Source organism: Cryptomeria japonica, chromosome 6 (assembly GCF_030272615.1).
Source record: "Cryptomeria japonica chromosome 6, Sugi_1.0, whole genome shotgun sequence".
Taxonomy (NCBI): Eukaryota; Viridiplantae; Streptophyta; class Pinopsida; order Cupressales; family Cupressaceae; genus Cryptomeria; species Cryptomeria japonica.
Window position 1 is genome coordinate 48,484,970 of NC_081410.1, and position 288,358 is coordinate 48,773,327.

General features: G+C 37.2%; 4 protein-coding genes across 25 annotated transcripts; 2 read left to right on the plus strand and 2 right to left on the minus strand.

Annotated features, from left to right (window-relative positions):
• Positions 1 to 2,001: 2,001 nt before the first annotated feature.
• On the minus strand, positions 2,002 to 30,364 carry LOC131079404 (anaphase-promoting complex subunit 13). 2 transcript variants are annotated; one of them, XM_059207113.1, is made up of 4 exons: positions 30,179 to 30,335; positions 26,860 to 26,942; positions 15,147 to 15,200; positions 2,002 to 2,305 (listed from the first exon to the last, which is right to left on the minus strand). In XM_059207113.1, the coding sequence occupies exons 1-4, from the start codon at positions 30,298 to 30,300 to the stop codon at positions 2,238 to 2,240; spliced, it is 327 nt and encodes a 108-aa protein (XP_059063096.1). In that variant the 5' UTR covers positions 30,301 to 30,335; the 3' UTR covers positions 2,002 to 2,237. The 2 variants fall into 2 exon arrangements, with proteins under 2 accessions (XP_059063096.1, XP_059063097.1); XM_059207114.1 differs by lacking the exon at positions 15,147 to 15,200 and having other exon boundaries at positions 30,179 to 30,364.
• Positions 30,365 to 105,318: 74,954 nt separating this feature from the next.
• LOC131079405 (putative pentatricopeptide repeat-containing protein At3g25970) lies at positions 105,319 to 108,836 on the minus strand. The gene has a single exon (XM_058017324.2). The coding sequence runs from the start codon at positions 108,723 to 108,725 to the stop codon at positions 106,482 to 106,484; it is 2,244 nt and encodes a 747-aa protein (XP_057873307.2). The 5' UTR covers positions 108,726 to 108,836; the 3' UTR covers positions 105,319 to 106,481.
• Positions 108,837 to 120,613: 11,777 nt separating this feature from the next.
• Positions 120,614 to 229,286, plus strand: LOC131079407 (uncharacterized). 20 transcript variants are annotated; one of them, XM_059207119.1, is made up of 12 exons: positions 120,614 to 120,770; positions 120,900 to 120,978; positions 122,913 to 122,960; positions 123,103 to 123,208; positions 135,659 to 135,764; positions 135,972 to 136,044; positions 137,304 to 137,380; positions 145,058 to 145,231; positions 181,180 to 181,228; positions 189,994 to 190,075; positions 228,309 to 228,442; positions 228,612 to 229,286. In XM_059207119.1, exons 4-12 carry the CDS (start codon positions 123,114 to 123,116, stop codon positions 228,914 to 228,916), a joined length of 1,095 nt encoding a protein of 364 aa, XP_059063102.1. In that variant the 5' UTR covers positions 120,614 to 120,770; positions 120,900 to 120,978; positions 122,913 to 122,960; positions 123,103 to 123,113; the 3' UTR covers positions 228,917 to 229,286. The 20 variants fall into 20 exon arrangements, with proteins under 20 accessions (XP_059063102.1, XP_059063103.1, XP_059063104.1 ...); XM_059207120.1 differs by having other exon boundaries at positions 120,900 to 120,963; positions 122,900 to 122,960; XM_059207121.1 differs by having other exon boundaries at positions 120,900 to 120,963; positions 181,180 to 181,229; positions 190,004 to 190,075.
• Positions 181,240 to 189,984, plus strand: LOC131079406 (uncharacterized). Of its 2 annotated transcripts, XM_059207117.1 has the most exons (6): positions 181,240 to 182,916; positions 183,028 to 183,323; positions 183,432 to 183,829; positions 183,946 to 184,219; positions 188,531 to 188,668; positions 188,772 to 189,984. In XM_059207117.1, exons 1-6 carry the CDS (start codon positions 182,186 to 182,188, stop codon positions 188,921 to 188,923), a joined length of 1,989 nt encoding a protein of 662 aa, XP_059063100.1. In that variant the 5' UTR covers positions 181,240 to 182,185; the 3' UTR covers positions 188,924 to 189,984. The 2 variants fall into 2 exon arrangements, with proteins under 2 accessions (XP_059063100.1, XP_059063099.1); XM_059207116.1 differs by having other exon boundaries at positions 188,531 to 189,984.
• Positions 229,287 to 288,358: the final 59,072 nt, after the last annotated feature.

Genomic DNA, 288,358 nt, shown 5'->3' on the forward strand with positions numbered 1-288,358 from the left:
TTAAGTGTGGCGTTGTTAATAATCCTTCCAATTATACGACCATAATGATCAAACCTTTATTTGCAAAATTATTTGGTATTATGGTGGAACACAAAATCAGCAAATGAGCAAAAGATAAAGAAAAGCGTGCAAAAGGTCAAGCAGGTTTAGGCCTAAACACTCTATAGTTAATCATGAAATCCCTTTAAGACATCATTGAAAAAATTGGAGAGAAAGGGAAGATGCTTTTTGTTGTTTTGCTGACTTCGGAAAGGCTTTTGACACAATCCTGAAGGATAAGTTATGGTGTAGAGTGGAAGAACTTGAAATTGCTTTGCATTTAAGAGCAATTGTCCGTAGACCTTATGAGGAGGTTACAATCAAAATCAAAACTTCAATAGGCATTTTAGAAAGTTTTAACAGTGACATTAGGGTCAAGAAAGGGTGCCCTATATCCACTACACTCTTTGGTTTTTATATTAACAAACTTCAAGAATGGCTAAATTTGCAAGGTGGAGATGGTGTTTGTTTGTGAGAGTTTGTGGTTAGGCTTCTTTTATATGTTGATGACCTTATTTTGATTGCTAAATCAGCTCATAGGTTACAAGAACACTTACATGCCCTTGAGCATTTTTGAAGAGTAGTGGGGATGCAAGTTAAAACTAGTAAGACCAAAATCTTGAATTTTTCTAATAGTATCAAGCAAAACCAGCATAAATTATACTATGAAGGCAGCACTCTCAAAGTAGTAACTAAGAAAAAATACATTTGGATTGACTTTAACAAGCTAAATTGGGAGGTAGGAAAGCTCTTTACACTCTTCAAAATAGATATAGAGAGACAAAATGGGATTGAAACTACTCAAATTCCTTTTGGACTTTTAGATCTTCTAGTAGTGGTCTATGGGTGTGAATTGTAGGCTAGCAACATCTCAAAGTGGAAACAAATTGAGAAAGTTCAAAAACACTTGATCACAAGTTCGTTCAAAATAAAAGGTTCAGTTCCTTATGATATTATGCTAAGTGAAACAGGGAAGCAATTGCTATGATGCATCTCATAAAGTATTTAAAAAGCATTGAACAAATGGAATCAAGTAGATGGTCTAAGGTTGTTTTCAATGAATCTTGGATGAAGCAAAACATCAAGTGGATGAGAAAATGGAATATTTACCTAAATGCATGCCCATGAATAGCAAAGTGATAAAAGGCTTTTGTTATGGATAAATTTCCCAAGCAAATATGGAGTTAAGTGTTAGGGAGAGAGAAGAAATTTTTTCTTAAGGAGTTCAACTCCATGTGTAACCATCAATACAAAACATACATTGCAGCTAGTATTCCATGGAAAGCCAAGATTCTAATTGCTCCACTAAGAACTAGGTCTCATCAACATGATGTGAAACAGGGCAGTGGAAAAGACCTAAAGAAGTATGGGAAGAAGGGGTGTGTATTTTTTACAATACTGGGACTGTGGAATCAAAATAAACTGTATTATGGAATGTGATGCCTTCAAGGACATCAAGGACAAACATGCCTATATCATGTCAGCTATTTCTTGGTACAGTTTATTCGGCGAGGGGGCTGTTGAGAAGTTGGGGGTGCTCATCATCTCCTTTAATAGGAAAAGGATCAATAAGAAAAAGACAAAGATGGCAATGATGGCTGTCCCATAGGCTATTTTTAGCCTCATTGGCGTTAAAAATTATTCTTCATTCATAATTATGTAACATTAAAAAAAAGTCTATCCACAAATGACATGAGGGTTCCAAGAACATGATTCCTGAATTCTATTAAGGGGAAATTTCACTTTAAAAGCCTCTTTCTGAATTGGAAAAACGTATGATTATGTGTCTTGCATTTGAAATATGGTATAGAAACAAGGGTGCTCAAAATTGTGGTGAAATAAATTAGATATCAAGAGAATGAAAACTCAATTTGATTTGATCATTATTTGAGAAAATTCAAAGATTAATAATTGTCAGGCAACTAAGATAAAAGTTTACAATTGGGATACAAATTAGCTATAGATTCACAAAACTTATCTTACTGGGTTGTCAATTTTTATATAGAGAACTCAAGGTCAAAAAACTACCAAGAAAGAAAAAAAAGTTGAGAAACAAGACATGACTAACCAAACCTTGTGGGCCATAAATAATATGTAAATAGTTTATCATAAGCTTCCAGCTCAGTAATGCAGAGTCACACTGATCTACAATAAAACCGATATAAATAAGCTATTGTTGGTCATCAGATTGTCCATTTTCATTTGATAGTGTGCAAGGCAAGGTCGTGCCATTTGTCTTCCCAATGTTGAGGAAGCTCCTCCTGACCTGTTGAAAAGGAAATAATAATTCAGAAAATAAATGAAGAAACTACCCTCAAAGTTTCATTCTTATTACCTAAAAGTCTAAAACATACAAAGCAAACAAGTGCCCTTCTTCTAGAAAGGGCTAACAGGTGCAAAGCATAAAATTTTTGAGATGGTGGATTTGTTCAAACTTTATTCTTTCATGTACCAAAAAAAAAGTCAGCATTTTTAATGTATACGAGAGCCATGCAAACTCTTTTAGCAGACAATAAACAATGTTATCCCTCCAAAACATGGTAGCATTACCCAGAAAAAATCTGCAGTAAACCACACCTTGGGGCTGGTGCTAGCTGGTTTTAACCAGCTGGCTGGATTTTTCACTAACCCAGGAAAAGTTTGCAGGTTTTTCCCGAAAAACCCGGTTTGATGAATGAATCTGGGCTTTTCATATACATCTCATTCTTTCCGTTTAAACCCTAGGCTATTAAGTAATTATTAATTGGCAACATGGAACAAATTATTAATTTATGTCTTATGTATGTCTGTTTCTAACCACTATAACTGGCATGAAATAACAAACAATGTTTTTTTACTATTTTTACCAATATTTCAGCTTTTCTTAATTTGCTAGGTTTTCCCATCTTTTCCCCATTTTAATTTTTAAAGCATTTGCTAAGTAATTGAATTACATTTATACTTTCAGTTTGCCATTTCGCTGCCATATATATGGAATGTTTCTATGCTCATGCAAATTCAAAATGGCATCAGTTATTACATAAGTTACCAGTTCGGGTTCGGAGACACGAACCCGGTTCGTGGGTTCGGGGAAATTACTTTTTGCCTTTTGGGTTCGTCCGTACATGTGTATATATATATAATTTCCCCGAACCCACGAACCGGGTTCGTGTCTCCAAACCCGAACCGGTAACTTAGGTAATAACTGATGCCATTTTGAATTTGCATGAGCATAGAAACATTCCATATATATGGCAGCGACATGGCAAACTGAAAGTATAAATGTAATTCAATTACTTAGCAAATGCTTTAAAAATTAAAATGGGGAAAAGATGGGATAAACCTAGCAAATTAAGAAAAGCTGAAATATTGATAAAAATAGTTTAAAAACATTGTTTGTTATTTCATGCCAGATATAGTGGTTAGAAAGAGAACATGCATAAGACATAAATTAATAATTTGTTCCATGTTGCCAATTAATAATTACTTAATAACCTAGGGTTTAAACGGAAAGAATGAGATGTATATGAAAAGTCCAGATTCATTCATCAAACTGGGTTTTTTGGGGAAAAACCTGCTTTTCATATACATCTCATTCTTTCCGTTTAAACCCTAGGTTATTAAGTAATTATTAATTGGCAACATGGAACAAATTATTAATTTATGTCTTATGTATGTTCTCTTTCTAACCGCTATATCTGGCATGAAATAACAAACAATGTTTTTTTACTATTTTTACCAATATTTCAGCTTTTCTTAATTTGCTAGGTTTATCCCATCTTTTCCCCATTTTAATTTTTAAAGCATTTGCTAAGTAATTGAATTACATTTATACTTTCAGTTTGCCATGTCGCTGCCATATATATGGAATGTTTCTATGCTCATGCAAATTCAAAATGGCATCAGTTATTACCTAAGTTACTGGTTTGGGATCGGGATTGGGTTCGGAGACACAAACCCGGTTCGTGGGAATTTTTTTTGCCTTTTGGGTTCGTCTGTATATGTGTGTGTGTGTGTATATATATATATATATATATATATAATATGCAAAAATTTAAAGAAATGTACAAAATTAGAAATCTAAATACATTTAATTGTATGCTACTTCATCATTGATCAATGCCAAATGCCATTTCAATTGATAGTTCAAAATTTCAATAATATCATATTATGTAATATACTCATATGCCTTATAATATATATCAATGTTTCATAGATTCATATATGTCCAGGTTCACGATTCGAATGAAAATCATTACAATTACAAAATTGACAATCAAAAATAATAATTGTCTTCTATCTTCAAAGTTCAATGTTCATCAATCATCAAAAGGATCTAGATCAAGATCGTCATCATTTGCTCCAAGTTCAAATTCAAAATCATTTGAACCCAAACAAGTGCCACTCCCACTAGCTCCATCAGCTGTAGGTATCTCATCATCATCATTTAAAGTGACTCTAACTAGATCATCACCAGTTGCATCCGAAAAAAAAGGCAAAAAAAAGTAGTTTTTTAATCTAAAAAAGTCACTTTTTAGTGACTTGACCCACCCAGCCCATGGGTTCGCTCGGGGCCACGCCTGGGTTCTCCCGGGTTCGCCACAGGGTTCACCATTTTCCCTGTGGTTCTCCCTGGGTTTGCCACAGGGTTCACCATTTTCCCTGTGACCCTGTGAGAACCCAATGCAGACCCAACACGGACCCGGACCCGCACAGACCCGGTTCACATTTGGGCCCCAAAACTCATGAACCCGGTATCTTAGGTTATTACCAATTAGCATCAATAATTGCAAAATAGAAATGTATATGGGGACCTAAGAAATCAAATCTAACAAGTGAGAAAAATCAAATTAGAATTTTAGGTATAGATTCTGATGATTCTAAAACATCTACACGGTTTTATCAGAAGCATCGTAATCTAAGCAAGAAAAAGTTCAGAATAATCCCACAGAACTATAAGAGTGAGTTTCCAAGGAACTGGATTTGACTTGAAGAAAGTAAATGCTCTCCAAAGGAAGAACTCCTTAATGAAAAAAATATACCCCCAAACCTGGAAGGGTTAAAAGCCAGATGTAGCATGCAGGCAATCAGCTAAAATGGAGGTAAATGAAGTACCTGTAAAGCTTCATGTAATCTTTCTAAATTATGGCTAAGTGCTTTTAAAAAGAAATATTCATATAAATAGAAACAAAAGAGAAAAAGTACAGTAGTGACTCTAATACTGAATGGTCCAAATTACAGACCACAAAACAGAGATGAGTTTTTACTTTTCAGAGTAGGTCATAGCTGGGTGATCGATAAATGTGTCTAGAAAGTGTCAGGCTGCCTTGGCACATGGCATGGTTCATCGAATCATCTCTATGCCCCAAAAGCACAGCATCTCAAATGCTAATGCATTTTGATCACTTGATTGGCACTGACGTCTCAAATGCTAATGTATTTTGATCACTTGATTGGCACTGACGGTTTGGTAAAGTCTAGGGTAGGAACATAACAAAGTGCATCCCGCCTCTTTACCAGGAGCACAATCTTATGTGAACAATGTGAAGGAAAAAACCATTCATCTTTGCATCCTTGGGAAGTTTTACTTAGAAGTAAGGTTATGATTTACCATTGTTATTGAAGATTTGCCTGATTCCACTGACAACTAGGACCTTGCTACCTATTTCAAGTTTGCATCGTCCCTGCCAAACAGCCCTGTGAGGTGTTCATGTCTAAGGATAGATTTCAATGGTGTTTCTTTGCTTAACTGCTAGCAACTGTCTGCTTGCCTTAGCTTGCCCTTCATTAAGTGAATGCATTAGCAACGTAGCCATCAATTCAATTGCATTGCATTTGTGCATCCAAAGACGCATTTTCCAGTCATGGTAGCTACTTGTGTTAAGTGTATTTTACTTATCCACTTTTTAGTTTGTAATTAATTATGCACCTTTGTTTTTTAAAATAAATTTTCATTATTTGCGGTAATTCTCAAGATACAATTTCATACTGGAATTAGCTAAGTGTATCTTACTTATTCATTTTATGTATGCAGTCAATTAGGGGAAGCATACCGGTAGCCGTTATAGCTAACTTCGTGCACCCACAGATCCTATATGATACATTGAATTTCGATGATTTTTTTTGTTGTTGTCTCCATATGCAGCTTAAATACTTATAGCTATTACACTGGCTTCTGGGTAGTAACGACGCACACTGTGGGATCCATTATGCGCGCAAGGGTCAAAAAGTGTTCATTTCAAAGTGTCACCCAATACCTACTTAAAGATACCCCAATAACCGTGCACTACAACCACCTCAAAAATGGCCAATACTTTGCACAAATACCCCAGTAGCTGTGCGCTATGGGTACCAATTAAGTTGCACAACTCCTCCAATTAAAGTCCAAAAATTCTAACTACCAGGGTTAAAGTGGGTGGCTATTGATACATGTGAAATTTATTAATGGGCTTTTAGTTATCATTTTGCTGGTTTCTTTAAAGTAAGTAATTGGGGGGTTGGGTGAGCAAGGAGTGAACAGTAATTAGAACATGGGCAGTAACTGGTGCTCTTCCCCTATGCACCTTTGTTTTAAAAAGATAATTTTCATCATTTGTGCGTGATTCCATATATAGGATTTCATATTGAAATTACCTATTCTTGACTCATCTCCCTCATTATTCAAGATGAGCCTTGTAATAGTTTCGATTGCAAGAGTAAGCTTAATTTAAAAATCTTCTTACCTTGGCTACCTGCCCCACTTAATCTTCTTATCACAGGCCTTTTTCATTAAAAAATGATTGAGGCTTTCTGATTTAGTAGTGCAATTGGAAGGAAGACTGTAATGTAATGTCCCTCTTTTGAATATTACTGATATTTGCCTTAAAACAAAAATATTTACTTAAAATTGGCAATAGCTTGTCAAAGATTAAGAATTTATAGTAATACTCAGATCAATAAATCATAGTACAATACCCAAAGTTGATCAGATTATGAATTCTCCAGAAATACTTTGCAAATCTGCTGAATTAGAGGGTTTCATCCCTAACTCAACAGTGACAATACCAAGGGTTTCATCCTTAGCTTGCCAAAGAGCATTAAAGGATTGTCATCCTTCCAACTCTTAGTCCACCTTGGAGGGTTTTCATCCTCCCCAACAAAGATTTGGATCTAAACTCAATAAGAGCATGAAAGGGGTTTTGTCCTTCCAAATCTTGTGAGCCTGAAGGGATTTCGTCCTTCCAATTTGCAGATACTACCCAGAATTCAATACCGATAACTTGATGTATTTTCTAGACAATTGCTGATTAATATTTCTTGATGGATTGACAAGTCAAACGTTGAATGATCGTTGAATACTTTTATAAATGAGTGCTGCTTGAATTTATTTTTGATATTCCGAGTTGATATTTAAATGATGGATGTTTGAAAGGATATATTTGAATGATTGGTGCTCAAATGATTGATTTTTGAAAGATTGAATTGATTGATGAATGGATTGATCTTTTGCTGCTTGCTTTATCTATTCTCCAAGAAATGACCTCCCCTTTATATTTTATTCTTGAGGGAGTCACAACCTTTCACAAGTCATGAGTCACTACCCTTCACAAGGAATGAGTTACCACCCTTCATCGCTGCCTTCTGAGAATAATCATTTGATTAGTTGCTTCCTTCTTTGATTGATTATTAATTGATGGATGGGTGTCCTCCTCAAATGAGATCATCTCCCTTTTATATCTCATGTTTGAAGGAGTCACAACTCTTCATTTCATGCTTTTTGACCATTCATTAAACTTAATTAAATTTATTAATATTGTAGTGTCATAAAATTGCGACCCTAGCAATTTTAACCACATTTGAGGTCTTCACCTTGGCGACAGCATATTCCTTCCCAACCGGGACTTCTCTCTGCATTTTCACCTTGAACCCCTTCCTGTTTGAGCCCTGAGATAGCCTCAGGACCCTGTCCAAGCCCCAAGATAGGGCAGGACAAGGGTGTGGCGCCCCTATCCCACCCTCTTAGAGTGGCCCCAAGATAGGTCCCCCCGGCCCTATCTGCACTTCGGGATCCCAAATCTCCCCGATGTCAGCCTTTGGTGAGATGAATTAATCTTCCGAGGCATGTATAAAAGGGAGTTGGTTTTCTCATTTGAGGGAGGCATTCAAGCAAAGAGATGATAAGCAAGCATAGGCAAAAATATACAAGCATTCAAGCATTCAAGCATTCAAGTCTTCTTCATTCATCCATGGGAGCAATATTACAACATTCATTTGCAAGCATGTGTGTGTGTTAGGGTTTTGTCATGTTACATGCCAATTCATGCAACACTTGTGATTACATTCAAGAAGCAAAGCAATCATCATCAACAAGTTGCAAATCTACAAGGTATACATTTCCATTGTTTACATTCAAGCATTTGCAATTACTTTCTTTCAAGGTTGATTCCTCAACCGAGGTTTGACTAAGGCAAACCCCTATCCACAACCCTTCTCCCTCTCTTTTCTGTGTGTAGGTTGCAGGTGCGTGGCTGTAATTGCAAGTTTGGGCTTCATTTGCAAAGACGGAAGAACCCTTTTCGTTTCGCGGATTTTGTGGAGGACCATGTACACTGTCACCACGGTCCCGACGACTTTTCTCCAAATTTGCAGGGCAGATCCGTATCTGTCTAATTAGCTCAGATCCGAAGTTACAGTGCAATCCCAAACCGGCAGCTCCTCATTTCACTCAATCTCTCTCTTTGTTCCACATAATCAACAAGTCAACTTTCCTATTTACAAAAGAGGGCAATAACACACTTCAACCCTTGCAATCCACTCGGAATTCACATCCTTGCTTCTCTTGGATTTGGATCTAGTGGATTCAACCCCTCTTTTGAATGTAAAGTTCCTCCAAGTGAAAATCATCCTAGTAACTTCCTTTATCTCTCCTAGGTGGGGAGTCACTAGGGTCAAATTTTTCACTTTACAAATATATTATATTATTTTTATTTTTATTTTTTAATATTTTAATTTATTATTGTTATTTATTATTAAATCCCATTTCAAAAAGGGGGCATTACACGTAAAAATGTTTTCAATAAGCTGCGCACGAATAATCCTATGACCATTTCAACTAAGGATTTTTTCACATTCCTGAATCAGGGTGACTTTGGCATTGGTTTGAGCTTTAGGAGATCCCTTACGAGGGGATGAGCAAATAGGTTTGTTACTTACAGACTTCAGTCAATATCAAAGACAGATTTGAAGATTGTACTATTGACTTGCACCTTCTTCCTATGGGTCCCTTTGAGTACTAGCATGTGGTACATCTTTGACCTACCTTTTCCCTTATTTTAAAAATTAATACCTTATACCTAATAAAAGGTTTATGTGTTAGTAAAAAGGCTATACCAAGTCACCTACATGTATAAGACTAAAATTATATTATATTTGGATATGTGCCTTGACTAACTAAAGCTATCATCTTCTCTATACAAGAGTTCTGGCCTATGGGTATCACCACATCTATCTATGTTCTCTTCATCAAGGAGTACTTTATTTCTGTAATTTGATTTGAGAAACAATGCTTCATTCCTGTTAAATATGATTATCAAATTCTTCATGGTATAAAGTAAAAGTGAACCCTTCAATTATCAATATTGATTTGGGAGAATTTTCGGTCTACAAGGTTCATATTTTCAAATTGCATAAATCTGCCTACAGGCCATGAAACTTTGCAAAAAACAGCAAGGGTTCATTTTTTATTCACCAAAAATAATTTCCATTCAGGGTTTGTATATATTTAGCTTGAATTGCACATCCATTCAGGAATGACAAGTTTGTTTGAAATTTGATTTTCTGAATGTCATGACTTTTGCATTTGAACTCTTACTAAGCCCACTCTTAGGGCATTGGAAAGCTGGTTGAGAGATCTATACATTTATAAACACTTTGCTACCTGTCAGAGCATTATTCTATTTTATTCATATTTCTAAATATGGAGGAATCTCTTACGAGTTTTAGTTGATTTGTTGATCTTTGGACATGTGTAGCATGTAAGAGATGAACCTGGGGATTGAGCACATGGTATGCTTACCCTTTATTTATTTTGTGGTTAACCTTGGGATATTTTCTATATTCCACCAAGTTTCTGGGATGGATGGATGCTCTAGAATGTTGGTGTTATTACATTAGTTTAGATTTAATTAATAAAACTACCGGCGATTGTGTTTTCAGTTGTGCAGTTACACAACCATTTGCTGTTTTGTGTTGCCTATTTAAAGGCACACATTTAGAATGAATATGAGTATCTGATAATATATTTAATCCTACAAAATCAAATCAATAATATTTTTCATTTGTGCCATTCTCTGCAATCATGGTTTAGTTTTTTCTGTTCTATGTTGGCTCTACCATTTCAACAATGGTATCAGAGCGAAAACTTGTTTCTATGATCTGTGGCTAATGGAGGAATACGATTGGGGTTGGCTTCTGCATTTGCTGTGTTGCAGAGGAGACAAAGCGGCTACTGGGCATGACTTAGAAGAACTGTAGATGGCAGTGATCTGATTTCAGTGTTTGTAATGGTGAGAGAGGAACAATAAAAGGAAGGTGGAAGTGAAAATAGAGATATGATTCAAGTCCAAACACCAAACTAGAATCTTGCAATCATGTTTCAAGAAAAGAGGTATGAAATGGACTATCTCTTTATAGGGTGACATCACAAATCTTTTGTTATCATTTTATTTGTCTTTGAGTGATAAAGATTATGGATAAAGTAGTTACAATTCCTAAATTCGAAGGGCATGAATTCCACACATGGCAAATTAAAGTGCAACTGTCATTAATTGAGAAAGATTTGTGGGAGATTGTGTATGGGACTGTAACAAAGCCACAAGATGCAGATGCAGCAACGAAGTGGACGACAAAAGATCGTAGGGCCACGGCATTGATTGGTCTTGGTTTATCAGATGCATACTTGCATCATATTGATTTATCAAAGACGTCAAAAACAATATGGAACGGGGTCAATGTCTTGTTTGGTTCTCAGGCTTCCAGTGCCAAGATGTCTATTAAGCAGAAATTGTTCAGGCTAAAGATGAATGGAGGTGATAATATTATTCAGCATATAAGCATTTTTCGTCTCTCCTTAATCAACTTGCAGGTATAAATGCTAATGTCGCTGATGATGATGCCAAGGCAATATTACTTAACAATTTGTCTTCTAGTTTTGACCATATTGTCTTTACTCTAAACAAAATAAATCCTAGCTTGGAAACAATAATCTCTTCTCTAATTGATGAAGGAAATAGAACTAAAAAAACTATCAACTTCCTGAAGGATGTGCTTTGGTTGCTAGGAATAAATCTAATGTTTCCAGTAGAAGAGAATTCAAATGCTTTTATTGTCAGAAAAATGGGCATGTGCAGATGAATTGTTTTCAACGGGCCAAAGATCTAATCGATGGAAAGTTAAAGAAAGATACATCTTTTGTTGCAACAGAAGGTGAGGCCAACTTTTGTGGATTTGCAGTACATAAAAATGACTCATCTGATGGTGACAGTCCATCAGATGATATAGGGGTTGATACAAGATTTCTACTTTAGAGAATAGTGAATATTGACAGGAGGTTGGAGGCAACGGAGGCAGGAGGATCTTTTATCATCTCAAGTTAGCTTCTCGCTCAGAGATGATCATTGCATGAGAAGCAACCTATCTGTGTCCCTGTAAAGCCGGGGCTTGGCAGATTTGTCCCTAAAAAGGGGGCACGATTTATCTGTGTTCCTGAAGAAAAGAGGGAGCTTGGTAGTGTGATTATCCCTTCTAGGAGCAAGGGGAGGGACAGGATTGTGCAAGCATAGCGGCAGTGATCAAGTTTCCATAGCACTTGAGGAGGCGTTAGACACACTCGGAGGAGATGTGAACTGGACTTTCAAAGGAAAGGCGTCTCATGTGCAGCACTAGAGGGGGCATTAAACACACTCAAAGGAGATGTGGAATTTCGGAGGAAATGTGTCTCATTGTGCAGGGGAGGTGGGAACTTTTGTTCTTGTGTAGACAGTTCCAGGTTTTGCTGTCAAGAGATCCACTGATGCAGTCAGTTCGGTGTTTCTTGGGCGAGTGAGGAGGATTGGTGAAGGCGCTTCATCAAAGTCACTCGAGGGTTGGATTAAAACCCTTGCAACTTCCACTCTTGTTCAGATTAATGTAATAAGGGGGGGAATGTTGGTGTTATTACATTAGTTTATATTTAATTAATAAAACTACCGGCGGTTGTGTTTTCAGTTGTGCAGTTACACAACCATTTGCTATTTTGTATTGCCTATTTAAAGGCACACATTTAGAATGAATATGAGTATCTGATAATATATTTTATCCTACAAAATCAAATCAATAATATTTTTCATTTGTGCCATTCTCTGCAATCGTGGTTTAGTTTTTTCTGTTCTATGTTGGCTCTACCATTTCAACATAGAATGGGTGGGACAGGGACCAGAAGCCATTTTTTAGGGGGCAGCAGAAAATAATTAAAAATGCGGGGAAAATTTAAAAATTAAGTTCAGATATTCATATGATAAGGTATTCACCATATTCATTATATAACAAATTAGAGCTGAATTGAGAATTCATGAGTTGTCATACAGATTAACAACATTTCATGTCTAATCATTTGGGTTTTGAATTTTCATTAGCAATGTGCACATCAAAGTTCACAGACAAAATCAGAAAGTAGATAGCTAGATCTTCTGCTGCTATGCATTTGCCTCTAGCTAGATCTTCTGCTGCTATGCATTTGCCTCATCTTCGCCTAAATCAAAATCGGACTATTTAAATTGTTGCCAATATTAGAAAAAAGCTCTCAATGTTATGTGGCAAATCTTCATGATGTGATGATTTTCTTATAACAATAAATTATATTTTTATTTTCTTTTTAAAACTACTACAACAATACAAATTTTGTATTCAGCGGTAGCATTAAAGCCCAGCTTTGTAGGCCTCAAAAATTGCAGATTAGGCTAAGTTTCTCCCCCTTTGTTGCATTTTAGCCCTATTTGGTCCATCAAAGAGATATTTAATGCATTAGTCCCCTAGTTATGATCCCAAAACTGAAGGTCCACAATCCTAGAACATGTTTGTTACACCTTCAAGGCCAGGGACATCTTCACGAGGGTGAAACAGATGTTTGTCAACAGATTGAGGATGAATAATGGCTGACTTTGAGAGTGGGTAGGCTCTCCTTCACTTTGGCCTCAGCTTAAACCCATGAGGGGGTTCCTAGAGGTATGCCTCAGTAGGAATTCACATCAAACAAAATGAAACAACTAATATAATGAACAGCAGCTATACCAAAATGTAAAACCTCTATAACTGTCTAGGTTATGCTTAAATAGCTACAATAAACCTCCTTTTAGCTGATCAATACTTTGCACATGCATCTACAGATAAGAACAGTGTTACAATTCCTTGAGATAGTTTCATTTATAACTTCATAGACACTCGAAAAGTATGAATATACTAAACATGACTCTAAGAATATAACAGTTTCTTTGAAGTTTTCCCTGATTTTTGTCACTAAATCGTGCATGAACAACATATATTGTCCACTTCCTACCTCCTAAACTACTAGTGATTGAGTTTGATGATTTACAATATGTGAATGGTCTAAAGCCTTCAAGACTGGTGCCTTATTGGGCCACAAAGTCGTGTGCAGCCATTAGAGCAACAAACAAGAAGTTGCAGCAAAGGTATGATATATTGTAAACACGTCTATTTATTAATCCTTCGTCAAACTCAAAAGCATTCACATGCAACACAGAGAAGGCCAATACAAATAACAGCTTGCATTGATTTAAAGTGCTATGACATTTAAATCTCTGTTACAATCACACCAGCAAATGTGATGAAGGAAAAATCTCAAACAACAAAGAACTTGTATACCATACTACTAAAAACCTTCCAAAATGTCTAATAACTAATCAAGGAGACATATGGTTACAAACATCTATTGCTATGGCTACCTTCCAACAAGTTCTGAGAGACAACTCTCATAGGAGACAAACTAACAATTTTGAAAACCCTAGACAACTTTACACGTGTGTTCTTAGAATACCCAAAATCTTGAGTGACTTCTACTATTTTAAAGAATATCCCTAAAAGGGGACATTACAGCAACCAACATGTGGTATACATTTGGGTTATCTTTTCTCTTATTTTGGTACCTTGTATCTAGTGTAAGGCCTACATGCTTAAGTAGGCTCACTCTTGATAAGTGGCTAATATATTTAAAGCTAACATTATATTATATTGGCCATTGTGCGATGTGCCTTGACTAGGTTAGTGTATAATCTTTTCATGGGTAGGAATGTTATACGAATAGAGAGCATTCTTCTCACAGTTTCATCTAATCCATCTTGATTTTTTAATTTTACCTAAGGGCACCCGTTGGTGCTTATGGGCATCAAGTGTTTTTCTCTCTTTCCCCAATATCATTTATATACAAAAGTTTTGACCTAAAGACGTCACCATATTTGTGCTCCTCTCTTCATCTTAGGGTATTTCAGTTTTGTAATTTGATTTGATAAACATGACTCCTTTCTTGTTACATATGGTTATCAAATTCTTCAATGAATATAGCAGATTTATTGAAGCCAATTTTATTAGCCTAAAGTTGGACTAAATCTTAACAGGATATCATCAGTACTCCTGTAATAATATCTATAATGGATTCCAACTATAAGGTTTAGTAGGATCTATTATATATTGTTGATACTTATGATAGATATTAGAGAATTGTGTGATAACTCTGCTTGCTTACATTTTTAGAATACCAAGTGGAACAAGAAGACTGGCCTGTAGCGAAGGTATTAGACCTTAAGGAAAAGTAACCCCTTCCCATTAACATACCATGCAATTGCATGAGAATTTTTCTGGATTTAATTGTGTAGAAGATTCTTGCATCAATATACAGGCAGTGTTATCTGTATTCCACTTACAGGCATGAAAGTAAATATACAATTTTATAAGAGTTTATAAATACAACAGCCTTCCCCAAACAATAACAGTAACTAGATTGTAAAGGCATCTTCACCATTTATTTTTCTCTCAAATTCAACAATATTTTTTTCACATTCAAATGTTCTCAACAAGGGATTACAGGGTAAGAGAATTACTGTTATCTTCAATTTCATCCCCTGGATGCATCAGTCCTGCAGGCAAAGGAACTTCTGCAACAAAGCCAACCAATTTCAAACCATCAGCAAGCAAGAAAATAATTCAACAAAAAATCTTGCTCTCTACTCAAACTGTCAGGTTATCACTTCCATGGCTCTCTTAGATATATAGTAAATTCCTATAGAGTTATTTATGTTCCAGAATTCATTTTCTTTAACATGTCCAGAAATCATATTTGCAGAAAACGGGCCTCTGCATTTTAGCTGTGTCCACGTTAGACTCCATTTTTTCAAGAATGAACAATCCAATTGACATTTCCAAGTAACAGAAAACATGATGATGCACGATAGGATGGAATTGCAGTACCAGTTTCCTTGTGGAGCATTGCAATGTCTTGTTTGGAAAATTTCTTTAGTTTTCAAACCTTGGAAGTCTGTAACAGTTTAAAACAATGAATGCCTTTGGGAAACAACTTCAAATCTGCTTGCATTAGGTTTTCATCCACCAACTCCACAAGGAAAAGAAAAGGCTTTTCATCCTTTAATCTCAAACCTTGCGGGATTTCATCCTCAAGTTGTTGCATCATGGTTCATGTTCCGCAAGGGATAATAATATACAAATGTCTTTCAAATTGCTGTCCCCTTCTCCTTAATTGATCTTCCTTACATACTTTATCCCTTCATGAGACACAACCCTTCACATCTTTTGACCATGATTAAGTCTAATCTTTATCTAATTTCAGTTTTATAATATTAATTATCTTTCTTTAGGCACTTCTATTATTGTCCTTGGCAGCTTGTGATTATGATTAAATCTATTATTATAGTGCTATCCTTCTCAATATTGTTTGTCCTCAAGCAATCGTAAATTAAAATGCTTAAGGATTTCCTTACTCTCCCATCTTGCATCTTCTTCTGGAAAATCATTCTATCGAATCAAGTATCATGTTATGGTTTTATTTCTTAGCTTTCTTTCTCTAAAATTTATATTGACCTCAAGAACTGAAATCAATTTTCCTTCATCCTCCACTGAGGGTAGTTTTAACAAAGGAATAATTTGACTTCCAAAAGCTCTCTTTCCTGCAGTGTTTATGGATGTTACTAAACATTGTGTTGCCCATGCTGCTTGTCCATTTCTAAAAAGCCTTTCCATTATTTTTGCTTTTATAACTCTAGGAACTCCCTCAATAATGCCTTGTAACAATACATATTTACCCTCTTATTTGAACATTAATTACATCATCTGATAATTTTGTGTGAATTCTCCCAAAGAGTGTAGCCATTGCACTCCTACGACCATATCGATTTCTCCTATGCCTAGAAGTCATCTTGCGTCTTGTGTCTACCAAGGGCAACCTCCAATTATTGAATTTTCTTAGTGCATGGGATGGTAAAATCATCCACCACTCTAACATTGAATCCGTTGAAATCTTTTGTTTGTAACCCACTTCTAGCAACTAATCCTTCATCAATGAAATTGTGTGTCACTCCACTATCAATTAGGACTATAACTTTGTGCCCTTGTGGGATCCCTCATACTCAAAAAGGATGATGTTTAAGAGCACCCAACCGGATTGTAAGTGTGCCCTTTCGATATTCACTTTCTTCTTTTGAATTAGTTTCACATTCAACTACTTCGAGTTTTGATTCTTCCTCCTCATTAGACCTTACTTCTATGTAATGCACTTGGCCTTTTCCCAGACAACAGTGTCCAGATTTCCATTGTTTTTTACAAGAAAAAAATAATTTGTTTCAATACAACACATTTTTTGCTACTTCATCAAACTTACTCTTTGATGGTAATGCCCTTTGTAATGCACTTGGCCTTTTCCCAGACAAGTGTCCTGATTTCCATTGTTTTTTACAATTAAAAAATAATTTGTTCCAATACAACTCATTTTTGTTACTTCATCAAACTTACTCTTTGATGGTAATGCCCTTTGTTGAGAAAAATCCTTTCTGTTTTCCCAGAAGAACTTATTCATGGCTATGGAAGTCTCCAAATTTAAAGCTCTTTTGATAGTTTATTGAAGGGTTGATGGATCAAATGATTTAATTAAACAACTGAGAGGTTCAATTAGTCCTTCAAAAAGGACAGTTAATCGTCCTTCTGAAACATCAGGCACAATTACTGATAATCTTTGGAATTCTTCTGCATATCTCTCCATTGTCCCTTCTTGTTTTAATTGTGCTGATTCTCTAAAATGGACTTCTGGTCCTTTCTGTTGAATCTCTCAATTAACCTTATACAGAATTCATCATGTGTGTCTTTAAGTCTATGACCTTGGGTAACCAACCCATGGTACTGTTGTGACATATTCACACGTCGCCCCATTGCAAATGGGGACCCCCTACTTTTTGCTTTCTAGGGTTAGTTTTCTTTGCTTAGTTGTCTGGTCTTGGCTATTAGCCTTTGCATTGGAGAGTTGCCAAAGAGATCATTAGGATAGCAGGGTCTGCTTGAGTTGAGGTGGGTCAGTAGGTGGTCCAGGTCAGGGTCTCTTTGAAAGCCTTCTCTAGGTCAAGCCTTGCTCTTGTTTCTAGGTTAAGTCTTGATTGAGTTTGAGGAAGTCCTTATATCCTGCTAGGAGTCTTGCCTTTTGAGACCTATGTCTTTGAGTTAAGGAAGTGAATGAAGGTTTGTGAGCGAGTATCATCGAGGATTTTCCCTTTAAAAGTTTATGAATGATGTTCTTGTACTCTAGGCATTAAATTGACCTATTTGCCTAACGACCAAGCCTAGACTTGGAAACTTGAGAGTTGAATGAGGAATTTGAGCTAGATTGCCAAATTCGCTCCTGACCCTTCCAAAGGGACAGGAGCGAACTCTTCCTTAGCTCCCTTTTGACTCCTATTCTGGACAAAACTTTCACTTAGGCATGGAAATTTGGAGAAAGGTCAAGAATTTGAGCATTTTTGCAAAATTCGCTCCTGACCCTTCCAAAGGGTCCAGAGCGAATTTCCTTAGACTCCTCTCTTGCCCCCAGTTAAGACCTCAAACCCTTGCTTCCAAGCTTCAATTGAATGAAGAATGATCTATTCATGCCTTTGGAAGTGAGTTGCAAGCAAGTGTGATAAGGAAAAGTGAAGAATTTGTGCAAAGAAGCAAATTTCGCTCCTGACCCTTCCAAAGGGTCCAGAGAAAAAATCCTCTTTAGGTCCTGTCCTTCCAAAGGTACCTGGGCAAAATGGTTAAGATGTACTTGTAATCCAACATTTTGAGCTAGGCACTTCCTTAAGGTGGTTTGTTAGCATGTCTTGAGGTGAGAACAATATGAATGAGGATGAAGTTTGAGTGTTTGGATGATATCTATGACTAATTCCTCAAATTTGCTCCTGACCCTTCCAAAGGGTCCAGAGCGAATTTCCTTATATCTCCCTCCCTCCTGGTCCTAATTTGCATCATAAACCTTATACCTATGGTGTGATTGAGAGAGTATTGATGTGTGAAACAAAGAGAAGTGATGGAAAGTGAAGGATTTGAGCATAATTGCAAATTTCGCTCCTGACCCTTCCAAATGGTCCAGAGCGAAATCCTCCAAAAGACATATTTCTTCACTAGGGACATCAAATGGTGGACATACATGGCAAGGAAAGGATTCAAAAGGACAAGTCTAAATCCAGATGAGTGAAAAGAAGGAAGAATTGGGTCTAGAGGAACAAATTCGTTCCTGACCCTTCCAAAGGGTCCAGAGCGAATTTTCCAAAAGCATGTATTTTCCTCACAATTTTAAAGCAAATTACCCTCAAGGTATTTTCCTAAGGTGGTTTGAAGCTAATCAAGCAAGCTAAGAGAAAACCTTATCAAGGACAAGCCCTATTTTCCAAATTTCACTCGTGACCCTTCCAAAGGGTCCAGAGCGAAATTTGTTTTAGCTCCTGACCCTTCCAAAGGGTCCTGAGCGAATTTCTTCATAAAGCATTATACCTTGCTCAAACCTTTAAACTAACTCATTCCCAAGCATTTTTGAAGGCAAAACACTTGTTTTTGATGAGGAAAGGTTGAAAATTGAGTCAATGATGGAAAATTGAGCCTAAAACAACAATTTCGCTCCTGACCCTTCCAAAGGGTCCAGAGCGAAATCCTTCTAAAGACTTATTTCCTCAACATAAGCATTGAATGGACATCACTTTGAGAGCAAGTTGGCTTGAGCATGATAGGATAAGGATGGAAAGGACAAGTCCTAGGCAATGAGTGTGGATAGAGTCTAGAAATGCAAATTTCGCTCCTGACCCTTCCAAAGGGTCCAGAGCGAAATTCTTGGAAAGACTCTCTATTTTGCCTAATGCACTAAAAGAACCTTGTTTTAAGCTAAATTGACGGTAAATTGAATTGATCATGGTAAGAGGAGGTTTGATAAGACAAGTTTAAGGTGATTTAAGAGAAAAAGAAGTGTGAAATGAGCCTAAGGAAGAATTTCGCTCCTAACCCTTCCAAAAGGTCCAGAGCGAAATTTCTTAAACCTCTATTTATTCCTTGTTTGAAGACCAAGATCTTTGTTCCTATGACGTGGTTGAGAGAGGGTTGATATATACTTGCCTTGAAAGTAATTTGGAGCAAAGGAAATGATAGAATTGAGACTAAATCACAAATTTTGCTCCTAACCCTTCCAAAGGGTCCAGAGCGAAATCCTTAGGACTCCCTATTTCACCTTGTTTCGAGCTAGGATGGAGGCTAGTTGCATAATCATGATGGAAGGAGGTTTGAAAGGTTAAGTTCAAGGCAAAGAAATGATGAAAATATGAAGAATTGAGCAACTTTGTCAATTTTCGCTCCTGACCCTTCCAAAGGATCCAGAGCGAATTTCATTATAGGGCCCGTCCTTGGAGAGGATCCAGAGCGAAATTAATCCTAATGCCTTCTTGTTGATGATTTAAGGTAAGAAATGCTATGTTAGAAAGAATATATTATGTATACTTAATCATCTTTTGTTTGTTTTGCAGATCAACAAAATCAAGATGGAGGAAGATCAGGCCAGGACAAGGGCAACCTCTTCTAGTTTCATCATCATCAAGAACACTTCAAATGTGTGGAGGAGGACACGAGATGCTTCCAAGTTGGAGGACTTCAAGTGCTCAAGAAATTGCAAGCAATGGAGTTGACCATCCTCAAGGACCTCATTCTACCACATGGAGAAATCACAAGATATTAGGAGGATTTTATAAACACTTCAAGGCGAAATGAGCTACTAGAGAAGGTGAAATGACCATGACTTCCTATCACTATTATGCGAAATCAAGAAGAGGCCTCATCAAACACAAGAGAGCCAAGGAAAGGTACATCGTTCCTCAAGTATATCAAGGACGAAGGAGGATCAACCAAGGTCAGTGCAAGGGTACGTTGAAGAAGCAAATAGTTTCAAAAGAGTTAATCAAAGTTAGCTTCTCATCATCATCACATTGAATATCAAGAAATACAAAGTTCCTTGACCAGGCACAAACACAAGACAAGGTGGCATCCTAGTCACTATTCCTCCAATTAGAAGGCTCCACCTCAGCATGTCCAGATTCGATGAACCACGCTTACACATAAGGACACAAACTCCGATGTACCTACCCCTGTTTCCTATTGGTTCTAGTGCATTGAATGTAATTTTCTCATTGACTAAAGGAGTTTGTTATAACAAACCCTAATTAGGGTTTTCATCTTGTAATCCTAGCCATTGATTGTAAATCAATCAGAGCCATTGAATTGTAAAGAGCTCTCTACATAAAGCTCTGGCTCTTCATTTATAGTGGGTTAATAGTGAATAGTTGGTTAATAGTTAGTTCATAGAGGTTAGAATAGCTAATGATTAATAGTGAATAGAATAGAAGTTAGAGTAGATTAGGAAGAGAAGGCAGGAAATTGTTGCCTAAATTGTAAATGAACCCCATTTTCATTTAAGTTATGGTGAAGTGTATCGTTTCTTTGCAATATGCATGGTTTCTTGTTGAATCTTCATTTTTAGATGGTAAATGATTAGATTGAATGAAGGAAGTTACTGAATGCACTCGTGTGGAATCCGCCTAGTCCAAACCACTAGCCTCTTGCTGATTGTAAGGGCGCCCTGCGTGGTCAACTGGCATTGAATGAGCTTAATCTCGAATTGTTATGCGTCTATTTTTCATGCATTAACTTGAATGGTGATCAGTGTTTGACGGTGATAATTTGAACATCTTCAAAACTACCTTAGAAGATTGCACTGAGTTGGTATCGAATTGTTCAATTTGATGGTGAGACCCAGCCCAGTAGGACTCCACCTAGTCGTTCATCTATCTTCTTGCATTCTAGATCCTAGAATAGACTCTCTAAACCCTGCACCTTTTGGTTATTTCTTTATTATCCTGGTAAGTAGATAGGACTTGAGTTCCAGCAAATCAAACGCTCGGGCATTTGAATGTAAGTCCCCTTGTGATTCCAGCATAATCACATCAAACCAAATTGAGCTTATCCACACGTAGAGACCCTACATATAAGAACCTTGGAGTTATTTCGATTGATCCTTAGGCAAATCTTCAGCATTCGAAAAAATTTATTCAAGAGAGGATAAGATACTTATGGTATTTTATTATGTGTTCGCATGTGCATGAAAAACACATCAACAGGTACCACCAATAGTGAGCTGATCCTTCCAAGTATAAGGTTGCAAATTCAATGGCATCATCCTCTAACATTGGTTTCAATGATAGGTATGTATCTAATTTCTTCGCCCATGCACAAGCAATACTCTTATTAGATCCATCAAATGTAGATAATGTTAACTTACCCAAAGCTTGATGGTGTAATTTTGTCTTGGCTCGGGTCTAGGCTCCATTCTTGATCTATTTCTTCTTCTTCATATTTATGTAATTTGTGACAGCTATTGCTTCTTGAATTTCTCCAATGAGATTTCTATCTTCTACATAGCAAGTGGTGATATCATCTTGCATTGAATTTTGTGTTTCTTCAATGGGAACTTCTTCTTCCCTTTGAATGAACATGGGACAAAGGGGTCTATACATAGATCCAACCTTGGTTCTTTGTGTGTAACTATAACGCTCATTATTGTTGTTAGAAGTTTCCCAACTATCTTGATTACTAAATTTTTTTGCATTATTTGTCTTAGTAACAGTTGTCTCATCATATCTACCATAAGGTCAAATTTTCTATCTAATTCATTGGCATAATCACAGTTTTCATTTCCACTAACCATTTTCACTTATGCTGTTTTGTTATCCAAAGCAGCTTTGGTCACTTTTGTTAAGTTTTATGATCAGATTAGATAATACAATAATTCACACAAATGTACAGATATTATCCTGGGAAAAACCTTCCTCTTGAAGGTGAAAAAAACCCAGCAACAAAGTTTCTTATTTTATTTATTAATACGCAAGATGTCTTTACAATAAATTCGCTTCAACCCTTGAAGCAGAATCAACCAATTGATGGCACAATCCGATCTGTGAATCACAATATGTAGAAGATATGTCTGCTCTGCTGTAGATATATATCGGACTACTTAAGGATAGACACAAACTGCTGGAGGAGATTATCAGATTGCTGAAGTATGTCAATTTCCTTATGGAGGAATACGATCTGCTGAAGTTCGATGCTTAATCTGCTTGATTATTGTTCGATCCATCTGAAGGGAGGGTGACGAACTATATACCCACACAAGTGTGTATCCAATCAACACGACTTTCCCAATTGTCGGCTTCTCATAAACCATCACGTCTCCTTATTAGAAATCGGTTATAGTTAATACATCTTTCGATGTGGCGGAGCAAATATTAGTTTTGTTTAGTTAACAAACTGATTCAATATAAATATGAAAGTCAGCAATGTGTAAAAGTCAAACAAGGTAAATGTGTAAGGCCGATAGGCCAATTACACATTTGCATTATCTATGTCGGCCCAGAAGGATACCGACTGAAGCTATCCATCAACAACTTTGTCCTTAAAATTTTGAGTAATTATTAGTTCTCTTTGGTAAACATCTGTTGGCTTTGTCACTTAATTGCATATGAAAATAAAATCATAAGCTACCAAGATTCAGCACTGATACCATTTGTAATGTCCCATTTGGAAAATTTCTTTAGTTTTCAAACCTTGAAGTCTGCAACAATTTAATACAACGGATACCTTTGAGAAATAACTTCAAACCTGATTGAGTCAAGGGTTTTCATCCACCAACCCTGCAAGGAAAAGAAGAGGGTTTTCATCCTTCAATTTTCAGGCCTAGAGGGGTTTCATCCTTAGACTGTTAGTAAACTGTCTATGTTCCACAGGAGATAAAATTAGATATATAAAGATGTATTCAATACAGTATACAATACAATCGTTACTTCTCCTTGTTTGGTTTCACTTATGTATTTTTTTCCTTTAGTAGTCATGATTCTTCACATGCCCCTTGACTTTTGATAAATTAAATTTTTATTTTATATTTTATTTCTTGATATCTTAATTATTCTTATTTTATTATAATCCCATTTCAAAAAGGGACATTACAGTCATGTTGTCATTTTGTAACGTTAACTAATTCAAAATTACTTTTAAGACATTGTCAAAGACTGCATATTTTAACTTATTTTAAATCTACAATATCCTATAATAACTTCATAAAGAACATGTGTGTTTCAACTTTCTGCATGCATATTTTTAAAGACTTGCAGAAGAAAGAAATCATAGACAAGTGATACTGATTCAAAACGTACTCATTAGTCATAAGCTTTTGATTTGTGATAATGATGCATCAAATCTTGCTTTACAAATGATCCCATCCAGTTACAGATAAACATAAAATACTTGGCTCATTAAACCACATCCAAAAATATAGGTGTCCCTTACAATCATCATCTATACTATCAAAGTAACTGTCTCCCTATTTTGAAACTTAACGCCAATATCAACTACTCTCTGTATGCCAAATGTCAATAATAATTGCAAAGGTGTCCTGATCTGTTTACATTTCACTTTCAGGCTTTATAGGAACATTCCCACAAGCTATCTCAACTGAGTACTTGCCTTGTTCATTACTGGATTTTAATTAAACAAGTATCCTTAACTGAAAATCAACAAATTGCCCATTAACAATCTCAATTGACTCTTAGTAATTGATGATCTGTAGCAACCTCAATTGAAGCTCAAGCATCCAATGGCCCATGAAGAACCTCAAACAAGCAAAGAGCAATCTAAGGCATATTAGCAACCTTAACCAAGGTTTAAGCATCCAGTGGAATACTGGCAACCTCAACTCAGCCTTAAGCAATCAGTGGTCCATGAGAAGCCTCTATTAAACTTTAAGCAAATCAAAGGCACATAAGCAACATCATTTGAGCGATGTGCAATCAATGGCCCATAAACAACCTTAGTTGCTCCTTTACGAGGAAAACAATAGCCTATGAGAACTCCTCTACTGAGCATGATTCAAATCTATCACGACAAGAAATCTGAGCTGAGCATTTTAACAAATCCATAATAATACAGATTTAAAACTGTCAAATTTTCAAGTCACAACAGTAATTTTGATTTTTGAAAAAAGAACTTATTTGTGACAGACAATTGTTTCATGTTCAGTCAATAAACATAATTTATTTTTTGGGAGTTTTGAGAGTGTGTATTAAGTCATCTTTGATGACCAGTTTCCAGGTTTAGTAATTGGTACTTTGGTAGCAAGGGGACCCGCATAGCACATGAACACCTCTTGGAGATGTTAGTACTAGAAAGAAGAAAGATGTTGACATATCAGGCTGTGGAATTGCACCCATCCTGTACTGGATTGGCAAACTCTTGGTGGCATGGAATACCTTATAAGCCTGCCATTTTCACAATTACTACCAACATGGATGGTCAAAATCCAACACTTTTTTTCTTTATTGAAAGTTGACTATGGAAATGTAATTAATAAACAAAACAATAACTGAATTCAGTCAGTGCAAATAGAGCAGATCAAATTTGGTCAAACAGTAAGTTAACAACAATTCTGAGACAAACATCTCCAAACAGAAATTTCAATCACACAGAAGTCAGGTCAATGTTGCTGTCAGCTGTACTAAGGTCAGAAGTCCATTCAATCCTTGAAGTTTCCCTTCTCACCCTGGAATATTCATTGTTTGATGGAAAGAGAAAATGACTTCCTTCTTATTGCAAAGGAGGAAGGCTTAATCTCAGGGTTTGTTGCACAAATGAGCCACACCTGAACTGTAATAAAAAGCCTACCAAAAGCTTCAGACACAAAGAGGACTGGTAGCTCAGTAAAATGGAAACAATGGAACTAACGTTGACAAGAATGGAGCCAAAATAAATAATGCAGTTGGCAGTAATAATGGCCACAATAACTGACTGCCTCTGGTCCTGTATAATCCATATGTCTAAATAACCCAACCTTTCATTTTGTCTGGCTGGGACTAGATGCTGCATGTCATCTCATATGGTCAGTGTCTGTCTTTCTATGGTAATGTCTCTTGGTGTTTTGTTTCTTTCTGTTTTCCCTTGTTACAATTGTCAGCTCACCGGGGCTGCTTTCTTGCCATACACACTTGTCCACAAAAAACACCCAGGAGTGTTAATCAAACTCGACATGAATAACAACTTCATGGATGACGGGTGTATTTGCATGCCAATATGTGTCATACTGAAGCTGAGATGTTATGGATTTTCAGAAGGTTGGATCCCTTGGATAAACGCGTGCATCTCGCTAATTATCTGCTCAGACTTGAAAACAGTAATTCAACCAAATTTCTTTCAGTTTCTTCATCAAGGGGTTGACAGCAAAGAAGCCTTTTATAACCTTACCCATTCATAATTTCATAATCGTGACAAAAACATTAAGCAGGGCATTGAAAGACATTAGACATAACAATCAAGTTAACAGACTCAAGCTAGTCAGAGAAATAGAGCCTATCATGCATTCCTAGTTTGCTGTTGACTCTTCTTATGTTGACTATGATACAGCTAGACGAAAAACATCTCCAGCAAATATTAATCAGGTATGAGGCCTTGGACCAAATTAAATATACAAAAGCATATACCTACATACAGATATAAGAACACAATTAGTTGCAGAAAATAAAATTCCTAATGCGCAAAATGAAGCATTGCCTATCCAATACCTTGGCATTTTGCTTGTAGGCAGAACGCACAAAAAAAGGAAAAGTGTGAACCAGACATTGCCAAAATTAAGAACAGACAAACAGATCACTTACAGAAAAATATTCAGCTGATAGAACCCATGCAATGTAAGTGATTGAAAAAATGCTCACAACTTTTCTGTGGAAGGGGGCATTGATGAATTTAAACTGTCACTGCTATCCTCTTATAAACGCATCACTGCTGATTATGTAACATGGAACAAAATTACAAAACCAATCCTTTGTACTTGTATGAGACTTAAAATCGATAACTTCATCCCAAACATTCTGGTCAAGAATTATAAAATCTAAGTACTTGAGCGATTAAAAATGTGAAAAATCAATCAGAAAACAATGCTTATAGTTTTAAACAAAATTAAGACAGAGCTAAACTATTTCAGGGAAGACACTTTGAGTGGGAATAAACCATTGGCAGCTGAGTCAGACTAGCAAGAACTAAATCATGTTCTCCATTATAATTTCTAAAGGATAAAAATTATGGATTATTATACAATGAAATTTATGATTTTCCCATATTGCACACAGTAATCATAAATAGAATACAAGCACCTTAACATTTGTAATGATTTGACACATGTAATGACTTAACAACAGAACATACCATCATCTGGTAATGTTTCTTGCATCCATTCTTCATCCACAATATCTATTAGAATGCCCATGCTCAGGTCTGCCATCTTCACCCTGGATGGAAAATATGTTGAGTGCCCATGGCAAAAAGGTGACAACAAGATAATTTGCAGGCTAATCAATTACCAAACCACATTTAATTCTATGAAAGCACTGGAAAGTATGAATTTGGAGTTTCACATCTGGATGTATAGAAAGAAGGATTACACAATTCGACACATCAAGCCGGAAACTAAACAGACTCAAATTAAAAAAACTCGTGTACAAGCAAAGTTCCTCTACAATTTAGTAAAGAAGCTACCACAAACCACATATAAGTTGTGTAGTACATACAAATGACGATCACCCCTATGATAATTCAATGCAATTAACTTCAGAGATGTGTTTGCGTGACGTGTTTTCTATGAAATAAATAGAAGAGGACTGGAGTGGAATAGAAAACATACTTCACTAGAGTCTAAAATATCAGAGCACAAACAAACCTACCAAAGTTCCACAATATCCAGCATAAAAATTAATTCATATGATTAAAATCTTACGCATGTTACAAACATGAAGGCTAGAATACTGGTTATGTGATATTCAGAAGTTCACTATGACTGGTGTTAGAAGTTCAGCATCATTGCACATTTTTCCATTCAACCCTTGGCACTAAAATCCAAACACGAAAATTTAAGGCTCCACGAAAAATTCCTGCTGTAGTCCTTTGGGCTCAATAGCTTGCACGTATGTCATATTTCAATTTACTTACCTGATTTAATCCTTTTTGTATACTGCACACTCCATAATAACAACTTAAGTACTTGTTCTCTGCTAAAGAAGCTACCAAAACAAAGGCTCTTCTCTCAGGAATTAGGCTCTATCTAGAAAACAACTGGAAAGCCTTGACCATACAGTTAAGAATCAAGGCTGCCACAATTGGCAAATAGATATGACTGTTCAAGATGTAATTAGATCACTTCAAGATTCAGAGAAGTTGAGATATTCCAAACTACAAGGGATAGGAACCAAGTTACAGACCTACTACTAAGCTAGTGAAAAGGTCCAAAGGATAAAGAAGGACGACAAGTGTTTTCTTAAAAACTTTCTGCTTCAAATTTCAATCCTAACCTTAAGAAAATTGTTGATGAAGATTCAAAAAAATGATATAGGGGGAAGTCAGCTCCTTAACATACTTCGTAAGTTTTTCTAGACTGCAGTCTTGTTGAATGGGTAGCTGTAGTTAGAAAACAATTGTACCAGTTTGGTATGTGATGGTATCTGCAAAAGAGATTAAAAGTGCATTTGCCATGGTCTGGTACAGTTGTGGTATTGTGTGAGAAGTACAAACAAACAATTTCCAATTGGAACAAGGTTGGCATGCAGGCTTCTATAGACATCATTTTAACATTGTTATGTTATATTGTTGCTGCTATACTGGTGCTTAATTTGTAGAAATTTTGTTTGACTTGTAGAAATTTGACTCTCTCTTATATATGTATATGTATATACATACACATATATGTGTATGTATGTATATACATATATATATGTGTGTGTGTGTATGTATATATGTATGTATATGTGTGTATGTATGTACAAATGTGTGTGTGTGTATTACTGTCCCCTTGCTATCCCAAAAAAAATTGGCCCTCGGAGATACTGTATAGAAAAGATCCAATATGACATAAAATCTTGCAGTAAAGATGGGTATTTGTTGGATCCCTGTGCAGAAATATGGAACATAAATGTGAATACACGGCAGGTTCATTCATGCTGCATTGAAGAGTAGTTGGTAATTGTCTATTACCAAGGTGCAAGGATACTCTTTCTAAATGTTTTCTTTCTGGAATCAATAGTGTACGGTTTACACAAACATGCTATCAGTGAGGGAATGTTTTATGGGGATCGCGAGCTTCTGTGGCCCTTTCGGCAATAGGCATGTTAGCACGAGCATGCCAAATAAAATAGCCCTTCAAATGTCTGACTCTGACTTATATCTGGTTTAGAGAATTAACACCAAAAACATTTAACTGCAATGATTTTTCAAGTGTTCTAGTCTGTTTCGGTTTATGGAGGTAGTTTTCTTGGTTTCTTTAGCCTCTTATATTTAACAAACTCCTAAACTGTACCTCAGTAAGCGATGTACATGGTATAAATATTTTACTGGCACAGCCAATATAAGTCCCTTTTGTCTACCTATCAAAAACAATTAGGTAAATCTTATGGTAGACTCTACCCTGCCCCTCAGAGACGGGGCTTCAATTGCCCTGGAAATTGTGCATTTGTTGATAATATAACCCTTGATTGCATCCATACTCGAATAATACAATTTTTTATCCACAAAAATTATGATGTTTCTTCCACCCAATTTTGTACGTACAAGACCATTACAAAATTAAAAATTTTATCCAACAGGTGTGACTAAGTGGTGAAGCCTGAGCCTTACCACAATAAAGATCTAGCTTGAAATCACCGAGAATCTTGTCTAACGGTTGTGACTGAATGATGACGCCTGAGCTTCAGATCCCCATAAGAAACGATGGACTTAAAGCTCGCGTGGTCCACAAAAATACAGATCCACAAGCAAACGAGTAGAATAGAATAATCTATACCCTGAGACTAGACCCCTGTTTGTATCATGAGACTTTGAGATGCTAATTAACATCAATTGTTCACAACAAAGGAAACTAATGCTCTGGGAAAATTCACTGTAAGGGCAGCGGACATATGTACATGAAACGACTTGAGATCACACGTAATTGCTGGAGGAATCACACCCAAACTTACAAATAATAAAACTCCGACATAGCACGCAGTATTTTGGGCACTCGATTGGGTGGATGGACAAATATCATTGCTGCCCCTGACTACATTCCTCTATTTTTAGAAACCCAAATACACCTATTTACATTTCTAATGAGAAAATATAATAATACATAGCTACCATCAAACTCGATTGAATATAGGCTACAAATAAAACCCAGTTCTACCATCCGAATTTGTAACTAACCCGAATTACACTGGTTTCATTTACAATGTTCATAAGGTTTATCTTGCACTATGTTAAAACGATAATACCCAACTAATCACTACATTTCCTGTCATCTTCTGATGCCTGCAAAAACCATCTGACCTTACCAATTTCCATAGGAATTATCCGTGAACTTAGAAATTAATTCAAACCCGAAAGAACTTTTTCAAAAGACCAGTTGAGAAACTGTAATTGCTAGCGAAGTAAATGGTACCCATTTCAATTGTTGTAAGTAGGGAATACAGGTTTTCTGATGATTCAGAAATAAAAGATGTACCTGATTTTACTCTTTCGAAAATCCCAATACAGAGCAAGATTTCTGCTGTGGGTGGTATTTAGATGCGCGGGGTCTAAAACTTGATATAGTTCATGCGTTGTGTGGGGTCTATGATTGAGCATCTTATCTGCAAAAATGTGTCATAACCATCCCAAAATATACACGGAATCAAATCAATAAACCACCCACTAAAAATGCGATGTAGCTATTCTGCCTCCAAAACGGCATGCCTCTATATGATGCCGAAGGCATACCATTCAAGTACGTCAAGTCCATGAGAGCAACGTTCTTGGGATCCACAGATGACATGGAAGAATTCGCGGTTGCGATGACGTGGATGATGTTGCCGTTCTGCGTTTGAACGGAAAAGCTTGCTCACGGTTAACACTTTCCCGGCCGTTGTCACCACGATGTGACGGTTACGATTACATCGGGCGAGGCGGTTAACATACCGTCGGGCAAGCGTTTTACATTTTCGGTGACCGCCAATTTCGATTTTGCGTCGACTAACATGACTAACATCGAGCGGCGGCCATGTGTTATGGGCACAGTTTTCAATTCATTTTATTTTTTTTTTTGAATGAATACTCCATTTCGTGAAAATTGAAAATATATTTCGTCCAGTAGCTGCATGCAGAACGCGCTGGTGGAGGCGAAACAAAATATTCGACCGTGGAAATTCAGGTTGTAAATTCATGTGCTCGGTTGAATCACTGAGCGAAGGAGTTGCGCTTCAATTGTAGTTATAGGTATGCATTCTTAAAATATGTGTCCCTCCGAAGGGGAGGAGAAAAGTCGACCGCATGCATAACCCAAGTTGTCTGGGTATATTGTTAGTCGTATACCCTTCTCTCTTGTCAACACGCGGGTTTTTTTTCATGTGCAGGGAGGAGGTATCATAGCGTACAGGGGGTGGTACGATTGAAGATTGTTGTTTAGGGCTATGGCGGCATCCGTAAATTCAAACCCTAACAGATAAAGATAGTTTTATGATTCCTTCGTCAACCCAGTGTTTGAAATTGTAAATTTTTATATCATTTTTGTATCGCAGAGGTGGTTGTGAGTGTGCCCTCAGGAGGTGTCAAAAGGACAACGATTTGGGTGGAGGCTTAGGCGGCTGCAGTAATTTGAAACCCTAAGACATTCAATTTTATTTTTTTTTATTTCCTGTGTCATTTTGTGTCCTGTCTGTGAAAATTAGGCATCATTTTGCAGCATGGTCGTGTCAGGATACCAAGGTTCCCTTTTTGATTGTTGACGGCTAATTTTTGGGATTTTGTTGAAAACCGTCAGGATTTGGATTGTTTGTTTGGTATATATATATATAGCAATACACACACACACAGAGACACTCGCAGACACACACACACACACACACACACAAACATGTCCTCTACAATACAGAGGAAAACAATAGAATAAAACATAGATAAAAGAAACTATGGAAATATTATGCTCTGTTTCCATTATTTTCAGGTGCTCATTAGATAAAAAAAAAGAAAACCTATAGTCCCATAAATCCCCCTTCAACAATGAGCCAGAATAGACGGAGGCTGCTTTAACAAGGAGCCCTTCAACAATAATGTTTTCGTTCGCGCATTAGTCTTACTTTTTCCATGTTAGGCAAATGAAAAAGGCGCCATGTTTGCTATCATCAAACAAACAACAGATCAACTCCTAATTGTCAGCAAACAACAAATCAACTCCTAAACAAGAGCAGGTCACACACAGTCAAGGAATGGTTGCATCAACGAGTCAACAACCTAATTTTGAGGAGTCTGTTTGCATCAAAAGGCAAACCATAACATGTAAACGAGGTCAAGACCACGTAGAAGAAGCTCAATTTGAAACAAAACATTTTATCTCACTTTGTCTTTCATGTAGCTATTAGGTGCCTGCCACTTGTATTTGCATATATATATTTATTCTCGGACATGTATGTTGATGCATGTCATTGGTACGATATGTCCTTTTTGGAGCCAGAATAGACGTGTGTCATGTATGTTGATTCATGTCGTTGTTACAATCTCATTTTGAAGCCAAAATAGACATGTCTGACACAAGTTGGAAGCACCTAATCACACTTGAAAAGTGCAGAATAAACATAAATGCATATATATGTGGGAGGCTATGTGTATTGTGGCTCGACAGTGGACGTATCGTACCAACAACATGCATCGACATATATTTCCAAGACATGCATACCATGCCAACTTCTCGTGGTGCTCCGACCCATGGTATGTGATGTGGAGTTGTTGTCGAGTTCTCGGTTTCAGTCCTCGGCGCCCACACAAAATTATGTGGAAATACCAAAGGATGGTTGTGGCATGCTTCGTGGTTACTGCCGGTTTATTGTGCATAACATGCACATTAAAAGTTTGTGAATGAAGGAATCGCATTTGGAGGGCATCCTGGCAGGAAGAAGAGGCCGCGGGCTGCAAAAACTTGGTACTTTTGTCAGAGAAAACACTAGCACGAAACTCAAGTTACTCTTGCAGTGGGACGCCTCTATTGTGGCTGCAAAAAAACAAAATGGGGGAACTAACACTCCATGTTCGTGGCAGGTTTTTAATCGTAGGTTTTGCATTTGATGGCTGCTTCTGTCTAACACAACGTTGTTAGTCTGTATGATTTTTCTATTTTGGAACCAGAAGAGACACAACCTCTCAGACCATTGTTCATGTACAAGTTGTGATTTGATGCAGCTAACAGTGGTAAAGCCAAAAGCTAACACGCGATGCAATTTACCATAGTAGATGGAGTTAGTCAATAACAAGGCTTGAGAATAGACAAATGGTACTGCGTGTTAGTGACATGTTATCCAATTGCATCCATTGAATGTAAAATATAGTGTAAAACGTGTGACTAAGCTGCGTGTTAGTCAGACCATAGCATTGATTTCGAGTCAGAATAGAGGCGTCTGTCCTTGAGCGCACAACAATAGTACAAAAATAGGTGGTTGATATAGACAACTCTGGTACAACTCTGGTACTATGGCAAATTGACATATATAATTTAGGTGATATAAATTACTTAGTGGTGGTTTATATTGGATGTTAAACTGCAATTCCATATATGAACATGTAGGTTCCTTTTTTGTCTTTTGAAATGCATGTACTTCCCAATGTAGATTACCAGTAACACGAGTTATCCATGCAGGTTGTTGATTTTCAAGGACTATTGAGTAGTCCCCTGGCAAACGTCCAGACGTTCCCAGGTTGTTGCTCTGTCTCCCTTGTTTAATACTACTTGCACTGTAATGTCCACTTATTAATAATCTTTGGGCTTGTGCAACTTTTTGAAAGGCGCTTGTTATATATATATAGTTTTTTGTATATAATTTTTTTTATGCGGTACAAATGTATGTATAAATTTTAGTTCTTGATCATGTAATATTGATGTCCTTACTTTTACTGAATTTGATAATAATGAAAATGAACAATGCAATTGGCTGATGTGTTTTATTATATGTTATAGATGCACCATATTAGACAATAAGATATAATTTTAGAACCCGAATGCCTTAATATTGTTATTTATGGATCTTCGAGTCATGAAACCAGTGTTGAATATATGAAGCAGAAATCCTGATTCTTGCGAACTATGTGTTATAAATTTGTATATATTCTGTTGATTTGCATGAAAGTGTTAATGTTCATCGTAGTGTATTTGTATTTCTAGATTATTGATGTTCGTGATGTTTGAGAAGTACATGTGTTTGATGATCTAACTCCAATCTGAAATGTGATTTGGACTTCTGTTTGAGGTGTCTCGGGTTGGCACGACGAACTCCTCATGTGTCTATCCTTCAGAGTGTTTTTTTCTTTTTTCTTTTTGTAAATTAAGAGTACGTTTTTAATAAATAATACTATTCCCATGTCAACAAAGAGATGGAAGCTTTAGAATATGCACTCGTTTCAAAAGACTTGTGTCTTTCGAAAAATGAATTGGAGGTCTCTATACCCATTAATTATCGTGAAAGACTTTGTTAATGGTAATGAATCGTTGTTTATTCTCTAACATAGATTGACCATCTTAATTGTTGCACACTCATTTTATAGCATCGATTTTGCAATTAGCGGCTGCGATTGACTAACCTGTCGGTAACACGTTGTAGGAAAGGTCCGTTTTGGAGCCGGAATAGACACAGTCGATCCGTTAAGCGTGTTTTGCATCCTTGTTTATCAATCCTTAAGAAAGTCTAGTTTGTGTGTTGTATTTTGGATGGGGAGAACACAGGTAGCCTTTTTAACAGCGTTGGCGATGTATCATAGTCATTATTTCGTTGCAATTGCAACCAAATATGTTCTAGAGAGGAATGTCATGGATAGTTTATGGCTAAACTGTTAGCTGGGTTGTACATAACACAGCGACACGCTGACTTTGTATTAGAATGTGGGCATAACCGGTCGTGTGTTGGTTGTGTCATTTGTAGTGAATGTGTGGTGTTATTGATAGTGTAACGAATATGAATTGCATTTTTTTTATGTTTCAGTTCAATCATGTCAATTACATTGTGAAAAAGGTTGAGGGAAAATGTTGATCTTGATTATGGGTTGTTGGAGCTAAAGGTAGATGATCTCCTAGGAGTTGGCCGCGTTCGCTTCCCAGTGACACGTGACATCGGCCTGCCTGTAAGCTAAGTAGTTTTAATGGATTATGTAACATGTAGTATTGCTTGGTGTTGTAACTGTTTAATGCTTGTGACTAGAGAGCTAATTTGTATACCCAGGAGAGAGGTGGGCTCTCATATGCGGGAAGAGTTCGGTATTCATATGTGAAAGATTCAGGTGTTGGGCTTTCACATCTGGGAGTAGTTGAGGATTCGAATCCGAAAGAGTCGGGAGTTGGGCTTTCAGATGCGCGACCAGTTGGAGATTCAAATCTTAAAGTTTCAGGAGCCGGGATTTCGTATCTAGGACTAGTTGAGGATTCAAATCTGAAAGGGTCAGGAGTTGGGCTTTCAGATGCACAACAAGTTGGGGATTCAATTCTGAAAGATTCAGGAGTTGGACTTTCACATCCACGAGTAGTTGAGGATTCAAATCTGAAAGACTCAAGAGTTGGGCTTTCAGATGCATGACAAGTTGGGGATTCAAATCTAAAAGATTCAGGAGTTGGACTTTCACATCCATAAGTAGTTGAGGATTCAAATCTGAAAGACTCGGGAGTTGGGCTTTCAGATGTGGGACTAGTTGGGGATCCAAATTCGAAAGAGTCAAGGGATGGGCCTTCAGGTCAGGGGATGGGCCTTCAGGTCAGGGACTAGTTGGGGATTCAAATCTGAATGAGTCACTAGTCGGGTCTCCAATTTCGAACCCATTGTCAAGTCGGCTTCTCAGCGACTGCAGAACCACACTGGTAATTATTTCTCATTGCATTATATATTTTTTCCATCATTGCATAGCATGGTTGGTGGAAGTTGGGATTTATAAGTGGAAATGTAGATATATACACGGGCATAAAATGGATCGATGATGTGTGCTATTTTATTGAACAGCATTATGATAGTGGTTGTGCTGGTGAGGAAGATGAGGCCAGTGGAAGTGTAGATGAGGCCGATTATACTGATGTTCAAGGCGGTGAGAGTGAAAAAGGGGACGTTTGTAGCGAGCACGAGGTGAGCATAGAGCAGGAGGTTGAATAGCAACGTGATTCTGTCAGCGGTCGTGAACAGGAACAAGGAGGGGCAAGTAACAAGGAGGTCCACTATTAGTCATTATATGTTGGATTATCTTTATAATGCTTGATTAGTGCAAAATTGAATGTGACTCTTTGTCTCTGTTGGCTGTGTGCAGCAACAAGCCAATCACAAAAGAGAACATATTAATGGCAGGTTGCACTACTTTTGTCTCTTCTGTTATTGTTCTGAAAATGGAGGTCGTCGGTTTTGGGATCTGGGGAGGCTCAATATGCATAGAGCCAAAGAACATCAACTACCATTTTTGGGGATTGCACGACGCAGTCGTCAACAGTGTGGAAGTGGAAAGCGCAGTGCCTATCATAGAAAGAAATCGTCGTTGGAGTTGAAAAAGAGGGAGTCTAATATTGAATACCAAATGGGCGTACGACGCAGTATGCAAAAAAAACGTGTCACTAACCAGGTTTGTATGAAATATGGCAAGAAAACATGTGATGAGCTTCCTACCGAAGGGAAGGAAGAGATAAAGGAAGTAATGTGAGTGTACGATAGCAGTTTGGTTAGGGAGGCGAGAAGGAAGAAGGTTTTAGAGTTACTGCAAAGAAAGAATATTGCAACAAAGGTAATTTTTTAGTGATCGTATTTTTTTACAGTTTACTAAATTCCTTTAAACATGTGAAGAATGACTTATTGAGGTATCCTATCCTAGTGCCCAGATTTTAAGTGACAGTGCAGGTCATGGCGAGGAGGTTCTGTCATTGAAGGCTAATCGCGAAACAAACGTGCCAGTGAATGAGGCTGCATCTATTTCGTTGGGGAAGCAAAAAAAGAGGAATGCTACGAAAAAATCAAGGCGGGCTTCAGGTCATCAAACAAAAGAGGGTGCACTTGTTTTGTCGGGGAAGCAAAAAAAGAAGAATGTCGTGGAAAAAAGAAGGCGGACTTCATATCCTCAAACAAATGTGTCAGCCAATGAGCCTGCATGTGATTCATCGAGGAAGCAAGAAAAGAAGAATGTCGCAGAAAAAACAAGTCTGACTTCAGACGACACAACACGTTTGTCATCGAAGGTGACTGTCTGTTGGCTTGTCCATATGCGTGTTTTCATTGCATGGTATGCTTTGCACTGCACTGTGTAGTATGTTGACTATTTCGTCCATGTCATTGTAGGGTGATGGGGTCCATGGAGGGAGCATGGACTGTCCCGTGGTATTGGATGACACAGAATGCAGTGTGCGAAAAAAATTTAGTCGAAAACCTCGGGCGTCTGTTATGTATAAGTCCGTTTTGTCAAAGAAGCTGAAGGAGACGTCGAATGAAAAATTGGGTGCATGCAGTGCCGAGAAGATTGTGGAGCAGTCTCGTGACTTGGGCCAGACAATGGACGATACGAGCAAAGAACAATCAATGCAGTTGCCTGATGACACCGTGTGTAGTGTTCCCGAAAAACCAAGTCCAAAATCTCGGATGTCTGTTAGGAGGAAGAAGGTGAAGGAGATGACGATTGAAAAATCGAGTGAATGTAGTGGCGAGACGATTGCAGAGCACCTCCTCAATTAGGGTAGAGGTTGGAGGATAGCTGCAAAGATGAATAGGTAATGTGGTGCCATTGTGCATGACATGTAGTGCTATATCATGACATGGTGTGTTATACTATACAGTAACTCTTTTTTTATGCAGTTGGCCGCGGTATTGGATGAGAAACTTCAGAAGTCTATTTCGAGGGAGAAATTGAAGGAGACGGTGAATTGAAATTTGAGTGCATGTAGTGGCGAGAAGATTGCAGAGGAGTCCACTCAATTGGGGCAAACATTGGAGGATAAGAGCAGAGATGAACAGGTATTGGGCTCTTCTTTTGGATAACAGGCGGTGAGGGGCAATGTTATACTGGAGCATTTTTTATGATGTTGTGGTTTGTGTCCATTATTTGTGTTCCTGTTATTGCCTTAGTCGTGTAAAATTCATCGGCCTTGGTCCAATAGTGTTCGTAGGCGTATGGGTTTAATGTGTACTTACACTCCTGTACAATGTGTCACGTTTTGCAGCATAATCCGATAGAAACAAGCATTGAGAAAGAGTCTGGGGGAAACGATGATGGATGTACAAATGCAGACCATGACCGCGATGGGGGCAACGGGCCGAAGAGAGACAACTACTCTGGTACTGTTGTACTGCATTGGCATGGATTCATTTGACTATGTTTGATCGAGATGTATAAAGAAATTTATTTAAGCGACCGTGTCCACTCGTTACTAATGCAAGCAACCGTGGAAGACAAAGAAGAGTGTGCCAATGAAGATGCTCACGCTGTTGCCGTTGGAGTTGAAGTCCACCTACTCCTGGATGGGGCAATGGTTGGGGAAGGCATTGTTGATGGCCTAGGGAAGGGTGTAATGTGTCATACTATTCCACTCCCACGACATTGTGCTAAAGTTCGCATCATCAAAGTCTTTGATGCAAATACCCAGCTGCCTTTCCCAGGTCCTTTTGTCGATGTCTTATCGGATTACCTAAACTCGTGGGCGGTGTGGCCCATTGAAGAACTGGTCTGTTCCCCGCTCTTGGTAAGTTTCAAAGATGATAAGATCCCTTCTTCCGTCTTCTCATTCCATCCTTTACCTTATTTCAATGGAATGAAATAGGCAGCACTTGTATGATGTCGTTTGTATGTGGCAAGATAAAGTTGGCGAAACTGTCCAGCCACAAAAAGAGGATGTTAAACGCGGCCCTGTGATCAGACGGGTAAGTCATAGATTGCGATCACTTGGCATCACCCCTCCCGAGTTGCATAAGAATGAGAAGAAGCGTAAAGCATTTTATGGTGTTGTCAACTCCATTGTGCAATCCAGACAGCAGAGGCGATAAATATTCTTTGATCACAGTTGTTGTTCCTCTTTCCAAATATTTAGAGCGAGATACTGTGGTGGAATTTCAGTCTTGAAAGACTTTATTCAGATGGGATTTGGAGATGTTATATTGACATGGCTTTTACCTTAGCATAGTTTAAAGTTTAAACCCTCTGAATTATTGTTTGTCTTAGATGAATTGTACATTATTATTCAACCTTTCCTGCTATTTTAAGCACCTTTCCTATTATTTTAAGCAAAATAACTGTAAAGGCTTGATTTGTTGGACTCTTTCATGGTGATCCTGCACCATCAACTACCCTTTAATAACTTCACAAACCTTTCTTTGGTGCGCAACATTTTTAATAATGATAGTTGATGGTACAATAAAGTCGATGATAGTCGTTTACTATTCAAGTTTTGTTCAAGGTCTCTTATATGTTGCATATACATAGGTTTTGTTATTGTGTACCAATAGAGGGTCCCTACAACTCTTTTACGTATACAGATGAAGTGGAATGTTTGATTGAAATTGTGAACCATGTGCTCTTTCCACTGTAGCTTACGACAGTTGAATATACCATTGTGATTGTTTGTTTTTGAACACTGAATCTGAAATGAATTAACAAAAAAAAAATAACCCAAAAAAAAATTAAAAAAATCTATTAAAATACACCAGACTTCTGTTATAGTTTCATGGCATATGTGTAATAAGTTGGATGCAGGACGAGGAATGCTGACTGATGGAGTTATCTTCCCAAAACATGGATTCCCAATTGGCAGGTAACCTATCGCCCAAGTGCCCAGTTTAGTGAACATGTCAACTTTACCGAACACGTTAACTTTTTGTATCGTGCATAATGTTATTCATTCCAAAAAATGCAACAGATAGCAGTTCCTTTCTTGTTGGCATAAACTATTGTTTCCTGCATTTTTCATGTTGTCTTGCCCACCTGTCTACAGATACTTCTTTTTGGCATTGTTTGCAGGGATGGCAATGGGAAGACCACGGACAGGAAAAAGAAAGGGTCTTGAAACATCTGTTCCGCAGAACGGAACGCCTGCTATGAATTCAAAGGCGAATGGGACAGCCAATGTTCTCACCTCCGACAGCGGTTTAGGGAAGTCTACAAGACAACCACCACCGCCCTTTGTAGACTGCAATGATGGGATGGACACAATGAAGTTTGACGCCATGCAAGCAGAATTGCTAACGCAGAAGGTCGAAATGGCCCATGCTGAAAATGAAAGGCTGAAGGGGATTGTTTCTCATCTTGAATGGAGACTCACTGAAGTGAAAAGGAGATGCACCGAACTCAATAAGAAATGCACTGAACTCAATAAGAAATGCATGGAACTCAATAACAAGGTCATGGACTTGGACGATAAGAATACAAACCTTGAGCTAGAAGTGTGTGGTTTGCAGATGGTGAATGAGAGACAGGAGGTAGTTCGTGAGGCGTGTGCTAAAAACAACAAAATCATAAGTGACCAGATGTAGGGGATGCTAGATGTTTGTGCGCAACGCGCTTAGTACTGGAAACAGAGGTACGCGGAGGTGTTTGCCTCTGTAACCGATGAAAATGATGGGAATGATGTGCCTCCCCTTACTCCAACCACTGGGGGAAACAAAAGTCATTTAAATACTCAACCTCTGCCTCTATAACAGGCTTGCACTGTTACGAAAGTTTTCCTATTCAATAAAACGTCAGCAGTAGTGCAGACTTTTTGTAATCAGACATATTCTTTCATTTAGGAAGACACTTTGTATGCTTCATGAATGGTTATTTTCAATAAACTTGATTGACCGAAGTTTTTCTTTCTGGTTCTTTTCTTCGGGAGCCCTTCTTGAACTAGTCCCTTGAACCAGTTGTAAAAATATATTAAGTGGCCTTGGCACCTTGTCGAAAAAAATAAAAAATAAAAAAATGTGATTGACTTCACTTAAACATCAATGGTTAATGATTGGTTTGTTGTACACTTTTTCATGCTTTCTGAATGGTTCTATATGGCTTTTCTACACGTCTTCTATGATGAATGGTTTTCACACTTCTCTTAATAAGTTAATATGACTTCCCAATCAGTGTTCGCAAACCAACGCAGGTGAATCTATACCTGAAACCTAACTTTAGGTTCAAAGCTTTTTTTATAGCGGATTTAAATGAACCACTAATCGATGGCAATTTTTTTTTACAGACTGAAAAAATGCTTATTTATAAATGATGGATAAACTAAATCTTTGTTGTACACTTTTTCATGCTTTCTGAATGGTTCTATGTGGCTTTTCTATACGTCTTCTATGATGAATGGTGTTCGCACTTCTCTTAATAAGTTAATATGACTTCCCAATCAGTGTTCGCAAACCAAGGCGGGTGAACCTATACCTGAAACCTAACTTTAGGTTAAAAGCTTTTTTATAGCGGATTTAAATGAACCACTAATTGTATGATGGCAAAAAAAATTTACAAACTGAAAAAATGCTTATTTATGGATAAACTGTATCACAAGTACATAAGATAGACTGCTCAATGACTATTATTCTTCGTAAATATTAAATATAAAGCAATGAGTATTAACTATTAAAGCTTTACGACATGAAATGTTTGTAACTATTAATCTTGCTTGCAGTCTTTGCTTGTCTTCATCACTTTTTTTCATACAACCTCTTATATGTAGAGTCCTCCCTCAATAGAAACTCTATTTGATCTTGATTTAGTTGAGCCACATCTAAGTTTAGTTTGCTAGTGCTTTTATGGTCAGTCTTTCCAACTTGTCGTATCATCAAATGTCCAAAAGCTTCTTCTTTGTCAACCAGTGTGGGCGACTCTTCTCTGTCAACGCGTGTTAGTCATGCGTTTTACATCGTCGATTTTGCAATAAATGGCTGTGATTGACTAACCTATCGCTAACACGTTGTATGAAAGGTCTGTTTTGGAGCAGAATAGCTTCAGCGATTAGTGAAAGGTTGCTCAATCGCAGTTGTTAAGTGCAAAATCGATGGTGTAAAACGCGTTGACTAACATGCATGTTCGTCAATCCATACTGGAATCGCAACCATTAGTTTCGCGTGTAAGTTAAAGGTTAGTCAATCAAAACCATAAATGTCGCGTGTTTGTGCAATGTTAGTCAATCAAAACCATAAATGTCGCGTGTTTGTGAAAGGTTAGTCATTCCCAGCCGTAAGTTTCACGCGTTACTGACAGATTAGTCAATCGCAACAATAAATTCTGCGTGTTTGTGACATGTTAGTCAATCGCAGCAGTTAGTTTCGCGTGTTTGTTACAGGTTAGTCAATCGCAGCAGTTAGTTTCGATGGCGTGTTAGTCTAGTTCGTCGTTTCGCGTGGCAAAAAGAAAAGTCTGCCAGCCACTAGTCGAATCACAACCGTTAGTCAACCGCAACCGTTCATTTCGCGTTTTTTGATAGGTTAGTCAACCGCAGCCGTTCATATCGCGTTTGTGTGATAGGTTAGTCAATCGGAGCCGTTAGTTTCGCTTTTTTGTGTTAGGTTAGTCAATCGCAGCTGTTAGTTTCGCGTGTTAGTGAGAGGTTAGTCAATTGGCCTTCAGGGGATCAAGATATGATCTAGATCAATCAGGGCCGCGACTATTCTAGCTTGAAAACAGACCTTTTGTAAAGTGTGTTAGTGATAGGTTAGTCAATCGCGACCGTTATTACAAAATCGATGGTGTAAAACGCGCGACTAACTTTTTGGAGCCAGAATAGACGCGTGTTGTTTAGAGAAAGGATTATATTTATTAGATTTAAATTAACATATAAAGTGTATTGCTTTGTAGACAGATAAAGTGCATAGAGACAAACACATAAACTGCAAACATAACCAAGACAAACATATAAATTGTAAACATAACCGAGACAAACATATAAATGGTAAACATTAGAGACAAACGACGTTCAAATATCAGCTATGTAACCATAGAAATTAACTGTTTTATAAATAATAGCATAGTCTTACAGGACCAGTTATACAATTTTAATTAGAGGACCTCCTCTCCGATGGGAATCTACTCTGTATCCTCACAAACCTTCGTGTTGGCCGTGGACTACCATAACCCGTGAAAATATGGGTGTAGTCCATAATAAGCAGGTTCCATGGAAAGAATGTCGTGACATCCTCGATACTGTCATCGGAGTGAGGCACCAAGGACCATCCACGTCTCCAATGGGGTCTTTCAGCACAGATAATGTGAATTCAAGGGAGAGTGGCTGGCCAGTACACAAGGGCGAAATACACTAGCTATAGTCGCCTATACAAATCGACCGTCAACCAAGTCGACAATCTAGCAAAGGAGATCACGTCTTGTATGTGGACCGTGTACATTTTGTCATCGGCATAATGTCTTCCCATTCGAATGGTCCACTTAGCAGCCCGTGTGGGAGTTATTGTTCGGATAATATCTGAAACAATGACATCCGGGAGGCGCTGAAATAAGGCAGAGTCCTCGTCGTTCTCTGCCAACCTCTCTAGCAGTCTGCATATACATACGATAAGAGTGTTAGTAATATAACTATAGCATTCAAGAAATGTAAGACAAAAGAGTATTAATTATTTAACTAGAGCATTCAATAAATTGAAGACATAAAAGTGTAATACTGAAAATTAAGTTGCATAAAACCTGCGCCTATCGCCGAACGTGTATGTGAATGCCATTTAGTGATAAAAGAGGGCGAAAAAACAACGGACCTACATACAAAGATACATTATAAAAGATGGTTAGGGACAGTTATAGTAAACATTACAATGCAACTAGAATAAACAAAGTTGTTCCATATTACGCAATAGGTTGAATGAAGAATGGCTAAACATCAAGGGACATCAAGCACATATATGACATAGTTAGAAACAGAAAGCTTGATCTGAACAAATAATACCAAAATTAGTATCAGCGAGGATCACTATGTGATCCCTCTCCACATAAAAGACCATCAAAAGCCAATCACCGACGAGGACTCCTATGGCCAGGTGTTGAGGGGGTGCCGAACACTGTCACAGATAAGTGTGTATCACTTTCACCGACTACAAGACACAATGACTAAATAAACGCGTGTAGCATTCACATGTTTAGAAACCACTTACAGGTGACACTAGAGTACCAACCTATATCAGAGACAATTGATGCAGTGGCAAGGACATGCGGTTCTCGTGCTTGGTCCAATTGCCTCTTTCCCCTTCTCCTCCTATAAGTCTCAAAGGGAAACTCAAAGGTGAGAGGCTGCTGAACATCATGACAGATCTCACTCCTACTACTATGCCTATGTTGCCGCCGATTGTGACGACGGACCCGACTTGCACTGAACCAAGGCCGCATACGTTCGGTGGTTGTATTGGCTGGATCGGTAGACAGTCTAAAATCAAATGACATGGCACTGGCATCCTGAAGATCAGCCATGAACCTATCCAGACAGCCTACAAATGCCATTAGTTTATCGCCTGAAGCCGGCATTGTTTGCGACAATATGTTTAACTTTTTGTTTGCTTCGTTCCACATTACGGTGTCTACATCCTCTAAATTTGTATGTGCATTAGAAATGGTACCGACGACAGGTTCAGGTGTTGGGTTTTCATTATTATTAGCAGATGTTGGAGTCGACATACGAATAGGATCTGTATGAAACAAGATCTTAGGGTGAAGTACACATCTTTTAAGTTAGCAAAAATCAACATTCACGAACATCCACTTACCCAGAACACGTGAATCGTGGAATGAATTGTTCATCATTGCAACAACCTTCAACGCATGCTTGCACATGTTTCCTCGCAAACTCCACACACATTCACAGATGTAGAAGTGATCCCCAAATTTCCTAACCACATACCAGTTGCACGAGGACTGACTTTTCACCCAGTACCATCCAGGAGTAGTGTCGTCTAGAACACAATCGGCATCAGGAATTGCCTTTGCCCTCTCCATACTAGTTTGCAAATGTGTCAACCTGTAGTTTTTGATAAATCCAAAATGCTGCAATTCTCACTTATGCTCATAGAATGGTTCCACTTTATACACAAGTATAAAATACAGATTGTCCATCCTCCTCGAGCAAGTCTTTTTATCATCTCTTAGGTGCAGTGACTTCAATTTACCATGGTATGATTTGATGGCATTATTTGTGTCCTGGTTAGCATGAGCGAAATTCTTGAAGTTTTTCGCCCACATAGCTGGCCAAAAAAAAAAAAAAAATTGAAATAAAGAAATTAAAAACAGGAGTAGGATGTCAACTACCAAACGACAACCAAAACGAGTAACAAGTCATAAAGCCACTACTCGAATGTAATGTCGAACTCACCGATACGGCCTTCTCCTTGACACCATGCGCTGTAGAAGTACTCTAGAAAATGTGGCTGATCACTAAATTCGGCAAAGAAAGTGTGCAGCTCCTCCACCGTGCTCTCTTCACTTTCATGCATTGCCATCATTATCGCCCCTAGACAGTGAAAAATGTCCATTGCTCTTTCCTTCGTTGCATACTTGTATACATTCTTCAACCATGCTCGACGCACGTGCCAAATATAAAGTATGACACGACATTCAAAAATAGTCCTGTTATGAACAAAACGTTTAATTGGGCTGAGCCGGGAGCGTGGTCATTTAAAATAAAACGTAAAGTAGCGTACCATACTGTTTGATTTCATGTAGACAAAATATCCCTCTTGCACTTACTCTATGGCTTGAATCTCTACACTCGCATCATCCGTGATAAATGCATTGATCCTCCAATCAGGCCTCTTTTCCTTTCCTCGTCTCCGCAACTCCATCAACCACACCTGGATATCCTCGATCTTGTTCCTTGATGTCACAGCCCATGCAACAGGCACCCCCGATTGCTTCTCATCAAAGACGAGACACGAATACAATTGATATTGTTTTAAACAACAAACAGGAAGATCATGACCATCCACAGATCAAATGGGTTGCATGAAAAACAGACAGGTTAAGTTCGAAGAGACATACCCCGTATTTTTTTTGTTGCGAATGTCGAATCCATTGAGATGATTGAGTCATGCGAGAATCGTACCATCATGTCAAGCATCCAAGCCGTTTGTATTCCCATAATGAAAGGTCTGTCGGCACCTTGTGGCTACTGGAAAAAAAAAGAAATTTGCCTCATCCTGTTTTTTCCATTCTAAGATGCTAGTGGCATCGTGCACATGCTTTCGTGACCGAATAGAATGGACCCTCGTCGCCATGTTGATAACATCCTTGCATGTCACGAATGAATCTCTCTTCTTCAACATGTCATGAAAAATGGGATCATCAAGATGTCTGTCCACAATAGCATCAACGCTCACATCCATTAGCAACAGCCTCTCTATATATGCTTTGCATTCATCGGAAAGGTTTGGTGCAAATTGAGAGCGCAGCTCATTGCTAGTATCATCGATGCCATGACAAGCTTCACCATTCTTGTCTACATGCAACGGTTGCTTGAATATCAAGATGGCGACATCTGGCCTACCATATAACACCTTAACAATGAAGTGGCATGTACAACCTCTTTTTTTTCTGATATGTCCGCGTGCGCTTCTTATTCGGCGACTTCTTCCTGTCATCTTTTGGTCCATATGAACACCAATACCTTCAAAAAACAACTCTCCTATTATCAACAACAGTCGTTATGTCATTAAACATAGACAAAGAATATGAAAGAATGTGTCTACGAACCGACTGTACATCTTTGTTGTATGCGTGTTGTGCATAGCACTATCGTGCTCACTGTGCCGCTTTCGGAGGAATTGGGTTTCAACACCTTCACGCAAGGATTCCCCTCTCATGAATGCATCCAATCTATCCAGTGGAATTGCTACACACAGGTCTGTCGTTGAATCATTTTCGACACAAATTGGCGTCCACTGAATATCCGTTGAATAGAAATGATGCAAACCTTCACCACCATCTTGAACTTCCAATACCATAATGTCCTTCCATTTCTGGTGTTTTCCCATTCTCGTCCTGCACATATCAGACAAAGAAAGAGATATCGTAAACAGTATACAGCCACAGTGATTATATCTTTAGTGTGATACTATTTTGAGATATTGGTTGATGTCAAATGTGTTTGCCATGATATTGGTCGCTTCGCACAAATGACCAAATCTACTTTACTGTTAGACCTTCATCTTGCCCATCCTGTTAGCACATATTTTTACAAAATAGTTTTGTGCTATATGTGGACACTTTTAGTTTCATCATAAGAGCATTTAGTGGTGGATTGTATGTACAGGTGATATGTTGCAGTATCTTCATGAAAAAGCATCACTTCGGCATATTGAAGGGAATGTTGAGTGATATGTTGAGTGTTGGACAGGTCTGTTTTGGAGCTACAGTAGCCGAGGTCGTTTGAAATATGCCTCCAATTGACTTGACCTTTGTTCATACTCATCGGTTTAAATTTGACCGATGAAATAGTGTGAAGAAAACCTGCGATCTCTATCGGCAGGCACAACCTCAATCGGTTCAAGGTGGATGGTTCATTTGTTCAAAATTGTAAAATTTTAATTATCGGCATAAGTACTCTCCATGAAACAGCATTGGCAAGCAAAATATAGAATATCGACATAACATGTACCGATAAATCAGAGGGCGGATTCATTGGGATGAGGCACTTATGAACCTATCGTTGTAACTTGTAAGGATAAGGCAATGCGGATCATGGAGTTATAGCATCGACATATCGGAAGTAATGAGAAAAGTCTATCCCGATACCTGATGACTGAAGGGAACCGAAGGTGGGCCCATCAGAGAAAAATACCATATCGGGATAGTGCAAAAAATACTTAGATCGCTTCCCGTTGACATGGAGAATCGGAAGGCGAAACCATCGGTATTACCTAAATCGATTAATCAAACTCGGAAGCATAAAGCATGAAAGTGCATCGGAGGCTCATCGGGACTTCGGGAGGAATAGGAAAATGCTATTCCGACCCCCGATGAAGATAAAAGCACCTACCGGGATATCGGTGTAAATTATAGCGATAAAGTAAACATGCATTAGGACTCATTGGGACATCGAAAGAATCAATTTTATGCTATGCCGAGTCCCGATAGGACTATTAAGGTGGATGTAGAGTTGCTAGGAGTTCTTCGGGGTGATTTGTGCCGATAATGCGAGGGAGTTGGTCACAATGCGGACTGGTATATTAAGATCATCAGGGCATTGGAGGGACATAAATTGAACTATGTTGATACCCGATGGGACATATCGGACTATGTTTCGGCTATCGAGAAGGGTCGGACGAGGCTATTCTAGCTACAAAACAGACCAGTCGTACAACATGTTAGTGAGAGGTTAGTCAATCACAACCGTTAACTACAAAATCCACAATGTAAAACGCGCTAATAACACGTGTGTTAGTCAATCCATATCTGTCTGGGCTGCATCTATTATGAAGGTTTAGGGTTTTTGAAATTTACCCTTTTTATGTCTTAGAATCCCTGCGTTCTATTTTGGCATTACTTTTCCACTTAAGTGGAAGGGTCGATCCATCGTGAAGGAAGGGGTCCCCCCTTTACTTTTCTTTTTGCCTTAGGCAGGTCTCTATTAATGTTTTATTTTGCACCCTTTTCCTAAGTTTTTAGTTCTTTGTCGGGTCCCGTAAAAAGCATGCAAGTTTTGGTAGATCCGACGGTGTGCGTAAGTTTGCAAAGGAAAATAGCCCGAACTTTACCTTTCACAAAGCCGCGAAAAGAATGACGGGCTCGGCTGATGGGTTAAAGAATGAAGGTTAACAGACAATATCTTTTGGTTGATCCAACGACCTGTGTTGTTTCGTAAAGGAAAGATGCTCAGAGTTTATCTTTCGCGAAGCAGCGAAAGGGAGGTGGGCCTAGCGTGAGGATGACGTGGAAAGTAAAGAAGGTGCATCTTCAAAAGGATTCGACGGTCTGCGTTATTTCGGTGGGAGAAATAGTGTGGAGTTTATCTTTCGCGAAGCAGCGAAAGGATGGTGGGCCCGACAGATTACGGTAGTCCTCGTTTTTAAAGGTTTTACATCTCGAAAGAGATCCAACGATGACCGTTGTTTTGCAGCCCGGAGATGCAAGGTTTTTAAACTTCACGAAACAATGAAAACCATTTGTGGTGAGGACCAGGACTTCATACGGTTTGTGAAAAGGATTAGCGGTCACCGTGGAGAGTACAGATTGAGCGAATGCGCGGTTTTTATTCTTCGCGAAACAACGAAAAGCAAGGACAATGAGATTTCCTTTGTGGTCCGTTGGAGCTTTTTTTAAATTCAATTGTGAATTGATTGCTGAAGCATGTGGATTAATGTCACAATTCAATGCTCTATTGCCCTATTAAGCCCCACATCAACGGAATTTTAGTATCAATTCAAGTAATTTTGCAGAGGAACCATTGCGCAGAGCAAATTTCTTTAGGCAACAAGTAAGTTCTGCACTCATTTTGAAAATTATAGTTCGAATTGGTTTCATCGGGTGTTTAAATTCTCAAAGGGTTGTTTGAGTTTTAAATTGAAATACCTATAATTCAAGATGGCACCACGAAGAGATTTCACAGGGAAAGTGAATTATCAGGATAGAGATATATGTGATGATTTCTTGGAACAATTAACCATATCTACAAATGTCGCTGCCAAGATCAAAGAATTAGTGCCCAAGGCCCCCCATTTGAGAATTGGAGATGGTTTGTATGACAAAGGGAAGTGGTTGAGGGATTCACAGACAGGGATATCAGGGCTGAGACTTTTCAAGGTGGGTTTTGGCCAAAGACATTCCTTTGCTCCAATGAACAGTCTGTGGGAATTAGATGCGGGAAAGCTCATAGTCCCTAGGGTTTTTATGGATGTACATTTATTAACCCAGGTTGCAAATAATTATGACCTTGTTGCTAAATGTGTGAGAAATGTGAATGGGGGAGCCTTAATTGAGATTAACGATGATGAGTTTAGGAAGGTGTTTAAGCTCGGTGAGGTATCAAACTACTTAGAGCCAATCAATTTTGATACACTTGCACAAGTCTACAATGTCCAGAGGGATCATCTCGGGAGCGGTCCTTTGAAATAATTTTCTGTCAAAATAGGAGGGTTAACCATTGTAGGCCCTAGTACCATGGAACCCTTCTCTGTGAATTTGTTTACTCTGATGGCTAAACGCATGTATTGGTCACTTTGTCAAATTTTTCGGGAAGATGCCCAAACCAGTATGCCAACTCACTATATGCTAATGATAGCACAGATCTTAAACCCCTCTCTCGCAGTAACTTTTGATTATGCACCTTATCTCAGTGATGCAATCCATGCAGGGCTGATAGGGATTAAAAATGGTAAGGTAGATAGACCTTTTGGGTGGTACTCTCTTCTCATGCATATGTTTTTGTTTAAAGGTGTTGATTACTTCGCTAATGGAATGGATTTGGTTAAGGAAAAGGATGGTGAAGAGATGCCTGTGCAATTATGGAGCACAATTTTGTCTTGGGATAGAGAGGATGCCAGTTACTTGAAGTTTGACAGATGCTTTGCATCTAGGCTTTGGATTCTCTTGTGCCAACAAAACCCTAGGATCCCTAAGGCCCTCATAGAGTTCCTTAGGCCTAAAGAATTTGCTGAAGGTATCAAGATTGTGCACAACTGGGGTGATGTATATTTATACCATGTCTCTATGGTGTTTAGAGTTTACAAATTCAGAGGAATTCCATATTTGCTTCCTTATCAAGTCCCATTGAAGATAGGAATCGCAGAGATCCTACGGCAAATTGGGGGTGTCCAAGAGGCAAAGTTAACAAATAGGGGAAAAGGGACCATTTTCCCTACCATCACCATTGCTCATCAATTTGTAATTACCAAGGGTGGCTGGAAACACTTTGATGATTTCTTTCAACCATATAGGTTGCCTACTGCAGTATCAAGATTTGTTGACCCTGAAGATTTCTTCAATGCTATGTTCAGAAAGAGAGTAGTATGTAAAGGTAGACCACATCAGTTCCATTTTCCTGAGGATCTGATCAGAAATGAATTCAATCTAGATGAGCAAGAATTGAGAAAAGAAAAATGGGTAGCATACAAGAAGGCTGTTGATTTTATTCACCAATTTGATGGTGGTTATGATCCTTTGTCTAGTTTTACTCCCTTTGAGGAGAAAATTAAATTCTTAATTCTTCATTTTGAAGACCTAATACAGACATTGAAGGCGAAGAGGGAGGTTATAATGAGGAACGATCCTGAAAGGGCTAAGCTAGTTTTAGCCAAGCCTGCCTTTGCCAAGGCCATCCCTCTGGGTGATTGTGTGATGCATAAGAAGCGAAGGTATAGTGTGCTAGTGCCGGTAACTGGTGAGCCCTCTATTTCAAAAGGAAAGAGAGCAATAGGAGATGTCACTGGCATCCAAAACTCCCCTAAAAGGCAAAGGGAAGGCAAAGAGGTGCAAACAGGTGAACCTATGTACTCTACCTCCCAATCCCCTATCCATGTGGGAGATGAACTGGCAACCGCAGACCAATTGTTGCAGTTAGGAAGTCTCGGTGAGATTGCGTACACTTACGAGGAAACACAAGAGGAAATGCCAGAAGAGCCACCGACTGCTGAGATAAATTTGACTGTAGATGAGTTGAAAGGAAAGGAGCTAGACCCTTCTATCAAACAAGCCAGTGACGAGTTCCTGGCTGATAATAATTTTATTACAATAGGGTCCTTTATGTAATTTGTTTGGAAACAAAACATTGAGCAATATAACGCAAGATGTGAGAAGAGAAAGAATGAGCAACCCCAGAAAGATGCAAATACAGTGGAGGAAGAGGTGAAGCAAGAAATAATGGCAGAATTCAAAGCCATTACTCCTCAAAAGGGGAGAGAAATGGTGTCAAAGGCTAGTGTTTTAATCCTTCCTGAATGGGACATAGCAGATGCCTTAGTGCTTGAAGCAGTAAGGAAAGAAACCAAGCCACTGGAAGGAGTGACATTCACTAAGGATAATGCTGCTTTGGTTATGTGGTCCCTAAAGAGGGATGAGAGCAGAAGGAGGAAGGACACCTCAAAATCCAACTACCTAGGAGGTATGATAGTGAAGCGAGTTCAGGACACTGGAGTGGTGGAAGCTGTCAGCACAGTTCTACAAACTGCAAAATTTAGTGTGGCAGTGGCTGAGAAAGAAGCTAAGGAGAGAGTTGATCTCTAGGTAAAACTGGAAATAATTTTAAAGGCTTATAATGAGGCCAAAGGAGAGATAGCCAACTGAGATAGCATCATTGCTAGTTTACAAAGTCAATTGGCAAGGCAGTACCAGAAAGGTGAGTCATCTACTTTAATGATTGCATCTTCTCCAGCAAGACCCCCACCCACCAGTCCTATCATTGAATTTCCCCCTTCTCCTATGACATCTGGTTTCGAGGCTACTAAAACTTTAGAAGATGAGATGGAAAAGTTTAAACGGGGTCACACCTTACTTAGAAGCAACTATGAAGAAAAGGTGAGAGGTACAATTTTGAAAATTGGTGACTCAGTTAGAGCCTCTATTGTATACATTAACATGAAAAGAATTTTGAATATTTTGACTGATTTGAAAGAAGATAAGGCCACTTTAGAGCCAATTCTAAATAAGTGGATGCCTAGGGGAGTGGAGTTGGAACTTATGTGTTCATCTCATGTAGAGGCAGAGGGTGATGCCAATATCAAATCCACTTGTGAGTTAATAAAAGGGATGACTGGATTAGCAGAAGAAAGGGCATGTGTGAAGAGAAAAGCCCACATATATAGAAAAGAATATTCTGATCATAAGTATGAGTTGTTTCCTGGGGGTTTTGTTGGTCCAAATCAGCTGAAAGAGGAAAAGGCATGGCTTGATGAGTTGGGGTGTAACTTGTCGGAGAGGGTAAACGAGGTTATTAATACAGATGACACGGCTTTATTTATTAAGACAGTTGAGGAGATTGAGAAAGAAAAGTCACATTATGGTTTTCTGGAGACAGAGGTTGGGAAATTGAGAATGACATGGAAAAGGCTAAATAAGATGAAAAAGAAGGTCGTTAGCTTCTCCTGGCCAGGTGATGGCATGTTCGAAGAGTGGAAAAAGAAATATGCAGTTCAAGAAGAGGAAGTCCCACAACACTTGGAAGGTGCTGCAGCGGAACAACAAACTTAAAAGGCCATTAGGATATAAAATGATTGCAGCCATATTGTTATAAATGGATACCAGGACTTAGAAAAAGTCATCACAAGAATTTGTAAAGAAACTCTGCTGAAATATATCTACGATGTTTCTGGTTCTCTCTGGGATTACATTGAGTCATGTAAAATTCTCAAAATGAATATAAATATACAGATCAAATTTTCAACCCTAAATCTTCTTTGTCTTCTGGTGTGCATTCATTAGTTCTTTGCATTCATTCTTTGTTGGGATCAATTACTGAAAATGAGCATAAGTTTTCTTTAATGTTTCAGTTTTATTGAGGTGATGAAGTCCATAGGTTTTCTTTAGCAACAAATAGAGTTATTAAATTTTATTACAGGGAGAAACAGAGGGCTGAAGCTATTCTGGCTCTAAAACAGACCTTTCGTACAACGTGTTAGCGACAAGTTAGTTAATCGCATAACATAAAAATTCTTCTTCTGACGTCCCCATGAATCCTCATTTGATGTGCTCTTTATCGGTACAACTCACACCGATACTCTAGCCAGTGCTTCTATCTTCATTGGGGGTCGGAATAGCCATTTTTTATTACTCCCGAAATCCCGATGAATTCCTGATGCACTTTTGTGTTATATGCTTCCGAGTTCTTTTATCGATATAGGTAATACCGATGGCTCCGACTTCCGTAATACCTCTATGTTTTTTCATGCACTTTGGCAGATTCGCATCTGGCCGGTTAGATAAGGTACGTAAGAGTAGGGAACTTGACGGCTAGTTCTCATAATAGTAAATATATGTTGTTCGGACGAACCTTGATTGGAATTCGGGCCTCTTCTGGTCGGTATGTAGACTTCTCTAGAAAGTTCGAAACTTTATATAAGGAATGGTTCAGATTGTAGTCTTAAGCCTGGAAGTCTTGATCTAAACCGATGGTGCATCATTTTGGTGTCAGTTGCCTGTGTAGAGAGGAATCGATCCAGGCCCAATGCAGCCGGCTATTTCAAGCAAACGATGTGCTCTGGAATGCTGTATGGCAGGTGGCTAATGATATATGGGGTGCTAATCGACACTGGTGTGATGGGTTTGTTTATGAGGCTGTCATTTGCCCTATGGTTGACATATTTGATTCAAAGGAAGCGACCATACAGAGGATCGACGGCTTTGTCTGCCCGTCTGATGGGCAGGCCCTGGGAAATGCCATTCTAGAGTTGGATTCTGATTGTTGGGTAAGCACCCTCCGCATCTATTTTAACCACACCAACGACGTCTCCTCTGAATTGGAGGAGTCAGACACTGAAGACGAGGAAATTGCCCAAAAAAGGGTAGCACAGGAAAGGAGGAAGAACTTCATCCAGGAGGCGTGGGAGGTGTATAGGGTGGGGGTGAGGAATGGGAATTTGGATCCCTTCCACAAACTACTGAACTCCGATGATAACTGGCTCTTCACACCAGCCATTGTCAAAGTAATGGAGATTGGAGAGAACATGGGTGTCATACTCCAATACATTGGGAGTTAGTTTTGCTATTTATCTACAATTTCCTGTTTTGCATATGTCACTCGCTACACTTCTATGATCCTATTGTAGACAATAGGATCAATTTTGTAAAATTGGCAGTAGCACTATTTTAGGTAGTTACCGGATAAGTTATAAAACATCTTGTCATGGTAGTGCCTTTGATGGTCATTTTGTAACTGATATTTTTATGTTTAAAGATATCATCTTGCTTCAATCTCTCTGTTACCTTCAAACTGTTATACAAAATCATTGTACAGATTGACCAACACGCGTGTTAGTCGCGCATTTTACACCGTTGATTTTGCAATAAACGACTGCGGTCGACTAACCTGTCGCTACCACACCGCATGAAAGGTCTTTTTTGGAGCCAGAATAGCTGTAGCCCTAAAGGATTACTTTATCGGTATAACTTTCACCGATATCCCCGCAGGCAGTTTTATCTTAATCGGGACTCGACATAGCATAAAATTGCTTCTTCTGATGTCCCGATGAGTCCTAATGCATGTTTACTTTATCAGTATAGTTTACACTGATATCCTCGCAAGTGCTTTTTATCTTCATCGGGGGTCGGAATAGCCGTTTTCTATTCCTCCCGAAGGCCTAATCAGTCTCCATTTCACTTTTATGCTTTATACTTCTGAGTTTGTTTTATCGGTATAGGTTATAGGAGTTGAGAAATACAACCCCACAAGAGCCTGAAGATCTTCTGCAAGCCGAATAACCTATTACAAGGAGAAGCAATGAAGCAAAATCTGAAGAACATACAAAACACAGAGAATATGCTAAAAAAGAGAGAGCTCAATATTCACAAAAATATGTAATGTGATTCTTACAATGAAAAGAAAGAACTCAACCTTTAATAGGTCAAGAAACCCTAAAAAGGGAAAACCTAGGTTTGCAAATAATAATTAATTATATGCACCTAAAGTTAGCTCAAGTGTAAAAGAGATAAAGGGAACTTAAATAATTAAACAAAGAATGTTTAATTAATCAAGTAAATACCCGAATACTCTAACATAGGTAATACTGATGGTTCCGCCTTCCGATTCTCCTTTTGATATAGTGTCTTAGTGACAGGTTAGTCAATCGCAACCATGCGTTACCGATAGGTTAGTCCATCGCAAGCGTGCGTTATCGACAGATTAGACAATCGCGGAATGTTGGTCGCAATATGCACAGTGTAAAATGGACTACTACCATGCCTACATAGTCCTATTGGGACTCGACATAGCATAAAATTGCTTCTTCCGATGTCCCGATGAGTCCTAATGCATGTTTACTTTATCGGTATAGTTTACACCGATATCCCTGCAGGTGCTTTTTATCTTCATTGGGGGTTGGAATAGCCATTTTCTATTCCTCCCAAAGACCCGATCAGTCTCCATTTCACTTTTATGCTTTATGCTTTCGAGTTTGTTTTATCGGTATAGGTAATACTGATGGTTCCGCCTTCCGATTCTCCTTTTGATATAGTGTCTTAGCGACAGGTTAGTCAATCGCTACCGCACGTTACCGACAGGTTAGACAATCGCAGAATGTTGGTCGCAATATGCACGGTGTAAAATGGACTACTACCACACCTTAATAGTCCTATCGGGACTCGACATAGCATAAAATTGCTTCTTCCGATGTCCCGATGAGTCCTGATGCATGTTTACTTTATCGGTAAGGTTTACACCGATATCCCCGCAGGTGCTTTTATCTTCATCGGGGGTTGGAATAGCCTTTTTCTATTCCTCTCAAAGTCCTGATTAGTCTCCGATGCACTTTTATGCTTTATGCTTCGGAGTTTGTTTTATTGGTATAGGTAATACCGATGTTTCCACCTTCCCGATTCTCGAGGTGATACAGTGTCTTAGCGACAGGTTAGTCAATCACGAGCGTGCGTTACCGATAGGTTAGACAATCGTAGAATGTTTGTCGCAATATGGACGGTGTAAAACGGACTACTACCATGCCTTAATAGTACTATCGGGACTTGACATAGCATAAAATTTCTTCTTCCGATGTCCCGATGAGTCCTAATGCATGTTTACTTTATCAGTATAATTTACACCGATATCCCTGCAGGCGCTTTTATCTTCATCGGGGGTCGGAATAGCCATTTTCTATTCCTCCCGAAGTCCTGATCAGTCTCCGATGCACTTTCATGCTTTATGCTTCCGAGTTTGATTAATCGGTTTAGGTAATACCGATGGTTCCGCCTTTCGATTCTCCATGTCATCGGGAATCGATCTAACTATTTTTTGCACTATCCCGATATGGTCTTTTTCTCCGATATGGCCGTTTTAAAAAAAAAGCAGGACTAGTCTGAAATGTCGGGCCCACCATCCTTTCACTGCTTCACGAAAGATAAACTCCACGCTATTTCGCCCACCGAGATAACACAAATCGTCGGATCCTTTTCAAGATGCACCTTCTTTACTTTCCATGTCATCCTCACTTTGGGCCCACTTCCCTTTCACTGCTTCACGAAAGATAAACTCCAACCATCTTTCCTTTATGAAACAACGCGGGCCGTTGGATCAAACAGAAGATATCATCCATTGGTATACTGAGATCATCGGAGTATCGGAGGGACAAGAAATAAACTATGCCCACACCATATGACTCAAGTAAAAAGAAACCAAAGGCGAATGCATCAAAGAGAGTTATGCCGATGGAGCATTAAAACAAAAGGTAAGGAGGAGACTGAAGTGATGCCCATTGCAATTAAATGAACCATCGGGATAAACAAAAAATAGGTATTCCGAGACCCGATAAGTGGGTTGGGGTAGTTTGTTCCGATCAGAAAGCAAAAAGTGGTAAAGTAATAAGAACCAGTGGCAAACATTTGAATCATCGGGAGGAGTGTCGCCGATTAGCCGTTGGTTTTCATAATGAGAAGAACTGACTGTGACAACATAGTTTCCATTAAATGCGTAAATTGAGTACATTCATTGCTGCACAAAGCAAATCTGTGAAGCATTGCAATAATCAATTACAAAGATTGCATGCAAATCTGTCCCAAATAGTTGGTATTGCAAAGCAACATTTCTCACGAAGTAATTGCAGAAAGATATTAAGTGCTTACTGAGAAAATTTATGAGTTACTGACTATAGAGTGAAATAATTTGCAGAAATGGAGGGGTCAAGCTCAAAAGGGAAGCGAAAAGTTGCCGAAGTATCGAGTACCGCAACAAAGAAATCGGCTAGAAAGTTGAATCAGGACAAGATAGACCAAATGGGATCTCCAAGAGCTAGGTCACGCAGAGCTAAGACAAATTTGCCAATCCACGAGTAGTTAGAGGATAGATACAGAGGGATTGGGGATATATTCAAAACTTCCGCAGGGATAACCCCATGCCAATTTCGAACCCATGGAAAACGGGTCTCGGTAAACTTGTAGTACCCAATGTGTTTGTGAACATTGATTTGTTGAAGCTTTTAGTAAGAAATTATAATGCAAACAAGCGATGCATTATGTTGCCTGATGGGACTGCTCTAGTGCATTTTGCAAAGGCTCCAATTCAGGAAGTTTTTGCAGTCGATTTGGAGGCGGAATTGCCTTTATCTTTTGTAGATTTGGAAGAAGAGTACAGGAAGATGGACACTACATACTAGGGCTGGAACCTCGCTGTCCATAAGGTAGAGAAGGGGAGGCTAACAGAGGAAGAAGGTCCTCCATATGACATGACTATTTTTAAGAAGTATCTGCAATATACATATATGGCTTGTGGTCAACTGGGAGGAGTTGAAGCTCCTGATGTGGCAAACATAGGACCACTTGTTCTAGCAGCTGAAGTTCAGAGGCATGAGCCTAGGGCATTTGACTTCACTTCTTACCTGGTAGACAGATTGCATGAAGGTTTCTTAAACCTGAAAGACAATCCAGACAAATATTTCAAGCACTACTCACTGTTAATGCACATCATTTTATTTTATGGGAGACTTAGAGGGTTATGGCGAGAAGAATTGAATGTGAATACAGTTGGGAAAGATGGAAAGGAGCAACCAGTGCAATTATGGGTTTCCCTTTGGGATTACAGGTTTGATAGCTCTCATTACCTCAAATTTGAGGAGTTCTTTGTCAAACCAGTTTTCTTGCTCTTTGGTGAGCCTCGACAAGGATCATTTTCGTAGGAGGTTAAGAAGTTTCTTAGGCCTAACGAGCACCAAAATCCAAAGGTCAATCACAACTGGGGTGATTGGTACTCGTGCCAAAACTTCACTTTTGTTCGATGTTATGGATTTGAGGGTTATCCATATGTTCTCCCTAAGCCTGCACTAGACATGATTGCCTTCTTGGAAATTGTAAGGCAGTTAAGTGTGTCTAATGCCAATCATTTTGGAGGAGCACACAAGCAAGCTTTCCTCCCAGGCACACTTCACTTTCACAATTTTAACATTGTATCAACTAGGGCATACGAGGCCATCGACAAGAAGCTGGTGAATGAATACAATTTGTTTCAGCACGTATCTCGAGCACGCTATGATCCTGAGGGTTACATCCATTCAAGCAGGAAAAGACAGGATTTGGGAGACTACCTCCATGAGGAGGATGAATTTGAAGACATGTGCAGGAATAAGGAGGTGGAAGAGCTTGTAGGAGTTATGGAGACCTTGGAGAAGAAGCTAGAGGAAAGAAGGCAGAGACTAGAAAACATGGAGGGAGAAACAGCCCAAAGTGATTCAGGGGAAAATGAAGTAGTCTCCAAGCTCCGTGCCCCTGAGAAGGAGAAGGATTCGGAGGCAGAGGATAGGCTTATTGTTGCTCTAAATGCAGAGACAGATGAAAGAATGGTAGAACACATTTCTCTTGTATCTAATGATCACTTCATTAAGTCAAAGGAATTCAAATCATTCATGTACCACTTCAAGGGTAAGAAATTGAGGGAAGCAGTGCCAAATGTGACCCCTAATAATGAAGCAGAAATGATGATGAGGTTGAAGGAAGACATTGACAGAGAAGTTGAGACTATGACCCCGCAAAGGGGCAGGCAATTGCTAGTAGACGCAGGAATAATTGTGTTTCCAGGATGGGACCTGAGTGCTTCATTTATTTTTGATTCTTTGTTAAATTCAGATAATAAGGATATGAAGTTAAACATCCAAGGAGTGCAAGATATTTTTATTGGATCAAGATATGATCCAAAGGAGGAAGAAATGTTATTGTGGGCCTTATATCCTCCTAATAAGAGGCCAAAAATCATTGATGTAGATAAAGCTTTTGGTCACATGATGACCTTGAAGGTTGGAGAAGTAGATCCTATAGTCACAGCTGACATGGGTATCAATATTTCAAAATTTAATAAGGCCCAAATGAAACATGAGATAGCAGAGAAGAATAAGTATAAGGCTTTGTATGAAGAGACCCTTAAGAGGAGTGGGCACCCTGTTCCCCAAATTACAGATTCAGGAGGCGAATGGAAGAAAAAATTTGAAAAGCTATCTTATGAACATAACAAGTTGAAAAAATAGATGAAGAGCATTAGGGCCGATACCGCTTGCGTGTTGCTAAGTAAGAGGTATGACAATATGGAGAAAGCATTGAATGAATTATGGGGTGAATATCAGACTAACATGGATAATATGATTTCACACACTAGAATTTGAGATAGACTCGAGATGATGTTATAGGATGCAACGACCAAAGAGAAAGAAAAAAAGAAGCTGCAGGGTCTGCTTGTTACACATGACGGAGTTACAGAGGCATTGAAGTCTGAATTTGATGAATGCCAGTAGATTGTTGAGCATGGGGTTCCCAGTCTGGTAGATGATGCAGGTGTGATCAAAGACAAAACCGTATGGATCGCTGAGTGCAAGTCTATGCTTAATGCAGCCCAAGCCATCGCCAGAACAGATGTCGTTGACATGAATCGCACGACCGATCAATTGGAAACTTTTTATGCGATTGAGAATGCAGCCAAGGATGCCATCTTCAACGCTACAACATATAAGGAGCCGGCCTACTTGGCGCATATTAAAAAATGTGGACGGCGGCTGGATCGAAAGTCCTAGTGTGGTGTTTTAGTTTATGCAATGTAATTCATATCTTGGTTAGGCATTTTAATTTCTGTTCACTTAGTTGTTAAGATAATGAAAGGGTGTGTCCTTTCATTCATGTCTTTCAACATTTCTATTTGTATTGAGTCATCTTGCATAACAAAGGGAGTTTGTTTTGGGGGGGTTTTGGAACATCGCTGCTGTAAGGACTGAAAGTCATATGTATTATGAAATTTGATAGGAAGCAGAAGTGTCATTTTGTCTAAGCAAATTGCAATGAAGTATCTCCAAGTGTAGCTTCAGTGTACTGTCATTTCTCAGACATTAATATACAAGATTCACTATTTCTACTTCAAATGTACTGATTACTTTCTTTGTTGATGAAACATGCTTTGTTCTCTTCATAAATTTGTTTAAGAATTTGTTGTAATGTGAATCACGTTCTGTTACATTAAATTGAGTTACATTCTGTTTAAGAATTGGGTTCTTATTGTATTGATCTAAAATGACTTCTAAAGCCTCACTAAGCATTTAGGCATATCGGTTTAATGTTAGGAAGTCATGCTAGGAGGTTCAGTATAAGTAAAAATGCATAAAAGCCAAAAATGCACATTTGGCAAAAAGTTGTCATTGTTGCTTGACAACTTTTTGCAACTTTTTGAGAAACTTTGCATTTTTTTAGCAAATCGGTGGTTGGGCAACCGATGAACTATTGGTTATGACCAAAATGGCATATAAAATGCTCTGAGAATGACCAAGATGACCAGAATAGAAACTCAATTGTGCTACAAGAATTTGATTTTATTTGTAGACATATATATTGAAATGCTTGACTTTGATGTTATACAACAATTTCATGCACATACAATAAAAAACATTTGTTTTTCCACCATATATAATAAATTGTTAACAACAATTTCAAAAAAGAGAAGATAAGAGTACCAGTTGGTGTCATGAAAGTTTTTATTTGTCCGATAAAGCTATATTTTATATTAATTCTGAAAATGTTTACATTCTGCAAGATAAACCTCGATGGCTAGCCGACTAGACCATCGAAGTCGGTGGACGGTATACATAACAGTCCATACATAACACATTCAAAAACATTTAAAAAAAAAAAAACAGTCCCTCCTTCAAAAAAGATTGTATGTGCCATCTCGCTACACCACATGAACAGTGACCATGCCCTCTTCCACGTCCAGCACTTCCATGTTCCTAACTTGGTTAATTTCTATCTCCTTGCTGTAGCCTTCACCGAACTACATCACACGACCCTTCTTAGTTGTTCTTCCATAAGGTCGACCCTGTCATTTTGTGCGTGCAGGAACCGTTCATTGCACAAGTGCTCTATATTCCGACCAAGGTCCCCATTTTGCCATCTCCACACCCACTTCCCAGACATCGACCGTCTCAAGGTATTGCACAATACCATACATCCCAGCCTGTGCTACACTTCTTCTGGCCTCTTTATCGAATGTTGCACTCTAGAGCAAGAACGGTCGCAAGGGAGGACTGAATTCACTCACGTGAATCCACACTCTGCCCACACTTTCAAAGCCATCCATGTCTCGTGCCAATCCTAATAAAGCTTCCATTTCGCCTAGCCATTCCTTCTTCACACACCTGTTCATGATTTCTCTGACTTTCAGAACAGGTCGGAGCTCCAGACACCATGCCATAAACAGAGACACTATGTCCGCATTCATTTTGTACTTCCATCCACCTTCTACGTACTCAGCCCCAAGGATCAACTTCACCGCGGACAGGAATGCGGTGTCTTCATAGATAAACAAGCTCATCAACCTATCATCTCTTATTCTTCCCAAAATGCGACCTGTGTTTTGCTTGTTTGTAAAGAAAAGTTGGCCTCCATATTTCAAATCAAGATACCTGTTATTCCAAAACGGACATGCAAATATGTCAGACTAAAGGCAACGTCTATAAATTATTTCAATTTTTATCAAACTATGCCTTAATTTTTTAGTGCTTTCTAATAACCAAGTTCATCCACCACATGTTCCATGTTATTCTACAACCTAAGTTTCTGCACAATAGTCTGTGGACGTTTTTGTAGACTTACACATTTCCATATGATGCACAGAGCTAATCAAAAGTTTCTTTGATTAACAAGGCGACCAACATTCTGTGATTGTCTAACATGTCGGTAACGTGCACTTGCGATTGACTAACCTGTCGGTAACGCGTGGTTGTGATTGACTAACCTATCGCTAAGACACTGTATCAAAAGGAGAATGGGAAGGTGAAACCATCGGTATTACCTATACCGATAAAACAAACTTGGAAGCTTAAAGCATAAAGGTGCATTGGAGACTGATCAGGACTTCGAGAGGAATAGAAAACGGCTATTCCAACCCCTGATGAAGATAAAAGCACTTGCGGGGATATCAGTGTAAACTATACCGATAAAGTAAACATGCAATAGGACTCATCGGGACATCGGAAGAAGCAATTTTATGCTATGTCGAATCCCGATAGGACTATGTAAGCGGATGGAGAGTTGCTAGGAGTTCTTCGGGGTGATTTATGCTGATAACGTCGGGGACTTACTCACAATGCGGACTGGTATCCTATTGAGATCATCGTGGCACTGGAGGGACATAAATTGAACTATGTCGATACCCGATGGGACATATCGGACTATGTTTCGGCTATCGAGAGCGGTCTCGGTCTGCTATACCGATACCTGGTCAGTAATGAGTAATATGCGTGTTAGTCGCGCATTTGACACCTTCGATTCTGCAGTTAGTGGTTGTAATTGACTAACCTGTGGCGAAACAGCAAAAGGAAAGTGGGCCCAGCATGAGGATGACGTGGAAAGTAAAGGAGGTGCATCTTGAAAAGGATCCGATGGTCTGTGTTATTTCAGTGGGCGAAATAGCGTGGAGTTTATCTTTCGCGAAGCAGTGAAAGGATGGTGGGCCCGACATTTCAGACTAGTCCTGCTTTTTTTTTAAAAATGGCCATATCGGAGAAAAAGATCATATCGGGATAGTGCAAAAAATAGTTAGATCGATTCCTGATGACATGGAGAATCGGAAGGCGGAATCATCGGTATTACCTAAACCGATTAATCAAACTCGGAAGCATAAAGCATGAAAGTGCATCGGAGACTAATCGGGACTTCGGGAGGAATAGAAAATGGCTATTCCAACCCTCGATGAAGATAAAAGCGCCTGTGGGGATATCGGTGTAAATTATACCGATAAAGTAAACATGCATTAGGACTCATCGGGACATCGAAAGAAGAAATTTTATGCTATGTCGAGTCCCGATAGTACTATTAAGGCATGGTAGTAGTCTGTTTTACATCGTCCATATTGTGACAAACATTCTACAATTGTCTAACTTGTCCGTAACACGCGCTCGCAATTGACTAACCTGTCGCTAAGACACTATATCACATGGAGAATCGGGAAGGCAGAACCATCGGTATTACCTATACTGATAAAACAAACTCTAAAGCATAAAGCATAAAATTGCATCGGAGACTAATCGGGACTTCAGGAGGACTAGAAAAAGGCTATTCCGACCCCTGATGAAGATAAAAGCACCTGCAGGGATATCGATGTAAAGTATACCGATAAAGTAAACATGCATTAGGACTCATCGGGACATCGGAAGTAGTAATTTTATGCTATGTCGAGTCCCGATAGGACTATGTAGCCAGATGGAGAGTTGCTAGGAGTTCTTCGGGGTGATTTATGTTGTCAATGCAGGGGACTTACTCACAATGCGGACTGGTATATTGAGATCATCAGGGCGTTAGAGGGACATAAATTGAACTATGTCAATACTCGATGGGACATATCGGACTATGTTTCGGCTATCGGGAGCAGTCTCTATCTGCTATACTGATACCCGGTCAGCTATGCGCAAAACAAACTTCGAAGCATAAAGTATAAAAGTGCATCGGAGACTGATCGGGACTTCGGAAGGACTAGAAAAAGGCTATTCCGACCCCCAATGAAGATAAAAGCACCTGTGGGGATATCGGTGTAAAGTATACCGATAAAGTAAACATGCATTAGGACTCATCGGGACATCGGAAGAAGCAATTTTATGCTATGCCGAGTCCCGATAGGACTATGTAGCCGGATGGAGAGTTGCTAGGAGTTCTTCGGGGTGATTTATGCCGACAACGCGGGGGACTTACTCACAATGCGGACTGGTATATTGAGATCATCGGGGCATTAGAGGGACATAAATTGAACTATGCCGATACTCGATGGGACATATTGGACTATGTTTTGGCTATCGGGAGCGGTCTCGGTCTGCTATACCGATACCCGGTCAGTCATGCGCAAAACAAACTCCGATGCATAAAGCATAAAAGTGCATCGGAGACTGATCAGGACTTCGGGAGGACTAGAAAACGGCTATTCCGACCCCTGATGAAGATAAAAGCACCTGCGGGGATATCGGTGTAAAGTATACCGATAAAGAAAACATGCATTAGGACTCATGGGACATCGGAAGAAGCAATTTTATGCTATGTCGAGTCTCGATAGGACTATGTAGCTAGATGGAGAGTTGCTAGGAGTTCTTCAGGGTGATTTATGCCGACAATGCGAGGGACGGACTCACAATGTGGACTGGTATATTGAGATCATCGGGGCATTAGAGGGACATAAATTGAACTATGCTGATACTCGATAGGACATATTAGACTATGTTTCGGCTATCGGGAGCGGTCTTGGTTTGCTATACCGATACCCGGTCAGTCATGCGCAAAACAAACTCCGAAGCATAAAGCATAAAAGTGCATCGGAGACTGATCGGGACTTCGGGAGGACTAGAAAAAGGCTATTCCGACCCCCGATGAAGATAAAAGCACCTGCGGGGATATCGGTGTAAAGTATACCGATAAAGTAAACATGCATTAGAACTCATCGGGACATCGGAAGAAGCAATTTTATGCTATGTCGAGTCCCGATAGGACTATGTAGCCAGATGGAGAGTTGCTAGGAGTTCTTCGGGGTGATTTATGCCGACAACGCGGGGGACTTACTCACAATGCGGACTGGTATATTGAGATCATCGGGGCATTAGAGGGACATAAATTGAACTATGTCGATACTCGATGGGACATATTGGACTATATTTCGACTATCGGGAGCAGTCTCGGTCTGCTATACCGATACCCGGTCAGTCATGCGCAAAACAAACTCTGAAGCATAAAGCATAAAAGTGCATCGGAGACTGATCGGGACTTCAGGAGGACTAGAAAAAGGCTATTCCGACCCTAGATGAAGATAAAAGCACCTGCGGGGATATCAGTGTAAAGTATATCGATAAAGCAAACATGCATTAGGACTCATCGGGACATCGGAAGAAGCAATTTTATGCTATGTCGAGTCCCGATAGGACTATGTAGTCGGATGGAGAGTTGCTAGGAGTTCTTCGGAGTGATTTATGCTGACAACGTGGGGGACTTACTCACAATGCGGATTGGTATATTGAGATCATTGGGGCATTAGAGGGACATAAATTGAACTATGTCGATACTCGATGGGACATATCGGACTATGTTTCGGCTATCGGGAGCGGTCTCGGTCTGCTATACCGATACTCGGTCAATCATGCACAAAACAAACTCCGAAGCATAAAGCATAAAAGTGCATTGGAGACTGATCGGGTCTTCAAGAGGACTAGAAAAAGGCTATTCTGACCCCCGATGAAGATAAAAGCACCTGCGGAGATATCGGTGTAAAGTATACCGATAAAGTAAACATGCATTAGGACTCATCGGGACATCGGAAGAAGCAATTTTATGCTATGCCGAGTCTCGATAGGACTATGTAGCCGGATAGAGAGTTGCTAGGAGTTCTTCGGGGTGATTTATGCCGACAACGCGGGGGACTTACTCACAATGCGGATTGGTATATTGAGATCATTGGGGCATTAGAGGGATATAAATTGAACTATGCCGATACTCGATGGGACATATCGAACTATGTTTCGGCTATCGGGAGCAGTCTTTGTCTGCTATACTGATACCTGGTCAGTCATGCGCAAAACAAACTCCGAAGCATAAAGCATAAAAGTGCATCGGAGATTGATCAGGACTTCGGGAGGAATAGAAAACGGCTATTCCAACCCCCGATGAAGATAAAAAGCACCTGCGGGGATATCGGTGTAAACTATACCGATAAAGTAAACATGCATTAGGACTCATCGGGACATCAGAAGAAGCAATTTTATGCTATGCCGAGTCTCGATAGGACTATGTAGGTGGATGGAGAGTTGCTAGGAGTTCTTCGGGGTAATTTATGTCGATAACACGAGGGACTTGGTCACAATGCGAACTCATCGGGGCATTGGAGGGACATAAATTAAACTATGTCGATACTCGATGGGACATATCGGTCTATGTTTCGGCTATCGAGAGGGAAACAAGGACCAAAAATGAAACAGCGTGTTAGCGATAGGTTACTCAATCGCAACCGCTAATTGCAAAATAGGTTACGCGTTCGACCACAGCTCCAAAACAAACATTTTTTTAATTATTTTAGACTATTTTATGCAATAAATAGTAAATCTTATTAAAAAAAGCAAACAAAAAACCCTGTGTAAAATTAACTACAAATTTATATGGGTATTTCGACATATTCATTTGAATCATTTGAAGATAATTTCAATATTATTGTTAATTGTTAATCACCCAAGGAGTAATCGCGTGTTACTTAGTGTGTACGACGGACTCGGCAAGGCCGCAGCTATTGCGCAACTAACAACGCATGGAAATCCATCAGAGAAGCGACAAAACCGATAACAACGCCTGGAAATCCAAGGTTGGACCTATCGGCATTACTCTCGCCGATTAAATTAATAAGGCAACGACGGTTACATCGGAGAATCGACAAAAACATAATATTGTCTTGCCGATAACCGAAAATCGCAACATAAATGACAGACGAAAACGGCAGTACAGAGATACTAACAGACACCAAACACCTAGCAAAACGACTATACAAACATACTAATAGGCATTTTACAATGGCTTTTTGGAGACAGCAAACACGCGTCGAGCGCTATATCTAACCCTAATGCGAATAATTTCAAGGTACAGAAAAAGAAGAATAACCAAAGCAAAAAAATAAATATGATTTTCACACAACGTATACAAATCTAAAAGAACGGCTACTCAACAAAACAATAAAACATGCAAATTTTCCAAATGTATACAACCAGAAAAATGGCTACTTAACATACCTGTTAACCTTCAGAAATGAACGCAGGCTGCCCTTGAAAACTAAGTCCTCACTACCTCCTTCAAACCCTTCTTTGCCTTCAAAAACGCCTTCAAAAATGCTGTCTCCTTCAAACCCTTCTTTGCCTTAAAAAACGCCTTCAAAAATGCCTTCAAAAACAGCATAACACTTGAACAAATGAGGGCTTTGGACTTTATCTAATCGCGCATTAGTCTATCCCTTTGTCCTCTTTTTTCCACAACACATAGAAAATGGCGGGAGCTCTGGTTGTACGTTCCACCTACCCACCTAACATGCGTGGGTTCGACATCATCCCATTTTTCAATGCAGATAATGGCGGAACGCGTCTATTCTGGCTCTATAGTATGGATTGACTAACACGCGTGTTTGTCTCGCATTTTACACCGTTGATTTTGCAGTTAGCGGTTGCGATTGACTAACCTGTTATGGACTAACACGCTGTACGAAAGGTCTATTTTGGAGCTATGGCATCAGTTTTCACTGAACGACTATGATTGATGGATTGACTGAGTAAGGACCCACCTATTAGTAGCACGTGCGAGACAACCACCACGGTTTGGAAGCCCGCGGCCTCTTTTTCCCATCGTTTTGGCGTCTGAACGCGGTCATCAACACTTGCCACCGGATGTTTGTTTTCTATGGCTTTTAATGTGCGTGTTAGGCACAACACATCAACCCGAGTCGCAGCCCACGATCCGCTATTTTCCAGCATGTCCACGTAGTTTCATGTGGGCCCCGACGTTTGAAACAGCCGACTCCAGGACATCTCCATGTCATTTTTGGTGGGTCCTACGCCTGCACCAAATGGGCATGGTATGGGCTATGCATGTCTCGAACATGTCCGCGATGCATGTCGTTGGTACGACAGGTCACTTTTGGATCCAGAATAGATGCGTCCCTAAAAATGTAACACGTTTACATAACAAAGTGTTTCCATTATATATTTAAATATAAAACATAGAGTACAAATGTAATCAGTCAAACAAGTTGGACTGTCAATAGCATGACCTCTATTGCCCACGTGCGTGTCAAAAAGTAGGCTAAATTTTCCAAAATTAAGTGTCTTTATAAAACCATAACCATGGAAAATATTAAATGTTTACATACCCCGACATCGACTAATTGAATAGAAATAACATCATCATATTGTCACTACGCACACGTGGACCCAAAAGTGACACATCAAATAGCACTTAAACAGACATTTAGGTCCTTGTCTGCGCCATGAAACATGACAACATTAACATAGTTGCCAACCCTCCACCCCATCTGTCCAGCTCAAATAATCATGTTGTGGTCACTTCATTGTGTGCATACTAGTCATATCACAGTCACTCCTACCTACATCCATGACAAGAAACATTTAAGGCCGCCATATTCCATACAAAACCAATCAAGTCAGGCTTAAATGAATTGCCTCTGCAAATTTAATAGAGATTCAAATTCGAAACAATACAAACATTAAAGATGGCACCACAACAAATACATGTTTGTACAAAAAAGACAAGGTCTCATCTCATTGCACTCACGGAGAAAGACACAGCAAGCATTGCAGCAAGAGAAAGACACAACACACATTGAAGAGAAGCAAACAGACACACCAAGCAGAGTTGCTTGACCAAAAAGACACAACACATCGAAGAGGACCAACAAGACAGAGGAGTAAGCAAACACAGTTTGTTTTCTAGGTATTAATCTTGTTACTGACCTACATGTTCATAGTCCTTCTTTACTGACGCTATGAAAAAACATTTTGTCCATTCACTTTCATAGTCAACTTTGTTCAAATGAACTGTTACGTTTATGTTTAAAAAATATACTATTACAAAGCTTACCAAAAAAAAATGGAAAAAATCATCGTCATACGCCCACACACCTTCAATTCTTCAGGACCCCATGGGACCATTCACCTAGAAGTTTTGCAAACTGTATTTTGGTTGGGGTGGCCACTGCTCTTCACCATCTTGCCCACCTGGACCTCCCACCACCTTTATTTCATGCCCATCAGGGCTTGACTCTTTCTCACGCAGAAACTGTTCCAACAATATCCACCCCACGACCGCTTCCACCTTACTTGTCTCCCAGTCCTCCCCAATTCTCCATCTAATAAAGGGGAAGAGGGTAGTTACTCCACCGTCATTGGTCCCATTCTGACAATCAAAACCAATACTTGGGATTGTCATGAGGAGCAAACCTTAAAGGTCATCAAGCCATTCCCCCCCCACACATGCCTTCATCAACCACTCTACCTTGTCCAACCTCTTCCCAATCTCCACCCCCCATGTAGCCACCATGAGCTAACAATATCCACATTTGTGTGATACCTGTGACGTGTTTGCATGAAGCAATCCCCAAGAAACACCTTCAAAGTAGTTAGAAATTTCTCTTCATGGTACTTGAATATGGATTTCAACCTCTTATCAGATATGTTGCTCAGAAAAGCCAGGTGTCGCCTCATTGTGTAAAGGGTGAACATGGCTTCCATTCTTTCCTGCAACTTCCCAACAACCACTTCTCTACTACAGAGAATAAGAAACATACAATATTATCCACGAAATGCCTTCTTTGCCCCTTTAAACTCTACCGACATAAATTTAATAGTGACCAAAATATATTGTATCTCTTCTGACTCAATGCACACTTCCCATTTCGATTTTCCAAACCACCTTATCCCACTACCACATGGAATTAATTGTCATACGCATTATAATTGACAAAAGGACTTTGTATTTATTATGATTTATGAGATTATTATTCCCTCACTCGATCTTTGTCATTAATTCTAGAAAATTAATAGTGTCCCTTTGCAATTCTCGTGTGTACGCAATTAATTCTCATGCATACACAATTACTTGACTGCTTCTTGTAGGGGAGAGGAGCCAGAACGTGTGCACCCTACCTTCAGGGGTCCACATGGCTACCACCTTTGACCGCTGGCCAGAGACAACTGAGTTGGCTACCCCTAATCAAAATATTGGGCACTAACATTATTTATATTTATAAATAGGGTTTCTTTGCGAATTTATACCCTCGCTTGGCTAAGTGAGTGTTTGTTGGTGGTATACATGTTATATGCACACACACACACACACACACACACACACACACACACACACACACACACACACACACACACACACACACACACACACACACACACACACACACACACACACACACACACACACATATATGAACATGTGTACATACATGAACTTATTGACATACATGTATGTGCATACATAATTACATATTTGTCTTTACATTTAAGTGTATATACATATATGTATATTTACATATATGTGTATATGCATATATGTATTTACATTTATTATGTCTTAAACTTTATCCTTGAAATAATAAAACTCTTCTTTTGAATCCAAGAAACAATGAAAATGGAAGCCTCCACCAAAGAAATTGAAACCCTTAAACCCTTACTTTTTAACACTAACATACAAACAATGCACCAAACTATAATTCAAAACACACCTACATTTATATACACATATGTATATACAAATTCACATATAATGTATAGTGCCTTAAAATCTGAAATTCACAATCCCTCTATCACTGATTCTTAAACCATTCACCAAGGAAATTGAAACATTCAATCAAACACTGAATCAATCTTGTAATTCAAACACTCAAGCTCTTCAACTGTCTCCAAGAAATAGTGACAATGAAACCCTCAACCAAGGAATTTGAAACCCTTAACTTTTAACAAGGACATACAAACTATGCATCAAATCGTGATTTAAAACACACCTACATGTATATACATTGAAAATCTTCAATTGAATCCCTTAAAGTGGTTTAGAATGAGACCCTTCAGGCCAATTCAGACAGTGAAACAAACAATAAACCAAAACACATTTTACTTTGTATATACAAATATCGAAATGAATATGTTTGAAATTTGGAAATACAAGTGTATATAAAATCATGTGCATGTATGTATATACAAATATTTGTATATTTGTATATACACATATGTATGTAAGAACACAATTTTATATAATATATTTCTTTTTGTTTCTGATTGTATACCCTCACTGTTTGAATTACTCAAAATATTTAATCCTCGTTATCCTTTCATCGTCACCCTCCTGCTTAATGTCATGTCCATGTTTGTAAATGACCACTCATTGTTGTACTATAAAGTAATGTTTTGAGGTCACATGATATATAGTTTTTCTAAACCATGATGCAAAAGACTATGGACAAGTCATAATGATACATTCTAGACAATGCACATGGACACAATAGAGTGTGGAAATGTCAAACACAGATCAACACTATCAGATTGTAAAAAATTATGAAAATGATAGACTAAACTATTTGAAGGCCCATCACACACTAACAAGTCAAGGTCTTATTACAACCCTCCCTCCAAATGATGCAGATGATGAAATCCTAAAATATCTCGGTGAATCTTTCCCCTCGTTCCATTCAGCAATTCCACCCACATAATGGCCAGTTCACATCCCATTTCCACGCATTTGAGCACAACAAGAGTGGATTGAGAAGCATGCTCATATTGTTCACCAACTCTTTGTTTATCCATACCCTTGTGATGATCTTGTCTTCCCCACAAGATCTTGTTTCTATTCAAAATTATTCAAGCTCAAGCTTGAATCATGGCAAACCAACTATATCAATAGATTTTTCTTAGAAAACTATGGTCTTGAAGTTCGACAATGCTCTGAAAAAACTATCATGGCAATAGATGATTCGTACATTAACAATGAACAAATCCCGTCATGGATTTTTACCAAAGTATACATTCAACCTAATTGTAAGCACAATACCCCTTCCCGACTATACAAACAAGTAATTCTTTGGAAAGAACCCATTCCAAGTACACCACCACATCTAGTTGACCCCGAAGGTTTCAACCTTCAATCCCTAGAAAAGTAAGTGTTGCATTTTTTATACAATTATTGTTTTAAACCCCTATTGTAGATGTGTTGAATACACTAAACAAATAAACAGTTGCAAGCCTAACTCTAGACAAAATATTACATTTTGTAAAAGGGAACCATTGTCATACTATTCAAGCATCACTGTCATCTTGCACTTTGTTGTCATTCAATCTAAAAATGCACCTCACTTCCATAACAAGCATCACTATTAGTATTGATCAGTAGGCATAGGTCTACAACATCACATAGTTAGTTAGTTCCATCTCACAGTAAAAAAAATTCATATTGTATACCAATTGTCTTGTGACATATAAAATTAAACATATCCTTCATAATAATGTATAGTTGCTGTAGTCACATAAATCTGTCCATTTTAATTAAATGAATATTTTGTATTTATTTGATTAAAAATCCACTAGCCACCAATTAATTAAATTAATATTTAATTAATTTATCCCCAAACATTCTTCTATTAATTAAATAAATTATTCAATTTATTTTAATTAATTCATTAAAATCCAATTCCAATCAATTAAATAAATAAATCAATTTATTTAATTAAATCCCCCTTTTCCTCTTTTAAATAAATTAAATAAAACATTTATTTAAATCATTATCCCCACCCCACTTGCATTTTCCTACAAATGCAACTTGCACACATTATTGAAATAAATGAATTTTTATTTTAATTAAATCCTATTTTCCCTCACCCACCAAATCCACTTGCAAAATCTAATCCCCTTCTAGATTCTTCTAACCCCTTCCTAATTAGCCTAATCCATCCTCTAATTATTGTCACATTCCTAAGCAAAATGGAGTCACTTCTCAAATGGCCCAAAGTCTTGGATAACCATTGAAGGTTTTCAACCTTCAACCACCAAAAACCCCAAAGTCTTTGAAAACCATTAAAGGCTTCCAACTTTCAACCACTTAATTCCCCAAAGTCTCCAATAACCATTAATGGTTAATTCAACCCTCCTACATGGTTAAAACATTTGTTTGACTCAACCTCTATCCAACCCAAGGGTCTCATCAGGTCATTAATGCTTTGACCATGATTATCTCTTAATCATTTGCACAAAGGTTTATCCTTGGATTAACTCCTAATCCAGTGGGTAATCCTAATTTAGGCTTGACCCTTAGCCTTTAGATAACCATGAAGTCTTCTCAGGCATTCAATGCCTCCAACCCCTTTCTTTCAACCCAATCTTATGTTGACATTTGTCACCATTTCATTGGTGCAAATTGTGCACATGGATTCCCAACTTTCAAGCTTGACCCTTGATTAAACCTTTCAATCCTGGCCATCCATTGCTCCATTTTCCCTATAAATAGAGCCCATTCCTTCATAATCCAGATCCTGAAAACTTGTATGCATTTAGACTATAGCCATTTTAGAGAGCATTTTAGCATAGCATAACTAAATCTTGTCTTTTTAGTTAAAATACATCATTTTAGCATTACTATTAGCTTTTCATTTCATATTTGGAGCTATTATACAAATCTCAATCCTCCATAAGCATCCATAGTGCAAAAAGCTGCTGAGAGCTACACTATTTTGGAACTTGGAGAGGAGAGGAACAAGGGAGAAGAAGCTAAGGCCATGCTAAGAGGCAGTTGGAGATGTCTCATGATCATTTGTTCTATTTATTAGATATATTTAGCATGTTTCTTTTAGTGTCTCTTTTGGAATGCCTTCATGTTTTAGTTTTTGATTGACTAACGTTAACATCTTGTGTGTTTTGTTTTGATTGATCAAGAACTAACAATTGTGCCATTTAGGAGGGCATCAGTTGCTATTAATCTATGTAATTTAAATGATTGGACAACTACCATACACGATCTTGTTGGTGTGTGTAGATGAGGAAGGCAGACAAGATGGCTCCTTGTGGTGCAAAGAAAAGAGCATCAATGAGGTGGCCTTCACATAAAAGAGGAGTCAAGTTCCCTGTGGAGCCAGAAACCCTGCCTCCTATTAAGACCAATCTAGACCCTATATCCGTGACAGTGGAGATTCATGATCAACAGCCTATCTCGCCCACGATGGAGGATTCTACTCCACCTTCAATTGCAATAAAAGTTATGATGCAACAAAAGCAGTGGTTGACAGTTGACATGGAAGGTGCACTCCACGATGTTGAGGATAATGACATGTCCATATGGTGTGCATCAAAGAAATGGGGCATCTCAATTGCAACATTGTCGAAATGGTTGGGTGGTCTCACAACCACGTCTAGGAAAGGTCCACCAACAATCCTCAACACTAAAGAAGAAGAACACATTGTTCAGTGGCAGTTGGTCATGGCCTCAAGATCGTCAACTTGAAGGTAGTTGTGTCATAGATTTGTGAGAGTAGACCAACCCCTTCCAAGGATGGCATGCCTAGGAATTCATGGTGGTCTGGTTTCAAGGCCCAACATCTGAAACTCAACTTGCAGATAGTTGAAGGCCTCGACAAAGACAAGGCACCGAGTCTAAGACCAATAGTTGTGTCTGCTTTCTACGAAACATTGTCAAAAGCCTATGTCACTAATCTATATGGTCCTACTCGTATATGGATTAGATAGAAAATAAGGACTTTCTCAAAGATTAGTTTCTGGACCTTTCAAGTTCTATCCCCTGCCCCTAAATGTATTTTGATTTATGCAAGTTTCGCCTTCTTGATATACGTACACATACAAAATTTTGAGTTGTTGTAGCCAACTCAATGGTCTACTTGGCCAATGGTCGAAGTTGGTATGTGCGTCCACGTGGCGTGCCACGTGATCCCCTGAAGTTAGGGTGCACACGTTCTAGCTCCTCTCTCCTATGTACATAGAAATATGTACATGCAAACATGTAGATACACAAATGTACATGTCTAAGTGTACATACATATAGTGAAATACATGTGCATAATATATGTATATACATGTACATACACTGAAATGTATATATGCACATACCATATGTCAAACTTGGGTTGAAGGGTTTCATTTTTAGTTGTAAGTTATGTAGAAAAATACATGTACATACACAATTTTACATACATACATATATGCATATACATGTCAAACTTGGGTTTAAGGGTTTCAGTTTTCACAGTTTAAGGGACTCAATCTCATCCATATATATATATATATATATATATATATAGTGTGTGTGTGTGTGTGTGTGTGTGTGTGTGTGTGTGTATGGAGGAGTGATAGTTAAAGAGAATGGATGCATAGTTAATGCCACTACAAGGAAGGGTGTACTATATACCCTTAAACCAATGAAAGGAATGACATACTCAAATGTGTTTAAGGGTTTCGATTTCACTATTAATGTTTAAGGGTTTGAATTTCATAGTTAATGTTTTTAATTTGACATGTGTGGGAAACTATTTATAACTCTATTTACAGAGAAGTTCAACAATGAGACCCTTCTCAGTACATTAAAGGTAATCGGTTGTTCATTAACTTCACAAGCATTAAAGAAACATGGCAATTGTTCATAAAACTAAGAAACAAAGATGTTCAACAATGAAACTAAGTTTGGATTATAACATTTTCAATACATTAGAGGAAATTGGTTGTTCATTGACTTAACAATACATAAAAGAACATGGCAACTACTTACCAAAGTAAGAAACACATAAGTACATGCAATGAAACTAAACTAGTTACATTGAGAGGGTTTGAAACCATTCAACCCTTTAAACCCCCCAAAAATGTAGGTGCAATTGAAAACCCTTAAACCATTAAAGCAATATGATGCTCGAAATGGAAACCAAGAATCCAAATATGAAAGTGAAATTGTGAACCATTGTACATTTACAAAATACATTGAATTTCAAACCCCGAAAGCCTTCTACATGGCGGGGTTTATTGACAATGCAAGGATGGGAACAAGTAAACTCAACATGAACAATCCATTTTAAACCCCTGTGTAGATATATTGTGGATGTGGAAACCCTTAAACATCAAAAGTGTAAAAAAACTATACGTAGAGTGAAAAAGAAACCCTCAACCTGAAAGGGCTTGAAACCATTCAACCCTTTAAACCCTCAAACAAAGTAGGTGAAATTGAAAACCCTTAAACCATTAAAGCAATGTGATACTCAAAATGGAAACCAAGAATCCAAATATGAGAGTGAAATTGTGAACCATTATACATTTACAAAATACATTGAATTTGAAATCCCAAAAGCCTTGTACATGGTGGGGTTTATTGACAATGAAAGGATGGGAACAAGTAAACCCAACATGAACAGTCCAATTTAAACCCCTATGCAGATATATTGTGGATGTGGAAACCCTTAAACATCAACAGTGTACAAAAACTATACGCAAAGTGAAAAAGAAACCCTCAATCAGTTACAATGAAAGGGCTTGAGACCATTGAACCCTTTAAATCCTCAAACAATGTAGGTGAAATTGAAAACCCTTAAACCATTAAAGCAATGTGATGCTCGAAACAGAAACCAAGAATCCAAATATGAGGATAAAATTGTGAACCGTTATACATTTACAAAATACATTTAATTTGAAACCCCAAAAGCCTTCTACATGGTGGGGTTTATTGACAATGCAAGAATGGGCACAATAAACCCAACAGGAACAATCTAATTTAAACCCCTATGTAGATATATTGTGGATGTGGAAACCCTTAAACACCAACAGTATAAAAAAAACTATACACAGAGTGAAAAAGAAACCCTCAACCAATTACATTGAAAGGGCTTGAAACCATTCGACCCTTTAAACCCTCAAACAATGGAGGTGAAATTGAAAACCCTTAAACCATTAAAGCAATGCGATGCTCGAAATGGAAACCAAGAATCCAAATATGAGGGTGAAATTGTGAACCCTTATACATTTACAAAATACATTGAGTTTGAAACCGTGAAAGCCTTATACATGACAGGTGATATTGACATTGCAAGGATGGGAACAAGTAAACCCAACATGAACAGTCCAATTTAAACCCTTGTGTAGATTTATTATGGATGTGGGAACCCTTAAACATCAACAATATAAAAAAACTACATGCAGAGTGAATATGAAACCCTCAATGAGTTACATTGAAAGCGTTTGAAACCATTCAACCCTTGAAACCCTCATACATTAATGGTGAAATTGAAAACCATTAAACCATTTTTTAACAATGTGATGCTCAAAATTGAAAATGGGCTGGCCAATATTAACAGTGATGCTAAAAATGAAAACCATTTGTATTCACAAGTCACCATTACAATTACAGTAAAGCTTGAATAGAGGATTATGATTCCTTTTTTATATGTATTTGTGTTCATGAACACATTATTTAGTGTTCAGAAACACAAAGACTTGCAGAAACATTGCAGGACATGAAAATAGTAGTCTAAGGAGGACATGAGAGTTACAGAAAACCCAAGTTCAATAAAAAACAAAAATCATTAATGGATTAAACAAAGAACACAATACAAAAGAAAAGAAACGTTGAAACTGGTGAGCCTTAGTGAGGATAAATCCTCAATTGGGTCAAAGGGGAAAAGATCCATTCCTCTATTGGCTATCAACATCGTTATGTCATCGTCACCATTTGGCTCCATACCTACAAAAATGAAGAATGCGAGGAAGTAATACATGTTAATGGGTAAAAAGAAACCCCCAAAAACATTGCAACCCTAACAAAAAACCAGAGAATATGCAGAAGAGATGATGTGTTACCCATATGAAGGTGTGCACGTTTTGGTCAAAAACCAATTTGGTAGCGTCCCACGGAAAGAAGCTTTTAGTGTGAAGGAAAACTAATAGCCAAGAATGCGCGTGAAGGAAATGATCAACAATCGCCTCATTCTATGAGGAGTCCAGTATCATTGAATACTGCAGCGCTTAAAAAATGCGAGCCTTTTGTTACTTGCAAGGTGAGGTGACACATAGTTAATACCATTGCAAGAAAAGTTTGAAGGTGGTGGCGGGAAATTTGGATAGAGGAGGTGATCGTTTGGGAGGTCATGTATGTAGTTGCCACGCGGCAACCCTGTTCGAAACAGATAGAAAGGTTGGCAGGTTTACGGTGTGGGCCTAGCCACATTCCGGTCGACACAACGAAGTGGCATAATTTTTCTTGGTTGGAGTCGTAAGGGGACAGTTGTCCTCGTTTTTGTTTTAAAAAATGAAGGACCATTACATAAATTTTTTGTCAAAAAATGGAAAAAAAAAATCTCTATGGCACGCTTCTCGAGGCAGAATTTTGCCTAATCCTTGGACTGGCTTAATTCTCAGTCCATCCTCAAACCATGTTTTGAATTTTGTCACATTTTGGGCTCGTTTTCTATGTCTTTCCTTCAATTTCGGGTTTTTTCTCCCTAACTGCAGGTGGGAAATTTTCCTCGAATTGCAAGTTTTAATGATTTCTTTTGTTTTGGTCTTTGTAGGGAATTTTTTGGCTAATTACAAGTGCACTTTATTGAAAAAAGAACTTGTAACTTACCTTTTATTTCCCCCTTGATGCCTTTTGTTTTTTTTAAGTTATGATAGGGATTTTTTGGATAAGTTACAAGTTAATTTTAAATTGCATATTTAAAAATAACTTGTAATTCTTTTCTAAAACCCCTATTATAATGTCTTTTGCTTGTAATAGGGATTCTAAACCCCTATTACATGTGCAAGTTATTAAAACTTGTTGTAGTGATTTTATTTTCCCTTTACAAGTAATTTGTAACTTGCACATCTCTCTCCAAAACCCGATTTTGCCTAGAAATGAAATAAAGTGACATTTTAAACTTGCTATTTTGCCAAAAAAAACCCGATTTTCTCCATAAAGTGCAAATTGGGGAATTTTAAACTTGTAATTGCATTTTCAAAACCCGATTTTGCCTTGTTGAAGAAAAAGTGACATTTTAAACTTGTTATATGGGAAATAAAACCTGATTTTCTCTATTGTATGTAATTTGAAACTTGTATTTCTCTTCCGAAAACCCGATTTTTCTCTCCTAAGCCAAATTTGCCACAAATTCTTCCCAGTTTTTTGTGGAGAAATTCATGGAGCAAGGAGGCATTTTTGTTTCAAGGCGATTTATGTGAGCTATGGGACACGTTGTTGTTGTTTTGGTGAATGATTCAACCCTTATTTTCTCTCATTATCAGAAAGCTTCTTGCACCATCATGGGTTAGGATGGAGAATTTTTGATAGAAGATAAGGTTCTTTCTTATCTACAGTTGAAGATCCGTCAAGAGTGGAAAAGTGAACCATTTTCAGCAGCATCTATTCAAGCCTTAGTGACTTATCAAGGTTACTTGCGGGAAATTCAGTCTTCCTTTGAGAGAAATAATACCACAACCCTTCATTGCAGTGATGTTATCGTGAAAACCATGATCGTAGCCAAGAACACCCATGAACTAGATCTTGATGAGCTACGAATGATCATCCAGAAGTTCAAAGGATTCATGTCTTCACATACTGCAACTTAAGTGTTTTTCAACACTTAGTTGTATTTGTTTATGGTGAAAATGGATAACAATAATAACGATATTGAAAGGCTAAATGAATTCAACCACAAAACCCTAGCCTAACAACAACAAAGATCCACCATAACATATGAAGATTACCTAAGACAATGCAAATCAAATGAAATCACAAAGATTATATCATCACATGTCCAATAGGGTTTGGATCTCCATTCTTCCTATCTCCATTGATCTTGCTTGATATATTTGCTCTCAGATTTTATGTGCACAAGAGCTCAACAAAGAACGGAATGTAGTTGCAAGTAGGATTGCCTATGTTCAAAAACGTAGTGTAGTCAAGTAGTCCACGGGGGGTTTGATAATGAAGGAAGCATCTCCTTATATAGAAGACACTATATGAAATGGAGGGATAAGATTGAGAGGTGTAAAAGGAGGTTGGCTATGATTAGAGGGTAGGTAAAAGAAATAATAAAATAATGAAAGGGGTAGGTAGTGTATGAATTAAGAGATGAATGACATGCGTCATAGGTAGAAAAAGCTAATGAATTAATTAAATTGAATGACATGTGTCATGGGTAGAAAAAGCTAATGAATTAAATAAATAAATAAAGATTTATTTAATTAATAAAAAAAGTGGGATCAATTAAATAAATAAGATATTTATTTAATTTAGGAAAAGGATAATTTAAATAAATAAATGTATTTATTTAAATGAGAAATAAGGCTAGAAGAGGATAAATGAATTAATTAAATAAATAAAGATTTATTTAATTAATAGAAGAATTAAGCTTAGATAATTAAATAAATTAACTGGACAATTTTGGGTGTCTACATTTTGCCCCTCTTTGAGACAATGCAGCTTGTCGCATTGTTTCAAAGAAGATAAGATGAACTGATACAGAGTTGCCCCAAGATGGGAATGATATGCCCCCTCGAGAGATTGGATGAAAATGTGTGAAAAGACCACAGACAATCTCTCGATAAGAAAGAAAGGCTAGAATGGACTGACCAGATAAAGTGACAAAGTCACGGGATAACGAAGACTGATACAGGAGACTAGGGCTAGGGTAGTCTATAAGATAGACCACGAGGGGAAAACATCCTCATTGTCATCCACACATCCAAGAGATCAGAGTGCAGAGCGAGATAGAGCAGCAACAGTCAGCAGCGATGGCAATGGCTCACAGATTCGATCGCGTTCGTCGATTTTAGAGGCCAGCAGAGGCAGGAGAGCCAGTAAGTACCACAAAACCTCCTTGTACTTTGATGCATTTATTGTTGTAATTAATGCATGCTAGGTAGAGTATAAGCTGCCGAGAGGATACACTCAAGCAGGTCCTCTAGGGAAGACTAGGATAGATCAAGACACTTTATGATGAATAGTGAGTACCAAGACATAGTACTTTGTGATGAATATGGAGTACTAAAAAAAAGAGTAGCACTTTGTGATGAACAGGGAGTGCAAATATAAACAGCACTTTGTGATGAACAAGGAGTGCAAACACGTAGTACTTTGTGATGAACAGGGAGTACCACTAGGATAAATAGCAACACTTTGTGATGAACCGTGAGTGTCACTAGGATAGATAGCAACACTTTGTGATGAACAATGAGTGTCACTTTGATTGACATAGTTGATTTGCTTGACTGCAGGAGTACCTACCTATGCTAGAGTCACGGGAGAGATTCCCATCGACTGAGAGGTTATGACCAGAGTTGACATTCGAGGACAGGGCTGCCATTAAGGTTATGGGTCTGAGATACATTCTGTATGTGCTTGAGTTTCGGGTGAACATGAGTTTGCTAACTGCGCTGGTTGAGAGATGACACTCAGAGATTTGTAGTTTTGATTTATCGATGGGTGAGATGACAGTCACCTTAGAGGATGTGTATAGGATACTAAGGATATCGATCGATCGAGAGTTAGTTCCTTACGATCAAGACGGAGACAGGGATGCTCTGAGATGAGTGTTTCAGGATCCACGATTGGAGATGAGGGATGGACACGTGGCATGGGACAAGATGACACAGACAGGATTGGCGCTAGCGGTGGTGCTGGTAGGAGTGATCCTCTGTATCAGTTTTGTATCATTTTGTATGATGATGTAGACACCTGCAGGTGATTTTGTAGCCATATGTATTTTGACATCATTGTATCATGACACTTATGATTATATATATGAGATGATTCATCTTTGCGGCAGCTATATGCATGTGTACCTATGTGATGTATGTTTCTATGATGTATGTTTCTATGTGATGGTTATGAAAGGGATGCAAATATGTACATAATGAAATGCAATATTTTTGTTCTTTTATGTTTTTAATATGTTATGTCAATGCAAATGTGAATGTATGAAATGCAGATGAATATGATAATGCAAAGAACTATGTACATGATGAAAATGTAAGATGTGCTAACATGTGTTGTGTGTAGGATGTGATGCAATTGTGATATTTATATGTATGTATGAAATGCTTAATATGTGATAATGCAGATGCAAACTACATGAAATGCAATTATTTTTGGCGTGTCATAGTAGACTACTATGGAGGTCAATTAAGAAAGGGGGATGGAAGATAGAAGATATGAAAGTGAAAGAGCTTCTTGTGCGTTATCATCATTGAGCTTTATTATGGCAAGTAGGTTATGACAATCGAGGCATATGTTTGACCCAGAAAGTCATTGTACCTGCTTGCATGGAGATAAAACAGTCACAAACAAGGAATGCCCCAGTTCATACTAGACTCACAATGTCCTCATATCCTTGGACAAGTCATAGCATTACTAAAAGACAATCCACAGACAACAAATACAAATAGGTGACGATACCCCATCCTTGCCTTTCTAGTCAAAGACATCCTGGAGATAAAATCTCTAGTCAGAGACATCCTGGAAAAGCTAAAAGACATGTCACCAAAAGATAAAATCAAAATAGCACCAAGAATCGACACCAACATCCACTGTAGTCCTCAAGTTTTAGTGTCTCTTGTCACTTGTATAAGTTTATTTGATTGTGGTCACAATGTTTACTTTCACAAAAAGGATAGATAGCACTGAACCATAATGTTGTCTGAGTCTGTTGAAAGATTTGATTTGTTGGAGCTCATTATTGCTGCTGTGTCTCATCTGAAACTGACTAAATCCATGAAATTGATACTTTATTGCAGAGAAGATGAAACTTTATTGTGGATCTGTGATGCAAATGTCGCTTTATTGCAGATTGTGCGCGGATAGACTGAAGGAAGCTGGAAGAAACTGTACTCCTCGAAACATGTGATGTTCTTAGTTCCACACCCATCACTAGACGTAGGATTTGCGTTAGTCACAGATAGGATTTGATTTATTATGGATGGAAAGGGAGGTGAAAAGGGAGGTTTATTATGAATGGCTAACCAATCTTGGGTAGATCAATAACAAGTCATGATGGGAATGGGTAAGTTTATTATGAACGAATAGGTTGTGAGTGTGTGCAAAGTGAAAGGATGAAAGTGAATCCTGAAGGAGGGAGGAGCAATGTCTCTATGCATGGCGCTGGTGACCCAGTTTTCACCATGGTACTTGCCCAGGGCGCCACCGAAGTGGTTTTCACTGTTGGACGAAATTTTTTTCTTTACTTTTTTGATTTTTTGATTTTTTTGTTGTCACAAGGCACCTGTTTGCCAGGTTTTCACCAAGTAACGATTTTTATGTTTTTATAAAAAAAAATTTGTATTTTTGAAATTTTTGAATTTTTTTGTATTTTTTGAATTAGGATACTCTGAAGAGCTATGTGTAAAACCTGTGAAGGTGCATGCTGTTGATAGGATCCTCCAAAGGTTCACATTCTGTAGTTGAGAGCTGATATGCCCCAGATCCATATGCTGCTATAATGATGTAAGGACCAAGCCAATTTGGTTCGAACGTGCCCTTCTTCTCTCTGTCTTGCTGATTTTTGGGATTTTCTCTAAGAACCAAGTCACCTACCTCAAATGTGTCAGGCTCGACTTTATGATTGTAGCTGCATTGTTCCTTGACTGAATGATGTGTAGCTTGAGTGACCGTCTTCCTTGATAAAGGAACCGAGATATAATTACTAATGTGTGGATTATGTTTGCCCGTATGCGTGTCACCTAAAGAAGTTTGGGCATCCCTGATAACAAAGTCCTTCAAGGAAGCTCCATTAAAGGTCCATGATGTATCGCCAGAAGGGAAAGGATGTGCAGAACAAGTGGATGAGTGACGAAGGCTTATGATTATGAAAAGAAGTGAAAGTATGATGACATGATGGAGACTTAGGATCAACAAGTATGCTTTTTGATTTGAAATTTTAGAACTTTTGCCCCCACTTATTTTGATATTAGGGGAGATCAACTCTTGCTCTTTTTGCTTCATAGGATTTTTATCCTTGACTTTGATTTTTGTGGAGTCCACTAGCTTTTGATTTTGATTTGGACTAAAGGACTTTTCTTTATTATTGACTTTTAGATTTTTCTTTTCAAATCTTGATTTTTGATCCCCAATAAGTGAGGGCTTTTGTGGTTCTTGTTGATCCAAGTCTAGAAGTGGAGTGGAAATGGAATGAGTGGATGAAATGGTAAGGCTATGTGAGTTCTCAAGAGGGCTGGCGATACACTCAATAGATTCTTCACTGGAACCACTCTTAGGACTATTGATATCAAGAGCTGCTTGCACCACTAAAGGAGATTTGCATTCAGACTTAGTAGCCACAACACTAGGTGGTTCACACCCAATTCCTTGGCATTGTAAATTGTTTATAGATTGTTCCTGTCGACTGAATGTCTTAGGAGATAGTGGGAGTTGATCAACATGAAAGATATACTCACCACATCCCATGTCTTTACTATTGAACTTTTCTTTGATCTCTGCTTGTTTTGATGTAAAAGCTTTCAAGAATTCTAGATCCACATATGTCGATGAAGGAATAGCCTCTCGATTGACTGGTATTGTTATTTCTAATCTAGGTTGTAGATTGTTGCAATATATGAATGGATTTGGGTCAACTTTGACGATCACTTCAACTCCATTGTGTGGAAACTTGATACATCGATGATATGTTGAGGGAATAGCTCTCATTTCATGAATCCATGGACATCCTAGCAATATATTGTATGTGAGATCCAGGTCTAGGACTTGACAAACCGCATCTTTTGTAACTGGTGCAACTCTGAGAGGTAAGGTGACTGTGCCTTTCGATGAACGCTCTTCATCATCATATGCCTTGATAGTAATTTTGTTTGTAGAATTCACAGCTTTGTCGGAATATCCCAATTGTTTAATAGTGCTCAATGTACAAATGTTTAGACCTGATCCTCCATCTATCAGGACTCGTTTGATTCTATGTTTGTGTATGAAGGCTTCAATGTGTAATGGTGCATTATGTGGCTGACTTACGGAGGCGTCATCGGCTTCTGTGAATGTAAGGGAGTGTGGAATGGAAAGGTATCCCACCATGGCTTGAAACTGGTCCACGTTCAGATTAGTAGGAACATGAGTGTCTCTCAAGATTTTATCAAAAATGGCTTTATGTGTGGGGGATATGCATAAGAGCTCAAGGATTGAGATAAGTGCGGGTGTCTTCCCTAACTGTTCTACAAGGTCATACTCAGGCTTGGTTGATGAGGAAGCGGTGTTTTTAGCTGGAGCACCTTGCAAAGTGAATTTACCTCGACGAGTTGTAACATTACATTCAGAGGTAGGTTAAGAAGAAGATCCAATGCCTTTTGGGACAATCTTGGGTCTCTGGGTAGAATTCTCAGGCATTTTATCCTTGATGATAATGGTAGAGACATAATTGTCCATCGAAATGTGATTGATAGTTGAATCATAGTTATAGGATGCTCTGGTATAGTTGGTTTGGTCATCTGTGGCTTTAGCTTTTCCCTTGTCGTGTTTTGGGAATGGTTCCTTAAACATCTCATGTTCTTGATTGGATGAGTGTCCTTCAATTTCAATGTCACCTCTATCAATGAGATCTTGTACGATGTTCTTCAGTCGATGACAATTTCCTGTCTTATGACCCTTGCTCTTATAAAATTCACAATATTCATCATCATTCCACCAATTTGGTTTAACCTTTGGTTCATATGGAGGAAAATCTAGAATAGTGATTACCTTGTTTGCCACTAGCTTTTTGAAAACTGACTCAAGTGGTTCTCCCAATGGAGTGTACTTCCTTCGTGATTTAGAAGTTGTTTGAGTATTCACCTGATTTGATCTGGAAAAAATGAATTTGGGTCGCACTGTATTGGCATCAACAACACCATCATTGACTGTGTTCTTGTTTTTATTCCAAAATCTTGGCTTGTCTTTTCCTTTAAAGTCATCTTTGTTTTCCTTGAATATCTTAATGACTCCTTGTTCAATTAGGACCTTTTCTGTCGCTAAGCCTTTTTCAATGACATCCTTGAAGGTGGACAAACAAGCTTTCCTTAGATCATAGCCAATGTCTTTGTTAACATTTTGGGTGAACATCTCTACCATTTATTTTTGTGGAATTTCACAAGAGCGTCTGCTAGCTAGATTCCTCCATCTTTGTAAAAATGATGAAAAAGACTCCATCTTTTTGCTTGGTGTTGCACAAAGTAGTGACTGATATGTTTGTCTCTATGTTGTAGGAGAAATGTTGAATAAATGCCTCTGCTAAGTCACCCGATGACTTAATACCAGGTGGAAGTTGGGAGAACCATTCCATAGCTTGATCACCTAGGCTTTGTGGGAATAATCTCATCAAATATGTCTCTTCTGAAGCTACCTCAATGCAAGTTGTGAAAAACTGTCTTATGTGTGCCTTACGATCCCCTTTTCCTCTATACTTATCAAACTTAGGTGTCACAAAGTGTGTAGGAAAAGGGGGCATTGGAATGCTCTTGTCAAATGGATAAGGACATATGTCTCTCGTTGTGTATGTTGGCTTCGATGTATTTATGTCCTCCATTTTCTTTTGTAAGTCCTTGATTTGTTGCTCGAAATTGTTCTTCGGTGGAGACCGACTTCTTGGACCATACCCCATGCTTGAGGCACCAATTGGAGGAGAAGCATGTTGCATATATGGATGATATTGATCATACACATATTCATATGGAGGAGGTCTATAGTGATGCTGCATATATGGACCACTTGGTATAGATTCATATTGAGGAATGAAATATCTATTTTGTCCATGTATACCATACTCTACAGGCATGTCATGTTCTAATGTGTTGCCCCCAAATTTGACATGGGGTTTCCTTGTGTCCAAATTTTGAGCATGCCTTTGAATATCCAATTGCTTTGGTGGTTGATCCTTAGCATTGATATGTGATTGAGCATATTTCTCTGCATAAGACTTCCATAATGGTATGCTAAGGTGAGTATCATATGCTTGACCATGTGTATGTGGGACCTTTGGTTTTTGAAACAAAGATGATGGTGATTCAGACACAAGATGTGGTCTTCTATTGTCTCCACTATTAGGCCTCCTTTGATCCATGTTGGAGTGAGGTTGTTGCAAAGGTCGATTTTCCATTATTTGAGACATGTCAAAATCATGAGGTATCTTGGCTCTACTTTGTGCCATCATTTGTAAGAAGTATTGTCTATCCCTCCTCATTATTTCCTCAACCAATCGATTGAAACGGGGATCCATAATGGATTCTTCCACATCTACTGAATGTACTGAAAATTTGTCCATATTATCATTGTGTGTATCATTGTTGTTTATAGTGTCCATGTTCTCAACATTTGGAATGTTTCTATAGGCATCCATGTCAAGTAATGTAGTATGATTAGAATTGAAAAAGATATCATTGTCATACTCATAAGAACTCATGTTTGCAGACTCTTGAGCCTCTTTAGTTTCTCTCATAGATTTTTGAAGACGGGTTTCAACCATGAACTAGGTATTGACTGAGATGTGTGAGACTAGATGAAAATGGAAAAAGTATGGAAGACCAAGGGTTGGATGGAATGTAAATGAATCTAAAGTGTACTTGCAATGTCCAAAGTGTAAGACCAAGTATGTATGTAGTAGAGTACATGTGACTTCCAAAGAGAGGATAGTTTCTCTTGATGAGGTAAGTTGACCTTGACTCTAAGTAAGACCAAATGAGACTCAAAGGTGATAGACCTTGATGAGGGACCACTTAACAAAATGTTGTTGTATGTAGTGTGTTGACAAAGTATGATGAGGACAACCAAGTGACCTTTTGACTCAAGTTTAGACAAATGTAAACTTAATGCAAGATGTAAAACAATGATGGACTTTGTGAGACCCAAAGACAAGTTGAATGCTAGATGAAAACCTGAAGAAACAACCTAGGAAGCTCAGGAATTCTGAAACTGATTGCTCTTGTTTGCTGGACTATAAAATTTTTCCAATTTGTGAAGTTGTTGGTTGTGACCAAATCTGAATGTTTGACTGTTTTTCATGACAAGAGGAAACAATGTTGATGAGAACTCAATGTTTGCAAGTGTTTAGACTCAAAATGACTCCAAGAAAAGTGTGTTGTTTGATGTAAAAATGTTTTGCATACACTTGAAGACACAAAAGACACAATGTTTTGTTGTTTGGTCTTGAATGTTTTGAATGTTTAAAATAAGTCAAGCACAATTCTTATGGCTGGCCAAGATAATAGTTGTTGATCCCACATGAGGTTTTACCCTCGAGGCTACACTATTCAGAGCGGATACTTAGATGCTTGACCTCACTGGCTCCACCCTCGGCACTCACTTCTCGGGTCAGCCAAGCATCAGTCCCCATGAAAACTCCCCGTGGCGAACTTTGTATCTCTACTAAGAACCCTATGTGTGTGGGCCGCTACTAGAGGTCCGACCTCCTGCCTCAACAACTAGAAGGATTTTGGCTTCTAAAACAAAAAGGTGCTAGTAAGGGCATCCGCTCGTGTGGCCATACATGCGGCACTTTTAGCTCTGTAAATACAGAAGGCTCCCAGCCGGTAGAGGTTACGCCCTACAACTGATCAAATAAATTTTATCAAACGGGTTTATGGGGAGACATAGTGTCGGTATGAACTAATCAGCACACGTTATCTATAGTTTTCACCATGAATACAGTTGTTTATAGTGGTTGGGAAGAGGTGGGTTTTCCTCGCTACCACTTGGGTCATTCTCTTCTCACTAGCAGTCCTAATGACCACACGGGAAGACAGACCCTCTAAAGATTAAACAAAAAGAGCCTATTGCTCAAGACACAAAAGACAATGATTCAATTTTAGTGCACCAATTGAAGTGTTTGCTAGTCTATGAAAACAAGGCACACAATAAAAATCCAAAAACCCTTGCCAAGGACCTGCAACAAAGATTTATTAGTAGTTTGGATTGTTTGAAATAATCACCCCTTCCTGCAAGCACACAAATTAGGTAAATTTTAGATCCAAAAGACTTTGTGAAATAGGGGGCTTCAACAATGCATTTTGTTGACCAATTCAAAGATCTGATTCATCATAAAAAAAGAGCACCTGTAAAATTTCAAGAGATTTCCATAAATGTAAGAAAATCCAAAAAATTCTCTCATTTGCTCTCAAAATTAATTTTTTATGAAAAATCATAAAAAATTCATATAAAATGCAAAATCGATCCAAAAAATCTAAAATTTTTACTGGAGAGTTCTGATGGTCTTCCAACTTGCATAAAAAAATTTCTGCAACAAATCCAAACTGTTTGTGAGATATGAGTAAAATAATGCAAAACCCCAATTTTCAAAGATCTAATTTTTTAGGAATGATTTTGCATCAAATTTAAAATCACAAAGAACAGATCCTGTGTATAATTTTGAGATATTTCCAAAAATGTAAGAAAATCTAAAAAATTCGCTAATTTGCTCTCAAAATTATTTTTTTATGAAAAATCATAAAAAATTCATATAAATTGAACAAGTGATCTAAAAAATCTGAATTTTTTACTGAATCCTTCTGATACTTTTCCAGACTTGCACAAAAAATTTGATGCCAAAATTCAAAGCCGTTTGTGAGATTTGATCAAAATAAGGAAAAACCTTAATTTTTAAAGATCCAATTTTTAGGGAAATATTTTGCATCAAAATTAAAATCACAAAGAATAGATCCTGTGTATAATTATGAGAGATTTCCAAAAATGTAAGAAAATCCAAAAAATTCTCTCATTTGCTCTCAAAATTAATTTTTTATGAAAAATCATAAAAAATTCATAGAAAATAAAAATGTGCTCCAAAAATTCTGAATTTTGGATTGAGAGCTCCTGATACTTTCTTCAACCTGCAAAAAAATTTGGTGCAAAATTTCCAAGTCGTTTGTGAGATATGATCAAATCTCTCCAAGATCTTGATTTTGTGTCCAAAACCCTAGCTGCACAAGATTATTCTCCAAATTGTTTTACAAAACAACAATATAGGGTTAGAAAAATCTGCAAAAAACATAAATCTAACAAAAATACATGTCTCACGGGGCATGCCAAAATATATATGGTGAAAATGGATAACAATAATAACGATATTGAAAGGCTAAATGAATTCAACCACAAAACCCTAGCCTAACAACAACAAAGATCCACCATAACATATGAAGATTACCTAAGACAATGCAAATCAAATGAAATCACAAAGATTATACCATCACATGTCCAATAGGGTTTGGATCTCCATTCTTCCTATCTCCATTGATCTTGCTTGATATATTTGCTCTCAGATTTTATGTGTGCACAAGAGCTCAACAAAGAATGGAAATGTGGTTGCAAGTAGGATCGCCTATGTTCAAAAGCGTAGTGTAGTCAAGTAGTGCATAGGGGGTTTGATAATGAAGGAAGCATCTCCTTATATAGAAGACATTATATGAAATGAAGGGATAAGATTGAAAGGTGTAAAAGGAGGTCGGCTATGATTAGAGGGTAGGTAAAAGAAATAATAAAATAATGAAAGGGGTAGGTAGTGTATGAATTAAGAGATGAATGACATGTGTCATGGGTAGAAAAAGCTAATGAATTAATTAAATAAATAAAGATTTATTTAATTAATAGAAGAAGTGGGATCAATTAAATAAATAAGATATTTATTTAATTTAGGAAAGGGATAATTTAAATAAATAAATGTATTTATTTAAATGAGAAATGAGGCTAGAAGAGGATAAATGAATTAATTAAATAAATAAAGATTTATTTAATTAATAGAATAATTAAGCTTAGATAATTAAATAAATTAACTGGACAATTTTGGGTGTCTACAGTATTTTTCCAGATTTGTAATCTTTTAGTTGTAGTTTTTTTTTTGACAAGTTACATGTAAAAACCTTTTTGTAAATTGCAAGATAAGTCAGTACTTGCACTTTTGTAATTACATGTAAGGCAACTACAGTTTGAGTTCAGTTAGGACTATAGTTGGAATAAGTCTTAGTTAGTTATTGAATAAGTCTTGGTGGTTGAGAGAATCTCACAAGTTAGTTAGGATCCTCCCACCTTTTTCTCAAGGCTCCTCTTCTATAAATGCTTGAGGGGTCTATTGTAATCTTTATCTTTTTGAAAGCAAGCAAAATCCCTGCCAAATTTGCAGCAAAGAAGTCTTTGAGCTTTTATATGTAAATTGAAGAATTGAAAGGAATAAAAGAAAATTGCTCAAGCTTTGAGTCTTTGTGCTACATTCTTGAGTTTGTGTTCCATATAACCTTTCTTGCAAGTAGTTAGATAGGGGGAGCCTTCCTTTAATTAGGAGAGTTTTACTCACACACTATGGTTGAAACCACAATTTTGTATATTTCCCCAAGTGTACAAAATTTTCCACCAACAGGGACACATGGAATAATGCCGACTTAGCATCCACATTTTTTATTTGGGGTAGCCAACTTAGCGGTCTACTTGGCTAGCTGTTAAACGTGGTCTGGTGGTAAACATGGTGTGCCACGTGGACGCCTAAAGTTAGGGTGCACACGTACTGACTCCTCTCCACTATTTTAATACAAGGTCTTCCTAACAATTTCAGGTCAAGAAAATATAAGTTCTTTTTAGCAGGTGGTACAAGGAAATTTATAAAAATAATTAATCTTTAGAAATCGGCGATCTTATTATTTTTTTAAAAATCTGTAATATTAAATTTAATTATTATTATAAATATTGATAAAGTATCTAAAAGTATAATCAAACAATTTATAATCATAAATATTTATAATTTTATGATGGATCATTTATTACGTCGAAGGCGTATCCTATTTGAGATGGCCAAGCTAACTTTTCAAAATCAATGGCTAAAAATTTGCAAAAGGCAATGCAAGACGATTGAAATCCTTTCATCCATTGATCTTTTGTCCTCATTGTCTGTACATACTATCATGCAATCACCACTTTGATTTTGAAAAGTTAGCTTGTCCATCTCAAACAAGATATGCCTTCGACGTAATTACTTTGACTTGATGTTAAAGATTGTGGCATGCTTTAAATAATTAATAGTTGTATTGACCAAATCTATACGTTGGACAACGACAATACTTTAGAGTGAACAATCGTACCAGCTTCTTATTAAATTTGATTCTAATTCAATATGGCAGTCGTCAGATCTTTTTTTGACTATTTTTATTTTCATTAGACATGGGAAAAAAACATTCCCACAAGAATTGTTTTCTCGATGCCTTCACCATAAACATGAGATGATGTTTTTACTTTTTCACATGCCCAAAAAGGTACAATATTTTATTATGCATTTTCAAATTGACACGTCCTCTTCTCACACGAATCGATGCTAGTAAAATGTCATAACCATATGAAACAAAGAAAGGACTAGCTATCTATTCAAACACAAGGTTTTATTTTAACTTTTTAAACTTAGCTTTTCCTAACACTTCCTTTTTTATTACCCATTTTTTTTAATAATTTCTAACTTTTAATTATGAGAGATTTTAATAAGTAATATATCCTAATGTATAAATAACAGATAATTATATATTTAGTTTTTTAATTTTAATTTTAGTTATTTTAATAATTATTATAGTAAATATATAAATAATTGATTAGATTTTTTAATAATATTATTTTTTGATTTGTTTTATATCAATATTAAAAAAACTGATAAATAATTAATTTTTGAAATAATGATATTCATGATTTTTATTTTTTTTGGTCGGTAATAATTTGTATTTTATTGCATTATAATATAAAGAGATTACAACAAAAATTCGGGCTTCCAGACTGCAAAATAGCCCTACTATGGATATTATCCTTACATTCTTTATCACTTAAACACCAAACCTCATAGACATAAAAAAACACCATTTACAACAGACCCTTCCCATTCTATTAAGCTTAACACTCCTTCACACAGGGTGAACTACATTCCCTTTCCATCTATAACAAAAACCACCCAAACCCTATTGCATCTTGCAGAAAAAGTTGGCCCAACTATAAGCCGTCATATTATACTAAGCACTGTTAAAAAACAACTGCAACTATCTTATGACACTTTATAAGTCATGTTTATATTTTTAAAACCTTCATATCAGCCTACACAGGAGCAAACCCAGTGTCATCTGTGAAGCTTTCCTCAACCATTCTTTGTTTCCTCACCCCTGAATTCCTGCCTTTAGGAATCGTATTCGGCCATGCCCATGTCAGCTCATTGTCTTCCTTCTCATGACACAGAATTATCCCCTTGAGTTTTTCCCAGGCCCGCGCTCATTCCAAAACATAGGCCTCCTTATCCACCTTCCCAATCCACCGAACGAAGGAGACTATGCCAAATTCATCAACATCCTTAGCCTCTTCAAAGCCCTCTGAGTAGTCAAAACCAACCCCAGGCACTGCTCACTCCAAAATGGAGTCCAAACCCTCGAGCAAAGCATCATAAAAAATGGATGTAGCTACCCATTTTACCGTTTCTGTGTTTTCACCAATTTCTAGACCCCAAGCTATAACCATTGATATAATATCCAAATTCACCTTCCACCTTGAAGAATTTTCCATGAAAAAAGGCCCCACGACCTCCATTGCCATGTTAACCACCTCTGCATCCTTGAATCTTAATAGCCCCGACATTCTATCTTTGCTCACAACTCCCTTGAAACCCTTCTGTTGTTTTTTTGTGGTTACTGTGAAATTTGCCTCCATGTTTTTATTTTTAAGAGCACCTACACTCTACCAATTCACCTCCTCCCTAACCTAATATGCTCGTGGATGTTATCACTTTGCTCTTTGTCAATATTAACCTGGCTAACTTCGCCTTCTTATAGGCCATTCACAGTTTTGAATTATTGATTTGATATGCAACCCTACTAATCATGTCATCGCACTTCCCATTGTCCTTGGGGAGTCATTACAACCGCCACCCATCTTAACATGCTCGTCAATCTTTGTGTAAGATTTTAAATATTATGTCCAAGAAATCCTTATCATTAACAATTGGACATCCCTTAAACGCCGCCAATTCCAGTTGTTATTACCATTTTTGATCGGATCATCATTTCAATCCATGTGTGAGACTTCAAATCAACTTTCCCAGAGAGGGAATCGCACATATTATACTACAAGATGACATCACCATCTTGATGTCACCCACCCCACGCCTGAAATCCACTCATTACACTGTCACATCATCCAATGTTGAGATCCCTCAGAAATCTTCCAGTCTAACTTTGCCTTCTAATTCAAAGGACAGAGCCCATTTGGAAATTCTATCAGTAGTCTGGTTACCTTCTCTTCGGATGTGGCTAATTTTGAAATTTTCAAAAAAATTAACTCCTCTTTAATTAGAGCTATAAATCCTTGTAAATGTCATGCTTTAATATCCCCATTCATTATAGCTTGAATTATAATCAGGGAGTCCCCTTCAAGATGGAGATTTCGAACACCTAGGATTCTAGCCAATCCAACTGCTAGTACAGTAGCTTGCACTTCAGCCTCATTATTCGTGCATCTCCTTAGTCTTTTAGCTCCACACTAAATTAAATCTCCATTATCATTCCACATAACAAAAGTTGCTCCTACCACATTTCAGCTAGATTGGGCCGCCCCATCAAAATTTACTTTAAACCAACCCTTTTCTGGAGGATTCTACTGAGCTAAGCTTTGTTATTCTACCCCCTGTTGTTTTCCACAGAGCCATGCCGGATTTTGATTCTCGGCCAGGATTTCTGAATATTCCTGTCCATTAAGGTGAAGGGCGAAGTCACTGAAAAAGACTGGGAAGCTATTGTACCTACAACCTCTTCAATAGCCCTATTAATTCTGAGCAGTAGTTTACTTACATCCTCAACCTTATCTTGAAAGATTATGCAGTTTCTCTCTTTCCAAATCTCCCATAGACTAAAGAGGGGCTTATTCTCCATACACTTGAAAGGGTCGACTTACTTGGCTACCTTGGCCAACTTTCAAATACTTCTTTAGGGGAGCATTGAAGAGGGCCCTGCCAATTGAGATTCTCTTGAAGATCAACCCAACACCTCTGTGCAACCTCACATCTCAAAAGTAGATGATCTACTGATTCCTCCGATTTACTACACATCACACATATGGAAGGGCCCACAAAACCAAGCCTTTTCCTTCTCTCCCCTGTTAGAATTCTACCTTTAACAACTAACTATGCAAAAGCACCAGCTTTCAGAAGGCACTCTTTACTCAAAATAGGTCCCATATCCTTAAGTGACTCTCCTCCTTGCCTTCCAGAAATTGATAGCCCATTTAATTGAATAGTTCCCATCCTGAGCACCACACCAAATCACCCTATCCTCTGTGCTTGTAAGAAAGATCTTCCTCTGATCTAGAACATCCATGAGTCGTCGCTGAGACTAAGCCGATAGACTGGTTATCGTAAGATCCTTCCATACCCATACCTTTCCAAAATCTCCATCAATAACCCTCATATAATCTTTTACTCGATCACCCCAAAGTTGCACCAAATGATCCTTTATCTCTGAGAAGTCTCCTATATCTCGAATTGCTAGAAAACCTGCCTAGGAGTCTTCCCAAAACTTAGCTTTTGACCCTTTACGAATTTGCCATGTGAGATGATCAGTGACCACCCCTCGACAATCCACTATGAAATTCCATATGGCTAACCCTTTAGGGGGGTTACGAATTGTGAAAATTCTATGATATTCTAGAGAATCCAGATATTTTGCTCGCAACACTTTGACCCACATTTGGTTTGGATTGGTGTATATGCTCCACACCAGTTTTGCCCCTAAAGCTATATTCATTTTATGCCAGTCTCTCAACCTAACACCGCCCTTAATTTTCGCTTGACAGATTTTGTCCCATGCCAATAATGGGATTTTGTCATGATCATTTGCCCCATTCCAAAATAATTTTTTCATCCTTTGTTGAATTACATTAATGACCTTTTTTGGGATCTTTGAACACATCATTGAGTAATGATATTCATGATTTTTTTTTATCGGTAAATATTTTTTCATTCTATTGATTTAGAGATTTCAATATACAAAATTTGCAGTCATTCACCATGCATAAACGCAGAAAAAGAGAAACCCATACCACCCACAGTCCAAACTTGTAAATTACCCTACCCTGCAGCTTATAGCAGCAAACAAAAAACCAGTTCTTTGGTGGTTATCCAAACCAACTGTTCCAATAATAATAAAAGTTTTGGAATTAAAACTAACAGATGAAATCATTTGGAAGCAAATTAAAAAACACTGGCTGATAAGTTGCTCATTCACTATCCCCCTGGGTCGCCTCCTCCCTTTCCTCCTCAGAGGTCGATGCTTTCCCTTTTGCCGCTTCAGCTTTCATTTTTGGAATGCAGTCTAGGCACCCGAAGTCGGGGTTGCCCTCCAAGCTTGCTAGTAGTTGTATGACCCTTCCTTCTTCAAATCTATCTCTCAATTCCCTACCAACCTCCATCCTTGCCACCACATGCAGAGCCTTCAGGACTTCATCCACTATGGTTAATTTCACAAAGAGTTTCATTGCTTCCCACCCCACACGAGTACGTTCACGACATTGGTATTTGATTTCATCCTCTGGACCACGAATAAAAGGAAGCAATTCCTCCTGATCCTCCCCTTCCTTGATTCGAATACCAACTCGCAGTACCACCCTTTCCAAGATTGAATCCAGGTTAATTAAAAACTCCCTATCGATCAATTTGATCAATGTGAGTTTTACCTTTTCCACCTCTGGTTCGAACTCACAGGCCCACACCAGAAGCAGATGTATATACCTCCATGTTAGTTCGATATCGGTGACGGATATATGCCATCTCCTCCGCAAGCATAAGTCGAGCTGCCGCCCATAACTTCTCCTCCTTGAACCAGAACAGTCCTTGCATTCGTTTATCCGATACTTTGCCCAAAAAGGGCACCAACTTCTTGTATGTTCGCAACATGAAATTGGCCTCCATGGTCACCTGCAATTTCAAAACAACACTTCCTGCAATACAATGTCATACAGAAGCTCCAAGATACAAATTAGTTCTACTTCAAAATAAAACCTAACACGCAGCACAAGGGGTAATAAATTATGCCTCCATCGTATAGGACGGGTAATGAGTGTGAAGGATAAGGCATTAATGCCATGAGATCAAGAACATGATTTCCTACCATCCTCCCCTCACTCCGCTCATGCGACCTGCCACAGACAACTCCTTCTTCAAAGAGCAGTCGCCACCTTTGTATTTGTACTTGCCAAATTTTACTTGCCTCAACAAGTTGAGGACTGCACATTTTTAAAAGACTACAATTAGTACCACTCCCACACGCGACCATCGCCTTTCCACCATTTGGCCGCACAACTATCCAATTCACTTCCAACGTTTGACAACACATTTGCCACTGCATTTTCTCCCCTCCTAATATGCGTGACATGGAACTCCACAAATGTGTTGAGTTTCTCTCGGATCATCGCCACCCATCGGTTTAGCTTCCAACATGGCATGTTGCCTTTAGCTATTGCATTGATAACTATCTAAGAATTCCCTTCTAAGTGAAGCCTTTGGACTTTCATGTTTAAAGCTAGTTTTGTTGCTAGAAAGGCTGCCTGGACCTCTGCTTCATTGTTGGTGCCATCCTGTAGTCGTTGAGCTCCTTTGAATAGGATAAATCCGTTGTCATCTCTTGCCACCACTCCCGCACCTGAGGTTCCCGGGTTTCCTTTTGATGCACCATCGAAATTGATCTTTATCCACTGTTTGCTTGGTGGTTCCCATTTAATCTTCTCTAAAGAAAAAACAGGATCAACCCCTGAAGACCCATTAACGGGTTGATATTCATGATTATTAGTCATATATAAGTTGAATTAATTAAATAAATAAATTATGAATTGACTTTTACTTTTTAAATAATTACCATTTTATTTTTTATATTTTAAGTTTGGTTTCATTTATAACATCTTAATATAAAAGTTAAAATTTTAGTTAATAATCCTTAAGTCTAAAAGACTTATTTATCATATTCTACCAGCATTAATATAGGTGAATGAAGTAATGTTGATTATTTATGGATGGTGTGTAAGGAGCATCAATGGATAATATTTTCGTCAAGGGACAAAGTGTCATCAAGGGACAAAGTGTCAAAGGTCATAGCATTGAGCGACACACCACTAATGTGTGCATTGAGAGACAATACTTATCATATTTGTGAATATTAGAGTAAATGGTGTAATCTTTATATCCCTCCATCGTCATCTTTCTCTCTATCTCTCTACCCTATCTCTATCTCCTTACACCTACCTACATCTCTCTCTTTCCCTTCTATCTTTCCAACTATATCTCTATTATCTCTCCCTACACTCAATATACCTATCTATTTGCTCTCTCTCTCTCTCTCTCTCTCTCTCTCTCTCTCTCTCTCTCTCTCTCTCTCTCTCTCTCTCTCTCTCTCTCTCTCTCTCCTTTGTGCATTACTTATCTTTACAACCTTAATTTCTTTCTTATCCCCTCTATTTCTATTTTCCCATATCTCCATCATCCTCTCCATCAATATAAAATTTATCTATATATCTATCTATGTCTTATTCACTCCATCTCTTTCTCTCTCTACCTCTCTCTATATCACTTATTATATCTTTAATTTTCTCTCTCCACCTCTCCCTCTATTATTGTCTCCCTCTTTCTATCTCTATTTCTCCCTCTCCATCCATCTCCCCCTCACCCCCTCTATCTTTCCCAAGTTATATCTTACCCTCACTCTCCCTCTTTTCCTATCACTCTCATGTTCTATATCTCTTTGATTCTCCTCTCTCATGTCTCTATTTATCTCCCTCCCTTTCCCTTGGTCACTATCTATTTCTATGGTGTAATCTTTATATCCCTCCATCTCCATCATTATCTCTATTTCTCTCCCCTATCTCTATCTCCTTACATCTATCTACATCTCTCTCTTTCCCTTCTATATTTCTTATTATATCTCTCTTATCTCTCCCTACACTCAATATCTATCTCTCCGCTTGTCCTCTATCTTCTTTCTATTTCCCTCTCTCTCCCTCTTTACCTCTATCTCCATCTCCATATCTCTCACTCAAACACACACGCCTTCTCTCTCTCTCTCTCTCTCTCTCTCTCTCTCTCTCTCTCTCTCTCTCTCTCTCTCTCTCTCTCTCTCTCTCTCTCTCCTATGTGTATTACTTATCTTTATAACCTTCTTTATTTATCTCTTAACCCCTCTATTTCTATTTTCCCATATCTCCATCGTCCTCTCTATCGATTAAAAATTATATCTATATCTATCTCTTATTCACTCCATCTCTTGCTCACTCTACCTCTTTCTATATCACTTATTATATCTTTATATTTCTCTCTCCATCTCTCCCTCTATTATTGTCTCCCTCTTTCTATCTCTATTTCTCCCTCTCTATATTTGTCTCTCCATCAATCTCCCTCTCACCCCCTCTATCTTTCCCAAGTTATATCTTATCCTCTCTCTCCCACTTTTCCTATCACTCCCACGTTCTATATCTCTTTGATTCTCCTCTTTATTGTCTCTATTTCTCTCCCTCCCTTTCCCTTAGTCACTATCTATTTAAATATACGTCCACTTTTGTTAAATGGCCTGCCAATTTTTTTCATAAACTACATAAATGCATGTAAAAAATAGACCAATTTTTTTTTAATTGGTCTTCCACACCTATTTGGCATACCCATTGCACACTAAGGTGAAATTGCTAGTACTTATGTATATTGATCATTTGATGTCACTTTAAATGTGGTTATTAATTCTAAGAGTTTTATAACAATGGTAATTAAAGAGACTTTGGATGATTTTATAAGAAAGAAATAATTTTGAAAGTATTTTAATTTATTAATATTGATGATAATTTCAAAAGATCAATATACATAAATATAAATGACCCATCATAAAATTATGAATATTTATGATTGTTATTAAAATCATTTTCTTGATATTAATGTTATATATCATTTATATTTTTTATATGATTTTCTCTTTAATTTTAACATGTAAGAGTTATGCCGAACTATGTTTATTGATGAATGTCACAATATTTTCTTTAACATTGTTTTCTATAAGTATTTCAACAATAAAGCTATTCATGGACATTTTAGCTTAATTTAAAATCTATTGCTCACATTTTTATACATCATGATTAGATTAAGTTTGATTTAAGCATATTCTACTGATGTATGACTACTACATTGAGAATCATGGATCTATTTCATGTCTTGTAAAATTGTACCTTGAAAAGGTGATATTATACACATTTGAATGATTACAAAATACTAAAAAGATGCTAAGATACATGTTGGAATAATTACACAAATAGTTAATTATAAAGAGAGGAAATTCAATAATAGTTTTGGATTTCAATTTATTCCTTGACATTTGGATGTATAAGCTAATAATACAAGGTAGGTTTGATTTTGCAATGTCTCTAAACAATATATAGTCAATCATTTACCAATAAAAGAACAAAAAATATGAAGCCTAGCCCAATCAACTTAGTAATCATACTTCAAAGACAAGACAAAAAAATTACAAATAACTCACAAAAATGAGTAAACTTATACTATGTCCTACAATAGAATATGAATATGACAAGGAATTTCCAAAAACATAACAATATTATCTTCTAAAAAAAGAAAAACATGAATGCATTTTATTAAATTCTCGTGCTTAAAAGTTAAATGAAAACATAAATTTCAACTCCTACATTGAAAAAATAAAGGAGAGAAGTTTATTTTATTTCTTAATAACAATACAAAAATATATAAAAGTTTAGTTATGATATTATAAAAAGTTGGCTTTTGTTGAAATTAAAAAAAAATCAAAAAATCAAAAAAATCTCAATTTAAAATAGAGAGAAAAAGATCAAGTATTGGTAAAGTTGGTAACAACCTCTATACTCTCCAAGACTACATACTTTGCAAACTCCATGGGAAGAGTGATCTTCACAACTATTTGAATCTCATAAATTAATTGTGTGTTTCTTGTTGTAGAGTGCAAATTTCATTGCCTCTAGTAAGTTTCTCGAATATGGCATTGATAAAGTTATTCATAATCCTCATGGCCTTGCTAGAAACACCAACATTGGGATGCACTTGCTTCAAAACAGGAAATATATATATCTTGTAGGTATTGCTACTCTTATTATATGTCTTCTTGCCTTTTTATCTCTAGCCTTCTCAGAAACCTTTTTAGACACATAAATCTGTCCACTAAATTAAATAAATATTTAATATTTGTTTAATGTACTAATATTCTTCCATTAATTAAATTCACATTTAATTAATTCATTCCAATCCTATCCTTCTAATTTAATTAAATTAATTTCATAAATTTATTTAAATTAAGGTTTCCAACTGTAGTCTAGCTATTAAATAAATTTATCAATTTATTCAATCAACCCCCCTTTCCTCTCATTTAAATAAATTAAACATTGATTTAAAAATCCCTAACCAAATCCCTATTTAAATAAATTAAATATTTTAAAAACCCTATCCACTTGCATTCTCTTACAAATGCAAGTTACATCAGTATTTTAATTAAATAAATTATTTAATTAAAAAGCCTATTTATCCTCACCCACTTGCTCACTAACCCTTCTTCTAGATTCTTCTAATCCCTTCTAAATTAGCCTAAACCCTCTTCTAATCACTTGCACATTCCTAAACCCAAATTAACCCTCAACCCATCATCTCACCCATTTAAGACTCTCACAAAGTCTTAAAGGCTTCCTTTCTTCAACACGTTGACCCACACGGGTCTTGTCTACTTGACCAAAGCTTAACCATGGGTAACCCTTGCACAAGAGTTTACCCATTGGGTAATAGCTTTACTTTTGGATAATAGCTTTTGTCCAATAATTCAACCACATAATGTTACACTCATGTCCTCGCAAGCATTTAATGCTTCTTCCCTCTCCTCTCAAGCCCTCTCATGATGCCACTTGTCACCATTGCATTGGTGGAAGTTACAAACATGGATTGGGGATCATGCCTCTCTCATGCAATCCTAGCCCTCCATAAACAAGATTAATCTTGACCCTCCAATCAACCATTTTGCCTATAAATAGAACCCTCGTCCTCAAGCAAAGGAGGAAGCATTGAGCATTGTTATTATAGTTGCATAAGTATTTCACTTAGCTTTCTCATAGCAATTGCAGTTTGTGCATTTGCATAGCATTAGAACTACATCTTCAACCACATTCAATCATTCATTTGACATCCATGGCTTCATGCTAAAAACTGAGGGCTACACTCAAGCAAGCTTTTGGATCTCGGAGAGGAGAAGAATAAGGGAGAGGCAACAAGAGCATCATAGGAGCATCTTAGGGAGCCTTCTTACTCCTCTTTCACTTGTTTATGCTTCTTTTGTGTGTGTTTTAATCTCTTTTGATATGTATGTGAAGGTTTTGAGTTCATTTGTTTTGGTTTTTGGTTGGGACTAACTTATAAACTCTCGAGCTTTGTTTTTGGCTTGTTCCCCTTTCATGTGCATCACCTTCTTTTCCACTTTGACACACTTCTTCTTTTTTTTAGCATGAGATTTCTTATTTGCAAGTTTGTTGTACAATGGACCTCTTATCTCTCTAAAGTAAGATTGATAAGCATTGACAATTATAGAGCCAAATAATAACAATAAAAACATTAATATTGTAACTAAAACTATTCCTTTTATGCCTAAGTCCAAATTAAACAATTAGTGAATTTGTTTTTAAAAGTGAAATTTGACCTAAATGACACAACATAATGGTTTGTACAAAGGCTTTATTCATAACAAATTATCTTAATTTAATCAATTTTTGATATACTGTCGTCACAAGTACACCTATATTTGAGTGGGCATTGGTTTCAAAACTAAGACATCTAGTATTGTACAACAAAAAATATACAAAGATCCAACTTATAAAATAAAATTATGAATCACATATTCTTGTGTTTTGGTGTTTATGAATTTTGAAATGTTCATTTCATAACAAACTATCAAAAATATATAAGAGATTTGGAGCATAATTATAGTGTTGCAACCATGTTTTGCTTGCAAACTCAAAGACTCTCCACAAATAAACAATATGCAAAATAAGAAATATTTTAAGCATCTAATCAAAAAATGTACAAATGAGCCTTGTTTATAAATGCAAGCAAGAAGAGGTGAGAAGCTAATAGTAAAATTTTGACTACTCCTCCAAGTATGAAACAAGTGTATGACTCTATGGAGAAGTGTTAGGACATTTGGTGAATCCACATGAGGTGAGACAAAAGTCTAGATAACCTATAAGTGAGCTTAACTGTAGTGTGAATAGGACCCTACTATGTAGACTAAAAGTTAACTAGTTTGACAAAACCTCTTTTCACACTAACATATAGAAGATGAAAATTTTATTCGAATAATATGCTTCTATATTTTTCAATCAAATACGTTACATATTTATAGGATTCTCATTCTCTAAATGACTTTTCTAAAAAAATATTGAGTTGTTTCAACAACTCAATACAAACAAATAATATCCATAAAACCAATGTATAATATTTTAACAAATAAATTTAATAATATAATATTTCTAACTCATGTGAATACTAATTCCTAACAAAATAGACTAAAACTAAAAATGTTTTTACACTTTAAAAAAAAAAAAGATTAAAAAGAAATTAAATTTTATTGAAAAATAAAAACTTAAAACTCTTTATTAACTACTTGTTGCAAATGATTTCAAATACCATACAAAGCAAGCACACATTAAAAAGGACCATATTTTGTATTATAAAATACTTGAGAACACATTCAAGAGGTGAATAGAAGGCATGCATGATTGGTTTGCTTAAAATCTATGGCTTGTCTTTAGGGTACGATGCTATCGAAGGGACAAGTGCATCTAAATATTCATTTGCTTGTGATTAAAAAGATGTAACAAAAATCATTGATAGAATATGAAGTTTGACCAAATATATATATATATATATATATATGAAAATTGAATATGATGTAGGACATTCTAGAGTGTAAGAACAATCCTACATTACTAAAAAAATATTTTCTTTTCTTTTAGTTTTTTGTTTGTAGATTTATAGTTACATTTCAATCATTAATCAAACATTGTTCAATCATTGTAGATCCTACCCATTTCATCACACTTAACATTTTATCTCACTTAAACATAATTTATCTTGTAATTGAAAACAAATAACCTGCATTGATACTACAACATGCATTCAATTTCCAAAAGTTCTTTATGACTACAAAAACCTAATTCGATTTTTGACCTATTAATGTTAGGGTAATACTTAGTTTGACTATTCATAGCTTGTATTAAGTGGTGGCGACAAAGAAACATAATTCAATGTATATTGGACCTAAGATTGCTTAAGGTTTAAACTACATCAAATTTATCGATTCATCATAATCACATTCATTTCAAAAGATTATTTGACATATTTGACTGACTAAGATCACTCCCAAGACTAGACGCTACTACATAAACATCATTCATATTCATTTATGAGCAATTAGATGGTTACTTTTGGATTCTAGCTCAACATTCTTGCATTTTGTTGTAAAAGAGGATATGCTTATTTTGCAACACAGGAGCAGTAGAGACGGAGCAGCATTTTGTTTTGGAATGCTCGGCATACAGTGACATCCAGACCATTTATGAAGACATTTTGCAAACGGACAACTTAAACACTTTGTTTGAAGAAACAAAACTCGAAAAAAAAGTGAATCTATTGATCAAAATTCATTGCAGAAGAGCAGATCTTGAGAAGAGGTTACATGTAGATTAAAGCTGTGGTGCCCTGATTTTGTGGGGTGTGCGCTGTCCGTGGATCCCATCGACTGCTTTAACCTTGTGAACATTATTAAAATCCTTCATTTCATTTCATATCATTTGAATTTTGTATTTTCACATATATATATAATTAAATAGCTGAAGCCTAAAATATTCAGTGTCTGTTACGACACCTAGTTATGACACCTAGTTATGATGGTGAATGAATAAAAATCATGTTGTTTGGTTTCATATTTTTATTCATTCACAATCATAAATAAACCGAGTTGTGTGCAGGCTGAAACTTCGATTAAAATACATAAATAAGTCGCTCAGTTTACTTTGTGGACAATAAATTTTAATTCATTCTTAAATCATATTGTAGTTTTGTTTTCTTGGATTTCCAAGAAGTGATAGAGGAATAAAGACGGAAAGTAAAATGAATTTAATTGTTGATAGAGTCTAATAGATTGGACTCTTGCTGATTTCTTGGATCTCCAAGAAGTGACAGAGGAATGAAGACTGAAAGTAAAATGAATTTAATTGTTGACAGAGTCTGATAGATTGTACTCTTGCTGATTGAAATTTCCCAAATGTATTCAACTTGAAAGAAGTGACAGAGGAATGAAGACTGAAAGTAAAATGAATTTAATTGTTGAAAGAGTCTGATAGATTGTACTCTTGCTGATTGAAATTTCCCAAATGTATTCAACTTGAAACTAATGACATTCTCAGTGTTGCCTTGCCTTATGGGCAATTTCGTAACTCCCCTTTTGATGTGCTCATTGGTTTCTTGATACTGCTGCAGGAAATCAAAACGCTCCTGTCTGGTGGGAATTTAAGCAGCGAGAATGCTGTCATTAAGAGTGAGAAATTAAGCTAAAAAGAGGATGGAAGTCATAAAACCTGACTTCAAGAATCTGGAAGTTGGAACTAACTCCGAAATCATCGCAGTCAACTCCTATTGTTGAGTAAGCAGATTCCAAGTCCACGCCACTGATCTTGTAACTAGAACATCAATCCATGACAGGTCATACCTCCCTAACAGAGATTGAAAATTCCTCTTTGGACTGCCTTTTTTCCTTGCTTGGAAACTTCCTCTAGGGAAAGCCTGAAAGTATTCCTGATTTCCCTATGTGCGGGCCTAATTTTTTCACTGTAACGTGCTATACTCAGTAATCCTCTTGAGATCCACGTGCTAGGTCCTTAAATGTAGGAAATGATTTCTCCAGACGATCCATGGTTCATATGACAAAAGAGAATGGCATCCCTTACAACAATTTCGAGAAACGGTCCTAGATATAAACCTACCTGCAGGGTGGCAGTCAGCAAAAAGGTGGAAGTTTTGAAATATTTGTATAGGAATCCTATGACTTATCTTGATTAAACCTTCTTATTGTGGTAGCATATAATGCCTTTCTTCTGCTCTTCCTCAACATAATGCAATTGAGAAATTGTGTTGGGTGCATACCCTTGTTTCATCCATCTCTGCAGCCAAATTAGCTCATTGTGCATGAATCTCTGCCGTTTGTGGGTACAATGTGTCTCTTTACACAGAATTCATGTAATTTCTTATCGACGATAATCCAGCTACGTCCTTGCTCCTTTATTACACCCCTGTCTTTCATTAAATTTCTTATCTTTTTTACTTCTTCCCACTCGCTCACTGCTGCATATATGTTTGACAATGCAACATAGTTGGCAGCCTTTTGAGGATCTAACTCAAATAGACGTTCTGCGACAAGCTTCCCTAGCTTTGTATTAGCATGATTTATGCAGGCACCAAGCAATGCTCCCCACATTTCTGCATTAGGTTCAATTGGTATTTTCATTATAAAATCGTATGCCTCATCCAATAGCCCGGCACGACCAAGAAGGTCAATCATGCAACCATAGTGCTCAGCTCTTGGTGCTATACAATGCTCCCTGCTCATTGAATGGAAGTATTGCCAACCTTCATCTACAAGACCTGCATGACTGCACGCAAATAAAACAGCGAGGAAAGTAACATGATCCATTTTCATGCCAGTCTGTTGCATTCTCTCGAAAATTTGGATGGCTTCCCTTCCAAGACCGTGTTTGCCATATCCTATAATAATTGAGGTCCATGAGACAACACTTCTTTCAGGCATTTCCTCAAAAACTTGACGAGCATCCTCAATGCTGCCAGACTTCGCATACATATTAATGAGAGAATTCTCAAAAGCAACATCCAATTCAAGTCCAATTTTGACTATGTGAGAATGAATTTGTTTACCTAGATCAAGGTCTGCTATGCCTGCACATGCTTGCAAAAGACTCGCAAAGGTGTACAGATCTGATTTCATGCCTGCCTGCTGCATTTGATGGAAAACTTCTAAAGCTTCCTCTCCTAGATCACTCTGAGCATATGCTGTTATCATTGTGTTCCCTGAAACCATGTTGTAACTAGATATTTCATCAAAGATAAACCGTGCATCATCTAAGCTCCCACATTTGGCATACATATCAATAAGGGCACATTCCGTAACCTCTTGAGACTCTAATCCATTCTTGATTACTGAAGCATGAACCTTTTCTCCTCCTTTTTTGTTTGCTAAGCCTGCACATGCCTTGAGAAGGCTTATGAATGTGATCTTATCCGCCTTCATATTTGTCTGCTGCATCTGATCAAAAAATCTCAAAGCTTCATTCTCGTGACCTTGCTGTGCATATCCAGCAATCAGAGCATTCCATGATACCTCGGTTTTTTGCGGCATTTCGTCAAACACTTGGCGCGCATCCTTGACACTGTCACATTTGCAATACATGTCAGTTAGCACGTTACCCAAAACCACATTTACAAGTAGCCCGCTCTTAACCAGCCATCCATGAATTTGTTTGCCTTGTTCAAGGGCTTCCAGGCTCGAGCATGCCATGAGAACGCCACCAAACGTGAAATGGTTCGGCTTCACATCTGTGCACAGCATTTGTTTGAAAAGCTCAAGGCAATCATTTCCACGCTTATTCTGAGCATGACCTGCAATAATACTCGTCCACAAGACCACATCCCGTTGAGACATGTTGTCAAACACATTGCGTGCATCCTCTACACTACCACATTTTACATACATGTCTACAAGTGCACTGCCTATAACTATATTTGATTCATGTCCCGACTTTATCATGCACTGATGTACCTGTTTTCCTTGCTCCAGAATGCCTAATCCAGCGCATCCCTTGAGAACGCTGGAGAAACTGTATTCGTCTTGCCTCATCCCCTCCCGTCTCATCTCATTGAAAAAAACCAACGCCTCCTCGCCCTGACCATGTTGAGCGTATCCTACGACAAGGGAACTCCATGAAACCGAATTTCGCTCAAGCATTTTGTCGAACAATTGGCGTGCATCCAGTAAGAATCCATACCTGGAATACATAACCACTAGTTTGGTAGCTAAATATACATCAGGATCAAAACCAGATTGTACCATGTGGGCGTGCAGCCGCTTTCCCTCTGCAACGGCTTTCGCATCGATGCACTGCTGTAAAACAGAAGCATATGTGTACGCGTCGGGTAGTATGTGTTGCCTGTCCATCATAAGTAAATCACAAAGCACATCCTTCGATTGTCTTTCCTTGCTCTGTGGTTGATTCGCTTGTTTTGAGATTAGTTTCAGCCCTGTTTTCAGTGAAATGGCAGATGTGCCAAAATATGCGAGCCTGAAAATGAAAAGAACGTTTTTCTCTCTACGACTCCATGTAGATAGAGAGAATCGTAGTGCCATCCGCACTGCACAATCCCATAGAAGTCGATTTAGCTTTCTATTTTTAACTCTGCAGACCGTCCCAACGGATATAATGATGTTTTTTACCCCGAAGTGGGAGACTTCTGTCTTCTGAACAAGATTGTTAAATGAGCAATTGCTTACAAGCTTTATAAAAAAAACAATTATTGTGATAAAAATAAATGCTTTTCATCATTAGAAAAAATAAATTGTTTTTTTTATTATTTTTAAAAGTATATTTAAATATATAATTTATTCTGAAATTTATAAAATCTATTTCTCTATAATATAAACTAAAATATATTTTGAATGTCTAAAATTTTAGATATCAATTTATTTTTACTTAAATCTAAATAAAATATTTTATTTAATTTGTATACTTAAATGAATAATATTGTAAGGAAAGTAGAATGTAGAATACGCCTTCCTAATGTTAATTTCTTAGAGAAATAGAGCAGATGAAATTTGAATTATAGCAACTAAGATGCACACTATAGGATAAACAAAGCAACATAAATAACACAAATACATAGATGTACACCAGACTTCACGAGGGAAAACCCTTACGGGAGAAAAACCCACACGCCAAAGTAATCTCTTATATTACAATAAAACAATTACATACAAGTTCTAGACCTTTGGTCCGATCTCTATTTGGGGAGCAGTATAGAAGATTACAATCATAATTGGCTTTTCAATTCAACTTTTACAGAATTACCAATTGATTGCTACAATCCTCTTTTTCACAATGATACAAATCATCCTCACACGATTCTACCAATTGCAATTGTTTTCCAAACATTTTATATGTCTCTATTGAAAAATAGTTCGTTTCAATTGCTCAATTGTTGAACTTCCCAAATTGTTAATAACACACACGTTGTCGCCATCGCTTCCTCTAAGTCATTCCAGTTTCCGCCAATTGTCAACAAACAACTCGAAAAGCCAAAATGATTCCATCGTGGTCCCCACCAAGTCTCCACCAAGTCTCAAAGGATATCGACATATTGTCACCCGATAGAAGTGTAACTCACTAGTTCTCCAAGCTTTGTTCCACGCGATCTCCAATCCCCGATAGTGGGCCCTGCATCAGACTCTTATCGGTGGATTGCCACATGATGGAAGTATAACTTTAGTTCTTCAAGATCTGTTCCATCCGATCCCTAATAGTGGGCCTTGCACCAGACTCTTATCAGTTGATCACCCTTTATTAGAAAGGTGACTTTGGTTACTGAAGTCTCATGTTCAACTGATAACACCTTTGTGCGATACTGGCTTGGTAAGTCTCAGTGAAATTTAATGTCATGTCGAACACCTTTTTGTCACCAAGACTTCAACAAAACTATATCGAACTTGGTCTAGTCGGTGTAACACCCTTACTTCGGTTGACTGTTGTAGGAGACATACCAAATCTACAAGTTATATCGATATACAGTTTCATGTCGCCCAAACAATGCAAAAGTTACACTAGAAAGGGACTCATCGGCAAAACAAAATGACTTCGACCGACTACTTGGAGTATCATAATGAACTCAGACACTATACTGAAATCACTGCTTCTCTGGTCGATTGCATAACACGAAGGTTATTCAAACTAAAATGCTCATTCCAAAGACCAAGTGCCATTTGTTCGAGATTTCAACCAGTAAGTTTGAGACACCCATTCTCAACAAATATTTTTTTTCTAAATTTAGAAATAAATAAATAAAATTTTCATTATTAATAATCATATTATTGTTTTAAGGGAATTGTTTACAATTTTATTTATTAAAGTCTATTAAATTTTGATGTTTCCTATATTCATTTTAGCGAGTATAAGACATTTGTTTACATTTATAAATTTAATACAATAAATGAATAATAATAACATAAAAGATAAGTGGGCTTTAGCCCAAGCTCGGATGGATGGTAAGGGTGTGAAGGCTTTGTGTTCCTCCCATGTAATTCCAAGGTTCAACTCTCGTCGGCTACATTTACTAGTGGTTGAGTTCTTTGAGCCCACTCAATCATCCATCAAGGTATTCTTGCCTCAACTTGCTCTAGCCTCTATACCCCCAAAATTGGCAAAAAGTAAGATCGAGGCAAGGTGTGGCTAGGTCGTTGGGCTATCTCATGATAAATTTAAAAAAAAAAAAAAAAGATAACTAGCATCACTACTACTTTTTATTAAAAGGTTTTGGCACAACAATATTTATAAATCAACTATCAAAACCGCAATTTCAAACACTTAATAAACAAGTGTTGCAAAGAAACAAAGTTCCTGCCAAAGAATGCAAGGACGGTTTTGTTTTTGTTTTTGTTTTTGCCCATGTTTGTTGTTTTCAATAATAAAACCAATAAGGGAGTCCTCTTGGATCTAAAGAAGAAATTGTTTAGTTAAATTGTTGAATAATGGAAGAAAGGAAGGTTACATGGTTGAACAAATCATCAAACATCCCCATAAAAAAATCAAGATGATCCTAAATGTGTTTAAAATGACCAAACAAATGTAATAAATATAAGTGATAAGGACACAACCTTCGCTACAATGATGGAGTGATCAAGAATAGAAAGCATATTAGAATGGTTTAGAAGAGATGGCACTTGTATCTCTTGTTTCACCAACTACATTTGCTCATTAGTTTGGATCAACACCTTCTTTAGTGCATACATTCTATCCTCTTCAATCATGAAAAAATACTACCAAAATTATTCATGATAAAGCAAAACTAGGAAAATTGTTCAAACATCATTCAAGTCAATAATATGGGAGGAAAAAACTTTCTATTACCTTGCTAGTTTTTGCTGAGCACTTGCTTGTGAAGTTTCTACAGAGTAACTCACCCAACAAATCTAGCTTTTGACTACTTGCCAAATCCAAACATTATCTCCTTACCAACTCCTTATCAATTTGCAATGTGGTTGTGAATGTTTATCAATTGCAATGTATATATCTTCAAGAAATTAATTGTTGTAAGAAGATATGAAATTATAATTTTTATGGTTATTGTCAAAGTGTTGAATCTGGTAACGTCGGTCGTACAATTTCATAATTCCGATACTTACATGTTAACATATTAGTATATACAATAAACAATAAAGAAATCAAATTCATTATGGTGATTGCCACTGGTCACACCCCTTCATGTTATTGGGTTGGGAATGTTATTTTATGCCACCGGTTACACCCCTTCGTGTTAATGGGTTGGGGTTAAAATGATTTATAATAAATCGCGATCAATCAAGCAAGCGATTTGTTTGTTAAACGTGTTGTGATATCATGAGTGGTACATAGGGAGAGATGTGTCTTTCCACGTGGGAAGACATATCTCTTCTCTACGTACCCTCTCATTCACATATATATTACTTGCATACAATAAGGAGGAGGACAATACCGAAATTAATAAGTGTTGTGCTTCCTTTCCATTTGCACTACTGCAGTTCAAATTTAATTCCAGACTATATCTTCATCTCTTCTATCCTCTTGATCACGTAATTTAAATAAACTTAACATGATATCAGAGCTAAGTTAAGGAAGATCAAATTAAATTCTGTAACGATCATATAGACATTGACCCGACTCTTAGTAGATAACATTCCTATAATCCTAATGGCAACCGGAGTTAGGTTTGAAGATCGACTAGATGGAGCATCAAATTTTGTATCTTGGAAATTCAAGATCGTGCTTGTTTTGAAAGAAAATAAAATTGACTCCCATGTCAAAAGTGAAATTCCTGAACCCTCTGATGATACAGAGAAAATTCAGTGGAGCAAGGACACTGAGAAGGCTCTTAAGATAATCGTGGATTTAGTGAGAGACCACATTGTGCTAGTTATTTCTAAACATGAGATGACTTTTCATATGTTCAAAGCCCTATCTTACATTTATGAAATCAACAACACTAGCAGGGATCTCGCCTTGAAGAATCAAGTACACCATATAAAGATGAATAAAGGAGATACAGTTACATCCTATTTCTTGAGGATCACTGAGCTTAGGGACCAACTATCCACTATTGGACATCTAGTAGACAACAAAGAACTTGCTATGATGGCCCTAAATGGAGTTCCTACCTCGTGGGAATTGTTCATTCAAGGAACCAGTGCTTGTTCTAAATTTCCTAAGTTTGATAGATTGAAAACCGATTGCATTCAAGAGGAATCTCGGCTTGTCACATGAGGAATAAAACAAAACAATGGCAATGGAGACATTCAAGTTCTAAACTCCAATTCCAACAATAAAGGAAAGAAGAAGAACTTTAAGAGAAAAAGGGACAACGACTCAAATGGAAAGAGGTCTTCAAAGAAGAAGAGAGACATTTATGAAGTAAAATGTTTCAGATGTGACCAATATGGACACTATGCAATGAAATGTCCAGATAGGATCAAGCAACAGGCTTCAATGGTAGAAGTTAAGAGAGGGAGTGATTATGAGAGACTGGTCTTCTACTTAGCCCTCTCTAGTCAAGTCACCTCCAGTTCCAACACATGGGTGATTGACAGCGGAGCATCTCGACACATCACTGGATTTCGTGAGCACCTAGATACACTTGTGGAAAATTCAAATGAAGAAGTGACAATTGGTGATGACTCAAATTATCCAGTTATGGGAATAGGAACCTGCAATATCAACCTAAAGTCAGGCATATCCCTACAGTTGACTTGAGTTCTATTTGTACCTAGTATAAAGAGAAACCTTGTCTCAATTTCTCTCAGTTTCTGCACTTGAAGATAAGGGTTACAGATTAACCTTTATGGAAGGAAAGGTACTTGCTTGGCCAAAGAACTCCACCATCAAGAAAGTCGACACCATTGGAGTAAGACAAGGGAGCCTCTCCAGACTTTGCACCACTCCACCTCAAGCCTTGATTCATGAGACTCCAGATTCGAATGAACTTTGGCACAGAAGATTAGGGCACCTTCATTTCCATGCCCTACCTAAGATAGAGAAGATGGTGATTGGCTTACCCAAGCTAAGTCATAGTTCTGAAGGAGCATGCAAGGGGTGTGCCTTGGGAAATAATACTAAAGGGTCTTTCAATTCTAGTAACAATAAATCCAAAAATGTATTAGAATTAGTTAATTTTGATTTATGTGAACCCATGTCTATACCCTCCTTAGGAGGATTTTTATATTATGTAATATTTGTAGATGATTATTATAGAAAGACCTGGATATATTTTCTAAGGTACAAAGAGTTTGAAGAAATCCTTTCTAAATTTAAGGAATTCAAAGCTCTCGCAAAAAACATGATAGGTAAGAAAATCATAACCTTAAGAACAAACAATGGGGGGGAATACACTTCTAATATGTTTAAAGATTATTGTATAAATGTTGGGATTAAGAGGGAGTTAACTGTACCTTATAGCCAACAACAAAATGGGGCAGCTGAAAGAAAGAATAGGACTATAGTAGAAGCTGCTAGGGGTATGTTGTTTGACCAAAATATGGAAACCTCATTCTGGGTTGAAGCATCTAAGACAGTTGTGTACATTCAAAATAGATGTCCTCATTCTCTTCTTGATAATAAAACCCCTGAAGAAGCCTTTACTGGTAACAAACCTGACATAAGTCATCTTTAGATCTTTGGGTGTCCAGTCTATATTCATGTTCCCAAAGAAAAGAGATCAAAATTAGAACTTTTTGGAAAGAAAGGGGTATTTGTTGGGTACAACGAAACCTCTAAGGCCTACAGAGTATACATACCTGAACAAAGGCAAATTGAACTAAGTAGAGATGTCATCTTTGAAGAAGACATGGCATTCAGGAGGTCCAAAAGCTCTAATGAATTAGAACACCAAGTTCCTCCTACAAGCATGGATGAAGATCCTACCCCTAAGATTCAGAGGGAGACCCCTGTAAATGCTAAGCATGAAGTTCAAGACTTACCTTTGGAAGAACATTATCTCGAAACTAGGAAGAGACCACTTTGGGCTAAAAAGATGCTTCGAGAAGCTGAAAATGATGCTACTCCAAACGGGACCTTTAGAGAAAGTAAGAGACCTAATCTATTTTCCAGTTATGTTGCCTTGATGAGTGAGACCATTGATGCAGAACCTTCCTGTGTTAGAGATGCTCTCAATCACAAAGTTTGGAAAGATGCTATGTCAAAAGAGTATCAGTCAATTCTGAAAAATGATGTATGGGATATTGTGCCTAGGCCTAAAGGCAAATATGTGGTATCTTCTAAATGGCTCTTCAAAATCAAACATGCAGCAGATGGCAACATTGAGAAGCATAAAGCAAGGTTTGTTGCTAGAGGTTTCTCACAGAAAGAAGGTATTGACTATGAAGAGACATTTGCTCATGTTGCCAGATACACTTCTGCCCGAGCAGTTTTGGCTATTGCAGCATCTAAATGATGGAAAGTCCATCAAATGGATGTTAAGACTGCTTTTCTGAATGGTAAGATTGAAGAAGAAGTTTATTTGTAACAACCTGAAGGTTTTATTATTCATAAGGTTGAATCACATGTTTGCAAATTAAAGAAAGCCCTATATGGACTTAAACAGGCCCCCATAGCATGGTATGAAAGAATTGATCACTATCTCTTGGAATTAGGGTTTTCCAAGAATGAATTAGATCCAAATCTCTACTACAAAGTAATAAATGGTGAATTATTAATTCTTATTCTTTATGTCAATGATCTACTAATCGCAGGAGAGGATAATCATATTTCTCGGTGTAAGAAAGAATTAGCCTCTGAGTTTGATATGAAGGATTTAGGAATTCTTCACTACTTTCTTGGGTTGGAAGTTTGGCAGCAGGCAAATGGTATAATCCTTAATCAAGGAAAATACACCATTGATATACTCAAGAGATTTTGAATGATGGATTGTAGATCCATGATCACACCTATGGAGGCCAATCCACACAAGCTAAAGGAAGCAGTTACAGAATCAGAGTTTGCAAATCCTACTCTCTACAGACAGATTATTGGATCTTTGATGTATTTGGTTAACACAAGACCCGATATATGTTATGTTGTTAATACACTAAGTCAGTTCATGTTTGAACCTATGGAAATATATCTTGTTGCTGCAAAACATATTCTGAGATATCTTCGAGGAACTATTGGTTTTGGTTTGAAATATAAACATGTAGACCTTGACCTACATGGATTCACTGATTATGATTGGGTTGGAAGCGTAGTTGATAGGAAAAGCACATCAGGATGTACTTCAGTTTAGGATCAGGAATGATCTCATGGATATGTAGAAAACAGTCTTCAGTTGCTTAGAGTTCTATAGAAGGTGAATACATTGCAGCCTCCATGGGATCAAGAGAAGCAGTATGGCTCCATAAATTGCTTGTAGGACTGTTTGGTCAACCCTTAAATCCTACTGTTGTCTATTGTGACAATTAGAGTTGCATCAAGCTTTCAATGAATCCAATATTTCATGACAAGTCTAAACACATTGAGATTCCTTATTACTATGTTTGAGATATGGTGGAAAGGAATGTGATCTGACTGAATTATATTAGTATAGGTGATCAGATTGGAGACATTCTTACCAAGCCTCTCTCCAGGATCAAGATTGAACACTTTAGAGATAAACTTGGTATGGTTGAAAATGCTATTTAATTTTGAGATAGAGTCTCATTTATTTTGATGTACTAATATATTTAAGATGTTTAATGTGTAAACTCTTTTATTTGTCATGTGTGTGACTCCATGACTTCATGGGCTCCCTGTGAACATTATTGAAGGGTGATGACTTTTCAGTAATGAACACTTGTTTCAAATTGATATTGCAAGGTGACAATTTTACAATTATCAATTTATCTATCTTGATGGATATCATGTGACTTGCTATATGTGGACATGTCATGATAGTATATATTTTTGAGACATTGTGGTAGATATCAGTCGGTTGGTATCATTGAATAAACCATAATTATGATAGAGATCTTCATAGTGAATATTATGGACATAATATTCATGGACATGCCATGAATCATTATCATTATGGTAGGCATCATGTGACTTGATGCCAGTGCACATACCTTACTTGATAACTATGAGTTATGGTGAGTATCATGAGACTTGATATTCATTGTTGAACCATATCTTTGAATATCACTATAGTGTGATATCTATTCTCTTCACAATCAATGGATGAATTATGATATTTTCTCTAACATGAAATATGTCCTCCCTAGCTAAGAGGGAGTATTAATTCTGGTAACGTTAGTCGTACAATTTCATAATTCCGATGCTTACATGTTAACATATTAGTATATATGATAAACAATAAATAAATCAAATTCATCACGGTGATTGCCACCGGTCACGCCCCTTCATGTTATCAGGTTGGGAATGTTATTTTATGCCACTAGTTACATCCCTTCATGTTAACAGGATGGGGTTAAAACGATTTATAATAAATCGCGATCAGTTAAGCAAGAGATTCGTTTGTTAAACGTGTTGTGATATTATGAGTGGTACGTAGGGAGAGATGCGTCTTCTCACGTGGAAAGACACATCTCTTCTCTACGTACCCTCTCATTCACATATATATTACTTGCATACAATAAGGAGGAGGACAATACCAAAATTAATAAGTGTTTGCTTCCTTTCCATTTGCACTACTATAGTTCAAATTTAATTCCAGACTATATCTTCATCTCTTCTATCCTCTTGATCGTAGTTGTTAAATAAACTTAACACAAAGAACTTAGTTATGTGAGCATAAGATTCATACCAGGTTTCCCAACATCTACTACAACAAAGATGTCCCACCCATCCTATTTAATCTTAGTGTCAACATCTTCCTTAAAACAATTGTACTCTATCGTGTGCCTTACATATCCTGGAATTTGGAACTGGTTGTAACCTCGTGCTTGATCAACATGTTTATGCCCTAATATAATCTCTAACACAACAATTCCAAAGCTATAAACATCATGTTTATAATAGAGTTTGTCTTTCCGACACTAATTTAGAGCACAATAGCCTTTTGTGCCTATTATTTTATAGATTGAGAGGTGTGTGTGCCATGCCAATCAACATACCTAGAAAACCCAAAATCAACAAGCTTTACTCGATTATTATCATTGACATCCACCAGACCATTATGTGACTTGAGATCAACGTGAATGATTTTATTTAGGTGTAAGAATTCAATTCCCTTCAGTATACCCATTATCATTCTAAACCTCTACTTCCAACTATAGGAAAACTTCATACAATCTCTTCTCAAGGAGTCATCTAGAGAACATCCATCTATATACATGTAGACCAAGTAGGATATGTTTGCTTATGTATCCCAAGAAGATGGTTTGTTTATGTTTATGTGCTCCTTTTCTGGCACAAAATCGATTTCATTCACAACCCATATTTTGGTTTCGTGGGATCTATGTTATGTTTCCTTTATAGCCAAATCTTTACTTGTGCAATGCATCCTTGCCTAGTTTTATGGAACTCTTGGCCATAACTTTTTGATATAAATTGTTTGATAAAGTGTGACTTTTGTAACAATTGTGTAGGCACCTATTCCTACTCAATGGAGGCACCTCCAAGCATCTCTGGAATTGTTCTCCCCCTGCAATCCCATTTATTTGAATTGTATTATGAGACTTTCTATTTGGTCTTTCTTAAACAACTAACTCTACATTCGGGTCCATTGTTGTCGTAAACTGGATCGTTACCTGACAAGGTTGGTGGTTGATGACCATTCCATCTGTTTTTTTATCCACAATATCATATGTTCTCCAAATTTCCTTTAAATTGGCTATTATTGTTTGCCACCATGAGGTCTATGTTATTCATGCCACCAGCTCCATCGGTAACTAGCATACAAAATACATGAACCAATAAAACTGAATGGCACTAGAAAAGATCACAAAGGATAGAAAAATTTGGGAGAAGCCAACTGTTTACCTATACCAGCTCCAGCAACTCCTGCAATGTACTAGCAGAGACCTTGCGGGTAGCGTGTTTTGTTATGTTGGTATATGCAAACCCATTTGCCAAAGCCCTACAATGCTAATCACAGATTGCCAAAAAAAATTTAGATCAATATTTCATATAAAAAATATGCAAGTTGTACATGATGTATATTGGTAAATAAATTTATGCAAAGAAATGAGATAACTTAATTGGCTTAGTGAAAAATGATTAATCATTGGTTAACCTTGTTGCCTCCACAATAGTTCCTGGGGAACTAATAAGAGAAATAATATGCTAAATTGTGAATTGGTCTTATAAAATAGGAGTTAAATCACCTACAAATGTAACACCCAAATATCTAATTAGAAAACTATTACCCAAATCTCGAGATGGGTTTATAGGATAAATCTAGGGGAGATGTCCTTGTAGTCATGGACCCTAGCTTTGTGCCTCTCAAAATCATGTGTCAATGCCAAACAATTATAAAAAAATTATGGCATTGTCCTCAACTAATTGATTGCTTAAACCTAAGGTTTGAAGTTATCATCATTAATTTTGATGCCTTAAGTATGTGTAGTCATAAAGGTGTTTAGACCAATAATTAGACACATTTTCATGGAAATAATTCACTTAAACAATCGAATGTGAGTATAAAATAACATTAAATTATAGAGCATAATATTAATAATAAAATAATTATAAACTAACCTTATTATCAAATCATCCTAAAACTATTTAAATTATATTTTATTCTTAAATAAATAAGTGTAAATTTTAAATAAATTATAAATTTATAATAATCTTTTAAACCTAACTCTAATATGTCATCCCTAATAGTTATTCAAACTTAAACCTAAACCCAGACATATTAATTGGTTGAGGTTGTTGAAGAAAAACATAGTCAAGTATAAAGTTTCCATGTTTAGACAATGACTTGAACCCACTTTGAAATATAATATGCAATTGTCCTTTAAACGAGAACTTTGAACACTTATGGACTACAAAAGGGACTACCTTCATGGAGTTGAGCCAACCTAATCACCCAACTTCATATGAAATTGGTCTGAGGTAGGGATAATGGTAAAAAGAACATCTAAGCTTTTAGGTCCAACTTTATCTTTAAGGGTTATAGATATTTTTATTGGATTTTAATCAAGACTTCAAATTTATTAAAGTGTCTTGATATAATTCAGATATGTAAAGATATTTTTCTATAACCACATTAACCATACATGGTGGATCAATAATTGGACCACATGCGAATTTGTCATTAATTCTAGTAGTAATGTAGTGTAGTCCATCAAGTGCATTAATTCAGTTATCACTTCGGGTAAAGGTGATACTAGGTTCACATTTAGGCTTACATTTCTCTTGCTTGGGAAAAAGGTTCTATCACATTGACTCGATGTTCAACTTGGTTGAATTGGGTTTAATTGTCTATATAACGAATACCATTAAGATCAACAACATTAGTAGAATGGGAAGACAAAGGATTGGTAAAGATTTGCAAGTTTTGATTAGGTGGTGCTACATATTTATTTCCTTTGTCATTCACACCATCCACTTGTATGATATTAGAGTTAATGAGGTCTTGGATTTTATTTAGATACCTATCCCCCTCAATATCTTTATAAGTGTAATCTATACATGGAAAATTAAAAACCCATTAGAATATTTCACAAGTGTACTAATAATTGTCCATTTGTATATGTGTATTTAATCATTGAATATTTACTTATTAATTAGAAGAGTTGTACAATTTTTTTGAGACCATAATATAACTTATAATGAGAGAAATATATATTAGAACAATTGTATATTCTTTTTTTCTTAATAGACACTTCAAATGAGACTTTTGAATCCTGCAATATGAAGAAACCCAAATTTTTTCAGTAAAAGCCTTATTTAAAAGATGTCTATTAAGAAAAAAAATTATACAATTGTTCAATTGTTCATATATATATTTTAACAATCAATAGACCGCCATTCTTTATTGTATTTTTCATTACATGGATTGAATATTAAAAAAAAAAAAGTTTTTGTGAAAGTCCAATGTAACGTTTACGAGTTTCAGGTCGCGCTTAAAGAATTCAGAACAGCCAAAGAAAAAAAACCGTAATGTCGGTTGCCTTGTCGTCTAGAATTTTGAAAACGAGCACAAAAGCACACGTGAGGTATGAATTTCCTCAACAAAAGTCTACAAAATTCCGCCAATGTTTTTTCAGAAGAGACCTTTCAAACAGAAATTTGAATTCAGAAGACATCTTGTAAACATAAATATGAATTCAGAATGTATTTTGCAGACAGATATTTGCAGAGGAATCGATGCTACTCAATTTTCACAGCGAACAAGGCTGTTAATTTCCTGTGAGTAACACTCTTGTAATGCTGTCTGATTCTACTAAATATCATAAGCCATAGAAACGAATTTTAGGGTTCATATTAGTACATATAATTCTTAGTAAGAATTATTTTTCGTTTGTTTCCATCTAATTGAGGAATGGGACATGCTTTTTTGTTTTTTTCACTGAAATATCCCACTTATTTGAGTTCTTGTCGTGACCGCATTTCGAAAACAGGGTATCTTTATCAAAACTTAGGAGCTCTGCTTGCATTTATTGCTTTGTGATTTTTTTTCTCTGTACATTTTGGGTGAGATTGCGGGTCACGTTTAATATCTCGTGTGGTGAGTTTGGGTGACATTCTTAAGATTCGTAGTGCTTGGGTCACACTTAGAATTTATTCTTAAGATTTCGAATACAGAGTTTGATAATTTGTCTTCTGATAAATCTCTCTTTGTAGGGCAACTTTTGTTTTAGATGGCATAGTTTATATGTCTCTTGAGAAAGTATTTCATCACCAGCTTGTGGGCTCTGTCGCACCCACTAATTTGGATGTGTTAATTTTAGCTATTGTAATGTCGCATTGCCGAACTCGTTTCATTCATCAACAATTTGCTAGGGTTCAGTAAAGAAAAACGTCCTTAAAATTTTAAAATAAAAAGTGAAATTATTTTAGGCATCAATAAATGTATTGATAAAGAAGATAAATATATTGATATAGAAGATTGATCATGAGGGAGTTACGCGGTCTGCACGTATAGTCTAGCTACAGGCCACAGAAAAAGTACATAGCTGAAAAATATATCTTTAAATTTGAAATTTGAACTCATTTATAATATTAATTTGGTGAAATGCATAGCTAAAATGCAAGGAACGTGGTTGTTAGATGCCTAAGTTTTGCTATGGCTGGGGATCACTTTGTGGCTGTCAAAGCTCAAGAATCATTTTTTTTGTTTTTGATTTTAAGCTGTTTAGGATGGGCACTTAAGTGTTCAATCACACTTATTAGCATGCCTGAGCTCAAAGCTCATCTGCAAACAATTCCATCATCAAGGAATGAAGATCAATTAATCAACTTAGTTACTGGTTCTGCTAATCAGGGTTGTCTCATATCACCTCTGAAAAACAATTCCATCATCAAGGAATGAAGATCAAATAATCAACTTAGTTACTGGTTCTGCTAATCAGGGTTGTCTCATATCACCTCTGAAAAACAATTGCATCATCAAGGAATGAAGATCAAATACTCAACTTAGTTACTGGTTCTGCTAATCAGGGTTGTCTCATATCACCTCTGAAAACCCTGATGTTTCCAAGGGATGCACATTTGTAACATCTAAACTTTGAAAGTCCATATATCAAACCTCTTTTGGTTCTGAGAGAAAGAAGGCCCTAATTATAAAGGGATGGCACAGGGGGCAAGTCTGTGGCAACTTTGGCTGAACAGACATCCCTCAGACTGGCATCTATGTTGAAAAGAAGTCCATTTCTACAGTGCAGACTCTCAAATGTCATGCACCAAGGAGTTTTCTAATAAATAATTACTAAATGCAAGATATATGTATCTTCCATATATTGTCTTTAATGTTCATTGGATCATAGAGTTCATGCCAGGATTGCTATAACCAATTTCGATGGTGAACATTGGATTCTCTTCTAAGATTTTTGGAAAAGGAACTGTAGGCAACTGTTTTGTATTTAAAGGCAATGCAGAGCTCAGTTATGTTTGCAGTCATATTAGGAGGTTCACCTTGCTCAATGTAACTGGTTGTTGCAAAGACAAACACTCAGTGTTTTGTACTCTTAGGCTCCGTTGGAAGTAGTTCCAAACATCTAAGTCCTTGGATGCACTGATGCTTATTCTTTTTGGCTATATATATTGTAAATTATTTGTATGATTCACTTGTTCTCTGCGGCATAATTCAAATATAACTGCTTGGCTTTATGATCATTTGGGAAAGATCCGTTTTGCAGGTATTCTATTTGGGATTTCATATTTTTTGGCTGTATGTTGAGTCATTGGTAAGCATTTTCAATTTTCTTCAGCTTCTATATGCATTCATACTCAAGTTCCTGAATACTAATATATTTAACTATACATCTTTTATCTTTTGTTTGCTTGGTTATTTTGTGGCAAAATGGACTAAAAAAATGCGGGCATTAGAACTGCAATACATGGAGGGAAAATCTGAATGTGAAACTCAAGAAGAAGCAAATTCCTTATCTCTTGCACAAGCACTAACGGTGCCTGTACCTATTCTAGCATCAAGGTAAACTTTTTATGAGCAGGAAATACAGAGACAATTGCAGAGATCAACATTTACTCATGATTAGGATGAATATTTGTTTGAAAATTCTGTAGTTTGTAAATAAGAAGTTATATTAAATTCAAATGATAATTAACAAGGCATTTTGGATGCATGATATTTTAATTAGTTTATAAAATCTCTAGAAGTGTGAAATCTTGAGTTTATCTAAAAATGCTTGGGATGAGCTTTAGTTACTTGGAGGAATGCTTTTTAGTGTCACCATGTTAGGGTTTTGGTGACAAAATCTTAGATTGATCACCTATTATGTTAATTGATTGTGGATGAATTGGTGAATGTTTTTGAGTGTTACCATGTTAGGGGTTTAGTAAAATCTTAGATTGGTTGCCTATTGTAACAATTGATTTTGGATGAATTGGTGATTGATCATGGGGACATTTGAAATCTTGTTTGAGGTCGTCTTATCTGTCTGTATCTTATAGGTGGTGCCATTACTCTAGTCACTTCTTCATAGCATCTATCTTTTCTTGTGGTTGTTTTTTTTTTTTATGATGTCAAGATTTGTACATAACATATGTTGGTGGTACACCTCTTTGCCATTGCCATTCTTTGAGCTTATCTTTGGTTAAGCTAGTTGGTACATTTCGTTGTTGGCAACTTTGTTTGTGGATGCTTTGCTTTCTTTTGGTACATGACTATGGTAGAGAAACATTGATAGTGGTGGGAAAGCCGTCCTTGGATTGTGTCTTGTTATGAAGCATATGCATTTTGAGTGGTTACATCATAATCAATCATGTTGGCGTACCTATTCATCACCATCATTTTTGGGATAGTTGTTTCCATTAAAGTGGAATGTTTTTTGATTAAGGGGTAAAAACTGTTAATTTTAAGCAATCAGATTATAACAGACTGTAAATAAACAATGAAAACACAAGACAAGGACACACCAATACCCTGGGAAAACCTCCCTTTTGGAGGTGAAAAACCCAGCCTCAAAATTCAATATGTATTATCTCAAATGTAGGCAATTACAAGGCAATGAACTTATCTCAAATTGCTGTACAATCAGCGAGTTAGCAGATCACAATCTTTCTTTACACAACAATGAAGATTGCAGCCCTTATTAACAGCAGATGGCTAAGGAAGACTTGATCAGATTCGCACAAGAAGAGTCTTCATCAAGTTTGCATGATGATCTTGACAACTTCGCCACACAATCAGCCTTAATAACTTCGCACAATAGACTTGGACAAGTTCGCATAGGTGAAGGAGAGATCACTGTTTGGAGAGCAGATTACATTCGCATAAGATGATGAATAATGACTTCATTTGATGTTTGTTTTATATCCATCCTTTGGCGCCAATCACCCAAGTCGGCTTGCATATTATTTTATTTATTTACATTGTCATTTAAGTTACATCATTTGCCTTCACGTTACATGTGTTTGGGTCCAGCCCTAAATGGTTCGGATTGCATGATAGATAATACATAGGAATTTTAATTGTCACTGACAACATTAAAATTCAATAGTCAGGTATCCGAGCTAGCCACAATTTTCAACACTGCCTCTTAGCTGGGGAGGATAGCTGCCACTTGTCATGATCCATTCATGACCTTCATCTTGCATTGCCCGCAAGGATGAATGTATAAGCTCCATAGAGTATACCTGCAATAAAACACATAAATATCGTGAACTCATTTCATGATGTCCATCTTGCATTGCCCGCAGAGGATGGATCCACCTTGCATTGCCCGTAGAGGGATGAAGAGGTCTTACACCTCAGCTTTCTCCCAGAGAAGGATACAATGTCACCTTGCATTGTCCGCAGAGGGTGACTCCACCTTGCATTGCCCGCAGAGGGTGGAAGATGCAAACTAAATTGCATCACTAAGATTGAGACTCCCTCTCAATCAATGCTGTGTTCTCCACAATTCCAAGCTTCTCTCTGAAGTACTCAAATTTCACTTGAGCTAGAGGCTTGGTGAGAACATCTGAAACCTGTTCATCAGTGCTGATATATTTCAGTTGGATGGCACCTCTTTGTGCCATATCATGAACATAGTGATAATGAGTTTCCACGTGTTTTGACCTGTCATGAAACACGGGATTATTAGACATTTTAATACAACTCTAATTATCACAATAAATAACAGTGGATTCCCAAGGTTGTCCAAACAACCCAACAAGAAGTTTGCGAAGCCAAATTGCTTCTCTAGTTGCCACACTTGAAGCAATGTATTTAACTTTTGTAGTACTCAATGCAACTGAGGACTGTTTCCTACTGGCCCAAAAGATCATAGCGGAACCCAAGCTGAAACAAATTCCTGAAGTGCTTTTCCTGTCAATAACACTTCTAGCCCAATCAAAATTAGAGTATCATTCCAAATTGATCACTGTGTTGATTGGATACTTCAGCCCATAGCCAACTGTTCCACGCAAGTATCTCAGGATGTGCTTGGCTACCACCAAGTGAACATGCTTTGGCTGGTTCATGAATTGGCTAAGTGCACTCACTGCATAGTAAATATCTGGTCTAGTGTTGACTAGATACATCAAGGATCCAATCAATTGCCTGTACTCTGAAGGATCTGCAAAATCAGAATTAGCTGCAGAAATACTCAACTTCTTCAAGTTAGTTTCCATAGGAGTAGACATAGGTTTACAATCCATCATACCAAATCTGTTTAATATATCAATAGTATATTTTCCTTGACTTAGAATAATTTCATTAGGTCTTTGCCACACTTCTAACCCTAGAAAGTAATGCATTAGACCTAGATCCTTCATTTCAAATTTAGTAGCTAATTCTTTCTTACACCTAATGATGAGACTATCTTCATTAGTTAGGAATAAATCATCCACATATAAAACCATAATTAGCATTTCACCATTAAATACTTTAAAGTAAATGTTAGGATCAACATCATTCTTACAAAACCGTAAACTAACCAATTACTTATCAATTCTTTCATACCAAGCTCGAGGAGCTTGCTTGAGGCCGTAGAGAGTTTTCTTTAGTCTGCACACATGAGTTTCTCTATTATGAATCTCATAACCTTCAGGTTGTTCAATATAGACTTCTTCCTCAATAACACCATTAAGGAAAACAGTCTTTACATCCATCTGATGTAACTTCCAACCTTTGGCTGCATTAATAGCTATAATTGTTCTAATGGAAGTATATCTAGCAACAGGAGCAAATGTTTCTTCATAATCTATGCCTTCCTTTTGAGAAAAACCACGAGCTACAAATTTAGCTTTATATTTCTTTATACTACCATCAACAACATGTTTAATTTTAAACAACCATTTGGAAGAAACAACAGACGTACCTTTAGGTCTAGGCACAATGTCCTAGACATCATTCTTGATGATGGATTGATAATCTTCGTCCATAGCTAATTTCCATACTTGCTGGTTCATAGCTTCTTCTATGCTGGATGGTTCAGTCTCAATGATGTTGCACATCATTGCAACATAGTTGGAGAATTTTTGAGGTTTCTTACTTTCTTTGAAAGTGCCACTAGGAGCTACAAACTTTTCTACATTTTGAATTGTGCTCCTAACCCAAAGAGGCCTTTTCTTGCTAACTGCAATATTTCTAGGTCCATCAGTTGGATCCAGAGGCTCAGGAGAATCATCATGCTCAATAGGTTCGGGAGGCTCAATAGACTCCCTCTGAATCTCAGGGTTAGTATCAATATCCATATTTTGATTATCATTAACTTCTTTATCATTATCAATAAGAGAACCCTTAGATTTCTTGAAAGCAATATTTTCTTCAAAGGTGACATCCCTACTTACCTCAATATACCTTTGACCAGGAATGTAGATGCGAAATGCCTTGGAAGATTCACTATATCGAACAAGGATACCCTTCTTCCTGGAAGGCTCTAACTTAGTCCTCTTTTCTTTTAGCACATGAACATAGACAGGATTTCCAAAGATCCTTAGGTGGTTGATATCTGGTTTGGCTCTAGTGAAAGCTTCCTCGGGAGTTATGTTCTTCAGGACACGGTGGGGCCATCTATTCTGAATGTATACTGCAGTCTTGGATGCTTCAGCCCATTAGAAGGTTTGCAGGTTCTGATCGTGAATCATAGCTTTGGCTGCTTCAACAATGGCTCTATTCTTTCGTTCAGCTGCACCATTTTGCTGAGGATTTTAGGGGACGCAAAACTCCCTCTTAATTCTTGTCTCTACAAAAGTCATTGAAGCCACTTGAGGTGTATTCATCTCCATTGTCAGATCTTAACACTTTAATCCTTTTACCATACATATTTTCAGCCAGGGCTATAAATTCTTTAAACCTACTTAACACTTCATCAGATTCTTTAGATTTTAGAAAGTAAATCCAAGTCTTTCTAGAAAAATCATCTATAAATGTAACATAGTATAGAAATCCGCTAGGTGAAGGAACATACATTGGTCTGCATAGATCAGAATGAACAAGTGCAAATTTTTCCTTAGCTCTACTTTCACTTTTATAAAAATGGACTTTTAGTGTTCTTACCTAATTCACAACCTTTGCAAGTATCATCATGAAATTGACTAAGTTTAGGCATACCTTTAACCATCTTTTCAAGTGAGGGAAGTGCTTGATAGTGAAGATGGCCAAGCCTTCTATGCCATAGCTCGCTAGGTTTAGAAGCTTCATGAATGAGTGCTCGAATGGGGTTAGCTGAAAGCTTATACAAACTATCATATCTATTTCCAATAACATGAGCAGATTTAATACTAGATTTCTTAGGCCATGCAAGTACTTTACCTTCAGAAAATGCTATTTGATAACCTTTATCTTCTTAGGCAGAAATAGAAATTAAATTCCTCTTAATTCCAGGAAAAAAAAAATATCACTAAGATGCAAGGACATGCCAGATTCCAAATTTAAAGAAGTGTTACCAAAACCTTCTTACTGAATACTGGGCATCATCACCAATTATCACATGAAGGTTGGACTCTTTCTCCATCAAGTCTGAGAGATGCTCTCGATATCTCGTGATGTGTCTAGATGCACCATTGTCTATCAACCAAGTGTTGCTATCGGTTGGCACATTGCTGGACAAAGCAGAAATGAAGAGGTAGCCTTCATTCTCCTCTGAATTTGCAATTTCATTCAGGTTGGCCTCTCCTTGCATGGGCGGATTTTGACATTCTTTAGCATAGTGTCCAAACTTGTCGCATCTGAAGCAACGGACACGTGAAAGATACCTTGGCTTCTTCCTTGAATCGTAAGCAGGAGGTCTGAAGTCTCTATCTCTTTTGAAGTTGTTCTTCTTCCAATGGATTCCCTTTCTTTTGACATGTTGAGATGCAAGCACATGTTGATCTCCTCCATGAGAGCCTTTATGCATTCCTCTGGCAGCAAGGCGTGACTCCTCTTGAATGCAATCTGACTGGAGGCGATCGAAGGAAGGAAATTTAGCTCTTCCACTTATGCTTTGAATGAATGGATCGCAAGAGTCAGGAAGACCATTCAAAGCAATCATGACAATATCTTTGTCCACAACTTCGCTTCCAATGGCGTTGAGTTGGTTCTTCAATTTTGAAATCTTCATGAAGAAGGACATGACTGAATCTCCTTTGCTCATTTTGACTTGAAGAAGTTGTTGCCTCAATGTAAGTGCCCGGCTGATGTTGTTGATCTCATACATCCCTTCTAGATGTTTAAACATCTCTCGGGCTGTCTTCAATTTGGAGATAACTGGAACAAGATGATCCTTCACGGAATCAATAAGGAACTTGTTTGCCTTGAGAACATTCTTCTTGAATTGCTTTAGCTCATCCGGATCCAAAGGTTCAGTCAGATCCTTGTCTTCCACAAACTGTAACAGCTCTAATTCTTCAAGAGCAAGGAGGACACGGTCCTTCCATGATGTAAAATTGAGGGCACCTTCAAGTCTGTCCTCTACTTTCAGACCTGTAACCATCTTGCAAAACTAAAACAACAAACTGAAAGTGAAGGACAACTAATAATCTGATTATTTAGAATGAACCTAAAGCTCTGATACCATGTTAATTTTAAGCAATCAGATTATAACAGATTGTAACCATGTTAATTTTAATCAATCAGATTATAACAGACTGTAAATAAACAATGAAAACACAAGACAAGGACACACCAATACCCTGGGAAAACCTCCCTTTTGGAGGTGAAAAACCCAGCCTCAAAATTCAATATGTATTATTTCAAATGTAGGCAATTACAAGGCAATGAACTTATCTCAAATTGCTGTCCAATCAGCGGGTTAGCAGATCACAATCTTTCTTTACACAACAATGAAGATTGCAGCCCTTATTAACAACAGATGGCTAAGGAAGACTTGATCAGATTCGCACAAGAAGAGTCTTCATCAAGTTCGCATGATGATCTTGACAACTTGGCCACACAATCAGCCTTAATAACTTCGCACGATAGACTTGGACAAGTTCGCATAGGTGAAGGAGAGATCGCTGTTTGGAGAGCAGATTACATTTGCATAAGATGATGAATAATGACTTCATTTGATGTTTGTTTTATATCCATCCTTTGATGCCAATCACCCAAGTCGGCTTGCATATTAGTTTATTTATTTACATTGTCATTTAAGATACATCATTTGCCTTCACGTTACGTGTGTTTGGGCCCAGCCCTAAGTTACATCATTTGCCTTCACTTTACATGTGTTTGGGTCCAGCCCTAAATGGTTCGGATTGCATGATAGATAATACATAGGAATTTTAATTGTCATTGACAACATTAAAATTCAATAGTCAGGTATCCGAGCTAGCTACAATCTTCAACAAAAACAATTTTTCAATGGACCTGAAACTGTGAAACATCTAGAAAAATGCTAGCTAAACATCAGCTGAACAGCAATAGAATAGTAGCAAAACATAAACAGAAAACCAAACACACAACAGAGGAACAATGCAAAGCTTAAAATTTCATAACAAGTAGGAATTTAAATTCTTCAAAGTTTCTGCAGCCTCTATTTCTTCTTTATAGAAGCTCTCGTGTAGGTCTACAAACTCCTATTGTTTCTTATTCTCCTCGGCATAGGTGTTCTTTTTACTGCTTCTTGTTCTTAAACTTGCAGCTGAAATCTGCTTATAATCTACCTGTGTTTGAGTAGTAGGGATCCCTGAGTCCTTGATTAAATTCTTCAATTTATCATTGAGATCTTGAGGCCCCTAGCACTATTTTTTATTGTGCATTTAGTAAGCTCAATGACCTTGTTAATATTGTCTCATAATTTTCATGTCATTTTCTACGGCCGCAATTCTAGTGGTCTGGTTTTTCTTAACTTGTTGGAGCTCTTCGTCAAGACCTGCAGTTTTTTCTTTCTGTTTTGTCCATTTAGAAACCAATCTATTTACCTCAAGTATTCCTTTCCACATTTGGAAGATTCTTTCATCATCTTAAAAAAGTACCCATGTTTTTCCTTTCAACTTCTTGTCCATACTAGCCAATTTAATATTCAGTTCTATTAATCTTAACAAAAAACCATTTAGGAAGGTTATGTTGAGCATCAGATACAGCATGGAGTGTTCCCAACTTCTAAATAATCACATTCAGCACATATGCCATGCCCTCTAGGGATTTGGGATTGTTGAGGTGCATGGAAGAAAACAGGGGAGGGGCAGGGCAAGGGTCTTGAATATCAGGGAAGGCAACACCATGTCATGTCCCTTTTTTAGGATTAGATCCATGGAGAAAACCTCTAGCCTATCCTCATTTCCCATTGGCTAAAGGATAGAGCAAGGGAAATAAAAATAATGACATTTTAAGTGGGCCCAATCACTTTGTTTTCAAAAGGGCAACTCAAAATATTTTTTTTGGTCCTAGCTGATACTTAAAAAGTGTTTCTTTCACTTTATTTAATTAAAAAAGGGGTTTTTGGATGTAATTTATGAGTATTTAAAAATGCTTAGAGGGGAAAAGCAAATTAAATAAAAATAAAATGAAATAGAGGGTCTGAAATAAAGGGCTATAAAAGAGAAGTCGACATTCACATCAAATCATCATTTATTATTTGCATTTTTAAATACTTTCTGGGATTGAGCTTTTTGTTTATCTTTACATCCAAGGAAGAAAACCCTTGGCATTTCAAAGATCTTGACGGATGAAAACCCTCTTGTCCAATAGAGGTGTTTTCACCTAGGGATCTTTGTGCTCAAAGAATTAAAGTCATTTTCAGCTTGCTACAGTGTTTCTACAGTGAATCATTGAAGTATCAACTTGTAGAGGATTGAATTGAATTATAATTGTAAGCAAATCATTGTTATTGCTCATTTTCAGAATTAGTGATCATTTTATTGTTATTTTCATCTTTATTGCTGAGTGTGACATTGAGGAGGGTTTCTAGATGTCATTGGCATGTTTTGCTATTGTTCGCTAAGATTTATTGCCATCTTGTGATCTTTGGAGCACCAAATTGGAAAAACATAAGTATTTGCTGTTGCTGTTCACAAACATTAGAATTTGTCCAAGGTCTTGCTGTCGTACCAGTTGCCATACCATCAACATTTTAGTCTTTTTTTGGTCAAAGGGTCAGCCTTTCCATCGGATCTGCACAATTTGATATTTATAAGTCAGCTGTTCATTTGACAGAAATTTGGTGGAAGTTCAGTATAGCAGTGTTTGTACTCATGTTTCCAGCTGTCATAAATGCAAGGATCAGATTTGGAGTCTCATATTGTGTTTCTAATTAATATTTCTAAGTGGATTATTGTTCTTTTCAAGTCAGATCTAAGTTTAATTATTGCCCTAGGGATTCATATTTCTGTTCATTCACAAATCAGCTAGGACTGACAAGATTTCTAATTAATATTTCTAAGTGGATTATTGCTGTTTCCAAGTCAGATCCAAGTTTAATTATTGTCCTAGGGATTCATATTTCTTTTCATAAGTTTCCTAAACAATAAACAATGTTATCAAGGACTGACAAGAAATTATCTTTTTGGTACCTTATTTTAGAACAAATAGAAAAATGCACATGCATCATCCATTTGTTGAAGAGTGAAAATCATGTAATCAAATGTAAATTGAACTACTCACATGTAGCTAGCAGTCATGGGTGTAGGTGGTCAACAATCTCAACAATTGCATATATTTTTGTTTTGATCGATAATATATATTTTTAAATTAAAATATTAAGTAAAAAGTCTGCATACATGCTTAAATAGTTCATGAAAAAACCACAGGGGATGAACCCCACAAGTCTGCCCACAGAAAACTACCTACTGGCTGAATACATAATGAAAAACTTAAACTTGACTTATCAAATCTACTAATGAAAACTACCGTGTTCCAATGAAACTTAAACAAAATTGGAACATGAGATCTACAAACTCCTTCTTGACATCCATGCTCCTCCCAGAAGCCTCGTCTCAAGTATCTCCACCGGCCATCACTTGCTTTCCCTGGTCTTGTTTCTTCTTTGCCGCTCGTGCCTCTCGCCTCTTCAGCCGAACGGATGTAGACCAAAAGGTCCTCCCAAGCCTCCTGCGCCTCCTCTCTTCTTGCCACCCGATCTGCACCATCTCTCCAAAGCAAGAAAGGTCTGTACTCTACATTTACTTGGTTTGGCATTACACCTTCACCAAAAGGTCACATCAGCCCCTGTCTAGGAACGACTCTGCCCAACAAGGAGACCAAACCACACAGAGAATGGAGAGGAACACATGTTTTTACAACCCACAACTTCAGCTTTCATGCCAAAAGAAAGTCCCCACGCCACAATGTCCATTTTGGTCCTATAGCGGTACTCCGAAACCAAATATTCCTGCCCCAGTAATCTCTTGATGATGTCCAGAAATTCTTCTTCATCACACAGGAAAATCCCACCCAGGAGTTTATTCGAAATTCTCCTCAAGGATGCCAATTATTGTTTAGTGGAGTGCAGAGTAAAGTTTGCCTCCATTGCCAACTGCTTTAATATGCAAAAAATTTAACCTTCTTTGCCCTCCTCCCTTCTCCTTCGTTGCACTCCACACTTCACCTGGGAAACAAAGAAAGAAGGTTTCTCTTCAACAAAAAACAATGACTCCAATTCCAGAAATTTCAATTACATAACTATGCCAAACTTGTACACACGCTGGAAAGCATGCCACCAATCCTTCGTCCAATCCAAATGCATAGTAATAATGAAGCAAAACAAGGTGGCGGCCCGAAATAAATGATAGATGAGGAAAATCAGCACGGAGAGAATAATGCGGGAGTAAGGGAATTGAAATCGTGCTTCCCAAAGGCAAAATCATCTTTGCCACATACTTGCTCAAGCGATCCTTGCCACATACTTGCTCAAGCGATCCTTGCCACCTCAGACCCTAAGCTGTCCCACCATCGGGTACTTTGCTTGTCCAGCTCAGAATCCAAATTGGAGAGACTCCTCATTACCAGTCCTCCTAATATGTGAAATTTTAAAGTCTTGAAAAGAATTCAATTTTGATCTAATTATTGAAATGAATTTATTTATTCTCCAGCATTGTGATGATCCACCTGCAATTGCATCCATTACAATCTTGGAGTCCCCTTCAAGGTGCAAATTCAAAATTTTGAGAATGCCTACCATCTCAACCGCCAGCTAAGCAGCTTGGACTTCCGCCTCGTTATTAGTTCCTTCCGGTAATCTTTGAGCTCCCTTGGTGAGGATTTTCCCCACTTCATCCCTTGCGATGCAACCCGCATCTTAGATACCCGGGTTCCCCCTTGAAGCTCCATCAAAGTTGATTTTTACCCATCCTAGATCCGTCTTACTCCAAATTGATTCAGAATTACACCCCTTGTTAGGATTAACCCTAGACAGCCCATTAATGGGCCCTCAACAATTGAATATTACCACGAAGGTAAGCTCCTATTATTTATGTTTGTTAATATCCTCGTATGTGAACTTGGTATGAGGCTTTGATGATCATATTTGTGTATTTTAATTATTCAAGCATCAATAATATATGTCATAAGAAACATATGTTTTGCCTCAGCATGTACATTATTCATGCTTGCCAAACGTTTTCTGGATATACTTATACATTGGTTATCTAGAAGAGATATGGCAAAAGTCTTCCTTCAATAATATTTCTAAAATCATTTACATCTATCCTTATGTGTTCTTTTAAGTGCTTTCATGCAAATATAACATTTTGTTTTTTATTTCTTTTATGCTTTTTTATTTAGGGTTTGTCAAATTTGATTACAACAACCTAGTATTGGGTCTTTTATTTCTAGTTCTTGGTTTTCTTTCAGATGTATCATCATTTAGAACATTATGGAAGTTAGCATTTGAGAAAGGATGTTCATTGCTTCTCCTCTGCCCTATTACTTTTAGTTTCTATCATTTTGTGTGTTTTTTAATTGCAGAATGTTTTCATCTTAATCTTCTTTGACTCTGGTGTAAGGACTACTTGGGTATTGATTTTCTTAGTTCTATCCATTTCAAATGTAATATTTTGTGTACACTTTTGGCTGTTGCTCGTGTCCTTGTGGGAGTTTCTTAGCGTACCTTGACCTTTTGAATGAATGAATGAATGGGTTTTAATGATGTCCACGAAACCCAATGGTCTAATGGACCCACAGTTTCAACTTATCCCAATTTCAGATTCTTTTCCATGCTGGATCTTTTCTTGTGAATCTTGATTAAGAGGTTTGCTGTTTTGTGAAGTCTTGACTCTTTAAAAAGCTCATTCAGACTATCTACTTTTAATTCATTCCCAAACTGGCTGCGAATGTCTTCATATGCTGTACACTCCATAATGAAATGCCATTCTGTTTCTACTGTCCTCTTGCTGCAAAACAGGCATGCTCTTTCCTCCCACTCTTCTTTAGGCACCTTCCATCTACCAGTTTCACATCTCAAATGTTGAGATCTGGTCCTTAATTGCGCAATTAGAATTTTGGCTTTACCGTTGATCGCAGATCTCAAATATTCTTTTTCCTCATGCGCCCAAGTAGGGTTGAATTCCTTAATATAGTACGCTTTTTTCCTGCCTAGCTGGTTTAACCACATGGCATTCCTAAATTTCTCTAAGACCCACTTTTTTATCTCCTCTTTGCTGTTGGGGCAGTTGTGCAAATTTATGTCCCACTTGTTCATCCATTTGTTATTTTGTTTCTTCCAAGTCTTTTTCCTACGATTTATTTTGTGCAACATGGTAGCTGTTCGTTATCGAATGAGACAAACTTATATTACATGAATCACTTTCCCAATTACATTTTGTGTCAATTTTCAGCAGTAGTAGTTTTGATTGATTTGCTACAGTTTTTCTGTGTATGATAAATGTCTTTATGTTTATTATGAAGTCTTTTGAGAGAGTTTGAGGATTTACAAAATGCTTCAAATAAACAAACAAGTGATGTGCTTACCTTTAAATGAACAAATAATTTTCCTTTTCTTTGACTAGAGATTTTTTATGTTAGGATGTTTTGAAAGAATGTTTTAGTTCTTATCCACAAATTTTGTACTCCATGTAGATTTAGGAATAAACGGGAGGTTGAGTTGGTTATGGAAGCATCAAAATTTGCTGTAAATTTTGATGACGTGCTTGAGAAATATGAGATGGTATCTGTCAGGGCACAGGTTTGTTCTTGTTTTCTTCATATGTTTGAGCATTCTTATACATGAATCTTGCATTTTACTGTCAAATTTTGAAAGATACGAGCTTGTAACATAAAATATGTCCAGGGTACTAAGGAAGCATTGAAAAAGTTATGTTGAGATATTTAAAATAGATTAATAAGAAATTTGTATTCTTATTTTCCTTGTTAGCCTGTTTTCTACGTGTAGGCTCTTAAAGAAGCATGGGACAACCTATGGGTTTCTCAAGAAGCGCTTTTAGCATCAGCTATTCCTCTTATAGGTGTGGATTTCTTTAAAGTCTTATGCTATTTTCTTTTGGGATCTCCAATTAATCTTTAACCTATTAGCAGGTTAGGTGACATGCAGACACAATGATGGAGGAGGTATCATTTAACATAAATGCTATTGTATCATTGCATTTGGTTGGTAGTGGCACATGTTACGAAAACATTACTGATTGTCGAGTGTTTGCAACCTAGTTGGGCTTCATGGTGAAGGCATATGTACTCCATAGAGGAGGCACACATTCAAATTTGGAGATGGAATACGGTTTGTGTCCCTCATTGAATGATATATAAGGTTAATGGACAACAATCCCCTTGTGGGCTTCCACAAGGGAGCTCCCATACAACAATTTGGTGAATCAATAGGAGAAGAACTTAGTTGATTTCAGGGTCTGTATGCTTTCTTGTAATGAAGGGCCTCCATTAATGGAGGAGAGTTTGTTCAACAAAAAAAAAATTAACTTTACCTATATGCATATATATACATATATATATGTATGTATTTATATATATGTATGTATATAGTTATACATATATACATATACATATACACATACATATACATATACATATACATATACATATACATATACATATACATACACATACACACACACACACACACACACACACACACACACACACATATATGTTGTAGTGTCCCCTTCTCCAACATAATCAGTTGGTCGACAATTAGCCTATTTTGCGAGTTTCCTGCAGGCTAATTGGTAGTTAAAGAACGGGAACTCCAAATTTCCTAGAGAGCACAGGTTTGGGTTGGCAGAGTCTTTATTCATGGCAATGAGCTTAGTTAGTGTTGTGGATCATCATGGCAGTTTCAAAATTGTTTTCCAACTTTTGTGGTGTTCCAAATTTTTTGGAGGAGCATACTTTTTTTAGTAAGTCACCTAGTTTCTTTGGGTCATCGTCCCATGACTCCTTTATAATGTTGTTATAATTTTCAAAAATTTTATTTGTTGTCATTTCAGTGCTTTCTGCAACTTGAGTAAATTAATTTAATCATTCACTTGAGTAGGTTTCATTTTTAGTATTGTTTTGTACTGCGATTCAGAACTCTCTAAGTTTTAGTAGAACATATGTTGCTTTTGATGTCCTGATATTTCCTTGCCTAAGCTTTTCTCAGTGGAAATGTAGACTTGTGTAATTGTTTCTGATTTGTGGGTTGTAGAGAAATTTCTTTTCTTGGGACCACAATGTTTTCATTTTTAGTAGTGATTTCTAAATGCTTTGGCAGGTGAAAAAATGTCAGAGATCAACCGCATAAGGGCACATTTGCTGAAGAAGATGGATGTTATAATTGAAAGTTTGCAGGTGATTTATTTAATTTATGTTTCAGTGACTTAATTCCTGCATATGGTGCTTTTATCATTTATGTGAGAATCTTTAAGTCCTACCTATGTGTATTTTGTTTGTACGAAAGTTCCATTTCTGGACTAAGGCCAAGATAGAAATTTCTTCTACCCAAACATTTTAGTGACTTTGGTTAAAAAAGAAAAGGAAGAAACTAATTCTTTTATCCATCAATGCTGAGGAAAATATGGTGTTTTGTAATGGTAAATTACAAATATGCTACAATTTGAAGCGATATCAAAGAAATTTCTATACTGATTTTGCTAAATATGGAATTGTTTTGATTCAAAGTTCAAACAACCTATATTCAACATATAGATTAGGAGGAAGAAGATAAACACTTTTCATGAGATAGGTTTTTGATGTCACTGGTTTGTATTCTAAGCAGGAAGTGGTTTTGTGGCCATTTCAGACATCACCCCATCATAAAATGGGGACTCCCTCTTTTGCTTGTAGTCTTATGGTTGTAGATGGTTTCGTAGCAGTCTGATCCTTTAGATTGAGTAGAGCTGGGTTAGTTAGCTCTTAAGACCTTAGCAATGAACAATTTGTGATGATCATTTCATTTGATCATCAACATCATGTGCCTTCAAAATCAGAGATGGAATTTTGAGTCTAAGTATGGAGATTTGTCAAACGAAGTGAAATGCTTGAGGAGAAGGTAATCCTGGCATAAACAATAATGAATAAACCTTGTTAGTGTAAGAAAAGCTCTTGAGACAAATGAAGTAAGTCAATGAAACAGCAAGGTGGAAGAAATCAGGTCACTTCCAGTGACCCTTCAAATTCTTGACCAGCTTCATTGTCACTTCCAGTGACCCTCAAAATCTCCGACCTGCCTCTTGATTACTTCCAGTTGATGGTAGAATCCACAAACTCTTTACAAGTACTTCCAGTGAGCACTTACAAACACGCCCGAGTACATAAAGAAGTGATGTTTATGCTGCTGAGATGAGGGCGAATTCAATAAATTAATCAGAGTGGCGAAAAGATGTGAAGAGTTTACTTCTAGTTGGAAGCAAAAATCATGACACATTATGCACTTCTTGTTGGAGGCAGAATCCACGAAGCCTTATGACTACTTCCAGTGCCACTTAAAATCCACGACATCATTTGTTCACTGTCAGCGCTTCTTAAAAAACCTGATCAGCTCATGAGAACTTCCAGTAGGAGGTAAGATTCACGAACTTCTTGAAGATGACTGCCAGTTGGACTCAAAAAGCCCGAACTCATTGCATGACTTCTAGTTTGGCTTTAAATTCGTGAACTTTACAAGCACTTTGAGTTGGAGCTCAAAACCACGACCTCATTTGCTTGACTTCCAGTGCCTTAGGAAATCTGCAACCTTATGTCTAATGCCAGTGTGACCCAAAACCCACGAACTTGATGAGCACTTCCAGTTGGAAGTAAAATCCATGAACTTCCAGTAGGGGTCAAAAGGTCCGACTTCCCAGTGTGAGTGCCGATGCACCTTCAAATCCATACCAAAGGAGATGATATGACTTTTTTAGCGCTGAATGTGAGAAAGGGGGCCTGCTTAGGAGATAAATGTTTTATTCAAAATTTTAAAAACAAAAACAAGTTGGCCTTAGGCATGGGAAAACAAACTTACAAAAAATTGTATAAATGCAATGAAATAAGTTGGCTTTAGTTATCAAGAGATGCACCATTTCAACGAGTATAAATGATGGGTCGATTATTCCATTGATCAACCATCATTTGCAAATCGATTCAACTCTCCAAGATAGCGAATTTGCCTTCTAAAGATCAGCGAACTTTGTCCTCTCCAATGTTGTTGTGTAGCTAGGTAGGATCCCTTCTATGGCCGACCTAGTGCACAAAATGCCAAGTGGCTTATCAGCCTTGGCATTTGGATATCTCAGTTGTATGAGTCTAATTTGGGGCAGGCTCTATTTGGGCGAACCACTTGTGTAACTTGTGATTAAGTTAAATGTAACTTGCAACTAAGGGAGACTCATATGTAACTTGTAATATATAGGTCTAACCCTATCCTTGGCGCCAAAAGTATATGGCCGACTTGAGGTCCATTAGGAGGTATTGATTCATATATATGCAAGGTCATGAATTGAATAACATGAAGGACATGTAGTGTGCTCGGGGGTGACAATAAGAGCTTATCATCTATGGTTGGGAAGGCAACAGATCTGATGTTTGCCTGTGGTTAACGAGCACTACCATAAAATCAACATCCAAGTCACAGTGAACTCAATCAGCCTCAAGAACCAGTCATCTTATATTGTCAAAACTTGACGATCAACATCAGCACACAAAACAACGATCTTCATCAAGCATAAACTGATAACCCTGCAGCAAGAATAACGATTTTGAACAAGCAAAACATAGTGAACTTTGTCAGGCAGATCACAGTGATCTCCATCTTTAGCAAGAACATTAAAATTGCCATCATCAAGCATCAAGCAGTGAGTTCATCTTCAGATGACAACGGTCTCCAATCTGGCAGTGATACACCTTCAGAACATAGTGACAGTGACCTACAAGACAAGCAAAATCAACGAATTCTGTAATCCAACCAGCAGACCTAATCAATTTGCAGAATATAAGGGAAACTTTGCCAAAGTGAGGGTAGATCTGAGATTGCCAGAGAGATAAATATTCATTTGCATGTCTGAAAGGACTGTTTTGTGATCATTTTTATTGGGAATCAGTCCTAAATTTGATGCTAATACAGCTACAGGCTAGGGCTTTGAAAAAGTTTCAGTCATGAAAATCTCTTTTGCATCATGTTTCAAAGCCTTTGAACTGATCATTTACATGCTTTAATGGAAATTCATGATAATTTGATGATTATGTTCAAGTTTACTCTAATTTTACAAGCTAGGGTTTTAGGATGAAAACCTAGGATTTAGCAATTTGTGAAGGTTTTAGGTGAATTATCAGCTTTTGAAGGAAATTGTTAACCTAATTGATCAATTTCAGCCTTGTAAATATTAATATCTTGTTAAGACCCTAACTTAGGCAATTCTTGCAGGTAGAATATGGCAGCCTCAACGGCGGGAGTGGTTCCAAGACAAACCCCTCATCAAGCAGGACTCGAAGGGAGTGATGCTCGAGTCAAAGATTACATCATTGTAGAGTAATGTCGGAGAAACCAACCTAGGCCGGATCGACATGAAGAAGTTTCAAGGTCCCCTATACACAAGCAAGCTTTTTGGATTTTCGAATAAGATGATCGAGAGTGGGATAGTGCAAGCAGCAAGCTTCCTTCCAACTATGCAATGCAATGAGTTGATAGTTGAGTGTGCCAAACACTATGATGCCAGCACAAGAAAGATAGTGGCACTTGATGGCAAAGTACTTGCCCACCTATCCGAGACAGCCATCAACGAAGCCTTCCATAGACTCGATCATAAAGGCATGGTCTACAAGAGCAAAGGAGCACAAGTGATCTTTGAAGATGATCCCGACAAATGTCTAGGCATAATCAACAAGTATTGGATGTTGAAAAGAAGGGCCGACATATCCAAGATACCCAACAAGCTTCACAGATTTGATTTCAAGGAAGAATTTAGTGATTTAATCACTTTACTCAACCGAGTTATGGGAAGTTCCTATGCATCTCAGTTTGAGAATTGGATGTTCTACTTCATGGAAGTAGTGTCAATTGGTGGAGAAAAGATCAATTGGGCGAGAATCATAAGTAACAACCTTGATCTATAGTTGAAGAGGCTTGAGCGTACTAAAACATTCTACATGAGTTCATAAATCATATATTCACTTGCTAGAGCCCGTGAATATGCGGGATTGATGTATAGAGGCTCAGTTGGAAGTGGAGCTGGAGAGATGAGAGCATGTGAATCCTACACAGCTGCATCACCTTAGCAAGGCACATTTCAAGAGGTTGAATGATGCTTACACCATGCATTTGACAAGAACACTGCAAGGCGGCATCCATCAAAGATTATCCTCGTAGGCGAAGGAGTTGGTAAAGAAGTACAGTGCTTGGTATATCCAATTCCCCAAGTTCACTTATATAAGAGTTCAAGGATGCTCTTGTCCGCCATACATGCTGCCATGCTACCCTATCGACTAGATGATACTGTAGGAGTTAGTGAGACAGTTAATCACACATGACAAAGTCTAGAAAAACAGATACAAGATATGGATTGCTTTTCCCATCTCAATTGGACAATCAGTAGAAGTGTGTCCATCTCTACAAGCAGTTGAGAAGTCGGAAGAAGAGTTGAGATCCTACCCCCTCATTCCTTATTCTCTAGAGAAAACTTTGATCCTTATGGCAACATGAGAAAAGCTAATGGCAGAAGGCATAGGCATAAGCTGCACTTAGAGGATTATTGGATGAATGCTCAGGATGATTTTGAGATAAGGAAGATGTGTTCTAGGCTACCGATTAACATCATCAAAATATGTAGAGTTTCCAACATTCTAGATCAAGTGCAAGATGATGGAAAGTGCCTCCAACACACTTATGATTGAGAGACAGATGAAAAAGTGGAAGTCAATTGGATTGATGCTGAGATCACTAATTTGGGAGACTTGATGAAGCTAGTCTTGGCCTACACACGAAGATGGGTGGACATTCAAATTCATAAGTTTAAGAGCCAGAATGCACAGTTGACATTTGATATGAGCATGAGTGAAAGTGCCACCCAGTCAACTCAGTCCAAAGGTTCTAAGAGGAAAGGAAATCATAATGAACGATCAAAACAAAAAGGCATAAATCAAGTTCAAGTCCTACTAGTGCCTCATTATAGAGGCCCAATTGGAAGTGGAGCTGGAGAGATGAGAGCACGTGAGTCCTACACATAGCTGCATTACTGTTGTGACGTTTTCACACATCGCCCCATTGCAAATGGGGACCCATGTTTTTTGCTTTTTAGGGTTTGTTTTCTAGGTCTTTTAGGGTTTTGTCAGTTGGCCTTTGCATTTTTGAGTGCTGTCGGGGAGATCATGGATAGCAGGTCCTGCTTGAGTGAAGTCCTGATCTTGAAAATTGGCTAAGTCTGGAATGTCTTGATCCTGAAATTTGACTAAGTCTGGAAATTGAAAAACCTCCAAAAACTAGATTTTGCAATATAACTCCTGGAGGTCTGAAACCACTCTCAAACATCCTGAAAGTATATATGGATTATAACTTAAAGTATTTCTTATACTTAAATGTTATATTCCATAAAAATTATCCTGTCGGAGAGTTCGAAAAGTCAAATTTCGCTCCTGTCCTTCATTGAGGATCCAGAGCGCATAGCGCTCCTGTCCCTCTTAGGAGGACCAAGGCAAAAGCGCTCCCGTCCCTCACTGAAGGACCAGGGCAAAAAAACTTATTTGAGCCATTCCTGGCCTTGTTTGGTCAAATTGAAACATCAAAGGCATAGTGAAGGACGAAATGAACATGATAAAGCATCCAGACTTGATTGAAAACAATAAAATGATGAAGTTTTTGCCTAGAAGGTAAAAAGTGTTCCCATCCCTCACTGAAGGATCAGAGCACTTTTCTTTATATGCACAATTTTAGACCTTTATTGGACATTAACTTTTATTCATAGCATCAAGTAAGATGAAATCTTCCCTAGAAAAGGAATTTCGAGACGAAAAGTGAGACAATTTGGCTTAGAGGGCAAAAAGTGCTCCCGTCCCTCACTGAAGGACCGGAGCACTGAATTTCAAATTCGCCCTATCTTTGCAAGGTTAAGGTGATTTTATGATTTGAAGAGGTTAGGGGAGGCATGTTTTGTCCATTGAATATAATTTAAGCGGTTCACAAAGGAGTAAATCAACCCAAATGACAAAAAGTGCTCCCGTCCCTCACTGAAGGACCATGCCACTTTTTCAAGTTTCTCCTCTTTGTTTGATATTTTATGGCAAAACTTGACTTGGATGGGAAGGACTAATGATGTTTTATGCCTTAGACGCAATTGAGAGGTTTAAAGGACAAAGAAGTATGCCAAGATGCAAAAAGTGCTCCTGTCCCTCTCCAAGGGACCAGAGTGATTTTCCAAAAAGTGCTCCCGTCCCTCTCCAAGGGACCAGAGCGATTTTCCAAAAGTGCTCCCGTCCCTCTCCAAGGGACCAGAGCGATTTTCCAAAAAAGTGTATATTTCCTGCAAGGCCAAGGCAAGTTTGTGATTGAAATGAATGGAAGAGGACATGATTTGCCCATTGAAGATAATTTGGGAAGCTAGCAAAGGACGGATAAGCTTGAAGTTGAAAAAGTGCTCCTGTCCCTCACTGAAGGACCAGAGCACTTAACATGTTATCTAGCCTTTCTCACCAATTTTGGACAAATTGAGGCCAAGGCGCAAGTTTGAAAAAGTGTTTAAAATGCCTTGAAGTGGAAGTGAGATGCGAGAGTTGCAAATTTTGACGACAACTGGCAAAAGTGCTCCCGTCCCTCACCAAGGGACCAGGGCGCAATTTCCAAATATGACCATTTACCTTGCATTTTGAAAGGATATTTTTATTACCAAGGCTCAAGATGGAGTGAAATGTGATATTCTACGCCTTGAGGGTAAATTGAAGATTAATGTGATCAAGAATTCATGCAATGGACTCAAAAGTGCTCCCGTCCCTCACTGAAGGACCAGAGCACTTTTTATGAAAACAACTAATTCCCTCCGAGATTATGCTAAGGCAAAGTTGTATGAGATGGGAAGGATCTTCTAAAGCATGGTGAACAAAGGTTTGACTTCAAAAAATTGAGAATCCTAGCCTAAAAATGAAAAAGTGCTCCTGTCCCTCTCCAAGGGACTAGAGCGAAGTTAATGGCATTCATTATTTTTTACCATATTTGGGCGTTAATATCCTCCAAAATTGCATTAGATGCCAAATTGCTAACTTTGGAATATTTGAAAAAATTAATTAAATTGGCATTTAATAAATTAATTTTGGGCCTCAAAAAATTGAATTTCTATTATAAAGGCATTTAAAATTAATTTTTGTGAAATAAAAATTAAAAGTTGAGCGCACAAGGCATTATTTTGTCTTTATTTATCAAGTCGGCCTTCTTCTTAGTGTTTTTTATATTTTATTTTAAGGCTTATTTGCTAGGTCGGCCTCTTGGAGGAAAGCAGGTGAGCGCTCTATATAATAGGGGGGGCATTGTTTCAAGTTCAAATCATTCATTCATCCCTTCTAAAGTGCGAAAGTGTGGAGACTAAGGAGGGCGAAATTCATCTTGAAGGCTATTGGAGAGGCGAATTTCTTGCTAGATTGGAGGATAATTTCCAGATTTTTTGAAGACATTTGAAGGCGAATTTCCAGATTTTTGAAGAGGCTAGTGGAGTTTATTCTTTTTCAAACTAGAGGAGGCGTACTTCATCCAAGGGAGGACTATAAATCTTGCCCAACAAAATCCGGTCCTCTTCCTTCATTTTTCAAGGTTTTGTACTTAAATACTCAAAGGAAGGTATGAAGAATTACTTTTTTGAAGTTCTTATTCAAGACTTATTGTGATCCCATTGCAATTTTGTAAAATCTAAGTCTTGAAAATCCAAATTTCATTCATTATTAATTTGAAAATGTGTAATTCTTGATTTATCATGACTTCTTCAAATTAATATCTTAAGTTTTACCTTTGAAAGGTCTTAAATTTCATACTTTAAGGTTTGATGCTCAAAAGACTAACTTTAATATTTTGTGTAGGCATCAAATGGAGATCCCGGAGTTCGAAAATCAAGCCAGATCAAGGACGGTCTCCTCCAGGGCGATCAAGCAAGGACAAGGGCGACCTCCTCCAGTCTAGCATCGACAAGGATGGCTTTCTTCGATCAAACATCAACAAGGGCGACCTTTTCCAATCCAGCATTCCAAAGCGAGGTACATCAATCATCTTGCACATTAGAGACAAAAGGAGTCAGAACAAGGGTTCATTGAAGAAGCAGATAATTTCAGAAGAGTTAATTAAAGATAGCTTCTCAACAACATCAAATTGAATATCTACCAAGCTACAAGTGTCAGACGAGTTGGCATCCTAGTCATCACTCCTCCAGTCGGATTGGTCCACCTCAACAATGTCCAGATTCAATGTACCTAACTCATAGAAGGTAGCACAAACTTCAATGTACCTACCCCAGCTATCCATTGGTCGAATTTTCCAGAGAGGACATGTGTCCAAGCAATACAATTATTTCATTGGTCAAGCATTAAATGTTATGTAATGGTTGTAACAAACCCTAATTAGGGTTTTCATTATTGAATCTTGGCCATTGATCTCAAATTGATCTTAGCCATCGAATTGTATTGTGGGCACTATATAAGCCCGACTCTTCATTTTGTAAAAGGATATAGTTGGAAGCAGTTAGAAGACAGATAGAGAGTAGTTAGAAGGTGATTAGCTAGTTGATAGAATAGCAATTAGAGTATAGTAGAGAGAGAAGGCAAAGATTGTTGCCAAGATGTTGTTGTAAAAGACTTGTAACTTCATTGAAGAAATGGTGAAATTTATGGGTCGATTCGACAATTTGCATGGTCTTTATACTTCTCATATTTGATTTCGTGTTATTAGATGAGTGGAAGAAATGTGCTTGATTGATGGTGAAATTCGTAATCCATACTACTAGCAGTTTGTTGATTGCAGACTTGCCTTGTGTAGTCAACTGGAATCATTCAGCTTAAGCTTAACTTCAATTGTCGCTTCTTCATTGATATGCATCAACCTGATGGTGTCTATGCCTGCAGTGATGATTTGAACATCATAAAGCTTTCCTTCGAAGATCGCACTAACCTTGTGGAGATGGTCCTGGGATGTCAAAACAAGACTTAGTTAGAATTTCATCAAAGATCATTCATTGCTCTTACATTCTTAGTGTTAGGATTAGATCCTGTCCTCGCCCTCATCTTTTTTCCTTTTTTCAAATCAAAGCTAGTAAGAGCCTGTGTTCCAGCAATATTCAAAGCAGATCAGACGTTCAATCATCAAATGTAAGTCCCCTTGTGATTCCAGCAAATCACATCATACCACTGGTGCTTATCCACACGTAGAGATCCTACAACGAAGAACCTTGGAGTCATCCTGATTGATCCTTTTCGCGATATCTTCAGCATTCAGAGGCTTTATTCAAGAGAGGATAAGGTACCCTTAGGTATTTTATTCTGTGTTTGATAGTGTACAAAATACACGTCAACAATTACCCAGGCAAGGAACATTTCAAGAGGGTGAACGATGCTTTCACCATGCACTTGACAAGAACACTGCAAGGCGGCATCCATCAAAGATTATCCCCATAGGTGAAGGAGTTGGTAAAGAAGTATGGTGCTTGGTATATCCAATTCCCCAAGTTCACCTATATAAGAGTTCAAGGATGCCCTTGTGCGCCATACATGCTACCATGCTACCCTACTGACAAGATGATACTGCTGGAATTAGTGAGACAGTTAATCACCTATGACAAAGTCTAGAAAAATAGACACAGGATAGGGATTGCTTTTCCCATCTCAATTGGAAAATCAGTAGAAGTGTGTCCATCTCTACAAGCAGTTGAGAAGTCGGAAGAAGAGTTGAGATCCTACCCCCTCATTCCGTATTCCAGAGAAAACTTTGATCCTTATGGCAACATGAGAAGAGCTAATGGCAGAAGGCATGGCAGAAGGCATAGGCATAAGCTACACTTAGAGGATTATTGGATGAATGCCTAGGATGATTATCGAAGATGTATTCTAGGCTACCGATTGACATTGTTAGAATATGTAGAGTTTTCAACATTCCGGATCAAGCACAAGATGATGGAAAGCCCCTCCAACACACATGATCGGGAGAAAGATAAAAAGTGGAAGTCAATTGGATTGATGTTGAGATCACTGATTTGGGAGACTTGATGAAGTCAGTCTTGACCTACACACAAAGATGGGTGGACATTCAAACTCATAAGTTTAAGAGCTAGAATGCATAGTTGACATTTGATTTGATGGGCGATTCAAACTCATTCGACGAAGAAATAGAAAGTATGAGCATGAGTGAAAGTGCCACCCGATCAACTCACTCCAAAGGTTCTAAGAGGAAAGGAAATCATAATGAACAATCAAAACAAAAGAGGCATAAATCAAGTTCAAGCTGTCCTACTAGTGCCTCATCCATACATGAATTTGAAATGAGCTAGATAGCCACCAAAGAAAGTCAGCCCCCAAGGGAAGCAAAGATTAAAGCGTGAATGAATCCATGGAATCGAGAAGCAACCCCAAGTACAAGACAATACAAGAGCGCAAGAGCAAGCTAGCAACAAGGCAACTGAGGATGAATATGTGGAAATAGAGAAAGATGATGATGAGGTAACTTCCCCACCTCGAGAAGATCAACAACTCAAGGAGGTGCAAATGGGAGAGGAATGACCCGCTATCCTGACATGGCTTAGGGAGAGGTTAGAAAAGGAGGTAATAATAGTAGAAGAGGAGCCTATAGATGATTTGGACAACTTCTTGAATAGAGTTGGAGAGACAGTTGAAAAGAAGAAAGCCACCAAGTTGTCCAAGATTACAAAGGATAATATGGGATCTCGAGTTATACAAAATGCTACTCTAAGAGTAGACAAGCTAGAAGATGAGATCACAACAAATGAGTATGACTTGGAGACAATTGACTTAGGGCCTCCCACCATTGAGTAGGCAATGGAAGATTTGAATGACATAGTGAAGACAGTTTATGATATGTTGAAGATTGAGGTAGAGAAAAATAAGAAGCTCGAGAGAGAGGTGAATGCCTTGAGAAACTATCTACAATGACTTAGAGAATTGATAAGGCAAAATGATCCTTCAAACATGCCTCCACCGCTACTCCCTCCAGACTTAATTGATAATTTAGAAGAAATGAGGATTTCAACACATGTATTGAAGAATTGGATAGAAATTTCCTTCAATAAAGTGAATGGATTTGTAGAAGAGCTAGTGAGCATATTTGATAAAGTTTCAAGCATTCTTGACAGGTGTCAAGTCCTCATGGCTGCTTATGATGTTTTCACTTTCAACAAAGATTACACCATCCCAAGACTACAAGCATTGATGAGCTTGCCCAAGCAGACTTTGGTGAATGTTGGAGTATTGAAGGAAGGCAATCATATGACTTCCAACATTGGTATAACTTACTTTGAATGAGGAAAATCATGTTTGAGGTTATCATCAGTGCTTGCACTCAAGTAGAAAATGCAACAAGTGTGATACATGATAAAATAGTGGCAGTGGCTGAAATCATACTTGGAAGGGAAATGAAGCAAGGAGTTCACATAGCTGTTGATCAATTGGTAGAGAGAGGAAGATCCCTCTTCTTTGGGACAGCCAGTCCACCTTCAGAGAGATAGTTGGAGGAAATACATGTTGGCAAGAGACACTGTTCCGGTGAAGATTGATGCATGAGAAATGCTTAGGAGTTGTCATTGATGGCAACTTAGTTCAGAAATCATATCCGGTATGTGTAGATTTGATTTATCGGAAGTTGCATTATTCATTTGGCATAAGTCTAGAAGGTGGAATATAGTAACCAGCAGAGTATGAATACAGTGTGTAGATCTTGATTTTTGTTGTGTAACTTTGGTTGCGGTAATAGAGGTAGATGATTCGTGGTTCGAGGCAACTTATTTTGTAATCGTAGTTTTTGTGTCGATTCATGAACGAGATTGAAGGTCTAGTATCCGGTAATTCAGGAAGAACAGAGCTATTTTGATGTAACGTGTGATCCAGAATCTTTGGGTTGATTTCGGTGGTTGTTGTTGAGATCGAGGAGATTGGGCCGACATGTGTAAAGCTTTTTATCATCTTGTTTAGGTCCGCATATGGATTTGTGGACGGATTGAGCCAACTTGTTGGTTACACGTTTCATGTTGCGTGTTATGCGGTTTTTGGAAGCCGACATGGGAATTGATCTATTTTGTTGATGCGGATATATAAGATCGACTTGTATGATCATTTTGATATAGGAGATGTATGGTAGATGTGCGAATGTTGATGTGTGATGAGCGAATGAGCATCAACATGCAAATTTGGTGCTCCGATAGCATAAAAGAGCAGATAAGCAGCATAGAGGAAGATAGTCAGATTGTGCTTAACCGAAACTGCTATTTGGCATTAGTAGATGCTATTCTTCAATTCAGATACTATTGTAATCATTTGTAGGACAGTGAGTCCTCCAGGTTGTAGCCCTCTTTTGTATTTGGGTAGTGAGCTCTAGGTAGTATGCCTGAATGCAAGTGCATTCCCCTTTTGTAATATTATCATGCTCCCGATCAAAGTATAATAATATTGTGGGTTCAACTCCCACTGTGGTTTTTCCCTTTCCAGGTTTCCACGTAAAAATCTTGGTGTTATGGTTTTTGGTTGATTGGTTTATGTTTTTGCACTTTACTTTCATTCTTATGCATCCGGTGGTTTAAGAATGAGTTTAATAAACTTGTGAATTGTGGAACATTGATTCACCCCCTCCCCCTTCTCTCAGTGTTAATTGATTCCAACAATACAATCATTCATGACACTTGCCGATAAGATTCAAGATTTCGGGCTAGAATGGGAGAAGATTTTTGTTATTGCCTTGGCCGAGTTGAGCTTCATGGAGGATCAGTTGAAAGTCATGCCTAATGCTCTAATAAACGAGATTGAATGCATAGTGTCCAGAATCATTGAGTTCGCATCAAAGGAAAGAGATAAGGGGAACAAACTTCTAGATGAAAGTTTGTTATGATCCCATGTGGTGTCCATTTTTCTCATTGGAGGATTTTTCCTTGAAGTTTGTGACAAATGGATGCCATATTCCCATTGGCTGATTTTTAATAATTTGCAATAAATTAGGTATTTTGTTATAACAAACCCTAATTAGGGTTTAGGTGGCATGATCTTGGCCTTTGATTTTGATTCAATCTTGGCCATTCATTGTATTTGGGAGCACTATACAAGCTCCACTTATTTTATTTGTAAAGGATCGATTAGAAGAATTTGAAGAATTGTTGCTTTGATGCTGCCAAGAATAATAAAATCATTGAAGTGTTGGCGACTTATTGTGTTTTGGAGCATTTGCTTGTTTCTTCATCCTTTTAAGAGATAACTTAAAACTAAAAAACAAAAGAAAAGATAGAGTAAATTTGCTTAAGTATTTAGATGAATGGAAGACTTATGTGCATGATTAATGGTGAAACTCCTACGTTCACGCTACTAGTATTTCATTGATTGTGAAGTATCTTGCATAGTCAACTGAACTCATTTCAGCCAAGCTTAACTTCAATTGCTACTTCTTCATTGATATGCATCGTCTTGATGGTGTCTATGTTCTTAGTGGTGATTTGAATATCATTAGCTATCCTTAGAAGATTGCACTAGCTTTGTGGAGTTGTTCTTCACACGTCAAAACAAAGCTTAGTTGAGTTTCACTTGTAATCGTCCATCATTCTTGCATTCCTAAACCTTCAACCTTCTTACATTTTTTTTTGAGCAATCATCATTGTTAATAGTAGGAAAAGAACTCCATTGCATATCATTTGTAAAAATAGCATTCCTTTTGATCAAGAATTTCATCTCCTAGAAGAACAATTGCATAAGTCCCCTTGGAAGAGAAGCAAGCACATCGACCATTGAAGCTATGCACATGTCAAGACCTGACATTATTAACCTTGGAGTCGTCTCAAGTGATCCTAGCACTCAGCATTAGAGAGGATTTTGATCAAGAGAGGATAGAGTATTCAATACTTTATTTTGTGTTCGAGGTGTCATAAAACAAACATCAACAAGTGGTAGATGAAAATTCTAAATAAAAAAGCTAATTTGAATAATAGAGCCTGTTTTGTTTGGTTGGGCATTCATCATAAATTTTCAGTGGATTAATAATATCAAGTTGGTACCTCTTTCAATCAGATGTTGTAAAGCCCCAGATTAAATATATTAGTCTCTGTTTTATTCCGAGTAACCTGTTATCCATGAAATAAACTATAAAGATTTCATCATATCACTTTCAGCATCATTAACAATTTTTTATAATTGGTGTTTGTACGGTGCACTATCATGTAACATTTTTATGCAAGTGTTTCTGCTGTGCATTGTTATGCAACTTTTTTATACAATTGATGTGAAGCTGAATGCCAAAATAAAATCATAATGTTTTAATCATCTATTGTATTTCATATGATATTTAGCAAACCTATTGTTTATGTTTGACGCAGGTTGTTGCAAAAGGCTTGTTCCAGTATGCTGAAATTAATTTATCAGTTGCTCAGGTGCTCCAGTTGAAAAATTTGATGTCTTGTTTGGTGTTAGTTGACCTCAAAGTTTGTCTCTTTTCTCTCTGTTTCTGAATTACATGTCTCAAACATCCTAAAATCTTTGATAACGTCAAGAAATTATATTACTCTTTTACAAAGGAGGCACATCTGACCAAAGGTTTTAGCATGTTAGATATGTTACTCAACCAATAATTAAATGTGTTTTGGTTCTTAGGCATGTAGGATGAGTAGCTGACAAACAGATTTATTATTTTTAGTTAAATAAATTCCTGAAAGTAGGAATTCATTTTCTTTTAAACTTGATGCTTGCTTCTGTCATCTAAATATTGTTTTCATTAGCATATCTGAATTGCTACAGCCTAAGAATTCATTTACGTATACTTATAAGAAGTATTTATTCACCTGTTGAGTTTTATGCCCATAAGTAGATATCGGCCCATACATATGTTTTTAGTTGCTTACATATCAGATGTACTAATTATGAATCGCTGTCAAAATTTAATTATTTAAGATGAGTGCTATGAAGCTATAGATGATTTGGAATAACCGAATAAGCCAATCAAAACTCAAGGTATTATAGTATAACTTTCATTCGTCAATGCAGGCTGAATATCGAAGAGAGAACTTATTATCTTGAGGAGACCCCTTATTTGAAAATAAGTAGTAGAGCCACTTCATTAATATCTATAAGGAATTGGCTAGGATCATTAATGGTAGATACATGATGAGATATAGCCTCATGGGCTAAGCATATTTTATTAAATATGGATACACTGGTGAAGATATTACTTTGGAGACTAGCAGTTTTCTATAGAACATTCCACTTGTAGCTAGCGTATCTGTCAACTACAGCCCACTCTTTTGCCTTAGGTAAATAAATTTAGAAAGGATGTAATTCTTAGGAGTGAGAGTTGAAGAAGTCCGTTAGCCTATTTAATTTCTGAAGGCCAACTGGGATGTTGGTAAGGGAATATTTAATTAATTAAATTAATTTTTCTCAAATTAATATTTTATGGGCAACTTTGGTTTAATTAATTATTTTCTGTAAAAGTGAACATTTAAATATAAAGTGATTTTTTCGGGGGCCAAAAGTAAATAAAAAATTAAAAGGGGCCACTTTATGAGAAATAAAGGAAATTTCTTGAGAGTTTGAAAAAGGGATTTTAATGGGAGTTGTAAAGGAAAATTGGACATCTTTTGGGTCATTTCATATCTTACTGTGAAGTTTGGACTTTCTGTTCAACTAGAAACCTTAGACGAAAACCCTAAGGGTTGTGGGCTTTGGAGAAGGATTTCTTCTTAGCCAGTTGGGAGGTGGATTCAAACAGGATCTATAGTTATGCTGAATGCCTGAGGAGAAAGAGGTTGAGCTAAATTGATACATTTCTCCAAATTCAAGAAGTGTTTAGGTAACAAATTTATTGAGATGTGCTGGTAAATAATAAATTTGTGAAGTTGAAGCTTATATTGTGCTATTCGCCACTTTCCTGGAATTCAAAAATGAAATGCTAGCTGCTATTATACCTGTGGATGCTTGGAAGAGGGTTTTATTAACGATTTCATAAATCAAAAGTAGTCCCAGCCATGATAGTTAAAGCTACAGCAACCATAGCATATTGGAGGAAAGAGTGGCGTTTTATGTTATAGAGGTGTGGAGACTGAAAGAGGAATAGAAGAAAGAGTCGCTACAGTTCATAAAGACCATAAACTCTGTGGCAACCATCATATCCTACATTGTCGCCACTCGCCCATATTGAAACCTAGAAACCCAGCAACTAGCATCTAAATTGGCATGGGTTTGAGCCTGGATTGTATGATAAAAAATGCTCTCATCTCTTATGGCTACACATTTATGGAGGCTGAGTCATCAAATGAAGAAGGAATGCATCAATTAAGGATGTGGAGGCCCAAAAATAAAAATATAGCAGCAGACAGATGGAATTGTCGAGGGAAGCTTGTTAACCGCCCAAATCTTCAAGAGGACATGATGCATCTCCAGTTTTGCTGTTAACAAGGGTTAGTGACAAATCATTTTAACAGTTCTGTGTTTTTTTTTGTATCTGAATTCTATTGCAGGCCTGTTATGAATTGTAAGTCAGGCCTAGTGTAATTTATGTGTTTTTGTATTCTTAATACTGTAAAAAAGATCTTCATCCATTGTGGTTGATGGACATCATTAATCCATGATCACTGAAAGCAAAGAAACTATGTTATTCATTCCAATACAAAATTTATATGGTGGTTTGACAAACTTTCGTAAAACACAGAAAAATTTAGACCAGCCTATTACAGAGGAATTGGATAGGATGCTTAATGGTAGATGTGATGAGATATAGTCAGAGGGCTAGTTATATTTTATTAATTGTCAACACAAGTAAAGATATGGTTTTGTAAACTACTACTCTTCTATAGAAGATTCCACTTCTAGCCAGTCTATCTCTTTCAACAACTGTCCACTCTTCTAACTTAGCAATTGGAAATTTGGCAAATAGATGATGAATTATATATTGCTCGTCTCCTTCTTTAGATGAGAATAAGTGTATGTCTGAGCTAGCTTTGCATTAAACAACTCTAGTGATCGAGTTCTACACCTTGGATCCACCCTCACGGCACTACAGTACTATCTGTTCAATAGGACGATCTTTTTTCATGCTGAACGTTAACTTTTTGAACTTTAAACCTTCATATGAGGATCCTTTTGTTATTGACAAATAATATAAATCTCAAGGACATTTCATTCCCAGAGGTTCTGGCTTTTCTCATTAAGCAGCTAGAGCCTATGTCTATTCATGGTTTGTATGCAATTGCATTATGTACTTTTCCAAATTCCTTTTTCTCAATACTTTGGCATTTTCAGTTTTCTCTTGGGTCATCTTGGTGTTGGAATATTGTCTGGCACTGATGTCAATATTTGTTCAGAAGATTTTCAGTTTAAAGATCAACATCACAAAATCAGATCCAAACTGTTTGTTATACCTTTGTGAGACTCGAATTCCATATTCTGTGTTTGAATCTGTATGCATATCTTGGTAGCATCTTGAGTATCTATTCCTTGAAGATTCACTCGCATTTCCTGAAGACTTTACTGTGTTGTCGAATGGAGAAGAAGCAAATCCAGTCCGGGTCTTGAAGATATTATATTCAGCACTCATGAGGATATTGTAATCAAAAGGCTCATTGATTTTTGTTATGTTTTTAAAAAAAGATTTTATGGTTGGCAGTCAGTTACAACTAATATCTAATTAACTAAAAACTGAAAGCCAAACAAATTATGGTTATCATAATGCTTGAAGAGTCTATTATTTGGTACTGAAAATGCTTGAAGAGTTTGTCATTGTTAGAAATAAGACAAACATTTGAGAACCGACAAGATAGTTAGTTTCTACCTGTCCATAACCGAAGCCCCAGACAGTTACAAACTGTCTGTAATGTCACCATTTCGGATTTGCCTTCATTTAATCCTGACACAACAATTTTAATTTAAAATGAGAGTTGTAAGATACTAATAAACATAATTTTATCAAAATTGAATACATTTCATTATAATACTGACTAAATTTTAAGAATAGTTCGGGGGATAGAACTCATCTTGAAAACTTTCTCTGATTTGTATGCTTGAAATATATGTCTCAATGTTATAAACTGCTGCTGCTCAACTGAACCTTTTTGAACTACTATAGACCTGGTCACAAATCTTCGTATTGCTTATTAGAGACCTCTCCTTTTAACAAGTAATCACAATCTCTTTTATTCCAATAGGGGAGAGGAGCCAGAACGTGTGCACCCTAACTTCACGCTTCTCAAAATCATGTGGACATTTAAAAAAAATTGAATTTTACACAGCAGCTTACATGTCAAGCCTCCTACTCAAAACCAAAATTTCAAGTCCATATGGTCAAATATGATGCCACATCAGCATGCATTTTTGTGAAGGTGTCCAAAATGGTCCCAAATTGTCATAAGATCCATAGGTGTGCATTAAGTCGTGTTTACTTGTGTGCTGATGTGGCATCACATCATTGACTTTTTTTTGAATTTTAGAGGTACTTTTTTGGGGATAAGCATTGACATGACATTTTTAGGGCACCACTATTGATCTAAAAGTGTCGATGTACTATAACATGTATTGGTACCCCTATCACCTACTGGTCCCTCTCCCCTAAACACTTCTCTTCAAAATGGTTCGCCTTCTATAATTCTGATTTGATCTTTGGTCAACATAGACTATCACTTGCTTTGAACCTCAAACTCAACTTTAATCACTGCATCATTAATAATCACTTATCTTTCTTTTATGGGTGATAGCTCTTTCCTAAACAAGTTGCTGTCTTGTATCATCGACTAAAAACAGAAATAATCCTTTTATAGCTAATGAGACATTAATTACTAAACATCGTATCTTCTAATGAAGTCGCTGCATATATATCTACTAATTGCTTATATAAAAGATCCTCAATCGCTGTTGTATATGTTATAATGGTCGACTTGTCATTCTTCGATATTTTCTAATGGAACTTCCGCCACCTTCATATTTATCGGCTATTAAATTATTCATTTTGACTATCATGTAGTTAACTTTAATCTTAGTTGACTTATCATATATCCTACTTGACCGCTGCCCTTGAATCAATTACTGTCTTTAATAAATCGGCTAGGATTATTCAAATCACATTATTTTCATTGAGTCTTCATTATCGTTGCCTTGTCATGATTGCTTGCACGGACTCCATCGTTGCATTAATATGTAATCACTTCTTTATTGCTGTCTATCAGCATCTATTCCTGATGCCAAGGAGCAATATGAATTGACGTCATAAGATTTACATACGGGTTCTCGCCAATATTCAAGTGTCGGATTGGATAAATCACTAGAGAGCGACAACTCAGTTAACGCCAACGTTGACCATTTGAATTGCTCCAACAATACCTATAGCAAAAGGAATATGAATCATATATAGACTCTTGAAATCATAAACCTACTCCGGATGAATGGATCGATAATACGCAGCACATGGTCTCTTAATAAGCCTTTTTGAATCCCGCAATTGACTCCAAACATATTGAAGGATTGCACCTCAAGTGAGACGTCTGAATCGGGCATCAAGAAAAAATAGCTAGTCATGCCAACAATTCCCACAATGTACCCCATGCTAGAATCTCCCCCGGTTAGAATGATTTCAAACTTCCATATATATGATGGTAAGATTGACTCACTAGAGACACGTCTCTTCATTATGATGTTTCTCCTTACATGATCACATTCTTCCTTGACCATCGGTTAATTTGATATCGCTGTCTTAACAACTCTTTGCTTTCTTAATCACTGCTGTCTAATCTTTTGATTAGTGTCTTTTCCATACGTCGATAGAAGCTGTTGTCTTTGAACATTAATCGATACTTATTAAGTAGACTTAATCAATTACTTTCTCCCCCAATATATATGTCTTAGTCAACTTGCCAATGTATCATGTCTTTGCTTGATATTATCGGTGATGTATGACTTTGTCATGAGATCGGTTTGATAGATACTTACAGTCATTACATCGATCATGTTCATTAATTGTTGACCTCCTCCCTTCTTGGCCGATCCTTGACAGGATACTATATTAAAGCTTCAGATACTAGTGTTGCCGTTGATTCATTAGTCTCCTTAATGTATCGATAATGAGTCTTGATGTGGCCAAGCCTTGGATGTTATGTATCACGCCTCATTTGGTCATCGCAATGTTTTGGTCTTATGGATCCTTGACATATATTTCTAGACTATTCACGGTCCCTTAATCACATTATTCATAAGGATAATACAAGGAGCTTTTTTAACGAAGTCTGATTTTGTTTTAGAACTTAGATGGGACAGTCACAATTAGAGTTTCAATGGGGGACATGACACTGTCTTCAACTGCAGCCTTCATATGGGAATTGATCAGTCTTTTTAAGTGATTGAATGGTGTGCATTCGTTTTTTTGCGAAGAGAATATTAACATGTCTTTGATGCATTGTGATGTCCCCATCTTTGACCTAGAAAGTTAACAATCAATAAAGTACTCTTGTGGTCAAGGAGTGGCAGACCTTGAGCACCTATGGCTAGGTAGAAGATAATAGAAGTAAATGTACATAGCAAATAGATACCTAGAGTAATAAGATATCCAGAAAATCGTGAAGTCTTATGAATAAGATGATTTTCCTTAATAACATTATGGGATATGAGAATAGTAGAGAACTTGATTGAGGATCATGTAATCACCATTGGTTAGTGAACAGCATAGTCAAAAGGAGAAGATCGATCATCATACCATCGATGAGATATAACAGAGAATCATTATTAGTAATAGAATGGACATATCGGCTAAGGTATGGACAAATATTGATTACATATTAGTGGAAGTCAGTGACTAATATAACACTAAATATTATCAGATTAATAGATGATGGTTAGATAGATATTCAAAACAATGCTAACATGGTTAATTACAGAGTATTAACTATCAATTACAATATCAATTAAGGAAAGAATGTTATCCATCAACTAATCGATATCTTCATGATGAGGCATGATATTAATTAACAGCGATTATGATAATTAGACATTGTTAATGAAAAGGTTATGGAGGCAGCGATTAGATATAGATCAATGAGGTCTAATCAATAATAAACAGTTGTTGTGAAGGAGTCCGATCTAGAAGAGAGGTGACTTATCAACTCCAAAGGCTGCCAGCCTTTTGATTTTGGAGATATAAGAGCAAGTTCAATCTCACTTCATTCATGAGTGATTTTGGAACCCTTTTTCTATATTTGTATCCTTGATTGGATCTGCTCATTAGAGCATATTTTGGCCTAGTGTCAATATCGGTTGCATGAAGAACAATATTCATTATTAGAGACAACACCATTCTTGTTGCAAGCACATAACTCTATATCAAGAGCTGCAATGTATCACTATACCACCATAAACCTGCATATTCTGTGATATCCCCGATGTAATTAAATAATAAATCGAACTACTTTGTTGTAAGGCCCAAATTTAATAACAAATATTTTGGGCCCTTCTTATTTAATTAGATTAGGCAAGTTTTGGTTGGTCATGTCGGCCCGTTTGTAACCCTTCGGGAAGTTTCCCGGAGCCCATATATTTGGCCGTGTTAGTCATTGTTGGGGGTATGCGAGTTTTGATATTTATTTTCTCTTGTGCGAATTCCTGTTGGAGTTCTGGTTACTGCCATTTCAGAGGTGAAAGACCCTCCCTATTTGGTACTTGCAGTTTCAGTGGGATTCACCTCTCACCCTATCCTGCCTTTGTATTCGTTCCGGATCTGGCAAATCTTGAAATATATCATTGCTTACTTTTTCTAGTTGCGTATCTGTTAATTTGGATTTACATGCATAAGGAGAACTCATAATATTCCGAACCCGTTACTCCAGAAGCCCACCACACAACCGCTGCAGTTCACCAAACCTCGACATCTTTACCCAACCCGCACCACCATACGGCCTTCACTGTACACCTTCAGCACCACCGCACAACCTGCTCTGCACCACCGTACGACCAACCCTACACCACAGTACGACCAACCCTACACCACCATGCGCCGACTCTGCACCACCGTACAGCCAGTCCTACACCATAATACGACCTGTCCTGCACCATCGTACGACCAACCCTACACCACAGTACGACCTTCTTGGTGCTACCGTACGGCCTGCCCCTGCACTACCATGCGGCCTGTTGTGCCACCGTACAACTTCCTTGACCCTACTGTACGACCACACCACCGTACGACCCTGCTCCAACCCCACCGTACATTTGCCTCCCTCGCTGGTGCAGTCAGGGAACATTACAGTGGTATCAGAGCTTGTGATCTTGCCAGCCTGTCGTGTAGCGGATGCAAGTGTACACCAGAAGGAGGTACTTTTCAGCCGATCGAATGGGTGAACCACAGGACCCTACAAGAGAAGTCATGGCATTATTAAGGGAGCTAACCAAAAGCCAAGCTCAACTCAATGACACCCTAACCAGAGGAGAGCAACGACAACAAATCATGGAGGAAACCTTACGACAATTGGCCTTGGGAAAAACGAATGGAGAACAGAATGGACAGGGCGATGATTTGGTCACGGGAAGGTCAAACGTCCAACGCTCACATTCACGGCCGCTGATGCCGACTTTTCCTCAAAAATCCGAAGCACCACGGGGGGAGCCAGAACCCACCTTTCAGGAGATGCAAGCACAGTTGAGTCAAGATTGGAGGGATGCAAATCTCAAAGGGGACATATCCTTCAAGGATTATGTGGAGCTCCAGATGAAATACTCGGGCGGCAGAAGTCGGGGCCATTATGGACACTATAACAATGACATCAAACGGAAGGTTGGCAATATCAACCTGTCATCCTTTGATGGGGCCGGAGCGACCTCGACACGTGCCTGGGTTCAAAAGGCAGATACTTACTTCCAACTCAACCCGATGCCTGAAGATGAAGCTATCAAGTTTGCAGCACTCCACCTGGAAGGGGTCGCGCATGAATGGTGGCATCATGGAATGGTCACTCTTGGCCATGACCAGATAACTTCCTATGCTGAATTCACAGAGAAGCTCATAGATCGATTTGACGGAAAGGACCTAGAACTCAATTTCAAGGAGTTGGCGCAACTAAAGCAGCCGGGATTTGTGGACAGTTACATCACAGAATTCCAGAGACTATCTGTGTTGGTGACCGACATCTCAGAGCGGAGATTGGTGGTCTTGTTCATAGACGGATTGATGGAACCATTGAAAGGTTGGGTAAAAGGGTTCAACCCCAGCACGCTCACGGAAGCAATAAAAAAGGCCCGCAACATGGCAACATCTTCCTTTTCCAGAAGTTTTGCACCTACCAAACCACCTTTCGTTTTGAGGGAGAAGGATAATAAACCCTATCCGAAGGGGTCATCGCTCGATGAAGCCACAAGACAGGAACTCAGAAGGAAGAAGCTGTGTTTCACCTGCAAAGAACCATGGGAACCAGGCCACCGATGTTTGGGCAAAGGAAAGATTCACTATATTGAAGTAATGTCTGATGGAGAAGAGGAGCATGAAGAAAGCAAAACCCCAAGGGAAGAATTGGCCTAAGAAACCAGCCTGGCGGAGAGAATCTCCACATTGGTACGGAGGGGGGGCGTCATTGCCACACTGGCAGGGACCTCGAGGTGCAGTGTATTTAGAGTACGTGGTACACTCCAAGGGCAACGAGTTCTTGTTATGCTCGACAGTGGAGCCTCGCTCAACTTCATAAACTCGTCACTCGTCAATCGTAGGGGCTTGTGTACTAAGGAACATGAAGGGTTCGATGTCAAGGTGGCAGGTGGCAATCTCCTATCATGCACTCACCTGGTTCCGCAACTGAGTATCACCATGGGAAATTACACGGTGACCGATGATTTATTTGTTGTGGATCTGGATGACATGGCAGTCAATGGATGGAGACCCTCGACCAGTACACACAGAGCTTCAAACGAATGGAGTTCTCATTCGAGGTTGATGGCAGGAAGGTAGTTCTCAGGGGAATGTTGAATGGCAGCCCAAGGGAGATTTCTGCCAAAAGGATGGAAGCCATCTTCAGACATGATGAAGTAGTCTGGGCAACACATTGCTTGATCTCAACAAAACCTGTGAAAGGGCAATCGACTCCCTATCAGGATGGGGAACTTCAGTCGGTTCTGGATGGGCATAGCTTGGTCTTCGCTGATATTCCACCTGGTATACCCCCACACAGAGGGTTTGAGCACACCATCGAGTTGGAGGAGGGGGCAAAACCCGTTATCACCACACCCTATCGCCACCCAAAGAAGTTCAAAGATGAGATAGAGAAAACGATCCAGGAACTCCTCGATAAGGGATGGATCCGGTCAAGTTCTAGCCCCTTTGCGTCCTCGGTGGTACTGGTGAAGAAGGACGGGACTCTCAGAATGTGTGTCGATTATCGTGCACTAAACAAGAAGACTATCAAGAATAGGTACCCCATTCCCAGGATCGATGAGCTATTGGACGAACTACATGGCGCAATCTATTTCTCCCAGATTGATCTCCGTTCCGGCTACCATCAGATCCGTATGAGGGAGCAAGATGTGGAAAAGACGGCCTTTCGTTGCCATTACGGACCTACGAGTTCTTGGTCATGCCGTTTGGATTAACCAATGCTCCAGCCACTTTTCAGTCTTGCATGAACCACATCTTCAACGAGCAACTGCGTAAGTTCCTATTGGTATTCTTCGATGACATACTCATCTACAGCAAGACCTGGAAGGAACATATGGGGCATTTAGATGAAGTATTGGGGATTATGGAATCACAATCATTGTATGCCAAAAGATCCAAATGTGAATTTGGAATCACCGAGGTCCTATACTTGGGTCACGTCATCAGCGCCCAGGGGGTACAAGTTCATCAGGAAAAGATTCAGGCCATTTTGGATTGGCCTCCACCAAAGACTCTCTCGGAGTTGCGTGGATTTTTTGGTTTGTGCAGTTATTATAGAAGGTTTGTGAAAGGATTTTCACAACTTGGGGCACCACTGACAGATTTGACAAAGAATGGATCCTTCCATTGGAATGCGCAGGCACAACAGACCTTCGACAAACTAAAAGAAGTGATGAGCACGTGTCCGGTTCTGGCACTACCAGACTTCACTCGCCCTTTCATCCTGGAGTGTGATGCCTCGGGTGAAGGCATTGGAGCGGTGTTGATGCAAGACCGTCACCCCATTGCGTTCGAGAGATGGAAGCTCTCGAGAGTTGAGCGGTTATATTCCATCTATGACAAGGAGATGCTCGCCATCATACATGCACTGACGAAGTTTCGACAGTACCTCATCGGAGCAAAGTTTGTTGTGCGAACAGATCACAACAGCTTGCGATACTTCTTGGAGCAGAGGGACCTGAATGAACGACAACAAAAATGGGTGAGCAAAGTCCAGGCATTTGATTTCGACATTGAATATGTGAAGGGAAAGAATAACGTAGTCGCTGATGCCCTGTCAAGAAGGCCCACCATATGTTCTTTATCTCAGATTTCGGCAGATTGGAAGGAATACCTGTTGGTTGAATACTCTAAGAACACTTTTGCCTATGAATTGATGGATGGTCGAGTATTGGATGACCGATACAAGGTAGTTGACGACATCATTTATTACAAGGACAGAGTTTATCTGGTACCCGAATCCAAGATGAAGGAAAAAGTTTTGAAGGAATTGCACGACTCCCCCTTGGCTAGACACCCGGGATACTTGAAAACCTACAGACAGATCCGTGAAAGGTTTTCCTGGAAGGGGCTTAAGGACAACGTTCTGCAGTATGTACGGGAATGCTCCACCTGTCAGTAGAACAAATCTGAGCATAACCTGCCGGCCGGACTGTTGCAACCGCTGCCAATTCCCGACCAGAAATGGGATAGCATCTCGATGGATTTCATTACGGGACTCCCCAGAGTGCAAGGAAAGGATTGCATTTTTGTCATAGTTGACTGATTGACCAAGTATGCACATTTTTTTGCCATCCCCACAAGATATCAAGTAGTTCAAGTAGACGAGTTGTTCTTCCGTGAGGTGTTCCGCCTACATGGTTTACCGCGAAACATAGTCAGTGACAGGGATAGCCGTTTCCTGAGTACCTTCTGGATGGAGTTATTTCGGTTGGTTGGAATCGAGCTGTCGCCCAGCACGAGCTACCATCCGCAAACAGACGGACAGACCGAGATTGTGAACAAATGGCTGGAGGGTTATCTCAGGAACTACATCTCAGCACAACAGAGGGCTTGGGTTCGTTGGTTACATTTGGGTGAACATTGTTACAACATCACTTATCACATGTCGATAGGCATGCCACCTTTCAAAGCACTGTACGGTTATGAACCTTCTTCATTTGTTGACTTGGCATTGGGAGATAGTCATGCACCAATGGCCAAAGGTTGGCTTCAGGAGAGTTTAGACATCCTGAGAGCTCTCAAAGAAAACCTGCAGAGGGCACAGAACCAACAAAAGATGTATGTTGACTGACACCGGATTGAGCGAAATTTTGAAGTTGGTGATCTGGTTTATTTCCGACTTCAGTCGCACAGACAATCCTCCTTGAAGACAAGTGGTAAGGAGAAGCTGAAGCCGCGTTTCTATGGACCCTACAGGGTGGTTCAGAGAGTGGGCGAAGTTGCCTATGAATTGGAGCTTCCTGAGGGAAGTCGGATTCACAATGTTTTTCACGTGTCATGTTTGAAGAAGGCCATTGGGCAACGCGTCACAGTGTCCAGGGATCTGCCACCCATCGATGAAGAAGGGAAACTAATTTTGGAACCAGCAGAGGTTGTCAATGTTAGAGAAAAGAGGTTGAGAACACGCATAGTCAAAGAGTTCCTTATACGCTGGAAGAATCTACCCATTGAGGATGCCACCTGGGAAGGCGAACAAATTCTGGAGCATCCAAGTCTGCAATTGCTTGAGGGCAAGCAATTTTTGGCCACGGAGGACTGTGATATCCCCGATGTAATAAAATAATAAATCTAATTACTTTGTTGTAAGGCCCAAATTTAATAACAAATATTTCGGTCCCTTTTTATTTAATTAGATTAGGCAAGTTTTGGTTGGTCATGTCGGCCCGTTTGTAACCCTTCGGGAAGTTTCCCGGAGCCCATATATTTGGCCGTGTTAGTCATTGTTGGGGGTATGCGAGTTTTGATATTTATTTTCTCTTGTGCGAATTCCTGTTGGAGTTTTGGTTACTGCCATTTCGGAGGTGAAAGACCCTCCTTATTTGGTACTTGTAGTTTCGGTGGGATTCACCTCTCACTCTATCCCGCCTTTGTATTCGTTCCGGATCTGGCAAATCTTGAAATATATCATTGCTTACTTTCTCCAGTTGCGTATCTGTTAATTTGGATTTACATGCATAAGGGGAACTCATAATATTCCGAACCCGTTACTCCGGAAGCCCACCACACAACCGCTGCAGTTCACCAAACCTCAGCATCTTTACCCAACCCGCACCATCGTACGGCCTTCACCGTACACCTTCAGCACCACCGTACGACCTACTCTGCACCACCGTGCGTCGGCTCTGCACCACCGTACGACCAACCCTACACCACCGTACGACCTGTCCTGCACCACCGTACGACCAGCCCTATACCACCGTACGGCCTTCTTGGTGCTATCGTATGGCCTGCCCCTGCACTATCGTGCGGCCTGTTGCGCCACCGTACAACTTCCTTGACCCTACCGTATGGCCACACCACCGTACGACCCTGCTCCAACCCCACCGTACGTTTGCCTCCCTCGCTGGTGCGGTCAGGGAACATTACATATTCACATTGGTGTATTAGACATATCAGCCTTATAGCTTTATAGCTATCATTTGAGAAGGGGATTTGAAGCATATGCATACAATTGGCCTACCAGAAAAAGCTTAAATCCCTCTCTAAGTCTGCAGGTTGAAAAATGTCATTCACAACACATCTCATAGAATCATATCAGAAACACCAGAGCTGCAGTGTAATGTCCCCTTCTCAGTGAGGAGTTTTAGTGGGCCATTAGCCTATTCTAGAGATCCGTAGGCTAACTAGAAGCAAATATTAGGGTTTCCTACTTTTGAGGAGGTCTGTGTGAGCTGTTTGATGCTTGACTAGTTGGAATTCTACGATTCTGATTGTGGATTCCTTCTAGGTTTTCTGAAAGCTTTGCAGAGGTATGACATGCATTCAGTTCTGAGAAGAATTCCAAACTTACTATTTTTAGTAAGTTGGTGGCAGCTGTTAGGGTTTTGAGGTTTTTCTGGGTTTTCTGAGCTCGTTCTTAGGGTTCGAAGAGCAAACTTTTTGGAGTTGTTTTCAGGACTTACTATTTTTAGTAAGTGTCATTTTAGGCAGTGCTATTTTTAGCAGATCAATGTAGAGCCCCAACCCAGTTCAGCTTGATAGTTTTCAGCACTCAGTTTCTGGTTCATTTGGTTTTGATCAGTCTTTGATTTTAAGATGATTTATTTAAATATTAATACTCCATTCTAAGGTTAATATTTAAATTATTTGATGGTCGAATTAGGAAAGGGGAAAGCATATTTTATTCAAAAGATTTTGTTAATTCTCCTAACTCAGGCACCAAGGTTGAAAAGTGTTTTAAGTATGTTTATTTTTTATATTGCAAATTGTGGACCATGGAAAAGTTTGAACTTGTCTAGAGGAAGGGGACTTTCTTTTTGGACGCCACATGCTTGGTAAATGCAATGAAGTGCAACACTAATGTGGATGTAATGAAATGACATTTGATTTGGGTGTATCATTTGCATTTGAATTTGGCTGGGCAAAAGTTATAAATAAGAACCTTGGGCTCTCATTTTGGTACCCATTATTGCTTTGATAACAAAGTGCTGCCAAAATGTTGTCAGACTCTTACTTTGAGGAATGCATACCTCCTAGTGCCTCAGTTTCGTGCTTGAGAGACAACACCTAGCTGAATGTGTGATTGTTTCTCATCCAAAGGAGCAGATTGGACTCAATGTGGTGAAGATTTGTGTGGATTTCTAAGTGTTCTTGTCGCTGGTTGTGGAGTGTGCTGAAGTAGATTCTTGGTTGCAGGTCTCAGTGTGTCATTCTTCTCGTTTTGGGTATTTCTTCTATCTCTCTTTGTGGTTTGGGTGATTCATTTTGTGAGTTTGTTGAGTCTAAAATGGTGTCTAGGATTTTATTTTTGCTCAATCGTACCCTAGTTGGCCACACCATGTGGCTGAGTGCTTTGGGATGCGTGCACAAATTATTGGGGTCAGTTTGCCATGTTTTGTTGTCCTAGGATTGATCGCCTACCTCCTAGTGATCTTATGCTTTCAGTTTCATGTCATTTGGTTAAGAATTGGGCGAGTTGTGAGTGTTTTAGTGGGTTTTGGTGTTGCTGGTCTGTGTGTTTTCAGCGTGCTGGGAGTATATCAGATTTAGAGATTTCTGATTTTGGAGTGTCTTCTTGTGTGGAGTTGGTTTTAGGGTGTGTGGGTTCTTTGTTGTGGAGAGAAAGATCTTGGTGATTGTTTGTAGCGGTTGGTTCTTCATTCTTATCTTCTATGATTCATATTGTAATGCTGGTAGTAGTATTAACAACAATTTCTATTGATCTTTCTTAGACCCACTGCAAAGTGGAAGAGGCTGGCCTTGCCGACTATCTTTGGGATAGTGATTTCTCTTAATTTGTAATCCATATTATGCATTGTAAAGTTGGTTAGTAGTACTAACAACTATCTAATTGGATTATTGCTCTTAGTCCCACTGCATAAGTGGAAGAGGCTGACTTTGCCGCCTACTTTGAATATTGTAATATTGAACTCCCACTACATAAGCGGTAGAGTTGATTTGTAATTTCATTTGTAGTCCTCCTGCTGGGTAAGCGGTTGAGTGATTGCTACTTCAGTTTCTTGGCTTGTCCTTGGCTGGCTTACCGCCAAGTGATCTTTCAGTATTCTCATTATCCCGTTGAAAAGTGGAAGGGGCTGGCTTGCCGCCCAAGTATTGTAATCAATTTCAGTTTCTTGCATTTAACGATCCCCTCAACATTGTATGCTCTCACCCTCCCAGATTGGTCTCTCGGTGATCAAAAGGTGGAAAGAGTTACTTTCAGCAGTATTGGGATTTCATTTTCTAACCCTAATGGGTGTTTGTGTTGATTGTAAACTGAAATAATTGAAAAAAAATTAAGGGGGATATTACATGCTGGCCAAGATCATCCTTGCACAAGCCTCATTGAACATAGTAGGAAAGGCAAAGATAATCCATCTACACTCAACATTGATTGTATTATTGCACATATAATTATCAAGGATCATACACTTAACTGCTGATTCGATAGCATTATATCATCATATTACAAGCGTAAACCATTGTGTTCTTATGTTGATCTTTATATTTTACAAGTATTATTAGTAATTGAGGAAAGAAGTCTCTTGCAATTGATCTTTGCAAGTTAATTGTCCCTATGCTATAAGTTATTAAATAAGGGGACATTACATGCATAAGTATTCAATGCCATAAAAATAAGAAGACGAGTTTTGAAGAGTGGGTGATAACGCAAACAAAGGTTAGAAAGTTTAACCACGAGAGGAATGTTCCATCAGATTTTAGAGTCTCTGTGAAGTAAGAGTGGTGTGTATTCAAACTTCAGTGTAAAAGGTATATGAGCAAAGAAAACAGTTCAATGTGATCAGGTATAACCATGATATTATTGCAGCCATTTTGTGTTTGATAACATTGTGTCAATTCTATACAGTTTCGGGTTATACCAGTGATGATACAGCAGATTGGTTATCCAGTTTATTGCCATTATTGACAGCAAATTTGAAGGAACTTGTTGCAGATCTATCTTCAGTAACATTTGAGAGACTTTGTTTGTTGTGTACGCAGTGATGTGTTACTTTCAGATTGGCTTCTCTTCTGATTAATGCAGCCATTACAGATATACATTAATATTCAAATCTGATAATCTGTGGTCTTTTCTGCTTTTCAATTTGCATTCCATTCAGTACTCTTTCTCTTCATTCTGTTCAAAAGCACAGTTTTGAACTTCAAAAGACAGTTTTTTGACTTGGACATTATAAAGTCTAGTGTTTTGTTGAAGTGGTGATATTTTGTGAATGTAATATTCTTGATGATAATATTTTAAGTTGTTGGGTGGGTGCTCAAAACTTTGAAGTGGGATTTGTAAAGTTGGTGCTTTGGCAAAAGGATTGGTAATTTCTTCAAAGTTGGTGCTCTGGATTATTGTAAATGTTTTCAACTCTGAGGCTGGATTATGACAGCAGATCCTAGCAGCATTTCTCACCGTGTTTTTCCCAGTTTGGGTTTCCACGTAAAACTGGTGTCTTTCTCTTGTGTGGATGCTCTCGAGTTCATTTGATTTTCATTGCACAAGTTTTAAATTTCAGTTTTAAAAGAAAACATACTCAAATTAAATTTAAGTGTTTCAACTATTGATTCACCCCTCCCCCCCCTCTCAGTAGTTAACCTGTGCTCTACATTTGGTAGCTACAAGACAGTCTTGATTCATCTGTTAAAATTGTGGAGAACTTCCTTAAGCAGAGGAAAACTGATGAAATATAGATATATTGGCATGTGTTTTATTAAATGTAGTCACATGGAATGGTGTACCTTATTATATGTTTTATATATAGTCATGTCACTTTGCTGTGTATGTGTACATCGTTTTTCTCTTAGAGCTTCCTTGTACATCCTTTGTAGCATTAATACAGTAATACTACAAAGATAATAATAGAAAGAAATGAAATTGTACACTGTTACTCATTTGTAATATATAATTACAAATGAGTTAACATGTACATTATTTTTCTTTCTTTTATTGTCCTGCACACACACATGCGATACAAATGAGTTGGCAACTTGTCAAAATTTGTAAGGACCCGCTAGTCCTAACCTTAATCAAACTCCCTTTTAATCAAATCCTATTAGAGTCTAAAGTGTATTATATTCGAACGAACATAAATTACCATTAATGCAAGTGCAAAATTTAACATTCGTACATAAGGGATGGAATTATTGTAAAGTAAGAATATAAAATACTATATCAAATTGATAAATAATACAACTTACAGTTAGTGTGCATATGAAAAAGATAAATCTATCAATCTTAAATTAACGTCATCAAATCATCCTTCCTAAGCATTAAGCATTCATAAAGGAAAGAAAAGAAAAAAAAACTCATCAAAAAAACACATATGCTACGATTCATGCATATGATTAAAGTAAACTTAGAAAACTTAAATAAGCATCAACATAACCAAATCGACCTAATCATTTATGAAGTGAAAGGAAAGATAGAAACTAATGATGAAAAACACATAGGCAATGAGTCATGCACATGATAGACACATGTTAGCAGGTTAGTGAGTTAGTGGTTTTCCTTACTTTCTGTTAGTTACATTTCACATGTCGACTTCCTACTACACTTACATCATTAGATCTCATAGGTCATTTACATGGCTTACTTAGCCTATATTCTTGAGACCTCATTGGTCTATTACAATGAAACAATAATACAATATACATCAATACATAGGATTTTACAATGCCATAATAAGAATCTCTCTCTGGATATAGCGTCTCCATTGCCATCGGACTCACCTCCATCTGCAATCTGGAAGACGAACAATGACCCAATCGTTTTATCCGTCCAACCAAATGAAGCTTATGCTTCTCGGTGCTCATGATAAGCTCCCGTCCCTCACGACGGAGTTTCCTAGCAAACCGGAATCAACTGTCTGGAATGGAACCTGTGCATGCATGTAGTATCTAACAACCAAACTGTTTAACTTAGCTACATGTGTTATGGTAGGGAGAAAACTTAATAAGTTATTGGCCAAATTAACCCTTTTGGGGTAGGTGAGAATAAAATCACCCTTCCTTGGTTTATCCCATAATCAAGCACATCTTTCCAAGGATACATCCATCATAGACGACAACAATTCCCCTCTTGGTTAAGTATGTTTATTATTAATGTTTTGTTTTTGGATCATACCCCAAATTATAAAATTTCATAAACATAACCTTTATTTATATATATAAATATATTACCGTTAAATTTGAACCAGTTGTTTTTTATTAGAAACCTAATCTTATGGACTATAATATCTAAGGCTAATCAAATCAAATTACCAAAATGTAAGAGAGATAGGAGAATTAGCAAAAGAAGCGGCCAAGCCAAAGACTCTGTCAACCAACCGATTCAATTGGGCAACCAAGGTTTTTGCAAGCTAAAAGAAATATGGAGGATCCATATGGGTATCGATCCTGCCAAAACAGAACTTCATCCATACCAAAATCGATCCAATGTGCTCTGCTAGATTGGCCCAATCAACCAAACACAGAGAAAGAAAATTTTGTGGGGTATGTTTTCAACCCACATAGAGATTGACTTATAGGCCAAACAAAGAAATCAGAAAACTATGACATATATATATATATATATATATTAGCGATATGAATACGCAGCCAAAAATATTAAAGAAAGAATCTGCAGAAAATGAAACATAGAAATAATAGTTACCGGAATTATTCAGTTGTTCACAATTTGAGGGAGGAGGAGAAAAGATGTGGTATCCTTGCAGAAGACCGATCTCCCTAAATGAGTTCCCCTTGCAGGCCGTACAAATTGTAGAGAGGGAGATGAATAGGGAGGAGGTGTGGTCACCTTGTTGGCTGATCGAACCTTCTTATTCACCTTCCAAGCTTTCCAGACAGCTCGATTTCCCCCAAATACCTCTACAGACCAATAAAAATGGCAAGGAAAAAGAAATAGAGAAGGGCGATACAAATAGGAGGTTGACTTCAGCAAGTCGATGTGGGGAAAGGGAAGGAGAGGCGTGGTCTCCTCTCCCAGCAGTTCAACCTCCCTAAAAAAATCGAACAGAGAGATGGGGATTGGAGAGGAAATTTTCGGCCAGATTTGGACTTGCATGATGAAAGACTGGGTTATGGTTATAATTGCTTTGACAAAGGAAATTGATCCAAAATTTATGGATCTAAACTACCAAAGCATGGGTGGTTGGATAGTTGAAATGAAGAAAAAGAGAATTAGATTAGATAGTAACAAAGAGAAATTAAGGAGAAGACTGAGTTATCCCTCAAAATTTGATGCAAAATGATAGATTAACACTTCAAATTTTATAATGCAAGTATAATTTAATTCTCAAAAGTCATTAAACTTAAATTAATTTTTTTTAATTTGTTTACTTATAGTCTCTTTATTTATTACATTCAACATTTTAATTTAAATTTAACTTTTTATTATTCAAAAATCTTATGCTGCAATTATATTATAATTTTATTTATTATTGACGTCCTAAATTGATTTTATTATTTGATTAATTTTGTTTAATTATTATTTTGTGTGTATGCACATGTTTACATTCCTTGGGTTGCTATCGACAAGTTAGGAGACCCCTCCTCGGTCATATGTCCATCTTCGACGGTTGACCTTGCATCCACTTCGTACTCAACAAAATCGTCAAATCATCATGATATATAAAAATTCATAACATAATTAACATTTCACCACATATAAATAATATCACATAAAAATAATGTTATTAATTAAATAATGTCGTCAAGCATATCATAATGTCAAATGTCATCAATGACATCAATGTCTAATGAAATAAATTAATCTAAAACATAATAGTCTAGTACTGGTCGTGACAAAATTTGGCAAATCTCTTATTTTTCTTTTTATGAGTCAACATTTACAATTATCTTTTTTTCGTTTATTCTCTTTGTTACACACACATACACATGAACACACATGCAACATGTATATGATACAAATGAGTTAACAACATGTCAAATTCTGGCAATCTTTGTTTCTCTCTTTATTGTTTTTGTTGCAATTACACATAAATTTGGTATCAAATCCTAGCACTCCAGTCCTCTAAATGTAGTCACTTCAAGGGCTCTCAAAATTTACTCTTATTAGATTTGACACCACTAGATTCCATACAATCTAGTTACTAGATTTAGTCTCCTTGAGAATCTCTTATAGATCTACTCTCTTCCATGGCCTTCAAATTTGGGAATTACTTCAATGTTGGTGTTCATTAAATCAAGGCTACAATTTCTTACTAGGTACTAGTCTCTCAAATTAATGTTGGTGTTCTGGGCATTTTGCTGATGTTTTACAAATAAAATATCACGTCTTGTAGTTCCAATTGCTCTTGGTACAAATGTTTGATTAAAATGACTTTTGTGCCAACTGAAAGTATTCTTCAAGACCTTTATGGTCAGTGATCACAATCAAAATTCCAAGTAGTATTTAGAGGGATCAACCACATTGAGAAGTTGACCTTTTGTAATTGGTTTACTGTTATTTTTGTTGGTCATGACCTTGCCTAGAAGGAGATAAATTATCATATCTATCTAGCTGGGGAAGCAAATCAGGCATTTCTGTTTGCATTGAGGACATTTTCAGATGTACGTGTCTACATTTTCTTGGTGATCATTGGCTGTAAAACCTTGGTGGTTTCTTTTTCTTGCTTAAAGGTCTTGTCTGGAGTAACCCCAAAAGTTACTTAGGCATACTTGCAAGAATCACTGAATATCAATTCTGTTGAATAAATGCTTGTCAGTCAGTTAGAGAAACTAGATCAAATTTAGAGAAGAAACAATGAGAGCTTTCCAAAGGAAACTTCTTCTAAATCAATCATGTGCACAACTACACAACATCTCCACAGTGAGTCTGCTTGGTGACTTGGCTTTGTTTATAGAACTAATTTGTCATATTCACTGCCTACTGTCACCAAGGAAATTAACTGTTCCCCTTTAAACTTTATTCTACTCAAGTGCTCACTTTAGCCGATTTTCAGCTACCATTTGAGATTGAGATCAATGCATTCTGCTCTTAGGGTATTCTTCACTTTGGTTATTTGTCTGCATACCATGTTGAGACATTAACTGTCACAGTAAGAAAATTTCCTACACACGATTTAGAGCTTTATGCCATTGCCTAGACATGTAAGCATTGGAATTTGGAAGTAATTGGGGAAAACGATGGCATCATTCACACAGATTACAGACGATTGCAGTTGCTGTCACAACTGAACAGATTTTTGCAAGATCTTGAGAAAAATGGTCTTCATATCTAGAACATCATGTGTAAGAAGGGAAGTGACAATGAAGTCATAGAACGTTTGAGCAAGCCTGTGATCAAAGCTGTCCTCATTTTGCTCGACACATGTGGATGTGAGACTAACACCTTGTCAGAATTTACAAATTAAAGACTTTGCAAAAATATATTTGGCATTGCATTGTTATGTCAATTCCTCATTAGGACTTGTAAGACAAGTTTTTAAAACACTTTGAGCACTTGTGCATGGTGCACGAAGAAAAATGTCAAAGGTTGATATGGAAAGTTCAAAAGTATTTGATGTGTTAAAAAATAAGGGCTCAAATTAATGACAGCCTTGCCTTTGTAGCCAAGTCCAAAATTTGTTTAGTACATATACACTATTCAATTAGAAATACATTGAGGATACTATTTTGAGACAAAAGGCATCATCAACTTCTGATTTTATCAACAACTGCAAAACAAAACATGCTACAGGCAAAAATCAATTGCTGCAAAATGAAACATGCTACAGGCAGATGTCAACTATTGCAAAACATGGTACAGGCAGGTATATTATATATACATTTTATTTATAACCACCTATCCCCTAAAATTTTTTTTGACTTGTTCCAGAAAAACTAAGTTTAAATATTAGTTTGTTGAGTAGTGTTGTCTCTTTGTCTAGCTACAATCTCACCTGAGAAATTACAATGACTCAAACAAATCTAATATGTAAAATATAATAAATTGGTGTCAGCATCATGATACAATAGATGGTTTCCAATCCCGTCAACTATGAATTCTATCCTATGATACACTATACAAAAATGTAATGTCCCCTTCCTTATGATGATACTTTTAGTGGTCCATTGGCCTATTCCGGAGACTTGTAGGCTGTATGGAAAGGTGAATTAGGGTTTCCATGTTCTTTGGAGTTCCGACCAAGCTTGTCAGAGATGGATTGTGAACTTACTATTTTTAGTAAGTTAGGGTTTGGCCGTCGGGATGGTGCAAAGTTGCTAAGCTCGCCAAGCTCTTTCTCTAGTTGTGAAGATCATGATTTCAGAGCATTATTTTATGACTTCCTATTTTTAGTAAGTGGCAGTTTGGGCAGTCTATTTTTGGCAGTCCTGGATTTGGTCCTGATCCAGCACAGTTCAGTGATCCTCATTGCTTAGCCTCATCCGGATTTTGTTGATAATCAGAAGTGGAGTTATAAGCAATTTAATTAAATAGTATTCCTTATCCTAAGGTTATTATTTAATTATTTTATTATTGATTGATGTTATGGGGAATTGTGCAGAAATTGATATTTTTCCTAAGTCATGCCTGGGCGAATTATTTGATGGTTATAAGGAGACTTTATTTTCGATATACTTCAAAGTTATATCATGCCAAAATCGTGGTCTTCTTCCTAGGCGCGATTTTTGGACTTGGGAAGTGGGCGCCATTCTTGGGTCCACCACATGAAATGAAATGCAGTTTGAATGAGGAGAATTTGGAGGCAATTTCATTTGAATTCCATACTTGAAAAGCTATATAAACAGGTGACTGGCTCCTCATTTGGTATCTAGAGAAAATATATCGTTATGCTGTCTAAATGACTCCAGACTTCTTCGAGGGTGAATACCTCTTAGATCTTTCCTTTCGGTTTCGAGTGTGAGACATCACTCCTAGCTGTGGTTCAAAGTTGTGAGCTATTTGGTGATTTTTGGGTGTGTTGGTGAAGAGTTGTGTGCTGCTGCGTTTTTTGGTGTTGCTATCGTGTGTTGGCTGGAAGTGTATTTTGCTTGTAGCTATCTGCATGTTGACTGCATTGTTCTGGGTGAAGGCTCGTTGGAAGCGTATCGGAGAGACAATAATTCTCCTACATTTGTGTGGCATTTGGAGAACTCTCCAATTTATAGTTGCAAATCGAAATATTTAGCCAAAACACCATTTCTAGAATTGCCTTGGGTTGCATGCATCACCTCTGCTGCTCTCTAGTTGTAGTTTCCAGGTGTGTGCGGGAAAAGTGGTGCAAAGAAACGGAAAATTTGGTTTCAAAAGGTCCACACACCAATGGGACTCTTGGTGCAAGTTATAGAGCTATATCGAATAGCTCAACTCCCCAAGGGACGTTCCATTGTTCTCTATCTCACATGATCCCTAAAGTCAATGCCTTTGCTCTCAGATCACTGAGCAAAGTGACTTCAAGAATGACAACTCCAAGAATGAGGGATGCTTGATCAACTTAATATGAATGCATTCCTAGTTATGCATGATATTAAATCTAATATGATTTAAACTAGCATGGATATGATGATAAGATAAAAGATTAGTAAAAGTCTATCCTAACATGATATACTAATCTAATATGAATGTGCTATGATAATGGAAATGCTTCTTAAAATGCTTATTAAGATGATTTCTATTCAAAGAGAGGCTTAATGCTTGATTTAAAATGATTATAGATTAGATGCATGAAACTTGGATATATTTAGCAAAATGTCTATAAGTTTGATACTAAAGACTTGGGTTCTCAAAATGAGAGAATGAGAGCTCTATTTATAGGAAAAATAGGGCAATGGATGGTCAAGATTGGATAATCTTAACAAGGGCCAAGATTGAAAGTTATCAATCCATGTTTATAATTCTCACCAATGAAATGGTGACAATTGTCAACAAAAGACTGCTTGAGAGGAGATGTAAGAAGCAATAAATGCTTGAGAAGACATGATGGTCACCTTAGGAGGTAAGGGTTAAGGTTAGGTTGAGGTTATCCATTGGATAAAACTTTTACCCAAGGATAAACTCTTGTGCAAGGGTTAAAGGGATAACTGTGGTCAAAGCAATGAATGCTTGATGAGACCCTTGGGTTAGATGAAGGTTGAGTTAGAGAGAAAGTCTCTAATCATGTAAGAAGGTTGAGTTAACCATTAATGGTTAGGAAGACTTTAAAGGTTAACTTGTTGAAGACATAAAGCCTTTAATGGTTCTCAAAGATTTTGAGGGTTTGAGAAGTGACTTCCCTTTGCTTAGGAATGTGACAATATTTAGGAGATGGATTAAGCTAATTTAGAAGTGATTAGAAGAATCTAGAAGGGGGTTTAGAGAGGCAAGTGGGAGATGTAGGATTTTGCAAGTGGATGGAGGGGAATTTTAATTAAAATAAATTAGTTTATTTCAACAAAAATAGATGCAACTTGCATAAATACAAGTGGGGGATTTAAATAAATAAATTAGATTTATTTACTTGCAAGGATCAATTTAATTAAATGTAAATTTAATTAAAAGGGGAGAAAGGGGAATTAATTAAATAAAGTGATTTATTTAATTAAAGGTTATGAAAGGCTTAGGTGAACTTAATCAAATAAATTAAGTAATTCATTTAATCAAATAGAGGAATGTGAAGAATTTAATTAAATAGAGGAATGAGGTTAAAATGAATATTAAATATTCACTTAGGAAAGTGGTCATTTTTATACGTCCACCAGGTATTGATTTGATTGTTTATGTTATACGCTTCATTTACATTTAGTTTGACATGATTCCATTCAGTTTTGAGAGAGTTACAAGCATTTTAGTGGTTTTTGGGATGGCTGGTTCTGCGTTTCATTGTCTTTGATTTCAGAACAGCAAGTAGTGTTTGTGGTGAGAATGTGTTATTGTCTTGAGATATGTACTTCATTCTATCTTCTCTCACATCTCTATCTTTGTAAGGATTGCTTCAGTAGTACTGACCAATTCATTCTTTGTTGTATTTCCCACTGAACAAGTGGAAGAGGATGGCTTAGCCGCCTGTATGTCTTGTAATTGAGCTTTGGCCTCCCGCTGAGCAAGTGGTTGAGTGATATTGTCCTCTCGTTGAGATATGCGGTTGAGTGATAGTTTTATGTAAAAGCCCCCCCATTGCATAAGCGGTAGAGTGATTTGGTTCTGTTATGCTCTTGTTTCCTTGGTTGGTTTACCGCCAAATTCTTGTTCTTCATCCCGCTGAAAAGTGGAAGGGGTTGGCTTGCTGCTCAATATTGTATTTGCATTGTAATTTCCAGCGGATTAGTGAGCTAACGAACCCCTTATCACCGTATGCTCTCACCTTCCCACATTGGGCTCTTGGTGATCAGAAAGTGGAAGGGTTACTTTCAATAGTATTGGGATTATATTTCCTAACTTTAACGGGTGCATTGTAATATTTGTTGTGCTCAAAACCAAAAAACATTAGTGGGAATATTACAAAAAATAATCTCCAATTTTGAAGAACTTCATGAGGTATTATGCAAGAAATGGACGAACAAAACCAGTGAAACGTAGAGTGTGTCTCTACAACAACACCTCCCGCATGACAAGCGGATACCTCTCAAAACTAACACTAAGCAAGCCAACCTAAACCTAAAGAACAACTAGAAGCAAACCTAAACTAAGGCGAACCGAAAGAAAATGTACTCTAACTATGATACAAGGAGTAGGCTTCGAAGAAACCTAAGGTCGAAAGTAATGCTTGAGGAACTGTCCATTGACGGGCAACGGGACATCCTCACCAGTTAAAGTCTTCAGCTTAACTGCATTTTCTCCTAGTATCTCTGTGATTTGGTAGGGGCCTTTCCATAGTTCGTCAAATTTGTCATGATCTCCCCTTCTCTCGTGGGCTTTATCCCAATATAGCACTAGGTCAGAAATTCTGAAAGCTTTTACTTGTGCTTGTCTATCAAACCATCTCTTTACTATGCCATGTCTCTTTTCTTCTAAATTCATCAATTGTGTTGATCTTGTTTGTGTCCAGTCTTCACCCCCCATGTAATCTTGTTTGTATCTAGAGACCAAATGGAAAGTACATAAACAAGAGATAAAGAATGTGACAAGATAAACTGTATTCCTATCAATGATGCAATAGAATAGAATCAACTGGATTCCATGCATTGATATGCAATGAACGAATAGTACATGGGAGATCCCTTGGTTATATAGCCAAGGTGAGAACATAGGAGTGCATAAGATTATTACAAGTGTTGTAATCTTATGACATGAGACAAAAATGGAAACCTATCATCCCACCTAAAGTGGAAAAGTGATAGTGTGATAATACCACAAAAGGTGGATCACCCACGAAAGGTAGAAAAGTGCAACCACGAAAGGTGGATATGATAATGTGATAAAGGCACTAAAGGTGGAAACACTACATAAAGTGGAAATAATAACATGATAATGCCACCTAAAGTGGAGATGCTCCAAATATGGTTCCCTAAGTAAACTTAAGTGACATGTAATTAGGATCTAGATGGAGACTAACCAAGGGAAAACACCTTAATTACACCATCACTAAGCATAGGAGTCTTGGACATATGTTGAGTATTTTTACCTTGTATCATTCATTTTCTCAACTGCTCCTATTGTTGTGCTACTAGCATCACAATCAACTAGAAACATCTTGTTGAAGTTTTGTAATGTTGACAATGGTTGTTCAATTACGTATCCTTCAAAATCTTAAAACTCTTTTATATCTCTTCCAAAAGCTATGACCCCAGCCCAAAAGTCACTTTTTTAAATTTTATTTAAAACCTTATGTCTGGCTTAAGTGGTGCTCAACCCCAAAGGTCCTCTTTATTAAATATTTTGCACTTTATTACTTTGGGCGCCCATATAGTCCTAAAATACTTGGTAATACTAGATTTTTTCGCTTATCCTATTCTAGTCCATAAAGAATATGCAAGGAACACTGAAAAAGAAAAGAGGGTAGCAATCCCTCATGGAAAATGACCATGAAGCATTTAAGGTTGATATGAGTAATGACAGGACCATGGAGGACAATCTTGAATATTATGTTTGAGAGTCTTGCTAATTCACTTGAATTTAAAGGTAGTGGAATATGTAGATATTCTTGTTAAACCACCTTTCGTCAATACTTCAAAAGCTCCTAATGAGAACTATCAAATTGAAAATCCAAAGGAAAACGTGTTGAAGAACTTGTTCTTGAAAAATTAAATGAAAACAATAATTTTGCTCGTCTCTATAGCCCCCAAAGCACCCCATATCTTACAAACCATCAAACTAGTGCCTTACAATGAACTTGCTTATACAATTTTATGGGAAACTATTGACAAAATTAGGTCTTGGTTAGGGTGTAGGGATAGTCTATTTATAGGAGGGTAAAAAAAGGAAGCAAGTTGAGTATTTTACCAAAAGGCTAGCAAGAAGGTCAAGAAATTTTTTTTCTAGGTATTTTGATAGGCTATATAAAGGGCAAAGGGCTTCACTGCTCCAATTGATAAATGAATCTAAAATGTGCTAGTTATAATGTAAGAGAGCGTGAGTTCCCTAACATACAATAGTCCTTGTAGGTTTTGTTGTCCAAGAGGGTGGACATATATTGTACTCTATACTGTCATTATGAACTATATTTAGTAATTTTTTATTTTGATTTTTTTACTATTGATCGTTGAGGCATAAATATTAACCATGACATTAGAAAAGGATTGATAAGAGCCTTTGTAATATCCCCGGATAGGGATACTAGGAAAAGATAACAAACTCTACAAACTAGGGCACAACATTCTGAAAATTTATTTGCATGTAAAAAACCTCAATTACACTCCCAAATATTATGTCAGAATCAGATCTGAATTTACCAACTAAAGAAATAGTTTTTCATATTATTTTCTGAATTTACAAACATATAACAACCACCTTAATATCTGCCCAGAAATTTTCTGAACATTTTTTGAGGTAAAATAGAGATAGACATGCAGATTTTAATATCCAACTTGCCCAGAAGTCTGCTGTCCACAAACAGAAATAAATTATAGGGTTTATATGTACCAAATATGCAAAGTTCTTCTGGAAATGGTGGCCAGCTATAACGCCCAAAATTAGGGTTTCAAACCCTAGTGCAATTAATTACAAAGGCCCCAAAATGCAGCTCCAAATTGAGGTACTTAGGTCTGCTATAAAACCGGCTAGGGTTTGCTGCTCCATATGGTCTAAATGATTTCCAACAACTCACAAATCTCCTTTATTTAATCATGCTCCAATCTTAGGGCAAAGCCCTACTTAAATGATGATAACAAGCATCAAAATTGCCGCTCCAAGGATGGTGAACAGGTCTGCCCCAAATCTGAAAATGAAATAAAACCCTAATCTCCACAAAATCACCCAATTTGTCCTCTAGGGCAAATCGCCCCCCTTCTACAATATGGCACTCCAAATCTAGGGTGAAACCATAGGAAAATAATAGCCCAACTTGCCAAATAAATAAGTCGTAATATCCAATCTTCAAATCTGATGTAGAATTTCTGCTCTTTTCACCAATCAATCAACAATGAAGCACATTTAGATCCCCGTCAGGGAACCTCCAATTGATGTGCTAGGTTTCCATCCAACTCACTGAATTCACAAGGGTTTTCGTCCTTTGAATGAAGCTGAAACCAAGTTACAGCCAACAGGAAAATTTACCACAAGAAGAAATAAACTCAATGATGCCTCCAAAATGAAGATAAAGTCCTTATAAAGACCTTGTGGAAGTTTCTGGAGAAAAAGGAAACATTTACTATTTTTGAATAATTTTTTTCTTCCATAAGCTGGCTGCCCCATATGAGGGAAAATAAATTTAATTTTTTTTTTCTTCTTTTTCCCCACTTCATTTCTTATAAAGTCACTTTTATAATATTTAACTTTTTAATAAAAAGTAATATTTCACTTTTTACAAAGAAAGTGACTTGCTGGGTCGCACACCTCAGCCATTTTATTGAATTATTTTATTAAATGGGGACATACAGCCTTCAATGTTTCTCAGTATTTAGAGGCATATAGTTAAGTGAAATGGTCTTCTCCTAAGATCTCCAGATTTAATTTTTTTTTTCTGCAGATTTATGAATTTGTCCCTAACAGATGTATTGGAATTGTTTGCATTCTATCTTTGTACTCTTGGTTCTTTAAAGTGTTTATTTTTGCTATCATCACAGGATATTAATCTCATGAACTTTATAACTTACTGTGCAGGAATTGAGAATGGATGGAATAGAGCGGCTGGCAAAAGACAAGCTATTCTTGTAGGGTTGAGCATGCTGTTAATTATCTTTTTGTTTTTGTTTTCTGCCTTAGATATAATCTATAATTTTCAAAATCTAGTAATGATTACTTTCTCATTTCTCTATTGGTGTTGTTAAAATATAATCGACATCTTAATAATATTGAATGCACTTCTTTGTAAAGTATGAAATGCATGCTATAAAACTAAAATTTAAACATGTGCAATAAATCTAAAAATTGAGGAGGATTTTCATATAGGATTAGCTTTGCTAGTTTTTTAATTTTATGAATGATTGGGGGATGATGTCTTTGCTGGCCTAGAGTATAGATAGGCTAAAATGTAATACCATAGATGGACTACTCGCCGAAAACTCGATGAGTAGCAAAAACTCGTTGAGTTTTTGGGCCAGGCGAGTAGATTTGACTTCTACTTGCCCCCAAAACTTGGCGAGTCCGAGTTAAAAACTTGCTCGATTGTTCCTCATAGCCGAAAACAGTAGAAAGATGATGCATTTTGTGTTTTTGGATTGGGTTTTGGGCTGAGAAGGGGGAAGTTGACTTAGAGTGACTTGCAAAGTGATTTGGAGTGATTCCAAGTGGATTTGAAGGGGATTTTCAAGAAAAATCAGATTCCCAGGTTAGTTTTTTAATTTTTTTTCTATGCTTTTTTAAAACAATTTGTTTATTTTTTGTTGCATCTAGATGGATTAGAAATGATTCCTAGGTAGTCTAAATCCTTTCTAAGTTATTTGCACAAGATTTAACACTAGATTTGACAAGTTTTGTTGAGTTTTTCACAATTTTTTTGAAGAATCTAGTTTTAAAAAAAAAATTCAAACCCTAATATTTAAAAAAAAACAAACTTCGAATGATGTCTAAATTTATTTAAACTAATGTAGATAGTTTGCTAAATTGTTTAACTAAAATGTTAATTTTTTTTTTCACTTTGTATGTGTAGGTTAAGTAAGCATTAATCATGGCAAGGGAGCAATGGCCACTAGATCCATGCTCATCTGGATATATAGGCACCCGTCCTAGAGGTGCTAGAGATGGGGCATGGAGGTATGCCTATGAGGGACCCGATCCTGGGTCAGTTATATGCATAAAGTGTGAGAAACTACTTCATGGAGACATCAATTGCCTCAAATACCACCTTGCAGGAATAGACAGGCATGATGCTACAACATGCCTTGAGACCAATGAAGAAATAAAAAGACAAATGAATGCCCTACTTGCAGCTGGGGAAGAGAAGAAATTGCAAAGGGAGAGGGCAAAGCTAGCCATGAGATCAACCATAGCTAAATCTCAAGGTGTTTCTGTTGACATTGAAGAGGAACAAGAAGCATTTGATGGCATAGTGGGCTCTCGGCGTGGCCCACGTATCCGCAAACCCACCACCACCTCGCCCATCGCTTCTGCTTCCTCTAGTAGAGTACTTGGCACTATTCCACTTCCATCATCACGATCAGGGTCCATAGGTGATTATTTTGTGCCCAGGAACACACTTGGAGCACAACCATCATTAGAGGCCATTGGATGGAATAAGGAGGTACATGAGAAAACTGACATTGCAGCAGCTGATTTTTGGTACTTCAACAACATTTCATTCAATGTGGGGGACAATCCTTATTGGCTGAATTTGGTGATTGCTATGTCAGTTTTAGGAAAGGGGTACAAGGCCCCTTCTCACAAGGATTTGAGTGGGAGGTTAGTAAATTACTACATAGTCCACTTGATTTCATTTTTAATTTTTTTTAGATTTCTTGTTTATTAAATCAAAATTGTGTACTGAGACCTAATTTCACTTTGCTCTTACAGGTTGCTCACAAATGCAGTTGCTAGGCCAAGAGAAGTGATGGATCAAAAAATTGAATGGGCAAATTATGGCTGCACCATTCTTTCTGATGGGTGGACAAATGGCAAGAACCGCACCATCATCAATTTTTTGGTTGCTTGCAAGGACAATGTAGTGTTCTTGAAATCTGTCGATGCCTCCAACAAGGTGAAAAATGCAGAAACATTGGCTAGAATGTTGGAGCATGTCGTCATGGAGGTGGGGGTAGAGAATGTGGTGCAAATCATCATAGATAATGCAGCAACATATGTGTCAGCAGGTAGAATCCTTTTAAATTACCACCTTTAGGCATTAGCAATATTTTCATTTGTTGTGGCTTTGTTTTACTTGGTTGCATATTTCTTAAGAATAAATTCTTCTTTTGCAGGAAGAATCCTCCAAGAGAGGCACCCCACTCTTTTTTGGACACCTTGTGCAGCACATGTCCTTGACCTTCTTTTGGAGGACATAGGAAAACTTGAGTGGGTCACTCCAGTTGTGGAAGATGCAAGGAGGATCACCAAATATATTTATAATCACCCTTGGGTCCTAAATTTGATGAGACAACACACCCAAGGGAAAGATTTGGTGAGAGATGGTGTCACAAGGTTTGCAACGATTTTCTTGACGTTGCAAAGCCTTCTTGCTGCATTGACTTCTTTGAAACAAATGTTTGTGAGTGGAGAATGGCTTAACTCACCTTATTCAAAGAAGCCTGAAGGAGAGGTTGTCGCATGCATAGTCTTCGACAACCAATTTGCACAAAGGGCTGCAGAGATTGTGAAGGTTGTTACTTCAAAACTTCAATTTTTAAATTTTAATTATTCTTGATTCAAGTCTCTCATTACTAATTTGTAACTTCATTATTTAGTCTTTTTGTAATTTGTATTTTTCAATTGTAGGTGTCAGAGCCCTTGGTTCGAGTTCTTCGCTTGGTGGATGGGGATAAAACTCCAATGGGATATCTTTATGAGGCCATGGATAGGGTCAAGGAGTCTATCAAAAATTACTACAAGGGGGATAGACTCAAATTTGATCCCATTTGGGAAATTGTTGATAGGAGGTGGAACAATCAGCTCCACCAACCCATTCATGCAGTAGGGTACTTCCTTAACCCTCGTTTTAGGTTCGGGGGTTCTTACTTAGATCCGAATGGAGAGGTCATGAAGGGCCTCGGTACTGTTGACGTGTATTTTGTACACAATCATACACAGAATAAAATACCTAAAGGCATCTTATCCTCTCTTGAGAAAATAGTCTCTAACTGCTGAAGATTCGCATAAAGGATCAGTTAGGTAGACTCCAAGGTTCTTTGATGTAGGGTCTCTACGTGTGGACAAGCTCCAGTGGTATGATGTGATTTGCTGGAATCACAAGGGGACTTACATTGAACTTCCGATCTGCTTTGCTGGACACAGGCTCTTACTAACTTAGATTAAAAAAATGGAAAAAGGATAAGGGCGAAGAGAGGATCTAATCCTAATACTAAGAATGTAGGAGCAATGATTGATCTTTGACAAAACTCTAACTAGGTCTTGTTTTGACATCAATGGAACATCTACACAAGACTAGTGCGATCTTCTAAGGGAGCTTTATGATGTTCAAATCATCACCGCAGGCATAGATACCATCCAAGTTGATGCATATCAATGAAGAGGCGACAAATTGAAATTGAGCTTAAGCTGAACGATTCCAGTCGACTACACAAGGCAAGTTTGCAATCAACAAACTGCTAGTAGTATGGATGTACGAATTCCACCATCAATCAATCACATTCCCTCCATTCATTTAATCATCTACCATCTAAGATTGAAGACTCAACAAGAAACCATGCAAATTGCAAGAAAAACGACATATTTCACCATTACTTCAATGAAAATGGAGTTTGTTTACAATCAATGGCAACAATTTCTTGCCTTGTCCTCCTATTCTACTCTCTAACTACTTTCAACTATTTACAACTCTCTCTAATTCTATCTAAAATTCCCCTTTACAAAATGAAATGCCTGGGCTTATATAGTGCCCACAATACAATTTGATGGCTTAGATCAATTCAAGATCAATGGCCAAGATTTTACAATGAAAAACCCTAATTAGGGTTTGTTACAACCATTACATAACATTTAATGCTTGACCAATGATAAAATTGTATTGCTTGGACACATGTCCCTTCTAGAAAAATCGACCAATGGATAGCCAGGGTAGGTACATCGGAGTTTGTGCCACCTTCCATGAGTTAAGTACATTGAATCTGGTCATGCTGAGATGGACTTCACTGATTGGAGAAGTGATGACTAGGACGCCACCTCATTTGACACTTGTAACTTGGTAGATATTCAACTTGATGTTGTTGAGAAGCTTGCTTTAAATAATCCATCTGGAACTATTTACTTCTTCAACGAGCCCTTTGTTCTAACTCCTTGTGTCCTTGATGTGCAGGAAGATGATGTACCTCGCCTTGGAACGCTGGATTGCCCTTGATGATGTTAGTCCAAAGAAGGTCGTCCATGTCCTGGCTTGATCGTCCTGGCGAAGACCGTCCTTGATCCGGCTTGATTTTCCTTGAAGAGACCTCCATTTGATGTCTACACAACATTTCAAAATTAGTAACATGATTTTGCAATACATAACATAAATTAGAGAGCAAATTTTAGGAAACTTAATGATAAGTCCTTTATTAATCATTTCCTAAAAAAGACTGAGCTAAGGCAAAACAAAATTTCAAAATTAAGGCAATGACGATCTAAAATTCAAAATTAAAACAATAAAACCAAATCGCCATACCTCACAAGAGAACTAACTCTAAAATGCAAAATAAAGGAATTCGCCTAGGCAAAATTTGAAATTCGATAGTCTTGATGTGATCTTCAAAAGAACGTTCCTCTTATCAACTTCGCCACCCTTCAAGTCTTGGACGTGATTTCCTCTTCAAGTTAGCAATTTCGCCATCTTTGATATGTCTTTGACGTCCTAGGCAACTTCGCTCAAATGGAAACTTCAAGTTCGCACCACCTTGCTTTGAAATAAAATTCGCCCCTTTGAATACAACTTCGCACTTCTCTTGATGGTGTTTGCGCCTTCCTTTGCTTGAAATGACTCTAACACACAACTCGCACCTCTCCTTCCAAGATCGCATGTAAGATGATAAAAATGTAAATGTGAAAATAACAATCTTCAACACCCTCCTTTTATAGCGCTCACACCTTAATTTGCTTAGGCCGACTTTGGAAAAATTAAGCAATTAAAACGATTCTTACATCAATAACAAGGCCGACCTCATAACCTTAGCGCTCCTTTTGTTTTTTATTGTAAACAATAATTAATTAATTAAATTTCCTTGTTTATTAATTAATAAATTCGATTTTTTTTACAAGGCAAAAATAATTAATTAATGTATATCAAGCACAAATTTTAAATGCTACTTAATTGAATTTTCAAAAATTATCGATTTTAGCATTTAAAATAAATTCAAAATGTTTGTTTGAATGCCAAATTTTGAAGGTGAAAGATACGTACCTCATCGCCCTGGTCCCTTGGAGAGGGACAGGAGCGATCCATGATTTGGTCGTGATTTTTGCATTTTTTACGTTCAACTCCTTCATCTCCACGTTCAATATCGATCATTTTAATGGGTCCTCCGAATTAGATCATCTTGCATGCGTTCATGGGTGCCTTTTGGATGTTTATCGCCCTGGTCCCTTGGAGAGGGACAGGAGCGATCTCCATATTTTCACGTTCAATATGCATCTTTGACCTTTGATCTTTCATTGTAGAGTGAATAACATCCTTGCTCGTTCCTTCTACGCTCGTTCCATTCGTTTTCATGACGTGTTTGGACGTTTAAAGGGATCATCGCCCTTGTCCCTTGGAGAGGGACAGGAGCGATTTTGCTCTTGTGGGCCTCATTTCACTTCATCACCTTCGAAAATTATATTCAACGGATTCGCAATGCCTCCTTTCATTCATTCATACCTTGAGATCGGTTGAAATTTGGCGAGAAAATCATCTACAACAAAAATCGCTCTGGTCCCTTCCTGAGGGACAGGAGCGAACTTAAGCATTTTGGTCCTTTGTTGACGTTTGATAATCTTCAATTTGTCTTCAACGGGTTCGATTGACCTCCTTTCTTGCCTTCGAACATAAAATTTGCTTGATCTTTGCCCAGATCGTACCTTATGAAGAATTTCGCTCTGGTCCCTTGGTGAGGGACAGGAGCGAATTTGACCCTCTAGGCAAAAACTTCATCATTTCGTTGTTTTTGATCAAGTCTGGATGCTCTATCATGCTCATTTCGTCCTTCACCATGCCTTTGATGTCTCGATTCGTCCAAACAAGGTCAGGAATGGCTCAACTAAGCATTTTCGCTCTGGTCCCTTGGTGAGGGACACGAGCGATTCGCCTTGGTCCCTTGGAGAGGGACAGGAGCGCTTTTCGCTCTGGACCCTTGGAGAAGGACACGGGCGAAATTTGACTTTTCGCACTCTTTATCAGGATAATTTTAATGGACATTTCCTTCTATGTTTCTTCTTTCTTATACTTTAAGTTATATTCCATATATACTTTCAGGATGTTTGAGAGTGGTTTCAGACCTCCAGGAGTTATATTGCAAAATCTAGTTTTTGGAGGTTTTTTCAGTTTCCAGACTTAGTCAAATTTCAGGATCAGGACATTCCAGACTTAGCCAAATTTCAGGATCAGGACCTCACTCAGGCCGGACTTGCTATCCTATGTGATCCCCTGGGCGACGCTTCAAGTTATATTCATTTGATAAAATGTACCTCTTTGGACCTTTTCACATCGTCAAGACATTAAAATCTTGCAAGGACAAAGCAAAATTGGATTTGTAGCTCCGGTCCTTCACTGAGGGACAGGAGCGATTTTTCCCCTGGAGGCATTTCTGTGCTCATGAAAATCTTCAATTTATATTCAATGGAAAGATCTCGCCTTTCTCCATCACTTCCAATTCGTAATTCATCTTGACCCTGCAGGAATAGTAAGATATTTGAAAACGAGCTCCCGTCCTTCACTGAGGGACAGGAGCGATTTTGCTCCTACAGGCCAAAATAACATGATTTTACACATTTAATCACTTCACAAGGCAAAAACAAATCATTTCCAATGCCCAGGATCAAATATCAAAAAAGTCAAAATTTGGTCAAAATTACTCAATTGGACAAAATTCATGTTTCATCATCAACACTTAGACAAATTTAGACTCTGCGTTCAAAATTCCAAATGAAAATAGACTATTCTGGCGAATTCATTTCATTCAAAATTACATCCTACAAAAGGAAATTCAAAAAGCTCCCAAAACCGACTGGATTCTGGTCCGAAAAGACGGTAATTAAAACCCTAAGGCTTGACCCTAAATCCAGACAACTAACAAACTAACAAAACCCTAGAAAAAGCAAAGCGAAAACGAACAAAACGAGCAAAAAACATGGGTCCCCATTTGCAATGGGGCGATGTGTGAAAACGTCACAACAGGTACATGCATTGAGAGGATGGTACCCGATGTTGAGGGGAGAGAACTCATTGTGAGTGAGCTCCAAAATTATGAGGGAGGAAGGGGTAAGCTATTCTCTTCAGAGTTGGCTAGGAGAGGAAGAATCACTCAAACCCCAGGTATAACATTTGCCATTTGGATTTTGGGATCTAAAATGATTGATAAATTATGTTTTCTCTTTTCTCTTTGCTTTCTAACTTTTCCATTTTATTTATTTTGCAGATGCTTGGTGGCAAAATTGGGGTGGAAACACCCCAAATCTCAAAAAATTTGCCCCGAGAGTCTTATGTCAGCCTTGCAGTTCATCCAATTGTGAGCGCAATTGGATCTTGTTTGAAGCAATCCACACGAAGAAGAGGAGCAAGTTAGCATAGAAACGACTCAATGACCTTGTCTTCTTGCAATTTAATCTTCGATTGCGTGTAAGGAAGGTAGAGGATCTAGAAGGTGGTCCAATTGACTTGGATGATATAAATCCTTACAGTGATTGGACATCACAGGAGCAACCTCCATTGTTTTTTGACATTGACATCACTGATTTGGAGAGGCAGGCTATGGAGGAGGAGGGGGGTGGATTTGGTTTCACGCAAGATCACATTGAGGAGGAAGAGGATGAGGATGAGGATGAGGATTCATTGCCAGTGCCAGAAGCAGGTGGAGACATAGCTTCATCCAGGGTGGAGGTTGAGCCAGCCATACCGAGCGAGGAGGCACAGTCATGCCCACAATAGACTTATAGGACTAGACCCTCTAGTTCTACCTCTCCCCAAGTTTTTGCTAGAGCTGGGAAGAGGAAGTTGTAATTGTAATTTGTAATGATGTATTTACTTTTGGTTTTACAAAAACTATTTACTATATTGCTTTCAGGCTTCCAGCCATCAACATTCCTCACGAGGATGCGATTTTGTAGACACTTTGCATTTAAATATATCTAGAATCAGCTTGTTTCTTTTGTGTTATCATTTATTGACTCATTGGATGCATCTTCTCATTAAATTTTGCAAAAAAAATGCATTTTATACTAAATTTAAGTGTGTTTTTAAGTTGCCGAGTTTTCGCCGAGTTTTTCCCAAGTTTTTCCCGAGTTTTTTTCCCAGGGGATTGGCGAGTCGAGCCGAGTCACGAGTAGTCCAAATATGTGTAATACTCTTCCTCCATCCACATACCAGTTTCTAGGACAATGGTTTTCTGCTGCATCATTATCATAAATTTCTATTATTTGAAAGCTTATTTTAATTTCCTTTGTTTCATAACATATTTGAAATCTTCATTTTTATCACAATTTCAGCTAGAATGGATTGCTTGTTGGATCTCTAAACCAATTCTTTTTGTTGGCTTAGTGTATTTCGTTTTCTACACTACACGTGATTTTTTAATAATGCAATTAATCACAAACTGTTTTCATCTTTTGGTTTTGTTGTTCTTAAATGCATGTATTTGTGCATGTGTTTGAGGTCTGAGTTGGAGGGAGAGCTTGGAAAGAGAATCAACATTATTTGTACCAAAGGGAGCATTCACAAGCTAAGGTACTTCTTGTTTTTTTGTTAAAAAAGTGCTCTTTGAAAATTAACAATTGGTTAGCTAATAATAAATCTTAAGTGCACGAGGTAATAACAGAACGTTAGTTGCTACCATGATTTCATCTTTGATTTTCTGTTTCAAGGAAATATTATATTTTTGAATGAATGCTGACTAATTAAAGTAACTATTTATGGTATTCTCACCTACTGAATTGTAATCATTGAGGACCTTATGTAGTTTATTTGAATGTTTATAAGCTCTCTTGATATTAATGATTGCTAAATATTGTGCCTGATGGTGTTACTCGCGTTCATTTGTTTCTGCTAATGAATGTAAAAGATCTATCATGTATTTGTATTGCTATGTCAGACCCATAGTTGTCATGGTAGTATAGGTATAATGAGAAATATAAATAAAGCACACTGTAAAGATTAGTTTTGAATTTAAATATTGATGATTGATGATTATAACTGCATGGGTACCGATTATATAATCAACATGGTAGCTTACCATGTATAAAATTTATGATCATACATTTGAAGGAAACCATCTTCTTCTCCCTATAGCCACACTTTGGAAGACCTTATGCATTAAAACAAATAAAGTATGTCTTTGGTTAGTAAAACACGAGTATAAGGACCAATTGCCTTGTAGGTTGCCTTTTTTTCAGACAATCAATAACTGTTGTTGTGTTAGTAGAAATTCCCTGGACATGCATCCAACTTATAGCTAATAATTGATAGTAGAATTGATTCCCCATATTCTTATTCATTCTTCATGTATATTTCGTTGTGTAATGCAAGGAAAAAGATTAATGTTTTATCACACTGTGTTTGTTATGGTCTGGGAATTGTTTTTGCATTTGTTTGGTATCAGGTGCATGAATAATTGACCTCCTTTGGCTTGGTACCAAGGATTGAGGAATATCCATTCTTCCCATATAATAACCCATCCTACTTTTTTCGCAATATAAAAAGACAGTTTCTGATCACCCAGATCCTGGAGTGGGCAAAGTGAGAGCATACGGTGCTTCAATCATACACTATCTATGATGTATGCGAGAAGATAAATGGCAGCAAGCTAACGAGAATACTTAGGCAGTTGAGCCAACCTAATCAACACCTCTTCAGCAGATTGCATGAATACAATGCAAGCCATTGACATAATGTCTAAGCTTGACTCAGACCAAAATGGTCGATAATGCTACCTTGTTCAATGAAATAATAGGCTATATGATAATGCTATAATAATTAGTGGTAAACCGATCAATCTTACAATATGAAATGCATGCAAGTGATAACCCTTTTGCAGTATTACCATCCAAAGTTTACTAGGTAGTTAGGAAACACATTACAATATGACAAAGATAAGAAACTGCTGTAATCAACTGTAATATTAGGTCTGATCATAAATAAACGTTGTTGCAACACAACGAATTAGTTCATAAAACCATATAACAAGGGAATATAAGATCACAATGGCCAATGGAACTCTGCATTGTCGAACAAAGATGGATATATGCTGATCAAAACAGCGTTGTTACAAAAATCAGACTAATACACTGTCCAAAACACACTAGAAACACCACCCACGCAACTATAGCCACTACTTGGATGCACACTGGTGCAACCAAACTGAAATACTTCTAAAAACATTCTTATTTCTCCTAACTATTGACATAGATTAGACTAATAAGTCATAATATGTCACTGTAGGTTTGAAAATAGATTAATGCTACTGGTACAATAGGTACAATCCACAAAAACTTCAAACATTCTCCTAGAACATGTTATAATCTTCAACAAAATTGAATCAGTAACATTGAGCAATCAAAACTTCCTCAAAATACATCAAATATGTTCATTTTATCTAACATACAGAGATAAATCTGCTTGCAGTACCAATGTGATCTCAGGGTGAAATCAATACATCCACACAGAAAGGTTTTCATCCCTAAAACTGGTATTCCAAGAGGATTTTTGTCTTTGAAAAATATGAACTCAAGTTCTTGCCCATAGCAAATGAAAATGAAAAATAACTCAGTAACCTTTCTTCTAAGGACCCAATCTCATTTTTTAACCTTTTTAGAGTTATTTTAGGGAAAAAACATTTTTTGCTTTTTCATTACTTTTAAAAAATGCTTTTTTGTTTTCCTTATTTCTTCTAAAAATAACTTTTTAGCTTTTAAAAAAATGCTTTTTCCCTTTTCATTTCCTTTTCCAAATAATAATTTTTTTCTTTTTTATTGCTTTTCAAAAAGCATTTTCCGTTAATAAAATAATATAAAGTGTCCTTATGACTACTTTTAATCACTTTGAGCCTAGTGATGCTTTATTTGTACACTTAAAATACCTTTTTTAAAAATAATTAAATGTAAGCTCTAATATAAAATATTGAAAAATAACTTTTTGACAACTTAATTATTTAAATTATTTTCCATTTTCCAATGCCAATCAGCTTATAGGAAATCTTTGTGAAATAAACTAATGGCTAAACAATTGGTCATGTACAATAAGGAGACATTATTGTCCTCCCTCCCTAAAATTGCTTGTCCCCAAGCAATTGCAAATCAAGATGCTTTAGAATCTTCTCTCCTTCCTATTGTGACATTTTCACACATCGCTCCATTGCAAATGGGGACCCCCACTTTGTAGTGAAAGTGGTTTAGTCGTTTTTGCGTAATTTTAACCTGGCAATAGTTTAGGGGTCTTTAGCCTTTGCTTATGAGGAGGGTTTTCCTTGAATTATCTTGGCCATTGATTTTAAATCAGTCTTGGCCATTCATTTGTAATTGAGGCCTCTATATAAGGCTCAATCTTCTCATTTGTAAAGGTTAATAGTTAATAGTTAGATAATAGTTGATCATTAGGAGTTAGAAGTATTAGGAGGAGATCAAAGATTTTTGCCAAAGTTATGTTGGAATAAACTGTTAATGCATGATAGCTTCGGTAAGATAAATGATTGAATGAGAGATAAATGAAGTCTCTCATTCAATCATTTATCCTATCGATAATTATGATGAATAACTTCAAGTCTTCATTTGATAAACCATTCTTTATTTGTATATGATCAATCTAATTAGTTCGATCAAAATGCTTAACTAGTCGATTATCATTCTATAGCATAGAATCCCGATTTAATATCGGTTACATTATTTGTTCACCGATTATTAAATCGGGTTAACCCTTGCAATCCGATTTATTTCGGTTAACTTATTTAATGATAAACAAACAATTATCGTGTAAACCAAACATCGATTAGTATCGATGTTAACATATGTTTGCACCGATTGATATTGAGTGACACACCGATTAATATCGGGTGGTAGAATAAACATACACCAATTGTTATCGGGTGTTAAGACAAAGCATACACCGATAAGCATACACCGATTGTTTTCGGGTGTTAATATAAGCACACACCGTTTGATATCTGTTGGTAAATAAACACTGTGTATTATTATTATGATTAGCGAAGGGGCACGATCAAGTAATGTCTTGATCGGCCATGTCTTTTTAGACATGGCCGATCAAGGCATTGCTTGACCGTACCCATTCTGCTATATATATCAAATGGCATTCGTGAGAAAGGACATCGAAATTAATAAATGCTCCTCTCACCTGCCATACAAAAGAAGATAGTTAGATTTATATTTTGAATCAGTAATACATAGAACAAGGTAATATCAACTAGAATATAACTTGCATATTGAATGTAAATTGAACATCATTTACATGGTATTAGAGCTATAGTTAAATCGAATCTGAGGCTGTTCAATTTTGCGGAAAATTCAAATCAAGTATATATTCAACATCACAATTCTTCAAATGGCTAGCGCTATTAGATTTGAAGACAGACTTGAAGGAGGTGATGACTTCTCAGCATGGAAGTTCAGAATTCAAATGATTCTAAAAGAAAATAAAATCGAATCATTTGTAAAACTGAAACTGCAGAACCTAAGACTGAACCTGACAAAACAACTTGGAGAGAGGGAAATGAAAAGGCTATTAAAATCATAGTTGATGGGGTAAGAAACAATATTATGCCCATCATAAGGAAACATGAAACAACCTTCAACATGTTCAAAGCACTTGAAGATGCATTTGAGATATCTAATGCCTGTAGAACCTTGGCTTTAAAAAGAGAAATAAATCACATAGCCATGATCAAAGGAGAATTAGTCAATGCCTACTTCATGCGAATATCTGCCCTAAGGGATGAACTGACAACCCTTGGATATGAGATCCAAAGCAAAGAAAAAACTCTCATTGCTCTAGATGGGTTGCCTAGCGTATGGGAAACATTCGTCCAAGGTATCAGTGCAAGGGATGAATTTTCAAAATTCGATAGGCTAAAGGCTAACTATCTCTAGGAGGAATCAAGGCAATATAAGAAAGGGATCAAACAAAAGAATATAGATGAAGATCTCCAAGTTCTAAATACAAACTCAAACAAGAAAAGTAAGCAAAAACAATTCAGGAAAAGAAAATGTCGTCACGACAAGAACACCTTCAAGAAGGACCTTTCTCAGATTCAATGTTACATATGTGACAAATTTGGGCACTATGTTGCCAAATGCCCAAAAAGAGCTAAGCAAGCCACATTTGCCAAAACAGGAAAATCTTAAAGGGAAGAGGACCCCGAGAAGTATGTACTCTATTCAGCACTCACAAATCAAGCATCTAATAAAGTTAACTCCTGGGTGATCGACAGTGGCTCATCCAGACACATTACAAGATTCAGAGAAGTACTAGACTCCATGAAAGAGGAGAATGATGAGGAAGTAACTATCGGAGATGACTCTACACATCCAGTCAAAGGAGTTGGGACTTGCACCATCAAACTAAAGTTAGGTGTATCATTATAACTTAAAGGAGTACTATATGTACCAGGCATTAAGAGAAATCTAGTCTCAATATCATCACTGGAGGACAATGGATACAAAGTGACCTTCATAGACAACAGAGTATTGGCTTGGCCAAAGAACTCATCCATCAAGAAAGCTAAAATGATTGGTCAAAGACAAGGCTACTTGTATGAGCTATGCACAGAGCCCAACCTAGCCCTAATTCATGAAACTACAGATGCTAATGAAGTCTGGCATAGAAGACTGGCCACCTAAATTTTAGAGCTTTATCATCAATGGGAGACCTTGTCATAGGTCTACCTAAGTTAAAGCAATATCATTTAGGGGCATGCAAAGGATGTGCCCTAGGTAAAAATACTAAGGGTGCTTTTCAGAATAGTACTAGGAAAACAAGTAAAATTTTAGAGTTAGTTCATTTTGATGTGTGTGGACCTATGTCCGTACCTTCATTGGGGGGATTTTTGTATTATGTAATATTTGTTGATGACTACTCTAGGAAAACTTGGATCTACTTTTTGAAATGTAAAGAATCGGAAGAGATCCTTAATAGGTTTAAAGAATTCAAATCACTAACAAAGAACTACTCTGGTAACAAAATTAAAACCCTAAGAACTGATAATGGGGGGGAATACACATCATAATTATTTAAAGAGTTTTGTAAAAAATCAGGGATCAAGAGGGAGTTAACAATACCCTATAACCCTCAACAAAATGGGATAGCTGAGAGGAAAAATAGGACAATCGTTGAAGCTACCAAAGCTATGATTCTTGATCAGAATCTAAATGTCAATCTTTGGGCAGAAGCAACTAGCACTGTTGTATATATTCAAAACAAATGTCCTCACTCTCATCTTGAAGATAAGACCCCTGAGGAAGTCTTTACTAAATCAAAACCTGATATTAGCCACCTTAGGATATTTGGATGCCCTGTCTATATTCATGTACCTAGGGAGAAAAGATTAAAACTAGAGCCTTCTGGAAAAAGGGGAATCCTTGTAGGATATAGTGAAACCTCCAAGGCCTACAGGATCTATATACCTGATCAAAAGAATATTGAACTAAGTAGGGATGTGATCTTTGAAGAAGACTTAGCCTTCAAAAGAGCCCAAAGCTCTCTAGACCTTGAAGTCTATATCCCCACCCCTAGCATAGATAGAGATCCTACTCCTGAGCTTCAGAGGGAGAATCCTGAGGAAACTATAAGTGAAACTCAAAGTCCACCTAGAGAAAACCTCAAGAAAAGACCACTATGGGCCACCAAGATTGTAGAAGAAGCTCAGAAGTTTGTTGCTCCTTTAGGAACCTTCAGGGAAAGCAAAAGGTCTAATAAATTCACTAGCTATGTTGCCCTTATGAATGATCTCTTTAAAGCTGAACCAAACAATGTATCAGATGCACTTGAACATAAAGTATGGAAGGATGCTATGTCTGAAGAGTATTGGTCCATTATGAAAAATGATGTTTGGGAGATTGTTGCTAGGCCAACTAAGAAATCTGTGGTTTCATCTAAATGGCTCTTCAAGATCAAACATGTTGCAGACGGTAGTATTGAAAAACACAAGGCCAAATTTGTAGCTAGAGGGTTCTCACAAAGGGAAGGAATAGATTATGAAAAAACTTTTGCACTTGTTGCCAGGTATACATGAGTAAGAGCTGTATTAGCAAGGTACACCAGATGGATGTTAAGACAATTTTTCTAAATGGAGAGATCTCAGAAGAAGTCTACCTAGAGCAACCTGAAGGGTTTGAAATTCATGATGCAGAGTCTCATGTGTGTAGACTCAAGAAAGCTCTCTATGGGCTTAAACAGGCTCCCAGGCCCTGGTATGAAAAAATTGACACCTATCTCTCAGGACTAGGCTTCTCCAAAAATGATGCAGATCCTAATCTCTACTACAAAAGAAATAAAGGTGATATGCTAATATTGATTTTATATGTTGATGACTTATTAATCACAGGAAATGATCACCTTATAGATCAATGCAAGAATGATCTATCCAAAGAATTTGATATGAAGGACTTGGGACTCCTTCATTACTTCCTAGGATTGGAAGTATAGCAGAATTCTGACAACATTATACTAAACCAAGGAAAGTATACCTTGGATGTTTTGAAGAGATTCAAAATGCTAAACTGTAGACCCATGACCTCTCCTATGGAAACCAATTTACATAAACTTAAAGAAGCAGCAACAGAGTCACAACCCATTGACCCTACTCAATACAGACATATGATTGGGTCCTTGATGTACCTGGTAAATACAAGACCAGATATCTGTTATGCAGTTAATGCTCTGAGTCAGTTTATGTGTGAACCGAAGGAGATACACCTGGTTGCAGTAAAACACATTATGAGATACCTACAAGGTACCCTAAACCTTGGTCTCAAATATGAGAAAGTTGATATAGACCTACATGGATTTACAGATTCAGATTGGGCTGGAAGTGTGACTGACAAAAAAAGCACTTCAGGGTGTTGCTTCAGTCTAGGTTCAGCTATGATATCTTGGATCAGCAGGAAGCAGTCTTCTGTAGCTCAAAGCTCCACCGAGGCAGAATACATTGCAGCTTCTATGGCTGCCCGAGAGGCAGTATGGCTTAGGAAGTTGCTTGTGGGGTTGTTTGGAGAACCTATGAAATCCACTGTTATACATTGTGACAACCAGAACTGCATAAAACTTTCAGTAAATCCAGTGTTCCATGACAGATCCAAGCATATTGAGATTCAATACCACTATGTGCGAGGTATGGTAGACAGGAATGTGATCCAATTAGAATATGTGTGTACAGGAGATCAAACTGCCTGACCAAACCTCTTTCCAGAGTGAAGGTTGATCACTTCAAAAAAGGTTTAGGTATGATAGAAAGGTAATTTGCTTTGTAATCTGTATTTGCATACCTATAAGATGTTTAATGTGTAAACTTCTTTGTCATGATAGGACATTTTTTGTATCTTATCCCCTGGGTTCATATCTAAGAGGTGACAATCTCTCAAGATAATGAACACTTGTATGTAGACATTATAAGGTGACGATCTTATGATGTCCAAACCAATTATCGTGTTGGATCTCTGGTGTGTCATGGATGTGCTATGATTGTGTTGTGATAAAACATTTGTATAAGGTGTTAGTGCACGTATCACAACCTGGATAAGATGAAAATTTAATCCTTCTCATATGATTATCCTTAAGTATTGCGTATTTAAGCAATACTGATATCACATGCTTAGGTGATATCCTGTCATCACAAGATTGACGTGATGGACATTTGTATCACTTGTTTAGGTGATACTTCATATCATGTGATTAGGTGATATGATTTCCTAGAGAGTCAAATTGAGTGAAGAATGCTAACTATCATTTGAATTGTGATGCTTGAATATATAGTTTCCATTTATCTTACCTAGCTAAGAGGGAGTGTTAATGCATGATAGCTTCGGTAAGATAAATGATTGAATGAGAGATAAATGAAGTCTCTCATTCAATCATTTATCCTATCGATAATTATGATGAATAACTTCAAGCCTTCATTTGATAAACCATTCTTTATTTGTGTATGATCAATCTAATTAGTTCGATCAAAATGCTTAACTAGTCGATTATCATTCTATAGCATAGAATCCCGATTTAATATCGGTTACATTATTTGTTCACCGATTATCAAATCGGGTTAACCATTGCAATCTGATTTATTTCGGTTAACTTATTTAATGATAAACAAACAATTATCGTGTAAACCAAACATCAATTAGTATCAATGTTAACATATGTTTGCATCGATTGATATCGAGTGACACACCGATTAATATCTGGTGCTAGAATAAACATACACCGATTGTTATCGGGTGTTAATATAAGCACACACCGTTTGATATCTGTTGGTAAATAAACACTGTGTATTATTATTATGATTAGCGAAGGGGCACGATCAAGTAATGTCTTGATCGGCCATGTCTAAAAGACATGGCCGGTCAAGGCATTGCTTGACCTTACCCAGTCTGCTATATATATCAAATGGCATTCGTGAGAAAGGACATCAAAATTAATAAATGCTCCTCTCACCTGCCATACAAAAGAAGATAGTCAGATTTATATTTTGAATCAGTAATACATAGAACAAGATAATATCAACTAGAATATAACTTGCATATTGAATGTAAATTGAACATCATTTACATAAACATATGATTTTAATTGAAGATACAATGGATTTTGTATGAGTTTCAACATATCGCATGGTTTTTACTTCTCAAGTTTTAGATTTGTTTAGATGAAGTGGCTTTGTTAAATGAAGATCTTATTGTTTATTCATGGTGAAACAGAAACCTATATGTTCATACCATTTGGAATTTGTTGATTGCACGTAGTAGAGCATGGTTAGACTGAACTCAATTGAAAGCTTAACTTCAATTGCTCTATGCTCATTGTTCATGGTGTCGATGCACATAAGTGATATGAAAATCATTCGCTTATCCTTAGGAGATTGCACCATCTTTGTGTAGTTGTTCCTCATGGTGAAACAAAATTTGATTTGGTTTCATTAAGTCGTCAATAGTTTCTTGCATTGTTAGAGAGAGATTAGATTCCTAAACTTTATCCTTTTTGCATTTCATTCCAAAGAACTTTCATAGATTTAGTCAGAGTGCCTTATTGCAAAATCGGAAGCTATTTTGAGGGAAGGAACTGATAAAATCCTAGAATGATTGTGTAAGTCCCTTTGTGTTAACTAGGAAAATCACATCATATACACTGAGCTTATCCATAATATAAAGTTGATCATTCACATTATAAAATCTGGGGTCACCTTGTTTGATCACAAGGCTCAGCATTTGATGTTTTTCTTGTTCAAGAGAGGATAAAGCACTTAGTATTTTATTTTGTGTTCGAGGTGTCCTAAAAACACATCATCATAATTGGCGCTAGAGGGTGTTGGAAATTTTGTCATTGATGTCAAGAAGACAAGCAAGACAATGTTTGTCATTGATGTGAAGAGTGGATGGAAAGATTAAAAGAAACATTCTCTATGGCAACTTCCTTACGGAGATCTCTCTATTATTTTATGAATGATATACAAAGCCATTAGAATCGGATCATGTTGAAGCTGTTCTTATTGGTGATATACAAAGCATTTTGGGTTCATCAAAGAAAGGTAGAAGAGTTCTCACGTTTTGATCATTAGCAAGAACCAAGGAAATAAGAAGTGATCATGTGCAGATGTAAACATTTACTATAATGCAAATGATAAGATTGCAGAAATGGTGAAGAAGATAATTTAGAAGTCAAAAGGATAAATTAAATAATAATGCCTCTACGAGTATTAAGTACAACTGCTGGTTGATGAGAAAGATCATAATAGAGATTATGCTTGCCAATCTATTCATATTGGCTGCTATAGATGATAAGGAAGAGATTTCAGAATCAGGGAGGAAGTGACTACAATACACTAACCATCTACAAGCAAGTAAATACGACTTTGGGGCAACTACACAATGTTTTGTAGAACAACATCAATGTGCAGCAACTGTGTTATCAAAGAAGACAGCGATAGAGGTTAGAGAAAGATATACAGCCAGAAAACAGAAGATAATTTTTTTTGGTTGATATTAGAGACATCAATTCAAATTGAAATGGCAAAAATTAATATTAAAAAAGACATCGATTATGTATGTGTTCAACAACAATTACATTCTAAGTGATTTAGTTGAACTACTCGCCATTAGCAAAAACTTGCCAAGGCCTGAAATTAAAAATTTGAGAAAAACTCGGCTGGTACTTGGCAAAAAACTTGGGAACTTAAAAAAATTGCTTAAATTTAATTAGAAATGCATTTTTTTGCAAAATTCAATGAGAAGATGCATCCAATGAGTCAATAAATGAGAATACAAAAGAAACAAGCTGAGTCTACATATATTTAAATGCAAAGTGGGTACAAAATCCCATCCTCATGAGGAATGTTGATGGCTGGAAGCAAAATAGTAAATAGTTTTTGTAAAACTAAAGGTAAATACATCATTACAATTACATCTTCCTCTTCTCAGTTCTAATATAAACTGGGGGAGAGGTAGAACTAGAAGGTCTAGTCCTTGAAGTTTGCTGTGTGCATGGAGTGACTCGTGAGTGTGATTGTGGCTCCTTGCTTGGTATGTCTGGCTCAGGCTGTGGCTCGTCCTCCATCCTGGATGAAGCTATGTCTCTACCTGCTCCTGGCACTGGCAATGACTCCTCATCCTCCTCATCCTCCTCAATGTCATCCAGTGTGAAACCAAATCCACCCCCCTCCTCCATAGCCTGCCTCTCCAAATCAGTGATGTCATCCTCTGTAAACAATGGAGGCTGCTCCTGTGATTTCCAATCACTGTAAGGATCTATATCATCCAAGTCAAGTGGACCAGCTGATGCTTCCTCTTCCTTCCTTATGCACAACCGAAGATTATATTGCACAAAGACAAGGTCATTGAGGCATTTTTGCACTAACTTGCTCCTCTTCTTTGTGTGGATGGCTTCAAACAAGCTCCAATTGCGCTCACAACTGGATGAACTACAAGGCTGACATAAGATTTTGAGGGCAAATTTTTTGAGATTTGGGGAATTTCCACCCCAATTTTGCCACCAAGCATCTGCAAAATAAAATATCGAAAACTTAGAAAGCAAAGAAAAAAACAAAAACATAATTTATCAATTTATCAATTCAAATAGCAAATGCTATATCTGGGGTTTGAGTGGTTCTTCCTCTAGTGGCCAGCTCTGAAGAGAATAGCTTACCCCTTGCTTCCTCATAATTTTGGAGGTCGGCCACAATGAGGTCTCTCACTTCAACATTGGGTATCATCCTTTGAATGCATGTAGTGAGACCCTCCATGACCTCTCCATTAGGATTTGAGTAAGAACCCCCAAACTTAAAACAAGGGTTGAGGAAGTACCCTGTTGCATGAATAGGTTGGTGGAGCTGATTGTTCCACCTCTTATCAATAATTTCCCAAATGGGATCAAATTTGAGTCTATCCCCCTTGTAGTAATTTTTGATAGATTCCTTGGCCCTATCCATGGCCTCATAAATACACCCCATTGGGGTTTTTTCCCCATCTACCAAGCGGAGAACTCTAACCAAGGGCTCTGATACCTACAATTGAAAAATACAAATTACAAAAAGATTAATTAATGAAGTGACAAATTAGTAATGAGAGACTTGAATCAGGAATATTTAAAAATTCAAGTTTTGAAGTTACCTTCACAATCTCTGCAGCCTTTTGTGCAAAATAGTTGTTGAAGACTATGCATGCGACACCTCTCCTTCAACCTTCTTTGAATAAGGTGAGTCTAGCCATGCTTGACTCACAAACTTTTGTTTGTGAGTCAAGCATGGGGGAGAGGTAGAACTAGAGGGTCTAGTCCTAGAAGTTTGCTGTGGGCGTGGCGTGACTCGTGAGTGTGACTGTGCCTCCTTGCTCGGTATTTCTGGCTCAGGCTGTGGCTTGTCCTCCATCCTAGATGAAGCTATGTCTCTACGTGCTCTTGGCATTAGCAATGACTCCTCATCCTCCTCATCCTCCTCAATGTCATACAACGTGAAACCAAATCCACCCCCCTCCTCCTCCATAGCCCATCTCTCCAAATCAGTGATTTCATCCTCTGTAAACAATGGAAGCTGCTCTTGTGACGTCCAATCACTATAAGGATCTATGTCATCCAAGTCAAGTGGACAAACTGATGCTTCCTCTACCTATCTTATGCGCAACCGAAGATTATATTGCACAAAGACAAGGTCATTGAGGCATTTTTGCGCTAACTTTCTCCTCTTCTTTGTATGGATGGCTTCAAACAAGCTCCAATTGCGCTCACAACTGGATTAACTACAAGACTGACATAGGATTCTGAGGGCAAATTTTTTGAGATTTGGGGAATTTCCACCCCAACTTTGCCACCAAGCATATGCAAAATAAAATATTGAAAACTTAGAAAGCAAAGAAAAAAGCGAAAACATAATATATCAATTTATCAATTCAAATGGCAAATGTTATACCTGGGGTTTGAGTGGTTCTTCCTCTTATGGCCAGCTTTGAAGAATAGCTTACCCCTTGCTTCCTCATAATTTTGGAGTTCGACCACAATGAGATCTCTCACCTCAACATCGGGTATCATCCTCTGAATGCATGTAGTGAGGCCCTCCATGACCTCTCCACGAGGATCTGAGTAAGAACCCCCAAACTTAAAACGAGGGTTGAGGAAGTACCCTGCTGCATGAATGAGTTGGTGGAGCTGATTGTTCTACCTCTTATCAATAATTTCCCAAATGGGATCAAATTTGAGTCTACCCCCCTTCTAGTAATTTTTGATAGACTCCTTGGCCCTATCTATGGCCTCATAAATACACCCCATTGGGGTTTTTTCCTCATCTACCAAGCGGAGAACTCTAACCAAGGGCTTTGACACCTACAATTGAAAAATACAAATTACAAAAAAATTAATTAATAAAGTTACAAATTAGTAATGAGAGACTTTAATCAAGAATAATTAAAAATTCACGCTTTGAAGTTACTTTCACAATCTCTGCAGTCTTTTATGCAAAATGGTTGTCGAAGACTGCATGCAACACCCTCTCCTTTAGCCTTCTTTGAATAAGGCGAGTCTAGCCATGCTTGACTCACAAACATTTGTTTCAAAGAAGTCAATGCAACAAGAATGCTTTGCAACGTCAAGAAAATCGTTGTAAACCTTGTGACACCAACTCTCACCAAATCTCTCCCTTGGGTGTGCTCTCTCATCAAATGTAGAACCCAGGGGTGATTGTAAATATATTGCGTGATCCTCTTTGCATCTTCCACAATTGGAGTCACCCAATCAAGTTTTCCTATGTCCTCCAAAAGAAAGTCAAGGACATGTGTTGCACAAGGTGTCCAAAAAAGAGTGGGGTGCCTATCTTGGAGGATTCTCCCTGCAAAAGAAGAAGTAATTCTTAAGAAAGTTACAACCAAGAAAAACAAAGCCACAACAAATGAAAATATTGCTAAAGGTGATAATTCAAAAGGATTCCACCTGCTGCCACATATGTTGTTGCATTATCTGTGATGATTTGCATCACATTCTCTACTCCCACCTCCATGACAATGTGCTCCAACATTCGAGCCAACGTTTTTGCATTTTTCACCTTACTGGAGGCATGAACTGATTTCAAGAACACAATATTGTCCTTGCAATCAACCAAAAAATTAATGGTGCGGTTTTTGCCATCCGTCCACACATCAGAAAGAATGGTGCAGCCATATTTTTTCCATTCATTTCTTTGGTCCTCCACCACTTCTTTTGCCCTATCAACTGCATTTGTGAGCAACCTATAAGAACAAAGTGAAATTAGGTCTTAGTACACAATTTTTATTTAATAAACAAGAAATCTAAAAAAAAATTAAAAATGAAATCAAGTGGACTATTTACTAACCTCCCACTCAAATCCTTGCAAGAAGGGGCCTTGTACCCCTTTCCTGAAGCTGTCATTGTGGTCACCAAATTCAATCAATAAGGATTGTCTGCCACATTGAATGGGATGTTGTTGAAGTACCAAAAATCAGCAGCTGCAATGTTTGTTTTCTCATGTACCTCCCTATTCCATCTAGTGGCCTCTAATGATGGTTGTGCTCCAGGTGTGTTCTTGGGCACAAAATAACTACCTATGGATTGTGTCCTTGGTGGTGATGCAACAATGCTAGGTACTGTACTAGTGGAAGCAAAAGCGATGGGCGAGGTGGTGCTAGGTTTGTGGATACATGGGCCATGACGAGAGCCCACTATGCCTTGAAGTGCTTCTTCTTCTTCAATGTCAATAGAAGCACCTTGAGAATCAGCTATGGCTGATCTCATGGCTAGTTTTGCCCTTTCCCTTCGCAATTTCTTCTCTTCCCCAGCTGCAAGTACGACATTCATTTCTTTTTTTATTTCATCAGTGGTCCCAATGCATTCTGTAGCATCATGCTTGTCTATGCCTACAAGGTTGTATTTGAGGCGGTTTATGCCTCCATGAAGTATTTTTTCACATTTTAAGCAAATCACTATCCTAGGATCTGGTCCTTCATAGGCATACCTCCAAGTCCTATCTTTAACACCTTTAGGATGGGTGCCTACATATCCAGATGGGCATGGTTCTAGTGGCCAATTAGAATTTGCCATAATTAATGGTTAATTAACCTACACATACAAAGTGAAAAAAGAAATTTAATATTTTAGTTAAACAATTTAGCAAACTATCTAAATTAGTTGAAATAATTTTAGACATCATTCAAAGTTTAAAAAAACAAAAATTATTAGGGTTTGATTTTTTTTGAAAAACTAGAGATTCTAAAAAAAAGCAGTGAAAAATTCAACAAAGCTTGTCAAAAATAGTGTTAAATCTTGTTTCAATGACTCAAAAAGATTTTTGACTACTTAGGAATGATTTTCTATTCATCTAGATGCAACAAAAAATAAATAAAATGTTTTAAAAAAACATAAAAAAGAAGAAAACCTACCCGAGAATCTGATTTTTCTTGAAAAACCACCTCAATTCCGCTTCAAATCCACTTGAAACTGGCAAGAATCGGTGGAAATCACCTTGCAAGAGTGTTGGAGTGTGTTTTCCCCCTTCTCAGCAAAATACCCAACTCAAAATGATGAAATAAACTCATTTTTTGCCTTTTTCGGCTTATGAAATCAGGCGGCCGAGTTTTTTTTATGGACTTGCTGAGTTTTTGCGGTGAGTTTAAGTGGTAAAAACTCGCAAAGCATAAAAACTCGGGGAGTTTTTAAAACTCGCCGAGTACTTTGCGAGTGTGCCAACTATGATTAAAAGTAAACGACAATGTGTTTGATTGAATCGACAAAGATATAATGAAGCGGTTCTATCAAATAGTGATTGCACTTGTGTGGTGCAAAGCAGCAGTCAACATTAATATCAGTGATAATCAAGAAGACATCAGCATTAATAAGGACATCAAATTAATTAAAAGGAGAAATTTAAATATCATAAAGGAAACCAGCACAGTGAAAAGAAACCGACCTAGATTATGTTGAAAACAACAAATTAATGCAGCAGTAATTTATTAAATTAATAATGTAATCTCCAGATGGTGCGATTTTTTGAAGAGGGCAAATTGTTTCACTAGAAGACAAAATTGTTTTGTCTTATTAATAAGGTAAAGTTTTTTGTCTTTTTCAAGTTGAAAAGGCATCGCTTCAGATAAGAAAGGAATATTAACATATGTCAAGTAATTAATATAATATGTCATTTAAGACAAGCCAGCAAAAAGGTGCGATTGCCACGAGATATATTTTTGCTATCCAAAAGATGAGATTAATGAATAAAGAGATGTGTGATTAAGTCAGCAATTTAAATGGGTCAAGGGAGATGCGATTTGGTTAGAGTATTAAATAAAGTTTAATTTGTTTTAATAGGGACAACTCTTTGGAAAGAGTCCACACCTCTTATGAAGGGGTATGTTGAAGATATAAATAAAACATGAAAATCATTTGTAGTGTGTTGTGTGGAAAGTGTAGAAAGGCATATCATATATCAGCAGACTTGTGAGAATGAATAGAAGATTGTTAAAAGGCAGATTTCTGAGTATATGGCAGCAAATATATAATTATACATATACAGATTTAAGAAGAGAATAAGAAGCAAATTTTAATGAAGATATAGAGAGAGTTTTTGTCATCCATTGAAGAAGACATAATTTGTGGAGGAGTTTGCAATTGTCCATCTGTTGAGATAGCAACATTGTCAAGGTGGAAATTAATAATGGTAAGGTTGGTGCCTCATATTGGGAGTTGGTGCTCACAAGGTGCCTTTAGTAGGTTGGTGCCTACAAACATTGTAAAAGAAGAATTATATAAAAGCATTGATTTGTCGTGGTTTTTTCCCATTTGGGTTTCCACTGAAAACATTGTATTATTGTGTCTTATGTGCACGAGTGTTGAAAGTTAGTGAATAATGCTATTGTGATTAATAAAGTTAAATTGGTAAAATTTGTTGTTATATTGATTCACCCACCCACCCCCCACCCCCCCCTCGGTATAACCATGTGATATTTAGAGGGAGGATCGAAGGCATGAATAGTTGATGAATAGTTGAACGTGTGAATGCCGGAGCCTATCAATTCAAGTGGAGAATTATTCAATTGAGAATCATCAAGTGGAGGAATTATCTGAAGTCTTCTTTCACCCTCCTCTATGCTTCCCAACGGAATTACCACAAGAAGGAAGGTGAGAACACTAAATCATCAACCAAATTTGTAACACAAAGGAAAGAGTTCATGTTCAAATCTACCGTAGGCTAGAATCAGTATGAGCTTTCAAGATATGACAATTTCATTTGTATGACATCCATTCCTTGGCACTATAGGACGTTTTTGCCTTCCCTTCATACGGCCTCAATATTCTCCCTACGCTTTATGGTGCTTGCTGATTGGTATTACTGTACAATGGACACTTGCTATTTCCGTATAATTGCCTCTAGTACGGGTTTAACTCGCCACATTTGTATGACTGTATTTGGTATGAGTCCCATCTTGTTCCATATGATTGCTCAGTGGCTTTGTCATATGGCTGGCAAGGCTTGCTTCATCATTGGTACAACCTAGTGGTAACATAGTACGATATCCTTCTCACTGGGTATTGCATCTTCAATTGATTCTGTTATGGCTTACTCCAACCTTGGTATGAAGACAAGTACAAATCTTTGGTATAGTGGTACAATAGTCTTCTCTGCCTTGGTACGACATTACATATTCAAACGACATCATTTGGTACAGTAGACTTAGCAACATTTATCTATATGGATTCTAGGACAGTTGGTACAATCACTCTTGGCACAAACTTGGCAGGTCATTATTTATTATCTACACTAGCCTCAGTAATGGTTAGTAGTAAAGGGAAGCAACCTTCCTAACATTGTGACATGCTCTATTCCTCTCTCTGGTGGAACTCAATGAGGAATACTCCCAAACACCTTGCTATGCTTTGATAGACACTTCTAAATATCAGAACTGTAGTTAATTTTTTGCTGATCTGCTACTGTAGGCATGATAAGACTCTCTGCTGCCCACTCTACTTGATCTTGTCAAGTCAATCACTCCATCCTCTTGAACGATACAACTCTACAACCCCCAACTGATAGTCCTTTGAGCGCTATCTTTTTCCCATTGGATTCAAACTTCATTTCCATTTTCTACAAGTTGAAAAAGAAAAGTCTACAAAAGACAACATCCAATGCATTCCTATGAGTACATCGGTGTCCCCAATATTAACCACATAGAATTCATCCTTCAATTCATAATCACCCAACTTTGTGCTCAGATTAGAAATCTTATGAGTACAAGAGAGTTTGTACCCATCAACTACCGTGACCTTAAGTCCATTATGCTCCTGAAATATCCCACCTTGTTCTGTTCTTTGAAGTTCAGGTTTTGAAATATTTTGTATTTTTGCTTTTTTGTTTTTTTTGCATTTTTTTCTTTTTTTCTTTTTTTCTTTTTCTGATTTTTTTTTGTGTTCTTTGAGATACAATGAGATAAATTGCAGAAATTTGAAGAGGAATGCTAGAAAACCTTCCTACACATTAATAATTAAAATCACTTTCCAAGAACTCAAGAACTTAATTGCTGATTAAATAAAAACAGTACATATTCTGATGAAATGCCATCCAGATATCATTTAAGCAGATTACACAGTACGGCCAGGCTGGAAGTTACAATAGCTAGTGGTATGGTATGACCATGCATGGGACAGCAAATAAGAGATTAATCTGCCCTTCAATAGTTGACAAACCCTTCCTATCAGATCTGAAAAAAGGTCACAAAACCCTCCGAAAAAGCTTACACAACCCTAAGTTGGGACCATTAAACATTACAGCCAGCCTTGAGAAAGGTACGATAGGGCAAGAAATGATACAACCTGCAAATCAATGTCTCCAATCTGCAATTAAACCCTTTCAATCTGCTCTCTTTCAATCTATTGAAAACTGATCAACATTTGATGAATTGAATCCAATGAAGCACAATTATAACCTCTGGATGAGATTATCAATTTGAGTGTTCTTGGGTGATATTTCACACCTGCAAACACTATTCTCTTTGAGGGATTCCGTCCTCAAAAGCTACCAAAGCTACAACAAACCCTTGCTCCCAATCTTCATTGATTTTCTCAAAGTATATAATGAATAATGAATAATGAAATGAACTTCAGTTGTGCCTTATATATTTCTCCTCAAGCCCACAGCCAAAGGAAATTAAATACATTTAAATAACATTTCATTTCATTTTACTTAATATTATTATTGAAGTTGGCATCCCAATAAGGCTTAATAATTGACTTTATATCATCAATAATTTATGCAATAAAGTCCCCCTTATAACTCCTTATAATATAAAGTCATTACTTTTATTAATCTTATTAAAGTTGAAAATTTAATAATTTAATATTAATCATTAACTCCAATAAATGCCAATATTGAAACATTTAATTGCTTTTACCAACTTCCCGGGTATGACCATGGCGCCCTTTGATCATCCAGACGACTTATGATAAATAGTATGGGACCAAATGCTCAAGTGACTTACTAAAAATAGTATGTATGTACAAACGGATCTTGAGAGACCTTTGGAAGGTGAACCACCAAATGACTGAATCTTTGAGATGGAGAGTATAAAGATAAACAACCCAAGGGTCCACTGAAAAGCCCTGAATCACCCACAAAGGGTCCATTGAAAGGATCCTGAGAGACCTTTGGAAGGTGAACCACCAAATGACTGAATCTTTGAGATGGAGAGTATAAAGATAAACAACCCAAGGGTCCATTGAAAAGCCCTGAATCACCCGCAAAGGGTCCCCTAAACACTCCATTAGCCTACGAAGACCACAAATAATAAGCTAACCTCTGAAAAAACTTATGCTTAGGAAGGTGCAAAAATGGGGACATTATAGCTCCTCTATCGGTAAGCCTCTCCTAGCCACAAATCCCTCATCGATGAAGTTATGATTGGCACCTGTATTGATAAGAGTTATGATTTGCTACCCCTATAGCACTCCTCTCACCTTAAATGTAATTGCCTTCTATACCCTAGAGAGTTGGGCAATGGCATTGTCAATCTTTTGCTCTTCTTTTGACTATCTTTCCTCATCATTGCTTTCTAAATTTGATTGCTGTTTTGATTCTTCTAATGCATATTCTTCAGCAGAAAAGTACTCTAATTGCTTAGCTTTTGCCTTCACACTGCACTTGTGAAATGGGTCCCAAGGTTCTCCACAATGGAAGCACAATTTTTTCCTTCAAAAGTCATTAAGTTGCTCACTATCCAATCTTTTAGAATCATTATGTGGCTGATGTGATTCTATATGAAATTGTTTCTTGTCCTTTTCCTTCTGTTGAGGGAATCTCTTTGATCGAAATTTTCTTCTAGAAGTAGAAGCCTCCATGTCTCTAGTTGTCTTGAGGCTTCCTACAAGGTAGGTAGATTGAGGGCTTTAATCCAACCTCTCAAGGAATCTACCAAGCCATCCATGAAAAGTACCATGGGTGCTCTCTTTGAAATGTCTGTGACCAGCATTGCAAGTCTTTGAAATCAGCTACAAGTGTGTCTAAAGAACCCCATTGCTTGAGCTATGCTAACTCAAAATTCAATTTTGGATCTTTCTCATCAAACCTCTCAATCAATGTAATATCCCCTTTAATTTTTTTTTATTTTTAACACAACAAGATTCACCCGTTAAGGTTAGAATAATCAAACTTGCGCAGAAAGGAAATGCTGAAAGTAACCCTTTCACTTTCTGATCATCGAGAGCCTAGTATGGGAGGGTGAGAGCATACGGTCTCAAGGGAATCGTTAGCTCAAATAATTGTTGGAAATGAAATCTCAAATACAATACATGGTGGCAAGCCAACCCCTTCCGCTTATCCAGCGGGTGTAAGAACTTCTACAGCAGTATGGCGGTGCAACCAGCCAATTAGAAGATTACAAGACTGAAAGAACAACAATCACTCAACTGCTTACGCAACGGGAGGACTAGAAATGAATAGCAATCAACTCAACCGCTTATTCAACGGGAGGACAGTGTTACAATAGATAAGAAGGCGACAAGCTAGCCTCTTCCACTTATGTAGTGGGACAAAGAGCAACAATCCAAGTAGATAGCTGTTAGTACTACCAACCAGCTTTACAATGCACAATATGGATTACAAATTAAGAGAAATCACTATCCAAAAGATAGGTGGCAAGGCCAACCTCTTCCACTTATGTAGTGGGACTAAGAGAGTTCAAATAAATTGGTGTTAGTACTACTAACCAGCATTACAATATGATTCATCATGGATATTCAAATGCCAAAACCCAAACTAATAGCTGCAACTTATTACCAAGACTATTGACACCACACCAATAGACTCACACACCTGAAAACCAGCTTCAACCCCCCAAAACTAAATCTGATATGAATGAACAATAGGCTGGAAATACAGACCAGCAACATTAAAATCCTCACAAACACTTCTAAATCACTCCACACACACTCAAATTATCTCTAAACGCACTCCAAAGGCCCTAGGCTTAAAGCGATTAAGGCTACATTGAGAAAATGGCACCGACAAATCAGAGTCAGCATAACACACAACCCCAAACACCTCCCAACAAAGACGCCTATAGCTGAAAGGTTCGACTTGCTATATAAAATCTAATATTCCAAGATATTCAATAAAAACTTACAAGATGAATCGCCCAAGGCATAGAAAATGAATGAGCAAGTACCTAGAATGATCTGACACACGAACTGAGAGTTATGAACTAAAACATGCTACAACCACACCAAAACTAGTAAACTGAAAATCCACACACAACACTCCAGAATCAGAAAACTAATATATAAATCTGCAACATTATCTTCAATCCACTCCTCCGAATGAAGATCAGTCTCTTGCTCGACTAGTTGCTGTATTGCAAGCAAGAAATCAAGCTATGGCTAGGAGGTAAGCGTTCCCCAAAGTTTTCACTTTGCATTTCAGCAACAGTTCATTATAAAATTGTTATTGGATAGTCCCAAATGAAGGCCAAGGCACATATTTATAACTTCCTCCTCAAGTCAAACTTCTTTTCCTAACAAGATGGGACTAAACAACCACATTCCAATTTCCTTAATTTGCATTTCATTTCATTTCTCCTAAATTGCCCATTACTTGGTGGTAAATACACTTCATAAAAAATACATTGATAAAGTGTATTATGGCGTTTAAAAAATAAAGTGAATTATATCATAAAATTGTTTTATTTTTCCTCCTAAGGTGTCCATCTTGCCTTAACAATAATTCACTTATAAAATATTTTTCTCAACCAAAAATCACCCACATATAATTAAGGAAATGACTTAGATATCAATATAATTTAAGCAATCCCTTTTAAATAAATCGTTCAACCTTTGGCGTAAGTTATAATTGAATTTAAAACACCATTTTTTCATCAAATACTGAACCTGCCAAAACAAGCTCCAAGGATATGGGGAAACAAGCTGAGAGAATTGCCCTGCCAGAAATAGTCATTGAACTGAGCTGAAGAATCCTTGCCAAGAATAGCACCAAAAATGTTGGAAGACCAACTGCTCAAACTGACTTGTCGGAAATAGCCATCTGAACAGGCCTGCTGACATTTTGCTAAAAATAGAGCTGCTAAAAATAGTACTTACTAAAATTAGCATAATGCTAAAAATAGTGTTTCCAAAGTGATTTTAACCACATTCTGAGCAGCCGTCGCACTTACTAAAAATAGTAAGTCTGGAAAAAGTCTTCGGATTCGTTTACATGTGACATCATCGCGAGGCTCTTTGAAAACCCAGGAAAACCTAGAAAAATAAGCTGTCCTCGCCTCCACTTACTAAAAATAATAAGTTCGGAAAAGTCCTCAGATTCAGTTGCATGTCACACCATCGCGAAGCTCTCTAAAAACCTAGAAGGAATCCAGAATCAAAACTGTAAAATTCCAAAATGCAAGCCACGAAAAATGCCAAAGCATCCTTCTAGAAAATAGGAAACCCTAATTTTGCCTCTGACTGACCAACGGGTCTCAGAATTGGCCAACAAACCGCAAAAAAAACTAGAGAAGAAAAGGGAATATTTCAATCAATCTCTCTATGAACTTTGCATAAGAGGTAATTTGATCATGTCCCATGGTTAACATCCCATGGTGCCACCACTCGTGTACAATGCCATCTAAATGTAAAGTTGCATATTTGATTGCTTCTTCTTCTAGCATTGGATTGAGCTGAAAATAGGTGTACTTTCTAAACCCAAGCTTGGGCTGAAGTCTTCCTTGAGCCTTCATAGTAAGGAAGAGTTAACTTGCCAACCTTGTTTTGTAAATCATAGTTTTATGTTCTATTAGTACGAAGTTTGTGCTTTATTCTAACATCAATATAATCTCTTAATGCAATGGTGGCCTGAAACTCTGGACCTCCACTCTCCCAATCATGCCTAAATTAATCCCATAAATCTGTTATTTGAGTGTCATTGTCAACCTATGGTTGAGCCCTAGGTGTAAGGATAGGCATAATATGCTTAGAAGCTATTGTTCTTGTTCGTTGATTTGCATTTCACCATGAATGTGTTCTCTCCTTGACCATTATTGCCCCCAATATTGGCATTATTGACATTAGTTGCATTATTTGCACCCATATTCACTCCTAACTACGGAGCCATCAATTCAATCAAAAGTCCCAAGTGCTAATTTTGTTTTTGTGCTCTTTATTCTGCAACTTGCTGCCTGTTGTGACGTTTTCACGCATCGCCCCGTTGCAAATGGGGACCCCCTCTTTCACTGAATAAACCAAGTCTTTTGCAATTTGTGTTGTCTCTTGACCCTAAGGAATGAGTTATAAGGTCTTCTTGGTTTGGATTTTGATCTTTGAAAGTAATGAAGTGACTAAGTAGGGGATGGATTCTTAAGGAATATACAGCCTAGATAGGATACCATCTTAATATTGTCATCAAGTCGAGAATAAGGGTTTTAATGTATTGAGAAATGCATTGTGCTTATTGCTTATCCTTCAAACTTTGCATTTTGCTAACTATGAACTTGATTGATATATGTAGTTCACAACGTTTCCTTGTCTTTCTTCAGGTACATTGGGAGAAGCAAGACTTTGGATGCTAAGAGTAGGACATCGTTGAGTGGGTGATATCATTGTCCAAGTAAGAGATTGCAATAATAGAACAAAGAATGCACAGTCAGAGGAATGGAATGATGGACATTTGGCTAAGTGTCAAGATAACCCTGAGAACTGATAGGAGGAAATGAAAGAGAATCAACCAAAATTTTTGGCTAAAGTCTGGAAGCATGTATTGTCTATCTTAGGGTTTTTATCCTCCAGACTTAAAAAAAGAAGTTTGTAACGTTGAGCATAGTAAATATGAGGCTAAGTATAGAAAGAGAATCTTTCAAAGGGCCTATTAGTGAAATTTGAGCATTTTCTGAGAACTTTGTATTTTTAATAGTCTTTTTAGAAAGTTTCATTGTGGCCTTGATTGGCCTAATTTCGCGTTTGGATAAAACTTTCCATTTCAAAGGGCCTAACAGTAAAATTTGAGTTTTTTTTGAGAACTTTCAAGTTTTAGCAGTGCCTATTTATAGAAAGTTTCACTGTGGCCCTGATTGACCTAATTTTGCATTTGGACAAAACTTTCTATTTTTAGCAGTTTCTATTTTTAGAAACATGAGAACGTTGACTGTAAATGGAGTAGATATCCGGATTCAAGTCTAGTAGAATGAAGATGAAATGTAGAGCATAAAAGAAGTGAGTGCAGAAGAAAAAATCCTTCTCCAGGCCAAAAGTGCACCCAAGGGTGCAAATTCTCATCAAAGGAGGAATTTGGTGAATTGAAAAATCCTCCTCCAGGCCAAAAGTGCGCTCAAGAGTGGAAAATCCACTCTGAGGAGGAATTTTCCGCGAGAGCAAAAATCCTCCACAAGCATCAAAGTGCACCTAAGTACAATATCTCCTTCAAGGAGGAATTTTCCAAAATTCCAAAAGTTCTTTGCTTCCCAAGTGCATCTAAGCATGCCAGGAATCTTGGAAAGTGTAAAAAACAATTGTGTTGGAAATTCCTTGTCCAGACCCCAAATGTGCCCAAGTCTTGGAAATGGCAAAAAATTGACTAAGTATAGGAAAATTCCTTCCCCCTCCAAGTCCACCCAAGTATTCATGAAGTCATGGAAATTGAAAATTTGGCTGTGTATGAAAATTCCCCCTCCAAGTGCACCCAAGCATTCTCAAGGCATGGAAACTCAAAAAATTTAACTAAGTATGGAGAAATTTCTTTTCCAAGCTCCAAATGCGCCCATCTCCAAAATGTTAAAAAATGATAACGACAACATCTATCCAATCCAAAGGCAACATCAGGACATCAAGAGGCATGGAGGTCCAAGATGAGCAGATCCAGTTTATGACATACAAGTTCAAGAAGTAATCCAGTCTCAGGAAGTTCATGGAGGGAGAATTCTAGTTCTAAACGCCGAGGAGGACATTCAAACTCCAAATATTTAGGCTTCAAGGCTATCTAGTTCCAAACCCCAAGGATCCAAAGTTCAATTGCAAGTGAGAAGAAGAATTTACAACATCTTGAATTTCCTCCAAAAATCCAAGATCAAAAGTCAGAAGGAAAAGACTCAAGGAATGACAATCGTCAACAAGAAAAGATATTCCAAGAAGGTGAATTCCCAAGCAAGTACGTTTAAAGAAGAAAATGATCAGGGAAGGATAATTTCAAAAGAGTTGATCAAAGTTAGAACCTTGGTCGAGATGATGTGATTTGGGAATATACTCCATCACAATCAGTCAAAATGTAATATTCTTTGTGATGAGTTATTGGGTCTACATGGTGCCCCATCACCTTATTCGGCCAATTAAATGTCTGCAAGTCAACGTGACTAGATTCCATGAACCCGACTTATCCAAGTGAGCTTTGAGAAGGTGCTGATGATATTTTATTATTGGTTTATATTCGAAAGAAGGACAAGTGTCTTCAAATGTAATTTTCTCATTGGTCGATTTGGCCCCACTTTTCTGTGCCGCAAAAGCTATTGTTAGTAAAACCCTAATTAGGGTTCCATATTGTAATCCTTGCCCTTGATTGCAAATCAATCTTGGCTGTTCATTTGTGGAAGGATCTCTATAAAAGGCCCATGCATTCTCATTTGTAAACTATTAGATAGCTCATTAGAAATAGAGACCTCTTGCTCCTTAGAGTAGAAGTATAGTAGGAGAAGACATTGCTGTAAGACTTGGAGAAATAATATTTGATTTCATTGAAGATATGGTGGATTCATGTCATCGCTGACCTCCATTCCCTTGGATATTCTGCAGTATCATCTAATTATTCTTGAAACTTATTCCCTTGTCTCCCTTATCCCAACCTTGGAGTAAACTAGGTTAAGAAACATTGACTATATGTTACAAGGATTATCACTCATACTTATTTAGATTGGCGTATAATAAATGAATTCCAAGTTCTTGCTAGACTTTTATCACTGTTGATATGTTGCCTATGGGATTCTTGGTGTCAGAGTAGACTTAGGGTTTGTCATATGCCCTCATGAGTTAGTGTCATGGGGAATCACCCAGAAGTTTGCAGATTTTAAGTCCATTTTCTTGCATTTTCTGGTAACATGTTCATGAATTCTTGGTAGTTGTTGTTGACCATCCATATAACTAGATAATGTATCCTTTTTTGATTGTTCTTTGGTAAATATAAATGGCTTTATTTCTTTTTGATTATTTGGATTTACTAATACTTTATGTAAGATCTTGTTTATGTAGGTTTGTGATTGGATATGACATGTCGCACACAGACTATAACCCAACTGATTTGTGCTATATATATACCAACTAGATCATCAATATTCTTCATGAAGTCGGCCTAAAGAAGATGTAACGTGTATGCTTACCATCAGCCCAAAAATGATTTATACAATTCATGCAGAAGGCAAAAAGACGTGTAGAGACCTATACCAAGTCGGCACACCTTCCAAACTTCTCCAAAAAGGATTATATGTACACCACACGCAATTGTTCACATAAAACATCTTCTCAAGATAAATCATTGTACACAAACTCTTAATCCAGACCAAAATTGAAATAAGCAGACCACCACAAAAGAAGTTAAGACATTCTAGGAACATGATCCAATGATCCATAACATTCTTAGAGTACCAGTAAGATGAGAAATGCAACACATTCCTCCACAATTTCAAAAACTATACAAACTTTGCACTTATCCATCTGAACTCAACTCTGCAATAAGCGGACCAAACAAAATTCACATATACTCTGGAAACACACCATGCTAACATTATTTGCCATCCAGAATATCTATAGATAGACTTCAGCCATCCACACAACATTTGGTTCATACATACACTGCCTATGCTCAACCAGACTATACACAATCAAACTATTTCCAGAGTAGAGAGTTGACATCAATGACAACTTGAATAGCACATTTGCAACAAGAAGGCCTACGGTGCGCTCTTCGGGAGAGGATGGTTGATTACTACCAAGGCAAATCATAATTGGAAGCGGAATGCACTCTTGATTGAGAGTGAAGGGAGGAAGTATGTCATCGACTTGAGGAATCAGGTGGTGAGCGAAGAACTGACATCCTCCAAATTAGAGTCCGAAGATGGAGAGTCGGGTATGGACGAAGGAAGGAAAGGCATGGAACCCAATGATGAAGGGGTGCTCGTATTGGAAGATTGTTTTGAAGATGAGACAAGTTCCCTGAATGGACTATTCCACTGACAAATGGAAAACTATGAAGTCTTCCATGCCGAATGCAACATGCTACAGATTGGGGAGGTGGAGAAAGGTGACCAAGGTACCGAAAATGATAGTTTCACCCCAAAGTATGAGGAGTATGAGGAAGTGGCACTGGTGGACGATACAACCACTCATCACTTTGAAAGAGACAAGACAATAAAATATGAGGATCCGAGTGTAAAGAAGATAAATTTTGGCTATGAAGACAACCCAAAGGTTATCTTGGTGATGACTAGGACCCTTTACTGAAGGCAGTTGGATTTAAGATATTCATGGAATAGAAGGACACCTTTGCTTGGACATACAAGGACCTGAAGAGGATACTACTAGATCTCTATGTACACAGATTCCCCTCGTACTAGGTGCACAACCCGTACGAAAAAGACCCTATAGTATGAATAAGAATTATGTCGCCAAGGTACATGAGGAAATAGAGAATATGCTAGAGGTGGGTATAATTTTCAAGGTAGAAACATGCGAGTGGGTCTTGGTGATTGTAATATCTCTCAAGGAGGCAAAGTAGATTAGGTTCTGGTACAACCTGAGTTGGCCTAGTGGTGGAGAACTTGTGCTCTTGAAAGAGAGGTCACAAATTCAAATCCCACAAGGGGGTAAGGTATGTACACCTTATTGGCTTCGGCCCATTACCGATCAAAAGAAAAAAGATCAGGATCTGTGTGAACTTTAGGTACCTGGATGCAGTAATAATCAAAGATCCATTCCCGATTCCATTCATCGATGCCATATTGGAGGAGGTTGTGGACCATGAGATATATTCATTTATGGATGGATTTTCAGGATACAACCAAATAAGTATCGTCTAAAAGGATAAATTGAAAACTAACTTCATGGTAGAAGATGGTACACATACAATAGGATGCCTTTCGGCTTATGCATCGATCCAGCTACCTTCTAGCTGATCATTTTGTACATTTTTTATAAGATGTTGGTAGGAAATTTCAAAGTCTTCCTAGACGATTGGTCAATATACAATGTTCAATATCAATCTCTCTATGAACTCTGCATAGAGGTAATCTGATCATGTCCCATGGCTATCAGCCCATGGTGCCATCACTCATGTACATTGTCATCTAAATGTATTGCTACATATTTGATTGCTTCTTCCTCTGGCATTGGATTGAGCTAAATAAGTGTCTACTTTTAAAACCCAAGCTTGAGCTGAAGTCTTCCTTGAGCCATCATAGTAAGAAGAGTTAACTTCCCAACCTTTTTCTATAAATCATAGTTTTGTGTTCTATCAATACGAAGTCTATGCTTTTTTCTAACATCAATATAATTTCTTAATGAAATGGTGGCTTGAAACTCTGGAGCTCCACTGTCCTAATCATGCCTAAACTGATCATATAAATCTATTATTTGGGGCTCATTATCAACCTATGGATGAGCCCTAGGTTGAAAGATAGGCATAAGATGCCTAGAAGTTACTGTTTTTGTTTGTTGATTTGCATTCCCACCCTGAATTAGTTCTCTCCTTGACCATTATTGCCTCCAATATTTGCATTATTGGCATTAGTTGCATTATTTGCACCAATATTCACTTGCAACTACTGAGCCATTAATTTTGTCAAAGACTCAAAAGTCCCAAGCGCTAATTTTGTTTTTGTGCTCTTTGTTCTGTAGCTTTCTGCCCTCTAACTAGAGCATCCAACAAGTTTAGAAAGCATTCTCCTCGATCTCTTGGATTCGTATCACCGCATTACCTGTACTTTGTTCTTCTATTGCCCTGTATTCTTCTACTACCAAATTTGTATTAGACCTGTTCCTGTGAGTGTTATAGTGATGCGTGAAAGGTTGCTGATCCAATCTTGACATATCACTGCTCTTGCATAGTGAATGCTTTAGGATGGCAAGATACCACTGTAATAGAAATTCTTGTTTTTTTTTTTTTTTCCTGTTTTGCGATTGTTCATAGAACCGAGAGATGTGTAGAATATTTGCTTTATAATAGAAATACTTGTGCAAATTAAATAACTGAGGAAATGTTGATATTTAGGAATCCCACAAAGTTGAAATAACTCACATTTAATTTCAGAATTGTAGATACACTGTAGTCTCAAAATATGAGCAACCCAGTTCATGAAAATACATTACAATTACATATCAAGCATACCCATTAACTCCAACAATAAAAGTCTGATCTGACATTGGAATCTACAAATTGGCAATGAAGAAATGAGACACCACACTCCAGAAAACCCTCCAAATAAAATGACATTAGATGACTCTTGATTAATCTAGTAGGCGTTTAATCTATCAAGATGTCAGTAAATGACTTTTGATGAATTCAACTGGTGCTGAATCTGTCAATATGACATTCAATGCCTTTTTCTTGTTTACTTGGATTCACCAAAGGTCTTTTGAGGGTTGGACTAGTTGAGATGCCTTTGCAGTTGAGTTTCGCTGCCCCTTTATAGAACTGTTTTAAATTATCTTGTCCTCGACTTACTGGTTTTGCAATCTTACTATTGGATAGATGTCTGTGCATTATTGCATAGATGCACCACTCACCGAAAACTTGGCGAGTTTTTACGCCATTGACTTGTGTGATTGACTTGTCGAGTCCGTGTTTACAACTTGCCTGCCTAGGAACCTAAGCAGTAAACTTTAGAAAAAAGCTCATTTGATCATTTTGTGTTTTGTATTTTGCTAGTAAGGGGAAAAACACCCTCCCAAACATTTGCAAATTGATTTCCATAGATTCTTGCCAATTCTAAGTGGATTTGAAGTGGATTTGAGGTGGTTTTTGAAGCAAAAATCAGATTCCCAAGTAGGTTTTCTAATTTTTTTTCCTATATTTTTTAAAAACTTTTTATTATTTTTTGTTGCATCTAGATGAATAGAAAATCATTCCTAAGTAGTAAAAAATGATTTAGAGTCATTAGAACAAGATTTAACACCATTTTTGACAATTTTTGTTAATTTTTTCATTGTGTTTTGAAGAATCTCTAGTTTTTCGAAAAAATTCAAACCCTAATAGTTTTTATTTTTTATTTTTAAACTTTCAATGATGACTAAAATTATTTAAACTAATTTAACTAGATTGCTAAATTTTCTAACTAAAATATTAACTTTGTCTTTTCACTTTGTATGTGTAGGTTAACAGTTAAACATTAATTTATAATGGCAAATATAGGTGATTTAGTTTCAGCTTTAGAGGATAACTGGCCACTAGAACCATGCCCATCTAGATATGTAGGCACCTGTCCTAAAGGTGCTAGAGATAGGACTTGGAGGTATGCCTATGAAGGACCGAAACTTGGGTTGGTGATATGCATTAAATGTGAAATAATAATTCATGGAGGTATAAACCGTGTCAAATACCACCTTGTAGGTATCGAGAAGCATGATGCTAGGGTATGTCTTGGGGCCACAAAAGAAATAAAAAGAGACGTTAATGGCATACTTGTAGCTGGGTAAGAGAAAAAGTTGCAAAGGGAGACGACAAAACTAGCCATGAGAGTAGCAATAGCTAAATCTTAAGGTGCTTCAATTGACCTTGAAGAAGAAGAAGAAGCAGTTCAGGGCATACTGGGCTCTCGTCGTGGCCCACGTATCCACAAACCCAACATCACCTCGGCCACCACTTCTTCTTCTAGTAGAGCACCTGCTACATCATCATCAGCAATAGAGTCAATAGGTAATTATTTTGTGCCCAAGAACACACCTAGAGCACAACCATCATCAGAGTCAATTGGATGGAATAGGGAGGCGCATGAGAAAACTGACATTGCATGTGTCGTTTTTTGGTACTTCAACAACATCCCATTCATTCAATGTTGCAGACAATCCTTATTGGCTTAATTTGGTTACCACATTGATAGTTTTAGGAAAAGGATACAAGGTGCCTTCTTGCAGGGACTTGGGTGGGAGGTGAGCAAATAGTCCACTTGATTTCATTTTTTAAATGTTTTTCTTGTTTATTAAATCAAAATTGTGTACTAAGACCTAATTTCACTTTGTTCTTGTAGGTTGCTCACAAATGCAATTGATAGGGCAAAAGAAGTGGTGGAGGACCAAAAGAAAAGAATGGAGAAAATATGGCTGCACTATTCTTTCCGATGGGTGGACAAATGGAAAAAACCACATCATAATTAATTTTATAGTTGCTTGCAAGAACAATGTGATTCTTGAAATCCGTGGATGCCTCCAACTAGGTAAAAAATGCTGAAACTTTGGCTCTAATGTTGGAGCAAATTGTCATGGAGGTGGGAGTTGAGAATGTGGTGCAAATAATCACCGATAATGCAACAACATATGTGGCAGTAGGTAAAATTCTCCAAGATAGGCACCTCACTCTTTTTTGGACACCTTGTGCAACACATGTCCTTGACCTTCTTCTGGACGACTTAAGAAAACTTGATTGGGTGACTCTAGTTGTGGAAGAATCGCCGATAATGCAACAACATATGTGGCAGTAGGTAAAATTCTCCAAGATAGGCACCCCACTCTTTTTTGGACACCTTGTGCAGCACATGTCCTTGACCTTCTTTTGGACGACTTAGGAAAACTTGATTGGGTGACTCTAGTTGTGGAAGATGCAAGGAGGATCACAAAATATATTTACAACCACCCTTGGGTTCTTCATTTGATGAGAAAGCACACCCAAGGGAGAGATTTGGTAAGAGCAGGTGTCACAAGGTTTGCAATGATTTTCTTGATGTTGCAAAGCATTCTTGGCACATTGACTTCTTTGAAACAAATGTTTGTGAGTCGAGCATGGATAGACTCATCTTATTCAAAGAAGCCTGAAGGAGAGGGTGTTGCATGCATAGTCTTCGACAACCTATTTGCACAAAAGGCTACAGAGATTGTGAAGGTAACTTCAAAACTTGAACATTTAATTATTGATTCAAGCCTCATTATTAATTTGTAACTTCAATAATTAGTCTTTTCGTAATTTGTATTTTTCAATTGTAGGTGTCGGAGCTCTTGGTTAGAGTTCCCTGCTTGGTAGATGGGGATCAAACCCCAAAGGGGTATGTTTATGAGGCCATGGATAGGGCCAATGAGTCTATCAAAAATTACTACAAGGGGGGGATAGACTCAAATTTGATCCCATCTGGGAAATTATTGATAAGACGTGGAACAATTAGCTCCACCAACCCATTCATACAACACGATACTTCCTCAACCCTCATTTTAAGTTAAGGGATTTTTATTTAGATCCTAATGAAGAGGTCATGGAGGGCCTCACTATATGCATTCAAAGAATGATACTCGAGGTTGAGGTGAGAGACCTAATTGTGGTTGAACTCCAAAATTATGAGGAAGCAAGGGGTAAGCTATTCTCTTCAGAGTTGGCTAGGAGAGGAAGAACCACTCAAACCCTAGGTATAAGATTTGCCATTTGGATTTTGGGGTCTAAAGTAATTGATAAATTGATAAAATATGTTTTCACTTTTCATTTTGCATTCTAACTTTTCAATATTTTATTTTGTAGATGCTTGGTGGCAAAGTTTGGGTGGAAATACCCCAAATCTCAAAAAAATTGCCCTTAGAATCTTATGTCAGCCTCGTACTTCATCTAGTTGTGAGCGTAATAGGAGCTTGTTTGAGGCCATTGACACGAAGAAGAGGAGCAAGTTAGCTCAAAAATGCTTCAATGACCTTGTCTTTGTGCAATATAATCTTCAGTTGCGCATAACAAAGGTAGAGGAAGCACCAGTTGGTCCAATTGATTTGAATGATATAGATCCTTAGAGTGATTGGACATCGCAGGAGCAACCTCCATTGTTTACAGAGGATGATATCAATGATTTGGAGAGCTAGGCTATGGAGGAGGAGGGGGGTGGATTTGGTTTCACACTGGATGACATTGAGGAGTATGAGGAGTCATTGCCAATGCCAGGAGCAACTAGAGGTAGAGCTACATCCAGGATGGAGGAGGAGCCACGGCTTGAGCCAGTCATATTGAGCGAGGAGGCGCAGTCATGTCCATAGAAGACTTCTAGGACTAGACCCTCTAGTTCTACCTCTCCCCTAGTTTTTAATAGAGCTAGGAAGAGGAAGATGTAATTGTATTGATGTATTTACTTTTAGTTCTATAAAAACTATTTACTATTTTGCTTCCAGCCATTAGCATTCTCCGTGAGGATGTGATTTTGTACTTGTTGACGTGTTTTTTATTACGTCTAACACAGAATAAAGTTACCAATGGTCACTTCACTCTCTCTTGATCAAAGTTTAACCGTATGCTAAGATTGCGGAAAGTTCAAACGGCTAACTCCAAGGTTCCTTTATGCTACAGACGTGACTCAGTTGGCTGATGTGATTGCTGGTAATCCAAGGGGCCTTACGTTTGGATCGTTCTTTCACTTCTTTGCTGTTGCTAGAACTCCATCATCTGATATGGCAATTTTGCGATGCTTCTATTTTGAACGAACTAAAATGAACTGAAAATAAAGGGGAAAGGGTTTAGAAGGATCTAAATCTATTCCTAAGGGCAATGATAACAATGAATAGTGCTTTGGTGGACAAATTCCAAATAAACCAAGCTCTGCTTTGCCAAGTTTAACTACAACTCCGCAAGAACCTATGCAATCTTCTGAGGATGATGAAGGATTTTCATATTAAGAAAGTGCATTTGAATACCCAACACGATGCAATCCAAATGATTGTCCACAATCGAACTTGGCACAAGTTTAGTGGCTCAGGCTAACTGTACACTGCAACTTACAATCAACAAGATGCAAAAAGTATGAACCATGGAAATTCATCAGACACCGTTACATTCTCCATTGAAATCAAAGCACTTTACTACTTCTAATCTAAGTGAGGAAGGTGAAACCATGCAAGCTTTGAAAAAATAACTTAAGTGGACACCATCAAAGAAAAATGTTTCATTGTTATTATCTCAAAACTTATCGCAACAATTTCATACAAGTCTCCCTCTTCTTACAAATGAGGGGGTCACCCCTTTATATAGGCCTCAAGCCATGATTACATGCAAAACCCTAATTAGGGTTTCACCCTAGAAGATTCCCCACTCAAGATGCAACAAGGTGGGAATCAATAATTAATACCTACTAAGTCCATGTACAACTAATTCAAAAGTACCCAAAATACAATCCATTTGCCCAACATGCATTGAATATTCATCCATGCAAAAATCACCCCATTATGTCATAAATGCTCCATCATTTCCACATGCGGCAGCTACATGCAAAATAATCTGCCATAAATTTAACATACAATGACAAGGTCGCCATTTGGTCAAATATTCTGGCAATGAATGCGCCACCATAGTGCCATGCGTTCAATAGATCCTCGCCATGCAAGTGGACCTCATCGTCGTATATCCGCTCCTACACATCTAGAATTGTTGGAGAGAGAAAATTTGATTCAGGAAAAATTTTCTTGAAGTCTCTTCAACTTTCCTTGCTCAGAGAGGGTTTTCCATCAATTTTCACCATCTCCTGTTTTTTAAGAATTTTCCACAAATTAGGGTTTCAAGTCTAGGAGGGAGAGAATTCTCCCACGACTCCAAATCTGTAAAAAGTTTGAAACTTGGATGTGATTTGATGCCCAAGAATGGATTTTTCAAAAATTTTCTCTGGGGAAATTTCTTGTTCATCTCATCCTTGATTCCTTCCTTGTCTTAGAAATTTTATCTTCAATTCATCCTTGGGTGTGATTTCCTCCTTGCTTGGAATTTTGTCTCGAAAGAAGGAATTTCCAATACTCCGCCAAAATTTCACCTTTTTTCAAGAATTCTGTCATGAAGGAATGAATTTCCAACACTCAGTCAATGTTTCATATTTCTTGGAATTCTTTTTTGAAGGAAAGAATTTCCAACACTTAGTCAATTTTTCCACTTTCTCGGAATTCTGTCGTGAAGGAAGGAATTTCCATGACTTAGCCAAATTTTCATCTTTCTTGGAATTTTGTCCTGAAGGAAAGAATTTCCAACACACAGCCAAATTTTCATCTTTCCTGGAATTATTCTTCTTGGGTGCAATTGTTCCCTGAGGATTGAATTTTTTGAATTTTGAACTTTTCTTCCTGAACCTTGATTTTTTTTATGTCTTGTTTCCAACCTTGGGCACATTTTGGAACTGGAGAAGAAATTTTGGAAATTTATTCCTTGAGGAAGGAATTTTTGTGCTCTTTGAATTCATCATGTGCGCAGGGAGCTTTTGACCAATTTTTTCACACACATTTTTTGGGGATTTCCCTAAAATTTAGGACCCGTGTCCAGTAGAGAGAAATCTCTCACGATTCCAAATCTGCAAAATTTTTCGGATTGTAATAAGATTTGGTGTCTAAAAATAGATTTTTCAAAATTTTTCTCGAGGGGATTTTTGCTTTCCATTCCTTCTTGACCCTTGGATTTTCATGCCCTATACAAATTTTTTAATTTTCCAACTTAAGCATGGAATTCACTTTGTGAAGGAATTCATCATTTCATCCTTGGCCATTTGATTCTTGGAATCCTGCTTCTAGCATGGATGGAACTTTGACTCAGAGGAGGAATTCATCAAATTTCTTCACCTTCCCTGACTGCCTCTATTTGGCACCCTCCATTACTCATAGGCGCAATTCTTCATTGAAGGAGGAATTTTGAACCTTTTTTATTCTTCCCTGACTCCCTCTATTTGGCTCCCTCCTAAGGAGTAGGGCGGATTTTGCGCTTGCCAAGGATTCAATGCATTTCAATGAATTCCAAGGTCACCTCATTCTGGCGCCCTATGAGCTTCTTGGGTGGATTTTTGACCTCATCATGGAATTCACAATATTTTCCATTTTTCATGTTGACCTTACTTTGGCTCCATGCAAATGTCTTGGGCGGATTTTTGCTAGGAGGAAGGAATTTTGACCATGGAGGAATCTTCCTTTATCATAATATATATATGAAATATAACATATGTCACTTATACTTTAAGTTATATTTCATATATATTGGCAAGATGTTTGAGAGTGGTTTCAGGTCTCTAGGAATTATAATGCAAATTCTAGGTTTTAGAAGATCTTTTAAATTTTCAGACAGTCAAATTTCAGGCCATTTCCGGATCAGGATGATATTTGTGGATTGATGTGAATTTCCAGACTTGGATGATTTTGCATGCTTTCCACTTCTAGAATAGGAGTTCCATACTAAACCATTTTTTGATCCAACTTGTTTGTCTTCTGACACTTCCAGATTTAGAAATGATCTTCAGGAACGTTCATTCTTTAGGGATGAACCCGCCAAAATAGATTTTCCCAAATAGTAAGTGTTTCAAAATGTTAGGGTTTGGACAAAACAGGTCAGGAAAGCACTTACTAAAAAAATAAACTTACTAAAAATAGAAACTACTAAAAATAGAAAGTTGCTATGTTTTGGCTCAAATTTTACTGGGAGGTTCCTTGAAGGGTCCTGATTCTAGTTATAAGTTCAGGTTTTCCAAAACCCTAACAAAATCCCCTAAAATCTAGGACTAAAGGCATAAACCCTAAAATCGACAAAACAAGCCCTAGACTTCATCAAATTTACCCAAACGAAAAGCAGACTTAATCGATTTGACCCCTGAACACTTGCAAAGCAAAGAGACTGACGAGACTGCCACCAAAAGACCCCAAAAAACAAAACCGATGGACTAGGAGGGCCTAAAAAGTAGGGGGGTCCCCATTTGCAATGGGGCGATGTGTGAAAAGGTCACAATTGTACCCACTTTGCATTTAAAGTTTAAACCAATTAAATATATCTAGAGTCAGCTTGTTTCTTTTGTGTACTCATTTATTTACTCATTGGATGCATCTTCTCATTGAATTTTGCACAAAACAAGCATTTCTAATTAAATTTAGGCAATTTTTTAAGTTTCCGAGTTTTTGCTGAGTATTGGCCGACTTTTCCCGAGTTTTTTTTTTCGGGCCTTGGCGAATTTTTGGTTTTGGCGAGTAGTTCAACTATGGCATAGTTCTAACAGTCCATATTGGATCAAACGATCCATATAGATGATTAGTTACCCTAGGAGCATTTCCATGTCATCACTAACCTCTAGTCCCTTGGATATTCTGCAGTATACTCTATTATTTCTTGAAACTTATTCCCTCATCTCCCACACCCCAACCTTGGAGTAAACTAGGTTAAGAAACATTGAATATATGTTAAGGATTATCACTTATGCTTATTTAGACTAGCATATAATAAATTAATTCCAAGTTCTTGCTAGACTTTTATCACTGTTGATATGTTGTCTATGGCATTCTTGGTGTCAGAGTAGACTTAGAGTTTGTCATATGCCCTTATGAATTAGTGTCATGGGGTATTACCGAGAAGTTTGCAGATGTTAAGACCGTTTTCTTGTGTTTTCTGGTAACATGTTAATGAATTCTTCGTGGTTGCTGTTGACCATCCATATGACTAGATAATGCATCCCTTTCTGATTGTTCTTTGGTAAATATAAATGGCCTTGTTTCTTTTTGATTATTTGGATTTACTAATACTTTATGTAAGATCTCGTGTATGTAGGTTTGTGATTGGATATGACATGTAGTTCTAATGTGCTATAATTGCTGATCCACTTTTCTGAACTAAATATATTTTTCTTTCTGTAAGTGGTAAGATGGCAGATTTCATCAATTCCTTGATAACAAAACTTGAACTCTGTGATGTAACTACACAAAATCCTGGGTGCAATTCTCTTAACAAGACTGCAAAGACTGATCAAGGTGAACACACCAAATTTTTAGGTAGCTTAAATGATCAGCAAATATAGTTTGTTATTATCTATTGCGTTTTATTGTTGTGAAACAGAAAATTTTAATTTTTGTCCACCAAACAAAAACATTACCTATTATTTGAATACATATTAGCAGTGTTTAAGTAATTGCAATTTGACACTGAAACGTTGTTTTGCAGACATGATTCCAACTATAAATAGTTCAATTCAATGCAATGAGAAATTGATGGGAAATGATTCTGCTTCTACCAGTGCTTCTAAGGCTCCCCATTTACAAGAAAATAATTCAGGTCAAAATGTCATAACGCTTGCTCATGGATTGGCTCTAACAAGCCCAGTAATTGGAACATGTTTTACTTCACAAGGCCTGGCACATAATGACATGAATATGAAAATCCAGAGTCACTCTTCTTTGGTCTCAGAGGAGCAACTTTCTGGCATTGGTTCAAAATTTTGGCTTTTGCAGAACAAGCGTTCTACCTAAAACATATGTTAATTATGGTGTTAAATGTGAGTTTCCTGCTATCCCTGTCAATACTTAATTGATTGAAACCAATAAAGTGTATTAATTTTGGTGTGAGAATAATGCTTTTTGTTGATCGAGGCATAGGCTAAATTAAGTTATAGGCAAAACTTATATATAAAGTTACCAATTGGAATTGTCCTCAAGGTGAAAATGACATGAATCATCTTTTGTATATGGAACATAAATAAAACGCTAATTATAGGGGTCTGAGTCAATGTTGATATTGACATCAAAGTGGAAGAGAGGCATGATGTGTCTCCACACTCAATTTGGACAAAATTATCATTTATTACATGTTACCATGGAGTATGCCATCATTATAGAACTACATATGTACTCTTCTAAGGTGATATTAAGTTACTGTTTGACATTTCTATAGTTCTTTTTAAGAAGTTATAAAGAAATTCTTGTAACTACCAAGACATCTTTTGATAAATTTTGTCCATAAGATATCAGTGCTATAGATTTCTCCCAAAAAAAAGATATTTAGAAGAAGATTCCTAAACTATCAATTCATTAATTAGCAATTTTGAACTTGCAATAGCAATAGGCTTAGTGTGTAGGCATTCATGCTTAGAATTCAATATTTCTCAAACCAGTTTTTTAGTTTACTTGCTGGCGAATTTTCAGTCGCCCAAAATAGTGGAAATTCGTTGAACCTAATTGATAATTGACCGACTGAATCTGCACCTTACATGTTTGTACCTGGAATAGCTTGCACCTTCCATGCCTTTTATTGAAGATAATATTGGATTGTAATTTCTATTATATTAGATTGTGATCTCTATGAGATCAGATAGTGCTCAAAGTCTATAAATAAGATATAACAAGAAGATTCAACCACTAGCCTATCGAATCTAGAATTCTCACTTGCAAGTGTGAAGCTGTTTAACGGTCCTTAATAGATGACCTCCCTGTCATCTCGTCCAATCCCACACTTGAATCTTGACTTGGGGTATGTTTTGTCCTCAATATCACACACTGGTATATATTTCTACAATCCTACAAGAAAACTCCAAGCTGTAATGGTCGTGAAACGTGTGGCAATTGGCTGCGACACTCTTCTCATCCAACAATATGCCTCGTTGTTTTCATACAACCCATAGGTGGCATTTCCCTCCCTCCATCCTTGCTTACACTTTCTACTTGAAAAATGTTTTCTCTTCTATATTTCCATATGCCAACAAATAAATTCCAGGAGGTCATCTGTTACATTGCACAACATTTGATATCTTTTTCTCTAACAATCATGCACATTGTGCTAACAGTTCCAGTATAGCTTGCAACAATTGTAGACATGGAGCCCAAACCATCCACATATTGTTAATCCTAAATATATAATAAACATGGAGAACCATGCTATAAAATAAAAGCACAAAGCTATAAATTAAACAAATCTTAGAAATAAATTAGTTCGGGCTGACAGGTAGATATTATAACAATTTCTAATAGCCTATTTTATTTCCGTAGTCTAATTTGGAGAATTAAAAAGGAAATATTTTAACGAAGGAGCTCATTTACATATCTTGGACATTTGTTTTCTCTCATCTGCAATTTTGAGTTGCGAGTTCAACTTCAAACCCTAGAACGAAAACTCTAGAGATATTTGGCTTGAGAGACAAGATTTCTTCCTAGGCAAATCTATGGTGGATTCATTGAGGTTACAGTTGTGCTTAAATGGAGATTCAAAGAATTTGTGTGCAGTGCTGACTCAATTTTCCAGCTACAAATTTATTGAGGTTTGCCTGCAAATTATAAATTTGAAAATTTGTGCAGTGTGTGATTGAAGACAAATCCAATTCATTGTGTTGTGTGTGCTTTGGTGGAAGGATGAATTTATAATATAATGTCAGCTAAGACTATGCCCAACCATACCATCTTATTTTCCTAAGACTCCTTGTACCTGTCCAGAGGGTTGAAATGTTTGTTTGGTGGCTTAAACGTCTTAGATTATTCTGTCTCTGCTTTTTGAACTATTTAAAACCCAACGCATTATTAGCAAAGAGGTCCGAATCGTATATAGACGAAAAACAGGCTGACGTGGCTCTTGGTGTGAGTCAAAAGTGGTCAAAGCTTCGTGTTAGCTCCCTAAAAGAAGTCGCAACTCATGTAAATGCTGCCATACCAAAGCAATCACACTTCATCTATATGTTGTCGTACCACCACCACGTTGCCATATCAATTTATTTTCTTCCATACTCCTGTCAAAGTTTGTCGTGCATCTCTTGGAATATAAAAAGGGAAATATGGAATGCTAATTATACCATCCAGGTCAGCTATTTAGGTTACTGTTAAAATTATTTAATTGGTGGATGTGAATTTTTGAATGTCTTATTTTGTAACAACAATGCAAGAATTGAAAAGGAATTCTTTGTGATCATTTTGTGCAATAATGTTTTCTAGCAATGTGAAGGCTAAAAAAAATTATGTTTTAATAATTATTTCTTATATCTATTTGAGACCACTGAAAAAAGAAATTCAGAATAGATGGCATGCAAACTGTTTGACGAAATTTCTATGCTCCATAAACTATGAAATTTGCAAACTTTTGGATTAAAAATTTGACCTATTACTAGTGGTATCAGAGTAGTATATCTTGGCAAGTATTGGGAGTTTGAGCAAGATTTTGTTAGCAAATTTCTTTCATGCAGGCAATGGGTTCTCAGGGATATTATGTTAGAAGTAGTCTAAATGATGAGCAACAATTATCTTGAGGGGGAGGGGTGTGAAGGGAAGTTAAGGTGTGGAAAAGGCTTCTTGACACTAATCTAGTAGGGGAGATAACACAATTTGTTTTTACAAATATTCAATTGTTATAGAATAAGAAACACATATAAAAGGAGATATACAACAAACACAAGATATATTGTGGAGAAAGCCCTTTCGGGAGTAAAACCCCACACTCCAAAAACAACTTAATATATTATTTATGAATCAACGACAAAATACAATATACTTGCAAGCAAGCTTCTCACAAGAGTATCACAAACCAAAGCTTATGAGGTAAATAGCTATAACACTCTTACACTTAACTTCCATCTCACACACATCATATATAGGAGATACAATAGATGAAACCATCAAACGGTATTACAAAACCATGAGCTAAAACCACCCAAAAAGTAACTCCCCTTAGCAACACGTATAACTCCCCTTACCAACAAATTTACGTGTCCAACATGTTTTTATATTTCTTATTTCAGGAGACCCAACTTTCAAAGGACATAACTTTTGAACTAGGTATTCGATTAACAAACTGTTTAAAGTGTTGGAAAGCTCACAATGTGCTCTATAAAGCTATAACTCACTACACTCGTTACAAACACTTTTGAGCCGTTTTAGAACCTCTAAGGCCCTTCAAATTGACTCCAAAATTTTCATTCGCAATTTTCACAATCAGAAAATTTAATATCTTTAAATCTACACATAATCTTGCAACAAAAATTCACTAGCATGCTTATCTAGCCAATTTGAAGCTTTGGGAAAATTTGGACTAATTCGTGCTCAAGTGAAAACTTACTATAAATAGTAACCTTATGTAAATGAAAGGTTGAAACACCATTTCTTAACATTCTCCCACTTGTCGAACACCTTGCAAGAGGAAATGGAGTATTTACAACATAAATTAATTGCTAGGGGCCATGAGGCCCATAGACTCCAATCACCATCTGAAATTCTTTGTGCTCACCAATTTTGTCAATGCATCTACAATATTCGTTGAAGTGACAACCTTCTCCAATTTGACCTTCCCATCCTCTAACGTGTCTTGAACAAAATGAAACTGAATATCAATGTGCTTTGCTATGACATAGAAAGGTGGATTTTTTGCTAAGCACATGTCACTTTGATGCCACAACATAGCAATCAATCCTACATCTTACCCAATATCTGAACATAATTATATAAGCCAAATGGCTTCCTTACAAGCATGGTTAGTTGCCATATACTCTGCCTTTGTTGTGGACAAAGTTACTACAACTTATCACTTACTCATCTAACTAACAACACCACCATATACAGTAAATAAATAACCATTGGTGGATCTTCTGTTGTTAATGTCAGCTACCCAATTTGAATCCGTATATCCATAGATACTTACAAAATGTCGAGGTCCAATAGGATAACCATGATAACACAAGGAAGATTCATAAGTGCTCAAATATTTGAACACTCTCAATTGTATCCCAATGCACCCATCCAAGATTAGCCATATGTTGATTTACGACTCCCATTGTTTGGGAAATGTATGGTCTTGTACAAACCATAACATATATAACACTGCCAACGATACTTGTGTATGATACATTGGTCATGTCCTCCACCTTAGTAGGAGATTTTGGACAATCCTTCATAGATAACTTCATTCCCAATGTAACAGGAACGATTGCAAATCTACAAGTTGTCATGTTGAATCTCTCCAACATTGAATTCACATACTTATTTTGGCTTAACCAAAGCTTTATGTTAGCTTTGTCTCTTATGATCTCTATTCTCGTAATGTACCTAGTTGCACCTAAATCTTTCATCTCAAACTATGTTGACAACTGAGATTTCGAATCAGAAATCAAATATCCATTTTCAAACAGTAACATATCATCCACATATAATGTAATAATGAGAATGCAACCATTATTAGTTTTAAAGCAAACACAATGATTAGATTTAGTCCTTTGAAATCTCTAACTCAATACATAGGTATCAAACTTCTGGTACCACATTTTAGGAGATTGTTTCAGACCATACAAAGAATTTTTCAACTGGCAAACCGAATTTTCTTTACCTTTCATCACGAAATGCCTCACTGTGACATATAACTCTCTTCCTCCAAATCAACATGGAGGAATATTGTCTTTATTTCTTTATTTCTTCCTCCAAATCAACATGGAGGAATATTGTCTTTATTTCTTTATTTCTTCCTCCAAATCAACATGGAGGAATCCATTTTCTTGATTTCCCAATCATGAACTATAGCAAGTGATAACGGGAACAAAATAGATGCCAACTTTGCAATGGGAGAGAAAATATCACCACAATCTATTCCATCAACTTGGGAGTACCCTTTGGCAATGAACTGTGCTTTATGCTTCTCAACACTGCCATCAAGACCCAACTTTTTCCTAAACACCCATTTGCATCCCACAGGCTTATGTCCTTCAAGAAAAGGTACCAAATCCTAAGTATTCTTCTTCTTCAAAGATGTTATCCCATCGTTCATGGCTTCCAACTAGAAATCTACATCACTCACACCTATAGCCTCTCTAACAATACTAGGCTCATTAGTGTTCGCAATCAACGAAAAAATACAATTCAAATTTAACAATGTATAACCAAACTTATATGGTGTCCATTTGATTCTTGTAGACCTCCTCAAAGCCACGTTTGAGGTTTTTCATCTTCTTCTGAACTTTTAGAGCTTCTAGAGCTTGTAGAGCTCTCCTCTTCATCAGGTCCACCAAGAGCTCATAGTTCTTCTTTCTCAAGGATATAAGGAATTTGAACTACCTCTTAGTTCTATTTTTTCTCTCTCTGGTTGCAACTCAATGGTGAAAGGTTTCATCTCTCTAAAGTGTCACTTTTACTATAGAGAACCTTCTTTGTTATTGGATCCCAAATCTTGTACCCTTTTACACTAACACCATAGCCGATAAAGATACACTTAACAACCTTTCTCCAGCTTAGATTTTTTTCACTTAGAACATGAGCATAAGCTTCACAATCAAATACTCTGATATGTCTCATAGAAGGCTTCTTTACTTACCACAACTCCATAGGTGGTCTTATCAACAAGTTGTATGAGATTTGTTTATCAGATAACAAGCAATGGTTGTAGCTTCAACCCAATTTTTTTGATTGAGGCTAGCACCACTTAGCGTACTCCTATCTCCCTCTATCAATGTCCTATTCATCCTCTCCGCAACTCTATTTTGCTAAGGGTTGTATGGAGTTGTCTTATGCCTCTCAATCCCATAGTCCTTACAAAACTTGTTGAAATTTGTCCAGCAAAACTCACCACCATTGTCATTCCTCAAACATTTAATCTTTCTACTAGTTTGATGCTCGACAAGAGCTCTGAACTCCTTAAACCAACTAAAGACTTCAAATATAATTATGGGAAAATAAACAATTGTTCCTCTATTGTAGTCATCAATGAATGCAATGAAATACACAAATTTTGAACTCAAAGGAACATTAACAGGACCAAAAACATCATAATGTATCAAGTCCAACAACCCTAGAAGATTTGTGAAAACTAGAGTAAAACTAAACACGGTTTTGTTTACCATAAATGCAATGTTCACAAAAATCAAATTCAAGATTATAATCATCGAGCCCCTCAACGAGACATTTATTTTTTAGGGTTTTAAGACCCTTCTTGCCAATGTGACCAAGTCTTTACTGTCATAACATTGTCTTCTTCGTTAGGAGTTTCGTCTTTAAAGCAGTGAAACCCTTATGTACTCATAAACCATGACTATCAAATGCAGGAGCAACAATCCTCTTCACAACTCGATCTAAATGGCAAGAGTGAAGAATCTAGAGCCCTCTTAGATTGGGCTACACAGAAGGACTATGCACTGAACCGTGCATGCATCTAGTTTATACAAGGTGCCTATTTGAACACCATTAGCAAGCAACATAAAATCTCTATTCATTTTACGTCGTTCTTGTGAGAAAACAATCCACACACCCACATCACCCAATTTACTTACGAAAGTGGACGCCATGTCTAGTGGAGGATATGACATGAAATGAAATTGAATTTCAATGGATTGTGGGTGCCATTCGAATTTGAATTTGGAGAGTGAAAGTGCTATAAATAAGAGCCTTGGGCTCTTATTTTGGCATCTTGAGAATTTTCCTCTTCGACTAGTCTATCGTTGGTCCGAGTGTGGCTTATTTCCAACACCAACACCCCCCCTTAAGCCACACCTCTCGTGTGCTTGGGGCTCCTAGCCTGGACCTGGTTCTGATACTATGTTGAGACATGGACCAGCTAGGACTCGAATCTAGGACCTTCCATACGCTGCTGGAGTGCTCTACCACTGAGCTACTGGCCCCTCTTGGACTAGTCCATCGTCGATCCGAGTGTGGCTTATTTCCAACACCAATAGTTATGATGTCGGTTTGGTGATTGAAATTAGAGCTTCGAAGTGTGGCTTCCTAGCTAAGTCTTAGTTTCTTACTCGGGAGATAGTACCTAGTAGCGTTCTTCTATTTCCAGTGCCGTTAGAGAGTGTTTTGCAGATTGTGGAGTGTTTTTGGTGTGGGTTTAGAATGTTTTCTTGCTGCTGGTCACAGAGTTGTTGAAACCATATTTCATTCATACCTCTTGGCCAAGTGAACCATTCATTTTGGGTATTGGCTCTATCAGATCGTGGCACTGAGGCGATATAGTGTACAAATTTGTAGTTGCTGATTTGGAGAGATGGATTTTTGATTGCAAATCGTACTACCTAGTTGGGCTGTACCATTTTAGAGGTGCATTGGGATGCATGTTGCTTCTTTGAGGCGACTGTATTGCAGATTTTGTGTTCTTGAATCATCATCCAAGTTATATCTTTCATTTGCATTTGATTTGGTGTGTTTCTGACTTCGTTTGAGTGAGTTATGAACATTTCGGTGTTGCCGGTTGAGAATAGTCATGCATGTGTTAACTTCAAATTTTTGGTTCAATAGTAGTGGCTTTATTTGAGTTATCTTGATAGTTGTTTATTTCTGTAATCTGTATTGGATATCATCTCTAATCTTCCCTTTCTATATTGTAAGGTTAAGTAGTAGTACTACTTACCATTTCTGGAGTGTTGCTTGCCCACTGCATAAGTGGAAGAGGCTGGCCTAGCCGCCTACTTTTTATGTAATTCAGTTTTGTTGCTCCGTCCTCCCACTGAGTAAGTGGTTGAGTGATATTATGTTTGTAATGATCCTCCCGCCGCATAAGCGGTCAAGTTGAGCTTTATTGTTGTGTTCAATCCTTCCGCTGAAACATTGCGGTAGAGTGATTTGTGTTGAGTGTGCTCTTGTTGCTTTCATTGGTTTACCACCAAGTATCTTGTTTACCCACTGGATAAGCAGGAGGGGTTGGCTTGCCGCCCATTATTGTAATCATTACTTTCAGCAGTTTGTGGCTAACGATCCCCTGCTACCGTATGCTCTCAACCTCCCAGTTTGGGCTCTTGGTGATCAAAAGGTGTAGGGTTCCTTTCAGTTGTTTGGATTTCATTGTTCTAATCTTGACGAGTGATTGGTGTGATTGTGATCTTGTTTAAAAAATAAAAATAAAAAATTTGTGAGAATATTACAATGGTATTAGAGCTGGTTTTCCTGCCACCCTGTGAATTCAGAGTGATCAGAGTTCTCCATGAGTGACAGAGACTTCCGTTGCTACAATAGAGAACAAAGATGTCAGTAGTATCTAATTCCTGCAGTGCCATTTGAAGAGATTTTTTTAGAAGTTATTAGAAACAGAGATAAGGAAGTTGATTTAGTTGAGTCAGTAGATTTAATGGGGGAAATAATATTTGGACATAATGATACTATTATGGCTGTGGAGAAAATGGAGAAGAAATTTGACACTATGATGGACATGATGTCCCAAATGATAGCCACTTTTAGACAGAGTGCTGCAAGAGGGCAAAACCAAGATCAGAATAAGAACATGAGTGGTAATAATGCCATCATTTCCAACAACTCCGGTGGCCATGGAAATGACAACAATTGTTGATATGTAGCGACTGATCAACAAAGTATTGTACACTTAGCACGTATCCTTGTTGGGGTCCGGGGCCGGGCCGGGCTGGGCCCCGGGAATGCGGATGGAAGTCCGCGGCGTTCGGGGGTGGTAGCTCCCGAGGAAATTCTTTTTTGGATGTTTTTGTTGATGAAAACCGACATTGTAATAAAACCCTAAAAATGCCGACTTTGTTTGCTGCCCTAAAAACACATGTTATAAGCGGCTGGGATGCTTAAGGCATTGAAAGGTTGATGTGCTGTTTTTTGCTGGATTATAAGAAAGATTGGACGACTGTGTATGGTGGACGTAACCCATTCTGGGTGAACCACGTTAAATCTCTGTGTTATCTGTGTCCTATTTTATTTCTTTATCTTTTGTATTTAAATCTGCATATAATTGTTAGTTCATATTTGCTTCGGATTTGCTTAAAACCATAACAACAATAGTAGTAGAATGCATGTTGGCTCAGTGACTAGGCCAATGCAACCCGTTTTCCTTCTAAGGGAAACACCGCCTCCTGAAGTTGAAGTCACTGTAGCTGAGGAGATTTAGGCTTGTTTTGTGGAGTATGCAACATTTTCCCAAGAGATTTGAAATGCCATGTCTCTTGACCAATACATGAATCAGAAGAAGAGGAGGGAAGGGAGATATGATAATTGTTACTTCGCTCCAAGAGATTATCAACAAGCTCTTGGGAAGGTCACTCTAGTGCATTTTGATGGAAGTAGTAAAAGTACAACTAAAGCATGGGTGCAAAAGTTGGACAACTATTTGTCCTTGAGGCCTATGCTTGAAGACGAAGCCATCAAGTTCGCCACCTTGCACTTGGATGGAGTTGCGCACGAATGGTGGTACCATGGGTTGGTCACCCTTGGTCATAGCTTGATAACCACCTATGCCGAGTTCACCAACAAGCTGATTGATAGGTTTGATTCCAAGGACCTAAAGGTCAAGTTTAGAGAGCTTGCTCAACTCAAACAACAAGGCTCCTTGGACAACTAAATAACTGAATTCCAAAACCTCTCAGTTATGGTTAGCAACATCTCAGAGAAGAGGCTAGTTGTTCGTTTCATAGAAGGTCTTGAAGAGCCTTTGAAGGGATGGGTTAAAGCTTTCGATCCACCTACTTTGGTGGAAGCCATAAAAAAATCTAGAAGTATGGAGTTGATTGCCCCAAGGAGTAAATTTCAGTCCAAGAATTTTCCTTTCCGAAAGGATAAGAAGAAGTTTTCAAATCAGACTAAGAAGCTCCCTTCTCGTATGGATGATGATCTTCGTCAAGAGCTTCGGAGGAGGAATCTTTGCTACTCTTGCAAAGAACCTTGGGCCCCAGGGCATAAATGTCATGGGAAGTGCAATTTACATCAAATGGAGTGTTATTCTATTGATGGATCAGATTCTGAAATTTCAAAACAACAGATTGAAATTGAGGACAATGAGTATGAAGAGGCTTCTGAAAGGCCTGGAACTAAACCCGAAGATAGAGGAGTGGTTGCTCAACTCTTGAGCATTTACAAGAATGAATTTTTAGAGTTCAGGGAGTTATAGGAGAACATCGTATCATTGCTCTCATTGACACATGAGCGACTCATCATTTCATTGATGTGAGAATTGTTGCAAAGAGGGGGCTAGTGGCTGAGGAAGTAGAAGGCTTCAAAGCCATGGTAGTTGATGTCTCCACTATATCTTGCAACCGAATGATTTCCAACATGTCTCTGAAGTTAGGAAATCATGAAGTTAGAGATGACTTCTTTGTGGTTAGCATTGGGGGGACTGACGATGTAGTCCTCAGAATTCAGTGGCTTAGATCTCTTGGTGAGATCACATTAAATTTGCAAACCATGGAGTTGAAATTCATGTCTGATGGGAAAAAGGTGGTATTGAGAGGAATGTCAAATGGTGGACTTAGAGTTGTTTCATTGAAGAGGATGGAGAGGTCGATTTGCTATAACCAAGTGGAGTGGGCAGCAAAGTTTTTGATAATACCGTCAAATCCATTGGAAGACAAGGACAACTACTCTGCAGACATTCAAGCATTGATCATAGACAAAAGAAAGGTCCTTAACCATCTCTTGGTAGACCTCCTGAGATCATGGTCATGCCTTCCAAATCACCAGAAGAGAAACAAAGCTATCCCAAAGACATTCAAGCTTTGATTACCAAGAGGAGTAAGGTGTTTGAAAATCCTCCTCCTGGAAGACCTCCTGGAAGAGGGACTGAGCACATCATTGAGTTGGAAGAAGGAGAAAAACCGGTAATGTTTACTCCTTACCGTTACCCCAAGAAGCAAAAGGATGAGATCGAGAAAGCAATCTAGGAGCTGCTTGATATGGGTGAAATACAACCAAGCAAGAGCCCTTTTGCTTCGACTGTGGTCTTGGTGAAAAAGGACATGACCATGCCCATGTGCGTGGACTACTAGGCCCTGAATCAAAAAACTATAAAGAATCGGTATCCTATCCCGAGAATTGATGAGCTCATTGATGAGCTACATGGTGCAGTGTTCTTCTCAAAGATCGATCTCAGATCGGGGTATCATCAGATTAGGATGAGAGCATCAGATGTGGAGAAAACAACTTTCAGATGCCATTATGGGCATTTTGAATTCCTAGTCATGCCTTTCAGTTTGATTAATGCCCCTGCTACATTCCAATGTTGTATGAACAAGATATTTCAGAAGTACCTAAGGAAGTTCGTGCTCATATTTTTTTATGACATTCTCATCTTTAGCAAGTCATGGGCCAGACACTTACAACATTTGGATGAGGTACTCAGTATCTTGGAATCTGAGTCTCTGTTTGCTAAAGAATCAAAATGTGAATTTGGTATGAAAGAGTTGTTGTACCTTGGTCATATCATCAGTGCCGAAGGGGTGAAGGTTGATCCTGCAAAAATCAAGGCAATCATTTATTGGCCCCCGCCGACGAATACAACACATTTGAAGGGGTTCTTGGGTTTGCGTGGTTTCTATCGGAAATTTGTAAAATGATATTCCTAGATGGCTGCTCCCCTTACAGATCTCACGAAAAAAGGGGGCTTTTGCTTGTTTTGATAGGGCCCAAGAAGTCTTTGACAAGTTCAAGGAACTCATGAGCACATGTCCTGTTTTGGCTCTACCTGACTTTGTGAAGGCCTTTGAGCTTCAATGTGATGCTTCAAGAGAAGGGGTGGGAGCTGTGTTGATGCAGGATAAGCATCCCATTGCATTTGAGAGCAGGAAGCTGACAGGAGAAGAGAAAGCTTATTCTATCTATGATAAGGAGATGCTTGCAATCATGCACGCTTTGGCCAAGTTCAGGTAGTAATTGGTAGGAAGTAAGTTTTCGGTAAAAACTGACCACAACAGCCTCAAGCATTTCATGCATCAGAAGGGCTTGAATGAGAGGCAACATAAATGGGTAAGCTTCAGGCTTACGATTTTGACATCGAGTATGTCAAAGGCAAAAATAATGTTGTGGCAGATGCTCTTTCTCGGAGACCCTACTTGAGCTCTATGAGTGAGCTTATAGCTAATTGGAGGGACTTGTTGCTTGTTGATTATGCCAAAAATTAGTTTGCAACCAACATCATTGAGGGCACTTTTCATGATGAAAAGTTTAGATTGGTTGTCTGATTGATTATGTACAAGGGTAGGATCCTTCTTCTACGTGAATCTAAGTTGAAGGAGAAGGTATTAGAGACTTTTCATGACATTCCTCTTGCTGGCCCTCAGGTATTTTTCAAAACTTATAGGCAGATCCGAGAGAGATTCTCTTGGAAAGGGTTGAAAAAATATTTTCTGAAGTATGTCAAGGAATGCCATGTTTGTCAGAAGAACAAGGATGAGCACATTGCACCTATCAAATTGTTGCATCCATTGCCGATTCCTAGTCAAAAGTGGGAAAGTATCTCTATGGATTTCATCATTGGGTTCCCAAGAGCTAGTGGGAAGGATTTTATCTATGTGGTGGTAGATAGATTAACAAAATTTATCCATTTTTTCGCAATCACGAGCTCATTTACAACAACCCAGGTTGCTGATTTGTTCTTCCGTGAGGTGTTTAGGTTACATGGGCTGCCTAAAAACATTGTGAGTGATAGGGACAACAAGTTCCTAAGCTCTTTCTGGCAGGAGGTTTTTAGATTGTGTGGTACTATGCTCACCCCAAGCACGAGTTACCATCCTCCGACAAATGGACAAACAAAGATAGTAAATATACTTGAGAAACTATGTTTCAGAACAACAGAAGGTGTGGGTAAGATGGCTACACCTTGGTGAATATTGCTATAATTCCACTTATCACATGTCCATCAGGATGCCTCCTTTCATGGCACTCTATGGTTAGGAGGCCCCTAGCTTCGCTGATTTGGCGACAACAAAGCACCTCAAGCTAGGGATATGGTTCAACAGTGTCAGGATATTCTGAAGGCATTGAAGGACAACCTCTAGATTGCACAGAATCAACAGAAGTTGTATGCTGATCAACAACAAATTGAGCGCTCATTTGAGGTTGGTGATATGGTCTATTTGAGACTCCAACCCTTCAGACAACCTACTCTTAAGAAGAGTGGAGAGGAAAAGCTTAAGCCACTTTTTTATGGACCATTCAGGGTCATCAAGAGAGTGGGAGCTGTGGCTTATGAGTTGGAGCTACCAGTGAGTAGCCGAGTACATAATGTCTTCCATGTGTCATGCCTAAAAAAGGCGCTTGGGTACAACGTGATAGTCTCTTTTGGTTTGCCTGCATTGGATGAAGAGGGAGAGTTGGAACTGGTTCCTGAAGCAATCCTTGATGTTAAGGAATGAATTTTTAGGAGGACCATCAGAGAGTATTTGGTTAAATGGAAAGACTTACCGGTGGAGGATGCTACGTGGGAGAATGAGGAGATATTGCAGCACCCCAATTTGTGATTGCTCGAGGACAAACAATTTTGGGGAGGGCAGACTGTAATGTCCCCTTCTTAGTGATGTGCATTCAGTGGTCCATTGGCATATTCCGGAGACTCGTAGGCTAGTTGGAAAGGAGAATTAGGGTTTCCAACTTTTGTGGATTTTTGCATGAGCTTTTTAGGGTTTGTTAGGAGGGAATTCTTTAGTTCTGCTTATGGTTTCCTTCTGGGTTTTCCATGAACTCCAAGGTGGCATAACATGTAGTTGACTCTTCGGTGAAGTGTGAACTTATTATTTTTAGTAAGTTAAGGTTTGGCTGTTTGGGTGATGCGGTTGTATTGAGATTTTCAAGCTCTTTCTCTGGGTGCAAAGATCATGTTTTTTGGAGCAATATTTCTTGACTTACTATTTTTAGTAAGTGGTTGTGTTGAGCATTTATATTTTTAGCAGTCTCGGTCCTGATTCAACATAGTTCAGTGGTCGTCATCACACAACTTCATCCTTGATTTTTGATGATAATCAGTAATGGACTTATAAGTTATTGAATGAAATATTATTTCCTTATTCTAAGGTTTAATATTTAATTATTTTTATTATTGATTAATTGTATTGTGGGCGATTTAGGGAAAATAATCTATCTACCATCAATATTGTTATTTTCCTAAGTCAGTGGCGTTAAAAAGGTGGCATTGAGGATGATAAAACATTTCATGTTTATATTATTTTTTATGTTGCATGTTGTCACCCAGGAAAAAGTTCAAACTTTGCCTAGGGAGTTTGGGAAAGTGGACACCATGTCTAGTGGAGGATATGACATGAAATGAAATTGAATTTCAATGGATTGTGGGCGCCATTTGAATTTGAATTTGGAGAAGGAAAGTGTTATAAATAAGAGCCTTGGGCTTTCATTTTGGCATCTTGAGAATTTTACACCGTTATGTTGTCGGTTTGGCGATTGAAATCTGAGTTTCGAAGTGTGGCTTCCTAGCTAAGTCTTAGTTTCATGCTTGGGAGATAGTACCTAGCTGTGTTCTTGTATTTCCAGTGTTGTTAGAGAGTGTCTTGCAGATTGTGGAGTGTTTTTGGTGTGGGTTTGGAGTGTTTTCTTACTGCTGGTCGCGGAGTTGCTGAAACCATATTTCATTCATACCTCTTAGCCAAGTGAACCATTAATTCTGGGTATTGGCTCTATCAGACCGTGACATTGAGGGGATACAGTGTACATATTTATAGCTGTTGGTTTGGAGAGATGGATTTTTTTTATTGCAAATCGTACTACCTAGCTGGGTCGTACCATTCTAGAGGTGCATTGGGATGCATGTTGTTGTTTTGAGGCGTCTGGATTGCATATTTTATATTCTTGAATCATTGTCCAGATTATATCTTTCATTCAAATTTGATTTGGTGTGTTTCCGTCTTCGTTTGAGTGAGTTATGATCATTTTGGTGTTACTGATTGAGAATAGTCATGCATGTGTTAACTTAGAATTTTTGGTTCAGCAGAAGGCTTTATTTGAGTTATCTTGATAGTTGTTTATTGTTGTAATCTATATTGGATATCATCTCTAATCTTCCCTTTCTATATTGTAAGGTTAAGTAGTAGTACTACTAACCATTTTTGGAGTGTTGCTTGCCCACTGCATAAGTGGAAGAGGCTAGCCTAGCCGCCTACTTGTTATGTAATTCAGTTTTTTTGCTCTATCCTCCCACTGAGTAAGTGGTTGAGTGATATTATGTTTGTAATGATCGTCCCGTTGCATAAGCAATCAAGTTGAGCTTTATTGTTGTGTTCAGTTCTCCCGCTGAAACATTGCGGTAGAGTGATTCATGTTGAGTGTGCTCTTGTTGCCTTGGTTGGTTTACCGCCAAGTATCTTGTTTACCCGCTGGATAAGCGGAAGGGGCTAGCTTGTTGGCCATTATTGTAATCATTACTTTCAACAGTTTGTGGCTAATGATCCCTTGCTACCATATGCTCTCAGCCTCCCAGTTTGGGGTCTCGGTGATCAAAAGGTGTAGGGTTCCTTTCAGTTGTTTGGATTTCATTGTTCTAACCCTAACAAGTGATTGGTGTGATTGTGATCTTGTTTAATTTTTTTTAAAAAAAATTGTGGGAATATTACACTACCATTAAACTTCTCCATATCAACTTTTGTGGGTGTGCTTGTCATCTTGTTCTTACAACAAGAATTTGAAATACTTTGCAAAAGCTCCTACTCAAATTGAGATTTGTACAAAAAACCTTGCTACCCAACAACTTGACTAAAACTGGTTAGGCTCTAATACCAATTGAAAGGAAGCTAATGTGTGGAAAAATCTTCTTAACACTAATCTAGTGGGGGAGATAATGCAAATTTTCTTACAAATATTAAACAATTACAGAATAAGAAACACATACAAAAGGAGATACACAACTTGTGAATAGATTAACAACAAATACAATATATCATGGGCAAAAATCTTTAGATAGATTAACCCTACACTCCAAAATTTGTTGAATATATTATTTCGAAATCAACAACAGAATACAATATACTTGCAGAGTAAGCTTCATATAGGAGTATCACCAACTAGAGATCTGGAGGTAACTTAATAGCTATAAGACTCTCACACACAATCTCCATCTCATGCACCTAATAAATAGGAGTTACAATACGTGAAATTGTTTAATGGTATTATAAAACCAATGAGCTAAAACCACCCAAAAAGTGACACCTAACTTCTCTCCAATCCAAGATGCCTTGTGATGTGTCATTGCACACAACAATTTGTGTAACCCTCTTTTATAGCTTATTTATATGTCCATGTTTTTATCTTAACTATTTTAGGAGACCCAACTTACAGAGGCCATAACTTTTGAATCGGGTGTCTAATTAACGAACCATTTGAAGCACTAAAAATATCGCGATGTATTCTATCAAGCTATAGTCTGCTACATCGATTAGGTACGTTTTCAAACCATTTCAGAACCTCTAAGTCCCTCAAAATTGACTTTGAAATTTTCATTCGCAAATTAAAAAAAAAGAAACTTTAATATCTTCAAATCTAGACATGATCTTGCAATTTTTTTTAACCAACATGCTTATCTAGCCAATTTGAAGATTTGGGGAAAATTTGGGACTAATTTGTGGTCACATCAAAACCTAATATAAATAGTAACATTATGTAAATGCAAGGTTGAGACACCATTTTCCTAATAGGTGGTGAATCAATATAACAACAATCTTTTACTTTTTCAAACTTAATACCATAACAATAATAATTGCACATAACAACAATATAGGATGTAACAATTATGCAATTGTATGCAAGGAAATGTGAGTTCAAAATAGATTGCAATAATGAAGAAAACAACTTGAAATCACATAAACAAATCAACAATCAAGATAACACGAAAGGAAGCCAAAATGAATATAAAACCAAACTAAAGTGAAGTATGTCGTGATGCAACAATTTGTCCTTTGATGGTAGATTGGATATGTGCTCACAATTTTGGCATTATAGTGGTGCTCCAAGTGCTCAAGCTTGCATAATATGAAGATAGTGTAGTTGCATGGGAGTGAAGTTGCACAATGAGAAAGTGAATAGATGTTTTGGTTAAGTGTTGGAAGGAATTCAATGGGGCCTAAGATGCAAAGATGAATATCAAGTGTGGAGGATTCTTAGGGTTCTCACACTCCATGAGTGTCAACCCAGGAGAGCATGAGAGGACAAGGTGGTTGGGAAAGGTGAGGGGCAGAGTGCAAGAAAGATTTGCCACAAAGACATTTCTTATCCTCACACTCCAAGGCACATGGGAGAAAGGAGTAAAGAAATTTTAAGTTGCTTGGAAGGGACAAGTGGAAGGGAGTCCATGTGGGCACTTTCTAAATGTTGGTGGAATTGAATGCCAAGTGGGCTTTGAAAAGAAAGCCAATCAAGGCATAGGTTGCCTTTCTTCTTAATCACCATGATTGAGGGTGTGCACATGATTAGAGGAGTGTTTAGAATAATGAAAAGGGATTAAGAGTGCAAGTAGGAAAAGTTGGAGGATTTGACATTTCAAGAGAGAATGAGTGAAGGAATGAAAAATTGCTTTTTAATTCCAAGCGGAAAAAAGGGAAACTTTGAATTAAATAAAATTCAAAATTGGAGGAAAGGGGAAAGACATATTTAATTAAATAAATATGGGCATTTATTTAATTAAATGAGAGAAAGGACTATAGGTAAATGAAATAAATAAATTAGTCTAATATTATAGAGGAATGAACATTATTTGAATAATAATGAATTATTTTATTAATAATGTGACTGGAATAGAAGAATAATGGCAATTAATTTGATCAAATGTTAATGATCAAATTTAGGTGTCTACATTTTGCCCCTCTTTGAAATGGCTTTAAAATAATGTTATATCGAATGAACTAAAATGAGAATGGCATGAAGAATACTGAGTGAAAATATACCCTAGATGAAGAAAATATTGGTGAATTCAATGGGTATGGGTGATGCTCCCTCGAGAGGGGAACATCAAAAGGGGCCCAATCCGCCTCTTGATTAAAAAATGCAAGAGGAGAAATTAAGAAAATTGGAGGAAATGTGGGAGAAAATAGAGTGAAACAAAGAAAATCGTGTGAAAAATAGAGCTCGTAGGAACAAACATGACCGTGAATAACACCAGTAGGAGAAAATGACATGAAAATTAGGGTTTTGTAGGGCCTAAATAAGGGAAAAATCGTATTTTACCCCTCATTTTCAGCTAATAAGTTAAAAACTAAGTAAATATAGAGATAATTAAGCGTGTGATGAGCTGACAACTAATTGGCACCCTAGCCATCAAATTGACGTGATTCAAGACCTATGGCAGACACAAAGACCAAACTTAGAGGTGAGTATCGAAAAACTTGACCATGTACTTTATTTTTGTTGCATTTAATGCTTTTGTAGAGAGAAATTTAGTGCACTTGTTAGATTGTGTCCAGTGGGTGTACTTGGGGAATGATAGGATTACAATCTTGCCAAACCCGACATGCTGCATAAATGGCAGGATAGGAGTACATTAGTGAGATTGATGAAAAAAGGGTGGGATTGCTTAATTTGTAGTGGGTCCACTAGGGGAATGGCGAGATTGGTAATCTTTTCCAAACAGGTTTATGAGCATAGGAAGAAGGGCGAGATTGCCTAAGGGATGGTGGTATTGATGATCTTACTAAGAGGAATACAATAATCTAGCAGGTTCACTAAATGAAATAGCGGTTCTGTGGGGTAGGATAGCAAGATCGACAAAAAAGGGGTGGGATTGATTATCCCACCAAATGATAGAGGAAAAAGACAAATTAGTGGGGATGAGTTGTTATCAGGAAGGTTCGCCAAAAATCAAAAGATTAAGAAAATTACTTGGAGGAATTTAGAAAATGAGACTAACTAGGATAAGAAGGGTTGACAAGCATTTCTGGTTTGTGCAATGGAGCATAGATGTGTTGGAGATGCGACAATGATGATCAACTTTACTGTGATTGGTTGATGACTTTGGCATTGTTGAGTGGGTGATGGTTGATCAGATTTGGTTGGGGTACTTGGCAAGGATGCCCCATATTAGGGCACACACGAGACTATTAACTATACTAGCAAAGCAATGCCAATCAAACATAGTGACATTTCATTTTTAGGCAAGAGAGATGATCGTGATAGCAAAGGATATATGCAATATACTATGGCTCCCAATTATGGGGCCACAAGTGGTTATGAGAGATTAGGAATAGGCGGTAGCACTACAAATGCTACTAGAATGGCAGATGTGCCCCTACACAAGGAGTAGTTAGTATTGGAGACAATGGATTGAGTGGCCACACTTGACAAATACCTATATTTGTATGTTTGCTCCTTAGCGAGTGGATTCTTTATTCTTGACAGGGGAGGATGATCCTTATCACTCAGAATGATCTAGATCATTGTAGATGTGGTCAACAGGAGACCCTATGCATGGGGTACCTTAGTATTGACAGAGCTCTATAGAGACATCCATATGATTTGTTATTGTGAAGTTCAAAGTGTGGGATACGTGACACTGCTATAGGTTAGGGCATGGGAACATATCATAGTGGATTGCTTAGTCGCTAGGAGGTTGAAAAGAGGTGATGATGAGATAGTTGTATATAGCTAGTGAGGGATTCGAGATATGTGGGTGTGGGAGTGGACGACTTGACGGTCACTTTTTATCGATTTGATGAGGGAAGTGTGATATGGAGGTCATACATGGATATATCAGGGTGGGCAGAGGATGTGGAGCATATACCCTACATGATGACAATGACATACATCACTGGGAGGAGAGAGTATATTATTGAAAGGTATTGGTCTGACCATGCATGTGATAGTTTGGGATTAGACACGACATTCCAAGGTTGACACACAAGTTTGTGAGGTTGACTAGAGAGGGAAGGATGTGGGGACCATCAGTGAATGGGGCCACGACACAAAGGGAGTGGATTGATCTAGAGGAGGTATTTTGGGGCCCGGTGGGAGGAGTGAATGATCTCAAGACCACAGTGAGTTATGCGTAATGGTGGGAGCAACAAAGACCACAAGTTGTAGGAGCATCAGGGCTACCACCCTGACAGTTCAAAGGGGATTGGTAGGTCAAGGATGAGGATGAATAGGAGGGTTGTTGGCCATTATGTTAGCAAGGAGAGGGGGTGATGTGGTAGATATAGAGGAGGCAATGGTGGAGATTAATTTGTTGGCATGATGGGCATAACTGATGTAGATGGAGAATGATGATTGAACCGGTAAAAGACTGTTGGTGATGACATTGTGATGAAGTGAGATGGCATGATTGGATAACTTTGATCAGTTATCAAGTTGTCATTGATGGCAAATGATGTTTGTTCATGAATTCTGATGTTTACTTATGTTGTATTTTGTCATCTAAGTCTTTTTGGTCTACTAGAAAGAACTTACCGATAAAGAAACAAGAAACTGGGAATTAGGACCTTAATCGGTAAACGTGGAAATGTTTTGATTGTATTTGACGATTGGTGATGCTTAAGGCTTTGCGGTTTGGAATGTGAGTTTTTATCATTATAACATGTATCTGACCGGAACCGCATGATGTTTTGACAACCATAAGTCATGTTTATGATTTCTGATATATTTTTGCTAGGGTTTAAGGACCGGTAAAGAATTCTCTTAACCGATGATGATTTTTGGTTTGGCGGTGATCTACATCAAGTTCAAATGTTGGAGGTAACGTGGGAAATCCTGCGTAAATTGTCGAATTGTTGTTTTGGCACGTTTGAAGATGGAATTTCTTGGGAATCAACAAAGCACTTGGAAGAATGTTTTGTGGATTAACAACCTATTAGATCGACTTGCTGTGATGATTTATGATCATTCTACGATTGATATTGTCTTGTAAATAGTTGTAATGATTTGTATGATGATCTGTATTGCAAAACCTTGATGTATCTAGGGTTTAGTTGTCGACCTAGTTGAAAAGTTATTTATGTTGGTATTGTCAATGTTTGGTGTGTCGGTTGGTGGTTTTTTGAGAAAAGAGTGAAGCCGAACCAGAGTATGAGAGATATGCAAGAGTGTTGTAGAGTTTGAGCATAATCGGATTTGATCAAGCAAGCAGTGTAGTGCAAAACCCAGATCATTCATTGTTGTTCCCTAACAGTTGCAATAGATAAAATCCCTTAATCGGGAAGGTCTTGACAAACCTTATATTGTAAATCCCCTAATAGGGTGACTCAACATCTGAGTTCCAAATCCTCTTGCGAGGTTGATCCTAATAGGTCAAAGCTCCTAACATGGCTGAGGTAAATCCCTTAATCAGGTGACTCCTAACAGGGTCTGCTCCTAACAGGGCATCTTTGTAAGCTCCTAATCGGGCTAGGCTCCTAACAAGGCGCATCCTAAAAGAGTGCAAATTTCTTGTGGGTACCAATTCCCACTGCGGTTTTTCCCTATTTGGGTTTCCACGTGAAAAACATGGTGTTCATATGGTGAATGTGTGTTGATTTCATTTTATGCATGGTTATTAAACACTTAATGAGCAACATTGTTAAATTAGTTTAGCCGTAGATTAGCAGTGGATACCGGTATCGGTAAATGATTCTATTGTTGGTTAAAGTTTGATTTGGAGAAAGTTTCATAAGTCTAAGTTTCTGATTTGAAATTGTTGTTAATACTGATTCACCCCCCTCTCAGTATTAACTGGATCCTTTAATATTAACATAATTATGATGAGGGTGATGAAGAGATAGAGGGAGGGTTGAGGGTAGAGAGTGTAGCGAGATAGGAGTAGGCATAATAGGATGGGGAGACTATGGATATTTATGAGCCTATGCGAACAACCCCACAAAGTAGGAGGAGGAGGTGAGTAGAGAGGGATTAGACAATGGTGATTTCGGTGGCAATGCCAACTAGGAGGAGTGGGGTGAGGAGGAGACATAGGGTAGGTGTAGGTGCACAAGTTGCGTAACATGTGTAGGATATTGAGAGTCTATAGAGGCATATTAAGGATCTACAACAACAACTAGAGTGAGCCAAGAGATAGAGGGAGAGCTCCACACAGGGTTAAAGCTAGGGAGGGTGGGTATAGGCATTCGACACCACATTACAATGGTTACAACAAATGTATGATGGAGTGGTGTTGGAGAGGGACATGCTTTGAAAGATAGAGATTAGTTGAGGGCGGATCTTGCTACTACCTCAGAGGAGATAGACAGTGCTTGCATAGAGAGGGTCACATTACAAGTTTGTAGGGATGCATTAGAGTCGACTTAGGAAAGGGGATCAAATGAGGTGGGTATATTGAGGAGAGAGAGGGATGATGCTTAGAGAGAGCGCTATGAGGCAAGGAGAGGTGGTGTGGGTGGTGGAGATGGTGGCCTAGAAGGGGTTATGGAATAGTAGACTTTGTAGATACAACAACATGCCCAATAGATAATGTTATTATTAGGGGAGTCTACCTGGTGCAGGGTTGTATATAAGGCCGCAATACCACTAGAGTGGAGACAAGCCTATGTACCTCTAAGAGAAAAAGGGACATCATCACAATCTACATCACAAATTGCGTCCTCTACCCATAGCAGTGGGTCTTCTATGAGAGGTTCTTCATCCAAGAGTGGTGGTCAGATAGAGAGGAGCAACTCCTCTCATTATAGGACAAGATTAGTTATGGAGCCAACACAGGGGCTCATAGGGGCAGGATGGGTACCCACTGGACAGGGGTTGACCATGGGGTTAGGAGCTAAATTGGGAGGGGATGGATGAGATGGTTGACAAGTGATAGACTCAAAGAGTATAGGAAGATCCATAAAGCCAGGCGTGGGATAGGGTGGGGACATACCCACTCGATATTCATCAAAACATTCCGAACAAAGTTCAAGAGGAGCTCTAGAGGCGAGCTAGTTGGAGACAATTTTGAGCAACTTTTTGAGCTCATGTGTAGATGCAAATGATTATTTATATAGATGATTCTTTGTACACATGATTATTTTCTTTTGATGGACATTGTATATTTTTTGAGACACTTTCAGACATTTATATATGTGATGGACTATTGATGGTAGACTATTATGATGTGTCATGCCTATGCAATGTGATTGATGTTTATGGATTTGGATTCTTATGATCTAACATTTTGTGGTGCATGATGTGATGTCTATGAGTGGGTAAAAGTACAATACTGTGTCATGTTTCAGACATACTTATCAACAAAAGTGAATTTAATTTTTTCTAACTAAAAAATAATTTTAGTCAAACATATGGTCTATATAGATTCAGTATAGATAAGTCATATATATGGACCACAACTTTTCCAATTGGAAGTTTCTACTAAATGTATAGTTTATATCACTTTGGGTCTAATAACCAATTTTTTTTTTTTTTTTTTTAAAACTCGACGTTTCAACAACTTCTACTCTTATAATTTTTTTTTTTTTGAAGTGTAAAAATACCCTTTTATAGACCTACAAGTGAATATTCCAAAATATATCTCTTTTAATATTTTAATTATTTTTTACATTTTATTTTTATTGAAAGTAGGTCATCAACACTTAAATATAAGATTGAGTATCTTGACAAGAAAAAATACTAAAATTTATTTTAAAAAATAAAAAAAAAATGATGCACTAGAGAAAATGATCTATGTCAAGATGATATAGTTATTTTCTAAATTGGATAAATAATTAATAAAAAAGGTGGCAACAAATGGAAAGAGTTATATTTTAGTACATGCAACTTTTTAAATTTATTGAAAAATATAAATTTATTAAAAATAGTAAAAAGATATATCCATGCATTAAAATTTCAAGTTATCAACATACAAAAAATTTGAAAAAAAAAGGGTAAAATTTATTAAATAAAGTGTGGCAGCTTGTGTAACTTCAATTTTAACATTTTATCGACAATTAAATTATAGTGCTTACTTTATACAAAACTATATTTAAATAATTTTAATTTTTTTTATAAAAATTACAAATATAAAATACACAAAAGAATATACATTCTATTAGTTTACATCATTTCAAAATTCAAAACATATATTTCACTTTCTATTGAATCAATTTAAAAAGTTGAATCAACATTGACCATTTTCTTTATAAAAGTATGACACAACTTTGTACTTTTACTCGAGTATGTAGGTGGCATGTTGTGCTTATGATTATATTTTATGCAACTAACGTGTGTGGTGTAGGATGTGATATGTATGATTATGCCTATGCATGTTGTGATCTTATGTGTATGATATGAGCCTAATAATTTATGATGCATTATGTCATTTTACATGTGATGTTTATATGTGATGGAGTTTATGACATGGATATGATGCTATATGGACAATGGATTTATGATATATGCATAATGATGACAATGGTTTATAATAAAAATATATGGTTTAAATAATAATCTAATAATGATATGATAGAATGCACCTTTAATGAACTCCAAAAGGATTATACAATCTTAAAGAAATATGACCCTAATAAATTAATGAAATTTTGTCAAGTACATTCCGAGAACACCCATTCCAAATATACCAGACATGAGTAGTAAAGACCCACCAGAGAAATATGAAAGTATCCAATCCTACCATTATGACAAATGCATGAAATGCCCACAAAGGGAAATATGCAACCGATTATGCATAGAGTTTGATACCTTGCCACTGGACTCCAACAAAATTGTCCCTATAACAAAACAAACACACCTTCACCATAGTTGTTGTGTTTTCTTTCTTGGTAACTTTGAAAAATGCGTGCATGCTTTAGGTTAGACCTTCGAGGAAGTTTATAAAAACAAATTTGGTGCGATAACAAATGGTTTCGTTGTGGGTATCTACTAGAAGCAACTAATGCAGAAGTCATTTAAAGAGATACAAAATTTGGAATTAAATAAACCTATTCAAATGAACCCGTGCAAATGAAAATGTAATAAAATAGCATTGAATGATCTAAGTGTGCCCCTTGTATTGTATGTGGGTTGTCTTGGGGTCATGGTAGAATCTCAATTAAATTAGCATTACTCAAGGCATTTATGGATTGCTATGAAACCCGCAATGAATGCATATACCATCTATCATGGAGATGCAAATGAACTACATCATAATACACATAAGGCTATATGATAATACAAATGCAATGATGAAGTGGATGATACTAGCATGCAAAGAACTCAAAAAGTCACTCGCAATAGACTTCAACTAGGATAGAGGAAAGACATAGGAGACATGTGCACACACCCGGCCATACAAATTAGGGGGAAGGACTAGATAGATGCATATGACTGACATGATTTGGATAATGTAAATAAAGTGGGGTGGTGAAATGATTAAGCTTGAGCTTAAACACCTAAAAGGCAAATGCCATGTAGTGATCACTTACCTTGATTTAGTATTGTCTATGAGGCACTAGGGTGTAAGGAATCAAGGTGATTTCATTGCTAGTGCAGGGGAGTGACTCAACAAACTAAAAAGGTTAGTCTATAATCACACAAAGTTGCAATGAACATTGGGAAACATAATAATAGAAGAACCACAAGCATAAAGATATTCCCCAATGTAACATAAGACAACCAAGATCTAGCGAGGGAACAACACGGGACACATCAAGGAAACACATACACGCAAAGAAAGCAAGACCATGCCCTTATCTTCACCACTCACTATGAACCATGATACAAAGGATCATGGTGGCCATGAGGAGGTAAAAATAGGAAGATCAAAGACAAATATAAACAAAGATAAAAAACTTTAGAAGAAATAACACATATCTTAATTATCTCAATTTTGGATCCTTTTTCTTTAAGATTCTTAGCAACTGATTTCATAGTATATCAGACCACCTTTCTCTTCCATTCTTGTATAAAATCATATGTCAGTTTTTATATGGGTCGATCTCTAACTTTTAATTATCTAGATTCAAAATCTCAATGCTTTTCCCAAATTTTAATCTGAATTGATTGTTTTCTTTTTTGAGATCTCTTCTTAATGCTGCAAATTTTTGCCTTTAGTATTTCATAGTCCTTTTCTTTGGTCAAAAGTCTAGCTTTGTCATAAATTCTTCAATCCTCTTTGCTTCTTCTACTTGAATCTTTAGATTAAGACCATCTTTTCTACCTTCTCAAATTTGAGCTAATTTGCCTTTAGCTTTCACTTCTTCAATGATTATCTTTTTCAACCTATTTCTCTATTTGCTAGTGTAAAGAAACTCCAGAAGATCTACATCATCATCATCATCATCATTTTTGGACTTTGTTCGAATATCATCAATAAAAGTCTCATTTTCCATGAATAGATCATTTTCATCTTCATTCTTGGAAGTGCCTTGATCTTTCTCTTCATTAGATGAGCAACTTTTTTTATTCTTCTAAAATCTCTTCTTATTGGTGAAATACTTCTCATTCTTTTGACCTTCATTTTTAGAGTCATTATATGGATACTTCACCATAAAATGTCCTCCAACACCACAATTAAAACATATGGAAGGAAACTTACCCCTATACTTATTGGAACGTCTCTACAACTTTCTGTTAAAGTTTGTTACCTTTAAATCTAATTCATCATCAAAATTTGAATCTTCTTACTTCTTATACACCTTAAAAGATGCCTCCTTTCTTGAGGATTTTTCATTATTAAACCTCATCTCATAAGCTATGAGAGACCCATGTAACTCATCTTTAGTAAGATTATTCATATCATTAACTTCTTCAATTACAACTATCTCAAGGGTAGATATTTGAGAACCTTATTTACAATTACCATTTTCTTTAGTTCCTCATCAAGTCCTCTAATAAGGTTCACAATCTCATCAACTTGGAGTAAGAATGAAGCAATGTTTTCCTCTTCATTTTTAGACTCTCAAATTGAACTATGCATGTTTGAAGCTTTTCTTCTTTGATTTTGTCATATCCTTCATAAATATCATGCAATTTAACCCATATCTTCTATGCACTCCTACAATGCATCACCTTTACAAACTTATATTTAGAAAAAACTACATAAAACAATATTTCTTTCTTTGGAATTATTCTTTTTAGCCTAATCCCTTAGGAAATTTTTGGGATAGTCATATCCATTGATAACCAATTTCCAAACTTGAAATCCTAGGGGCATTAAGTATGCTTCCATCCTTACACTAAAAACAACATAATTGGTTCCATAAAGAATGGATGCCTTATTTGAAGACAAACCTTCCTAAGCGACTAAGTGTGCCATCCCATATCTACCTCAAGTTGTTAAGCTTCATCAAAGGAACTTAGCTTTGATACCAATTAAAGGGCACACAATATATTGAGAGGGGGGTTGAATAAATATATGCCAATTTCTAATTACCACCGACAACTTCTCCAAGCATGAACCTCAAAACATCAAAGCAACATTTATTAATAATGTAGAAATTTGAACAACACACAACATACATCCACACAAAAGATACTAGATATACTGGTGTAAGGTGGGGGAATTGGAGTTCAAGTTTATGTATGCAAACAAGGAACCTATTTCCATGTGCTACCTTACCATTGGAAGGAAGATGATCCACTAAGATAAAGAAGACTCAAGTACAAAGTGGATGCAATGATCCTTTGTTGTGGGGTACTTGAAAATGACTAAGCAATTGTAAATGAATGAAAATAGGCTAAGATGAACAATTTCAACATGCACAAGGAGACAATAAACTAGAAGACTGATTTCAAAAAATGAAACAATAGAGTAGACTAAGATTGACCTGCAATCCAAATTTGAGGCAAAAATGGGAGGACTGGGTCAATCTTATTGATAGGGTCTCAACAATTTTGGCTCTAATGAATTGTAGACTATACCTCTCCTCTTGATTAGCTTGTACCTGCTTTTGTAGGTTTTCCACCTATTCTTGCACACACAAAAGAGAGAAAAAATTGGGTAGAAAGGTCAAACTCCAATTTTGGAATCAACCTTGAAATTGGATTGAATTGAACATGAAAGAAAAATGTTCTTAAATATAGAGAAGGCTAGATTTGAGAATTAAAATATCTTGTACCTTGATGATGCAAATGCTCCTTTGAAGATGACCACAAATGTTGATGGAATAGCACGACTCCACAAAATATCTAAAAGGACATCATAAAAGACATGCTTGCATGAAGGTTGTTAAAGGTTGCAACAATGAAGAATATGGTGGGATAAAATGCCTTGAATGCTTGAATGCTTGAATGCTTGATCTCAAGTTCACCTTATCGATTGATGTGGACTTACCCAAAATGAGGAGGATACCTTTCTTATATACCTCTCTCAAGCATTTCGTGGTACAAAACTTGAAGTAGGCCGACATGGGAAAATATTTGCCGCCCAATAAATTCAAGCATTATGTGATTCAAATTTGGGGCCAAACATTGGGGACAGGGTCGAACTGATCAACCTAGTCCCAAGAGTGGGTTGATCTAATCAACCTAATCCCCCCAATGTGGTCCCAAATTGGGACTTGGGGTCCAATTTCGGAAGGAGATGCCAAAAAGACATGCTACATTGAGTTGTGGAGAAGGGCACTAGACATGGGGGGTCATACATACCAAAATAGGGATGCAATTAACGATGCTATATTTGGCCCCCACTTTAGTGGGAGAATGAGCCTACACACATACTCATGGTAAGTAGAAGAAATTGAGAGAAAGATATAGGTATTGGGTAAACCTACAAAGAGATAAGACATCACTAAGTTCAAGGGAACAAGCCCTCAAACCAAGCATCTTAACTCATACAACTACATGCAAAGAAACAAAAGTGAAAATAAAGATAAAAACAAAAACAAAAGACACACACAAGGGGTCAGTACTAAAGGCTCCAAGTCAAGTAGTTGAAGAGACCTTGATAATTAAAATGTCTCAACCATTAATATTACACTCAGAATTCGATTGCAAGAGCACAATTGATCACCTAAAAAGATAAAGATCACACATCAAAGACAAGACAAGACTCCATGGTCCAATCTACTAGTAAAGGTATGCTATGGGGTAATAGAGGAGAGAAAGAAAGAGAGCACGAATTCCATGAGCTAGAAATATGTGTTATGCTAGGTGATCCATGAAAGAAGAGAGGAAGAGTAGACAATATTTTAGCAGGTTGTGTTATGCTAGTTCCACTCATTCCAAGAGAGCTCAGTGTAAAGAGAGAGTTGAATAGTCTAGCAAGTGGTGCTATGCTAGTTAACCCATCTAAAAAATGTATCGATGCAAAGGAAAGGTCAAATAATCTAGCAATTTGTGTTATGCTAGTTAACCCATCCCAAGGATAACCAGGGAAATCATTCTCCAAGGAAATCCGCAAAAAATGGTGCAAAAAACCAAACTAAGCAAGGCATTATGCAAGGAAAGCCGGAAAAGGATGACCAAGAAAAACATTGTCCAAGGAAATCCACCACTTGAATTGAAAAAGGATAACCAAGCAAGGCATTATGCAAGGAAATTTTCAATATAGTACACGAGGAGGACGCATATATGCCCCCCTCCTTAAGATAAAAATGTAGAGCTATGATGGCATATTAAGGAAAAGAAGAACAAGGATACACACCTTCAATCACCAAGGAGAAATCCTTAAACAACAATGTACATGTAACCCTAGCCAAAGAGGCATAACACTTATGAGCTAAGGAAGAAACGATTGTGAGATATATTGAAACAAGTGTAAAGGGGATCCTTTTTAGGAGGAGGAAGAATCTTGTTGAAGGATAATACAACTTTGGCCATAGGTGAGGGATTTTTTTATAATAGACATACATCTTCAAGCGAATAAGAGGTTGTATCAAAGGATACACACCTCTTGCATACCTCTTGCATAAGAGGGAATCCTTGAGAAAACAAACAATTCCACACAAGAAATGATATTGCATCATAAGAAAATACTACTCAACCAAGAAAAAGTGGATCCTTAAAAAGGATGAGAGATAGAAGATAGAATCATTGCCCATTGAGCATAGAGACAAGGATAATTATGGTGAAGGATCACACATCCTCGAAGGAGAGATTATGCATAAAATATATACTGTTTCAAGAAAGGAAAAATTCCTAACCAATGAACACACATGTACCCGCATGCGAGAAAGGACATCAAGTTACGAAAGATGTAACTCAACAAAGAAACAATTAATCCATAGAAATAAGGAAGCAATATAATCTTTTCTCCCCAAGTGTGAAGGACAAGGAAATACGAGATTGCACACATTCACTAAAGGTACATTGTTCATAAGAAAATGTACCAATGCAAACAAAGAACAAGTCCAACCAAGGGACATATATGTACACACATGGAGGACCACTCTATGTAAGAAATGATTCAAATTATTTAAAATGCAACTCAATGGAAGAAGAAATCTTGAAGAAAGAGAGAATCGAAAAACAAGACTATTATGTTGTTTTCCAAGTATGATTGAAATTGAAATGCATCACCACAAATGACAGAGACCTCGATGAAGGTAAAATATCAATATCATAGGGTAAGGAGATACATAATAGGTTGAATGGAGTACTAAGGTAGTACCTCTTCACCAACAAATAGGGCAAGATCAGTTGTAAGAGTAATACGAGCTCTATCATATTGGTCTTAAACAAATTCTCTAAAATCTTTACAATTTCCAAGAGAATGAGAGTAACTATGATGAAAAGGACAATACACCACCATCTTTATTCTTTCAACTATTGTTGTATTTCATGAAAAGAAAAATAACATTCTTATCATATTTGAATCTCCAAAAGATTTTTGTAGCTAGATTTTATTGATTATCAATATGGATAGGTCTTGTCTCTTGAGGTATAAGATATGATATATTAGTGGAAGAAGAAAGGTTGTCTTCTTGTGGTATAAGATCTTGTAAAGGAGGAGGATTGGTTGATGAAGAAACATTTTTAGAAGGATGTTAGTTTACTATGTTTTGCAAAGTACTCCTTAAGCATTTGAACCTTATAGAGATCATCCATTTGAGTTGATGAATTGGAATATCCCTTCTCTAGTCGATTGTAAAGGAGGATCTATAGGGACCTTGATTCCTTGTTCATGTTTTCCAAGTCCTTGTTATCTATAGCCTTGCTTTGAAATCATATCATAGCCAACTTCATAAGATGTTTGTAATTTTGAAGAAGATGGACCTTCATCATGCATTTATTTTAAAATTGCTACATAAAGATAAGGTGAAGGATTAAAGGGATGACTATATGACTATGTGAAGATTCTCATTTCTATCATCATTATTCATGTCCTCTTTGGTAGATTTGGGTGGGTCATCTAAATCTTCATCTTTGCTTAATATTAAGTTAGGAGATATATCATGAATAAAGTGCATAACATCATCTTGTTTTAGGATATTTTGATAAAAAAGATAAGATGTAGGAGAATAAGAAGGATCTAGTGTGATTGAAATGGTTAATGTTAGCATTTGTTGGCATTTGGCATTATAACAGACAATGGGAAATTGTTGGCATTTCAATAAGGATATTGAGAAGGTTGTTGATAATTATGGATATAACTGATTAAGGATGATTTACTGTCTTAATATTATTATTTTGTCATTGATGTCAAGAAATTGATTTTCTAATTCAGTATGATGTTGCCATATCTTGAGAAGTATGATTTGATGAGTATAAAGATGTTGGTAAAAGACATAGAAAAAATATGATGAATAAGGGGATGAATAAGGTATTCAATGGGCAACTATTACCGAGTCAGACAATGATGAGATCATGATGTTTAGATTGTTTTAACATCATACATATGTTGTAAATTGTAAGGTTAATACTATAATATGTTACTGAACAAAGAACCTAGTCGATAAACCCTAAGGTTATCGCTATCAGTTAATGAAGGCAGAATGTCTACCGAGTGAAGTTTAGTATTTACCAAGTTGTAACTGAGTTGTAACCGAGCTATAAAAGAATACATTAAATGGTTACATGCGTTATTTAATGAAGGAAGCTGATGAGTTGGAACTGATTAAATGATTGGTATGCCGTGCATGAAGTTTGTTAATAAATCTATGGCAAAAGAAAATCGACATGAAGATCTACAGTGCAGATTGAACCGCATTACCCTAGCACAAGTTCCAAGAAATGTATGCAAGTTCCAAGGTAGGGTAAAATGTTTTCAGATTGAAGGATACATTGAACCTGGACAAGTTTGAAGATCTGATGGCTATGATTGATCATGGGAAATGTGATCAAGGAGATTAAGCGGTTAGCTAATTATTTATAAATAGGGAGCTGTTGATAAACAATGTATGCGGGCAAATGTATGCACAAGGATGCTACATAGTGATTACCAAGCACAAAAGCTTGAAGACCTGTTTGAATAATAGAGTTTAGAAGCCCAACAGATGAACAAGATTAGTTCTATGTCTAGATTGTATTGAGCAAAGAAGAATCTACTTTAGCATTTTAGATGTGAAGTTGCAGATAGATTTTATTACTGTTATTTTGTGAAAGTGACAGAAAATCTCTTAACCGAGTGGACTTAACAGTCTTATTTGTAAAACCCTCTAGCAAGGTGACATTCTGATTGAGTGTTTGAAATCCTTTAACAAGGTCACTTCTAACAAGGTGAAGATCCTAACAGATCTGAGGGAAATCCCTTACCGGGTCACATCTAGCAATGTGTTTGTAATCTTTAACAGGATTTGCTTTTAACCGAGCATACTCTAGAAGAGTATATTTCTTAGTGGGTCCGAAATCCCACATTAGTTTTTCCCTATTTGGGTTTCCACGTTAAATCTGGTGTTATGAGGTTTATGATGTTTATATGCTTTTGAGTTTGCATGTTTAGCAGTTTTGGTTATATTACTGAAGTATATGTTATTGAGGTTGAATTTGATGTTTTTATGGAAGATTAAGTTTGTATGATTAACCTCCCCCCCCCCCTCTCATCTTGTTGGCTATTGGATCTGTACTTACATTAAGTATCAAAACTATCAAGCATTATGCTATATGTTGTCATTTATGTCAAATCTTGTGGTTCAGATGTGGTATGTTGAACATTAGTGTTTGTAGGTGTTAGAATATTTAATCTTTACTTGGCTTAGGTTTATTTATATTTAGTTTGGGATATTCCTTTGGAATCCCTACATGTAATTTGTCCTCTAGTACATGTGTGAGGACAAGTCATTTCTTTTATTTTCCTTTATTAAGGAATATTAGTTTATCCCTCTTAAGAGGATGTTGACACATTGCACACACATATTACAAATGGTGGCATTCATATATTTGGGAGTTACTTTGTATCTCCTCTTCTCATATCTATTTAAGTGATGTTTCTCCTTTCATTCTTCACTTTTGGATATCATTGTAATGAGCTTCTCTCTCTCTCTCTCTCTCTCTAGGCTTTGCCTTCATTCATAATACATAAGGGGTTTTTCTTTCCTTTTCCCCTTTCGAAATCTCTTGTGTCTCCTCTTCAAGTTTTGGATGATTGCTCTCAAGTTGCTTTCTACTTTGGTAACACTACTTCAATCAACATACTTGGATTTCTTTTTCATTTTCTTGCTCTTGTATTTCCTTTCATGGTATCAGAGTAGGTTACTAATCCTTGTTTAAGTGGACGCTGATGAAGGTTGCCATTTTTTTGGAGCTCGCCTTTCTTGGAGGCACTCTTTGAGAGAAGAGTAGAAGTTTATTCTCTAATCTGTTTTGTGCAAGTTTTGGTTTCAGTTTTTAATTTTTTTTTCACATGCAGGTCTAATCTATTTTGATTATAGTTTAAAGGAATTTTTAAAGTTTTGGAAGACTTGCCGCCAAAATTGTTTTTCTAACCTCTTTTCTTGCTTTCTTTATTTTATTTTGGTTTTGGAAGGCTTGCCGCAAAACCCTTTTTTTGTATATGTTGTTTTGGAAGGCTTGCTGCCAAACCTTTTTTTTGTATATGTTGTTTTGGAAGGCTTGCCGCCAAGACATTCTCTATTTTACTTGCAGGTTTTAACATTTCTTGTGTTTGTAGGAAATTGTTTAAAAGAAGTTTGATGTTGATCTCTGTGTAATAGATATTTCTGTTTTTATTATATATTTTCCTATTTATCTATTGTAGGTTTTGGTTACTAGAAATTTAATATTCTAACAATATTTTGCATATCACTTTCAGTTTTTTGTGTTCACTATTTCTATTACTTGTCCTCCTATATCATATTATTTTCAATTCTTTCTTTCAACAATTATTTCTTTTAGTTATTGTATAATTACGTCTCTGCATTCCCGACTTCTCCCTTGACTCATTCGAGCAGTTAGCTACATTTTTTTAAAAACTATATTTAACGTCTCTTCGTATTGTTCCTTGTCTCTACCCATGTGTCTATAACCTTACCCACATTTTGAAATGCATCTACATTTATTCCCTTCAACCTATGTCACCTCTCTATTGTTCTGCATCCTCCTCTAACATCTCTATCTCTTCCATTGCAAAATTGTTCTACATTTTATTCATGTTATATATTATCTACCTACCATCTATCACCTCTATATAACATTTCTTCTTGATCTTCGTGCTTTCCTATCATTTCCTACCTAACGTTTCTGCTTGTATCAACAAGAAACGCCTCTGCAAGTATCATTTTTCAAATAACTTAATTCGCTGAAAGTTTAAAATTTTAAAAAGGCTAAAGCTCTTCTTATTTGTATAAGAGCAAAGCAAAGCACTCTTTTCATAAAATAATGTTTAAGGGTTTTAAAAAGTAAAGTATACTTTATTTGATATGAAAGTTTAAACTTTTTACAATAAAGTTAAGTTTATTAAATAAAGGTTTTTAACATAATACTTCTTTTGGTATTCAAAAGTTAAAAAAAAAAAATTAATTTAAAACTTTTAAAAGTTAATAATTTTTTTTTAAAAGTATATCATATTAAGGATTTTAATAAAGTTTTAATATAAAATTATTTTATTTTAATATTAATTAAGATTTTTTTCTTTAAAGGTTGTTTAAATAAAATTAAAGGATTTTGAATAATTTTTTATATTTCTATAAATAAGTATTTTAAAAAATAAAAGTTTTAGTTGAAATTTGATTCAATTTTTATCAAGAGGATATTTTTTGTCTTTTAATCAAAGGGGGTAATTTTTTTTACTAACCATTATTTTGCTATCATGTCTACTTTAATTCTAGAAATTAAATTAAATAGTTCTAATTATCATTCATGGAAAGCACATATTTCTTTGATTTTTCATTTCAAGCACCTTTTGGATGTTGCTACTGATAAAATTTCAGAGCCTACTTCAACTACTCCTCAAGCTGACCAAGATAGATGGAAGGATCAAAATGAGGAAGCACTCGGTTTAATTGGTATTTCGACGGTTCCTGAATTGTATGTTCTTATTGGAAATTGTACAAAAGCATATGAAGCATGGAAAATTTAAAAAACAACTAATGATAGTTCAAATGAATCTCAAAAAATTCAGCTTCAAGATACTCTCGAAGATGTCAGTTATATGGGTTTTAAATCCATGGATGAATTCTTATTAAAGTTTGATTCTATTAATAGTCAATTAACTGGTGTGAGAGTTAAACTAGCTGATATACGTTTAATTCATCTTATTCTTAAAAAATGTTTTCCTCGTCAATTTCAACAATTTATTACTAATATTCATGCTCAACTTGCTATTTCTAGTTTAGCTACTCAATTAACTTATTGATATTTTTCATAATTTATTGCATCAAGAGGAAGCTAAATTAATTCAACTTGGTACTCTTAAATGTAGTGAACATGCTTTTATGTCTAAAAATCAAAATCATAATAGTCATTTTAAATATAATAATAATAATCATAATTCTAATAATAAATTTCATTTTAAATCCTATAATAACAATTCTAATAATAATCAAAAGAATAATTATTCTAAGAGGCCCCCTTGTACGTATTGCGGTTAGGATGGGCATGTGACTAATAACTGTTTTAAGAAGCAAAATGGTAAAAAGCCCATGAACCAAAATAATCCAAATAATCAACAACATAAACCTCCTAATAAGAAAGGTAATAATAATGGTAATTCATCTCATCATGCATTTACTTGTAGTTACAATATTTCAAAGCCTCTTGAATGGATTATTGATTCTAGTGCATCTCAACATGTTACTTCTCATAAAGATTTTTTTGATTCTATGCATCCCAATATTTCAAATATTTTTGCTCAACTTGCTAACAATTATACTTGTAAAGTAGAAGCTATTGGTGATGTCAATGTTCCTAATGGTAAATTACATGATGTTCTTTAAGTTCCTGAATTAAAATCAAATTTTATTTCTATTGCTAAGCTTTGCCAAGATTATAAGATTAAATTCTATAAGGATATGTGTTATATCATTGATCCAAACCATAGCCAAGTTATTGCTAATGCTAAAATGGACAATGATAACTTATTCAAATTTTATGAGTTTGCTCATTCGAAGTATTCTTTGCTTACTACCATCGATTTTAATGTTTGGCATGAAAGATTTGGCCACATAAATCCTAATAATATTGCCTTGATGCAAAAATAAAATATTGTAGATGGATTGCCTAGAATTGTTCCTTATAAAAGTGTTTGCACAGGATGCATGCGTGGTAAGATGCATAAGGAGCTCTTTCTCCATGGTCAATCATAGAGGGCAAATCATAAATTGAATCTCGTTCATAGTGACCGTTTGGGACCCATGGAGAATCCCTCCATCCAAGGATCAAGGTATGCACTTACATTTGTTGATAATTTTTCTAGGAGAACTTGGATCTATTTCCTTCATAGTAAGGATCAAGTTCTTGATGTTTTTACTAAATTTCATATGTTTGTTGAAAGGCAATCTGGTTTAAAGATTAAAATCTTTAGAATTGATAATGGTAACGAATATGCTAATAATACATTTAATGGTTATTTGAAATCTTTTGGTATTAAACATGAGCTTACTATTCCCTATTCACCTCAAAAAAATAGTGTGGTGTAAAGGAAGCACAAAACCATTGGTGAAATGGCTAGATGTTTATTGCATGTTGTAGTGTCATAAAATTGCACCTCCTACAATTTTAACCACATTTGAGGTCCTCACCTTGGCGACGACATTTCCTTCCCTAACCAAGACCTATTTTTGCATTTCCAACCCTTCTCTCTTTCTCCTTCATGTCTTGTGTCTTCTTTAGACCCTTTTCGGGCCCCAAAATAAGGCAAGGCAGGGGCATGGCACCCCTGTCCTCACCCCTTAGGGTGGCCCTATGTTCGGTCTGCCTGATCTCCTATGCATTTCTTGTCTTCGAGGTTTTTAATTCCTCTTTCTTGGCCTTCAATGGTTGAAAATTAATCCTTGAGGCAAGTATAAAAAGGAATTCAATACCCTCATTCAAGGATGGATGAAAGACGTATGATAGGGGATAAGGAGCATAAGGAGAAGATACAAGATTTTGAGGTCATCATCAAGCATTCAAGCATTCAAGTCTTCTTCATTCATCCATTGGAGAAATATTACAACATTCATTTACAAACATGTGTGTGTTAGGGTTTTGTCATGTTACATGCCATTTCATACAATATTTGTGGTTACATTCAAGAAGCAAAGCAATCATCATCAACATGTTGCAGATCTACAAGGTATACATCTCCATTGTTTACATTCAAGCATTTGCAATTACTTTCTTTCAAGGTTGATTCCTCAACTGGGGTTTGACTGAGGCAAACCCCTATCCACAACCATTCTCCCTCTCTTTTTTGTGTGTAGGTTGTAGATGCACAAATATAGTTGCAGGTTTGGGCTTCATTTGCAGAGACAAAAGAACCCTTTTCGTTTCGTGGATTTTGTGGCGGACCATGTACATTCCCGCCATGGTCCCGACGACTTTTCTCCAAATTTTCAGGGCAGATCCGTATCGATCTAACTAGCTCAGATCCAAAGTTACAACATGATCCCAAACTGGTAGCTCTTCATTTCACTCATTTCCTCTCTCTTTTCCGCATAGTCAACAAGTCAACTTTATCATTTACAAAAGAGGGTAAATCATACTTCAACCACTTGCAATCCATGCAAAATTCACATCCTTGTTTCCCTTGGATTTGGATCTAGCGGATTCAACCCCTCTTTTGAATGTAAAGTTTCTTTCCAAGTGAAAATCATCCTAGTGACTTCCTTTCTCTCTCCTAGGTGGGGAGTCACTAGGATTCAATTTTCCACTTTACATTTTGGTGAACCCGACGTCTTACACATTAATTCTAATTTCTCATTCTTAGATCTGATTAATTGCAATTTGAATTTCAAATTTTCATTTCCAAGTTTGATCTATTTGCAAATTTTAGAGGTTAATTGCATAAAAACCTTAATTTTTCATTTTGAGAAAATTAAGCTTGTTAAGTGCAAAATTGTCATTGCTTGTTTCAGATTTGATTTCAATTTCCAAATTGCAATTCAAATTTATCCCTTTATTCTGAAAATTTAGTGGTTAAATCATAAAACCGTAATTTTTAAAATTCTTTTATTTTCGACCTTTGACTGCAAGTTTGATCGATCTAGACATCTCCAAATCAACTGTTTTTTGGATTCCGCATTAAAATCATAATCTCTACCATCCCTAAATTTTTTGAAAAAAGTTGGTCAGACCATGTGCGTTCCCGCCATGGTCCTCAACTTTTTTCTCAAAAATTCAAGAGACAGAATTGACTGTATTTTTTTGCTCAGATCCAGAAAATCAATGTACTTTATCAATTTTAACACTCTCTAAGGTCGAACACAAATTCAAAATTCATCAAATTCATATCTTAAAATTAATTTTCATAACAAGGTCCTAATTTTAGATCTGCCTTTCTGGCAAATTCAGATTTCACTTAAGATACTTTTAATGACAATTAATAAATTGGATTTACTTGCTCTTTCGCATGTGATTACATTAATTTTTGCATATATTTATCATGTGTCGGATAAGAGTTTCTTCCATTTCCCATTGCTTCTCTTTCTTCATAGCACTTGGTCATATTGTGGTGTTAGGATTTCAAAATTATTAGATCTCAAAGCTTTTTTGTACCATTTATGTTGCATTATGGTGATGTTGTTAACAAAATGCATTTATTATGTTAATCAACTTAAAGCTTTTTTAGATCCTACATCCAAAGATCCTAACCCCTGTACCTCTCCTAGGGTATCATGTGTGAAAGAAATGAGATCTAATGCTTTACCCGATGATCTTTCTACAAGAAAGCAAGCATTGGAAAGTAATATGGATCCATCTTCTTCTACACATACCCTTGCACAAGGGGGGCAATATGAAAACATCAACATTCTTACATCTTTAGATCCTTTTTATTCTCCTAAGACCTATCTTCAACATCAAAGTCTATGTAGAGATGAAGATGTCATGCATTTTATTCATGACCTTTCTCCTCGCATAGAAATCAATAAAAATAAGCTTTTAGATGATGAAGATGTTCTTCCCCAATCTTCCAAAAATGATAAGCTTGATAAAGGCAAAGAGATTGTCATTTCACATGACACTCCTCCTTCATCTAAAAGTTCTTTTTTGCCTCCTTACACATCAGATTTCAATGAAATTCATGATCCTGTTCCTCCATCTAGTCAATTGCAACATTCTTATAGTCGTGGCTTTAATATAATTACAAAACAAGGTTTTAAAGGACAAGGAATTGGGAAATTTGAGCATGGAATTTGTGTCCCTATAAACCCTCCTACACAAACTACTACAAGAGGCCTAGGAAGTAGTACCCCTCTTTCTATGGATGAAATCCTTAGGCTTCAAAACTTTCAAGATTACCTTCAAAACCAACAAATCAAGAGAGCCTGCAAGAATGCTTCTTCTTCAAAGTGTCCTTTTTGTTCATTTCATCAAACCCATGACCATAATGCTAATGATTGTCTTGATTTTCAAAAATCTATTCAAGATGGCATAGAAAGTGGCAAAATTAGAATTGTGGATAATGAAACTCCTTCTTCTAACAAACCTTCTTCTTCATGGGAAGATGATATTTACCATCCTAACAGATTAGCTACAAGAATCTATTGGAGGTTGAAATATGACAAGAACATTTCCTTTCCTCCTCAAAATAAAACCAAAAATCTTAAGCAAGTGAAAGGTGTTGAATATTGCATTTTTCATGATTTATATTCACATTCTATTGGAAAATGTTATGCATTTACGAAATTTGTTCAACTACAATATGATCTTGCACACATTTGTCTCACAGAGGATCTAGCTGTATTTATTGGTAAAAACATCATGCCTTAGCACTTCTTTTCCCTTCATGTTGCTCTTCATCTATGGCATAATTAGCCCATTTCACAGGGGCTCTTTATCATTAGTGGTGTTATTGTTTCACTTTAACATACTTTGGGGCAACAACATGAAGTCCATTTTTCTTCTTCTTTCTATACATTTATCTCTATCTTTGTGCATCATTCATTATTAGATCTCTTTTCTTGCATAGGGTTATTCTTATGTGAGCATATACTTGTTCTTTGGTTTCCCTCTTTGCTTGGAGAGGGGCATCCTTAATGAATATTGTACATCTTCTCTTTCCTTCCTTCTGTTGGAAATCTTACCTCTTCTATGGTTTCGATTATTCCCAAGTATGATATGCCCCTTAGCAGGGAATGATCTCTTGAGAAGTTTGTATCCCTTCCTTGAAAGGATTTGTTCCACTAGGACGACATATCAATTGAAGCTAATTACCATTAGAAAATGTGTAATGTTTCTCCTTGTTCTCCTCACTTGGGGGGCAAGGATTTTTTCTCCTTTCCCTTGCATCCTTATTTCCTTTAGGGGTTGCATTGTTCATATGTGATTATCATTAATTACAATGGTATGCTTTTATGATTAATCCCCCTTGGGGAATATATGATGCTTTTTCTCTCTTCTTTTTGAAGATTACCACTTCTTGAGACATGTATTTTACATTTACTAATATCTTTTCTTGCATGTGTTCATGTAAGTTCATTGCACATTTGCTTATGTTTAATCTCTCTAGTAGGCTGTGTAAGATCTTTTCATTGTCCCTTAGCTTGGGGGGCAATGATCCTTCTCTCTCTCTCTTTCCCTAGGGATCCACTTTGCCCTATTAAGTGGATGGTGTGAGTTCTATTACATGATGTCATTCCTTGTGCAAAATTGTTGGTTATTGGCTTAAGGATTCTCTCTTATACAAGAAGTGTTAATCCTTGACTACGACCTCGTTTTACACTTGGTAATGTACATCTATGATAAATCCAACCATCCCTCTAGGGGCTAAACGTGAGTCATCCCTCATCGAGAATCCCTTTCACCTAGAAATAGGAGGAAGGATTGCATTCTTGTTATTTCCTTTTCTTGTTCTAGAAGATGTTACATTTGTCTAAGACAACTCCTCTTTGGGGTAGATGTCTTTTGAATAAAGATCTATTCTCCTCCAAGGATCACCTTTACACTTACAGTAAGATATCCGTTTTTAACTATCTTATCCTTGATTGAAGAGTCTTCCCTCTCTTGCTTGGATTTATGACATTGTTGCATGGTAGATATCTTCTTTGTGATGAAGGTAGGTATCCTTTTTCTTCTTTCCTTAAGATATCAACATTAACCTATGTTGACATCTTAAGGGGGGGCACTCACACTGCTCCTTTTTACTATACTTCTCTCATGCATTGAACAATGAGACATTTTTGGAAACAGAGGGAAACCTCTTAGAGAAAGATTTCATCACTTTTTGTACAGTGAGTCATTCTTAGAACTAGAGCACAGTCTCTTAGAGCGAGATGTCTTCACTTATTCACTTTTTGTATAGTGAGCCATTCTTGGATCCAGAGGGAAACCTCTTAGAGAAAGATGTCGTCACTTTTCTCTTGTACAGTGGGCCATTCTCGGAACCAGAGCACGGTCTCTTAGAGCGAGATATCACACCTTTCTTAACACTTGTACTATACATTCTATATAGGTTGTAGCGTACTCGGGCATAGACTCCTATGAGGCACCTTGAACCTCACTTTCACACATGCGCATGAGGTTGAGTGGAACTAATGGTGTTCTTACTCTCTCTCTTTACATGGATCACCTAGGCAAGCTTTAGGGGCGAGATTTTCCATGTTCTTCTCTCCATGGATCACCTAGTTTTAGGGGCGAGACGTCCATAGTTTCTTTCTTCTTCGCCTTTCTTCTCATGGATCACCAAAGTGTGTATTCATGTTCTCTCTCTTCTTCCTCTCATGAACTCATAGTTTTATTATTGATAGTTCATGGATGATGTCATATTTTCTCTTTGATCCGATCACTCGTGTTTATGTGATGACATTGGTCTTTGTGTCCTGATTAGTTGTTGAGACATCTGAGCTCGAGATCTCTTCGGCTAGTTATTTTTTTGTCTAGTGTCTTGTTCTTGTCGTGTGTCTTTTTGTGCTTTGTCTTTGTTTTGAGTGTCTTGTGCCTTTTTGTTTTGTGTGCTCTTGCATATGTTGGTGTGAGTTGAGACCCTAAGATTGGGGGATTTTTGCTCCTCAATATTGGTGGTATCTTATACTCCTTGTGGCATCACTCCACGTCTCTCATCTTCATCTCTCTCTTTAATTCTACTTTACCAGTAATAGTGGCGTAATACATACTCCCGCTAAAGTGGGGGCTAAATGTAGTATCATAAAATTGCGCCTCCTGCAATTTTAACCACATTTGAGGTCCTCACCTTGGCAACGACATTTCCTTCCCTAACCAAGACGTATTTCTGCATTTCCAACCCTTCTCTCTTTCTCCTTCATGTCTTGTGTCTTCTTTAGACCCTGTCCAGGCCCCAAAATAGGGTAGGACAGTGGCGTGGCGCCCCTGTGCCCCTAGGATAGGGGTGTGGTGCCCCTGTCCTCACCCCTTAGGGTGGCCTATGTTTGGTCTGCCTGATCTCCTATGCACTTCTTATCTTCGAGGTTTTTTAATTCCTCTTTGTTGGCCTTCGGTGATTGAAAATAAATCCTTGAGGCAAGTATAAAAATGAATTCAATACCCTCATTTAGGAATAGATGAAAGACGTATGTTAGGGGATAAGGATCATAAGGAGAAGATACAAGATTTCAAGGTCATCATCAAGCATTCAAGCATTCAAGTCTTCTTCATTCATCCATTGGAGCAATATTACAACATTCATTTGCAAGCATGTGTGTATGTTAGGGTTTTGTCATGCTACATTCCATTTCATACAATATTTGTGGTTACATTCAAGAAGCAAAGAAATCATCGTCAACAAGTTGCAGATCTACAAGTTATACATATCCATTATTTACATTCAAGCATTTGCAATTACTTTCTTTCAAGGTTGATTCCTCAACTGGGGTTTGACTGAGGAAAACACCTATCCACAAACATTCTCCCTCTCTTTTTTGTGTGTAGGTTGTAGGTTCGCATCTTTAATTGCAGGTTTGGGCTTCATTTGCAGAGACAGAAGAACCTTTTTCATTTGGTGAATTTTGTGGCAGACCATGTACATTACCGCCACGGTCTTGACGAATTTTCTCCAAATTTTCAGGGAAGATCCGTATCAGTCTAATTAGCTCAAATCCGAAGTTATAGCGCGATCCCGAACTGGTAGCTATTCATTTCACTCATTTCCTCTCTTTTAGGCATAGTCAAAATGTCAACTTTCTCATTTACAAAAGAGGGTAAATCACACTTCAACCACTTGCAATCCACTCAAAATTCACATCCTTGTTTCCCTCAGATTTGGTTCTAGCGGGTTCAACCCCTCTTTTGAATGTAAAGTTCCTTTCGAAGTGAAAATTATCCTAGTGGCTTCCTTTCTCTCTCCTAGGTGGGGAGTCACTAGGATCCAATTTTCCACTTTACACATGCTAAGAATATGCATTATAAATTTTGGGCTGAAGTTATGGCTTGTACTACTTATATAATTAATAGAACACCTACCAAAGCTTTAAAGGATATAACTCCTAAAGAAGCTTGGTCTGGTAGAAAACCCAATTTAAAGAATTTAAGGATTTTGGTTCCATTGCTTATGTTCATAAGCCTAAACAAAAGAGGCATAAATTAGATTCTAAATCTTCTCCTTATATATTTGTTGGCTATGATGAACATTCTAAAGCATATAGAGTATACAATCCTATCTCTAACAAAGTTAAAGCTGCTAGATATGTTTGTAATGTTGAAAATGGTATTCGTGATTGTTCTAATGTGCAGGATAATGAATTTATTGAAAGTAAGGTTGTGGTTGTGGAGGAAAAACCTCCTTCTCTAAACCCTAATCCTTCTCTCAACCCTACTCCTAATGCATCTATTTCTAAAAGTGATAGTGATGATGATCATGATAATTCTACTGCCAATTATTCTTCTTCTAGTGATGATTCTATTACTTCTAAAAGGAAGCTTAAATGGTTTAAGACTTTGATTCAAGAAAGTGATGATTATTTAGCTAGAATCGATAAACTTAAGGCTAGAAGAATAAATTATTGTAATTATGCTTTGATGTCTACTATTATGAATTTAAGTGATCATATTTCATTTGAGAAAGCTAAAAATCAACCTCATTGGAAAATAGCTATGCAAGAAGAATATGATACTTTGCTTGCTAATCAAACTTCGGATTTAGTTCCTTTACGTCAAGGTAAAAATCTTGTTTCTTGTAAGTGGTTATATCAAACTAAATTGAATGCAAATAATGAAGTTACTAAGTTTAAAGATAGATTAGTTGCTAGAGGTTTTTCTCAAATTGAAGGCTTATATTATAATGAAACTTTTGTTCATGTTGCTAAAATGCCTACTATTAAACTTGTTCTTGCTTTACCTTTTATTATGAATTGGCCTATTCATCAAATGGATGTTTAAAGTTCTCTTCTAAATGTTGATTTACATGAGGAAATTTATATGTCTCAACCTCTTGGTTTTGTTAAGGAAGGTAATGAACATTTAGTTTGCAAGTTAAAGATCAATTTATGGTTTGAAACAATTTCCTAGGGAATGGTATTCTAAGATTAATGCATTGTTTCTTTCTCAAGGTTTTATTATAAGTAAAAATGATCCAAATTTAGATATTAAACATAATGAAGATGACATTGCGATTATTATTTTATATGTAGATGATTTAATTTTAACTTCAAGCTCCAGTAATTAGATTTTTGAAATTAAGTTTCAACTCAATCAAAAATTTCAAATGATTGATTTAGGACTTTTACATTATTTTTTGGGAATGCAAATTCGGCAAACAAGTAATGGTATTTTATTATCTCAAAGTAAATATGCTCTAGATCTTTTAGACAAGTTTAAAATGAATGATGCTAATCATGTTTCTACACCTTGTGAATTAGGAACAAATTTAATGCTTGATATGAATACTCCAGTAGTTGATGCTACTTTATATAAACAATTAGTTGGAAGTTTAAATTATTTAACTCTTACTAGACCAAATATTGCTTATAGTGTGGGTTTAGTTTCTAGATTTATGTCTAAACCTCAACAAACTCACTTTAAAGTTGTAAAAAGAACTTTGAGATATATTAAAGGAACTCTTAATGTTGGTTTATTTTATGATGCAAATTGTGATTTTACTTTAAAAGGATTTATTGATTTAGATCTAGGGAGAGATCCCAATGATGGGAAATCTACTTGTGGATATTGTTTCTTTGTTGGTTTAGGTGTCATTTCTTGGAATAGTAAGAAACAACAATCTACTTCACTTGGTTCCACTAAAGTTGAATATAAAGGATGCACTAATGCCTCTAAAGAAGCCTTATGGCTTAGAAGATTGCTTGAATATTTGGGGCTACCTCAAAAAGATCCAACACCATTGTATTGTGACAATAAAAGTGCCATAGCCTTAGATAAGAATCATATCTTCCATGATGCAAGGACCAAACATATTGCTCCCCAACACCACTTTATTAGAGAACAAATTGAAGACAAGCAAGTTTCACTTCTATATTGCAAAGGCGGAGATCAAGTTGCAGATATTCTAACAAAACCACTTTGTAAAGAGAAGCTCCAATTTCATTATAAAAATCTTATTTTGTAACCCATTAAAAGGTTTGATGTAAACTCCCCAAGTAAAGTTTAAGGGGGGGGTGCTAGAATATTTAATCTTTACTTGGCTTAGGTTTATTTGTATTTAGTTTGGGATATTCCTTTCGAATCCCTGCATGTAATTTGTCCTCTAGTACATGTGTGAGGAAAAGTCTTTTCTTTTATTTTCCTTTATTAAGGAATATTAGTTTATCCTCCTTAAGAGGATGTTGACACATTGCACACACATATCACATATTATGAATGGTGACTTTCAAAGATTTGGGAGTTGCTTTGTATCTCTCTTCTCATCTCTATTTAAGCGATGCTTCTCTTTCCATTCTTCACTTTTGGATATCATTGTAATGAGCTTCTCTCTCTCTCTCTAGGCTTTGCCTTCATTCATAATACATAAGGGGTTTTTCTTTTCTTTTCCTCTTTCAAAAGCTCTTGTGTCTCCTCTTCAAGTTTTGGGTGATTGCTCTCAAGCTGCTTTCTACTTTGGTAACACTACTTCAATCAACATAGTTACTTGGATTTCTTTTTCATTTTCTTTCTCTTGTATTTTCTTTCAGTAGGGGATGTTTTGGGCATTTGGAGATTTCTTGAATGTCTTGGCTTTTTGGAAGATATGTTGTTGATACTACTCAATGCTATTTTTGGGTTCGGATTGATTTGAAAGTCGAGGCTTTTGCTCTGAACGTTAAGATTGTGTAATGAAAGTTGTATAGCGCATGGATAATGTTTTGAGTTCGGCTTTGGAAATGTATGTAACATGTTGATGTGTTCGATGACGAACGTTGTGATTTGGTCCACTTCTCATTCCTTCCCACCACTAGAATGTTTAGTGGTGACCTATTTTAGATCTTTATCTTGGCCAACTTAGAGGATTATATTTTTTCAGAGACAATATATGTAGGAGTATGATCTAGATGAGATGGTATGGCATTTTGTGTTAAAGACATACGATATTGAAAGATTCCAGCTGATGTGTAAGTTTTGTGTTGTGGATTATTACCGAAAGCAATTTCGACAGTGCAGATTGTGTTTTAATGGTACATTCTCTTTTATCTTTCTCTTCGGTAGTGAGCCCTCCAATAATGTGCCTTTATGGGCAGTGAGCCCACTTGTAATGAGCCATCCTTTGTAAAAATCACTTTAACTAGTGTTTCTATATTGAGAATTAGCATTCTCCGTGGTTTTTCCCTTTTTGGGTTTTCCATGTAAATTCTTGTGTTCTCTATATCTGATTTGTTATGTGCATATATTTTCATGCTTTATTTGTTTTGATTAATTTTGTTAGTTGTTCTGGATCTACGAATGAAAGTTAAAGAAAATTTTTATCGTTAACTGATTCACCCCCCTCTCAGTTGCACGGATATTCAATAGTGAAATCAACATGTTTAGCTTGTCTCTCTTGCACCAAAGTATCTTTGTGAAGAGAGGATCTTGGAGTATGGATTTTAGGCTTGTTAAAAAAAGATAACCTAGGGGAGGTACAAGTGTTATCCATTTCAATGTCATCTCTAGGGTTATTAGTTTCTAAAAAAGATCATAAATGTGATCTACACATGCTAAGCATTTTTGTAAGACTATCATCACAAAACAACATGCAACATGGATAAAAGATTTGAGAAATGATTAATGATTAGGAAATATTTTTGAAATTCTAATGATGCCATATACAAGAGTACTATGAATGAAAATAAGCAACATGAAATGAAAGAAACTATTGTCTGACAAATGATTTTGATAAATGTAACTAAGAAGCAAAGTAATCACATGTGAAATGACAAACTAATAAAATTTAGTGAATTCCATTGTGAGCAATGTAAGACACCTAGCTCAAATCTAAGAAGAAAAATCATAATTTATGCAATGTAAGAAGTGTTGGGTTTACCAAAATGTAAGGTGAGGGAATATGATTCCAAGTTTATGTATGCAAACAAGGAATCTATTTCCATGAGCTACCTTACAATTATAAGGAGGATGATCCACTAGGCTTAAGAAGATTCAAGGACAAAGTGAATGCAATGATACTTTGTTGCGGGGTACTTTAAAATGACTATGCAATTATAAATGAATGAAAATAGGATAAGATGAACAACTTTCAACATGCACAGGGAGACAATAAACTAGCAGATTGATTCCAGAAAAAGGAGACAATAGAGAAAACTAAGACTAACATACTGTCCAAATTTGAGGCAAAAATGGGAGGACTAAGTCGATTTGATTAACAACATTGTAAGACAGGGTCAATCTGATCGACATATTCTTGATAGTTTCAGCTCTGATAAATTACAAACTGTATCTCTCCTCCTAATTATTCTATACCTATTTTTTAGGTTCGCCACCTATTCCTACACACACAAAAGAGAGAAAATGTTGGGTAGAAAGGGATTTTCTTAGGTCAAAAACCTAGTTTTGGAATCAACCTTGAAATCGAATAGAACATGAAAGGAAAGAGTGTTGATATATAAAAAAGGATAGATTTGAGAATAAAAATGTCTTGTACGTTGATGATGGAAATGTTTCTTTTAGGATGACCACAAATGTTGATGCAATATCATGACTCCACAAAATACCTAAAAGGACGTCATATAAGACATGCTTGCATGAAGGTTGCCATAATGAAGAATATGGTGGGATTAAACGCCTCGAATGCTAGAATTGAATGTAACAATGCTTGATCTCAAGTTTTCCTCATTGATTAGTGTGGACTTACCCAAAATGAGGAGGATACTTTGCTATATACCTCTCTCAATAATTTTGGGTTGCAAAACTCAGAGCAAGTCGTCTGAGGAAAATATTTCTCACCCAACAACTTCAAGCATTATGTGATTAAGATTTGGGGCCAAACATTAGGGACTTGGTTAATCTGATTGGCCCAGTCCCCCTAATGTGACCCCAAATGGGCACTTGGGGTAGATAATTTGGGATGAAGATGCCATAAAGAGATGTTAAACTAAGATGTGGAGAAGGGGACTAGACACAGGAGATCATACATGCCAAAATAGTGCCTAGATGAGTAAGAAATTACATATGGATGCAATTTGTGATGCGACAACTAGTAAACCTAAGATGGGAAAAACTATGGTGAGAATATCTCTTGTAAGGAAGTAAAGTAGCGGAAACAACTTCCTACACTAACCTTGAGAGGAGGGTAATGCAAAACTTTTTCAGATCATTACAACAGTTACAGAAAATAGAAATAGATATAATAGCATTCATACCACAACACAATGATTTACGTGGGGAAAACCCTTTTGGGAGAAAAACCCCACCCTCCAAAAGCAGCTCAATATTTTATTCAGAAATTAAAAATAGATTACAACATACTTGCAAAGCAAGCTCTTCGCAGGAGTACCGTTAATCAGAGATTCAGAGGCAACTCAATAGCCATAGGACTCTTACACACAACCTCTATCTCACACACCTCATAAATAGGAGATACAATACAAGAAACCGTCAAACAGTATTACAAAACCATGGGCTAAAACCACCCAATAAGGTGTAGCCGACCTTATCTTCCTTCTAGATGCCCTATGACATGTTAAAGCACACATCAACACGTGTCGCTCCCTTTTACAGCTCATTTATGTATCCGATACAAATTAATTTTCCTATTTCAGGAGTACAAACTTCCGGAGGCCATAACTTGAGAACCGGGTGTCCGATTGACGAACCGTTTGAAGCGCCGGAAAGCTCGCGAAGTGCTCTATCACCTCGTAACCCACTTCGCCGGTTATGGAAACTTTTTAGGGCGTTTCGGAGCCTCTAAAGTCCCCAAAATTAAGTTTAAACATTTTATTGCACCCCTCCAAGACGAAAACTTTAATATCTTCAAAACTAGCTGTGACCTTGCGACGAAACTTTACCGGAATGCTTATCTAGCCAACCAGAAGCTTCAGGGAGAGTTTCGCACCATTTCGTGCTCAAATGAAAACTTACTATAAATAGTAACCTCACATAAATGCAAGGTTGAGACACCATTTTTCCCAACAAATCTCCCACTTGTCGAACACCTTGCATGAGCGGAAGGGAATGTCAACACAATGAATCAATTGCTAGGGCCATAAGGCCCATAGACTCTGAACACCATCTAAACTTCTCTGTGCTCACAGCCTTAGTTAAAGCATCTGCAACATTCATCAAAGTTTCCACCTTAACCAACTTCACCCTACCATCTTCGACCATATCTCTAACAAAATGATACTGAACATCAATATGTTTGGTCCGGGCATGAAATGTCGGGTTCTTAGCTAGGATAATTGCACTCTGACTGTCACAGTAAATTGTCACTGTACCTTGTTTTATTCCAATATCCGAACACAGTCTCTTAAGCCAAATGGCCTCTTTACAAGCATGAGTAGCTGCCATATATTCTGCTTCAGTAGTGGATAAAGCAACCACAGCCTGTCGCTTACTCATCCAACTAATTGCACCACCAAACAAAGTAAACACATAAGCACTGGTGGATCTTCTGCTATCAATATCACCTGCCCAATCTGAATCCACATAACCATGGATATCAAGGGAAGTCATGTCTCCAACTGAATTACCATGATAACACAAAGAATACTCTGAAGTACCCTTCAAATATCTGAAGACTCTTTTGACTGCATCCCAATGAACTCTACCAGGATTAGACATATATCTAGAAAGTACTCCCACTGCTTGGGCAATGTCTAGTCTAGTACAGACCATAGCATACATCAAGCTTCCAACCGCACTCTGGTAAGGCACTCTGCTCATGTCTTCCATCTCCAATGGGGATGTAGGACAATCTAAAATAGATAGTTTCATTCCAACTGTAAAAGGAACACTCAATGGTCTACAATTCTGCATGTTGAACCTCTGTAACATTGAATTCACATACTTACTCTGGCCTAGCCATAGCTTTCTGTTTACCCTATCTCTTCTAATTTCCATCCCAAGAATGTGCTTTGCTGCACCAAGATCTTTCATTTCAAATTTAGCAGCGAGCTGAGACTTCAGTTCTGAAATCATACCTTTCCCTTTACCAATGAATAACATATCATCAACATACAATGCAATGAATAAGAAATGATCACCATAAGATTTATAATAAACACAGTGATCTGATTTAGAACGTTCAAATCCCAAACTCAACACATATGTATCAAATTTCTGGTACCACATTCTAGGACTTTGTTTGAGGCCATACAAAGATTTCTTCAATTTACAGACCAAATTACTTTTGCCTTTCACCACATAGTGCTCTGGCTGTGTCATATAAATATCTTCCTCCAAATCACCATGAAGGAAAGCAGTTTTCACATCCATTTGCTCAACCTCTAAATCATAAGCAGTAGCAATAGAAAGCAAAAATCTAATGGACGTCATTTTTGCAACAGGAGAAAATATCTCACTGTAATCAACACCCTCAACCTGAGAGTAGCCTTTTGCAACCAACCTTGCTTTATACTTCTCAATGCTTCCATCTGAGCCAATCTTTTTCTTGAACACCCATTTACAACCAACAGGTTTTCGTCCTTCAGGCAATGGTACAAGATCCCATGTATCATTCTTTTTCAAAGCTGCCATTTCTTCCTCCATAGCAATCTTCCAGGATTCTGCATCATTCATACCTAATGCCTCTTCTACAGATTTCGGTTCATCCACACTAGTATTCAGAGCAAAAATACATCTCCAATCATCAGGTGATTACCTTTTAGGTGGTTGTCTATGTCTTGTAGACCTTCGAACAAGCTGAGTTGGAGGTTCTTCCTCCTCTTCTGAAGATTCAGAGCTAGACGAGCTCTCCTCAAATTCTTGCCTATCTAGGGGTCTTGATTCAACTCTTTCAGGTGTAGAAGGAAGTTGAATCACATCTTCTTTTTTAGTCTGTTCTGGCTGCAATGTAACAGAAGGAGACTTAATTTCTCTAAAAATAACACTTCTACTGTGAATTACCTTTTGTGCAACAGGGTCCCAAAGCTTGTATCCTTTCACACCATAACTATACTCGATGAAGATACATTTCACAGCCTTGTTCTCCAACTTTGTTCATTTCTCCTTTGGCACATGTGCATATGCTTCGCAACCAAAAACTCTAAGATGTCTCAATGAAGGCTTGTGACCTGACCATGCTTCCATAGGCGTTTTATCAACAAGAGATGATGTAGGAGACCTGTTAATCAGGTAGCAAGCAGTGGCAACAGCTTCAGCCCAAAACTTTTGTTCGAGACCAGCACCACTCAACATACTCCTAGCCTTCTCCATCAATGTCCTGTTCATTCTTTCTGCAACTCCATTCTGCTGTGGAGAATACGGAGTTGTCTTCTGCCTGTTAATTCCACAGTCTTTACAGAATCTATCAAAATCATTAGAGCAAAACTCACCGCCATTATCAGTTCTCAAACATTTTATTTTCTTTCCAGTCTGCAACTCAACCATTGCTTTAAATTCTTTAAAACGACTAAAAACTTCAGATTTACTCTTTAGAAAATATACCCATGTCCTTCTACTAAAATCATCAATAAATGAAACATAATATGTGGATTTTCCAATCGAAGAGACATCTACTGGACCAAACACATCAGAATGGATAAGATCCAAAATACCACAAGTTTTATGAGAACTCGAGTAAAACTAAACGCGGTTTTGTTTTCCATAAATGCAATGCTCACAGAAATCAAAGTCAAGATTACAATCATTCAAACCTTCAACAAGATTTTTATTTTTCAAGGTCCTTAGACCCTTTTCTCCAATGTGGCCAAGTCTCTGGTGCCATAACATAGTCTTCTCTGCAGGTAACTTTGCTTCAGACGAAAGAGCACCCTTAGGTACCCAAAAACCATTTCCATCTGCTGAAGGTGAAACCTTCAAATCTTCCAGTGAAGTATCCACAGATTTACTTTTTACAGAAGTGCTATTACACTCAACAGTGTATGCTTCAAGCTTATACAAAGTGCCAAACCTGACACATCTAGCAACTACCATAGCACCCTTAATCATCTTACATCCTGTTTCAGAAAAGACTACCTGCACACCTACATCTATTAGTTTGCTCACAGATAACAGGTTTCGTTTTAATCCAGGGATATGCAGCACACCATTAATCCTTTTTATTCTATCATCAGAAAACCTGATTCTAACTTTACCTCGACCAACAATGTCTAGAGGTGAATCATCACCCAAGTACACCTTACCTCCATTAAATCCTTCATATTCAGAAAACCAATCTCTATTGGAAGTCATATGAAAAGATGCACCTGAGTCAATTAGCCAGGCATCATTACCTGTATGAGTCGCCAAAGCCGCAATAAATGCATCGCCATCTTCCTTGTCGGACTCAGAATCAGAATCGAACTTTTTCTTTTTCTTCTTCTTTTCTTCTTTGCAGTCCTTACGGATGTGACCCGATTTACCGCAATTCCAGCAAATGACTTTGGACTTTCCAGGAGATTTCGATCTCCCTTTGGATTTGGACTTGCCACGCTTCTCATTCTTCTTGCCTTTCTCCTTAGGTCTTCCACGAACAGTTAGGGCTTCCTTTGAACTGATGGATACCTTCCTTCGCATCTCTTCACCGAGTAGGGCACCCACCACATCTTCAGATTTCAAAACAACAGAAGTACTACCGATAGCCATAACAAGAGAATCCCACGAATCAGGCAAAGAGCAAAGCAAGATCTGACATTTTTCCTCCTCGTCCATCTTAACACCGACGGATACTAATTGAGCCACAATCATATTGAATGCTTCTAGGTGGTCTGCAATTCGTCCACCCTCTTCCATTTTCAAGGAATACAATTTCTTTCTTAAGAAAATTTGATTTAATAAAGATTTCACTTGATACATCTCACCAAGCTTAGTCCATAGCTTCTTTGCAGAGTTTTCTTCATGGACATTGATTAGAACAGAGTCTGCTAGGCACAGTCTGATTAGACCCTTGGCTTTTCGGTCCATAACATCATACTGAGCTACCGCAGTAGGATCTGAGGGCCTTTGGACATTCGCATCAACAGCATCCCAAAGATCTCGATCTATTAGCAGATCTTCCATCTTCAGCTTCCACATCTCAAAATTACTTCCATTAAATTTCTCCACCTCTATTCTCCCTGACGAACTCGCCATCTGAATATTCCTGCAACAAGATCAAAAAGTGTCTTCTGCACAAGCTCGCACTCAAATCTGGATTAGTTCAAAAAACCCAACTGCCCACAATTGAAACCAAAGGTGATCAGGCTCTGATACCACTTGTAAGGAAGTAAAGTAGCAGAAACAACTTCCTACACTAACCTTGAGAGGAGGGTAATGCAAAACTTTTTCAGATCATTACAACAGTTACAGAAAATAGAAATAGATATAATAGCATTCATACCACAACACAATGATTTACGTGGGGAAAACCCTTTCGGGAGAAAAACCCCACCCTCCAAAAGCAGCTCAATATTTTATTCAGCAATCAAAAATAGATTACAACATACTTGCAGAGCAAGCTCTTCGCAGGAGTACCGTTAATCAGAGATTCAGAGGCAACTCAATAGCCATAGGACTCTTACACACAACCTCTATCTCACACACCTCATAAATAGGAGATACAATACAAGAAACCGTCAAACGGTATTACAAAACCATGGGCTAAAACCACCCAATAAGGTGTAGCCGACCTTATCTTCCTTCTAGATGCCCTATGACATGTTAAAGCACACATCAACACATGTTGCTCCCTTTTACAGCTCATTTATGTATCCGATACAAATTATTTTTCCTATTTCAGGATTACAAACTTCCGGAGGCCATAACTTGAGAACCGGGTGTCCGATTGACGAACCGTTTGAAGCGCCGGAAAGCTCGCAAAGTGCTCTATCACCTCGTAACCCGCTTCGCCGGTTACGGCCACTTTTCAGGGCGTTTCGGAGACTCTAAAGTCCCCAAAATTAAGTTTAAACATTTTATTGCACCCCTCCAAGACGAAAACTTTAATATCTTCAAAACTAGCTGTGACCTTGCGACGAAACTTTACCGGAATGCTTATCTAGCCAACCAAAAGCTTCAGGGAGAGTTTCGCACCATTTCGTGCTCAAATGAAAACTTACTATAAATAGTAACCTCACATAAATGCAAGGTTGAGACACCATTTTTCCCAACAATCTGCTTAGATCTACTACCCAAATCTAGCCTCACAAATTAGTGATTACAATATAAAGTAGGAACCAACCTATTGAAGACACCAATCCTATTTTACATTTAAAGGCACTAACCTACAATAGACACCAATCCACTACTCCAAGATCCAAGCACAAACTCAACGTGTGAGATACCAATCCCACCAAAATACAAAGATAAGAACTACAAACCTTCAAACTAAAAACTCAATTTTCACTTGATCTAATAAACCTTCAAAACACTCTCACACAAATCATATGATCTTTTTATGAAATCACATAATGATTGGAATCCAAATCACATAGCATCACCCTCAAATTCACACATCAAACACATATTCGATAATTAATTTGAATCCCATATTACATAGCTTTCCAACATTCTAGGACATGTCCTAGATCATTATATATATGACTACAATTACATTCACGCGTTGGTCTAAAATAAAGATTATTGCTTCTGCAAGTTAAAAACAAACATGACCTTCAACCAAACATGTAATAGGTCAGGTCCAATAGCCCACATGTTACTGTAAAAGAAAGAACATGCTATGCATTTCCTAATGTAGTCTTATATAGCCCCAACAATCATTACACATTACCTTTGATGAGCACATGTTACAAACATCTAGCACATAAAACCAAAACAACAACCCACTTGATCAATAAGAACATTTCAACTACTTTGTCACTTCAAACTCACTGACCACAAGAGATCAACTTTGAAAACTCTAGAATCTGATAAAATAGGTGTAGACATACTCTCCTTCCAAATCGCATATCAAAACACTCAATATAGGCACAATGTGGAGTATAACAATCTGCTAGAGAAAACACATTATTTGAAGAATAAACCTTAGATACATACCACAAAAACTTATAGATCACCTTCAACACCATGAATAAATGCAAGATGATACTACAATCATTCACCAACTAATATTACAACTTGACATTGTACATCCAAAATTCAAATGCTCAAACACAAATATTAAGATAGTTGTGGCTTTACAACTGCATGTTGATTCAACCTCACAGTGAGCTCCACATAATCTATTAACACCTCTATCACATCTTTGACACTCCTTTGATATCAATTACAACATATGTTCAACACCCTTTCCTTACATTTACATTTTGTTTGAAAGATACTCTAATTCTTCCAATTAGCTCCAACTTTTCTTTGCCCCCAGATATTAAGGTTCTCAACATAAGGTTCTCTCCTAAATCAATTTCAACTTTTTCTAACTAGGGTGTTTCTTCTTCTTGTTGGCATTATAACAGACAAAGGGAGATTGTTGGCATTTCAATAAGGATATTGAGAAGGTTGTTGATGAATATGGATATAACTGATTAAGGATGTTTACTGTCTTAATATTATTATTTTGTCATTGATGTCAAGAAATTGATTTTCTAATTCAGTATGATGTTGCCATATCTTAAGAAGTATGATTTGATGAGTATAAAGATGTCGGTAAAAGACATAGAAAGAATATCATGAATAAGGGGAGGAATAAGTTATTCAATGGGCAACTATTACCGAGTTAGACAATGATGAGATCATGATGTTTAGATTGTTTTGATATCCTACATATGTTGTTGATTGTAAGATTAATACTATACTATGTTACCGAGCAAAGAACCTAGTCGGTAAACCCTAAGGTGATCGCTATCGGTTAATGAAGGCAGAATGTCTACCGAGTGCAGTTTAGTATTTACCAAGTTGCAACCGAGTAATAACAGAATGCATTGAATGAATAAAAGCATTATTTAATGAAGGAAGCTGATGAGCTGGAACTGATTAAATGATTGGTATGCCATGAATGAAGTTTGTTAAAGAATCTATGGTAAAGGAAAATTGACAGGAAGATCTGCAACGCAGATTGAACCGCAATACCCTAGCACAAGTTCCAAGAAATGTATGCAAGTTCCAAGGCGGGGTAAAACATTTTCAGATCAAAGGATACATTGAACCTAGTCAAAGTTTGAAGATCTGATGGCTATGATTGATCATGGGAAATGTGATCAAGGAGATTAAGCGGTTGGCGAATTGTTTATAAATAAGGAACATTGATAAACAATGTATGCGGGAAAGTGTATGCACAGGGATGCTACATAGTGATTATCGAGCACAGAAGCTTGAAGACCTGTTTTGAATAACAGAGTATAGAGCCCAACAGATGGACAAGATAAGTCCTATGACTATATTGTATTGAGAAAATAAGAATTTGATTTAGCATTTTAGATGTGAAGTTGCAGATAGATTTTTATTACTGTTATCTAGCAAAGTGACAAAAAATCTCTTAGTCGAGTGGACTTAACAGTCTTATTTGTAAAACCCTCTAGCAAGGTGACATTCTGATTGAGTGTTTGAAATCCTTTAACAAGGTCACTTCTAACAAGGTGAAGATCTTAATAGATATGAGGGAAATCCCTTAACCGGGTCACATCTAGCAATATGTTTGTAATCTTTAACAGGATTTTCTTTTAACAGAGCATACTCTAGAAGAGTATATTTCTTAGTGGGTCCAAAATCCCACAGTGGTTTTTCCCTATTTGAGTTTCCATGTTAAATCTAGTGTTATGAGTGTTATGATGTTTATATGCTTTTGAGTTTGCATGCTTAGCAGTTTTGGTTATATTGTTGAATTATATGTTACCAAGGTTGAATCTGTTGTTTTTATGAAAGATTAATTTTGTATGATTCACCCCCCCTCTCATCTTATTAGCTTGGCATCTGTACTTAACATTAAGTATCAGAACTATCAATTGGTATCAGAGCTTTGGACTCTGGAAGAAAAAGTTTAAAGGTACTTGTGGAAAAGATCCAAAGATGTATAAGAGGGATGCACCAAAGCTGAACAAGTCAAGTTTCTCTACATGGCAGAAAAGGATGAAGCTGCACCTATCAAGAGTTGGAGAATATGTTGTATATTATCTGGAGAATGATTTCATTACACCGAGCACCTATCCATTGACAATGGAAGAGATAAAGGCAAAGCAAGAACATATCCAAGCAATGATTGAAATAACATATGCATTGACCGACTCAGAGTTTAATGACCTAGAAGGCTGCAATGATGCAAAGGCAATGTGGGACAAGCTCATATCTGTGTATGGCGGTGATGAACATGTTCAAAGAAAAAAAGTAGACAGTCTAAGAGGACAACTTGAATCTATGAGGATGAATGAAGGTGAGAACATAACCCAGTACAGTACAAGACTAAAGGAGATTGTCAATCAAATCAAAGGATCGGGTGGAACTATTGAAGAAAAGGATATAACAAGTAAGTTGTTAAAAACCCTTCTACCAGCTTATGCAATCCGAGTCTCTGCAATCAATGAATTGAGGTCTGTACCCAATATGCCAGTTTCTTTAGATGCTACTATTGGTAAGCTACATGCATTTGAGTTAAGTAACTTTGATAAAAATGGGTCATCGGTAAATAAAGTTGAATCTGTATTTAGTTCTTTTCATATTGGTGAATCTGATGATTACAATGATAGAATGAGTAAGTACACTAAAGGGGATCACAATGGAGCAAGTAAAAGATTTCGCAAGAACATGGAGGAAGTACACAAATTGTATGAGGAAATCAGAAAGCAAGAAGAGTTTGAAGCACTATTAGCCAGAAGGTTACCGAGAGGCAAAGGTAAGTATAAAGGAAAACTACCTTTGAAATGTTTCAATTGTGATAAGATAGGACATATGGCTTCTAACTATCCTGACAAAGATTCTACTGAAAAGAGAGATTACCGAGATGACATACAGAAAGATAATCATTACAGAGGATACCGAGACTTCAGAAGAAGAGATAGAAAGTCATGCTTAATAGCCGAAGAGGAATCCAATGATGATAAATTAGATGAAACTGATACAGAGGAAGTAGTTTATGTGGCTATCAAAGATGGATCAGATGAAGAAAGGTATGAAGAAAAATCCCTAATATCTCACATAAATACTAATGATTCTTGGATCATAGATAGTGGATGCTCACATCACATGACATGTGATAAACACAAGTTTGTTATGATAGAAGATTATGATGGAGGCTATGTAAGATTTGGTAATGATGCACCATGTCCGGTAAAAGGTAAAGGATCTATAACACTTCTTGACAATGCAAGATGCAATGATGTTTATTCGGTTGAAGGTTTGAAATACAATTTGTTGAGTGTAGCACAACTAAACAATATAGGATACCGAATAGAATTTCAGAAAGGAATTGTCAAAGTTCATGACAAGCATGGAAAGTTAGCT

Excerpts from the sequence above, each read along its gene's own strand:
- LOC131079405 (XM_058017324.2), bottom strand. The coding sequence starts at position 108,725 with ATGGCACTACGATTCTCTCTATCTACATGGAGTCGTAGAGAGAAAAAC.
- LOC131079406 (XM_059207116.1), top strand. The coding sequence starts at position 182,186 with ATGGCAAGGGAGCAATGGCCACTAGATCCATGCTCATCTGGATATATA. Across the intron at positions 182,917-183,027 it reads CACAAGGATTTGAGTGGGAG|GTTGCTCACAAATGCAGTTG; the intron begins GTTAGTAAATTA and ends TTGCTCTTACAG. Across the intron at positions 183,324-183,431 it reads AGCAACATATGTGTCAGCAG|GAAGAATCCTCCAAGAGAGG; the intron begins GTAGAATCCTTT and ends CTTCTTTTGCAG.
- LOC131079404 (XM_059207113.1), bottom strand. The coding sequence starts at position 30,300 with ATGCTCAATCATAGACCCCACACAACGCATGAACTATATCAAGTTTTA. Across the intron at positions 26,943-30,178 it reads TTTCGAAAGAGTAAAATCAG|GGTGAAGATGGCAGACCTGA; the intron begins GTACATCTTTTA and ends TTTTCCATCCAG. Across the intron at positions 15,201-26,859 it reads AGAAACATTACCAGATGATG|AAGTTCCTTTGCCTGCAGGA; the intron begins GTATGTTCTGTT and ends GCTTTGTTGCAG.
- LOC131079407 (XM_059207119.1), top strand. The coding sequence starts at position 123,114 with ATGGAGGGAAAATCTGAATGTGAAACTCAAGAAGAAGCAAATTCCTTA. Across the intron at positions 181,229-189,993 it reads GGCAAAAGACAAGCTATTCT|TGTGTTTGAGGTCTGAGTTG; the intron begins TGTAGGGTTGAG and ends TGTATTTGTGCA. Across the intron at positions 190,076-228,308 it reads GGGAGCATTCACAAGCTAAG|TGGTAAGATGGCAGATTTCA; the intron begins GTACTTCTTGTT and ends TCTTTCTGTAAG.